General features: G+C 38.3%; 15 protein-coding genes across 21 annotated transcripts; 13 read left to right on the top strand and 2 right to left on the bottom strand.

The window, feature by feature from the left end:
• Nucleotides 1-3,592: 3,592 nt before the first annotated feature.
• On the bottom strand, nucleotides 3,593-27,752 carry kcnh2a (potassium voltage-gated channel, subfamily H (eag-related), member 2a). The gene is made up of 15 exons (XM_066678628.1): nucleotides 27,677-27,752; nucleotides 25,736-25,966; nucleotides 19,383-19,550; nucleotides 17,812-18,252; nucleotides 17,336-17,544; nucleotides 11,188-11,610; nucleotides 9,155-9,551; nucleotides 8,495-8,694; nucleotides 7,785-8,037; nucleotides 6,774-6,967; nucleotides 6,570-6,675; nucleotides 5,738-5,962; nucleotides 5,382-5,577; nucleotides 4,567-4,759; nucleotides 3,593-4,211 (listed from the first exon to the last, which is right to left on the bottom strand). Exons 1-15 carry the CDS (start codon nucleotides 27,750-27,752, stop codon nucleotides 3,801-3,803), a joined length of 3,723 nt encoding a protein of 1,240 aa, XP_066534725.1. The 3' UTR covers nucleotides 3,593-3,800.
• Nucleotides 27,753-32,067: 4,315 nt separating this feature from the next.
• On the top strand, nucleotides 32,068-61,237 carry LOC136692114 (solute carrier family 12 member 7-like). 2 transcript variants are annotated; one of them, XM_066665231.1, is made up of 26 exons: nucleotides 32,068-32,290; nucleotides 39,091-39,182; nucleotides 39,465-39,596; nucleotides 39,769-39,915; nucleotides 40,074-40,128; nucleotides 40,585-40,715; nucleotides 41,227-41,462; nucleotides 42,030-42,232; nucleotides 42,315-42,494; nucleotides 43,257-43,355; nucleotides 43,485-43,542; nucleotides 44,275-44,449; nucleotides 44,553-44,671; nucleotides 46,222-46,320; nucleotides 46,752-46,871; nucleotides 47,007-47,111; nucleotides 48,598-48,766; nucleotides 49,008-49,203; nucleotides 52,778-52,947; nucleotides 53,033-53,164; nucleotides 53,552-53,659; nucleotides 53,901-54,011; nucleotides 55,022-55,179; nucleotides 55,310-55,324; nucleotides 55,812-55,945; nucleotides 58,631-61,237. In XM_066665231.1, the coding sequence occupies exons 1-26, from the start codon at nucleotides 32,185-32,187 to the stop codon at nucleotides 58,720-58,722; spliced, it is 3,342 nt and encodes a 1,113-aa protein (XP_066521328.1). In that variant the 5' UTR covers nucleotides 32,068-32,184; the 3' UTR covers nucleotides 58,723-61,237. The 2 variants fall into 2 exon arrangements, with proteins under 2 accessions (XP_066521328.1, XP_066521337.1); XM_066665240.1 differs by having other exon boundaries at nucleotides 39,094-39,182.
• A 306-nt stretch (nucleotides 61,238-61,543) lies between these two features.
• LOC136692127 (melanocortin-2 receptor accessory protein-like) lies at nucleotides 61,544-63,961 on the bottom strand. Its single transcript, XM_066665252.1, has 4 exons — nucleotides 63,845-63,961; nucleotides 63,627-63,723; nucleotides 63,009-63,083; nucleotides 61,544-62,668 (listed from the first exon to the last, which is right to left on the bottom strand). Exons 1-4 carry the CDS (start codon nucleotides 63,948-63,950, stop codon nucleotides 62,662-62,664), a joined length of 285 nt encoding a protein of 94 aa, XP_066521349.1. The 5' UTR covers nucleotides 63,951-63,961; the 3' UTR covers nucleotides 61,544-62,661.
• A 2,164-nt stretch (nucleotides 63,962-66,125) lies between these two features.
• Nucleotides 66,126-90,966, top strand: wdr62 (WD repeat domain 62). 2 transcript variants are annotated; one of them, XM_066665267.1, is made up of 32 exons: nucleotides 66,126-66,646; nucleotides 68,703-68,794; nucleotides 68,892-68,954; nucleotides 69,080-69,137; nucleotides 70,250-70,420; nucleotides 70,829-70,966; nucleotides 71,336-71,518; nucleotides 73,678-73,838; nucleotides 74,910-75,099; nucleotides 75,885-76,040; nucleotides 76,207-76,364; nucleotides 76,692-76,783; nucleotides 77,383-77,508; nucleotides 77,614-77,684; nucleotides 78,163-78,284; nucleotides 79,024-79,099; nucleotides 79,601-79,712; nucleotides 79,807-79,870; nucleotides 80,350-80,475; nucleotides 81,151-81,266; nucleotides 82,010-82,071; nucleotides 82,191-82,481; nucleotides 82,656-82,750; nucleotides 82,860-82,981; nucleotides 83,164-83,286; nucleotides 84,212-84,323; nucleotides 84,592-84,694; nucleotides 84,985-85,027; nucleotides 86,918-86,989; nucleotides 87,420-88,139; nucleotides 88,614-88,696; nucleotides 89,937-90,966. In XM_066665267.1, the coding sequence occupies exons 1-32, from the start codon at nucleotides 66,521-66,523 to the stop codon at nucleotides 90,186-90,188; spliced, it is 4,479 nt and encodes a 1,492-aa protein (XP_066521364.1). In that variant the 5' UTR covers nucleotides 66,126-66,520; the 3' UTR covers nucleotides 90,189-90,966. The 2 variants fall into 2 exon arrangements, with proteins under 2 accessions (XP_066521364.1, XP_066521372.1); XM_066665275.1 differs by lacking the exon at nucleotides 86,918-86,989.
• An 899-nt stretch (nucleotides 90,967-91,865) lies between these two features.
• Nucleotides 91,866-121,084, top strand: LOC136692145 (protein Atg16l2). 3 transcript variants are annotated; one of them, XM_066665297.1, is made up of 19 exons: nucleotides 91,866-91,944; nucleotides 92,048-92,198; nucleotides 92,839-92,905; nucleotides 94,097-94,157; nucleotides 94,697-94,770; nucleotides 96,124-96,375; nucleotides 96,815-96,880; nucleotides 98,900-98,992; nucleotides 99,304-99,357; nucleotides 100,393-100,498; nucleotides 105,092-105,197; nucleotides 105,753-105,823; nucleotides 106,087-106,158; nucleotides 107,688-107,808; nucleotides 108,871-108,976; nucleotides 115,404-115,553; nucleotides 116,014-116,061; nucleotides 119,874-119,975; nucleotides 120,401-121,084. In XM_066665297.1, exons 2-19 carry the CDS (start codon nucleotides 92,063-92,065, stop codon nucleotides 120,492-120,494), a joined length of 1,779 nt encoding a protein of 592 aa, XP_066521394.1. In that variant the 5' UTR covers nucleotides 91,866-91,944; nucleotides 92,048-92,062; the 3' UTR covers nucleotides 120,495-121,084. The 3 variants fall into 3 exon arrangements, with proteins under 3 accessions (XP_066521394.1, XP_066521385.1, XP_066521404.1); XM_066665288.1 differs by lacking the exon at nucleotides 91,866-91,944 and having other exon boundaries at nucleotides 91,955-92,198; XM_066665307.1 differs by lacking the exons at nucleotides 91,866-91,944; nucleotides 115,404-115,553; nucleotides 116,014-116,061; nucleotides 119,874-119,975; nucleotides 120,401-121,084 and adding an exon at nucleotides 109,443-111,526 and having other exon boundaries at nucleotides 91,955-92,198.
• A 1,987-nt stretch (nucleotides 121,085-123,071) lies between these two features.
• On the top strand, nucleotides 123,072-154,955 carry arrb1 (arrestin, beta 1). 3 transcript variants are annotated; one of them, XM_066665330.1, is made up of 17 exons: nucleotides 123,072-123,368; nucleotides 123,501-123,559; nucleotides 143,756-143,786; nucleotides 144,570-144,630; nucleotides 144,821-144,865; nucleotides 145,021-145,217; nucleotides 145,392-145,451; nucleotides 145,886-145,953; nucleotides 146,576-146,711; nucleotides 147,192-147,276; nucleotides 147,380-147,452; nucleotides 147,539-147,676; nucleotides 148,226-148,309; nucleotides 148,962-148,985; nucleotides 150,042-150,112; nucleotides 152,510-152,561; nucleotides 153,021-153,209. In XM_066665330.1, exons 2-17 carry the CDS (start codon nucleotides 123,540-123,542, stop codon nucleotides 153,178-153,180), a joined length of 1,305 nt encoding a protein of 434 aa, XP_066521427.1. In that variant the 5' UTR covers nucleotides 123,072-123,368; nucleotides 123,501-123,539; the 3' UTR covers nucleotides 153,181-153,209. The 3 variants fall into 3 exon arrangements, with proteins under 3 accessions (XP_066521427.1, XP_066521436.1, XP_066521417.1); XM_066665339.1 differs by lacking the exon at nucleotides 153,021-153,209 and adding an exon at nucleotides 153,380-154,955 and having other exon boundaries at nucleotides 123,072-123,559; XM_066665320.1 differs by having other exon boundaries at nucleotides 123,072-123,559; nucleotides 153,021-153,208.
• Nucleotides 154,956-180,079: 25,124 nt separating this feature from the next.
• Nucleotides 180,080-182,812, top strand: LOC136668090 (olfactory receptor 52K1-like). The gene is made up of 2 exons (XM_066645378.1): nucleotides 180,080-180,280; nucleotides 182,099-182,812. Exons 1-2 carry the CDS (start codon nucleotides 180,080-180,082, stop codon nucleotides 182,810-182,812), a joined length of 915 nt encoding a protein of 304 aa, XP_066501475.1.
• A 1,744-nt stretch (nucleotides 182,813-184,556) lies between these two features.
• LOC136710699 (olfactory receptor 52K1-like) lies at nucleotides 184,557-185,507 on the top strand. Its single transcript, XM_066686467.1, has one exon. It carries the CDS (start codon nucleotides 184,560-184,562, stop codon nucleotides 185,505-185,507), a length of 948 nt encoding a protein of 315 aa, XP_066542564.1. The 5' UTR covers nucleotides 184,557-184,559.
• Nucleotides 185,508-187,325: 1,818 nt separating this feature from the next.
• LOC136664034 (olfactory receptor 52K1-like) lies at nucleotides 187,326-188,276 on the top strand. Its single transcript, XM_066641049.1, has one exon. The coding sequence runs from the start codon at nucleotides 187,329-187,331 to the stop codon at nucleotides 188,274-188,276; it is 948 nt and encodes a 315-aa protein (XP_066497146.1). The 5' UTR covers nucleotides 187,326-187,328.
• Nucleotides 188,277-190,356: 2,080 nt separating this feature from the next.
• On the top strand, nucleotides 190,357-191,307 carry LOC136668145 (olfactory receptor 52K1-like). Its single transcript, XM_066645504.1, has one exon. The coding sequence runs from the start codon at nucleotides 190,357-190,359 to the stop codon at nucleotides 191,305-191,307; it is 951 nt and encodes a 316-aa protein (XP_066501601.1).
• Nucleotides 191,308-198,414: 7,107 nt separating this feature from the next.
• On the top strand, nucleotides 198,415-199,404 carry LOC136668218 (olfactory receptor 52K1-like). Its single transcript, XM_066645631.1, has one exon. It carries the CDS (start codon nucleotides 198,424-198,426, stop codon nucleotides 199,402-199,404), a length of 981 nt encoding a protein of 326 aa, XP_066501728.1. The 5' UTR covers nucleotides 198,415-198,423.
• A 1,296-nt stretch (nucleotides 199,405-200,700) lies between these two features.
• Nucleotides 200,701-201,645, top strand: LOC136668286 (olfactory receptor 52K2-like). Its single transcript, XM_066645759.1, has one exon. The coding sequence runs from the start codon at nucleotides 200,707-200,709 to the stop codon at nucleotides 201,643-201,645; it is 939 nt and encodes a 312-aa protein (XP_066501856.1). The 5' UTR covers nucleotides 200,701-200,706.
• Nucleotides 201,646-204,552: 2,907 nt separating this feature from the next.
• LOC136668363 (olfactory receptor 52E4-like) lies at nucleotides 204,553-205,527 on the top strand. The gene has a single exon (XM_066645885.1). It carries the CDS (start codon nucleotides 204,553-204,555, stop codon nucleotides 205,525-205,527), a length of 975 nt encoding a protein of 324 aa, XP_066501982.1.
• Nucleotides 205,528-217,408: 11,881 nt separating this feature from the next.
• On the top strand, nucleotides 217,409-218,383 carry LOC136668444 (olfactory receptor 52K1-like). The gene has a single exon (XM_066646004.1). It carries the CDS (start codon nucleotides 217,409-217,411, stop codon nucleotides 218,381-218,383), a length of 975 nt encoding a protein of 324 aa, XP_066502101.1.
• A 9,268-nt stretch (nucleotides 218,384-227,651) lies between these two features.
• On the top strand, nucleotides 227,652-228,614 carry LOC136664523 (olfactory receptor 52E4-like). Its single transcript, XM_066641730.1, has one exon. The coding sequence runs from the start codon at nucleotides 227,652-227,654 to the stop codon at nucleotides 228,612-228,614; it is 963 nt and encodes a 320-aa protein (XP_066497827.1).
• Nucleotides 228,615-234,653: the final 6,039 nt, after the last annotated feature.

Consider the following 234,653-nt stretch of genomic DNA (forward strand, 5'->3'; position numbering starts at 1 on the left):
GTGGGCTTGCTTATAGCTGAACTCCAGGAGAGCTTTAATCGTTACTATGTTATGCTAAAGCTTTTTATTCTAATTAACAATTAGCCTTCATAAACATATCCTGGACACGGTTGGTGATTGACGACATAGAACACTATATATTGCTTTATAAAAGAGAATTTAAAAAAGCCTTAGTTACAATCAACAAGTTCTATACACAATAAATTACTGTGCACTGTTTACTGTAACACACTGCTTTCTTTAGGTACAATATATTATTGTATCGCACTGTGAATTCTGGAAGCTCATATTCAGCATTAACACACCAAAAAATGTAATCTCATTTAAAGTGCTAAAAAGTAGACAATTTTGTATGTGATTTCATGTATAGAAGAGGTGGACTCGGTGAATCAGGTAATTGTTTTTATGGGTGGAGTCAAGTACTTACAGAATGAAGGATTAATATGCCTCTGATGGTGTTTATATAAGAGGTGGAGTGATTTTGAAGTTGGTTCAGTGTTGCAGTGGTGAGCTGAGGCTCCGTGTCTGATAGAAGACACTGCTGACACTTCATGATTAAAAAAAAATGAAGGTCAAATGCTGTTCAGTACAGTATCTACTTTATCTACTATAGCTGAGCTGCCAGTAAGTTACTGTAAATTTGTTTTTGGCAGTGAAGGAATAACAGTATTTAAAGCAGGGAAGTGTGTTAAAAGGTGGTATAAAAATCATTGTCTTGAGAGTTTGCATGCCACGCTGCACTATGAGGACAAACTGAAAATATAATTTGGGAAGGAGGACCTATGGCTGTAAATATTGTGTAGATTTTCCATTATCTCATACACAGTTGTTTTGCCATCCATATCATCTTAATCATTTACAGCAATAAACGCTGCTGACTGTGAAAGCCTTGGATTTCGAAGCTAATGGAAGGTCAAACAAGGCACTGGAATAGAGGGTAATTTCCTGTCTAGAAAAGCACTGTAAATTGCAACTGCCTTTCTGACACCATACTGTCAGTTTTCCCCTCTGGCTTGCTCAGTATTTAAAACCTTTTGACATGCAAACATCAAGGATATAGTTTAAATGGGTGTGTGGGTGTAAAGGACACTTCTGCTGAGGTTCAAGCACTTTTGTATTAGACATACAGAGTAATTACGTTTATTATGCACCGTCTGTTGTACATTGATTTTGTACTTATTGTACATTGAATTACCGTATACAATGCAGTTATAAATGACACGTTACTTTTACTGCTGTGGATTCCGTTCAACTGTGGCCTCACTTTAAAAAATCTGATGAAAACTTTATGAAGATCCTTTTTTTAGGGCTCTGCTCTGCTCGTAGTATTCAGTGGTTCTGGAAATACAGCACAGGGCTCTTCTATCACTACTGAGTACAGCACTGTCAAGGGCTTGACTTTTACAAATGTCAGTGTCATAGTCTTAGCTTCATTGTCAGTTAATATTTCAGATTGCACCTTCTGATCCTGGTGACCAATCACCCTGGTGAGTTTAAACCCAACCTTAATCTAACAATCATGCAGACACATGCATTATATTACACACAACACAGTACCTCATCAGGGACACTGAAACCCATATTATGTAAGATTACAAGAAACATTTCGACCACTTAATTAATTTCCTTGGCAAAAATACCCTACACACAATGTGGTTTACTTACTCTATTAGATTTGTCAGAAATTATATTGTCTTCAGTTACAATATTTTGGAACAAAGCATCCTCTAACCACTGTATGAATATTAATGTTGGTACATGTGAGAGAAGAGAACCTCTTACCAGCTAAAAGATAAGCTTGATGTACGGGGTGGACAAAATAACAGAAAATGCCTTACAACAGTCTAATAAGGAGCATGTCTGCTTTCAGAACTGCTTTAATTATTTTCATAATTCTGTCGGCCAGGTCTGAAACTACAACAAGAAGCACAGATATTGGAGGCTGCAAACAAAGTTAGGAGCAGCACAGTGGTTCAACAAGCAGTGTTGCTGTCAAACATCTCCAGGGTTCTGGGGTTGTGGGTTCAATCCCTACTCAATCCCTAAGCATGCTGGTGGGTGTATTGGCCATAGTTATAAGTTCTAAATGTCCATAGTTGTAAGTGTGTGAGTGAATGTGTAAGTCCCTGGGATGAACTTGTGTCACGTCCAAATTGTGTTCCCAAGGTGTGTGCCCAGTAATTCTGGGTAGGCTCCAGACCCACTAGGATCGGGAACAGGATGAAACTTTTAAAGAAAAAGAATGAATAAACAAAGGTAGATAAAATGATATGACCAGATAAATGAAAGCTTTTTTTTTCTCCAGGTAATGTTTTCCATACTCATTCATATAAAAAGAACACTATGTTCTGATAAGTATAGTGGATAATACCACTAATATCAGTAAGAGTTCCTGGGCAAGATTTCCAACTCCATGTACATTGTACACTGTATCTCTGTAACATGATTAAACTGTACATTTCCCAAATTACTAACTGTAAATGTAAAAGATATGGAAATATATAGGGTTTGTAGTAGCTATATAAATTTTGTTTTTGAATTTTATCAAGTTTTGAAGATTCAGCAGAGTGCACTTCAAAGGACTGGCGCCCCTCCAGGGTGTGTCCCTGCTTTGTGTCCACTGATTGCGGGTAGGCTCCGGAGCAACCATGACCCTGAACTGGATAAGCGGTTACAGCTAATGAATGAATGAATTAATGAATGAATGATTCAGCAGAGCCCATTTTGACACTGAACACTATGAAGCAAAAATAAATCGTCAGACAAGTTAACAGTGTGGGCATGGAAAACACCTTTACTACTGGAATACCTTTATTTCTTTGGGTATCATTCTGGGTTTCTTTCTGTATGAATCATATTAATCTGTCATCAGTTTTTGGGGTGTTTTTCAAAACAATGACTCTTTCAGTTTCTTACTTACTCAGTACTGCTGTGGTGTATTATCTTGCTTTAGTGTGCTACTTTCTCTTCTTAAGCTTTCGGAATGAGTCTGAATCTGTTCTGACTTTGTGTATAATATCTCAATTTTCTTATAGTATTTTCTCCATCACTGAACATTTGCCATACATTTAAGAAATATCTAGAGTAGTCATTCTTTAACTAATCAGTAAACATCCCTATTCAAATATCTATAGTATCTTCGACTACATCATTTACATACACTTTTACATGCAGAGCTAAAACCTTGCTAATGAAATGGCTTTGTGTTTTAGTGGTCTGAGTTACTTTCATTAAACTAAAACATTTAGTTATAGAGAAAATGGCCTATAAACCAATTAAAAAAATTGGTCTTGGATATTTTTTATCACATCCATTTGTGCATAGTTGGAGCTCTGTTTTAGCTGTATTTACAAAGATCATTTACCACAATGCAATTTAGGAGCTGTTTTTGAAACAACTAAACAAGTGTGCTTTAGATTTTGTACCTGAGATGGACTCAAAGTATGCTTCATTGCTAAAAAAGGAATGTTTACAGTACTGTAGGTGACCATATTGCTCTTATTAGAACCATTTATATGATAACAAATTGGACATTTATAATTAGCATATGAAATATTGGATAACCTGTAGAATTTGCACATATATTAATGTTTCAGTTAATTATAAAGGGATATGTCCTTAAGATAATGACAACACTAGAAATTGTTAGACCAGCTAACACAAACCTTAATCAGTCATTTTGTTACATAATTTCTGATCTAATCCATGTAAAACACATGGCAGTCTCCAAACTGACACTTCCACTGTAAAAATGAATGTCAGTCCTTTTTTCATTGTGATTATGAAACAAAAGCTTGTTCTTAACAACCAGGATCAGAGGCATGTCTCTGCTGAATCAAAAAGCACTTCTCCTTTGGGCGCTGTCCTTGTAAAGAAAGACGTCTTCCACATTCAGAAGGCATCGCCTCAAGCCTCAGTTGAGCATGCTGATGGACAGATCGATTTAATTCCCTTCCTAGAGAAGGACTCCTTAAAAGACCAGTCATTGGCTGTATGTCATGGTCAGAACTCATAATATGGGCAATCCTCTCAGGGTTATTGATAGTGTTCAGTGGCTCTGTGTCTGTAAAAGCTCTTTGGAAATGTGCGTCAAACACCAAACTTTCAGGAGAGGAGTCTGGGGGACAGTCCAGGAGCTGGAGCTCCTCATTACCCTGGAGTGACTCACAGAGATTTGCAGAGGTGTCACCAGTGTGCTCAGGATCCAGAATCTAGCAAAAAAGATTAGAAATTTTAATCAATAGATAACATCACTGCATGCCATGTAGCAGAGCAGGGTTTCATTCCTAGCCTAGGCAAGTACACCAAGCTATACCAAATAAGCTTCGAACAAGACTACTAACTGTACATTTGTTTACCTGTGAACATGATTTTATTGTAAGGGCACTGGATAAGAGCATATGCCAAAAGCATGCTTGTAAATTTAAGTACACATAGTTGCTTTGTTTTCATTATCATTTATCATTGTTACAGAATACTTTTTTAAGTTTATAACCTAAAGTGTAATATAACATATGATGTTAATATATCATGTTTATGTAATCAGTTTATGACTGTTAACTGTACCGGTGACAGAGTGGAAGGTGTTTCCATTTCTAAAGGATTGACTGATTGTACTAGCTTCTGTCCAGGTTTAGGTGGGTTGGGAGATGATTCAGGAGGAGAGGTCACAGTGCTGTAAGCTGGTGGAACCAAAGCCATTTGTCTTTGAAGAAATTGCATAATAGCTCCAATGTCTGTGGACATACGTGACTCCAGTCTGGAGAAACACAACATAGACGTCTACAGATAGCTGAGATCTATCATAAACCTGAACATTTTCAGAGACAAAAGATGGCACAAAAGTGAGGAGTTGTTGTACTTCAAACAAACTATATGTTTACCCATGAGTAATGGGTCATCTGAAATGTGGTGTTATAACGTGGGCTAGAGTTTGTAAAATGTTATTATCCTAGTTATTATCAGAATTATCATAGTTTCTAGGACAATGATAGGCAATGATATGGGAATTCTAGACAATTCCGCTCTTTTTGCCAGTGGCTAGCACCCTGCTATCAACGCCGCTAGCTGTTGCTGATGTTGACAAAAGGAACTTGTCTTTATTGCTGCTGATATGTTGCTTGTGGTCTGCTAATTCTGTAACTACCTGCTGCTAATATCGACCAAGAGAGCCCATCTCCAGCTAACGGCCTGTTAAAACTGCTAGTATTTACTGTAACTGTCAATTAAGTGAGATCGTTTTATCCTTGTTGCTTGTTTTACTTTGCCTGTTGGTGTTCTTTGTTCTTTACTATCTTTGTTAGCACTTTGGGTTCTTGAAAAATGCAATATAAATACAGTGTATTAATATTAATATTATTATTATCATTAAGCTCAGTTACCTATTGAGCTGTCTCTGCAGCAGTTCCAGTCTGTTTTCCACTTCACTGCACTGGCGGGACGTGATATTATGTAAAAAACTGTTGGATGGGGGTGACGGAGGGGGACAGGACATGCTGTGGGTAGGCACCTCTCTGTACCGGTGCCCATGGCTGTCTCCCCAGAAACTGAAGATGTTGGAAACTCCTGAAAAAGCGCCTAATAAAAGATATGTAGATATTAAAGCCTGGATACAGGTGTTTTCAATGCTGGATTTAACATATGTGCCGTAGACTTCAGTACCCAATCCACTGTTATGAACAATGGGTTTGGCAAAAAAAATTAATAAGATACTGTATGGTTTATTTAAAGATTTTACCTGAGAGAGTGTTACAGCTGTTTTGCTCTCTTTTATTGCTGATGTTGAAGGTTGGAGTGTGACTCTGGAAGAAGCCCACTAGAGTGGAGGTTTCTCTGGATTCATCCTCATCATCACTACTGGGATGAGAGGACGAAGAGTCTGAGTTCTCATAAATTTTGTGTTCTTTTTCCTCTTGCTGTTGACTCTTCTGGTTTGGAGGCTGGGGTTTGGTATCTGACTTCACTGTTAAGTCATAAAACAAAATCATTTTATTGAAGCAAATTACATCAGTTAATAAATAAAACTTGAACATATCTGAATCCTTATTGTTTACAAGTACATTATAACCCAGAAATTGATAATATCCCTTATTATTAATGAATTCAGCATCTACTGTAGATGTTCATTGATGCACAAAATGAAAAAGCATGAAATGAGATGCTCTGGAGAAGCTGCACATGAGCCCAAGGTCACTATGCTTAATGCTAGCCATGAGGTAAATGATTACGAAGCCCTCTAAACTTCTGCCTGTGTAGTAGTAGAATATCGTTTCTCAGGAGTGATATATTTCCATACAGTACCTTTGAGATAAGCTGTAATGGCAGAATACATGGATGAATTCAATAAAATTCTCACTGAGCATTTCCAAAGCCAAGTGTAAAAAAGCAGTTAGGGATTGAATGCCTTGTTTCAGCTATGGATTGATGGAGGAAATTGATAGAGGACCCAATTTTTTTGCTGGTTGTGGGGGTCAAGCTGGCAACCTTCTAGTCTCACACCCACTTTTCTAATCATTTGGCCACAGCTGCCATAGTAATATAGAATGTACACGTTTAATACTATACTGTACCTTTCTGACTGCTGTGACAGAAGGAGAGTCTTGATCTCTGCAGTTGACGGTTTACACACGCCTTCTCTGAATCCTCACTGTTCACAGAACTGGAAATTATGCTGATCTGTAGGAAGAAATATTTATTTTTAAACAAATGGTTAAGTTTTAATAGCTTTCATTATTTTAGCTTGTTTGCATAGTATTTTAGATGAAGTAATGTACATCTCTGAGGTTGAAAGTGATTTCCAGATTGCTCCAGAAGTAATCTGAGAACTCAGGGTACATGTCCAGAACCTCCAGCATATCCTCTCTGTGAATCTTGTGGAGGTCACAGTAGGTCAGTGCTCGCACATCCGCACTGGACTTCCCCGGACGTGCGTACAAATTAATGGGCTCCCCAAATATATCATTTTTTCCTGCAGGGTTATAGCAGACAAGCAACTATTAAGAGGCACACATTCCATGTAAAATTATCTAATAACATCCACAAGAACACCCAGTGAGTCTACAAAGGGCTGAAAAATACTGTATACACACTGCCTCTGCCATGATTTTCATGTCATTTGCCATTAATGAATGATAATGAACAATAAGCCTGTTTAAATGATTCTTTTTTTCAGTTGTCAGTTGCTATAACAGACATTGGCACTGCACAGACAATTAAGACCTCGTTGTGACTGCAGCACTACACAGCACCAGCCAAACCAGTCAAATGTTTAAACCTTGAGGAAAAATTGTAGGTTTTATTCATTCATTCATTCATTCATTATCTGTAACCCTTATCCAGTTCAGGGTCGCAGTGGGTCCAGAGCCTACCCTGAATCATTGGGCGCAAAGCGGGAATACACCCTGGAGGGGGCACCAGTCATTCACAGGGCAGTACACACACATTCACTCACACCTACGGATATATTTCAGTTGCCAATCCACCTACCAACATGTGTTTTTGGACTGTGGGAGGAAACCAGCTCACCCGGAGGAAACGGGGAGAACACACCAAATCCTCACAGACAGTCACCCGGAGCGGGAACCGAACCCACAACCTCCAGGCCTCTGGAGCTGTGTGACTGTGACACTACCTGCTGCACCACCGTGAGTTTTAACAGTAGATAAAGAAAAGTAGTTCAGAATTGAAAACTTTATGAATTAGATCAAAACCTACTCTTCATATTGAGAAAGAAACATTCCTAATAGAAGCATTTAAGAAAACCATCTGCAGAACAGCAGCCTTACCCAGAATGGCTACAACAACATCTCCCCGTAGGATCTCGATGGATCCTCTAGAGATGAAATACAGGGCTGAAATGACATCGCCAGCATGGACTAAAGTGTCTCCAGGTGGGGCATGGGTTGTCTTGAACTTCATGGCTAGGGCACGTAAACAACCTTTGGTGGAGCCTTTAAAGGCCTTGCAGTTCTGCAGCAGAGCTCGGTTCAAGTGCAGACAGATATCTGCTTGTAAACATTCAGGGAAACCCTTAAGAACCTGTATAGTGGAGCACAAGAAGAAGTGAACATTGGAAAGTGATTAGTGCAGTTTCCTCATAGGCACAATACAAATGATAACAATACAAGCTTATTTTTGAAAATGGCCAGACAAAGAATACTCTATACCTTAGGCCTGAAAGTAGAATGACTTAACTTGAATTGGTAGGCTTTGCAACAAATACAATTGGCCAATTTATTACTTGATATTGACTGATATGAATTTGCGTTAAAAACTTGAGTCAGGGAAGGGTATTCATGTTGGATTTGAATATTGTGATACAACAATAGCAAAATGCCAAAAAGCACCTTTTTTAATTTTATGTTATTAAAAGTACAACTGAATTTTTCATTTATATAATGCCATATTTAATACATAATAATAAAAATATGTCTGAACTAAACCAAAGAACAGTATATTCAGTATATCCCCATGTGTGCTTAAAAATGGGACTCACAGCATTCATATCTATGCCATTAGTGTATGACCAGGCATGCTGGAAGTACTCCTCCAGTCTCTGTCTGAGTGGGTTGGGGATCTGATGGAATCGAATAAACTCTCGAACTCTGAGCATCTGGGTGTGGTAGCGAGCGGTTCCAGAGTAAAGTCTCTGGATAATAGCTGATACATTTCCAAAGATACTGGCATACATCAGTGCTGTACAAAGACAATAAACAGGGTTTTCAGACTGGCACCAAAATATGAACTTATAACCAAAATGGTATTCATTTAGCAACACACATCTGAGTATTTCTAAAGCACTGGCTCAGAAATGTATAAGGCCTTTTTAAACTATACACATGAGAGAGACACATCATATTGTCAATCTATTAGATACCAACCAAATTCTGTCATATTTACAAATCATGTTTATCATGTTACTACCTGCCCTTCAATGTCAGTAATTCTAGATAATAACTAATTATTATTTATAATCTCACTAACATTTAAATCTATTTCTGAATTTCTTTCTGTTTTTCTCTGTAGGCAGAATTGTAGCCACAGAGGGCTAAAATACATTGATAAAAGCATATTTTCACACAGCTGATGATGGTACTATATGATAACGATGTAACCTTATGTGGCTGAAAACCAGAGTGAACACATAAATACTAACCGCCAATGAGCATAACAGAGATTGAGAAGATCTTCTCAGAATTGGTGTTTGGTGAAACATTTCCGAAGCCCACACTGGTAAGGCTGCTGAAGGTAAAGTACAGGGCCGTGACATACTTGTCTTTTGTGGATGGTCCTGAGCCTGGAATAGTTTCATTATAGGGTTTGCCCAACTGTTCACCCAGGGAGTCCAGCCAGCCAATACGAGTTGAGCCACTCCTTTCCACATTCCCTATAGCATACCATATGCAAGCCAGCCAGTGAGCAATCAAAGCAAAGGTGCACATGAGCAGAAAGAGTACTGCTGCCCCATATTCTGAGTAACGGTCCAGTTTACGAGCCACACGCACCAACCGCAGCAGCCGAGCAGTTTTCAGCAGACCGATTAGAGTCGTGGTCTAAGAAAAGGTACGAAAAATAATATCCATCATGAAGTTGGCTTTTAACTTAATTCTCAACAAGTTAAGAATATTTTCCCTTTCCCTACTCCTGTAAAATTACAATTTTGGATGCTCATGTGCAAAATCACAGCTCAAAATGTTTCTTAAGGCAACACTGCCTTAGAGCCAAAAGGAATTTAACGGGTTATTAGCCAGTAGGTGGGGACAGGTGACTGGTTAAAGCACATTTTGCGGTGATTTTTTAAAATACTGTGCCATAAACCAGTAAAGCTGTCTGCCAGATATGTCTCTGGAAGAAGAAATGTGCAATAAAATTTTCTTTTTTGTTACTGTAGACTTAGTTCTGTTTCATAAATGTACTTCTTGAGAATCATGAGGATCTCATAGACAGCCATATTTTATTTTATAACATTCTGCAGCTTCCTCTGAGGCAGCAGTTATAACACAAAATGTGCAGGAATTTTTTTTTTCAGAATCTACCTCAGAGGCAGCAGAGCAATCTGCAACTTCCTCAGAGGAACATTATCCTCCATTTAAGCAAAATAAAATACTGAAATTTTTGCAACATTTCTAAACAAGGGTGTAGAATTAGCATGGACGAAAGTGACATGTCCCCACTAATATCCAGCGATTATTGAATTGTCCCCACCAATAATTTGATCCCCTCCAATAAAAAAAAACAAACAAAAAAAAAACTGATCTGTCAACGTCTCCTTCATACATTACCCTACAGGTGCAGAAAGGGTTAAATCTCATTCTCTACTCGAGTCCTACCTCCCCATAACGCATATGGCCAGTGTGATTGACTGTCCCGTTCCCTGTTCTCACGTGAGACTCTGTAGCTACGTTTGGTAGTGAGCAGTGCCAAAACTGGAAGGAAAACCTTCCAGTCCTATGTGAGACTTACTGTGCAAGACTCACGGGTGTCGAAAAAAAGAAGGAGCAAAAAAGAAGAAGGTGGACATAAGGAGCTATTTCTCAAAGAAATGTGTAAGTCACTTAAAATCAAGTTCGCTGTTAATGGCAATGCTAGGCTTTGGCACACAGCATCTCTCGTCTTTAGCTATGAATGACATGGTTTGGAAATTAACTGCACAACAAACTGTCAGTTCTCTTACAGTCTCGTTATATCACAGAGCCAAGAAAAACAAACAAACAGGGTATTTATGGTGGTGGGGGCAGTGGCGGGGTAGATTCATAGGTCCCCACCAATGTCAAGAGCAAATCTATGCCCTTGCTTCTAACAAATAATGAAACAGAACTAAGTGTACAGTATATTGAACATTCATTTTTTCCAAAGTCATCTCTAGCAGTCAGAGCAGGCAAAGCACCAGGGTATATGCAAAACTTTACTGGTTTATTTGAAAATCTCCAGCTGTCACTAACCAGTCACTTTCCTTTTTGGCTGTGAGCTGGTAACCAATTACATTTCTTCTGCCTCAAAGGCAGCACTGTCTCCAGAACCATTTTTGAGTAGTGATTTTGCACAGGAACATTTTTGACAAATAGGGTATGTAGGTGACAAGTAGGATGGCATAGAGTGAATATTAAAATACAGTAGCTAAACTGTAACTATACTGTCTTAAAGCAGTAAATGCACTTATAATCTACTATAACAAACAAATGTACTCACCTCCTCTCCTGAGCGGTAGATAAGCAGGTCAAATGGGATTGCAGCCACCAAGTCAATGAGGAACCAGCCTTTGAAATAGTGGACAGCAATGTGGCCGGGCTGACTGACCACTTCGTCGTTGGTATTGACGTATGTTGTTCGAAAGTTAATGACAATGTCAACAACAAACATGATGTCCACAATAAGATCCACCACATTGAGAGGACTGCAGGAGTAGCCACACTGCTGCATTGCAGCCTCTTCCTCATCGTTGAGCAGGAAGGATGCTGAATAGGGGGTGAAGATGGCTGTGTAGATGACAAGCAGCAGAATGACCCAGTCCCATACAGCTTTGAAGGGACTGTAGTGCAGGATGGTCCATTTGTGGATGCGAGGAGCCTGCAGCTTGTACTCAGGAAGAACATCATCACTCAGAGACAGAACCTGAAAGGGATCAACAGTTTTTTAAATGGGTTGCTCTGATAGTTTAATAAGAAGATTACATTAATTCACAAATCATATTATTTTCAGTGAACTCAATGCTCAGTGATGACTTGGGGCAGTTATCTTGGGTAATAAGACACATTTTCTGCTATCAGTTGTAAGAGGAATAACCCCAAAGAATAGATTCAGTATCCGCCAGACAGTATTTCACTGAAATTTGCTGTACGTCTATTTAGAAAGATTTCCCCAGCTATAAATAAAACCTTCAAAACAGCTGTCACTGAAATTATCAGTAACCTTCCAGAGTGCAGGAACATCATGGGGTTACATAATAATAATAACAACAACAATAAGTTATATAATATCTGTCGGTCTGAAAGAAATACACATACACACTACTCACCGCTCTGTTAATACTATCCCCAAAATACCATATTGTCACTGCCCAAGAACAAATAAATATTAAAAAACTTTTTTAGTATTTGTCAATAACTTATGAATACAGCAATGTTTTCTTACATACATACATACATTTTCTTTTCCGCTTCTCCACTTCAGGGTCGCGGTAATGTTTTCTTAATTATGTTAAAATGTATTACATGTAATACAAATTATTAACATTAACATGAATTAAAAGTTAAAAGTGCTTTCCTTCTCCTGTAAGCATTTTGTTTTGTAGATATGTGTTCTTTCTTGATGCACAATTGGCATATGGCCCATACAGCACAAGGAGTTATAAATAACTTCTTTTTTTACATTTATCTTCTACTTTAATTTAATTAAAATCATGTAACTTTTATTAGTAGTGAAATGCCTCATAATATTGGGGAAAAATGATTGGAAAAAGTCACATATTTAAAAATGTAGTTCTTTAGACTTTTGGTATTAGGGACATAGGAGTGTGACATCCTTTGCGTGTAACCTTTCTTTATATGAGGTAGACAAAGACTGGACAAATCCAACCTCGACCACATAATTCTAATTAATTTATTCTAATCTATATTTCTTTTACTCATTATCCTCCAGTAAGGGAGATGAAATGTATCCGCTCAAACCAGAAAAAGAACAGGGAGGCAAAAACAGATATATATTTATCTTAATCCATTTATGTCTGCACTGCACTTTTTGGATGTTTAAACATATGCATTTAAACATCCAACCTACGTCTCACAATTATATACACAATGCTCATTAAAATGGAAACAGGACAACATGGTCAAACAATCAACAACACTTTTTTGGCTTTTCATATGGGTTCTTTAACAACAGAAATAAGACCAATAAGTCCATTCATTAATTTTCTGTAACAGCTTAATCCTGTTCAAGGTTGCGGTGGGAGCCCAAACAGAACAACTGAATGGGGCACCAATCCATCACAGGGCATCCCACACATAGTCATGCACACACTCACACCTATGGACACATTTGAAAAGTCAGTACACCTACCAGTGTGTGTTTTGGGATTGTTGGAGGAAATAAGAGCACCCGGAGGAAACCCAAGTAGACATGGGAGAACACACCAACTCCTCACAGAGCATGCGTAGCTTGTGACAACACTACCTGCAACATTGTGCCACCCACTACAGAGTAGCTATTATACTGTATGCTTTAGACACCAGAGCTTTATTTTACATATTATTATTATTATTATACATTACAAAATCATTACATTACAAAAGTGATTAGCACCATACAAACTAGCTCTTACATTACATCATAACCTATATTCATCATTTGTGAACATAGTAAACATTTCTAGAAAGTTTATCAATGTAAAACATTCAAATGGTTATAAGTCTACTTTCAGAGTTTGAGGAGAAATTGTGAACTGATATGAAGATGTACTTTTGTAAATCTTTTGTTCATTTGTAATTCTTACCTCTTTTATGTTGTAAAGCCAGTTAAATTGCAGTTACCCTGTTAAAAAACAGCTTTTTAGACAGTTTGGCCTAGAAGATAACACCAATATTGCAGATATTTGAATGTTTTTCTTGTTTCCAACATACCTGATCTTATTAGTCAGCTCATTATCAAGGTATTCCCTGGTTAAAGAGAATGTGTTAAGAGCAGAAAACTGGAGAGTGTCTGTTTCTTCAGGGTTCTAAGTCCAAAGATTTTACATTCCATGGGTTCTGTGTTCTCCTATGCAATATTCTGTTAAAACATAATAACCCTATTTTTTCTTAGATAAAATATTTAATAAATGCTAATAGGTTTTTAGGGGCGGCACGGTGGTGCAGCAGGTAGTGTCGCAGTCACACAGCTCCAGGGACCTGGAGGTTGTGGGTTCGATTCCCGCTCCGGGTGACTGTCTGTGAGGAGTTGGTGTGTTCTCCCCGTGTCCGCGTGAGTTTCCTCTGCGTGCTCCGGTTTCCTCCCACAGTCCAAAAAAAAAAACGTTAGTAGGTGGATTGGTGACTCAAAAGTGTCCGTAGGTGTGAGTGAATGTGTGTGTGTCTGTGTTGCCCTGTGAAGGACTGGCGCCCCCTCCAGGGTGTAATCCCGCCTTGCGCACAATGATTCCAGGTAGGCTCTGGACCCACCGCGACCCTGAATTGGATAAGCGGTTACAGATAATGAATGAATGAATGAATGAATAATAGGAAATTGGAAAAAGTTCATATACATCAACACAACAAAAACCACAGTTATCATAATATAGAGTCTGAAGTTTGTCACTTTGTCTGTGGTGTTCCAGATCAAATCTATCCCAGCAGTGAATATACTTTTATTTGCTCTGTTTTTTTTTATATATTAAAAAAAATACACCATATCTATAAGGTAGTGTGATATAACTATATGGTCTGCATTTTCAGGTTCAGAATAGCCTATATATTCCTTCTTCTGTCTTTTATACTAGTAGATTTCACGCTTTATTTATTCAGAAAATGTTCACAGCATTCTTAAATAAATGTGTCATTTATTTATGCATAATGTTGGCTTTAGGGACCATACTATAAACAGAGTGAGGTTTTGTAGCCTGGCTGCTCTGTCCTGTGAAAGCTGGGAAAAAATGAAAAACACCTCTCCACACCCCAGGCTCCAATGAAGGACAGCACAAAGTCACTATGTTCATCTGTTCTGATGGACAATAAATTGTTTAATGAAATTTTAATTTACTCTCGTGTTGTCTATTTTTGGAGCAGAAGATAAACTGAAAGAACAACTTGAAGTTGTAGTAACAGCAAATATCACACTCTAGACAGACCAAATAGTGAACTAATCTGATGAAGGGTGGTTTTTCTGATCATTTCTGTAAGTTGTCAAGTTTGGAACCTTTGTATACCTTTAAATCAAGCAAATTGAACACATGGATTTTCCCAGTGTAATGGCATTATACCAGCTGACTTAAACACATTCTTTAATAAGGACTTGATGAATTCTCAGTTTTTTGGCCCTTTTGATCTGTTAGTTACTCACCTCTTGAGCAACAACGCTGGAGATTCTGACAGGTCTCCTGACACATGTGTTCCTGCGATGATTGATCATTTGGGAGTCTTCAGCACAGACACTACCCCTCACAGAACCGGACATATCTGAACTCTACTCATCTATATCATCTTGATACTCAGTTGTCATTCACTTTGAATTAAAGCTTCAGCTACATCTCACAGAAACAGCATTCCTCAGGAATTTTCACTCCAAATGAAAACATCTCAACCTTTCACTTCCAGACAATTTCTGTGAAACTGTTACCTTGCAAAGATCCAACTTATAGAATCACATGCTTCACGTCTGTTTCCAGCCATAAATGCTTCAGTATTTCCATAGAAATGTAGAAGGTTGCCGATGTCCACTTCACTTTCAGAAACACATTCAGCATTCAAACATTCTCTCCATGAATGCCACTGACCCGCTTGTTATGAGCTTTGTCTTTACTGCTATATCTGTAGTGATCCTCTCACTCTCTCTACCTTTCACTACCTCTCTGTTTGTGTGTATGAGACAAACACACAACCCTCCCTCCTCTTCCCTTTTTAGGAGTCCTATTCAGAACAGGCTGTAATTGCAGCCTGATGTCGAACTGCCCTCTGCAACTCTGGGTATTTCAACTGTAGGAACTGACTGACCGCTCTCATTTGAAAATTGTCAAATAGATAAACACAGCCACTGAAGAAAATGAGCAGAAGCTTTTTAAACCTAAAAATGTAAAGACTGAATGTAAGATTTGTGCATTACAAGGAGGAACATTGTAATAAAATAGGGGTGCCTAGGCTTCTCACACGTTCACTAATAAACATGAACCCATTTGGCATGATTTCATCCTCATGCCTTGGCCTCCTGTGGCTGTGTCATTGTGATCAATGAGATAATGGCTCTTTAAGTGGGCCAAGCCTCTGGAGAGTAGTGTTACAGGATTAACTGTTCTTTGAGGGATGAGGATGAAGACCCCTTCTATTTCCACTGCAGCATTACGTTCACTATAAAGCTCCATTTATCCACATTATAGAACGTCAGAGATGGGCACAGTCATCAGCCATTCAAAATTCATAAAGAAAGGAAGTTGCCTGGCCAGTGCACCTGTCCCTGCCTGGTCTCATAGCTTTAAGCACATACACTGCCAGAATGCACTATCCCACACTGATGTTGGACAGAAATTAACATGTTGGCAGTAGATGTTTTTGCAGGAAGCCGATTCTTGTTCATAGACAGTGTTCATGGTCATCAACAAAATAATTTTAGAGATTATTGATGCAAAAGTTTTGCCATGCCAGTTGTTTTGATCAGACACTTATGCCTACTCAAAATGCTAACAAGACAGTCACCCAAGGCGGTGTGTGAAAGCAACCCCAGGACTCTGGAGCCTTGTGAAAGTGATACCACCTGTCACACCACAGTGCCAGCCTAGAAAGACATTTTGTCAGTGCAACATTATAAAAAGGTCTATTGCAAATAAATCATTTCTAGTCTGCTTCATTATATTTGTATTACTTTTTTGACCTTAATGTGGTGGAGGGGTTTGCGTGCCTGCGGGAGCCTAGGAGCTATGTTGTCGGGGGCAATAGCCCCTGGTAGGGTCTCCCAAGACAAATTGGTCCTAGGTAATGGGCCAGACACAGAGTGATCCATAAGATCCTGATGAAAAATACAGTCGGGTGGCAGCCGAGGGCGGGGACCCTGGCGTTCTGATCCTCGGTTACATTTCTGATTTACCAATCCCAATACCCTAAATTTGGAACAACATGTGAAGTGTTAGTAAAAATCTGATACATGAAAGTGTCCCATCACAAAGTGTTATTTTTGTTAACAGTAGCTTATATTCAGTTGGGGGTTGATGACACAAATATTCCACTTTTGAAGCTGAATGGTTTTGCCAGAGTTGTGTTAAGTCAGCGCTACAATTGCACTGGGCCTTGTTTGTTGATCTGTGCATATTTTTCACCTTGTCATTCCAATACAGAGATTCTCTGAAATGTATTATGTATTATAGAGTGTGAAACACACACATCCACCCACTGTACATAGGATATATTGGATTATTCCCTTATGCATTCTTAAGTTGCCTTTGTCCAAACCTTTCTGAATTGTGTTTGTAGAGCCAAAAATCTAGTGTGCATTTTAAACTCTATTTTGGACACATTTATCCCATTTATTTTGTTTCACTTTTCAATTTTGTCATTCCACATTGACTGCCCCTGTAACGCACTGATACTACAGTGATCTTCTTTGAGTGCACTACTATCTCAGTTGAAGCTCAGTTGTGTACCTGAGTTATTCTACTCACCTGAGTGACTTTCTCTGTCACATTATGTGTGCGGTCGATCAGCTTGCAGGGGGCAATGATGTCGATTTCCCTTGGAGGAAGAGTCAGTGGGTCCTGCTTGAAGTCTGTTAAGTTGTGTGCTGTTACATTTCCCGCATTTAATGTACGGAAACGTATCAGGTCTGAGTCAGATGTAGAGTTGGGCATGCTGGCTTTGCGGCGCATGGTACCTAAGCCAACACAAAGGATACAGAAATTGTTATTATTAGTCATCAATCTTCTTGTAATGGACAAAGGCTAAAGGTTATTTGTATCTTACAGGGAAAGAAGACATCAAAGAGATGTTTATATTTGGCTAATATTTTAGCGTATATTTGCTGACAAAGTGTGTCCTTGTTATATTTAATATTATCCCTCACAACATGTGGAGTGTGTAAGTGAGAAGAGCCTAGCATATGCTGATGAGATTGTGATGATGACTGGAAATGTGCCCTCACCTGTGCTGTTGGGCCTGACGGGCAACTTCTTGTCCCAAATGAATTCACTGGAGGGGGAGGGCCGCATGCTGCAGAGGCTCTCGCAGGAGCGGCTGTGGGACATGCTGCAGTTAGAGGGCGAAGCCTGTGGCTTGGGGCAGTGTAGACGGGGGGAGGACTGGGAGACATTTTGGGTCAGAGGCTGAGGACTGAGTGCTGAGGGCTGCTGCACCTCACACTGAGGCTCCAGTGGGGGCTCGTCCTCCCACAAGAGCAGTGGAGGACCCTCCAGAGCAGAGCGTTCGGGCAGGGACAGCAGCTTGTCCAAAGCCACTGACTCATGACCCATGTGAGGCATCTCCCGCATGTGACCCATCTCAGCGTCATCACGGAGGGACTGTTTACTGCCACCTAGATGGTGCAGCAGGGGCTGGGGAAGCCTGAACCTTCGCCTGCTGCAAGCTGAGAGACACAGTTTTTTGTTAAATACAGATTTATCTCACTGACCTCTCCACAAATGATTCACAAATATGCTCTTTTTTGAAACTCCTGGTGTTATGATTTATGAAGTTTTAACAACCATTGGCAAAACTAACCTAATGAGAATTTTTCCAGTCTATATACTACAAAAATATATTATATTGTTGATAAACAAAAATATCTTTGCTGTCCAAAGAAAAACATGTATCTCCAAAAAAGTAACTTACAGCAGAAGGAAAGAAACCTTCATGACTTTCATTCGAAGTCATTCATTCATTGTCTGTAACCTTTATCCAGTTCAGGGTCGTGGTGGGTCCGGAGCCTACCTGGAATCACTGAGTGCAAGGCAGGAATACACCCTGGAGGGGGCGCCAGTCCTTAACTGGGCGACACACACACACACACTCACACATTCACACTTACACCTACGGACACTTTTGAGTCGCTAATCCACCGACCAATGTGTGTTTTTGACCGTGGGAGGAAACCAGTGCACCCGGAGGAAACCCACGCGGACACAGGGAGAACACACCAAACCCCTCATAGACAGTCACCCGGAGCGGGACTTGAATCCACAACCTCCAAGTCCCTGGAGCTGTGTGACTGCGACACTACCTGCCGCACCAGTGGAAGTCAATGTAAAAAAATGTGATTAATATTGGATTAAGATTTGATTAGTAAGTTTGGAGGATTTCTATTTGTCCAATCTTCATGACATTTTCACACAATGTGAAGGACAGCTGTGTCCACATGATGTAGTAAACTAAAAATCGACCAAAAAAATGTAGATATGTTTTTCCTTGGAGAGCAATGATGTGATATTTTAACACTGTGACATTTCATAGAAATGCACTCTAACCTTAGGTCTAGTCTAGATATTTGCCACTATCTGCAATGTTTGTTCTAACTCCTAATATTTGCTATGAAGTAAACACATTGGTGGAATTCGCTAAGTACCCCAATTTAATTTACAGAAAACACATAAACAATTCTGTATCAGACTCCTTAAAAACTAAGTGTAGTCACTCAAAGATAGATAGATAGATAGATAGATAGATAGATAGATAAAGAAATAAATAAAATGCTATTACACTTGAGTGGTATCCCAGCACCTTTAGAGATCCAGGGAATGGGTAATTTGAGGTTGCGTGCTTTTAGTGGTGAACTGTTGGCTCCTCTGTCCTGCTGGTCAGCCAGCTCAAAATTTAGGATGAACATGATGACCATTCCCTCCTCGTTTTTTACTGGAACCACGTCCACAAAGCATGGGAAACATACCCCTGTATATAAAATATGTTAAATCATCAAAATTGAGTACATGAACATCAACAATCATTACTAATGTGACTATATGACAGGGGGTCACAATGCCATATCTGCTGACCACACACTTCACATTCTGGGGTTACTCACATCTTCCAAACTTGATTTATGTCAGTAATTAATAAAGAAGCTCCTTGTGTGCTGGGTCAGTTGTGCAGAGAATCGAATGCTGGAAGCCTTTGCTGTATGAGGCAAGAGAAGTTAGTAATCTCCACTAGAGGGAGATACACATCAGTGAGATATAAGCAAGTTGTCACTAGTTTCTCTTTGACTCTATGGCCTTGTTCCTGTCTGCTGTAGTGAAAGTAATGAAAGTAGGGTTTCAATACTTTTCCCCAGATCAGTCTTCTGAGATTTTTAACTCCTAAATGTTTATGAGCTAAAATCAACAGAACACATGATGTGGACATTTTAAAACTGGCTCTACACTTCATATGTACAGGTCAAATGCCCAGGATAATGTCTAAAACAGATTAACAGGCAAACAATGCCAGTTGATCTGCATAATCATACAATACTTACAGACTTACTATTAACAGAATCCATATAATGCTTTCATTTCTTTCAGAAAGGCAATCAAACTTATGGTCCATATGAGTGTCAGTTAATGCATGAATAGCCCTACTTTTCCTGTATAATTTATTTAATACTTTCATGTTTTTCATATGTGTTACAACATTCATACCACTTTTACGCAAGGTTAAATTACCTTATATGTGCAACAAATGACTTAAAATAGTGTGAAGTTAAGTTGCAGTTGTGATCCTCGCAGCAGAAATAAACAATGACAATGTATGGAGCATCACAACCTTGTAGGAAAAGCAAGTTAATGCCCATGGTCATGTCATTTTCCCAGTGTCTTCTGCACCAAAGCACAGAACCCCTGTAGCGGCAATCACTTCTGTTTTTCCCAGTGTTTAGAGTTGGGGTGGTGGGGGGTGGGGTGGCTTGGGGGTGAAGCATGATGGACCCTGAAGGACAGTGAGGACATACATGGGACTGAGGACACGTTTTCAGTCTTTGGGGGATTAAAGAAGGCGACATGCTCATCTACTCCATTCTAAATCTTTTCATTCATACCAGCAGCATCTGCTACTGTATAACATCATCCTGTGCCATCTGCTACCGAACACCACCCAGACCCTCAGGCCTCTACGTCACAATCAGAATCTAATCAGTGGCTACGTGACAGCAGACTGATGCAGGTGAGAAGGGATTCTGTGATGTAAATATATCTCCCTGTGCCCCACACTTGTGTATTTCAACCGTCTGTAAAGGCATGAGGCAAATGAGGGAGAGGATTAAAAGTCCTGGGGCCCTGAGGGAGATGATTTGCAAACAAGAGCTTTATGCAGCAGGGGGTTAGGCTTCTTCAGCACCAAGGACAGAGATGCCAGGACCACAGAGGTTAATGCCACCAGAGGAAAAGGATCATTGTTTTCGTAAGACCATAAGCAGCATAGAAAAATCTAATTACCAGTGGGATTTAAAGCCTCAAAATTTGACCCGGACTACCCAGTCTTGCACCCCACACGTTCCTTTGTCTGCTCCTCTCTCCTGGCCTTGACTTTATTTGAGGACATGTTTTGACTTACTGCACATCAGCCAGCAACACCTAAGTGCAGTTCTGAGTCAGCTGTAGAGATTTCCCCGTTCTAACTTGACAAGCCAAATCTGATGTTTCAGCTGAGATAACAAAACTGTGCTGGACTCTACATTAGACTGAAACTGTTGTATACCTGGAATATATACATGCAATCATGATATGATTTTAAATGAGATTTTAAAGTATTATTTTTTTACAAACAAAATTCCCATACAGCTGGCACATGCAATTGTATGTGTACCAGTTGTATTTTTAATATTTACAGGAATTTAAACTGCTTTTGCCTTTCAAATATCTGCATTTTTAATTAATTACCAAACAATATATATTCTATATATTCGAAAACATGTTGAATTGTTATGCATAACATAATTGCAGAAGGTTTAACAATGTATTTTGTGCATATTGACCATCAAATTTCATTTGTCAAATCTGTAATACAATGAATACTAAAATGAATTCCAATGAAATAATAATAAAAAAATAAGGTCCTTTTAACTAAAGTATGGATGGTGACTATTAACTACTAGAATGTGTAAAAGAATAGTGATTATATAAACCATTTAAAATACCGAAATCAAAGCAGTGAACTGTGAACAAAAAGCTAAATGCCTGGCTGCGGTCTCTTTGACGAGACAGCCCTACTGTCCTACTGTACAAGTGACCAGAGATGAATAATTAACTCCCTGAGACGGTCTCAGTCATTACTCCGTCTAATTATAGCAATGGAAGCCATTAACAGAATATAAAGACTGATGAGCTGGGTCTCTCTTTGTCTCCAGTGAGTGGGCTTAAGGAGTACCATTTATTTCACTGTGGGTTGGGACATCAAGAATTTATAAATGTTAGTTCAAAAATAGTGCATTAGTAGCAGTTTTGTTGGTAAATATAAGAAATGAACACATACTATTTTTAAGTTTACTCAAAATATACTGCCTCAAACTAGTTTGATATTATGTGTTCTAGAGTTAAAGGGATATTCCATATGTTTTTCAACATTTTGACGTTATTTGAAGAGCTTTAATGTAAAATACCACTACAACTTTTCAATGTCTTTTTCAACATAAAAACATTAATGGACCAAAACATTAAATCCACTCATAACTGAACTGAAGTGAGTCACTGTTGTGCTGTAAATACCTGCTGACAGTGACCTGGGAAGGAGAAATCGTAAAGTTCAATGATGCACAAGAGTTACTAAGTCTAGCCCATCTGGACTAAACATACAGAAGGGTTGTTGTACTGACGATACAATGCAGTGTAAATGGTGCCTGGTCTGGTGAGTTTCTTTTTCTAGAGAAGAGAAGGTACCCAGATACACTGTGGGGAAAAAAGACAAGCCAGTGGAGGTGTTATGACATTTCAGGAACTGTTCTTATGAAGCCCTGTATGGTTATAAGATAACATTCATTCATTCATTCATTGTCTGTAACCAGGTCTCCAGTTCAAGGTCGTGGTGGGTCCGGAGCCTACCCTGAATCAGTGGGTGCATGGCAGGAGCACACACTTGAGGGGGCGCCAGTCCTTCGCAAGGTGACACATATGCACACACTCACTCACACCTATGGACATTTTTGAGTCGCCAATCCACCTGCAGACGTGTTTTTGGAGCTTGAGAGGAAATCGGAGCACTGGAGGAAACCCACCAAACTCAGGGAGAACACACCAAACTCCTTATACACAGTCACCTGGAGCAGGGCTCGAACAGTTTATACAACTGAATTTGTTTAAGACTAAACCCAAAACATATTTGTTATATGTACTATGTAGTTGTGTAACTGAATATTAAATATCTGACTGAAATGAAATACTGAGTAAAAAACAATACTTTCCCTGAAATGGTACAAATCACATCACTTTCAATTGTTTTGTTTACTTCTAAATTATCATATTTTTAATTTTATTCTAAAGCAAATTTAGATTTTATTTGGTTCAATTATCAAATCAGCATAATTAAGGACTAAAAACAGAATGAAGATATAAATACAGAAGGCATAGGATTTGAACAAAAAACTCAACATGTTCTTTACAAACACACACAATCCACCATGTTTAGTTTAGAGTGGAGCAGTCAGCATGATGCACTGTTGGCCACTGCAGATTGATTCTGGTAAACTGCCTTCCCTGCATTTGTATACATTCACATGCATGTTGTCTGCATTTTCGGGTCTGAGGCAAGGCCGCAGTCATCCTCAGGCCTCTGGGTCAAACAATGGCCAGAGCAGGATCACAATCGGTAGGGTAAATGTTATATTCTTAAAGTGTTTACCAGTGTAATGTTTGGCTTTCACATACTGGACAAACAGTTTATTAAATATAGATGTGTAATTTTCCTATTGTCATTACTGTATATTTGCTATTGTAGTTATGTTCGTAAAGCATGTTGAGAGAGTGGTGTGTCCTCCCCATATATCCATGGGTTTCCTCCAGGTGTTCAGGTCTCCTCCCACAGTCCAAAAACACACGATGGTAGATAGATTGGCTGTGCAAAGATGTGAGTGTGTAACTGTGATGGTGTGTTCCTGCTTTGTGCCCTGTGACTCTGGATGGACTTCAGAATCACCACAAACCTGAACAGGATGAAGTGGCTACTGAAACTGAATGAAGGAATGAATGAGTCCTCAAAAGGTATAATCAATATAGTTTTAAATGAATAAAACAGCAGTCAACAACACCTCTATCTCTGTGACAAAATGTATTGATAAAATATAGACCTAAAGCCTCAGTAGTGAGCTTAAATGATTCTTATATTAAAATAACTTAAGCCCCAAATATCATCATTAAGAGGTGGAAATCTGCAGTTTCAAACACATCTGTCTTATTTCCTATGAGTTAAACACCAATTGAAATTCAGGCTTTCATAACATCACTCAAATGCCCTTTTGTGCTTACATTGGTTAAATTTGTTACACCGTGAGGAGTGTGCTTTGCTCCAAATGCCTTTCCTACAAACTCTCCTTTGAGGCAAAGGAGTTTTAACATGTTATGAGAGGGTACTGCTTTTATCTTTAAACAGGCAATTGCCAAAAATCATTTGCTAAAACACCTTCTCAAATCTCAGTCTCTGACAACTGTCTAAAAAATATTTTACAAGTTTGAATGCACAAAGAGACTGATAACAGATTAGATTAATATATATATATATATATATATATTCCTTGTTTCTGAAATGAACTGAATGTAGTATGTAAATATTTTAGTTTTTAAATTTAAAGAAATATATCACATGTCCCAAACACAAAACAGAAACCAGACACACTCAGCCTACAGCATCTTAGCCCAGCCACCATCATTTTTAGTCAGCTTCCTGCCCATATGAAGAATTCCAGAACTAGGCTCAATTTGAAATGAAAGAAATGAATTTTTTCTGAATGCTTTTTTTCTGAACATCTCTGAAGCACTAAACTGTTAACTGGATTCTTCTACATGATTTTATTTAATGCACTTTAACCAGAACTGGAGCAGAAGTGTGTGACTTTCTCTTTTGTTTACCTCCAGTTAATTTTCAAAGCTGGACTGGTGCCATTTAATTCTTCACTCAGATTATCTCTGGGTTATCCTCACTGCTTTGAAGCAGAGTGAATGCAATATTTAATGGTTTACTCATCTAATTAGGGATTTCGCTTAAGAGGATTATATTCAATTGGTGGTAACATTCCCTACTCAATGGAAGGAGAAACCCATGAAAATATCCTCAAATTACCAATAATGACTTTAGGATGCTATTAAACTGTCATCAGTACTGTGCTTTATTACTATTATTCCCCTGCCACATAAACATTCACACCACATGCATCTTCTGCCTATCTAGAAAGTTAAAACCAGTTTTAGATCCAATGTGGTGATTTGTTTTCGATGCATCAAGCATCATCATATTCTCTGCTGTGCAAACATTCAAATAAAAAAGCATATCTTCAGAGGCTTTATGGACAGAGTTGTAAACGTGTTTTTACTGTATCACAGTAACACATTTGTTCCTAGAAACACTAGGATCACTATTTAAAACAAAATAAAATTAATTGGCTGAAAAAAATCTTACTCTACAACAACTTATAGCTTTTGATTATTTAGTAACATACTCTATGTGTGGAAGTCTGTGCCTGAACAAATTTGTAGATGTTTCTATATATGTATGATAGACTAAATATCCTGGATATCTTGTATTTAAACAGATGTGGTCAAATCTCCACCCTGATCCTTTCACTCACCTTTAGTACGTCTACTGCCGACTCAAAAAAGCTCAGTGTGTGGAAGATCTTTTGTTCATATAGCTTTCAAAACACCATGAATGCATATTTAACAGGTGTTTTTACATCTAGAAAACAAATTTGTTTATGCAAACATAAATAAAAACAGTAATTGCATGATAAAATATGCAGAGGACTGTTCTCTTTAGAAGATAAACCTGCAGTTTTCACTTAGAGTCAACAAAACCAAAGGCACCCAAACTTTTGCATACGACAGTAACATAAATGTATAATATGTGATGTGAGCTTGTCACTGTTTGGCAGCGTGTACAATGAGTGCCATTCTTACCATCTTTCCTGTACAGGCAGATCTCCACCTTCCTCTCCTCAGAGCCCAGCAGAGCTTTGGCCATTTGAGCCACAGCTGATCTGACGGTGCGAGGCCCGTACAGGAAGCTGCAGGTGCACGGCTTCTGCATGACCTCGGCTCGTGTGTAGCCGCACATGTGACAGAAGCCGTCATTGCAGAAAATGATGGCACAGTTCTCCACTCGTGCATTGGCAATGATGAATTTACGATCTGTTAATGTGTAACAGAGAGATTAAGGTTTACATGACTTTTCTTTGTCGAAATACACTATATGGTCATCTGCTACCCCAACATTTCTGAAAGCAAGGATATTTAAAAGAAAAAAAAGAAATCTGTCAGCAGTTCAAAGTTTTAGAAAGAATACATGGGTATTCCAAGAGAATTCCATTTAATTTCATGCCTGTCCATTTTTATCAGCTAAACTTACTACTTCTGTGCACTTTGTAGTCTATTGGACTTTGTTGACTATTAGTCAGTTACTATGTTAGCCCCCTTTTACCTTGTTCTTCAATGGTCAGGACTCCCACAGGACCACCACAGAGCAAGTATTATGTGTGTGTCTACCATTCACAGCACTGCTGTGACACTGACGTGGTGGTGGTGGTGTGTTTGTGTGTGTTGTGCTGGTATGAGTGGATCAGACACAGCAGCGATGCTGGAATGTTTAAACCTCTTTGTGTCACTGCTGGACTAAAAAAATCACACCAGCCAGCAGTTTCTTGATAGCAAGTTAGGTGTGTAATAGTGTTAACAATGAGAGGGCACAGAACTCTAGCAGTAAAGCTGTGTATGATCCACCCATATGAGTGCAACAGTGTCACTGCAGTGCTCAGAATAAACCACCATTCTAATAATACTGCACTTTGGTGGAGCTCTGGGGCCCTGATCACTGATGAACAGGGTGAAAGGGTGATAACATATTGTGCAGAGCCAAAGATGGATTACAGTTTTAATTGCAGAACACAAAGTGAACACAATTCTGAAGTGTGCACATGAAAGTATTTGGTAGGTGTCTGTATATTTTCTGATTAAATACATGTATTTCCATTTGTTTACTACATCATTCGAACATAGCAGCTGTCCTTCACACGGTGTGAAAACTGCATGATGTATTGATCAATAGAAATGCTTCAAAATCACTTGTAATAAAATATATTTATATTCACTGCCACTGGAATTTAAGATTTTTTCCTTCTACTGTAAATTTGCTATTTTGGGAGATACTTGGTTTTAATTGGACAATGACAATATACAAAAAATATTTGTATGTGTTCTGTTTAAATGAAGATTTTCCAATTTGTATCAGAGAAAATTTAACAAATGCTCCTGCATTATTATTATTATTATTATTATTATTATTATTAGAAATATTTTAACACTTTAAATATCATCCTTTTCCAAAGAAAAACATCTCTCTATTTTTTGTAAATTTTTAGTTTACTACATCATTTGAACAACATTTGTCTTGCATACTGTGTCAAAGAAGCTATTTTTGTGAAATTAATAATGAACTCAGTTCTTATTGAACATAAAAATAATAATAAAAAAACACACAACATTATTCTCAGTTTTAAATGTGGTCACATCATATTTTATTTTAAAATATACTAAATAATTAGAAACTGAGTCTTAAAGAAAGCATATTTTAAAGTGTGTTCTCTGTTAACTTTATTTCACTCAAAATATCAACAATGTAATCTGATCAAATTGTGCCTACAGCTGTCATCATGGGGGAAAACGTTAAAGCACAAATTAAAAAATCATATTAAACCAGACTTATAAATAAGACAGAGAACGTATTTTTGTGGTTATTTAAAATTAGAAAATCAATGTTAATTAGATTTCATTAAAATAGAGGGTGCTGATGTTTGGCTGGTTACACTGTTAAAGTAACAGCATTCAAATGTAGTGAGCTCTTACTTTGTCCCTCGAATTTCCTGATGATTGTGTCCAGGAAAGTGTTCTGTGGAGCGACATGTCCTCTTCTCACAGGCATCTTCTCCTTCACACCTCAGACAGCTCTTAGGTTAGGGCTGTTATCTTTGCTGGAGGTGAGAGGTTCTCTTTAAGTATTCCTGCGGCTCCAAGAGCTTCGGTTCCTCTGTTTCAACAACTTCACTCCATCCTGGATGGCTGACAACTCTGGTTAACTCCAACTGCGAGTGACTGCGTGAGATCGCTGTCTTTAACACCTCCCACCCCTCGTCTCTCTCTCTCTCTCTCTCTCTCTCTCTCTCTCTCTCTCTCTCTCTCTCTGTGTGTGTGTGTCAGGCGCATGTTGTGAGGAACAACACTGTAAATCGTTAAAAAAGTAAGAACATGTTTAGGGTTAGGGAAACTGTTTGGGGTTAAGCAAATAGTAATTAAATGCACGCAAGGAGTAGAGAGATGTTGTGAAAGGGCATTATTTCCCGCGCTTCTCTCCAGCCATGTTTTGCCAACTTGTAACATGCCGTAACGCTACACACGACAGGTTAACAACGGCTTCTTGCAAATGTTGCTAAACAATTATGGTTTACCCTTAATTATGACCCATGTGGCTGAGGTCCTCTTCAACACCCCCCCCCCCCCCCCCCTCCCCCGATAGTCCGGAGTCTACCCAGAATTACAGGGCGCAATAACAGGGATGCAACAGTTTATCACAGGACAGCACAATTAAACATATGGTCATTTTTACATAGCCAGCTCCTTGCCAAATCTGCATATCTGGACTGGAAGAAAACCAGCGCACCTAGGGGAACGAAGGCAGACACGATGAGAACACACCAAACTCCTCACATGGCTTGAACCCACAACCATACACAGTCAGAAAAATTTGTCACTGTGGTGGTACCTTTTGCTGTCTCTGTGGTGGTACTCTCAAGGGTACACATTTGTACATTTAATAAGTGAACAAAATTGTACCTTATTTTATTATAATTGTAGATTTTAAATTTCATATAACCCCATTTAATCTCCAGGACTTTTATTATGTTTTTTATATGACACAGTTCAATACTGAAATATTACAAACATTTATCTCTCCTTCCGGAGAAGATAATATAATTTAAGGAACAAAAACTGGATTTTTAAACACTGTTGTACCTTTAAATGTACATTTACACTCTTTGTAACTTTAGTGACCAACATTGTACCTCTACTGTACTTTTTCTTTCTGAACGTGTAGAACTGGAGCTGTGGGAGCGACACCTGTTGAGTCAGGACAGTGACAGGACTGTGTGTTTAAAAAAGCATTGGAGGCTGAGTCTTTCAGAGTTCAAAATAGGGGGTGGAAACAATTCAGTAATTTAAACAATTCAAGAATAACAAATTCTTGAAGAAAATACCCAGGATAGATTCTGGCTGGATGTGGTCTTAGGGTCTTAAAGGGGACATCTGCAATTGTGGGGAAATACTGCTCTCTGGTTTGTTTACGTTCAGAAGTGCTTCATCTTTTAATGTGGAATGGTATAGTTGAGCCGGGGAGGGGGCAGGGAAGACTGTTGTTTTACATGTCTGAAATTTAACTTAAAGTTTTTTTTCACAGTTTGAATTACCACACAAACTCATTTGTAAACTGAGTTTTTTTTTTGTCTGTTTTTACTTTCCAAATTAAAAAATAATAAAGTTAATTATCCTTGGTCCCTGCCTTTCAACGTTTGGCATTCTCGCTATTGTCTAAAATCCTCCAAAATGCAGTTTTATATTGCCGTGAGCGGAGAGAGAATGCCTAGCAAACCATTTCTTAAAACAATTGTTACACTTCAGGGATATCTTATGCAACTGTAGTAATGTAATGGACAGAAGACATTAAAAACTAGTTAATTATTTGGGGTGTGTTAATATGGTGAGTTAATAGTTAATTCATTTTTTTTTTTTTTTGGCTTTGATGTTACTACACTTCGCCTAAAGGGGGCGGCATCACGTTTGGAATAAGTTAGTGGTTAGTGTCTCATTACAAGGAAACAACTCGAGCTCAAACATGTGGTACCTCACACACATTTAATCTGATGTTTTTGTACAATAACCTGTTTAAATAAGATGTAAAAGCTGTAGATTTGTTATCAGTTTTTTCAAAAAGTCACTTGATTATTCTTAAGAATTTTCTGTCTTATAGATTTGAGTTATAGTTCTGTTAACTAAGTAATAGTTATTTCTACAGTATGTGTAAAAGCGTTAGACTTGTGTTTTGCATTTGTGAAAGTTTACATGAAGTTGTGTGGAAGGGTGCCATGCTACGTATCTTATCACCAGATATCCTGTAGCTGCCTTTATACTACTGTTATCAGTGTGCACACCCTATCAGCCACAGGGCAGAGGGACACTACTGTTATACATGCTCATTTCATTTGATTACTGGTGGTTATCCATGTGAATTTCCCTTCTACATAGTTTAACTGAGCACAAGGAGCAAGCACTATACACAGCAAGTCTGTAATGGCAGGAAAGATTTCTGGGTAAAGGGGAAATGGTTATTTACAACGCTGTCCCCAGTGTTGCTGATTGAAAGGTGTATTGTTTTTCCAAACCTCTCTCTCTCTCTCTCTCTCTCTCTCATGAAATCTCACACACACACACACACAGAGAAAGAGAGAGAGAGAGAGAGAGATATTTTGGTTGAGGTTGTGGTCATTATTGACTTTTGCAACTTCTCAGGCCAGTCAACACTAGCTACAATCTCCCTGTCAATCCTCTTAAGTACAAAAGGGATGCCATTAACAGAAGCAGGAAACACCAACCCCGGACACTGTGTTAAGAGCACCAAGGTTAAAGTATAACAGGAGACAGCTGTTCGTACAGGCTCAGAACTGTATGTTACCAGGATACATGCAAATCAGTAAACCATAATATTACTCCTTGTGCTCTCTTCGTGCCTGTGTGGGTTTCCACTTGGTTTTCAGCATTCCTTCCACAGTCCAAAACCATACGTTGGTAATTCGATTGGTTACTCAAAAGTGTCCATAAGTTGGAATGTGTGGTGCCCTGTGATGGATTGGTGCCCCTGTCCAGGGTGTGATACTGGGTATCCAACTCAATCCTGGACTGGATAAGAGGTTACAGACAATGAATGAGTAATATTTAATAAAGTAATTGAACAGGTTAATTTAGCTGATTTAATAAACATGTTTTTCTAGCATGTTTTACATTTTAATGAACTTTTTAATCAAACACATTTTCTGTGCATCACTTCTGCACTCAGGCAGCGTTAAAAGATAAACTAAAGTCATGTTAACACATTTTCCTTTGCCTTAATCAGCAATGACATGTTTGTTTGCTTATTATTTATGTACTGGAGCTAGGATGGTAATATTTAACCAGGAATGGAAGGTTATTGCGATCAGTTTAAAATTGAATTTTTAAACAGCATTTCATATTCATCACACATTGCCTCAGATTTGGTTCAGTGATTTCAAATAAACTTGTTTATGTGGTTTCTGATATTGAAACACTATGAGCTATAAAAAAGGGACAAAAATAGACTTTAGACAAAACAACAGCAGGTTTGTCTTGAAACCAAGATAATATGCAAAAGATTATACACTAGGCCCCGCGATGGACTGGCGCCCCCTTCAGGGCGTGTTCCCGCCTAGCGCCCAGTGATTCCGGGTAGGCTCCGAACTGTATAAGCGGTTAGAGACAATGAATAAATAAATGAAGATTATACACTGTCGAAAAACACTTACGGTAAGCCTTTATTTTTGGGATTGATTACTTATTTACACTCTTTAAAAAAACATGTATCTCCAAAACAGCAACTTAAAAGGAGAAGGAAAAAACTTTGCTTTCATTGGCAGTCACGGTAAAAAGATTTCATTCAGAGTCATTTTTGGAGCATTTCTATTGGTCCGTTCATCATGAAACGTTCACACAATTCGAAGGACAGCTGCTGTATTCAAATGAGGTCGTAAACTGAACACTGAACAATAACGGATACATGTTTTTAATTGGACAGCGACAACATACAAAATACATTAAATATATATATTTATATTATGATTTCATAAATTAGATTGAATATTATAAATACATGTAGTTTCTAGTATTTGTGTTCTCTGACTGAGTGAGTATTTTTTATAGAAAATAAAATGGGCTTTTAAAAGGGATTTTTCCAAAGAACCCTTTGTCGCTTTATGTTTAAGTGTGCACTGCTCCGCCCCTGAGGGTGAGCGGGGTTGAGCGTAAGTGCCAGTCTCAATGTTTGACCAGTCGCTGGGAGAGGGTCGGACGAGGAGGGAGGGGCGGGCAGTAGTCCTTATTTGGTGGAAAATATCACATGGGTTCGAGTGCCTCAACGGTAGTTGGAAGGGAGAGGGAGAGGGAGAGAACTTAAAAAACTTTTATGAGGAGCTCGAGGCGGGAGGGGCTGTGTTTGTGAACGCGTTTGAGTGTGTGAGGAAGAAACAGAAAGGACTGATCTCTCACATAAGGAGCACATGTAGTGGAGGAAAATGCCCACCAACTTCACAGTGGTGCCGGTGGAGGATGGCCAGATTTCAAGTCCTGACGGTGATGGAGAAAGCCCTGGTGAATATGAGAAGGCTGGGCTTTACGCAGGTAAGGACCCTGTGGTAAATTCTTTGGAAAAGTGTGACTGTAAAAACTGGCCTAGACACGCACTGGCACAGCACACGGAAGACTCCTCTTTGTTAAGGCTGGCTATTTTATCCGCTGGTAGGACCTGGAGATCGCAGTTTCGCTTCTGCTTTGTGTTCTTTTGACTGTTTTATTAAATATCCCTGTTAAAATCTATCGCCATTTGAACGTGAATTCAGTTTTATAAGCTGTGAAAAAGTAGGGGTTTCCTGAGCTACTCTCCCTCACTTCTCTCTCTCTCTCTTTCCTTTCTCTCTCCCTGTTGAAACCACAAAATTCTAAGGAAGTAAGTGAAACCTCGGGCTCTGTGAGCACTGGGCTGTATTCTGTTCTGAAAAGCAAGCTACTCTCAGCTAAAAGGATTCAGTGTTCACTCGTAGCAGTAGTGAAACCTTTTGGGGCAAAGTGAACCTTACATTTCAGCACAGAGAGAAACGAACCTAGATTATCCTTTTTGAGTTTTTTTTTAAGTAACTAACTGTTGCTTCAGAGCCTTCGAAAAACGTTCAGTCCAGATCCTGATCTTAATGATAAGGGCACTGTTTTTCCCAAGTTAAATGTTGCCAAATAGCAGCTGAGGCCTCATTATCCACAGTGTGTTACTCTCTACTTCCCACGATATCAGTAAATGTTTTATGTAACATTAGGGACGCATGCATTAAAATGGTTTGTGCTTTAATACATATCCTGAGAGGTTTATTTACTGAGATTTTCTCAGTAGGAATGCAATTGCATGGAAATGTCAATATTTAATTTATTTGATAATTCCTAATGTTTTTATTTACTTATTTTAATGTGGCTTATTTTTATTCCACGTATGCAAACCTTTCTGCAGATAGGTTCTACACTTTCTAATCTGCTGATGCATTGTTTAATTATGCTTAGGCAGCGTACAAAATTGTGGTTATTCAGCAAAGTATGTAAGTAGTGGTACGTATGGTTAAGACATTTTGGGAACCATATCCTTTTTGATGTATGTGAGTGAATTGAAACCTATTTAATTTGTTAATGTTTGTGGCCATGATTAATTTTCTATACATGAGAGTATAGGAGGATATGACAGCACTTGCCTACAGTGTTTGTCTCATCAGTAGGTAATGAGTGTTTACAGACTCTCTGCAATGGACAATTCTTGTTTGTGTGTCATCTCTGGGAAACACTTTTTTTTAAGGAGGAGCAAATGATCTCAAGTAAATTGCCTTCATAAACAGGCTTCTTGAATTAGTTTGTAATGCTGAGAAAAACAATTATTGTGTGTAAATCTATAATTATTAAAATATATTACTTAAAAAATAAACAGGAGGTTTCATCTATGTTTACATTTATTAGGTGTTTAATGGTAGAGGTTTATTACTCCCATGTCCTTGTCTTTAGTTTTTTTCTTTTTCACTAAACTTATTGACATATGGGAAGTTTTTTTCTAAATGAATGTTTAATTGAGCATTTTACAGCCTCACTTTGCTTTTACAGGCTGTTTTTGGTACTGTGCCTTTAAGACAGATGCTTATTCATTTTGACTGGACAAAAAGGTCCTGTTCACGTTTGGCATCAACACGTGTCTTGAGTTATATCATGTGTCAAATGCATCTTCACTAAATGAATATGAAGACTGCCACTCAACAGTTCAATGGCGGCAGTTTGGGAAAATGACACTTATCCTTTTATGATTTTATTTTACAACAGATTTATTTAACATTCTTTACACACACACACAAGTTTAAACAAGAAATGTCTTGCAAAAAAAAGAGAGAAAACAGATATACCAGGTTTGTGATGGTGGCTTGCGACGGCCCTATGTGACATGCTCTGTACAGAAATACCATTCTCACCCTGTTGAAGCTGCCTTGTTTAGAACAACCAGCTTGAGTCACTTTCCCTTTAAATGATAATAGGCCACTGTGCACCACAGCCCAAGAAAGCAGCCGTGAGTAGTAATCATCAAGATTCTCTTGTTTTTGCTCAGCTCTCCCATTTCTGTAATCGTGTTTTCACAGTTTTTGTTGTATTCTCTTCATTTGTCCGCTTTTACTTTTGTTTGCCTCTTTTAGTTCCCTGCTGTCTTCTTGTCGGTTTTACAGATTTGAACTCTTACTTTTTGCACTTTCACATAAAAGCAGGTCAGGCACTGATTGGAGATGCAGAGGGGCAGTTCAGTTTTAATGTAATGAGCAGTGAATATAAACAGTCTGGTTTGCCTTTTTTTTTTCCAAGTTTGTGAGATCCACAAATTAATACAGTGAAAATGTGACCCACCCCACCTCAAAAAATTGTCCCCTTCTGTTCCAAATCTATTATTCTGATATCAATTGTGTGTTGAGCAGTTCTATACCCAATGGCAGGCGACCAGTAGAGTGCAGTGAGAACCAAATGTGCATAAGGAAATTAAAATTATCTTTTACCCAGCAGATTTGTTTTATACTAGAAAACATATACATTTTGTTATCTTATGTTTTCATTTTTCTCAGTAAAGACAAAAAGGAAATCCGAAAAAAAGTGACTACATGTTCATGGCATTATGCCTCAACAATACAGCAGACAATAACTCCAGGTCTATTACCTCTTCCCAGCAGACCTTTGATCCTTCATTCTTTTTCCAGTTGCATAGCTCAGAAGTTTTCCTGTGGCGTCCAGGATCATTTTTCAGGTCACAGTCTACACAGCATAACTTTTTTCCTGCTATTGTTGCTGACAAATGGGTAAATATATCCATAAAACTGTGGTCATTTGCAAAGTTGTAGGTTAGGGGCGGATACTTGACAAAAGTTGTTCAGTGACTGTAATTGGAAAAAAAATGCTTCCAGGTGCAGTGACTGAGATCAGATTCCAGAGCTGTGAGTGTTGTCTGTTGGTTTTTGCCCTTGTCCTTGTATTTCAGGTCAGTAGGTATAATTCAGTATTTACACAATATGAACGTGTAGGGTTTATCTTTCATTACCGGAATATAAAGCACAAGGGCCCTTAACCTTTGACGGTGGTTAACTAAGAGAATTAAGGGTGCTTAATAACAGTAACCAGAGGCAAGAAACAAAAATATGCAGTCCTGTTTCAGCTGTAGTAATGTAGTATTCAGAGAAGGAACAGTTTTGATGATTCAACAAAAACCTCAGCTATGAAACATGTTCAGTCATGTAAGGTAAGTTCTGTATAACGATGGCACATTGATTAGGACACAGAACATCTGTAGAAGATTTTCTTATGTACATATAAGTGTCTTGTAACTGAATGATATAGTTTGCATTGTTTGTGTTCAGTCTTTGCCATTATTACAGCTTCATTCTTTACAGGAGACCTGCTTTTAGATTTGTAAAGAAACCTGTGGGTATATTTTCATACATAATTTCAGTCTTAAATGTTTGCATTTCATTTACTTCTTACAATCCAAACACTCCAAGCCACAGATAGAATCTTTAGTCTGTTAAACCTTATTCCACATCTAATTTATTCCAGTTTCAGTATGTGGTGGTCTATATATATATTTTTTCTCATTAACTGCTAATGGAAGCTGTAATTTTAGTTCTTTCATATTTTCAGCAGTGTTGAGTTGTCTTTACAGTGGCAGGAGAGAAAAAAATTAATATTAATTCTAATTCTCAAAGACCATGTTTCTTTTTAAACTTTAGGTGCTTATTTGTTCGGGGTCTCGTATTTATGTTAAAATATTTTCTTTACACAATTTATTAACTTTCCTATTTGTTCACTTATTGTCCTTTGACATTTCCCTTTCTTATGCTACTGAATTATCTTATTCATTATTTTTCTCCTTAGATATCTCTCCTTTAACATCTGTAAACAATTTATAAGACTGAATTGGAAAAGCAGGCTGACTTAGATTTAATCTAAATCATTTAAAGGCCTTAGGGTTAATGGCTGGAGCGCACAGGTTGAAGTCATGACGTGTTGAGACGGAGGTGGGAGCTGTAGAGCTGAAAGAGCTGTTGTTATGGTGGTACATTTCGAGGGCTGCTTGAAGGTGCTACCAGTAGTGATGCCTGTAAATTTCTGGTTGTGTAAATTGGCTCTTTATACAGCTAAGGGGTCTACCTCAATGTTGAGGGAAAGTGGTGACCCACTCCTGAAGAAATGCAAAAACAAACCAGTGTCGTTTGTGTAAAACTTTTAAAGATATAATGGGCATTTTCCCTATTCAATGATGTTTTGTACAGTTTAACTAATTATTACCATATGGAAAGAAAACAGAAAGCCTTCATGAAGACTGCTTCTGCTACAGGCTGCTATATATAGTCTGAATGTTTAGGGTGACATGTTTCGGCAGACAAGAAGGGTGGTACTGGTGGTTAGAAGGGTGGGGTTGTGGAGCTGATAGGTGTTACTGGAGGGTGTATGCCAGGCACTACAGTGTTTTCATATACTTAAATGCAGGGTTTTGTATCTTGAAATCCCAAGAGGGCTCATGTTCCTTTTTTAATCATAAATTGACCAGATGTGAAGTGTTCTCTGTTGCTTGGTTTATGTTAGAGTTTGGGACGGAGTAAAAATGTGGATTATTTGAATATATTTCTAGGGATGTTTTTCCTTGACGTTTAATGTTTCTTTGGTTTTAAAAACCAGGAAGACATTCTGCTTTTGTTATAGTGCATTTTAAAATAACTGCTGTAAACTACCTCTGTTTTGATTGGCTTCATTGTATTGAGCTTTATTTTAAAAGAGGTGAAAGCAGAAACAATCTTTATTAGTTTAGCATAAATAAGTTGTCTACTTATCAAATTGTTGCACTGTGTAGTTCTACAGTTACAGACTGTAGTCCATTTGAGAGGGCCACTTTAGTGCAGGTATTTATCTGATTGGTGGATTCACTGGTGGAGCATTACAGTGCCATTGGTGGTGTGTTAGTGTGTTGCACTGGTACACATCAGTGCTGCTGGAGTTTTTAAACACTGTGTCCACTCGCTGTCCATGGCGTGAGACAAACCTACCTCGTTGGTCCAAATTGTGAATGTAAAATCAGAGACAGTAGCTCATATGTTGCTGCACATTTTGTGTTGGTTGTCCTCTAGTTCTTCAAGAGTTGGCACAGGATGCTGCCCACAGGACATTGTTGGCTGGATATTTTTGGTTGGTGGACAATTCTCAGTCCAGCAGTGAGCCTGAGATGTATAAAAACATCAGCAGCACTACTGTCTGATCCACTTGTGTTTTATAGAACATATTAAAGAACATGTCTTTGTTATGAAGGCTAATTAATTAGTAGAAACTACTCCTCCTGTCAGGTTAGATGGTACTCTGTGTGTGGCTTACTGTAGACTGGAAAAGGGGAAAGAAAACTGTTCATGATGATTCAAATAATTCTTCATCTCTGCAACAGGATGTAATGTCATAACCATCATTATTGATGATGTAACTAAAGACGTTTTCAGACCTGTTCGTGCAGAGTACATAAATAGAGGCGAGGCCTGAGAAAGATGGACCAATCCAGGATGTGAAGAGAAATGGAGAATGTGTCTAAGAGGTTTACTATAAGCACTCAAGGTTAAAGGGAACATATTATAAAATAATTTATAAAATAACTTTTCAGTACATTTAGCATTTGGGGATCTAAAAAAACCAAGCCAATCTTATTCAATCTTACATAAAGTGCAGAGAATTTAGAATTGTCCTGCCTCCTCGTCTGAGTCTCTCCAGTCACAGAGCTAAATGGAGCAAAACAAACAGAAAGGAATAAAGAGAGTGAAGTTAAAATGTCTAATAACAAGAGATCCTGCTCTATGCTTTTCACTCCTAGGTGCGTGGGTTGAAGTCAGCTGGGGCTTACTCTCATTTAAAGGAACAGGTGCTGAAACTTGCTGTTCTGAACAGGCCTATTTATACAGGGGGAGGAAGGTGCTGAGGGATTTTTTTTTCTTTTTAAATCCTTGGTATTTTCATCAAACCAAATTACACATGTTTAATTTAGAGAACTGTGTATACTTGTGGAAAAGAGGTATTATATGTTCCCCTTTATGACTTTTGTCTTTTTGGGATTGTCAGATTGCAGTGTACTACTATTATCACACACAAGTTATGTGAGTGTACTTCTCTGAGTATGTCATGCATATCATCTGTACTGACATCTGATTAAGTTAATGCCTCTTTAAAAACATCAATTACATGTACATTGTACCAAGTAGCTAAGCTGATATTAAGCCATTATGCTGTTCTCTATTCTGCTAATTCCTAGTAGAATTTGTATCAAAAATAGCCAGAATTAATTTAATTTTTTTTCCATACAAAACTGCTATAGGCACTGCAAAGTTGGGCGTTTCTGTTAGCAGAGTAACTATGTAAATATTGTTGGAGCACTGAGAGGTTAAGAATGATCTGGTTGGCTCTTCTACTAAATAATATTAGATCATATATAAATCACTTCTCTATTATTTCCTAATTGAATATTTTATTTTGAGTTTGAAACAATGCTTTTTTATGTTAATACACCATGAATAAACATTTCCTATACAGTTTTGGAAACATTCTTTATGCAAATGAGTTTGTGCGCTCTGTTTCTAAGGGCTTTAAGACCTTTGTTTTTGTTTTGTTTTTTATGTCCAATGGTGACATGACAGTTTGTAAAGTTGTAAACCCCTGCAGAAACTTTGTCTGTATACCCTCATGCTTTTTTAACCAATTCAGCAACAGACCCAGGACGTAATATGAGAAACAGTGCTTGTGCTGGTCTTTCCATGATAAGAAAGAAAAGAGCATACTTGTGTGCACATGTGTGTTGTAATATTAGCTAAGGTAAAGGTTAAAATATTTCTGTGTTGCAGCAGGTAATGAAACCCCTGGAGAGGACAGTCCCTTCCTTACCATCAGTGAGCATGAGAGGAGCTGTGATGGAAAGAACATGGCACTGTTTGAGGTAAAGGCCAATGCTGTTTATGGCACTGCAGAATCACAATGACTTTGAAACGATGAATAAAAACCAAGCATCAGAATTATCAACGTCCGTCCTTTTTGTCTACAGCTCAACTCATTGGACATTTGCTTTATGGTTGAAAATTTATTTATATATATTTTTGTACTTGATTTCTTACTGCCTTTATATGTGTACCTTTACTGGTCGAGTGTTCTTTTCATTGAAATGTGTTTTTCAACATTTACAAAATAATACAGTATATTTGTCTGCGTTATCTCCACACAGGAAGAAATGGACAGCACTCCAATGGTGTCATCCCTGCTCAACAAACTGGCCAACTACACCAACCTGACACAGGGGGTTATTGATCATGAGAAAGCGGAGAGTGAGGATGGCGTTAAGAAGGTCACCATCAAGGTCAGTGTCTATCCACCTCTGTGTTACTTAGTAGATTACCAGTGTTGTTTATTACCAGCTGCTAAAGCATGCTTCAGTTCTGTTTCATATTCCTTTGTGTTGTTCCACTGTAAATAATTTGAAGTGGATAAATTTTTTAAAAAGTAAAATTTCTGTCTGTTTGTGTTGTCAGGGACCTCAGATGGGCACATTTATCGGTGTGTTCCTGCCCTGCATGCAGAACATCCTGGGTGTGATTCTGTTCCTGCGTCTAACGTGGATTGTGGGCACAGCTGGAGTCCTGGGCTCTTTTGCCATTGTTTTCCTGTGTTGTACCTGTGTGAGTTAAAAATCTCATATGCTTAAACTTCAACATTGCCTCTTCTATACACATCTCAGATATGTGCCTTTTAGCCTTTTGTTTTGAGGCGCAGGGAGAGTTTATAGTAAATGTTGCGTCCAATCTATGAGTAACTAATTCTTTGTTCTGTTCCACAGACACTGCTTACAGCAATATCAATGAGTGCTATTGCAACTAATGGAGTGGTGCCAGGTATGCTGGGCAATTGCCTGTAATCTTTTTTTCTCTGTGTGTATTACACCATGGTTTTGTGGTCTTTCAAAACAGAAATCCAGATAAATTCTAAATATTATATAATAATATGAATAAATAAAATATATACTCTTTTGCATTCATGGATATGTAGCAATTATGCTGTTTCAGAGAACAGGCAGAAATTTTTAGTTTAATTTGAATTTATAATTCAGAAAAATCATCATTGTTGGAGCATTACCTCCAATTTCATTTTTCTAAAAACTTAAGCTATACTATAGTGTGCCAAATGTCTACACACAGACCATTTAGACCATTTGAAGTTATTACCTATTACTTGTAGGTTTAAAAGATTCCTCTTTAGATTTCTCTCTCTCTCTCTCTCTCTCTCTCTCTCTCTCTCTCTCTCTCTCTCTCTCTCTCTCTCTCTCTCTCTCTCTCTCTCTCTCTTTTCAGCTGGTGGCTCATATTATATGATCTCAAGGTCACTGGGTCCAGAGTTTGGAGGTGCTGTCGGTATATGCTTCTATCTGGGTACAACTTTTGCTGGATCCATGTATATATTGGGTACCATAGAGATATTACTGGTAAGTGCCTCCTAAAAAACTAAATGAAATCTTGTATTACTATAAGTTTATTGACATATTTTATTATTAATTAAGAAGAGTTTGACAGTATTATGATTAGTGTTTTTAACTGAATAGAATTTAATGTGAGGTATATTTTTGACAAATCTGTATTTAGGAACAAGAGGAATATAAGCTGACACAACACACACTTCAAACCAAAGCCTTCAACTTTACCTACATGTTGTTTTAGTAAGCTTCTTGTCAGTTCTCCTCCGTTATATGCAATTGCGATCCTTAGAGGCATAATTGGATGTCATCGCACAATAAGAATCATATTCTCTCCATTATATTTTTTACTATCTACTCGTATTTTTAAACTAAAATTGTTACATCACTTTGACATTGTTGTACAGACATAAAAGTAAAGTACGACCCAGTTTACAATAGTTGAGGAGTGCATATGTATCAGAGTTTATCAGACTACGGTACTTGGTGTGTAATCTTAATGTCTATGCTGTTTCATGTCTAGATGTACATAGTGCCAGAAGGAGCCCTGTTTGAGGACAAAATGGATGAGCCTGTATCTCAGCGGAATAACATGCGAGTGTATGGAAGCTGCTGTTTGGCTCTTATGGCTGTGATGGTGTTTGTCGGTGTGAAGTATGTAAATAAACTGGCCCTGGTTTTCCTCTCCTGTGTGATTTTGTCTATTATGGCCATCTATGCAGGGGTCATCAGAACTGTCATCGCCCCTCCAGATTTCCAGTGAGTAAAACACACCAAGGACTTTACACTGCTTCTGGAATTCTCAAACCTAGACCATACTTAATTGAGCATGCTTTTCACATTGAAGCAACACTACTTTTACTCCTTTGATTGTCATGAGCCATCCTATTAACTGATTCTCAAGAACATGTCAAAAATGTAATCAACAGACTGTAGACTCTGTACTGACTGCATTGTTTGGCTCATCAATTAATTTATATTTAAACAAGTACTCAGTTGGCATGTTGAGGATTCGTTAATATGCTGGTGCACTTTCAATAGAACGGGTGTTTACAGTTTTAAGTGTCTAAATGTGACATGCCCATAATTATAACGTGTAATACTTTCATAATAACGTAACATAATTGACTGTTAGTGTTCTCCTCCAGGCATGTTGCATTGGCATGTTAAATAACATTGCAGGGGTTACATGTATGGCTTGGTAGTATCCTGTGATGATGTAGACCTAGCTAGCAGATGGAATTATCAATGAATAACACCTGAAAAACCCGTTCTACATGTTAACAGCTTAAACATGTCGCATTGATGGATTTGATTATTTTCCAGGGTGTGTTTTTTGGGCAACCGCACGCTAAAAAATGACCACTTTGATGAATGTGCAAAGACCAAATTCAACACAACTACAGAACTGTGGCAGCTGTTCTGTAATGGGTCGTCTTCTCTCAACGCGTCTTGCGATGCCTACTTTGCACAGAACAATGTGACACAGATGAGAGCCATTCCAGGCCTGGGCAGTACAGCTATCACAGGTGACACTTCAACTAACTTTCCTTTATGTGGACTCTGTTGTATAGAACTCGTATATCATTTAAAGTTATACCTGTTTTCTAGATAACCTATGGGGAAATTATGGTCCTCGTGAAATACTCACAGTGCAGAATCGATCTTCAGTAGATGCAGAAGATCCCAACAAGGACACTGAAAATAACAACAATCATAGGCTCTATGTCTTCAGTGACATCACAACTTCCTTCACTATAATGGTGGGAATATACTTCCCCTCAGTTACAGGTAAGAGAAACGGTGTCAGCCCACTTTTTTTTTTTATTGAGCCTTTATTCAAGCAGGGCTTTATTTACTCATTACAAATTGTAATAAGTAACAATATAATCACATTTGTCCCATATTTTCCTTACTTTTATTCACAGAATTTAATGTTGTGTATCCATGCTGATCGTGGTGTTAACCTACTCCACTCCTGCTTCGCTTTATTGAGCTTTCTATCTGGTTTCAATTTTCTGTGTGTACGTTCAAAAGTCGAGAAAAATATTATTACAATGGACATTTTCAGTTGTAGTTATTTCCTTCATGCATGTAAATTTAATATAGAAATAACTGATATATTAATCATGTAAAAGACATTCCATATTTTATTTGTTGCTTGTGTCAGACATATTAAATGCATGGTTGAACATTTTTATTTTAAATGACTCCTTCAGAAAAAATTGGAAATCCAAATGTCATTGGTTGAATCCAGTTGTTATTTTAGGAGTTCAGTCCAGTTCATTTACATAAGGACAATTTCACCAAATGGACACTGATGCTAATAATGTAAGAGAAGCTGCAATATTATTTGATTTCAGCATTGATCAGGACAGACTTCAAGGATGACTTAAAGGTTACAGGATCCCAAGAGAAAAAAAATAGAGGATATTGCTTTAAATAATAAAACTGAAAGAGTTTTCACATTGATGTTTATACAGTAAATATTTACAAGTCATAGTTATAAATCTCTGTGTAACACTGCAGAGTCATGTTTTTATATTCTTTTAGGGATCTTGGCGGGATGTAACCGCTCTGGGGATTTAAGGGATGCTCAGAGATCTATTCCTATTGGCACCATAATGGCCATTGTCACCACTTCCATCATCTGTATCCTTCACCTCGAAAAAAAACATTGCAGTTCCTGAATATTCTGTTTGTTTTTTTGTTTTTTTTATGTAATTTATTTCAGTCATGTTTAATAAAAAAGAAATGGCAGACCTTAATCATTTAATTTAGACATGTCCTCTGTGGTGCTGATAGGTGCCTGTGTAGAGGGAGTAGTGTTGAGAGACAAGTAAGTATTAATTTGATGGGATAATGTAAAGGAAATTTTGTTAAACATTTTACCAATCTTTGGTGTGAGGCTATATTCTAACTTGGCTTCAACAACAGTAAATACATAAATCAAGATTAATAAATCATCTGCAGAAATACCTGCTGTTATAGCTTCATTTTAATCCCATGAACAGTTTATACTGTAAGAATTGTTATAGAATTTCATGTTAACTACTGGGCGGCACGGTGGTGCAGCAGGTAGTGTCGCAGTCACACAGCTCCAAGGACCTGGAGGTTGTGGGTTCGATTCCCGCTCCGGGTGACTGTCTGTGAAGAGCTGGTGTGTTCTCCCCGTGTCTGTGTGGGTTTCCTCTGGGTGCTCCGGTTTCCTCCCACAGTCCAAAAACACACGTTGGTAGGTGGATTGGCGACTCAAAACTGACCACAGGTGTGAATGTGAGAGTCAATGTGTGAGTGTGTGTGTGGCGCCCCCTCCAGGGTGTATTCCCACCTTGCGCCCAATGATTGCAGGTAGGCTCTGGATCCACCGTGAACCTGAATTGGATAAGCGGTTACAGATAATGGATGGATGGATGTTAACTACTAAGTATTTAATTGTTATATAAATGCATATTTATAAAAATATATAAAAGGTTTGGGCCTGGGCCTGGGCCTGGGCCTGGGCCTTTAGGGTGGCTATTGACATGTACAGATTTAAGTTAAACATATTTTTTGTGTTGTATCTTCACAGGTTTGGGTTCTCAGTGAAACGAACTCCAGTGATTGGCATTCTGGCCTGGCCCTCTCCTTGGTTGCTTGTGATTGGCTCTTTCTTCTCTTGCTGTGGAGCAGGTTTACAGAGCCTCACTAGTGCCCCCAGGCTTCTGCAAGCCATTGCACGTGATGGAATTGTGCCATTCCTAGAGGTGATCAACATGATCTTGTTTAGACCAACTGTAAATCTCTAACTTAAGCAACTTTTGTAGTTGTCTCAGTTCATTAATAAAGTGTCTGATTTTTATTTTGTAGGTGTTTGGTCATAGTAAATCCAATGGTGAACCAACATGGGCTTTATTGCTAACTGCAGGAATCTGTGAGATTGGAATTCTTATTGCTTCCCTGGATGATGTCGCTCCGATCCTTTCTATGTAAGTGTGTACTGAGCAGATAAAAATTATACTGAAATTAAACTATAGTTGTTTTGTGTCTCTACACTTACTAATAATCACACATAAGCACCATCTGCAGTTGCATGTTAAAGGGTCGATTTCTTGCATTCATTATCTACTTTTTTATTCTTCTTCTGAAGGATACTCTCTTATGGTTTATTGAACCATAAGATGTAATATTTTTTTACAAGACCATTTTTTAATTTTTATTATAATTTTATTTTTTGTGAATTTAAGTGATTTTTTTAAATGTTACATGTTAAGGATAATAAGAAATATCAAGTAAAATAAATAAATTGTATGAAATTTGGGTGAACTGAATGTAATTAGTTAAAGGTTCTGTTTATGATCCTTTTTGACACTAGATGTCGCACTAGAGATGGTTTGTATTCAGCTATGCCATCCTCCACTCCTGGTTTTCAGCAGGAAAGGGTTAAAAGCAGAAAAAATATTTGCCTGCTGCTGTATGTTTGAATTGTTGTATTCTATTTATTTACTAATATATTTTCATTGAAGAATAAATTATTTTTATTTTTTAAATAGCATAATGTGCCTTTATGTAAAATGGAACACTTCTAACTTTAGTGTAGATGAATGAGGCTGAACATCTGTAGACAAAATAACTGAATAAATGTAAATATGCTGATTATTTTATAATTATTTTTTGTTTGTTGCTTTGAATTTGTATATGTATTTGGAAAACTATAGGTTTTGATTTTTGATTTAAACATTGTTTACATTCTATATAAAAGTATTTTATTTAAAAATGTAACAGTAGTAGTGGTAGTAGTAAATGCCTAGGTTTAAATACATTCTGCCTTTAGTCCATCCATTGCAGTGAAGACACACATTCACACATGGGGCAGTAAGCAGAGACACCCCATAAAGTGGTGGGCAGTCAGCCACAGCAACTGGGTGACAGATGGTTAGAATTTTCAAAAGTTGATTTAAAAGCTTGTGTAGACTGCATTATAGATCCCCTTCTGGCTGCCAAACACTTTAAGGTTGAATTCAGCCTCAGGATAAAAAGATTCACATTACCCAACCATTATTACAACACTCTAGACAGCAATGCCATTAATGTAACCTGATACTCCTGAGGCTTTTTTTTTTTTCTCTGATCAACATGCTCTGAAAAGTCAGAGCCCCACTGAAGGGTGTTTATTTATAGGGGTTATATGATGTCTAAAATATTTCTTGGTATTAATTTACTGTAGGAATATAAAATGGCATTTTATTATATAAAAATTTTACTGGTGTTTTTGGTATTAATGAATGGAAACGTCAGCCAATCCTATTTTATATTTTGCAGTATGTGGGTCAAATTTAAGGCACATCTGTAATGTTTACACAAACACAAAGACTGCACTGGAGTTCTAGTGATCTCTAGTCCTCTAAATATGCCACCTTCATTTTTAAAAGCTTTGTAAACACATTTCTTACAGGACCTTGTGGTGTTTATTTGTTTATTTTTTCCTGTGTTTATTTGTTTTTTTATTTATGATTTTTTTTTTTTCATTTGTGTACAGGTTTTTCCTGATGTGCTACCTTTTTGTAAACCTAGCCTGTGCTGTCCAAACACTGCTACACACTCCTAACTGGAGACCAAGATTTAAATTCTATCACTGGTAGGTAAATCAAACCCTTATATCATCATTTTAGGTATAAATACATAAAATAATATAAGCAAATATGGACAAATATATCATGGACAGGACAGCTAAAAGAAATTTGGTTGAATGGGCTACATTATACATCTTTCTCACTCTTAATTGAGGTCTCAGCATGCTATTGCATTTTTCCAATATGTAAAGAATATGATGAAATTCATATTTCTGTATGTGTCCTCTTTCATTGTTCATTTATTGTGAATAAACTAAAATGTAGAAACTGCACCATCTAGTGGAACATGCAGTACAGGATTTTTCTGCTTTAGAAGCACCTACACTGAGAGTGTATCCATGGGTTTCCAGTGTTCTGTGTATTGGGTCTGTTTTCAAACTATTTCCCATATGATTTTGTAGAACTTGGAATAATACCTTTGCTTTTGTTTCCACAGGAGTCTTTCTTTCTTGGGGATGAGCCTTTGTCTCTCCCTTATGTTTGTTTCATCCTGGTACTATGCCCTGGCCAGCATGTTGATTGCAGGATGCATCTATAAATACATTGAATACAGAGGGTGAGCCTCATACCTTTAGTTATGTCCTTATTTCATGGTGTAGGCTGAGATTATTAGTAAAGTAATATTATCATTTTTCCTGACTGTAGATTATGCTTCCTGCATAGTTTTAAACCATATTTCTGAAACCTGCAGGGCCGAGAAGGAGTGGGGGGATGGAATCAGAGGTTTATCTCTAAATGCTGCACGTTATGCCCTCATTAAGCTGGAGGAAGCACCTCCCCACACCAAAAACTGGAGGTAAGCACTGGTACTTTGCAGCGCTCACTTTATTGGTAACCTGAAATTTTAATATTGTTGTTGTTATTATTATTATTATTGCTGGAATTAAAGCTGGTCATTCGTTTTGGTCATGAGGGAGATATGTTAATTAAGGTTGTTAGAATTGTGGATAAGAGAGCTTTCTATACATTGAAAACTCTCGTTCCCAGGCCAGGCAGCAATTTCAGTGCTATGATAGAATGATCACAATACATTTTATTTGCAATGCACTTTAGGAAATCTCAAAGTGCTATGACAATTAAAGTATCTTAGTCCTGGGAAAGACTTCAACAGAAAAAGGTAATATAACCTTAATATAACTGTAGCAAGTTACTCTGGACAGGAGTGTCTGTTAAATATGTATATGTTAGCTGTACAATAATCCCTTGCTACTTTGCGGTTCGTCTTTTGCGGATTAGCTACTTCGCAGATTTTTTCAAGGGGGCTAATTGCTGCTATATCATGGATATTGAGGGAACTCCGTGAAAGATTAATAGCCAAAATATTTCATTAAATCCATTAAAATTTCACAGTCTAGGCCTGTAGGTGACAAAATATATCATTTACAAGTATTTCTTACGTACAGTAAATGTAATGTTCATGTCCACATCCGAGTGAAGTTTACTTATGCTAAATCACAGCTTAGTAATTACTCTATTAAAGAAACTGGTAGGATATCACATGTAGTTCCAGCAGAAAAACATTATAGAATGACTGTTTAATGCAAAGGGTGGGTTGTTAACAGTACAGGGAGGGTTTTAACAGTCCAAATACTCGTTAAATAGATAAAAAAAAAAACGCGGAAATTCGTTTTTCGCGGGTGATTTTGGAACGCGAAAAACTAGGGATCACTGTATTTGTATTATTTGGGTAAAATTAAAATTAAAATTTTGGGGTTATCAGTTTTCATTTGCATTATCAAATTTACTCTTTTAAAGTATTTTTTTTTCTGAAAGATGAATTGTATTTGTATTGAATCACTAGGTGGAAAAGTCAGAATATTCAATTCATGAGAGCTGCAAGTTTAATTCTAGCCTAAATTTGGTCTGTCTGGTCCACTGGTAACAAACACACAGACATCAGTGTCATGGAGATGCTGAGAATGATTCAACACCTAAATTATACATGCCCTGTCATGGTCCTGTGTGGGTCCTGACCATTTACAGAGCAGGGTGAAAGGGGGTAACTAAAATATATGCAGGCCAAGAGATGGAATCCAGTAATTGTAGAACTACAGAGTGCTTTTGTTGGGTTAGTGGAGCTGGGATATTGGACGTGAATGTAGAAACGAGTTGCTCATGTGCTGTGGTCTTCTTGTTTCCAAAAACGCACCTGGAACTTAAATGTAAAGAAAAAAATCGCATTTAAATTGCAATGACATATTTACTCAGATTGTTCAAACCCTAGTGTACTTTAAGGTTCATCTTCTCGGATTTACTGCCAATTCCAAACATGTGTCCTGCAGGCCACAGCTGCTTGTGCTACTGACTCTAGACTCTGACTTGGTGGTGAAGCACCCACGGTTGCTCTCTTTCACATCTCAGCTGAAGGCGGGGAAAGGCCTGACTATCGTCTCTTCTGTGCTGCAGGGGACGTTTATGGCGAGGAGTGCTGATGCCAAGCGCTCTGAGGAGGTAAACTCAGGAGGAATAAAACGGTTGACAACCGTGATATGCAAGTTTGACTGGTTGTTTATAATCATTTGTTAAAAAATTGTATGTTTGATAGTCAGAAGTTTTCCAAGTGCTATTACACTCAGGTGGTGCTCATTTCGGTATTGATAACATGATTACGGTATTGCTTTTTTGGAATTGCTTTTGTTAAAGATACATTCAGAAAAGCCTTGTATTTTAATACTGTGTCTGTGTTTTACAGAATGTCAAGGCATCCATGGCTGCAGAAAAGACAAAGGGCTTCTGTCACGTTGTGGTGTGCTCCAACCTACGAGATGGTTTCTCGAACTTGATCCAGTCAGCTGGTCTGGGAGGAATGAAGCACAACACTGTTCTGATGGCTTGGCCCCTTCACTGGAGACAGGCTGAAGACTCCTCCTCATGGAAGAACTTCATTGGTGCGTGCATGGAATGGGTGCTTGAGGCATTCATTAATTGATATTTAGTAGCTACAATGTGTAGTGCCAGCTCACAGATTGCTGGAGTAAGTCAGGCAGCTAGTTAAATCCAATATATTAAAAAAAAAAAAAAAAAAAGCTGAATATAAGAAATATTTTTAATTGGTCAATTCATGCAACAAAAATACATAATACACATAGCTTTTCCAATTAGAAATTCAGCAGAATCCAGGGGAACTTCTTATTTCCACGGGAGTTAATAGTCTGAAGTCTTGAAGTTCGTAGAAATCTCACTGCTCTTTGCTCGATTATCATTTTACAGCGAGTTTTCCAAATATCCATCCATCCATCCATCCATCCATTATCCACCGCTTATCCGGGTCCGGGTCGCGGGGGAAGCAGTCGGAGCAAAGAAACCCAGACCTCCCTCTCCCCAGCCACCGACTCTAGCTCCTCCGGGGGTATACCGAGGCGTTCCCAGGCCAGTCGAGATATATAGTCTCTCCAGCGTGTTCTTGGTGTGCCCCGGGGCCTCCTCCCCATTGGACATGCCCGGAACACCTCTCCAGGAAGGCGTCCAGGAGGCATCCGAACCAGATGCCCGAACCACCTCAACTGGCTCCTCTCGACGTGGAGGAGCAGCGGCTCCACTCCGAGTCTCTCCCGGATGTCTGAGCTCGTGACCATAGGTGAGGGTTGGGATGTAGATTGAACAGTAAATCGAGAGCTTTGCTTTTCTGCTCAGCTCTCTTTTCACCACAACGGACCGGTACAGAGCCCGCATTACTGCTGACGCTGCACCGATCCGCCTGTCAATCTCACGCTCCATCTTTCCCTCACTCGTGAACAAGACCCCGAGGTATTTAAACTCCTCCACTTGAGGCAGGATCTCACTTCCAACCTGGAGAGAGCACTCCACCCTTTTCTGGCTGAGTACCATGGACTCGGACTTGGAGGTGCTGATCCTCATCCCTACCGCTTCACACTCGGCTGCAAACTGGTCCAGCAAGAGCTGGAGGTCCCGGCTCGATGAAGCCAACAAGACCACATCATCTGCAAAAAGCAGACATGGAATCCTGAGACCACCAAACCGGACACCCTCCGCCACTTGGCTATGCCGAGAAATTCTGTCCATAAAAATTGTGAACAGAACCGGTGACAACGGGCAGCCCTGACGGAGTCCAACTCCGACTGGAAACCAGTCGGACTTACTACCAGCCATACGAACCAGACTCCTGCTCTGTTTGTACAGGGACTGGATAGCTTGTAACAAAGAGCCCAGTACCCCATACTCCCTGAGCACCCCCCACAGAATACCCCGAGGGACACGGTCGAATGCCTTCTCCAGATCCACAAAACACATGTAGACTGGTTGAGCAAACTCCCATGCACCCTCCAGGATCCTAGCGAGGGTAAAGAGTTGGTCCTGTGTTCCACGACCGGGGCGGAATCCGCATTGTTCCTCCTGGATCCGAGGTTCAACTATCAGTCGGACTCTCTTCTCCAGTACCCCCGCATAGACCTTACCGGGGAGGCTGAGGAGTGTGATCCCCCTATAGTAGGAACACACCCTCCGATCCCCCTTTTTGAAAAGTGGAACCACCACCCCAGTCTGCCAGTCCAGAAGCACTGCCCCCGATGTCCACGCGATGTTGCAAAGACATGTCAACCAGGACAGCCCCACAACATCCAGAGCCTTGAGGAACCCGGGGTGAACCTCATCCACCCCCGGGGCCCTACCGCCAAGGAGTTTCCCTACCACCTTGGCCACTTGAGTCCCAGTGATAGACGAGCCCCCCCCCCCCCCCCCCCCCCCCCCGGGGTCCCCAAGCTCTGCTTCCTCTGCGGAAGACGTGCTGGTGGAATTGAGAAGATCCTCTAAGTATTCCTTCCACCGTCTGGTGACGTCCCCAGTCAAGGTCAACAGTTCCCCACCCCCACCATATACAGTGTTGGTGGAAAACTGCTTTCCCCTCCTGAGTCGCCTGACGGTTTGCCAGAAACTTCTCGGAGCCGACCGAAAGTCATTTTGCATGTTCTCACCGAGCTCCTCCCACACCCGAGTTTTTGCATCAGCGACTGCCGAGGCCGCAAGCCGCTTGGCTCCTCGGTACCTGTTGGCTGCCTCCGGAGTCCCCTGAGCCAACCAGGCTTGATAGGACTCTTTCTTCAGCTTGACAGCCCCCTTCACCCGGGGTGTCCAACACCGAGTGCGGGGGTTGCCACCCCGACAGGCACCGACAACCTTGCAGCCACAGCTTCGTTCAGCCGCCTCAACAATGGAGGTCCGAAACATGGCCCACTCGGACTCAATGTCACCAGCCTCCCCCGGGATGCAGTCGAAGCTCTGCCGGATGTGGGAGTTGAAGATCTTTCTGACAGGTTCCTCTGCCAAACGTTCCCAGCAAACCCTCAGCACACGTTTGGGCCTGCCAGGTCTGTCCGGCATCCTCCCCCGCCATCTGATCCAACTCACCACAAGGTGGTGATCAGTTGACAGCTCAGCGCCTATCTTCACCCGAGTGTCCAGAACATATGGCCGCAGGTCAGATGATACGTCTATAAAGTCGATCATCGAAATGCGGCCTAGGGTGTCCTGATGCCAGGTGTACTTGTGGACACCCTTATGTTCGAACGTGGTGTTCGTAATGGACAAACTGTGACGAGCACAGAAATCCAATAACTGAACACCACTCGGGTTCAGATTAGTGGGGCCGTTCCTCCCAATCACGCCCCTCCAGGTCTCACTGTCATTACCCACGTGAGCGTTGAAGTCCCCCAGCAGAACAATGGAGTCCCCAGAATGAGTGTTCTCCAGCACTCCCTCTAGGGTCCCCAAGAAGGCATGGTACTCTGAACTGCTGTTCGGTGCATAAGCACAAACAACAGTCAGAGCCCTTTCCCCAACCCGAAGGCGCAGGGAAATTACCCTCTCGTCCACTGGGGTAAACCCCATCGTACAGGCGCTAAGCTGGGGGGCTATGAGTAAGCCCACACCTGCCTTACGCCTCTCACCCTGGGCAACTCCAGAGTGAAAGAGCATCCAGCCCCTCTTAAGGAGATTGGTTCCAGAGCCCATACTGTGTGTTGAGGTGAGCCCAACTATATCTAGCCGGTACCTCTCAACCTCGCGCTATTGCCCCCGACAACATAGCTCCTAGGCTCACGCAGGCACGCAAACCCCTCCACCACCTTAAGGTGGTGATCCAAGGAGGAGGTTTTCCAAATATGGCTTTTAATAATGCTACAATTAGCCAAATGAAATTAGGATCACTTTTAGGAAAGGGCTCATTTAAAATCCTGTAAGTTCTATATTAATATCAAATTTTAAACCAATCTCCTTCAATTTGTTCCAGATGTCTTTTGTTTGTGTGCAATGGAAAATTAGATGTTCAGTGACTTCGTTTTTACAATACATCTAACTGGCAACCTCGCTGCTTTACCTGTGCCACAGTTACATAAACTAAGTGCACTTTAAAAAGTATATTTGCATTTTGCAGTCGCTTTCATCCTTTTCAATTAGATGAATATATGCAAAGCATAAATGGATCTAAAACAAATCCTTCCACCACAGAGACCGTGAGAGAGACAACTGCTGCTCATCAGGCTCTGCTTGTGGCTAAAAACATCGACCTCTTTCCCAGCAACACTCAGCGCCTGGCTGAAGGAACCATAGACGTCTGGTGGATTGTTCATGATGGGGGTTTGCTCATGCTGCTGCCCTTCCTGCTTCGCCAGCACAAGGTACAAAACTGAGGAATGATCGAGATCATTAGAATTTATCTTAAGTTATCATAGCCAAAGGATCTGTCTCTGCTCTTTGCTGTAGGTGTGGAAAAAGTGCAAGATGCGCATCTTCACTGTGGCTCACCTGGATGACAACAGCATTCAGATGAAGAAGGATCTATACATGTTCATGTACCAGCTGCGATTAGATGCTGAGGTGGAGGTGGTGGAGATGGTAAGGCTTCTCAAAAATGTTTTAATAAAAATATTTTAGGTAAAAAAAACATGAACACATGGTGAGTTTCCATTAGGAAAAAAAAACCAAAAAAAACCTTGCCATTATTTTTGGTACGTTAATCTTGTAAATAATGTATTGCTGTTTAAACGTTACACAATAATGAATAGGAAAAATCCCAGTTAAGATATTTTAGTATTTAAAAATGTACCCAAGTTCTTCTAGAATTACTGTTGTTATGGATTTTGTAGAATTAATTAGTGTAAGATTGCCTTTGCTGTTAGACGTTCTTATTCAGTTCAAAACGTGTCTGTATGGACAGTTTACAAATGTTTAATGAAATTACATTTTGTGATGTCTGAGTTTTGTATTGTCTGTGTTGTTCAGCATGCGAGTGATATCTCAGCTTTCACCTACGAGAAAACATTGGTGATGGAGCAGCGCTCTCAGATGCTCAGGCAGATGCACCTGTCCAAAACAGAGAGAGAAAGAGAGGTAACATCCTTCACTATGTACCATTTAATGCTGTAATTTAATCAACATTCTGTTAGAGGCTTTGTCTGCTTTTTAGGACTCAATACACAATACTGAGGAAGCAGATATAATAGCAGATATGTTTGAAATTCTCAGTGTTGGTTGTATATCTGAGGCTTCATTTAGTAGAGGTCCAAAATTTTTGGTTTGCTTTAAATGTTTCTTTTATCATCATTGAGTTATGTTTTGTGATGGCTGGCAGATTCAAAGCATTTCAGATGAATCCAGGAGCTCAATTAAAAGAAAAAATCACATGAAGGAACCCACTCCCAACACCTTACAAGTACCAGGCATGTCATCCCTTGAGAATGAGGTACCTGTATTATTTTTTAATTCATTCTTTCATTGTCTGTAACCACATATCCAATTAAAGGTTGTGGTGGGTCTGGAGCATAACCATAATCACTGGGCGCAAGGCAGGAACACGCCCTCGAGGAGGGGTGCCAGTCCTTCACAGGGCGACACACACTCACACCTATGGACACTTCTGAGTCAACAATCCACCTACAAATGTGTGTTTTTGGACTGTGGGAGGAAACACATACAGACTCGGGGAGAACACACCAATCTCCTCACAGACATTCACCCGGAGCAGGGCTCGAACCTGCAACCTCCTGTTCCCTGGAACTGTGTGACAGCGACACTAAATTAAAATAACACTCTGAACCAAAGTTGCCCAAGTAATTTCTGGATCACCAGAAGGTGTAATACCAGAGGTGTAATAAATGCTTCAGAATTTATGGTACCATTCTAGAATAAGATTACACTTATAAAGGTTTATAAATTGTTTAAAATCTCTTTATTAATAGTCATTAATTGTGTTGTTAATACATTAATTGTCATTATTAATAATCAGACAAAACACAGATAGAAAGGGCAGCAGTGTCCTGTTGTTTGCCAAATAGTGAACCCACATCCATCTACATTGTTAAACTTCTGATCTTGCTCAATACCGACCCTACATTGTCTTCTCCATCAGTCTGCATTGTTTATTGGCTTCATATTGTTGACAAATTTAACCATTTAATGAATTAACCAGCAACAGAGTGCCTTTTTATGTATCAATGGTAATGTGGTGTACTTTAACATGTGAAATGACTAAATTCACATTCATAGGTCTGAGCTTATTCATGACATTAACATTTTCAAGTTCTCTGACTCTTTCACTGTTAAACAAAAAAGAGGTCACTGTTTTCCTTTCTGTCTGTGTTACAAACTATAATTAATGACCTTTGAGATGTTTACAACCTATTAAATAACCATGTAATAAACAGGTTTTTAAACCAGTTTTCCAGATAATCAGTGTAGCTATTATTCCTCAAGGGTCAGAGGAATGTCAAGGCTCAGGGCGGTCATCCAGAAAAGCACAGTCCAGTCTCTGATCATGTCCAAATGACCTGGACCAAGGAGAAATTCATCAGTGAGAGAAACCGTCACCATGATGCCACCCTTGGAGTACGGGATATGTTCAGCATGAAACCGTGAGTGCTAACAAGTCTAGAATGTTATCTCAAGCCATTTAAGAATTTCATATCAACATATTAAATATGTAGGTGCTTTTGTAGTTTTACCTGAAAATGTCTAATCGGTGTATTTCTTCTTTCTTTTTAGAGAGTGGGGGAATCTGTAAGTGGAATTCTATTTTATTCCGACTGTTTATGTGGGAAGATATATATTATATGTACAAAAGATTCTAGATACATTTTTATCAAACTTTATTCACAAAACCTTTTATTAAAAGAGAGTTTGTCCCCTTTTGCTGCAGCAACAAATCATGCTCTTCTGTGAAGGCTTTTTACAATATTGGAACTTTCAGAATTTGATTGCAGCAATCACGAATCAAAGAATAATACAGAGCTCCACTCCAGAGGACACAGTTCTGCTCTATAGCACACTGAGCTTGAGATCTCTGCTGCTCATCCAGAGCATGCCATTTTATTAGCAATGTATTTTGATGGAGATTTATATGTAGAATGCAGAACTTAATATACTTTAATTTTTGTTCATATAATAAATAATTAAGTAAAATATGAAAGGCAGTTTTACAAGATGAGATTTATGGACATGCTTTTATTTAAATAATGTTGTCATTAATGTAAATTGTTTCTCATAGAAACCAATCCAATGTGAGAAGAATGCACACTGCAGTGAAACTAAATGAAGTTGTGGTCAACAAATCCCACAAGGCTCATCTTGTATTGCTGAATATGCCTGGACCACCTAAAAATAAAGATGGTGATGAAAGCTGTATCCTTTTACAATGCAGAACTGCATCAGACACTGCATTCTTACTTGATTATAGGAACAGTTCATGCTAAGCTAGTTGGTGGAACAGTAAGATACATCAGACCCATAATGAGGAAGCAAAGTTCACCTTCCATTACACTAATAAATCTGCATATTTGTATAATTTAAGGTGAAACAAAGTAATATAACGTTATTAAAATTATATAGTTACACTGAAATCAGACAGATACATGCAGGTATTTTAAAGAAGATCTGAATTTAATTTTGGGCAAATTAGCCATTGACGAGTATTAGCCATAGATGAGTCATGCACAGAATTGCCCAATATTTAATATTTAGGGTGACCAGACTTCTGATGCCAGAATACGGGACGCCATTGTGGGGGAATAAATGACGAACTTGTTTATCTATGTCATCAAATGTATGCTAAATCATTCATTCATTCATTATCTGTAACCGCTTATCCAATTCAGGGTCGCGGTGGGTCCAGACCCTACCTGGAATCATTGGGCGCAAGGCGGGAATACACCCTGGAGGGGGCGCCAGTCCTTCACAGGGCAAAACACAGGACAACTCACACACTTGGACTTTTGAGTCGCCAATCCACCTACCAACGGGGGTTTTTTTTTCTATTTTTTATTTTTTTTTTTGGACTGTGGGAGGAAACCGGAGCACCCAGAGGAAACCCATGCGGACACAGGGAGAACACACCAACTCCTCGCAGACAGTCACCCGGAGCGGGAATCGAACCCACAACCTCCAGGCACCTGGAGCTGTGTGACTGCGACACTACCTGCTGCGCCACCGTGCTGCCCTATGCTAATATTAATGGAGCATGGGTGTTTGCTGTAGAGCAGAGCTTCTCTGCCTTTTCTTCCTCTGTTTCTAACTAGAAAGCATAACAGCCCATGAGAGAACAACCTGCAGTTTTATATGCATAATGTATTTTGTCTTTTAAATCTCTTGGTGTGACACTTTTGAGTATTAGGCCCAGAACACACACTTAAAAGAAATATTGTGTATTTCATTTAAATCACAGAGCATAAAACCTGTAAAGATGTTAAACAAGTAGAAATATGAGATGGCGTTTAACACTAGAAGTGCCCTGTGCCACTCATTTCATCCCTGTGACATCCTACGTCAACGCTTCTACCCATAAGCACCAAGTTCCTACATTTAAGGGCAGTGATTGTCTTTTCTGCCAGCAGGTGTCACAGATTTTTACATGTCCGGAGGATTGTCCAGTAGACCACCATAGGGAGCTTCATGACCCACTAGGGGTCCATGGACAAACCCCTTATATAGAGCGCCTTTACATGGTGTCATGCAATTAATAAAGCCTGTGTATCATCACTCCCTTTGTCCCAGCTGTTGTCCTAAGCCCTATATCTATAGCAGAATGGGACACTTCACGCCCTTCAAGTGTAAACATACACAGCTTAAAGCCAAACTGGGCTTAATTTTACAGTGTGTTAGGCTTGGTGATTAGCACGTTCGCCTCCCAGCGCTGGGATCTTGGGTTCAAGTCCCATTTGGGTGGAGTTTCCATGTTTTCTCCGTGTCTGCGTGGGTTTCCTCTGGGGTCTCGGGTTTCCTCATTCAGTCCAAAAACATGGAGGTGAATTGGCTTCTGAAATAACTGTCCTGGTGTGAGTGAATGAGTGTGTATGTGAATGAATGTCTGTATTTGTGAGTGAATGTGTGTGAGCCCAGATATGGATTGGCACTCTATCCTGAGTGAAATTCTAGTGCCCGATGCAGTCCTCCAGGTGGACGGTTGACAGTACGCTGTGCACAATTGGCTGCCGCTTCTTGCCAGTGTGGATTGAGTATTGAATGGACTGCCGTTCTGAGCAGTGTTGCTTGTAAAGCGTCCTTGGGCATCTAGAAAGGTGCTACATAAGTGTAACGATAAATAAAATAAGTATGTTTAAAGTAAATTTATTCTAATATCTTATGAAGGTTTAGAGGATGTGCTTCACAAGATTTTACCTTTCTGCTCTTTTACAAAACATAAAATCATCTCGTCTTGCTATATAATCCTCACTGATACACTGAACTCACCTGGTAAGGCCTTTCTGACGATTTCACCACAGCTTTTCTGTATCTCACACAAATCGTCTGATTATTAAAGCCACAACACCAGAGTGCAAGTTGGTCAGTATGATTTTAAACGTGTCTGTGACCTCCATTACATAGAGCACAATGTATTGATCTATTGACTATTACATAGGAATATAAATATTTCTGAAAAAATGGCTAGTTACCAGTTTTAAAAGTATTACATCTGGCTGTTACAATGTAAAAGAAAATGCACTTAGTAACACTAAAATAACACTGTTAATATGTACTAAGTTCCTATCATGATGCGTTTTCTTGTGTGGGGGTGGGAGGCTTTCCTGTCCTGAATTTCTTGAAGTCTGTATTCATTTATATCATTACAGTTAAACAGTGTCAACTGAGGACTTGTGAATTTATTATTTGCGTGAATGAAATCCATTTCCGCAATTTGTTATTGATTTATAGGACAAATGTACAAAAATTAAAAAATAAGCCGGGATGCTGGGATATGGACTAAAAACGGGAGTTTTCCATAAAAATGTGATGTCTGGTCACCCTACTAATGTCATATTAGTATAATATTGTGTATAGCTCTCTATTTGTTCCTTAACAGGTGTCTCTCAGATATGGAATTTTTGGAGGTTTTAATGGAGGGTTTGGATCGAGTTCTACTTGTTCGAGGTGGAGGAAGAGAGGTTGTAACTATCTACTCTTAGCCACAAGACTGGACGTTTACTGTGGAGAGTGTGTGCACAAGGGAAGTATTAAGTACTCAGGGTAGTAGAAAATAGCACATCTCCTGAGGGATGAAATCTTTTAAATAAACTGGAAGCCTGTCTCTGCTGAAATGCTTAATTGGGCAGATTAAGTAACTGCTGAGCATGTAGCAAACATTGTTGTAAATATATTCTCATTAGGCTACCGAAAAGATAGTTATATGCTGATAGAGAGCGAGAGAGATGATTTTTAACACTAACACTGAGGACTGGAATTGCTCTCCCAGACTGATTTTATGCACTCAGAGCAGTCAGAAATGGAGCCTAAAAATGAGTTTTTCGTTTTTACTCATTTTACTGCAGTGCTACTCACTGTATTTGAAAGATGTGCTGCCATGTTTGTTTGATGCACTGGGAAACATTTCACTCCTTCACAACATGGCTATGTTTTTTTTTTCGTATACACGATTCAGAAATAGCCAACATAATTTATTATACATGGAAAGAACATGCCTCATTCATTCTTTTTTTTTTTTTTTTTTTTTTTTTTTTTTAAAGCTTTTCACAAACCTGAAGAATGCTTTTCAAATTTATTTAATCTAGAAACTAATGTGTTTTAAATACTCTTTTTTTAATGTAATATTTTCATTAAGTTTCTATTCCTGTTTTCATGCTTTTATTTTGCACTCCAGTTTAATGGCAAATGGTAACAAAATTCCAAAACTGTTTGTAGACCTTTTAATGTTTCCATCAGAAGCTGCTCTAAGACCTGCATCACAAAACCAAAACTCTTTTCAAGAATAGCAACACCAAGTATTTGCTAAAATTTGCCACGGTAGTCCTGGTATGTAGATGTAGACAGTGTCATCCAAGTTCTTGATTTAATTTTAAACTAATGTGGAACAATATTTCTGTGTATTGTGAAAAATGATGTTGTGTTATTTCATGAGTATTTGTATTCAATTTTCCATATGCTTTGCTGCTATTTCCTAGAAAAGCAAGTTTGTAAAAGAAGGAAAGGGCTTGCACAGTGTTGTTTTCTCGTAACTGAGAATATTTTTATTATAATTGTATACATTTGTTATACAATTAATTTCAGCCCTGAAGTGTGATTCTGTGTGAGCTTCAGCATTATCGAGACTGAAATATGTGTACTCTGTATATCTTGAGTGAGGATTGTTTGCTGGCAAACATACAAGTGAATTCAGAGCTCAAAATCTCAGAGAGGTAATAGCTAATAATTTCCTATTCCTTTCTCAGTAATGACAGAAGACAAACATTTTTTAATGTTTAATATCAAGCAATCAGTAATTTTACCACCAAAAACAAGCAAGCAGCAACTCACATAAGATGAAGAATCAGATGCCTTTATAATCCCAGTTATGTTCATGGAAGTGGCCATGCTTCCACATTGTTTTGTATTGGCTCTGGTATTGGTCCAAAGTGAATCATTAAAACTGCCTTCTTCTACACGTCACATTAAAAATAGCAGACTTATGATTAGTCCTTTTGCGCGTCAGTCAAATTTCTTTTCCTGCAGTAGTAGGCCGTTCTTGGCCACATTAAATGGCGAAAGGCACTAGACTCTCCCTACAGAGTCTTAACAGCATGCCACATCCAGGCCATTAGGGGCCTGTATAATGGCCGATTCAGAGCTTAAAGAAGAAGATTGAAGGAAATGACTGAATTCTGCTTTAAATTGACAGTTCCTTTGAGTGCTTTTCAATGAACCTCTTTCAGTGATCTTGTAGGTTTGAGTCTTGCCAGTAAATTCTATACAACAGGGGTGCCCAACTCCAGTCCTGGAGGGCCGGTATCCAGCAAATTTTGGTTATACCTCTGCTCACACATACCTGAGTCAACTCATCTGTTAATTGCCAGGTTAAAGGTGTGTATTAGCAGAGCAATCACCAAACATTGCTGGATACTGGCCCTCCAGGACTGGAGTTGTGCACCCCTGCTATACACAGACGGTGTTCTGTAGTTTTAAATATGTGCAGGCATGTTCAAAAGTTTGGGTGCACATAGAAAAAAAAAAAATTCTTAAAAAATAAAATATATCTTGTACAAAATGTAATAAGACGAGGATTATTAACAATTTTGGACAGTAACGTAGTTTTGAAGCCTCTCAAAAACCTGCTTGAGACACGTGATAGAGGTTTCTGTTATTTTATTTCAGTAGAAAAATATATCATTATTTTCTTGTTTTCTGAGGATTTTTAGGATATTCTTAAGAGGAAAACAGCCTGATAAACAAATATGGATCACTTCATTTTAACTGTACTAACACATTATAATCTTTGTTCACTGAACTGAGCCAGTTTAAGACTGAGGTTTTAAGCCAGGTGAATTCTTGTGTGCTGACGTGATATTTAATGAGCAGTACAGAACAGAAAGCTCCTGATATGGAATCCAATGACATAAATGAACATGAATCTTGTGCTTATCCTATGGATATTATCTCATTAGAAATGGCTTATTTTTCTGTTTCCTCTTTTTTGGATGTGTGTGTCCAAGTGTTTCAGTGCACGGGTCAAAAAGACAGTAATTTAATAATTGTGGCCAAAAACGTAAATTTTCTTGAAAAAGTTTAAAATGGATTTGTGGACACTTCTGCTGTTCTAAGAGAATTTTGTGTATTTAAATGCATTATTTTTGTCAAAGCAAAACTAATTTTTGTTGAATAAAATTGATTATATTTAAAAAAAATTATTTGTGTGAAATCTTCAGTTAAATTTCACTTCAACACTTTTATAATTTTTTATTTTTTTTTTATACACCAGCGTTTACTCAATCATTAGGCATTTCCAGTTTCACCCCTAGAGGTTAAGGACCAGCACATGCACGAGCTTCCTCTGAGATGAGTGATGTCAACCACCGCCTCTTTTCACACTGCCCTTGATGCAATGTCACAGGTCGGTCCAACCCAGGATAGCACTGACAACCCTGGTCTGTTGCATCAGCTGACTGACACCCATGCTGCCTGGCACTATGCCGTGTGATGAGGGGTGGCAGACAGAGAAAGGCCCTCTTAGGACGCCTGGCCTTGGATGGCTGTGTCAGGAATTTTCACATCCTCCTAAAATCTCAGACTGGCAGATGGCAGCACTCCAAACTGTGCTGGAAGGGGAATAAGTATCCGAGTCTGTATTTTGAAGTGTTTTTTTTTCTGTGTTAAATTAGTAACATTCTAGATTATTTGCTTCCAGTTTTCTCTCTCTTTGCATGGCCATGACGGTGCCTCTGTATGGTGTGTGTGAAACATCTGTAACTGCTTGGCATTTTCAAACACTGGCATCATTTCTCTATATTAGCCTTGCAGTATTTACTTTCCCTTGACAAATACACGCAAATCTATATGATATATCTCAGAGAAAACACTCAAATAGACAAAATAACAGGGTTTGTTTTGCTTATCTTCACAGGTCAAGGCTAATGGCTACAATCTAAACATTCTCTCACTCTCACCCCCATCTATCTCAGGATGTTTTTGTAGAAATTTAGTACAACTTTGTAGGGGGCTGGAAGCCCACTTTAGAAGGAAATATACAGCAACAGGCTGTGATAAATATGCCCATGTCTTTGCTTTTATTCAGTTATTTTGTGAAAATAAAACATTCCTATAAATACCTACTCTGAACATAATATCTTGATTTGTAACATTTTAAGCTTAAAATGAAAAAAAAAAGACTTCAGTGTCAGATGTAACTGATTAAAAAGAAATAATTCAAATTTTCAAAAGAAAAACATTATTAAATGTGAAGCATGTTTTATCCATCACCTGCACAGTTCTACTTTTAAAAATAAATGTTTTGTCTCAAAACTGTAGTAAAACCTGCATGTATCCTCCTTTTATTCTGTGCTCTATAGAACTTTGGTGTGGTTTAAGAATGCAGTAGTCCCTCCCACCTTCAAGATACTTCATTAGAAGAGGGTTTGCTAGTATCTGAATTGAAAAAAAAAAAACAATCTGAAGATCACTAATGCAGCAGTAGAATGTGAGTGAGCAGGTTTACATCAGATACAGTCATGTTTACATTTTCATTTTGACTGGAGTGTCCTTTTTAAAAGAGCCTCCATGAACATGAACATAAAGGTTATAAACCAACTGCATCCAATTCAAAAGCCTATTGGATCTTTTATGTGGTTTCTGTAAGCAGCAGTAAAAAAGAAAGAAACAATGGTAAGGGTTTATCCTTATTGTAAATTAGGAGTAATAAAGCTGAAATATGTCGATTGTAAAAGCACACACTGATGCTCAGTTCTGAGAACGATGGCTGACTCACACCAAGGGTTTAGACGAAGGACATCTTTCTTTCCACCTCAGTAAGAAGCTCCCATTTCTCCTGATACTGGTATGTCTGGACGACAGAAGGCATAGAAGAGGGGCACAATCAGTCGTTGTAAAAAAGCAATTGTACTGACCTAGTTGCCTGAGTCTATTAAAAGTTCTGCTCTATATATTTGGTCTATTAAAGACATGGCCTCGGCCCTATAGGGGACCCGCTCTCAAGATCATAAACTGGTTCATTCATGGACTGCACTTTATAGGAAATTTTTCTTTTCAAAATAATAATCACTTGCATGAACAATTTGCTCATTTTTGGTTCATTAAGCTTTGTCTCTCTGTCAAACTCCACTATTGTTATATGATTTATAATATCTTGAATAAATTAAAAGTACAGAAATCTGTATTAGATTTCAGGATCATTTTCAGGATCATTGTTGAAACAAAAGATAACATTTTGGAACTGGATAGTGTTCTGTTTTGTATCAAAGTTTTCAACATGACAATGTTTTCATTTCAGACGTAAAAAACGCCACAGATTTTCTCAGTATCTCATACTCGTGTTGAATGTCTGTTATAATTATTAATTTCATACATAGATATAATCAGCACTTACCGTAGATGAAACCCAGTTCGGGAAATATTTGCCAAAATCAAGAGGAAGAGTGCAATAAATGCAACCATAATGACCCAGAATGATATAACAATGGTATCTAAAATGAACCAGAGACAGGTCGCCATCTTAGAACATCTCCCACCAAATGAATATAGATTATAATCAGTTTTACAACTGTTCCTCGGATGTGTCTGTTACAAACACAGAGTCAGACTCACATCTGTTGTATCTAAGCGTCCTGGCATCCACAATGACTGGGTCCATGTAGTCATAGTAATATTCATAGGTCAGTTCATATGCTGAAGAGTTTCTGGACCTCTCCATTATCCCTGTCTTCAGAGAGAAACACGAGACTGAGGAGAAAAAAAAATCCAAACACAAACTTGCTGACAGTGTTTTTCCATTAAAGGCTCCACCCATGAAGTACAGAGGAAAAATAATGGCACTGTTATATACCGAAGGCCCAAAAACGGTTAGAGTTTCTCTCAGCTTTGCCTTGTAAGCAAAATTACACTCCTGAGAAGAAAATGTAAGCACAGCATTCCCTCATTTCAGTCTAAAGAACAGAACTGCACAAGCAACAAAAAATAAAAGGTTATAAGTCCACCTAAAAATTGCAAATGGCCTGTTTGCTATGTGTGTGGTTATATTAAGCACAGCTCTTTATATAATTAAAACAAAATCCATTGCAGATGGTGTGGGACAAAGTATATTAACCCATAACAATGTTTTGAAAAATGTGCATATCCATTTTTGTCTGTTTTTAGTTTTCTTCATAGTTTTAACCCTTCAGCTGCTCTTTACACTGTGAAGATAGTTCAAGATGAATAGACGAATAGAAATGCCCCAAAACCACTTTTAATAAACAATTTTTACATTAACTTACATTCAAATATTTTCCCTTCTACTGTAAAGTTACATTGTAGAGATGACTTTTTCTTTGGACAGCTACAAATGAACAAAAAATAAACAAAACTCATAAGAAATCACTCATATACTGTTAGATTTTTAACTCATATACTGTTAGATGGTTAAGAAAGCTGGCTCTGTAATGGGGGCTGAACTGGAGTGCATCACTTCCATATCAGACAAGAGGACCCTGAACAAACTGACCAGCATCTTGGACATTGAGTGCCATCCACTCCACAGTACCATAACTAAGCAGAAGAGCTTGATCAGCTGGAGACTTCGCTCAATGCCAGGCTCAACTGACAGACTGAGGAAGTCATTTGTCCCCAGGGCTATTGAGCTGTTCAACGCTTCTCTCAAGGGGAGAGGAGCGATGGACTTCTCTGCATAGTCTGTCTGCCCATCCACCACCACCTCCTCCATATTTGTATATGTGTACCTAACTGGACAATAGAAAAGTCAACCACGGGACAAGTCAACCAACTCATCTACCTCTTGTGTACTCTAATCTGATAACTACAATAGTAGTTCTATACTTAATACAGGAACATTGTACTGTACTGCCTTGCACTATTTATTTTACTATATTTATTTCTAATTCTGATACTGCACTGATATTGCACATTCCATACCCTTTGCACTATCCACACTTTTTAAACTCTTAAACTTAAACTTTTAAAATATATAATGCACTCAAGAGATCATCTTCAGCTGCTCACAGTATCACAGATCCTTTGATGGTTGATCATTCTTAGCACACTATGTGCTAACTTCTTGGTATTGGATTTCTTGTTATTTGATACATGACTCAGCCTACACAGTGTATTGAAGTACTTTGTCGATTTTGATATTTGCTTTAGGGTTTTTTTTTTTTTAATTAGTCCATTGCTGTTAGTGATTGTTGTATGTGATGTCTGTAAGCTACTGAGACCTTGAATTTCCCCTGGGGATCAATAAAGTATCTATCTATCTATCTAGATTTACCATAAATATTGCACTGTTTTAAATCCCTCCTCGTCACTGGTTAACTCGTTTTTGTTCTTCAAGTAATATATATTTATATATAATATATAATGTTTGATATCTCTATCTGAACTGCCTAAACAACACGGGCCTGTTAAGAAGTGTTAAAACAGATTTGGTTTGAATTTTTGGGTCGCTGTTTCCTCGCACTCTCCACGAGATGGCGGTGACGGGCCTCTCACTCTCCGCCGGAGAAGAAGAACAGGAGCGCACGATTCACAGCGGCGAGGCCCCGCTCCCTTCCCCTCGACACTTCAACTAGGAGAGTCCATCATCCGGGCCTCGGCGGGGGTGGGGTAGAGAGAATGGAGTGATTATGATACCACTTATTGTATTTACGTTTGTTTTTATTAATGACATTTAATTAATTTGTATTACAAATTACTATACCATTTTAATGAGCAGATATATATAAATGGTTAATTTTTGTACATTAAGTTAATATAGGTATACCCCAAGTCTTGGTTGAACCCAAATTAAGGGAGTAAGGGAAAGTAATCGAGTGTGTGTGTTTTATTTTGGATTGGAGCAGGACCTGTGTTTAAAACTGCGTACCGCCATATCACATAACGCTACGGGGATACGCTTTTCTGTTTTTTTATGACTCTTAACGGTGTTTGTGATTGAACGCCCCAAAGACTGAGAGACTTTCACATTTGGCATGAGCTCAAGAGTTTCCTTTAGTAATGTTTTTATATCGCTGTCTGAACCTTTTTTTATTACAAGTTGAGAATCCTATTTTGATGTTTTAATGAGTTGCAAAGTTCTAAATTTACTCTGAACGGAAACATTTGCAGATGCAAAGTGTCTCAGAAAGAAATTGCCCTGGACTAACATCAGAATCAACTTTCGCTCCAGCGTTGGGACTAAACTTCTGGATTAAAACGGGGGTTACATATTTTGTCAGTTTGAAGGACTGAAGTAGGTTTAACGGTTGGTTTGTTGTTGTTTTCATTGTCGTCATGGCGGAAGGATTAAACTCCGCTTCGTTCTCTCGAGTTAAAAAAACAAACTACAGCAACAACTCGAACACCGCCGCCGTGCGAAGGACGAGCCGCCAGAGCTGCAAGAGGGACACTCACAGCCGAGTACGAGCTTTTATTCCCATTTCGGTCTTTAAACAGTGGTCTGTGTCTGTTTATGTGAAGTTTGAAGTTCATCTCAGACTGAAATCCAACTTTCAGTTCCACCTTAAATCCGAAGAAGCGGCTTGTCACTGTCTCTGATCCAACGCCACTGTAGCACCTTTAAAAAGCTGGTTACTCTTCTTTCGAGTTATCTGAACTAGTGATACTCAAATTCACGAAATATCAATGTGTCCCGCGCTCTGTGATCTATTACTAAAAACTGTTTCACCCAAAATATTATGTTCCCCTTCGGTAATCGTTTAAACACGTCAACAGTTTTCTCATTATCAGAATGTCACATTTAGAATAATTTCCAGGGTGAAATATCCCTTCACCCTCAGCCAGTCAGAGCTCGGGATGCTGAACCTTTTGGAAGCACTGCCTTTAACCCATAGACAACTGGGTAAAAAAACGTAGTGCAATTTACCACCTAGATTTTAAAATTGAAACTTTTTTTTTTAAACAACACAACTCCTGAACCTTCATAAACAGACCTCATACCCAGTGTTTAGGAATGTTTAATACAATTAAAGTCCATCCCTTTTATTATCAGAGACATGGCACCATCAGTCTCTCACCTTATTCCATTCTTCTTGGCAAATGTTTATAATAATAAATACAAATTAAAAAACTATACAGAGAATGGCCTGTACACGTGACATAGGCTGTATAACATTTCTGCGATGAATATTTTATTGCTTAACATAAATAGACTACTAAATGAGAAGTGGTGGTTTGTCTGAGTTCTGTAAGGACCCTTTCTTTTTCCTCTTATGTGTGTTGTGCCCTAATGCAAAAGGAATTTCCCTCAGCTTATTTGCAGTTGGGCAGATTTGAGTTTGGGCTGCAGTGCCCCTCCTGCCAAACAGTCACAAAATCATCCCAGATTGAGTCTTTTGTAAGTCTCTTCTGTTTTGCCTGGGGATGATGTGTTGTAAGCTCAATAACATCTTGTTTCTGCATTGGGTTTATGTGGATTAGTTATTTATTTTTATTATAAACAGACAAGCTTGTTCTTCATTATCTTTAAAAGCAAACTACGATGTGCCATTTTAGTTTTATCTTTTTAATGTGTTAGAAACAGTGATTTGAGTGGTCAATAATAACAGATGTCTATATGGTAGAGAATGATGAAGAGCCTCATCCAACTAGTGGTGCTCTATTTCAAGTACCAATGTTCATTTATATTGTAGCCATTTGCTATTTGGTTGTGTCTAGTTGGATAAACTAAAAGAGGTGTGTGGGGAACCCCTGGATTCAAAACCTTTTGGTTGGAAACTTAGGCCCTTATTTATTTCAAATGAATGGAAGCTAATTGCAGAGAAATAGATGTGTCCAAAAGTGTGTGGACACACAGTCACAGAGTATTGTTCATCAAATATTTTTTCTAAAATAAAGGCTATTTATATCTTTATTCCTCCTTTACTGTAGTAACAGCTTTTGTTCTTTTGGCAAGACGTCATATGAGATGATAGAGGGTTTGATAGTAGTCATGTAATCATTTTAGAAATCTGGTACTGATTTTGGATGATTAGCACTTAATCTTATACACCAAAATAGTGTTGCCCTTTCACCCCAGAACACACTGAACCAATACATTGATGCTTCATATATCTCTAATCTTAGGACTGAGCTTTATAGCCCAAATGTATATCATCTTATTTGTCCTGGCAGTTTCACAGTATATCACGGTGTTCTATTTAAGCATTTATTTATTTTCAGGGAATTACTGGGACCTTTTATAGGTTTGATGCTTATTCCTGTGTCAAGAATACATAGAACAGAAAAAACATTTGAATTTCATCTTGTGAATAATGAAGGCTTTGCATACTATAGGGAGTGCCTGGCCACACACATTGTCAGTATATGAAGGAACTTGTGTGAATGAAACAACTGCAGAATTTAAACAGTGGTTATTGTTCAAACTGTTATATCATGTACAACACTTTAAACAAACACACACGTTGACCATGTTTTCCTCAGTCCTGATTATCAAGACATGTTTTTGTCACTGCAGGTTGTTCTGGAGAAAGTCTTAGGTATCACCTCCTCCAGCAGCAGTGGCTTGGCTTGTGACCCCAACACGGGATCGGTTGCATATCCTGCAGGGTGAGCTTATGCTACCGTGGTTTTAAATGTGTGCTATTTACATTTAAATAATAGAATAAACATCTATTTTTGAGTAACCAAAATCATTCTGTTGCAGATGTGTAATTGTTATCCTCAATCCAAAGAAAAATAAACAAAGTCACATCTTCAATACCTCAAGGTACGTGAGCTTGGAAACTTTAGAAGTGAAGTTCTTTTAAAGCCAGACTGTTTATTGCTTTTGCTCTTTTGCAAATGACAAATGAAACAAGATCACCTCAGGTTTGCTCTGTATTTATTACACAGAAAAACTTTCAGTGCCTTGGCATTCTCCCACAATGGAAAATATTTGGTGACTGGTGAGGTAAGTGGCTGGAAATACAAGAAACAAAGTCATCGTAAAACCTTTTGTTCACTGCTTTTGATAAGTCAACTGGAGTTCAAGACTTGTTCAAGACATGTCTTGCTTGTGTAGATGCTTTTTCACATTTGGCACATTTGTTTGATGTTAGAGGTTTAGGACTGCGTCTGAAGTCCCATTAGCTTGACCCATAGAATGTAAGATGTTAACATTAAACAACATTTTCTTTTAGTGCTGGTGATGACCTGGATATGTGTTACAGTAATGTGTGTAATTTTTAGTGTGATGTATTACCTTTGTTGTATAACTTTTATATGTATATTATTCATTTAATTGCATATTAATTCCATATCATTAATTAGAAAACACACATTTTGTTGGTATTGAATGTCGGTGCTTGTGCTGGAATTTCTGTCTGCTGCTTGTGGAAAAGTAGCAACTCAAAGTTATACAGTTTATGTTTTCATAACTGAACGCTGGCTTGTTTATATAAAGGCAAACTGAATCAGCTGTTAATTAAAAGCATCAGCTGTTCAGAAGCATAATGCCCTGTGTCTTGCTCAAAGGCAAGGATTTAAGTTCTTATTCCTATGGGCTTTAGATCATCATAGAGAATTAATGTAATGATTTGTTAGGTTTCCTGCAGCTGAAAAATTAAATTAACAAATAGAACTGCAGTTAACATGTGTTACGACGTTTAACGACATTGTACGTGACCCAGATTTAAATACTCAAGCTGAAATGAATTCTTGTCTGTTTGCGAGTAAAGACTAGAAATTTAAGATAAAGAGCCGGTTGTGTGAAATTGTAAGGTGTAGATGAACAGAGTATTAATCAAAGAACATATAAATAACTAGAAAAGTTCGGTGTTGACCAGAGGTGTGACATTTTGTCTTATTTGATCAGAATCTCTCCCTGGATTTGTCCAAGAGTGGGTAATACTGCTTCTTGAAGTTAACTTGTCTGAGCAGATTAGGTTTGCTGTATTGCCATGATGTGAAATTTTAAAGGGCCATTATTACTCATTTTACTTAAAAACAGTCTGTGTTTCCATTTGCGTGTTGTCATCAATGAGTGTTTGCTTTACGTCTTTGTCCTTTTGTGTTTCTTTGTAGAGTGGGCACATGCCATGTGTGAGAGTGTGGGATGTGATAGAGCGTACACAAGTGGCGGAAGTTCAATGTCACAAGTATGGAGTGGCCTGTGTTGCTTTTTCTATCAACAGCAGCTATATTGTGTCTGTAGGATTCCAGCATGACAGAACTGTCAGTGTGTGGGAATGGAAGGTGAGTTCACAGATACAATGATGCATTAGTAGTAGTAGGAAAGTATATTTCCTTCCTTTTTTTTGATAAAATATATATCTTTTTAAAAATGTGTCTACATTTGGGTGTGGCATGGTGGCGCAACAGGTTGTGGTTTAAGCCCCTCCTTGGGGTTTGAGGAGATTGGTGTGTTCCCCCTGTGTCTTCATGGGCTTCCTCCGACAGTCCAAAAATCCATGTTGATAGGTGGATTGGATTATGTGTGAGTGACTATGTGATGACCAGGGATGGACTGGTGCCCAAAACAACCCAGAAAAAAATTAAGCCGTTTTGAATGAATAAATGCATATATTTGTTTATGTTTTGTTTATACTATGTATCCATATGAATTCTGGAAGAAGTTTTCTTTTCTATTATTTCCATTTGCAGAGAGGTACTGTTATTGCATCAAACAAAGTGTCTAGCCGAGTGCTGGCTGTCTCTTTCTCAGAGGACAACAGCTACTTTGTTACTGCAGGAAACAGACATGTAAAATTCTGGTACTTGGACGCATCTAAGGAAAAACGGGTAAGACTGAAAAGTCCCGAAAGGCTTGAAACTAAGGTTAAATTTGCCGCTTAAGTTAGATTATTTAATCATTAGGTCTTTGTGTTATTTTAACTGATTTAAATTAATGTTGACTGCTCAGTAATTGACTGTAGGCCCTTGAACTGAGTCTGTCCTCCACTTGTGAGAAAGGACAACATAGAGAGTGAAAAATGCAGCAGATGGCAGATAATGAAATGATGCAATGTTGTTTTGACTGCTATAGCACAGAGTTGGCTTCTAAATCCCATTCCAATGATGAACTATATATATATTTGAGAATATACATGTACAAACCATTTGTTGTTTTGCTATTTGAATTGTGACATTTGTATTGCTTTGCTTTTTCAGGTTAACAGCACAGTGCCCTTGATTGGGCGATCAGGGTTGCTAGGAGAACATCAAAATAGTGAATTCTGTGACTTGGCATGTGGCCGTGGCTCCATGGCGAGCAGCACCTATTGTATCACCCACACAGGTCTGCTGTGCCAGTTCAACAGCAACAGACAGTTGGATTTATGGGTTGACCTCAAAGTAAGTAAAATTGTTCACAAAGTGATCAGCCATTTCCTTTAATAGCTTGCTTTAGAACCAACCACAAATAACACAAGGTTTTTTAAACCTTTCACTTTAAAACATTCACTTTAGCCTTTCTTTTTGTTCCCCCGAGTTCATAGCCATCCAGCATTGGCCTGAGGAGTGCTTTGCATTAGAATGTTACAGATCACTGAAGAGGAACATCTGAGATTGATGATTGCAATTATATAAAAACAGTGACAGTCGTGTGCTCATTTGCATATTGAAACAAATTTTGATTTTCATCACATTTGCTGCTTTTGTGTCTATAGTTCTTTTTGTCAGATGTTTCTATGGTGTACTGAGGTGCAATTATAAACATTTAATATGTTGTTAAATTTGCATTAATTGATCACAATAACTTTTTTTTCCACTCACTTTTTAAAGATTGCAAACAAGTTATTAATGGGATTAAGATTTGTGGAGTTTCCTGGTCATGGAATCTTTTGTTCACCAAGCCACTTATCACATTTGACTTTTGACATGCTGCTCCATCGTGCAGGAAAAAGCACTGTTCATCATCATATTGCTTCTGGATCATTGGGAGAATTTACCCTTGGAGGATATTTTGACAACATTCTTTATTCATGGCAGTGTTCTTAGGCCAGATTGTGAGTGGGTCACTCCCCTGGATGAGAAGCAACCCCACACATGATTGGTCTCAGGATGCATAGCCCAGGACTCATGATTCACTCACTTTTTCTTCTTTGGACAGTCATTTTTCCAATTGTCCCAAACAGTCTGAAGGTGTCCCACTCATCTGCAGTATTTTCTGCAGAATATCTGTCCTTGATTGTTTTTCTTGGTGAGACTACTTTGCTGCCCCTTTTGACGCCAGGCCATCGTCCAAAAACCTTCGCCTCACTTCATGCAGAGGCATTCACACCTGCCTGAGGACATTTCTGAGCTAGCTTTTCACCAGTGATGACCCAGTACAAAAGCTGAATCCTCTTTAGGGAATGGCTCTGGCACTTGCTGGACTTTCTTGGGCATCCTGAAGTCTTCTTTACAGCAAGTGAACCGCTTCTCTTGATATACTTGATGATCCAGTAGATTGTTGATTTAGGTGCAGTCTTACAATAAGCAATGTCCTGAACGTGATTCCTTGGATGTAACCATGTTTAACAGAAGAAGATGTTTATTTCAAGCATTATAAGGGTGTTTTTTCCTCACCATTTGCCACCACTCTGGTTGCATGTTTGTGTCAATAAGTGTATATTAAAAAAAAAAAACTCAGTTACATGGTCCGTTAAGCTAGGCTTTCTCTCTTTCTGCTCAGAGATGAGAATATTCCTCTATTCCTGCTCCAAATGTGGGTAATATTGACTTATTTGTGTTGTTTCAGATCACTTAATGTTAATTGTCTTCAATTTTGGAAAATTATGCATTACAGAAAGTGCTACAAAGGTAAACATCTCGAGTTACAAATGAGTTTCTGCAGTAATTCCAACAGTGAATAACAACTTACAAACAAGTTTTTCAGCCACATACAAACAACAGTTGTGTCCCCCTCAAACACATAATTTCACCTAAGAAGATGCAGAGCTTCTGAATGTAAACAAACCAGAGAACAGCATTTCACTGCAATCATAAACATCCCCTGTAACACTTTTTCCTGAATTAACAACAAGATAACTACAATTGTTAGCAGGTCATATTGTGGCATAGGTGAAATTCTGTGGAAATGGGTTTTTTGTGATTACTTTCATTTTAATGGAAAGCAGTGACTTTGCAATTCATTGCAATTGATTTTATCTCTCTTCATAACAGTCTAGAGTTAATGCAGATTGCCACCATAATAACTGAAGCAGCAATTTTGTGAAAATCAAAATTTGTAAGTCTAATATTTAGCCATTACTGTACATTTTAATGCTGAGAATGTTATTTTTAGATAAGCATGTTGTTTATTACAGTGAAGCAAATTAGTAATGATTAAAATTTAATATTGTTTGTTGTATTGCCATTTATTGCAATCTTAGATTCTAGTTGTTCAAGGGTTTGTTTATATTTCCACATTTGAAACTGCAGTGTAGCGTGTACCCCTGAAAATTCTCTAAAACATCTCTGCAGTTTTGATTTTTTATTATGTATTAAGTTTTATTGTGTATTTTTTGCAGACGTCTTCAGCACATTGTCTATCAGTGAGTGAAGCTTTTGTTTTCTGTGGCTGTGCTGATGGCATAGTACGAGTATTTAGCCCACAAAATCTGCAGTATGTCACCAGTCTGCACCGGCCCCACTGTCTAGGAGTGGATGTCTCTCAGGGCATGCGAGCTGGGTAAGAGTTTTAAATCAAATGGATGGATCTAAAACAATGACTGTTCAGTCTGATCTGCAGTGAGACAGTCTGGCTAAATGTTTTCATTCCTGTCAAGCTGGAGCATGCCAGATTCTTCTCGTTTAATCAGCTAAGCCCTCACATTTTTTTGACTCGTTATGTTGTTGTCCTAGAAATGTTCACGTTTTGTGATATTTACCCATGCAGCCCAATAAACAGTGCACTATCTGAATACATGTCCTAAATTATGCTGTCTAATTCTAGAAAAACTAACTGGTGTTTGCCTGTGAGGCTGTGCTTTATCGTATTGTCCTCAAGAACAACAGTATAATTTTTAAAATGATTAAAACAAATAATCCATGTCCTGATAATTGCAATATTCTCACTTGTTTACGTAATGACATCATGTAGTTACGCATACACTGGCATGCATTCATTATGTGAGTCATTTAGACACAGCAGCAAGTTTGGTGGAATGTGGTTCTCTAGTGGAAGAGTTTGTTCCGAAAAGGGGAGTGAGTGGTGTGGTGGGGGTTTGGTTACAAAAAGTCAGATGTACATCAAACGACTGTAATGTGTAAGATATGCAAGAAGCCTGTAACAACAAAAGTACAAAACACAACTATCTGTTTCACCATCTGAAGCACAGAGTTGAGGAAAGACAAAAATGCTGCAAGAAGAGCGCAACAGCTCTAACCCAGTCAGACAGACTACATTGTCTAAGCAAATAATCTATTTTGTGTTTGTTGTTTACTGTGAAGATTTAAGGGTATTTTTTTATAGTTTTGTATTATTTTGCTGTTTGTAAGCGTGCCCTAAATTTTCTGCACCTTAGTTTTGTGGTAAATGTATTAATTATATTAATATGCATATAGTACATAATATAAAATGAATATAGTGTTTTTATTTTATACCAAATCAGATTCTTGATAAATTGTTTTAAAATGTTGATATTATTGATGTCATGCTGTTGTATATCTAGAAAGGTTTGAACTGTTGCTGCTTTTTTCCCCTCTCTTCCCTATGTTAATTTCATTCTGATTTACATTTATTTATTTATTTATTTTATAGGCATCTGTTCACAACACTGCCTGATGCTGAATATCCAGATACCCTGGCCCTCACCCATGACTTTGTTACAGGCCATTTGACCTGTGTATATAACGACCACAGTGTGTATGTGTGGGACGTGCATGACATCTACAATGTGGGGAAGGTCTACTCAGCCCTCTATCACAGCAGCTGTGTCTGGAGTGTTGAGGTACGTTTAAGAATACCTGTATATTTTTGTCTAATATTGTTATTATGAGGGTGGCGCAGTGTCGCAGTCACACAGCTCCAGGGACCTGGAGGTTGTGGGTTCTAGTCTCACTCCGGGTGACTGTCTGTGAGGATTTTGGTGTGTTCTCCCCTTGTCCTCGTGGGTTTCCTCCGGGTGCTCTGGTTTCCTCCCACAGTCCAAAAACACGTTAGTAGGTGGATTGGCGAATCATGTGAGAGTAAATGTGTGTCTGTGTGTGTGTGTTGCCCTGTGAAGGACTGGCGCCCCCTCCAGGGTGTGTTCTTGCATAGCACCCAGTGTTTCCGGGTAGGCTCCGGACCCACCGTGACCCTGAACTGGATAAGCGCTTACAGATAATGAATGAATGGTTATTATTATTCTTGCACTTTTTGAATGCATTATGGGGTTCCTGTCTTAAAGGGCAGATTTTTAAAACATTTGTTTATAACAGCAAGCTTAAATACTTTGTAACTTTAGGTTACATAAATAGTTTTCTGTGTTGTATTCAAAAGTTTAGTGATTTTCTTTTTAATTAACACAGTTATTATTAAATGGTGAAAATTGTAAAGAAAATAAATTCATAGTTGAATGTATACTAATTGTCAATGTAACCTTAGCACATGGCCACTGGAGCTAAAAACAGTTGTTTTAGAAAGATGGGTTTTTGAGCAGTTGTTTAATACTTCCAGCATTTGTATTGTATTGTGCATTTTATAGTTGCAGGGGTGTTTCAAGCAACTTTTTGATGTACATACTCTCTTAAGACTTATCCAGAGTTGCAGGATTCAGAAGCAGCAGCAGCAGTTCTCCCTGGTTCCTTCTTGACCTGTTCGTCTGATAACACCATCCGCCTTTGGAACAGTGATTTTCAACCGAGCCACAACCAAAACAGTGACCTACATCGCAACCTCTACAGTCAGGTAACTGAATTTTTGTAAGGTGTAGCATTTTACATAAAAAGGCCCTTTGAGCAAACAAACATTCTACTACGCTATAGGGAGAAATGCGATGTTACTGTGTTTATATATATATATATATATATATATATATATATATATAAAACATATTTTTTTAATTACATAAAAGGACTTGGTGAAAATTTTGTATGTGGATGAGGACACTCACCACCTCAAGGCTTTGGCTGAAAGAGAAGGAAGTCTGGATGGCAAATTTGGGATTCGAGTGCTGGAAACCAGTCCAGATGGCAAGCACCTGGCTGCTGGAGATCGTAGTGGGAACCTGCGGTGAGAGACACATGGACCAACACACACACACATGCACACATGCACAAATATGCATTTGTTTTTATGTCAGTCCTAGTTACATTGTGTGCCAAATACTTGGATGATCTCATTCAGTCATGCTGCCCTATGTGCTTTATTTAGGTAATATTGGGACCTAGTTAAACTTTGTAAATACTTTTCCCAAATATGGGCATGATGTGTAGTAGTAGACGGAGCAGAAGGCTTAACAGACTACAAAACTTGCTCCCATTATTTCTGCATTTGTCACTCATTTGCTATTAAGTTTTCTTTATTTTTACATTTCTTTCTGTCATTCTTTCTCTTTAGGATTTTTGGACTTCAGTTTATGGATGAGCTCCTGAAGATCGAGGCTCATGACTCTGAAGTCCTTTGTCTAGCCTTTTCACCCATTGAGACTGGTATGGGGTTATTTCATTTAGATCACAGAAGTGAAATTGCTGGATAAATTACATTATTTAGAATATTGAAGATAATGTAATTTGCTGGCCAAGTTTAATCTGTACCTCAGGCTCTCACTTTCTGAAACATTTTTGAGACACATTTAGGTGTGGCAAATACCACAGGCAACACTATATAATGTTAACTTGATATTTGAAACACGCCACTGTCTGGATTCTGTCTGAAAGAAGGATTAAGCCCTGTTTCTCACTGACCTTTTAACAACTTTAACGTATAACTGCAATTATAAGAATCATTTAACAGGTTAAAATAATGCAGTATTTACATTACAATATTTCATTACATATTTCAATACTTTAACAGGTTCAGATTATGCTGTCATTTGTTTTCCTCTACACCTTGTAAACTTCCTCTACACATTAATACACAGATGTTTAATTGGCCGTGCAGCAGAGTAGCTGCAAACGGTCAACATTTAAATTTTATTCTAATTTAAAACTTAACAGAATGTTGCAAATGGTAGTTGCTTTATTAAAATATTGTATCTGCTGCTCTCTGTTTTTGTGGAGTCATTTTTTTTCTCTCCTCTCTCTCCCAGGTTTGCATCTGTTGGCCTCAGCAGGTCGTGATCGGCTCATACATATTTTCAACATGGATAATAACTACAGTCTTGTACAGACTGTTTATGACCATTCAGCGTCTGTCACTGCCATGAAGTTTACAGGTCAGCGAGGAAATGTTATTAAAAGCTGATTATTCATTCTTAATTTCTTTTCAATATCCAGCCAATTGTATGTTGCTTGCTCACAGTATTCTTATATTGTTTTAGGTGTGGGTTCAAAGGTATGCATGGTAAGCTGTGGTGCAGACAAGAGCATCTATTTTCGCTCAGCTGAAAAGGTCAGTGAACAAACCCTACTCTAGTGAAACACTGAATTATGATAAATAGATAAAACTTTATTGTCCATTAAATTTACGGGCAATCTCGCACACAGGCATACATTTTTCTTGGCTAGTGGTACATTAAGTCTCCTGCTCGATGGCAGAAGCTGGAATGATTGAAGTGGGTGGGTCGGGTTATTGTAGACCTGAATTGCATTTTTAGTTTTGTATCAGATGTATACATTTTGTAATGATAATTGTCTGCCTGTACTTAACTGAGATGTTTCTGTAGCCAAGATAAAACTGAGAATACTCTCAAAAAGTCAACCTGTAAACTATGATCAGAGTATGTCTGCTGGTACTAAAACCTGCCTCTGATTTGCCTTTGCTCTCCTCTGTAAGGATGATCCGCAATTATCTGTTATGGTTTTATTTCTACCTGTTAATTAGTTTATTTTTGCTGTTGCTGGTTGTCATATTGGTGTTTGTGTTGCAGTCTTCTGAGGGCCTTACATTCTCAAGGTCACATCACGTGGTGGAGAAGAGTACATTGTATGACATGGACCTCGATGCCATAAGCACACATGCGGCTATTGCTTGCCAAGACCGCAACATCAGGTAATCTCTTTAAAATCCAGATGTTTACATGTAATTTATGCAAATGAAACAAAAAAACACACCACATATGGTTTTCTCTCCAGTAGAGTCTAAAATTGATATGCTTATTTAAAAAAAAAAAAAAAAAGTCTGAGTTTGGTCATATTGCCAGCTGAGAAGTTTGACAAACCCTCACTTGACCAGACCCAGCTCATCATATGGAGCAGGGTGATGTTTCTTGGGGTGTGCTTGTACACTTAATATCTAGTAAATCTGTGTATTTTTAAATTCTTATAATTCTCAAACTGGCCTGTTAGAATTTCAGAATCATTCATTTATTCATTCATACATTCATTCACTGTCTGTGAGGGCTTATCTACTTCAGAAGCCTTCCTGAGCCTATCCAAAATCACTGGGGGCAAGGCAGGAACACACTCTGGAGGAGGTGCCAATCAGTTGCATCACACATTCACACTCACACCTATGAACACTTTTAGAATAGTTCATTCACCTAACAGTTTTTGGACCGTGGGAGGAAAGAGGAGCACCCAGAACAAATGAGAACAAAATAAATGCCTCACAGACAGAGACAGACACAGAGCGGGGCAGTCGTGCCACAATGCTGCCCACATTTCAGAATCATCATAGTTTAATATACATTCAAACTGATTAAATATTGCATGTTAATATATTTTTAAATACCTAGATTTTAGATGTGATAATATTCAGTATTTTTATGTCCTATTGGTCTTTTTTTCAGGGTGTACAATGTGAAAAGTGGCAAGATCAAAAAGTGCTTTAAGGGTTCAGCAACTGATGATGGCACCCTGCTGAAGGTGAGTATATTCATGCGTCTGTGTGGGTATTTATTTATGTGGGGAATTTGGTGCAGGTGACTTTAAAGTAGTAGTATTCCAGCGGAGTTCATTAAACAAACCTTTTGCATATCTTGTTTTGGGTACCCGGACTATCATACTTGCTGATGTGTAACCTAAAGTTTTGTTTTATTTTGCTACCGTATGCTGAGTCCTCAACAATAAGTTTGTTAGGCCAAAAGATCTCACGGCAAACAATAATCAGTCTTCACAAATTGTAATTTATATTGTAGAACAAGAACACACAAATGAAATACAGTAACACACCACCACCACATTCAGTGTCACTGTCAGTGTGTTGTGCTGGTATGAGTGGATCAATACTAGTAGCCTACCAATAGCAAGGTAGCTTATGAATGTATATAGTTAAACCCTTAGACTTTTGGTTATTCTTATTGTTCATTATTTATAAATATAATATACTTCTATTCATTCTCTCTTTTCTTTTTTTCCTGGCCTCAGGTTCAGCTGGATCCTTCTGGGATGTTCTTAGCAACCAGCTGCTCAGATAAAAGCATCTGTATTTTTGATTACGAGTCTGGGGAGTGTGTGGCAACTTTATTTGGACACTCTGGTAATTTTTTGTTGTACCTTAATCACCCTTCAAAATGATTGTTTATCAAAAGTTTTTCTCATTTTTGCTTACCTGCTTGTTCTGTGTTCCATAGAAATTGTTACTGGTATGAAGTTCAGTCCAGACTGCAGACACCTCATCACTGTGTGTGGTGACAGGTATATCCCTCTTTTTCTCCCTTGTTCTTTTTCCTTTCTCTCACTTCCTTTCTAGCTGCCAGTGTCAAGTGAGGAAGTTGTGCTTGTTATTTTTCCATTCTGTACAGTAACATTCCGAACTTGGTGTATCCCAGTTTGGAACTTTGTTGCAACAAAATGCACGACTTGCATAATGTGTCAGTGCGGTAGGAGACTGAAAATACATTAGAAGAGCAAAGTTTAAAGCCCCATTTAAAATTAGTCTCAGGGCTTTTATTTTGTTTTCCTGCTGTTATTTGTTACTTCTTTTTGAGTAAAAGTCATAATTAACACATTTTGGTTATCATTTTGAGCTTTTTAATAAAATAATGAAATTTTTTAAATTCTAAGAATGGTACTCATATTTCATGTGGTTGTATTATTATTATTTTCTCTCTTTTTCTCTCTCTCTCTCTCTCTCTCTCTCCCCCCCCTTTTTTTTCCCTTTGTGTGTGTGCTAGCTGTGTATTTGTTTGGAGGCTGTGCTCTCAGATGACAAATTCCATGAGGAAGAGACTGGCAGAGAAGAGATGGAAAGCAGGGCAGAGGAACTTGAGCAGAATCACCTGTAAAGAGCAACCCATCAGGTACAAATCTCCCACAGTGATTGAAGAATGCATGCTTCTTGTAGAAGTTCAACCTAAGACTAACCTTAGATTTAAGACCAGTATTCAGTTCTTGGTTAAACCTAAGCTTTTATTCATAATTTGATGTTCTATAGCTCTACAGGGGAAATGTAAGCAAAATGTGAAACTTTACAGACATTTTTTTTTTCATGTAAATTGGAAAACTTATTACGTTTATACGAATTACGTTTATATTTTCTTCTTCATCCTCTTCACATTCTTCTCATTTTGCCTGTTTGTCTTGTTTTGTCTGTTAATATTCACACTGTTTATATGATGCTGACACTGTTGCAGCTTTAATGAATGAAGGACAAATATTTTTATCCCCTTATGCCACAATCATAAAAATCCACTAGTTACACCCAATCATATTGGGTAACATACAGTCCTCTTGGCAGCACCATAGCAATCAAATTGGTCCATAGCAACACCCTAAAAACCACCTGAAAAACCCTAGAAACCACCTAAAATATATTTGCAATATTTTTACAGGGGCAGTCTTTATTGATTTGGACTGTGGGTTTACAAAACTAATTCACAAGTCATCTTAGGCAAAGATTTGAAGCGTTCACTGTCTATGCACCATGAGCTGAAAGTTCAGTAGAGGTCCATGTGTTTTGTCTTGTACTCATTTAGAAGGGAGACTTACATCACTGTACCATGTGGTGGGCTTGCCCTGACAAAGGAGGGAGAAGCAGAAAATACAGTGGAGGAAATCCCTCAGACCCCAGCCAGAACAGATACTTCTATAGGTGAGTGAAGGAAATAAAATTGCTCTGAGATTGTCGTAGTAAATTCTTTTAGTGTAGGTTTAATGTTTTAACTGAAGAAGTTAACAGGAAAATTAATGATTAACTGAAGAACACTTTCACAATTGAGGACATAACATTTTTTTCCAGTCTGTAGTGCATGTGCATAAAAAATACTTCACTTGGAAGACTCCTCTGGCTTTATAAACATGTCAAATAAGATCTTTTCAAATCAGATTTGAGTCACTTTCATATGTGATCCTTAATTGGAGACACATCCAATATGTGGGCCTTGTGACAATTAACATGATTGGTCAGATCACATTTAATTTGTCTCTTTACATACATGCTTAGTGCTGTTGTCATCAGCCAACAACGGCAGTCACATGCAGGCTTTATCTCAAAAGCCTCCATGCTTAATTAGTGCACTGTGTGAGTGAAGGAATTATAGCTTCTGCAGCAAAATAATGCGCTGAATGTTAGAAGAAGAGCCATGCAGATGATGGCTGAATGTAAATGGATTTTTGTTAAACATATTGCATAGTACTTTTTGATATATTATGTTTTGCATAGGGCTTCTTGACCCATTTGGGACAAAACCACCATCAGTGTGTGCATGCATGTTGTTTTTCATGGACTGAATAATTCACATTACAAAGAGATACAGACCATGTACATATATGAATGTCAAGCGCTAAGACGGAGGATTGTAAGGTGAAATTGTGTGTGTTTGTGGGCTTGTTTAGAGAGTCTGGATCTCATGATGCCACAGACCAATGGCCGGCTTCCCATGTGGGCCCGCAGATTGGTATGTAACTTTAACCTATTTTTAAAAAAGTGAGGGAATTTTGCCTAGCCAAAGCCTGATATGGTAATAGGCTTAAAGTGTAATAACCACTGTTGGCTGTTTCTCTGTGCTGTCTGTAGGGGGCAGGAGTCAGCAGCAGTGTGAATCCCTCTGGTGTAAATTCCACTCAGTACCAGCCACAGGGGCGCTGGGCTGTACACGCTGACCCTCTGGCTATCCGCTCAGTCCTGGAAAACAGGAGCCTCCAACTGCCCCTCTCTCACACTCCTAGCAGAGCAGAGGAGGAGGAGGAAGACTGTGATGAAGAAAAAGATGAACAAGAAGATGAGGACTTTCATCCTCAGAGTCTAGACAGTCTACTTGATGAAGAGGAAGAGGGTGATATAGAAGAGGAGGAGGATATTGAGACGGTTTGTAGAACTGAATTGTGAAAAGTAGACATTTTAAACATTGTAACTCTTTCATTTGATTTTAATCTTTTGCATCTTCCAGAAAGTATTTAATGTGTGAGATTGGAACACACAAGGTTTAAAGTTTTTTGAAAATAGGACATAAATATGACCTGATGGTTCTGTTTGCTCTAGGTGTCTGAACAGTTTAGCAGACTCAGCTCTTCAGAGAACAATGACTATATCCTCTACCCAGCCAACAGCACTGCTCTGTCCACTGCTGGAGAGGGGTGAGTCTCTTAAAACTTGTTATTTATTACCCTGTTAAGTAGTCTATGTACATAAATGGAGTTTAGATCTTTCTTAATATTACAAAATATTATGCCTTTATTGCTGTAGGGAGTTTGATGTGAAGGTTCTTTGTGAGGGTGTTGAGATTGATCCTGAAGAAGAAGAGCTGAGTCCAGACAGTGCTTGCTCTGCTGAGAGTGGACATGTTCACAGTGATCAGGCCCATGACCGTGAGTTACATGCACTGTTTTGATTAATATAATATTGCAGCAAGATGAATCATCAGAGATCATGCTTGTGTATTGGTGATGCTTGTGATACACGTTCAGCAGTTTATATAAATAGTGTGTTAGTGATACTGATGATTATTAAAGTTCCAAACCTACTTGAGGTGTTGTATTGTCTATTGTAGACGACACTGATTCACTCAGTCAGGCGAGCTCCATGGGTAGTTCTGGAGTAGAAGAAGAGGAGGATGATGAGCCTGCGACACTTCTACGTCAACACTTTGACACTCTAGCTGTGGCCACTAATGGTACGTTATGCTGTCTGTCTTCTCCTTACTGTTACTGTTTAAAATGTAAAGAGAAATTACTGTGAAGATATGGATGACTTTTTTATTTTTTTATTTTTTTAATAAAAACAGACATTACCAACAGTCATGTGGTTTTGTATTTACTAAGCTCATGTCAAACTTCCCTGTTTTTCCCATGTGGTAGTATAAGAATCAAAATTTAAAAGTGTGATTAGAGTTTTTAACCTGTTTAATTCAGCCACTGTGCTGATGAAAAGGAACAGAAAGCACAGCAAAGTACATATCTGCTGTGATGTCACCATTCTGTTAGTATTATTTATTCCCCCTCGTCTGTTTTCATGTAAAGCGCCCTTGATGTGAGAAAGGCACTATATTTAAATTAAACTACTACTATTACGTGTTCAGGTGGCTCAGTGGAGCAGGAGGTAGTGTCACAGTCACACAGCTCCAGGGACCTGGAGGTTGTGGGTTCTAGTCCCGCTCCGGGTGACTGTCTGTGAGGAGTTTGGTGTGTTCTCCCCATGTTTCTCCGGGTGCTCCGGTTTCCTCCCATGGTCCAAAAACACACGTTGGTAGGTGGATTGGCGACTCAAAAGAGTCCACAGGTGTGAGTGTGTGTGTCGCCCTGTGAAGGACTAGTGTCCTCTCCAGGGTGTGTTCCTGCCTTGTGCCCAGTGATTCCTGGTAGGCTCCAGAATTATTTTTGGAATTATTTATTTCTATTTATGTAATTTTTTTTATTTTATCTTACATGAAATATTACTACAGGTGTGTTTGCTCACTGCCTTGGATGGGTGAAATACTTAAGTCAAACTTGATTGTGCTTTTGTGCAATGACCATAAAACATGATTTCAAATTTCACATTTTTACTTTCTTGGCATATTGTCTGTGACTAAAACAAGATTTTTTGTAATTTTCTCATAGAAAAGTTCAACACAGATCTGCGCAATTTACAGCCCACCAATGAGAGCAACTTCCTCAACCCTCGGCTAAGCCTCTCTGCACGTTTCCTCTCGCGCTTTCAGAGCCGAATGCGGTCAGTCCACAACACATAAACACGCATGTAAATATATCAGCTGTTTATCACTGAATGCGGTCATTTTTTTTTAGTCATGTCACAAATGCAAATAATATAGGAAGTTATAGAAAGTTAAAAAAAAAAAAAAAAAAAAAAAAAAAAAAAGCCCAAGCAGCATTCAAATATTGTGTCAAATATATGTAAGTTCAAAGGATGTGTTAATTGGATTTGGATTATTGCAGTGTAGGATTGTATAATAAGTTACATTTTGGTCTTCTTACTCCAGCGGTACAGGTGCAGGAAGTGCTTCTGCCTACCGGCCTGGAGCTTGCCTGCCCAGTATCCCAGACGAGTCCATCATTAACTCTGCACACCTGGAGAAAATAGAGGTATTGCAGATATACAGTATCAAAGCTGATAAATGTCACTTACATTTGAATTGCCCTTTTTAAAAGTAACTTATTCTTAAGGAATGAGGGTTTAGCAGATGTTTATAAAACATGTTTTCGTTTTCAAATTCTGTCGTGTGTTCAATAAGAAAAATAGCTTACTATAAGACAGCTTGAATAATTCAACAGGCACTATGCCACATAACTCTTTACAGAATAAGAAATAGGCCTTCTCATGAAGCCATTTTGTCTTTATCCTGTTTGACCACCATTCTATGCTTCATTCTTAGGTTTGTGACACAAGAACTGATCAGAAGAAAAGCCAGAAGTCCTGTAAGTTTAATTCATAAAACTGTTTATAAGGTGAGGGCGGCACGGTGGCGCAGCAGGTAGTGTCGCAGTCACACAGCTCCAGGGACCTGGAGGTTGTGGGTTCCATTCCCGCTCCGGGTGACTGTCTGTGAGGAGTCCCCGTGTCCGCGTGGGTTTCCTCCGGGTGCTTCGGTTTCCTCCCACAGTCCAAAAACACACGTTCGTATGTGGATTGGTGACTCAAAAGTGTCCGTAGGTATGTGTGTGTCTGTGTTGCCCTGTGAATGACTAGCGCCCCCTCCAGGGTGTATTCCTGCCTTGTGCCCAATGATTCTAGGTAGGCTCTGGACCCACCGCGGCCCTGAACTGGATAAGCGGTTACAGATAATGAATGAATGTTTATAAGGTTCCAGAATGCACTTTAAATGCAAAATGTGGACTATTTGGTATTATTTTTCTGGATGTGTAGAATGTTTATGGTTAGGGTTGAAACTGAGCTACTATGCTTAAAATGAGTTTGTTTGTTTTTTTAATTCTGCTGCATATTCATAGCGTTGCATTATACTGCATTTGCACGGCTTCTGCATTTGTAATTGCTTTTTGCAGTCATCAACAGTATCAGCAGATATAAACATGGAAAAATATTGGATAACTTCATGAAATTTAAAATTTCGATGTTTCATTCTCCTTATAAAGTACTAAATATTTTAGAATTTTAAGTGGAAGTCTGTACAATGTGGGATTTTTTTCACCCTAAGTCAATTAATACAGTAGTATTCCTGAGAAAGGAGGGGATAAAGTATAAACTGCGTGTGCGTGTTTTGTGACCATCCCTTCAAAGTCATATATTCATTCTAAAAACAGTCTTGGAGGCCATGTCTCACCTCTTTGCGCATTTGTCACATGCTTGTTCTCTAAAAGAGGATCTAGCACCTTTTGTTGGTAACCAGAGCAACATCACATTCCTAATTGTGGTTCAGGACAAAATTGAGATGGCAAACTCAGGCTTTATCTGCTGGTTTACATTGTCAAAAGAAAGAAGCTCAGACTATAAAAGAAGTGAGCTTGTAAACCAACACAGGGCTCAGCAGATCCTTGTTAAAACCAGGATTAACATTAGCATGAATTTTGTAACTTTGCAAGAACTCCATGAATTGAAAGGATTCAGAAGTGAAGCTAAGTTGGCTTTCTTGCTGAAAAGGTGAGATTTTTTTTTTTTTGTGACTATCTACTAAAGTAGGCAGACAGGCTGTCATCGCTCTGGATTTTGTTAGCTATAACAATGTTGCCTGTGTTAGTATAGTACAGTTGTGATGCAAATTATTTGGTTAGCTTGCTAATGCTTGTGGGGTGTTAACAAAATCATAGCTAGTCACTATTCTCAGACATTTTAAGCACATTTGTTTTGTAAACACAACTTATAAGACTAGCTAAATTGCTACTTGAGTTAGTGGATGCATTTTATAGCCACTGGACACAGGCTAGCCAGTTGTAAATAATTATTTTTAGTTTGCTTTTGGTGAAAGATGTAACTGATTAATTATTTCTACTACTTTATGAAAAAGTAGATTACTTCCTCACCAATAAAGCCACATATACTCTCTGCTCCACTCGTGTAAACAAATGGAGCAGAATCGGTAGGCGTTGTTTTTAAACACACACACTGTTTTTGCTGATGATAGCAAACAGTCTAAATAGCTAGTTTACCTGATCGATTATCTACTCATCAGATTCATCCACTCTGAAAGCATACTGCACCACAACAAAAGTTTAAAAAAAAATTGCATATGCTTTGTGCTACCAGAGAGGTCTCTAAATCCCTAAAATGTACTGTTATTTTATGTTTTTTAATGCTTGACTTTTGATTTAACTCACATTAGGGCTATGATCTCCTAAATTCTCATTCTTTAGCTACCAAGCCATGCTTCTCAGTTTCTGGCCCAAAATCTCACCTGAGTCTCCACTGCAAAAATGTTCTTAAAGGTGTGTTTATGTGTGTTTGGGTGTGTGGTGTGAACAAAATACTTAAATGTACTCCAAATAATTCACTGTGTGGAGACTTGATTTCACATGGGAGATTCTAAATTTTGGGTTTCAGGTGTTTTTTTCCTACCTGGTTTGAGGTCCGTTACCTGTCTTCTAAAATAAATGATATGATATATAATGTCGTCACTATCCAAAGAAAAATTCCAAATTAGTAATGGAAAAATGGAAAAATTTGCACAATGTGAAGGACAACTGCTGTGTTCAAATGATGTAGTAAACTAAAAATGGACAAAAATGGAAATGTTTTTCCTTGGACAGTGGCAATATATTGGTTTCTAAATTTGTTTTTGCATAAATATCTGAATAGCAGAAATATCTACTCTTTCTCACTTTTTCACTGGACGCTTCAACTTTTTGTCTTTTTCAGACATTACAGAGAAAGTAGTGATTTCAGAAGCAAGTACTCAAAATTCTGTTAACAAAACAAGCTCATTTGACAACAAACCTGTCAACCTCTCCTTTAATAAAGCTATTGGTTCTTCTGTGCTGGATGCAAAATTCTCTAGCCAAAGCAACTTTGGGCCTATTAACAAAAGTAGCTTGATGGATGAGAACCTCAATGTGGAGGGGCCTCATTTTGGAAATGAAGTGGCCCAGACAGCTATGTTTTCTAACCAGGACCTCATTGTGAATCTGGAGACTAAGGAAAATCTTCAACTTCCACACACTCATTCCTCAGGTGTGCTTTCTCAGACGGAGAAGCCAGCTCATCCTGCTCTGGGTAATCACAGTGCTCGAGCTACACTCCATCTAGACCTGTCTACTACTCATTGTGCCAGCATGGTACCTGCTTCCCTTAAAAGTCTCAGGAGCAAAATGCATCATATCGACCCTCCCAGCAGACAGGCATTAGTGAGTCCAACAGAGATGCGGTCTCTAGGAAAGGACAGTCGGAGGCGGATCAGTAATATTGAGAAGAGTCTGTCACCGAAGTCCTCCAGCAGGCTCTCTTCTGGGCGTGTAACATCTGCAGTGAAAGACAGCCCACTAGTGGCCTCCAGGAAGCAGGTTGGAAATACACAGGCCCCATCCCAATGCAGCCCAGCGAAATCAGTCACATCGGAGGGAGTAAATGCTGGAGATTCAGGTAAATTAGAGGTTTGAGTCTATTGTCTGAAATTGAATTTTACAAATTAAAACGTTTTAGTTTATTTATTTTATTTTTTGCAGTCAGAGAGTTTCAGGTTCTGGGCTATATTTTTCTTTCAATGCAGAACCTTCTTTCAGAATGTTGTAAAGCCTGTGACTTGTGTAATATATTTCAACTGACATGGTCTTAGATATTACACTTCACATGAAACATGGGGCACATTCATATTGACAGGCTCACTTTAAATAACATTGGAAGTGAACTAAGCAATGTTTTTAAAATCTTAATTACCTTTAGTATTCCACATAGGCCTTGTTCTGTGTGTTATTGTCTCATGCCCAATAATTCCAGAGAGGCATTAACCCTATCTCGACATAGATCAGGATTAAGCTGTTACAGAAAATGGATGAATAAATATGAATGCCTTCAGTGTTTTACTCTTGTGTTCATCCACTTTTTTTTTAAATATAGAGGACATGACTCTGCAAACATGTAAAGAGATTGTAAATGAACTTCAACATACAATGAAGAAAGCAGCCGGCTTTTACAACAAAGTAAGTTTTAAACTTTTTTTTTTTTTTTAATCTGTTAATTGCTTTCATGATCAGTTTTGTTCTTAACATAGGCAGTGCCTAAAAGCAAATTACAGATTATCTTCTTTTCATTTTCAGTTTATGCATCTGAAAATATAGAGATGTACTTATTTTGTAATTGATTTTTTCTTTTTTCTTTTTTTTTTTTTTGTATTTGGGTCTGTTAACAGCTGTGGTAAATTTTTGGCATGAGTGACCAGAATGTGGTAGATCATTGGTTCCATATCAGCACAGATAATGGCCAGTCGTTCTCTATTCTGAAAGGGATGGGAATACTAAAGCGGTTTTAGTTGATGGGGTATGTTTTTTGTATAAATCAGTATTCTTTAAGAGCGTAGCATCAGCGTCCATTCTACTTAAGATTTTACATGTAGATTTTTGTTCGGTTTCTTCTGAACTACCAGGGCTTATATAAATCCATGTGAAACAGAACATATCATTGTTTGGGTCATGATGCAAAGCACAGGATATGTTTGTTTTTCTACTTCTGCTTGTGAATTTTTTTACACAAATGTTTGTAGTGTCTTATGACAGACCACAATGAATTTTAAGGAACCATTGACAACAAAAGGTTCTATGCCCTCCTACTTTCTTCCTCACATCACTGTTTTATTCCATGTTGGCACAGACATACAGCATTACAGACAAAGAGAAGTTCTTCTGCGCAAAGTTCAGTTTCTCCTAACTTTATTTTTCTAGGGAAAAAATCCTCAACAAAAAACCTAGATAATGAACAGTTTCAACAGTTTGTGCATTTAGCCTTAGACATTACTTAAAACGATGGGTATAACATCATCATTACTAAGCAGCTCTTGCTTCCTCATGACCTTTAAATAACATCATGATAACTCAGCGTAAATTGAGTTTAAATGTAGATCTTTGTTAAGAGTATGGCTGATTTTTTTCCATGTGCTCCTCCTGCTGAGGAATTGTCTGATTTAGCCAAATTTGGAAACTTGCATCACCACTGTGACAGAAGTAACCACAAGATAAGTGGAATGAACAAAATTTCCATCTTATTTTTTTTTCTGCCCACTTGTTGATTTCTTAACAATTTTTCTGTGCCTGGGTAAAAAAAGTTAATGATCATTTATGAAGTTATTAAGTTAATGAACATTTACACTGGAATGGATTTTATTTCTTCAATTCATGAACTATTGTATACATTATTTCGCTTCTCATTTTCTTCCTTGCCTTGAAGCTTCAGGCTCTTAGTGAGTTGTCTGAGCAGCAGGTGCAGATGAAAGGCATCCTGCAAGTGGCTTTTGCTGGGATTCTGCAGGAGTTGGACTCAATCTGCCCTCAGAACCCCTGCTCTTCTGCCCAACAAGGAAAACTGCAACCTCCTGAAGATTCTCCCAGCCGACAGCTGAGAGATGATCGTGCCATGGCTCTGCTCGAAAAATACTCAGAGATGCTCCTGTTACGCATGGCAGAAAAAGACTTCAGTTGAATTGATCACCAATGGCTTGAAACTCTTAAGACAATTATGTGTTCGTGAGTGTATGGCTGTTTTTAAAAAGACCTTTATGCCTTTTAAATGTTTCTTACCAACAGCAGGTGGGTTTGATGCCTTTTCTTTGGATTACAGCATTTCGTTACCAGTATTTAATTTCAAACATCCTTAAAGTTTCAACTGTAAATATTAATGAAGCCAAGTAACACTGCCACACATCAAATAATTTATTTCTGCACAGTGATTTATAAGTGCAAATATGTGTACCATTGGTTACTATTTAGAATACTGTAAATTGTTTTGCTTTTTTAATAAGTCCCCTTCTTTCATTGAGCTTAGCTGTTCAGAACAGAATTTTAGTTATATTAGAAAATGTTGCTTTTTCTTTTAAAGGAGGTTTTCTGTTTTAATAATTAATTTCATAAAGTGTTGTATTTCAAGTATTTGTGCTGAATGCTCATGGAGCGAATTTCTGATTACCTGTCACAAGTTTAGTTTTGCGTTTTGTTTTTTTTTTTTTTTTTTTTTTTATCTTGTTTTTCTCACTGTATTACTCAGTCACCACCACCTGGTTCAGCTTTCTTTCATCCTGAGGGCCAACTGTTTTCACACAAACTTTAATTTTCACATTGTCTCCCTAAAGCAGAGGATTTGCAGAAGTGTGTAAGTGACTCATGCTCATGCGTTGGCATTGTTCATTATCAGCTTAGAATTTGTATAAGAGCTTGTAAATACATTTTTACATTATTGTTTTTGTAATATTAAATAATTTTTAAAGCATATGTATTTTTGTAGTTGTGAAGTTATTTTACATGAGATTTAAAGTGCTGACACATCATTAGCCAGGTTCCCAAATTCAAATTAAGCTAAAACACAGGCTAAATTTTACTTTTATTGGTGAAACACAGCTATGATATAAAAATAGGTGGTATATTTTTGTGTAAACATTTATAGTGTGTCCTGTTTTGTAACATCCTTGAGTTACTTTTAACACATGCCATTTTTAATGAAAATATCGAAAGTAGTTCTATTATCTCTTTGAATTGCAATAAAAATATCACATGTAAATGGGATAAAATCAGGGGGAATGATTTTTGTGTTTAAGGGCTATTATATAATGGATGTCTACAGTGAATTCACACATTTTTGATCTGAAGTGAATGACATTTGTTCATAAGCATGTGCTTTTAAATGAACTGTTTTTTTTCCCAATCCATGCTTTTTAAAAAAACAAAACAAAAAAAAAACAGTCCCCTAATTTATTCTATATTATGCACATTTTTCTTGTAGGTTTCTGTATATTTAATTTCATGTTTTTTCTTCCTTTTTGTTTGGATGTTTTTGTGTGGGTGGAAGCCATGCTAAAGTGAACACTTCTAGAGGTTCAGTAGAAGAGCTGACTTTGCCAAACGGCTGCCGGTTTCGTACAGAAGTTGAGCTTGTAATCAGTTAATCTGTAATTTTAACATGGGTCAATGTGCAGCTGTAAAACAGAGAAGTTGTAGCAGAATGGAAGACGGCATAAGGGCAGTTCTACTGACTCAAAGTACATCAGGATGGGAAGTATTATTTTGTGCCTCCCCCTGGAATCAGTTAAAAGTCCCACTACTTCCCCGTGTTTCTGTTTCTCTCATTTTCCGTCTGTGTCAAGGCAGCGCTGTCAACAAGGGGCGTGTCCAGTGTGGTGACGCGAAGGTGTTCCCGGCGCTGATAGGCTGTGCGCTCCCGCTGACGCGAGGTGTAACTTGTTGCTGTGAGTTTGTACGGTGGTTGTATGTTGACCGTGGTGGTGTCCAGTGTTTAAAAGCTTCTTTTACCATGAGGACTTTTCTCATAATAGTCAGTTTTGTTTACAGACGGAGACGGTAGTCATGGAGCCTGAGAGACGAGGCCTGAGAAAAGGCGGCGACTCTAAAGAGTCGGAGAGCTGGAAGCGCCATATCATCCTCCAGCTGAAGAGTCGGGACTCGAAGCAGAAGAGCCGTTTTCAGGACCTCATCCGCTCATGTAGGCTGTGCTCAATCTAACCCTTCACACCTAGCTATACCTTTCTCTGCCTGTGTTTTACAGTGGACTAATCACCTGTACTGTCCTGGGCAATGTCGGTTATGTAGAGCAGGTTTAAAAACCTCTGTGCAAATGTCAAATTTCTTAGTGGACGCAAGTTTCCCAGACAGTTTCCTGCCAGTTTGAGTGAACTGTTTGAGTTTAAAACATTGAGCAAAATAATTAATTAGTTTTGCAAAGACCATATTTTAATGTTTTATTGTTATAATAATCATTTAAATACAAATATAGTATGCTACATTTATTGTACAGGGTGTGTATATTTTCACATTTCAATAATAAAAAAACAAAGGCACACCATGTTTTCTATCTCTTAATCTCTGCTTCTTATTTCTCTCTCTCTCTCTCTCTCTCTCTCTCTCTCTCTCTCTCTGTAAATTTGAAATAAATTTGAGAGAAATGTGTATGTGCAACTATGGTTTGTTTACAGTAAGAGTAACAGTAGATATGGTGATTCTGTCAGTCAAAGCCCAGATTTAGTCCAGGCTTTAACACTTAGCTGTGAACAGTGAAGCTCATCAACACGTGGTTAAGCTGTTAACTCAGCTCAGACCTAACACAATGTGTGTGTCCTTTGCAGATGTAAACTTGCTGGAGCGCTGTTCACAGAAAGCGTTCATCACCAAAGGTATTCTCTCAGCCACAAGGTAATAAACAACTTCAGTCTATTTACTGCTGTTACTGATTGCCAACACAATAATGACCTATTAAACCGCTGTCCCATTTAGCATGGAAATTATTCACTGAAGCCTCGTGTTAATATTGACGTTAATCTTTAAAACTGCTCTGAATGAGAATTCCAATTCAGTAACTCTTTATTATTACTTAGATAATTAGATGCTTTTAGAAATACACTAATGGGTCATTGATTACAAACACATACCTTAAAGGTGTGCTTTACAGATTAACGGTTACCCCTAAGCTCATGTGTTACTAGCCGTTCTCAACACTGAGTGTGGTGCTGATACATGTGAATTTGCAAAGAAACATTGCTGGGTTTCTAGAGGAATTTCTAGAGAAATGTGAGACTCGAAAAAATGTGTCTAGGAAGGCAGCTCTAAAATATGAGTGCGCTCTGTTATCTGTTAACTTCATTTATCTCATCTTAACTTTCTCACCAAAACTTCTGCTCCTTGCTTTCATAGTTTGACAGTTTATTTTGTACACCTCTCTTGACCACTCATTGGTCATTTAGTCAGTAGCGTATATCACAGAAGTGCAATTCTCTCATTGTAGTTTTGACTGTATTACACTGAAATACATTCATGTTAATGTTACATTTTTTGACAGTATTATTTTTGGGGTGTATCATTTAAAAAGGTGTAAAATCATTGCATTTTAAATTTTAGTCATTGACTTTATTTAGTAAAATTAACTATAACATTTCAACTGTTGCTCTAGCTTTTCTAGACTGTCTTAATGTACACTTCATAAGACACAATTGAAGTCTACAGTGTGGTGCTCTAAAACTTAATGTGAGAAGATCTGCCTAGGTGTGCTACAATGTTTTATATTGCATGGATCTGTAAAATTTCATCACCACCTTATGTAATTTAACAAAGCATTTCTTGAGCCAAATGTGGGCTTTCCTGGATAGCCAGATAAATTAAGCCCACTGTCAGAACTGTCCAAAAAGTGGAGCTGAAGAACATACCTGGCCAAATAAAGGATAAATATATAATAATAATAAGCTTATTAATTATAATTTTGTCATTTCCCATTGTCAATTTGTATTGGTGGAATTCAATAATATACAGCTACTTTTCTTTGCGAACTCAGTTTGCATTTGCTCAGTATTTTTTCCTCATGATAAGAATGTATTATTTATTTGAGTACAGGCCCCTGCTGCTTCCCTCATCTGAGGATGCATTGTCCTCTTTGAAGACATCCACTGGTGAGGTAAGAACATATGCTTAAGCAAAGCCTTTAGTGCCATTGCTTCTATCCAAGTCACTCCTGGAATTTACTAACTGCAGTTTCCAGATATTATTTTGGAAATACATTTCTTTTCTGAAATGAATATAATCCAGTAGTTATATTATTATTTTTTTTTTTGCCTGTGTGAATAATTATTACTCACGTCAAGCTTCCAGTATGGAGTTTTTTTCACAAAATAAGACAGGAAAACCCAGATCCTGTATTGATCACTGTTTTCAAAAAGAAAATTATTTTCTTTGCATTGATTATTACATGGCTAAAATAATGGACACAGTAGGATCATATTGTTGTCTGTCAGTTGCCTTGAACCTAAAGATCATGCTCACACTAATGTGTGAGGAACCTTATGAAAGAGTCGACAGCTTGATTGCACACAGATCCTCTCTGACACTGTAAAAAAAAAAAAAAAAAAGCGCCAGCAAGTCTGAACAAGCCGATGTTGCTGCATTGCACTGATTGCTTTGCGGCCTAGTGAGTTTTTTCTTTTGCCTGTTTTGTAGCTTGCTTACAAAGTAGTGGAGCTGCAGCAGCAGATAAAAATCAAGGAAGCTTTACTTGACAAGCAGCATGCCAGGTAAGTCTTTCTGTCAACATGCAACATTCTTGTTCCACCATATTTGTGAACCAGGTATATTTCATACCATCACTTTCCAAAGGAAACTTTGTCTCAATGTAGCCATTATTATTTTTCACTTTAAATGGTTCTACACTATTTCAAAACATCAGCTGTTTTTACACTGTTTGAAAATGTCAGGCTTGACATTTTTGCATTCTCAAGTTAATCATTATGTCAATGGATTTAATTTGTTTTCTTACATTGAATATATGTAATTTCTTTCACTCTCCTAGTGCCTAGGTATGATATTGTATGAAGATTATCATTGATAGCGATATCATTGATTTTGTGTTTTTCTTGTCTTTAATTCATATAAATTAATATATTTAATGATGTGAGAAATTAGTTTCTTAATCCTTCTGTTATAAAAAAGGGAAAAAATTGGTTAATGCATGTAACACAACACCAGTCAATATCATGGATCCCAGTTATTGTTTTAATTGTCTGGAACAGTCCAAACAAAACACTTCGAAAGATATGTGTCACACAAAAACATTTGTTTAAATGTTGGTGTTAATGACCATGGTGCAATTATATTTTAGTAAAGAATACAGGCCCCAAAATTTGTGATATTGAAATAGTGCACATCTATGATCTGCTTCAGAACCAACATTCAGCCTAATAGTCCAACAATCATTCACATAAATTCAGACAAATTCAAAATAATGTTCATAATCTACCAAATAGAAAGTACTTCAAGAATACAAAGACACATTCATAACAATACATTAATAAGGCCTTATGAACAGGGCAATAAATATTATAAAACATGCATTCAACCTTAGAAACTTATTTATTATGAATTGTTAATTTAATGCACTTAATGTTCATGATATAATTGTGTTACCTGAAAATAATAATAAAATAAAGTCTGTGAAACTCAGTCAGGCATATTCTGGATAAAAATAAAGGTGTTCTATAGAATGTGTGGTGATATCAATCAGTGAGGGACTAAAGAAGGTTAAACATTCATTCATTCATTATCTGTAACCGCTTATCCAATTTTGGGTTGAGGTGGGTCCGGAGCCTACCCGGAATCATTGGAAGCAAGGCAGGGGCACACTCTAGAGGGGGTGCCAGTCCTTCATAGGGACACACACACACACACACACACACACACATTGTGTGCATATACATCATCATAAGCTTAAAAACGGAACTGTATAAATTCACATGGAGTTCAGTACAGTAAGAGTTTGTTCTCATTCATTCATTGATGTATTTTCTCAATCAGCTCTTGTTTTTTTTATTTTTGAGGATGTAATACTAAAGTTTTGACTGAAGCACTGAAGTTGTGTGGTGTTTTTTTAGGTTGAGTGAGATGGAGAATGAGTTGGGGGTAGTTCAGTTGGAGCAGGGACGGCTGCAGGGTAGTGTGGCTGAGGTTCAGGAGAGGAATCAGCTGCTGAAGAGTGAGTACGATGCTCTGCTGGAATACTACCAGAACACAGACACAGTTTACCGCAAAGAGAAGCTTTATGGCTCTGAACTATTGGAGGACATGATCCGCTGGAAACAGCAGGCTGCTGCCCGCATGAACTCCCGCAACGAGAGGAGAGTCAGGTGAGAGAGAAGAAGGCACAACAATCCTTCTCCAGAGGATTTTTCTTTACAAGAACTTTGGAATAAACCTGTATGGATCATTTTTGAAGAGATCTCAGTATCTCTGGGTCTGGTAAGATCATACTAGGTCTGTCCCAAAACCTAGTTAGCTGTCTAAGTAGGCTCTGACCTCCTGAGGACATGCAAATATATTATTATCCATTAACCACCAGGACACCTGTGTTATTGTGATATAATAAACAAGGACACATGGGTTTATTGATGTAGCGCATGATTAGCACCACTCCCGGAGCATTGTGTTAAACAATGGAGAACAAGTGAGGTATTTTGCATCTAAAATAAAACACTGAGGATTAATCAGCATTGAATCACAACTGACAGCTTGAACGTATGGTCAGATCTATTCTGTGCCTTCTGCAAATTGTTTTTAATATTTCAGAGCCAGAGAGGCTGGTCTTCATAAAAAGCTGGAAGTTGCAGCTAATAAGAAGTTGGACATTGATGAGTAAGTGTTTATTTTGAATGATGTCTTTACATTTTTAGTAAGGAACAAGTTAGAGAACACTACTGGGACTCCAGAATCTTTAATAATAGTTTTCCAGATAACCTTTAAAATCGATCAGATTAACTCTACATTTTGAATGTCATGAACCATTGACTGTATGGATTCAAATTTTCCTATGAAATATTTATTATGTTAATCTAGGAGGCAAATTTAACAATGTCTTCACTTTTAAATTAGTGTAATGTTTTAATAAATTAGCAAAATGTGCACAGAAATCCCATTGATTTGAATATAATTCAATATATTAATTTTGATTAATTAAATATAATAAATATAATTTAATTAAGATGTAGACATCAACGTGATCTGATATAATATGGTTACATGATATACATTTAGCAACTCTTAATTATTATTCAATGAACTGTGAAGCTGTAAGCTTGTTTAAATTGTTAATTTTATTTTTAAATCTGTTTTTGTTGTTTTTTGTACAAATGATATCTTTGGTCATTATAAAATGGTGATATGTTTAAAATAGTGGGCTTTTAACATTGACGCTCTAGACAAAAACATTACTTCAGATAACTTTGTGATGTTATGTTATTAGAGGCTTCAGACACTTTGTGAAAAGTCACTCTTGAAAAAACTAACGAATGGTGCATTTCACATGAAACCTCTCTCAATGATTGTCATTATGTCTTAAAGGTTTAACTATGCAGAACAATGGAAAAATAGGTGGAATTTCCATTTAACAGCATAAATGTTGTTGTTTTTTTGGCCACTTGTACCCTAAACCTATGTAAACACAGAAGTTTAATATTTCATCCACTTCAGTGTATTTAAGGAACATCCGTGTCTAATCTGAGTCTGCCATGAATAGATGAAGGGAAGGGTCCGTACATCTTTGTTGAAGCAATTGTGTGCTTCTTATCAGTGGTCTTTCTATGTGGGACTTCAGCTTTCCTTTTATCAGTTGATTGGCACTTTTCATTTTTTTGTGTAGTGTGAGAGTGAGGTTGACAGGGTGACACAGACATTGATACAAGGTCACAAAATTTCACCTATTTTAATACCATTTCAACATGTCCACATTTACTTACCCTTGTTGCCACATTAGGGCTGTTCCTTTAATTAGCTTAAATGAAATGTGTTAGAGGAGCCCTCATAACTGAGGGTTGAAGTGAACTTAACTTTTGATTTCAGCAGAAGAACTTGCCAAGAAATCACTGCAAACAAATTAAATTCCATTAATTTATTTACAAAGATTTCTTGTTATTTTCTAGCTTCTTGAAATACTTAGACACACTTATCAGTATCTGATTTATTCTTATAGACTTTATCAAATTACTAAATCAGAATCCTGTCAAATATTGCAGCTGTCACCTCGTGTTTTTTATTTATTTATTTTTTTTAAATCTTCAAGCTGCCATTTTGTGGCTGATATTGAAATTATACAGATAGTGATACTGAGCAGGATGTGTATGATGCACACAGATGCATACTGAGCATGTTTGTGAACACATCTTGTTGTGTTGCGTCCACAAATGCAAAAAAAAAAAATTCTCAAAAAATAAATATAAATATATAATAATAATAAAGAAAATTGAAATTTTGGGTCCTCAGACCACAGGGCAGTTTTTCACTTTCAAAACTACAGCCTTTGGGCTCCTCAGTTCCCAAACACTTAGAGTTTTGATAATAGAAATGACACAGCACAGTGGTAAACATTCCCCTGAATCAATTTTTTAAGTATGTTGTTGGCATCACATTAAAATGGGCAAACTGTTTTTGGAAAAATATCAAATTTCTTAGTTTAAATACTTCAGTTGTTGTCTTTAAGTGTCTAAATATCTTAAGTAAAATATAGGATTTAAATGATTTGCACATCATTACATTCTCTTTTTATTAAAATTTTGTGTCCCAGCTTCTGTAGATCATGCAACAGAACATTTTTAGGAATTGAGATTGTCAATATCCAACATGAAAAAATGTTTTTATCATTTTTGTTCATAATTTTAGAGCACCACAAAGTGCATCACTACCTTCATCACCTTTATCAAAGAGGAGTGAGAGTGGGGAGAGGTTGGAGAGAAGCCATGGGCGACTTTTCAGGTAACAGTATTGATTGCAATTCATTAATGCCGATAAGTAAGAATGTCGATACCTTGTGATGCCTGAGCCATCCATAGCTGGGATTCCAAGAGAGCACCACAACACTCAGCTTGATGCTAGGCTAATGGAAGTGTCTGACAGCTTGCGTTATACATATATAATATATCTTTAACATATAAGAAGACAAAGAATGATATATTTAAAATCATTGTTCTAAATAATAGATCTGTACCACTGTGAACAAACTGGTTATGAACCATAATGCTTCCAGTCAAGTCTATTTTCACATAATTCATTCCTCTTGTTGGCAGGTCAGCTTCTGCTACCTCACCTCGCATTCTCAACTCCCTCAGAGATCTATTTGAGTAAGTAACCTTTCTTTTTTGTCCATTATACAGCCAAATTCACTCTTAGTGTGTGCCACAACAATTGCATTTAAACCATTTTTAAAATATATATTTGCGTACCCAGTGTTCCTCCCAAAGATCAAACATGAAGCTTCATATAACACAGCTCCAGCACCATGACCCCAACCAAAACTACTGTCCAAACAATTATGCCAACCTGTTGAAAATGTGTCTAATATATCTAAAATAATGTCCCACAGCTCATACTAACTGCATATTAGAGTAAAGTTAACTAAAAATGTTATGGTAGTACTACTGTTTATTTAATGTTTAGACACCTTAAAAAATCTGTTTTATCCCAGCTGTGAGAGTGGTGAGAAAATATAAGTAGCGGTGTATGTCCTGCTTTTTGTCTTTATTGTAAACGTGTCTGTTGGCTTTACTGTAAACATGTGAATAAAGGTTTTACAATGATTCATTGGTACAATCAACAGATTTTACCAATTAATTATAAAAATATGGGCCTTTGCTGCAAACACAGCCTGAAAGCAATGTGTTCAATTCTTATTATTCTCAATACTGTCAGAATACCTTCAGAAGTATACTAACCAACTATAACACTATACTTACTTATTAATGACAGATATGCTGACTTAATAATATAATCATTTACCTGTTTGTGGCTCCACATCTATCCATTTCCCAGTAAAGACTGAATTAGTCATAGTAGTTACTATGTATTGAACGTGAGACTCAACAACACGTATCATGTTGAATATTTAGAATTTTGGCAGTTAATTAATATTTGTGTAGGGTTTACTGGTGTATGTTCAGATATGTAAATTTAAATATATAAATTAATTTAAATATATTTAAATGCACAACAGAATGATGTTGTCCATAATGTATCTGAAATTAGTTAATAATTTCATTATTAAGAGTGTTTACAAACTTAGGAATACAAGATAACCAGCTATTCCAGTGCTTATAAATACAACTGCAAATACACTCAGTCAAGTACAAGTGTTTTTGTGTGTGTGTGTCTTTTTTTAGAAGGAAGAGACGAGGGAATTCAGTGTGTAGTTTGGAGGAGGATCTCTACACTCCTTTAGGAATCTGTCTTGCTGCTAGAGTTCCAGCTAAAGCCATTTATTCAGTGGTAAGTGTTTGAATCATGAGTCAGCTGTTAAATAATATTATATTAAAAAACCTCAGATTTAATCATGACTCAGTTCGGTTTGGCTCTTCTGGTAAAATTCAATCTGATTTAAAATACAAACAGGACTACATTTTGAAAAGAGTATTTTATTTTGCATATGTTTGTGTCCATACATTTCATACTTTTATCCTACAATAGCACCTAAAATATTTTGGATATTGAAGTCCTGGATTTAGTTCATTGTTTTGAAACAAAATGTCATATGAAATGGCACTTATTTTTACTAACGATTTCAGGTAGGCTGTTGATTTACTTATTACAAAGAAAAAAAAAATTAATTATATGTTGAGCATGGTCTTTGCTGACTTTTGCAGTTTCCTGATTCCATCGTGCATTTGTATACTTTTGAGATCATGATTCCATCAGTGGACACATGTTTACTGACATGTTGATGTTTGTGCTAGTACAGTTTAGCTGGAATACGTTTCTGGTTTATCTCACATAAACAGTCATGAATCGGATGTGGATCTGAAAGTGTTTTGCTGTAAAACATTTTTTGAATATTTTATTATGTAACCTAGAAAGTTCATACAACATTATCAATGGGTAAATGGTTAGTAATATACTAGTACTTTTAAGGCATAGGCTTTTAATAATCCTTTTTGGGTTAGTTAATCAATGCACTTAGATCAGTTGTGATGCATTAATGCAGTGGTTCTCAAATTTTTAGACCAAGTACTACCTATTATCAAACCCAGTCCTCCAAATACCACCTCCTCTTATCACAGAAACATGTGTGTCCTTGGGTCTTCCTACATTCCAGAGTAATAATTATAAAATAACAAGTTATAGAAATTATACTATTCTAAAATTATTACAAACAATTACAGACTGAAAAATAAATAGGCCTAAACTGTATGGTTTTTAACAGAACTATACACTTATGAAAACAAAGTATCTTTAGGAAATGGTATTAAGTTTTATGAATGAAATAATAATGAAACGATAGGTCAATCATGTATTTATCAATTATGAGCTTTAAGATGGAATAAAACACTTGGAGCAGCACTTGAAGCAGGTGCTTGGCAGCTCTCCAGGAGGTGAAGAACTCTGTTTTAGGACTCTAATGATGCGAAGAATGGCCAGGTTTTTTTTTTTTTTTTTTTCTTTTTCTTTTTCTTCTTTCAGCTGAGGGTATTCTTCTTTTTCTGTTGGCGTGTACAGAATTCTTGCTTTGCTTCTCTCTATTTTTGTCTCTGGATTTTGCCCTTCTTGGTTCAGGAGTATTTCTCGCTGTGTTGTCGTGTTGGTCTCTGCTTGTTTCTCTGGTTCCAGCTTTGCCCTTTCGTAATAATGTCTGTAGGCTTTCTGTACATGGATTTTGCAAAATACTGGGGGATTGCATTCCCTCCCTGGAAAACAACAGACAAACACTGCCTCCCTCTCCCCCCCGTTAAAGATGTAATGAACTATGGTGTATGTTGTTGTTGTTGTGTTCTATCATGCACGGATTTGATCAAACCATATATATGAAAACTGTGAAACATTATGTAGTTTACACATTAATATTTTAGATATTCAGTTATTAATTAAGTCCTTTTCCAGTTATTAATTTAAGTATTGAATAAGTAAACTTTTCTAGGTCATCTGGCATACCACCACTTGCTTGACCGTACCACCAGTGGTACTTGGACCACTGTATTAATGTATTTCTGACTCAATAGTACTGATTTTATGTTAGTAGTCATTGAAAAGCTATACTGAGTGAATGGATTGACTGGTAGAAAAAAACATAGAGAGAGTGATAGACAGATGAGACATTTTTGCTTTATGTGCAAACTGTTGAAAGGAAGCTGGTGGTCCATGGTCGGTGTGACCATGCTGGGACAAAGACTCAAGTGTGTTTTATGCAGAACAGTGTTCTTCTGTGACACACTGCAGCTCTGTGCCACACTGCACACACACACAGCCATTTTCACTTCTACTCCACACTTGAGCAGTAGAAGCTGCAGAGGTCATGACTTCCTTAATTAAACAAATGTCACAATTTGCATATTGTATGCTATTTTAATCAACTGCAGCAATGTGGTTTATATATAAATTCTTTCTGTTTCCCTCATAAGTCAATGAATGCTGCCGGGTTTGAGTATAATTTGAATAAATTCAGTAAACACTTTATAACCTGCTGCTCAAAAAGAAGCTCAAAATGAAAACCAAGCACTACATAAGTAAATAAGATATGAATAACCTTACAGTAATGTACAAAAAGACATCACCCTTCCATTTTCTTTATTTTCAGTTACTATGGCCATTAAGTAGAAATTATCAATATGTCAGAATATGTTAAAGAGATTAGTTTTTAAAAATATGTTATAAAGAATTCATTTGATTTTGAATTAAGGGGATATTTAATAATGAAATTAACAGAAAATTATTAACACTAGTAATGAAAATTATTAAGAAATTTATATATATATATATATAAAATCTTTGAAAAACGTAATGCCATGTTCATGAAAAGCATTGAAGCTGTAATGAAGTCAAATGAATGACTAAATACAGAAACATTGGTTATTTATTTGTTGTGATTCCTATATCATTTTAATTTGTTTCTGTTTTTTTTTGCTTGACACTGGAATATGAATAATTTTATTCTTAGTACTTCTACATTTTTGTAGGAAAAGATCTTATTGATATTTATCAGGATGTTGTCATCCTTTCCTATCTGTAGGAAAGCAGTTAAATCCATGTAGAAGTGTACAAAAGCGATGGAAAAACAGTGATGTGAAAGCGAAGAAAAACATGACTGCCTCAGCAATTGGGTCAAAATATCTGAAAGAAAACCTGACAAGGTCCGTCGTATTGCTGGCTTGTGGGGCACTAAGCTGACAGAAGCAAAACAGCTTACTCTCAAGGAATGCTACCTATCCTCAAAATGATGTGATTTTCTTGTATGGAAAACAACATCTCAGCAATCTGTATTAGTGCTTATGCCTCTCCTCATGTTTATACTAAAATAATATGACTATAATAATATAGTCAGACACTAAAAATGTAACAGTGCCCTTTTTAACAATTTATAGTATTCTGGACTATGAGTGGGTTACGAAAACATTCATTCATTCATTATCTGTAACAGCTTATGCAGTTCAGGGTCGCGGTGGGTCCAGAGCCTACCTGGAATCATTGGGCGCAAGGCAGGAATACACCCTGGAGGGGGCGCCAGTCCTTCACAGGGCAACACAGACACACACACATTCACTCACACCTATGGACACGTTTGAGTTGCCAATCCACCTACCAACGTGTGTTTTTGGACTGTGGGAGGAAACCGGAGCACCTGGAGGAAACCCACGCGGACACGGGGGAGCTGGCCCCTGGAGCTGTATGACTGTGACACTACCTGCTGCGCCACCGTGCCGCCACAATGTGTATTTCATATAAATTAATTATGATACCATATGAAACCTTTGAAAGGCTGTTTATCTCTTTACTAATTTACTTTAATTTTTGAAAGCTACAACACAATTTACACAAGTTTTAAATTGAAATCACAATCCGATAGAGTAGAATGTCTTTGTCAATATGCAAATAAATCTTAAACTGTAATTTGTTAATTCACTTGAACCTTTATTTAATAGACAAAGAGGAAAAATATATGGCGAATTGAATTCTGTTTTTTAAATATGAGCTAATTTTTAAATTAATCTCTGTAACACACTCAAGAAAAGGTGGGACAGAGTCAATCAAGATTTTTTTTTATATAGTGATATGTACTCTCACACAGCAGCTTTACAAACATTGAATTAAAACAAAAATTACAACAACACTGGTCGTTTTGCCACAGAGGCCACAGTTTACCACTGGGTCACATCACCATGTCTTTTAACTGTATTGTATTATTTGGGTAAAAATACTCATTCATGACTTGAGCTGCTCTAAAGGCAGTGTTGTCTGATTATCCTCTTCATAATGCGCCATACATCCTGGACTGTTAAGCATGCACACACTCTGTCTATGAAGCCACACTGTTGTAACTCATGTAGAATGAGGCTTTTGTATTGTCCTGGAGTTCCTGGGAAAAGTTGCTGTCTTGACAGCAGTGTATAGCTATCCAATATACCAACATAAGGCTCTGTATCAATGATAGCTTCACAAATATGCGGTAAATATGGCTTCTTCTTTGCATTTCTACAGTTGCATTTCTTGATGTAGAAGTGGACTGCGTTAAGTGACATTGATTTTCCAAAGCACTTCCCAGCACATTTGGAAGGCTCCTGACTCATTGAAGCTTTTCATAATATTAGGAAGTGTAGATGGTGTAATAACCTACATTGTTTGCAATCTTGCATTAAAAATATCCAGTTTGAACTGGTTGACAATCCTCAAGCATTATTTTTTTTACATTTATACATAAAATACAAATTCAAAAGAATTCCAATCACAGATGATTTTTGTGGCATTTTAAAAAATGTCAGAGGTTTTCTGGAAAGTTTCCTTTGTAAATCACAATCAGAATATTGGTTTGAAAAAATGCAATTAAGTATTTCCCATGCTATTGTGTGTGAATTGAGTGTTTCTCTATCGGTGCAGGATGCTCATGAACAGGGAATCAATGCAGTGAGATTCAGCCCCAGATCAGCACTGCTGGCCACTGGAGGCACAGACAGAGTCATCAAAATTTGGGACATAAAAGCAGGTAAACCTCAGCAGAGCAGTGAATTAGAAGCAGCTTTAACATCTCACATAAACAAAATAAACAGCTATGCTTTTGAATCTACTGCTGCAATGATTTCCACACAGAAATATAACACTAATTTAATTTTTTTATATAAAAGTGTATATAAAACGAGTAATTTTGTAAGTCAAATAGAAATTTTATAAATGTTTTAAAATGTTTATGAAGATACAGTCTCTTAGTAGTTTACTTCACTATGTAAACCGTCATTCAGTGTGGCTAGACATTAAATGGTGCATCTTGTGGACACAAGTTTCTGCATTTGTCTGGATGGGGACCAGGGTATACAATCTTTAAAATATAATATTGCAATTTTATGTACTGTCCAAAATGACCTTTGAAACTACACATTCCTGCTCAATTTTAATATATATAATTATTCTGATGAGTATTATGTTGCTTACAGGAAAGGATATGTGCCACTGCAGCATAGCTCACTGTGTGTATATCAGTCCCAGAGGATTCTAAAACTACAGAAAATTTGCTTAATGTTGCTGCAATTTGTGTTTCTTCAAGGTGTGCTGCAAAATAGAGGGACACTAGATGGGAGTAATGAGGGCATCACCAGCATAGAGTTCGACTCCACAGTATGAACACTCACTATTTGGAAAATTTTGTGTGGAGCTCACGTTAAGTTTTCTTTTTAAGTTTAAATGTAGTGGATCTGAATTATGTGATCCATGATGCACTGCTGAGATTTACCACTTCTGTATTATGATTATGTTGATGTTAATGTTCTTCGATGTTGCAGTGTGTGTGTGTGAGAGACAGTGAGTGTGAGCGCGCGTGTGTGTATGACAGTGAGCGTGAGCGCGCGTGTTTTCATGACTTCATGTCCTACCTTCATCAGGGCACCCGAATTCTAGCTGCGTCATACGACAAATCAGCTCTGTTTTGGCGGCTGGATGACTGCGTTCCCAAGGTAACAAAGCTCCCTCCCCACCCCCAATCTTTCCTGCCTGAGTGGTCTTCATATCTACTGCACTGTACTGTCTCCTTGAATCACTGTCTGCAGCATTTCATCCTCACGCATCCTGCACACGCTTAGACATTTTTGTCGGAGTTGATGTGGTACTGACAGTGTAGAAAATGATCACTTTTATACACACAGTCCAGGATCAGAGCACCTGCAAACTCTGTGCTTTGATGTTAAATGGGCTGAATGCTGCTTTATAGAGGAGCCTAGAGTCTACATAATTTTTTGCAATCCAGTTAAGTCTATTACATCCGACTGAAATGTGCCAGCTGTTAATCAATGTTGGCAGATTCATAATAATAATTATTATTTATTAATTTTTAACATATGTATATAGTATTTTTTTACTGTATTCTCCTATTTAATATTAATAGCATATCTAAGTTTCAAAGGTTGAATGAAGCACTAATTTAAATCCAGTGCACAGAATGTTTTCTCAAATTTGTTTTAATGCTTATACGTACCATTACATTCTGGTGTAAACAACATCAGAAGCAATTTGTTTACCTACTAAATTTCAGGATTACAACCTGAAAATTGCTCTCACAGTATCTCACAATAACAGCCAGTGCAAAGCACATTCTTGCAGAAGAGCATTAAACCATACACTTAAGAACAATGGGAGGAAGTAACTGGATCTGCTGAGGCATCATTGTGCTCTTTTCTGTGTATGTATGTTTTTCTTTTGAAGAATACAGTTAACCATTAGAATACTTCCTGCTTGTGATTGGCAGTAGGATTTATTTTATAAGAATACTTGCATAAAAAGAATTCAAGTGTGTTATTTTCAATCATGCTGGGCATCATCAGTAAACTGTGTAACCTGTCAAGGTTATATTTGTACCATGGAATTGTTGCATACCTGCATGGCAGAGAACAGGTTTTGGTAGAATGTAGATATTGGCCATTTAATTTTGTGATCACAAATTTGATTCCATGAGATGCCTCCACTATTTGAGCTGCAGATAACATAATTAAACTAATTCTCTTTGGGTGTGTTTGATGCTTCTCTCTCACCCTCCATGATTCTTTTTGATGCTAGCCAGTGTAGGTATTTATTCAATAATAATAATAAAAAAGAGTTGGCTAGTTTATGTTCTCATTTACATGTGTTCAGCTGACCATTGGTGTTGTTAGCTCTAGGAAAACCGAAGAAAAGTACTAGGCTGCACCTAGCCTTATTATGAGCATTGTGTGATTTTGGGAGTCTTGGCAATTTGGTGAAAATGGCAAGGCTAAAACATTTGAGAATTGTCTGAGGGGCATTTTACAATCTGAAGGCCATTTCAATATTTTGCTGCAAGTAATATTGTCTTTTTATGAGGGTGTGTGGAGCAGAGAGCTACAGAAAAAAAACATTATACAGACAGAATGTACTGTGTGTTAGAAAGACAGAGCAGGAGTGGGAGACACTCAGGAGATAGTTTGTAAATATGAGCACTTGTTAATTTCACCTCTGTGCTCTGTTCTTTTAGTTCACGCTGACAGGTCATTCTCGCAAAGTGACAGCAGCCAGGTTTAAGTGCAACCTCAAGCAGGTGGTGACAGGGAGTGCTGATAGAACAGTGAAGATCTGGGACCTGCATCGTGCTGCCTGTGAGTTCCATAACTAAACCATATAATAGCAATCTGACACTGTCTGATCTGCCTGTTAATACACAGAGAACAAAATGATGCATCAATAATGGGCCAATAATCTTATATCTTAATGGGCCAATGCTTATAATGAATGTTTTTGCAAATGCCTATACCAATCCTGATACCAGTTGATAAATGGTTAATATATGAACTGGGTCTATGTCTACTACAAACACTTTAAAAAATATATAACAGTCTGAACTGTTAAATCTATGCGTCTGTTTAATGCAGATATATTTCTCTAAACAGTTATGAACCCATACATTTTTTTGTGCCCATATCAATGTGCAGCCTTAACCTAATGGGTAACACCACTGCTCTCTACATAGCAAACTAGGTGTAATTAACACTCTGGGCAATCACACCATGCTAAACCAAGAGAAGACATTGAGATTGACTCTTAATGCTATATTTGCCTCCATTTGTAGCATGGTTAATGTTTTAATTCTCTCTGAATAAATGTCAATAATTATTTTATCGTTAATTTATAGGTTACACGTTAAGAAAACTAACATCTACAACAAGAAACAACAACTGTTTTGTTAAATGTGCAAACAGGGTTGTTTATATGGTACAGGTATGAAAAAGGGAGGGCCTACAGTAGATCTTTGTGATTAAGAAACCTGTAACTCAGACAAAACATTTGAAGAATGGAATAATGAAGCTTAATTATTTTTGTATGGATTGAATCATCAGCTTTCATTTTTGTCTTCTGAACAGTTTCTTGTGTTTTCTTCAATTTTTACAGGAGCTTATATAGTCCAACCACACTTTGTCATATGTCTGAATCATACCAACATTTTTGTCTTTTGAAACCTTATTTTGTGCATTCAAGTAATAGGCCTTTCCTTCACAGATGTCCCTTTTATATTTCTTGGTTTATGTCCATGAGTCATTGTGGCAGTCAGGCATTTTTAATAAAGGTCCCAGCAATTTATGTGCAGTTGTTAAAAGTCTATGAAATTTCTATTCAGTGCATTTGAAGGTTCTCACTTGTGTTTGTTGTGGTCTGTCTCTCAGGTATACAAACCATTGAGGTGTTATCCTACTGCAGTGATGTGGTATGCTCTGAGTATTACATCATCAGTGGCCATTATGATCGTAAAATACGGTTTTGGGACAGCAGGTAGGGAGACAACACTCAAATAATGAAAATAAAATGATCACTTTTGCAAAAATTTCTTGGTATAGAGAAATTGCATGTTCTCTGCAATTAAAAAAAACACATCTTAGTAAAGTCTCAGCTGCAGAGTTTGAGGTACTGAATGATTCTCAGAATCCAGTGCCATCTGAACAGATTCTGTTAAAAACAAGGCATGAATTCTGTGTTCAGTTTCCATATTTGTATTACATACCACAACTATATTAAACCATAAATTTACACAGATTTAAGTTGGCTCCGAATACCTGAAAGAGAAAAATGCATAAATATGCCAAAGATTAGATTACCGTAGTAAAATTTTCAAAAATAATTACAGTTTATTTGAATAATTGAAATTGTTGCGGAAATGAAAAAGCATACAATGCTTCTTTTGGAAATGTTATTGCACATTGTCATTCATTCATTATCTGTAACTGCTTATCCAATTCAGGGTCGCGGGAGTCCAGAGCCTACCTGGAGTCATTGGGCGCAAGGCGGGAATACACCCTGCAGGGGGCGCCAGTCCTTTACAGGGCAACACAGACACACACACACACACACACACATTCACACCTACGGGCATTTTTTGAGTCGCCAATCCACCTACCAACGTGTGTTTTTGGACTGTGGGAGGAAACCCACGCGGACACGGGGAGAACACACCAACTCCTCACAGACAGTCACCCGGAGCGGGAATCGAACCCACAACCTCCAGGTCCCTGGAGCTGTGTGACTGCGACACTACCTGCTGCGCCACCGTGCCGCCTATTGCACATTGTATTTAATTTATTTCGTTTTCCTCACATAGAATGCTTATACATATATTCACTTCAAAAATACATGTAGTCTGGTGTTCAGTCAGGCAAACGCATCATGACCTTATGCTGGTGCAGAGAAGAGAGGTTCTGCTGGCCTGTACAGTATTTCCATAATCTCATTTAATGTGACTAAAGCTCAGCCTCAGGTGAACTTCGCACTGTCTATTTGAAAGTGTGTTCAAAGAGATGGGAAATGAAATGTTTGTGTTCAGACTAGGGATTGGATTCAGTTTGCTTTGATACAGAAATCTGCAGCAGGTTTGAGGGTAAGCAGAGGATACCTTAAAAATCTAAAAATAAAAATTGGAAATGTGTTGGTGCACTGTGCTTGAGTCAGACAGAGTGAAACACTGAAGATTTTGAGTGAAAAAAGAAATTGGATACTGGCTTATTGCCAAAGATTGGACACAGATCAACCATTACATTATGACCACCTCTATCTTTCTACACTCACTGTCCAAATTGCTGACCATAGAGGAGCACTTTGTAGTTTTATAATTACAGACTTTACTCCATTTGTTTCTCTGTATATTTTCTGCCTGTGTTATTTAATGTGTGATAGCCTCATGCCAGTACAACACTCATTAACACCACCACATCAGTGTCACTGCGCTCAGAATGATCCGCCACCCTACCTGCTCTGTGGTGGACCATTTGGAAAACAGAGCAAAAGTGGGCAAACAGTGAACACAGAGCCGCACATGGACTCCAGTCTGTAATTATAGAACTATTAAGTGCTCCTGTGGACAGGAGCTGAGAGAATGGAAAGTGAGGATAGAAACAATTAAGTGGTCATAATGTTATGGTTGATCTGTGTACTGAGTGTTTTAGTAAATGAACAAGCTTTTATTTTGCAGATTGATCAGTTAAGAGTTTAAAAGTGAGCAAACAACAAAAATAGACTTAACTTAACAGCATCATGCATAGCCTCTAAAAACCCAAATATATTTTTTCAAATATCTGATTTTTACTGAACGATTTATTTAAATTAACCATTTTATATTTTTAAAACAAATAGGGTTATTCCTGCAATGATTTACTGACATATTTTGAAGGTTAGGTGTTAAGATATGCTTTATCATCAGTGCAAACTTTGAATTTTTTGCTAGTGTACGTTTAATCAAACTTTGACAAAATGTTCACAGTCCGTCTCCTTTTCTGTTCTTAGTTTTTTTCTATTTATCTTGCGTAGCCTCAGGTCTGTGTGTAATGAGCTGTAGTGAGAGACTGCTTGTTAACACTTTGCTCTTAATGCAGTAGACTGATAGCCCTGCAGGTGCGTTCGTAGCTGGAATCTACATATATAGAGCTGAACATCTGCTCATCATTTTCTCTGCTTTAACACTTCTGAAGTGCACAGGAATGTTTGAATATTAAACAGACAGGAGACATAGTCTTCATTTTCTCTTTATTTTGTGGATGTGTAAAACAAATTTTTGTAATTCGTTGTTATAAATCTTCTAGGAAATTCTGCTCATAAGGCCCTACACATAACAAGGAACATAAACAATAATAAAAGTATGAAATGAAAATAGAGAATTTCAGGTTTTATATTAAAAGGATTTACATCTAACCAGAGAACATTAGAGCATAGATATCCTTTTCTAAATGAGTCATTTTCAGTACAGAATTTAAACAATTCACTTTTTTTCCCTGAAGCTTTTAGTGTGGACTTTGTCAAAAATCCATACTTAAGGATATTAAAGCTGTATTTACAACCATGCATTGTCTTGTTGAAACAAAACTTAAAAACTACAAACTTGTTTTATATTATTAAATATTTACATTTTATAATACTCAAATTGTTTATGAAAAAGTAATATTAAATAACTATATAAATTATTGCAGCAAATGCTGGTCAGATGACCATCTTCATCATAAATATGTGCATGGCAGAAATTAAATATATTTTACATCTATTCGCCCTAGATTCAACCACCTTTTTTTTTTCCAAGATATTTTTGATTACTTCGTCAAGGACCCTGGTAGCTCTCTTATGGAACCATTAAATCAATGCAGACATTTTCAGCCAACACTGTAATCAGCATTATTGATGTTGTTGATTCCATTATTGATTGTTATTGATTCTGGTTGCAGCCCTACACAATGAAGAATAATTTTATGTTACAACCAAACTACTGTTTATGAAAAGAGCGCTGACCCATATGCGTTTAGTTTTGGCAGCTCAAGGCACCAGACATATATATATATATAAGTGTCTGTAAAGAGTCAAATGTTAAAACAGGTAGAAGATAACTGAAAAAGAGAAAATACTGAATTTTTGGTGCACACCAGCACTGATCTGCACCAGAGCTTAATTGGAGGCCTACAGTGAGCAGTGATTGCTGGGCAGACCATCATTCATTGCACAGTGTTCACACAAGTATGGCTGAAGTGTACAAACCTGTCAAAACAGACAGAAAACAAAATAGGGTTACATATTTTTTAAACTGTTGTATATACAAAAATGCAGTTTTGCGAGTTCACGTTAGTTCTTATAGATTGTTAATAAAGGCCAACAAACAATCAGCACTAACTCACACAAAGCTATGGGGTGGAATTGCTCTTTGTCACCTTCAAATGAGTCTCATGCTAAGTGTAGGTAAATCAGTCTGAATGCAGTGAGACAGTGTCGTGAAATCAGTTTATTTAAACACCTGAGGGACCACAGGTGTTTGGAGGCTTATTGCCACCAGAAAAGGTCAACTTCTTTGTTATCATCATGGATCTTTTGATTGTATGTGTTTTAGCTCCTTCATTTCAGTTCTTAATACGTCTGATGCTACACATTTTAAGAGCATAAATTTAACACAGTGTTTATGGTTTAAAAAACTGGTATAAAGAAGTGTATTAATATAGTTCTACATTAAGTAGCATGTTGACTTTGGCTCAGATGTCCATGGACGTGATGTTGTTGTGTTTTAACCTGAAGATTGGCCAGAACCACCATGTGATCTCTGTGTGTTGCCAAGTACTACAATCAGCATGCTTCTGCTTCTGCACATTTCGAGGTTTAAAAATGAGCCTATTATTCACACCATGGCTGAGCCCTTGACATCTCTCATTCACTCCCGGCAACAGTAACCTCCAGCTGCTGCTGTGCCGCCAACTAGTCTGTCGCCTAGCAACTATCGGCCTACATACTAATTGTCTCCTTAAGTCTCTGTAATAGGTGATTTGTGCTGTGTTATGACATTTGAAGGAAAAAAAATTGCAGAGCTTTGCTGATTTATCAGATTTGTTCCAGAGTAAGGTTTTCTTTCATGAGGTGACTTTACATTTTTATGTTCAATTTGCATTTCTTCTCCCATTGTAAATGAAGCCTTTCATAAATGCGATGATGTACATTTGTAAGTATGTTTGTATTACATACAATTCCTGATTGTAATAAATGTATATTTATGACTAATGTTAGTACTTATACTACTAGCCAACAATCAAACAGCACTATCATGCACTGTCATTGCCATTCCAATGTATTACTCACTGACACAAAGCTTTGTGGCAGATTTTGCACTTAGTCACTTTCACATGTGTGTCATGTTCAATGTGAGTATATCAGTCAAGGGTGCGATGAGACAGAATTTCATGAAATCAGTTTGTTTAAAGTCTTGAGGAAGCACAGTTGTGTGCAGAAACTTAAAAACACCAGGAAAGGTCAACTTCTCTATTACTGTCATAGGACGGATAAATGTTCTGTGAATGAATGGCATAGGCTTTCAGCAAATGATCTTAATATACCAATGGTAGCAAAGCTTTATGACAATAGAAAAATTGGAGAGATGGTTCCCTCTTTGCAGCTGAAGCAGCAGATTTGGAACTCTGCAGGTATTAAGTCAGTAGGCCACGTTGTGGCTGAGTTGCTGTAGTTCCTGAATGTTTCTGCTTTGATCACGGAGTATATAGGAGGGAAGATATAGTGGTGAGCACAATCCAAAACCTTGGAGATGAGATGTAATGGGGTTTTGATCCAGAACTTACAATTCAACACACGTGCCTGACCTCACTTTTTGTCTTATGGCTGAATGTATTAATGCACTCACAGCTATTGGCTGTTCATTTTAACTGTACAGAAAAAAAATGAACAAAATTTTGAAAAAAAGACAAGGAGATTCATTTTTGAGAAAGAAATCTGTTTTGATGTGCCCAGAACTCTGTTCATACAGCGAAATCAGCAGTTTTTCAGTGTTCTTTACTATGAAATATCAGATTAAGTATCATAAATAATTTATAAAGCATAATGAAATTGATATTAGCAGTGTAATCTTTACTCTCTTTGGGGATCTGTATATCCAAGTCCATGTGGAATCAACACTTTCAGCAAGCTATCCGTCTGCATTATTTGTGATAATGTTGCAGACAGTGCATTATTTCAGTGTGAGTGAGAAATGAAAACAAATGTCTGAGTCAGCTAATTAGTATCCTCTAGTGAGTCTCAGTGACGTTATAGATAGGTGTTAAACATGAGCATGATTTGACTTTTAAATCACATACAAGTGAATTCTGCTGCAGTATAATCTAGCCCAAGATGTTGTGGTACAGAGACACAAATGAGAATTCATGACTTTTCCTGGTTTAGTTTGAATAAATAACTGTTCATGAGCTTTTTAATATTATTTTGCTGAAATGCTGTAGGTTTACTTTCAAAAATAATCTGTGTGTGTGTTATTTATTTATTTTTGTTTTCTGGGATATGATATCCTTTTGACGGCAGTATCAGCATCTGAGTAAATGATACTTTACACTTATACAAGTCATCCATGTTATGGTCAATCATGCATGCCCTCCTTAACATGACAAATGATTGCTGGTAAGAAACTAGATGGTCCCTAAGATGAGCTTGGGTCTTGATGTATAATTTCTCTTTGCATAATAGAGATTCAATTTGGAATTCTTGATGCAGCAGCAGACTGTTAAGTAAGAACAGTTAACTGAAGTTTTCCCTAACCCTTGTAGCTTAATTTATCACATTAGTATGTTGCTTTCTCATGAATAGCCATCTGAGGTCTCGAAGGTCAAGCTCTTTGAAATGGTGTAGATGTAGATGGTGAAAGACCTAAACTCTTTGCAAGCAGTCATGGATTGTCGTTCATTAATTTGTGCCAACATTTGTTGGAGAAATGTCCTAAAGTCCTAAAAGAACTTTTCTCAACTCAAGATTGCAAAGAAGGAGCTTCAGTGGATGCTCCTTGTAAACCCAAATTTGATACCCTCATGTTACACTGTTCACTTGTCTATTGTGGTATGTTTGAAAATGGTATAAAATGAATATTCTACTGAATATTGCATTTTAAAAAATATCCCGACTTCTTAGAGGAAATTTGCTCTTGCAGAAAAATGTGTTCATGTAGTCTCACATAGAAAATCAATAAAATAATGAGACCATGATTTTATTACTGCTGTACATCTTTACATGATATGAAATGTGAATTAACTCAAAACCTGAGTTTGGAAAGGCACCTGCTGTAAAGTATAGTTTAAAGGAGTATATAAAGCAAATAGCTAACAAAATTATATGTTTGTGTATAAAAATTGACATTCTTTTATTTTTATTTTTCTATCATTATTTATTATTTTTATCACCTTTTCCCTAGGGCAGCAAGCTGCACACAGGAAGTTCCTCTCCAGGGCAGAGTGACATCTTTGGACATCTCCCCCAACCACAGGGAACTGCTGAGCTGCTCCAGAGATGAGTGTCTGCAGCTGGTGGACCTGAGAATGAGCAACACCAGGATGGTTTTTAGGTAAACACTCATAGGGCAGTGCTGCCCTAGCGTTGCAACTTTTGGCAAGTTTAAGGGTAGTATAAAGGCTTAGCATAATTCCTTTTAATCACAATATCCAACATTTATATATTTCCCCTCTGGATAGTCTTAAATGTTTAATGCATCAGTATATATGGTATCTGTTTATCCACAGCTTGTAATACTGTGTTTTATGACCTGTTTAATCACGTAACTGCCTACTCACATAAATTGTTGCATTAATGATCTTAAAGGGCATTACACTAGATATTAAAAGGGATATTAGTCTCATTAATTGTAATTTCAAGTCCACATGGAGAAATCCCTACATATAATTGATTTTTTTTCATGTTTTTCTTAATTTATTTTTATTTAGGTTTAATTTTACTTTTTAAGAGAGGGCTTAAATAGATTATTTTAATTAAAGTAACACAAGTTTTCATGTATATTTTCTTTTTAGGGCAGAGGGTTTTAAATGTGGAAGTGACAGCACCAAAGCCATCTTCAGGTGAGATTAAAATAGAACAAATGAAGCAAACAACAAATATGGAACTAAATTATCCATGAAAGTTTCGATTAGAGGTTATCAATTTGTTAAAGGTGAATTCAGCTGTTTTCATAAATATTTTGTGTTGTAAAATTGGACATTGAGTATGTTTACCGGCACTTAATAATCCAGTCATAATCAGCTTTTTGCAGTTGTCTTGAGTGTGCTGTGTATAGTGGTCATGTAAACGGCATACTCCAATTTTTTTTTTTTTTTAATCTATGCATTTCATATATGCAAATGTAACTGGATAGAGTAAAGTTGCAGTTAGACACATTCTGAATTTCTCTCACCGTTCTGGATCTGAATATGTATTACTAAATTAACACTCACTCCCACCAGTCTTTTCTATGAACACACATCCAGAAGTCTGTAATGGAGGGACACACATAATGGGCCCAAGAACAAATTGGGGAAAAAAAACTCATCACGGTCATTGCAGCAATATAGAGAAAGTTGGGAGAAGGGCAACTTTATGTATTATTGGCAACTATTAAAAAAAGCCATGATTTTTAGGAGCTCCTGCCAACCCAAAACTGTAAAATAAAATCATATAACAATCATTTTTTTTTTAACTGGTACAATGTCTGAAAGTCTTCAACAACAAACTAGACTCACATTTATATGAGAGTTCAAAGTTTAAAAAAAAACAAACAAAAAAACAGCATAAATAAACAGTGGATAAAACAGATTGCTGTGAAAAAGGATACCTTGTGGTATTTTAACTAAAGCATGTCACAGATGTTTTTTTTGAAGACCCCATGGGATTATGTTAATTTATGAAAAAGGTGTATAATGAATCACCTTTAAGAGCAACTCTAGCTTTAGAACATCAGAGTAAAATGTGGCACAGCACAGGTTGGAACATCATATCAGGAGGACATTAAAGTGTGTATGGGTGCCATATTTAAGGCTTAGTAAGAAATGCTTATATAATCAATGAATTATTTAGACCTCCTTCTTTCTTTAAAATTGTGAAAGTTTTAAATTAAGTACAGTTTATCCATGTGTATTTTAGACAGCTTCATTCGTTCACGGTGGAAATTTCTACCTCATTTTGAGGGATACATCTGATTTTTAGACTATTTTTTAAATTTTTTATTATGGGTTCCTGCATTATACACTATGAGACGTTTTTACACTCAAATCAGTACTTTTTGATGGCTGGATCAATGAGAAGACTTTTATAGTCAGAGTAATGTCCATCTGTCCTCAAACCCCCAATACAAACATATAGAGCCAAATTGAGTTGAAATGACTATGAATGTTTGAAAAAGCTTGCAGACTTAGTGGCAGGTTAAGCAGTGCACTAATAGATTCTGGGAAAAGGCCTTATGCAGTATTCCAGATTCATTTGTAAAGGTCAGCATAAGAACACAGAATAGTTATGAGCCTTTAATTTATCCCCCTTCCTTCTCCCCAAACAAACCCTCTCCACAGTGTGACCTGATCATTTGCTATGCATGATCACTGAGTGGAGTTTAAATGCTCTGTGTGATGTAAGATGAGAGAAGAAAAGAGAGACACACAGCCATACACCACTAAGAAAAGGCTGAGGCCCCATTTGTGTTTCTGGTGAGAGGCTGACTCCCAGTTGAGTCATACACTTAGCAGTTTCTATGGCAACAGTGGAACCAGAATGCATTGCGTCATTTTCTGAAGGGTGGGTCTGGCTGGGTAATGTGTGTATTCGTAGAGGGAGGGGCCTGATGATAGATTTATTATCCTCCCCCTCCACATTTTCTTCAGCTCCAGAGCCTGGTGCTGCACCAAATATGTTCAGCACAGCACTGGCAATAAGAAGTGCACATTTCTGAATTATAGAGTTTACACCAATATTAAACTCAGTCTATGGAGAAACAAGCCTATAACGAAAAATCTGATTAATTAATGAGATCATAGAAAACTAGCCAAAACCAAGGGATGAATGAAATAATTATGTATATTCATAAAACTAAATATCATACATAAATATATTCTAAACAATGACTGACATTCAAAACATGTTTGTGGTCTCAATACATTTCGAAATAAACATCATATGTTCTGATTAGTTTCCCTGTTTTGTGAATTCAAAAAGCATTATTGAATACAGTATATAACAACATTGAGTACATTGCTCTTTAATATCATTAAAATGTGACAAAAATATAAATTCCATACAATAAAACTATTTACAACAAAGACCATACCATTCCATACACTAGTAGTAGTTCTCCTCACTGCAGCTGATATTTAGCATGTTCTTTGGTTTAATGTGTTGTGACTCTGCATGCTAAAATAGCGCAGTGGTGCTATAATGGATTTAGTTTTGGTGACATACTGAACCAAATGATGGTTTTTAATTTCTTTTTCAAAAATGTTGGTGTGCTTTGTAGTTCTGTGCAGCTTTCTGTTTAAAATGAGCGTCTTATTTTTAAAACACCTTTCTTGTCAAGCATCTTGAGACTGGGAACCATATTTCATGTAGTATTTTTGGTTTCATTAATAGCATTCATGAAGCCATTATAGAAGTCACGAAGCTCCATGACTTCACCAACAAATGACTTCTTCCACATTTCCCAGTCTGCACTATGCAGTCACTGTGATAGTCCTGGCCAGGTTCTCTCTGAACATGCTGAACACAGCATAAGACACAAACAAGTTTATTTATTTCATATGACCAGAGAATGAGCTGCCAATATTCATATGGCCTTTTTTCATGTTTGTTTTTTAGTATTCAGCTATATTTTAGTAATATTTTTCTTCTTCTTGGCCGCTGTCCATGGAGTTTGACTTCAGGCATGGTTCTGTGCACTGTCTGGGCATTTACTAGAATGCCATTTTCTTGAGGATAAGTCTTCTGGTAAGCTAGAAGCACTGGACCATCTGTTTTGTTTTTTAGCACATGATAGCATATATAGAAATATGTGTGCTTTGTCATCTTTTAAAGCTGGCCACTGTGATATTGCTTATGGCAGTCCTCTTCTTCCGAAAATTAGTGATGACCACAGCAAGTGTTCCAACTTATACTTATCAACTTTCTAATTCTTTTAGTTGCTATATTTATCAAAATCATCCTTAATGTAGTGAACCGTCATAGATCGAACAGAGCCTGTAACAGGCCAAAATTGAGAAACACTGCTCCTAACAGCTTGGTTTGCATTACTTTGGAACATGTACATGAACATGCCATGGGGGCTGCATGGCAAACAAACAGGAAGCCTACTAGCCCTAATATATTTTAAATATGTATAACACAAAGGTATGTTATACATAACAGCCTGTACCCCTTTTTTCAGATAAATATAATTATTTTAATATGATGGGATTTTGAATGATATATATTACTGATGTTAACTGGGTATATTTACATTTGATATATATGGTATAGAGAGGTAGAAATGAATGAACAGAGTAATCCAGTGGCAGTGCCTGAGGTCTTTATTATGATGCATTCCACTGTCAATTTCTTGTCAGTTTTTGGCTATTTCTGGCAGTCTGTTATACCCCCTAGCACTGTGTGCTATTGGCACACCCATACTCAATCATGTTTACTAGATAGATGTATTCTAAGCTCTGTAGTCAATTATTGTGAAAAGTGTCTAATATTAATATGATTAATTTACTATAAAGAGTCATATACTCCTTATGCATTGAGTATCTGCATCAGCTTTTGAGATTAAGGCACGTTTATCCAAGGAGTCACTGAATATTTATCTGTTTGCCTTATCAAGGCAGGAAAAAAATTAAATCACATAGAGCATGAGTATTTGTTTATCTTCTGTTTGTAGTCCAGATGGCTGTTACCTGGCGGCAGGCTCTGCAGACGGTGCTGTGTACGTCTGGAACGTTAGCTCAGGAGAACTGGAGACGCGACTATCAGACATGCACAGGTACTCACAATCCCACTGCTGTAAAAGAACAGCTTCTGCAAATTAGCAAATTATATTTGTTTTTAAACAGTATATTAGGACAGAAGAGGAATTTTCTTTTTGTTGAAACACTAAAATCACTCACACACATCAGATGGCATAGCTCATCTTTGATGCTATGTAATATCCACTCAGGACAAATGGAAATGTAGTTCAGTGATTCCACCCTAGTCCTGGGGATTTCCAGCAAGCTGTTTTTTATGCTATCCAGGGTGAAAATGTAGTCAGTTAAAATGTTCCACCTATCCTGCTTACATGCATTTATATTTTCTTAGACCAAAAATTTGGCTACATTTTTAGCTCTGCCAAAGTAATCCACATTTTTTATGGTTCTGTTGTTCATGGAGATTACCAATTCATCTGAAAGACTGCACTGTTTATTTCAGATGCTCAATTACTGCAGTGGCTTGGTCAATGTCAGGTGAGTACGTGGTGAGTGTAGATAAGAGCCGGAGAGCTATTCTCTGGAGCGACGTCTGAATCTGAAGACAGGCATGTGCTCTCTGCTGCTGGATTACACTCCACACTCAATAACATCTAGACATCTTTCTTCAGCATGAGGAACGGGAAACATGGTCTACCCTCCAGCTCTACTCTCCTGCTTTAATTACTTCATTGCCAATACGACCTACATTCGTTGTATGACTTTATATGTTGGTTTTGAACTTTTACATAGCATCCTGTTTATTTTTTCCACAGGTGTCTGACTAAGAATTTGTCAAAGTATTTGTTAGCCACATTTATTTGGAAAATTCGGACAAGTGATAACTCTCCTACATTCAATCCCCACCGCCCACCAAATCATGTTTCAATTGTTAATATTAACTATTTGTGCAAAATATGTAAAGTCTTGTTTTGTTTAAAATATATCTGTATTTATAATATATTTGACCTTTGGGAGGTGCTTCTGCTTCTAGTGGGCTTTTCCTGATCAGACACCTCAATGCTCATTTGTTAAAAATATCCACTTGAGATTTGTAAAGGGAAAGCTCTGATTTGTTTACATTATAATTTTCAAGCCAGTGGATTGTGTGCCTTTGGTGTCTGAAATTAAAAAGCAAATAAATGTCTTACCAAAACGCAGAGTTATGTCTTTAATAATGTCTTGTTCGGACATTATGGATCTGTGAGGAATTTCTGGAGACGTGGATTGCTCACTTATTTGAGACATTTGAGCAAGGGAGCCCGTTGTTATACTGTACTGTTTTTCTATTCCTTAAACAAAATTGTTATTTGCAGTAGCAAATTTAGACGGTGTCTAAATTAACTGTTACTGAGAATTCCAATTTTAAAACCAGAGAAAGTAACAATTGAAATTGTTTGGGTTATAGCCTAATTAAATGCCAACGTTGTATTTGCTTTTTTATTCGGTTCCACATTGAAAGCCTCAGTAACGTATGAGTTTGTGTAATTTTAGTCTGAAATCTAACGTTTGAGTTTGCAGTACAGTGCAGCCCAAATCACGATACGTTTAGCTATTATTTTTCCACTTTAACAACATAAAGTTACTTGCTTGACCATTTAACGTGGAACGGAAAACAATGAGATTGTGTGTAAAATTTAAGATGAGCGTCGTCAAGTTTCTGTGGAACAGATATTCAGCTCAGACGCGAATAAATAAGCAGAACTCTTAGCTAAAATCTATTTTAAGGTGGAACAGAAATGAAGATGGTCAAGTTAGCATAAGAACTTAAATAGGGTTGAAATATTATTTATATATAAAATATATTAACTGACATTAACTAGCGAGGCCATGATTATCTGTAAGCGCTTATCCAGTTCAGGGTCGCGGTGGGTCCAGAGTCTACCTGGAAACATTGCGCGCAAGGCGGGAACACGCCCTGGAGGGGGCGCCAGTCCTTCACAGGGCAACACGAACACTTGAGTCGCCAATCCACCTACCAACGTGTGTTTTTGGGCTATGGGCGGAAACCCACCTAGACACGGGGAGAACACACCAAACTCCTCACAGACAGTCAACCGGAGCGGGACTCGAACCCACAATCTCCAGGCCCCTGGAGCTGTGTGACTGCGACACTACCTGCTGTGGTTGTTTTGTGTACCATGATGTTTTATGTCTATTCTCGTTGTAATTTATAATGATGGCAGTATGCCGTATTTAATAATAGCCGAGAAACTATTTCAAATATAGTGTGGGAAAATGAATGGTCAAATTAGTACATTTAAACACTGAGACATTATAAAAATATACAGCTGTCAGAAGGACAAGGAACTCTTAATATCTCCCTGTTGTGAAGAAAGAAGCCGGACTTGTATGGAGCATGGCCAGCAGGAATGCTGAACAGAAGCTGCAGGGAACAATGGTTGAAAGTCATTTAAGATTTAAAAGGTTACATTTAAATAAGGCAGGGATTTGCGCACAATGAGGAGCTGTTTAAAAAAAAAGCTTCTGTCGATGTTTAAGATGCCAAGCATCTGACTTTTAGGTTGACTTTATAAGACATTACTAGACATTTTATATGTGGTCATAAAACTCTCGCAGCAACGTTCCAGCCTCAGTCAGAGGCGAGCCCACTATCTACTAATAACATGCCCTTCAGAGGAAAATGGTTAAACTGTTGTCAACAAACATTTGAAAGTACTGACTACATCCGAGTATAAGGCTTTATTTCTGTCAATTGTCCTACATACATACATACATATATTTACGAGAGGAAATGTAGGAAAAGTATGGCACCTAATGTTGCTACTTATCCCAATTGCTGGCAGTACTCCTCCCAATACGTTTCCAACTTTTATTTATTTATTTATTTATTTATTAAGAAATATCAGGGGCAGGGAAGATGTGAGCATTGGGACAATCCATTCCCTGAAATTTTTGCTTCTCAGTGTTGGCAGTACAACGGTGATTTAAAAAATGCCTCCCCCTCAGTGTTGGATATCAGCCTCTGCACATCCCCTCACTTCAAAAGAGGAGAGCGAGAGAGGGAGGGAAAATGTGTGCATGTGTGAGAGAGAGATAGGCGAGAGAAAAGAGACAAAGAGAGAGAGAGAGAGAGAGAGAGTACATGTGACAGGGAGAGAGCGGAAGGGCGAAAGAGAGAGAGAGAGAGTGGGTGGGAGATGGAGATGTAGTGAAAGGCGGCAACAGCAGCACTTCCTCACAGTGTTCCTCGCTCGCAGGATCCTCGCAGCCTCAGGATTTGTGATGCAGCCTTGTTTTTCCCTGTAGAGAATCAATGTGAGGAATGCTGTAGTTCGAATAGCGGTGGAGTGGGACACAGACGGAGAGAGAGAAAGGGGGAATCATCTGCTTGGGCTTCATTTTTGAGGAGGGGGCTATTTTGACAGAGAGAAAAGATGCTTCTGTAATCACTGGACAGCGTTCAAACGGCAAGAAGACCGTTACATGACAGAGCTGCACGAAACCTGTGTTCATCAGTCAGTTTATCTCTCTTCATTCTCACCCTCTCTAATTGATCTGTTTCTCTCTCTCTCTCTCTCTCTCTCATTCTTTCACTCCAGCTTTTTTTTTCTACAAGTTGACAGCAGAGGATCTACATCATGGGTGATAAAGGAACAAGGTGAGCAGTTTTATTCATTTTCTTTTGAAAAATGGCGTGGAAGTGTCTGAATGGGTGAAAGTGTTACATCACTCCTGTCTTCATTATCTCTCATCGTATATTGATGATGGTTATTTATTTATTTATTTATTTATTATGGTGTTCAGCAAGAAATTAGTTAAATGTTTGCACTGCAGTAAAAATAATCATTGTCCGTTCATTACCAGTGTGGTGCTTTTGCCCCATTCTATCTACTGTACTCTACTTGCAAAATGTTGAGCAATAAATGGGTAAAACTGAGCTCCACATGCATTAAATTCTCATATCAATATTGGGATGCTCTAGTTTTCAAATACACTCTTAAAACCAAAGGTGCCAGAAATGTTCTCTGAATTCTCTGAAAGGTTTTTCTAACCAACCATTTCTGTAAATGAGATGTGTGATCTTTTTAAAGTTTAAAGAACCTTCACACGGAGGTACTACACCAATAAAATATTTCACCTTAAATCATACCTACATCAATTTCTGATGTGGAACCTTTGGTTTTCCATGTTTTTACATACACTAGGGCAAAAAAAAAGTTGGTGGAAATCTGCATATCCAATATTTCCTCAAATGAAATATTCTTTCATGCACTAACAGCTGCTACTGTTCTGGGAAGGCTTTACATTGGGCACTGGAACAATATTGCTAGAATTTTATATCATTCAGCCACAAAGCTCTAGTGACGTCAAGTACTGATTATGGATGATTAGTTCTGGATCACTCCACCTCAGTCCACTCCAACTCAGTTCTGAGAAACTGGATGAGGGTGCTGTATGTGTCTAGGTAACAGATCCAGTACTGGTAGCTTTATATCCCTCTAGCCCACACTTGACATTGGGCATTGTTAGATTTGGCTTATGTGCAACTGCTCTATTGTGTCTTAATACATTTCTTGTTTTTCTGTGAGGATTTTAAAAGTGCCAAATGGGTGCATGCTGAAATAGCTAAATGTATTTATTATTTACATTGTCTAAAATCTTTTAGATTTATAGTGTGTTTTTAGATATTATTCTTGGGAACTTTACATGTCGAAGGGTTTGTAGAGTGGAGCATTATTCATTTGGACATAGAAATAATTTACACATTGTATTTTGGACCAATTCTCTTGGTCCGTTCATCATGAATTTTCCTTGCAATGTAAAATGCAGATGGCATTTTTGGCATATGTACAAATTACATAAAGGATAACAAAGAGAGAGCCTGATGTAGGAAAGTCTAAATATCTGATTAGGCAGACTTCAACTCAGTTTAATTCAGTTTCAGTGGCGGGTTGGGGTTAACTGCTGTAACTGCTAAGGTGACTTGTTCCCTGGACACATTAAGAGCTAGCCATGTAGACAATTGGTTATTCAATTAATCAGAAATCTAACTTGACAGCATCATCTAACATTTAAGAGTTTTATTTCTGTGGTCACCTCATATAGAAATACAACCAGTAACCACTAGATTCATAAAGCCTTTTCTTTATCTACATACTGTAAAGAATTTGTGCAGAGCTTTGTCCAGGAATTCATTAAAAGTCTCCTTTTAATAAAGTTACTTTGCCTCTACAGTGAATCAACTTTCAACTGTGGTCATACATAAATAAATTGCCACTGAGTCGCCCTCACATATATTTTGAAGTGAGACCAGAGATCTTTCACTGGTGCAGTTCCCAAATAAAACATTATTGTGAAGTTTACGGAAGTCACTCTAACCAGATCACTAGCGGGTTGGGGTTAACTGCTGTAACTGCTAAGGTGACTTGTTCCCTGGACACATTAAGAGCTAGCCATGTAGACAATTGGTTATTCAATTAATCAGAAATCTAACTTGACAGCATCATCTAACATTTAAGAGTTTTATTTCTGTGGTCACCTCATATAGAAATACAACCAGTAACCACTAGATTCATAAAGCCTTTTCTTTATCTACATACTGTAAAGAATTTGTGCAGAGCTTTGTCCAGGAATTCATTAAAAGTCTCCTTTTAATAAAGTTACTTTGCCTCTACAGTGAATCAACTTTCAACTGTCGTCATACATAAATAAATTGCCACTGAGTCGCCCTCACATATATTTTGAAGTGAGACCAGAGATCTTTCACTGGTGCAGTTCCCAAATAAAACATTATTGTGAAGTTTACGGAAGTCACTCTAACCAGATCACTAGCTGCTCTCTCTACATGGCTCTGGCTGCTCTGGGTATCCATACAGGGTTGTGTCCAAAATTAATCAGTGCCCTATTCATGGTATAATTCACTACAAAGTGAGCAGTGTAAGGAATAGAGTAGGGGCAATTTGAAACATGCCTCACTTTGTATATGACAAAAAGTATGTTGGTGTGAGCACTTCTGGACCCCACTGGGAATGTACTGAAGGTTCTGCAGCTCAAAAAAAAGAGCCTTAACATGAGAGATTATTAGAGGAGGCAATACTGTCCAGAACAAAACATGGATTGGACTGTGGACTGGGTCAAACCGCCTGGCAGAGCCTGGTTAATATAGAACCATGGGTTTTTACTGTAGTAGAGTGAAAGGAAAAAAAAAGTCCTGTCTTTCCCTTTTGGTGGTGAGTCGCCCCATCGCCATAATGAACAAACCGCCCCTGTTCAGTTTCATTGATAGGGCACATTTTACAAATTATTTCACAAAGCAGCTTTACAGAATTACACGGTCTAGCCTCAAGTGATAAAGGAAAAACTCCCTCCAAGCACCAGGAAGAAACCATGAGAGGAACCAAGATATCTGCTGTTATTCCCTTTTCCCCATCCAGATTTCTCTCTTTCTTTTCACTCTGTATCTGCCAGGACTCCTTGTGTTTAGAATGCAGATGTCAAGCTTTTTCATTCATCTGGTCATGCTTTGGTTGTTGATATTTCACACATTACCTGGTAGGATAACAACAGCTCTAAAGTACTTGGAGCTCTCTAACGAGGAAGTAGGCTATCCACCATATCTTTGCTCTCAGCAGGATAATGAGGCAATTATCCTCTTACAGTAATACCACAGCTCTCTGCTCTGGCTGCATTGTGCACTGTAAAATATCAGCAACAGCTGGAGAGGAATCCCCCAGTGACCTGTGATGGATCCCTCCATCTGAAAGGCATTTGGCTGTTAACTGTCTGTTTGAAAAAAGTTCACTGGGCCTAACGCTAGGAAGAAGAATCATACATTTTCTCCATTATGTTTCATTTGCATCTTTTCTTTGATTATCTCTCAAGTGATCTATGACATACTGAGCAAAAGTCTGAGAAAAACCTTTTAATTTATTAGTTTTCAGTCAAAACACACACACGCACGCACACACACACACACACACACACACACAAAATATGCTTTTTAACACCAAGTTAAAAACAAAATAAATCTGCTGAGGGATTTTTTCTAAGTCTTAAAAGATTATAAAGCAATAACACAAACAAATGAAAAGATATTGAGGTCTAGGCTCTGGGGGAACCAAGTGGTGACAATTCTCTTCTTTTTTTCTTGACACACATGTTGAGGGTTCATTTGTAAAGGACTTGCATTTTTCCTTTTTCTCAGTAAAAATATCTTGACAGCTACACGTCCTTTCAGACCCATAACAGTGAAAGATGGACAAAAACATCTATGGTTTTTCAGACAAAAACAAAAGCTTTAGGTGCTGTTTATCTGATTAGTTTGCTTGACTTTCAGGTCTTGTTTGAGTGTTAGGAATTGTTTTTTTCATTTTCACATTCTTCATTTAAGTGGCTTGACTTCTAAAGCAAAACACAATACATTTAAGAAAAGGTAGTGCTGAATACTGTGAGAATTTGGGCATATTTCAGCTTTCTGTGAAAACAGTACAATATAACAGTAATAAAAACATCCTTATAAGTATAGCTTATACTTTGACTAAGCCTAATTCCGAGCAGTGGTTCAGTGCTATAGGGCATTTAAACCCTGTAAGCTGCAGAGGTAATAGTAACAGATCAAGATTGATTTTTTTTAATCACCCATTTCAATATTAACGCAAACATATTCAGATGATCCCACTCATTCACCAATTTCCTGTAATCGCTTTATCCTATTCAGGTTTGCGGTGGGTCCAGAGCCACCCTAGAATCAGTATGTGCAAGGCAGGAACACATTCAGGACACTCAGGTTATAGAAATGTTTTTCTTCTGTAGACAAAGGTAGAATTAAATTGATTGTTTCGGTCTAAGGACTTTTTTTTTGAAAAATGTTTAAAGCACTAATTGTATTTTAGAAAGGACACCTTTTAATCTTTGATTTTTTTAATATTTGATTGACTGATTGATTGTTTTTTTTTTTTTACCCACAATCCTGGTATGATATCATATAAAATCATTTTCACCTTGTCACTAAGCCTAATGAGAACTGAAATATTTTTAATGAATTTAAATGGCATATATTGGATAAGTGGCTTTTAACACCATGTGTTACAGCAGCTTGTCTGTTATTATTTCTCAACAGGAACAAAGTACATTCATACAGGCCAGATGGGAAAAAAGTGCATCTTGAAAAAAAAAAGCATTTTATTATCAAAAGCAAAGCTCTTACATCAGAATTCCTCTTTACATGTTGTATCTCTAGGTTTCAGTTTTCGTGCTCCACCAATTTTTGGTCAGAGGACACACAGAAGTGACAGATGCACATGGCTGCACAAGCTGTTACAGCACTGTCAGTCATTGTGAAGACTTTGGTCTGCTTCCAGTTATCCCTCCCTCAAACTGCCCCTGAAATACATCCACTTGCAAAAACATCCACTTTGTGTTGTCTGCTTCTTTTCCATATCTATTTTTTTCATATATATTTAATTAAAATTTAAATGCTTTCACAATAAATAATATATAACTGAATGGAAAAATGGCCCAGCACCCCAACCATATCACATAGATCTATAAATAACATTCACTAGCTAGTCACATACATTTTTTTGTTTAGTAATGTGCAAAAGTGAGAGACCTCCCTTCTATTAATTAACGTCCAGTCAATATGACTGTTCGATTAGTCTTTTTCAGGAGATTTTTCAGAAGAGATTAGATATGATAGAGCCCACTTACATAAAGAAAGGAAAACTTAAAGGAAGAAAAGTGAATAAACATTCCAAAAACTGACGGAGAAAATGTGATGTTTAACAACATCGTAGGACCTGGTTGAGCACCAGCATTGTCATTCTGAAAACACAGACTCTGACATTGCTACTGGGTTTATTGTTAAAAAGGATGTAGTGTGACAGTATTGAGAGAAACCTGTTTGCTGACAATAAGTTTGTGCAGAAGTTGTTTCTTTTAAATTCTTTCATTTTAGACTGAAGTTGAGTCACTTTAGTAGCACATTGGTATTACAGAAGAGTGGATTATTCTAATGAAACCATGAGAGTTCTTTAGGAAAACTGTCTCCTCTACAACAGAGCAGGACCATTAATTTCCAGTAATCTGTGTCTGCAACCGTGCTCAGACAAATTTATATTTGCAAAACTCTGACAAGACACATCTCCGTAAGTTACTGGATTAACGTCATCAAATAATTGAATACTAAACATAAATTTAGCATACATAATTAAAGTCTGCCATTTTTCATTCATTCATTCATTGTCTGTAACTGCTAATCCAGTTCAGAGTTGCGGTGGGTCCAGAGCCTACCCGGAATCACTGGGTGCAAGGCAGGAACACATCCTGGAGGGGGGCGCCAGTCCTTCACAGGGTGACACACACTCACACCTAGGGGCACATTTTTTTTAGTTGCCAATCCACCTACCAACGGGTGTTTTTGTACCATGGGAGGAAACCGGCGCACCCGGAGGAAACCCACGCGGACACAGGGAGAACACACCAAACTTCTCACAGACAGTCACCCAGAGTGGGATTGAACCCACAGCCTCCAGGTCACTGACCCACGTCTGCCATATTTCATCATTAACCTGTTCTTACTGCTGTTTTTTTCTGTTTAAACATTTTAGGCTTTGGAAGATTTTCAGATTTACAGTAATGTGGAAATGTTTTAGGCTCCTGAGACAATAGAATTTAAAAAGCTCTTTATCTGAGAAGTAACCTTAAGTTCAGAATAAAAAAGAATCATATTATTACAGTAAGTAGTGAAATTCTCTGCATGTATGTGTTGGTTTAACCCTTTCCATATCTCTTCAGTATTATTGGAGGTTATAGTCCAATACCTACTATTACAGAGGTTAATAAATACTCCATTATGTTAAATCAAGCGTGCTGTGGATTTAACAAATCCACACGATCAAGGAGAACATGTGGAAACAAACTTTGTTCTTTACAAATTCCCTTTATCTTTATTGTATTTATGTTTTTTCATTAATTTTTAACTTCATCTGATTTTATAGAGCACCATGCTTATTGAAAATATAAATGATTTTAAATAATTATCATAATCTTAGGTGCCTAAGAGTTCAGTACTGTACATTCTTAAACATAAAGCTGCTACAAAAAAAATGGTTCTTCACAGAAAACATAAGTGGTTCTTCTAGGGTATCCCTTAAAGAAGTCCAGAAGATCAAGCGACTGCAATTCTCTGAGTGGGTAGCATGGCCCCACTTCTTGTCCTATCACTTAGCACGATTGTAGCCAATGTGAGCATCTGTTAGTAGACATAAAAGGTTTGGATGGTTATGGTTCTCCTCCAGGTTTGTTGAGCTGTCCAATAAAATTGTGGTAGTTTTAAAAGAAACAATGACAGACGTCTCACGTCTTGAAAGAGGCATGTGCTAGCCTTCACTCTCCCAGTCTGGTAGCATTGTGTGGTTGGGGGAAATGTAGTGAGTTGGTGGAACTTTCACATGAAGCGAAAATGTGATACTCAGAACTGTCTGATTTAATTTGGCTTTGTTCCTGTAGTGGTTGTAAACTGGCTGAAATTTAGGCACAACATCAAAGTCAAGATGTCCAAATTAGGTTTATTAGCAAAATTTACAATCTTTCAGCTGCTTGCAATAAACCAGTCAAAAAAAGAACCACTTCTAATGACTTCTGCAGTCTTAGAATTGTTCAGCCCTTTTATAACAAGTGTCTTTAGCAAAGGCGTAGATTTGCCCTTGACATTGCTGGGGACCTATAAATCTTTGTTGTGCAGTTAATTTCCAGACAGTGTTACTCATAGCTACAGTCGATTTTAGCCTGCTGTATGGTGTGCGCCAAAGCCTAGCATTGCCATTAATGTTATTATGATGGACTCATTTCATTAGCAAACTTGACTTTAAGTGACTTATACATTTCTTTGGAAAATAGCTCCTTATGTCCACCTTCTTTTTTAGCTGCCATCCTCACTTGCTTTTGACCCCAATGTGCCTCATTCTTGCACCTCAGTCTTGCACAGGAAGTTTCACATAAGACTGGAAAGTTTTCCTTCCAGTGTTGGCCCTACGAACAAGCAAACGTAGCTACGGAGTCTCACATGACAGCATTGAAAGGCACAGCCAATCACACAGGCCATATGTGTTACGAGACGGTATGACTCAAATAGAGAACACGATTTATCCTTTTCTGCACCTCTAGGTTAATGAGATGTTAACAGGTTTAGTTTTCTTCTTTCTTTCTTTTTTGGAGGGGATCAAATTATTGGTGGGGACACGTCACCTCCGTCAATGGTAATTCTACGCCCTTGGTCTTTGGTATTTAGTAGAGCATCTATTTGCTGTTTGACTTGCGTAGTCAGAAATCAACTTCTGGCAGAGTACTTGCGGTACCTCTGGCAGCATATTCCTCATGCACAATGGCTTTCGGTTTGCTAATATTCTTGGGTTTGCCTGCTTCAATTCCTTTCTTCAAATTCCACCAAAGATTTTCTCTGCAGTTGAAGTCAGGTGCCTTTGAAAGCCACTGCAGAATCTTCCAGGATTTCTTCTGAAACCAAATCTTTGTGGACTTTGAAGTATGCTTGGGATCACTGTCTTGTTGAAAGAGCCAGTGACATCCAAGCTTCAGCTTACTCACAAAAGACATAATGTTTACTCCTAGAATTTCCCTATATTTGACAGAATCCATCTTGCCCTCCACATGCCGCAGGTTTCCAGTGCATGAGGAAGCAAAGCAGCCCCAGAGCTTTGCTGAGCCACTGCCATGTTTCACTGTAGACAGGGTGTACTTTTCAGCATATTATCCATTCTCCCTCCTCCAGACATAATCGATGATTTATATGCCTTAAAAGTTCTAGTTTCATCCCTCCACAGAACAGAATCCCAAAACTCGTGTCTTATTTATATGGTTTTCAGTATGTTGGAAATGTTTTTTCTTGTGCATTTGAGTCAGTAGGTTTTTATGTCTTATAATTCAGGCATGAAGTTTACTGTGCAAACTGAAACCTCACTGTCTGCTGCCATCAAATCGTGATTCAAAAGTTTGCAGTCACTCAAGGGTTTTTGACCATATGTCTCCTTAGGAATCTGGTGGCAGCCGGTAGTTCAGCAATGTCTAGGTTGTGTAACAAATATTCAACACTGCACTTGCAAACTGCTTCCCTCTGTATCTGTAGGAACATTCAGTACCTTTGCAGTACCTTTTTTGTGCAAAGCAATGATCCCTTAACTCTCTTAACTTTTTTCATATTTTTTAATATGCAAACAAATGTCACCCAAATGACAAATGGCAAGTCCAAGTTTTTGGTATGCTAGATATTAAGCACATCAAGGTGTGATTTGCAAATGTGTGCTCTTATAATGGATTTGAAATTGAATAATTCTGAGTATGCATTAATTGTGTTGAATTAGGAGAAACTACTTGTTTTATTAGTTGGGTTAAGCTATTTACATTGTTTGTTTGCTTGGTTTATTGCAACCAGCTGAAAGTTGGTTGCAAAGTACATATTGCTAATAAACCTAATTTGCAAAGGGGGTTGAATTTTGCAGCTGAACACAGTATTTACACAATGAAATATCATTTGGAGTCATCTTGCCAAATGCACTTCAGACAGGACTTACAAACTGGTTGCGTGAAGTAACAAACTGGATATAAATAACTGAACCCTGACCTCTGTGACAAGATGAGGGCATTAGATTTGTCACGTGCCAGGGCAGATCTCACAAAGCTCTCTGACAGCAGAGCACTCAGCTGATCATTAGAGGAACTGTGTATAATATGTACACGCACATACACCTCCCCAGTATCATTTTCACACGGAAAAGCTCTCCAATTCTCAGTCTTTATTTCTGCTCTATAAAGCATGTTTGAAAATGCCTGCAGGCTTTAGCTTTCTGAACAGAGGGATAAGGTTATTACATCTTCATTTACACTGAATTTAGTCCAGTCTGTCCAAGGAATGCTGATAGTTTGTGTTTGTCAATGCATAGGTGGAGTATATTTAGCTTTAAGGCATGCGTATAGTGGAAGGGAGTATTGTCTGGGCTCTGAATTCATTTATCGATTGGGCCTGAAAGCATCTGACAGGAGGAAAATACATGTCTGCTGTTGAATTGTCTCAAGGCACTACTCAAATTGGTTGTCTTTTACTAGTGTCTCATCCCAGGTTTTTGCATGTACACAGTCCTGGAAAGCAAATGGTTATTGAACCGTGTAAATAATGTTCTTTCTATTTAGCAAGTGGTTACATATATGAACATGTGTATGTCACTCTGCAGTTAAAGGCTATACAAATGTCCATTTTCTACGTTCACTACGTTCTGTAACCATTTCATCCTGTTCAGGTGTGTCTACATGGAAACACTGGGTGCAAGACAGGAACATACACTGGACAGGGTGCCTGTTCATCACAAGGCATCACACAATACAATATTAACTCATACCTTCATGACTAGGAACAAATTTGAACAGCCAATCCACCTTCCATGATGTATTTTTGGACTGTGGGAGGAAACTGAAGCATCCAGAGAAAACCCATGCAGACACAGGGAGAACACACCAAACACCTCACACAGTCACATGAGGAAGGCACTGAATCCACAACCCTATGACCCTGGAGCTGTGTGACAGCAAAATTACCTGTTGCACCACCCATAGTCCAACAATACATGTTGGTAAGTGGCTAGATTATGCAGAATTTTAGATTGTGTTTGTGTGTGTGGTTCCCTGTGGTGGGCTGGCACCCTGTCCAGTGTATGTTCCTGTGATGTTCCGGGTGATTCCGGGTATGCTCCCGATACACCACAACCCTGAACAAGATGAATAATTGATGCCACAAGGTATCAAGAGCATTTTAATAAAACAAAGATCAGGGGATATGATATAAGGCAGTGTCCAGACTACAAACCATGAGAGTAATTTAGGTGTATTAGGCCAAACTGCAGCCTAAACCTAGGCCCAATTCAATCCCACTTTAAGATCAATAAGTGGAAACCTTAGAGGCACAGCTGAGTAATGAAGTCGGTTGACACAAATTGCAGTGAGATTTGAGAAATTGGAGAACTTTTCCTTCTGGCAGTGTTGAGTATTTTCCCTATTACATGCTATTATACTATTTCCTCTTTCTGTTCAGTTTGAACCACCAAAAAGAGTGATAGAATTATAAAATGAAAGGTTTGCCTGTGATGGAGTGCACAAAAATACAGTTCAGCTGAAATCTGAAAGATCAAGAGCTCTTTTATAAATGTACTGCAACTAAACTAAGTTTTGGTCTGTTTAAAGGATACTTTTAATCACCTGTCACTTTTTTTGGTCACTTTTCTGTGAAGTTACACACAAGTATTAGGTTCCACTGGAAAGATCCTTTTGTAGCCAATATATCAGGGCTACAATTTATGCAGACAAAGATTGAACATCCTTCATCGTGGAGAGTGGATTATTTTACCTGTCCATCCCTGCCCCTCAGAACCACACACAAACATATCTACATTTTTTGATTACTCTTTTTTTTTGGGCACAGGAGGTTTTAAAAATAAATGTACAATTTTATGGGGAGTGGCAATAGGCTACTGTGATACCTCTCAATAATTTATTTCAGTGTCTCTATACATGTAGACATCAAACTCAGAGATGTTTGCAGGAATTTTGTGCCAAACATCAGTTTCTTCATGAGACAGGTGGTGGATTGAGCTGAATCAGCCTTCCAGCTCCATACAGATTGCCTGTGCATTATTACTACTGCATGCACTCATTTAAAAATTCATACACACTTTAAAGTCACTTACTGTATGTTGCTGGGCTATTAAAACCCAGAGAGAAAGAGTGCACGGAAGGGCTTAAAAGCTTTCTCCAGCATATGGTGCCTCTTAGGTTGAATTTTATTAAACCCTTTTTTTTTTTGAGTTCCACCTCCATGTTAGCGCATCATATGATAGGCTTTTGGAAATCAGCAATTAACAAGTGTGATTTAGAGCTATTTGCAAATGCTTTCAAACTAACAGATAATATTCTTACATATGATAATATGACAATTGACAGAGGAAAAGCAACGAAGATAACAACCCCAGCCAAACCGTACACATCTACAAGTGCACTATATATATACCCTGAAGCTGGTTTGCTAAGTGATTTTAAAAGGTGCACTTGGCTCTAAAAGTAGTGAACTTGCTTTTGCATTCAAGTTCAGTGTCACATGTCCTGCTGGAACAAAAGATGATAGAGTAAATGAACAGTTATAACAGTTAGCATATACTCACATAATCCTTGTGCATAATAAGCACTCTGAGACTGTGACAAAATGACATTACCGTTTCTGTAATTTTCCTTCATGCTTTAGAAAGCCTTGGCTTCTGCATAGATTATCTGACTGTCTTTTCATGCTTAATTGAATTTAAATTGGGAGTTTGAACTGGGCAGTCCAGAACCATCTAGCATTTGCTCTGACGAACTCTGAATGCCTGGACACAGAGCAGATATTGTCCCGCTGAGTATTGATGTACAAGAACTCTATAGCTGGTTCCTTTTGATCTGAAAATCTATTTCTGTACACCTCAAAAATGTATGACGATACGTGCGGCATATGTCCAAAAGTGTTTAGTCACCACTTTTAATTTGTAAATAATTTAAGGTCTGTCTATTGCTGACACCAGTTGCTGTATAATCTTCATAAAATAGCATTGACCAATAGAATGGCCACACAGCGTCTTTAGGTTACTGAAAAGCGCTTTAAAAATTCCATTTATTATTATTAAGTCCACCATGCCCAGAGCCAAGTTACAGCTAAAGAGATATAAAGACCAGTCTAACAGAACAGTTTATATATATATATATATATATATATATATATATATATATATATATATATATATATAGTATAATGAAGGCACTGAACCTGAGGCCTGAATAAAAAAGATACTGATGCTAATCTGAACTGACAGTCAATTATACACCTTATCAGGTTTTACCTTTGTATGCTCTGAGATATTACATTAATCAATGTCACTCAAGTTGTATTAAAAATAATTCAGCACTCATTACTGTCTATGAGGGCTTTTTGTCCCCTTAGTTCTTTGGTTAAATATCCTAGAACAGATGTATTTTTCTAGTTGCCACTTATGCAAGTAGGGGAGGATGAAAGAGAGAAAGCCGTGGGGTTTGCTGTGTGTATCTGCTCAGTCTTTTTATGTTTTGAAATATCCAGAGAAGGACAGCAATGCCTGCCTCTTTTATAATGGAGGGAACTCTAAAGGCTTTATTCAAATGAGACAGAATGTAGGTCAGAGAAAAAGCCTACTGTCTGAGGAGTGTGCTTATACAGCATAATTAAACTTTAAAACATAGCCCATATCTGTGCACTCTGTATCAAAGGAGAGTTACAATTATTGAGAACATGGCATGTTTTACCCCCAGTTTTCAGATCAATTTGTTGGCTGTCATTAATTTTGCAGGATATTTAAATCTTTTAGTAATATCTGGTCAGGAATTCAGTAAACATTTTGGGTACCAGAAAAACACACACCTAAGTATTAAAGTTAAAACACTTTGGAAAAAAAACAGTAATGCTTCTAAACATTTTTAAAATATTATTAATATTTCAAGAATGGAGTGCTATTAAATCTAAGTAATAGATAATGAAGAGGTTATTCATTCCTCACCAATTTAATGCCCATTATTTATTTTTCTGCATAAGGAAAAAACTAAAAATGCTATGGCATTCATGTAGAACAAGGCAAAGGAAATTTGGCCCTCGGGTAGAAATGCTCTTTTATTAATAAGCATTCCCTAAAAAAATATTTAAAGAGATCACAACACCCAACCCCAAAACATGGTTGTAACCATTTGGATGATGAAATACACAACAACAACACAAAGCACTGTCCTCATATACAAGACAGAACACACTATAAAACAACAGCAACAACAAAGGCAGTAAATAGCTCAATACTTTAAGCCCAACAACTAAATATACAATTTAAAATTTTAATTTATTCGTCCCTGTTTATGATGAATCACAAATACATTCAATGTTATCGCGGCCTGGGCTCTGGAGCTTCCAATATTCTGAGTACATCAGGAGAATGAATATCTCAAGAATAGTTCTGTTGGTCAGCCTGACCTTGCATGGTTGTTAAGAATAAAAATGCCCTCTATATATATTTAAACTAACATTTTCACTGGAAATGAAGTAAATGAATTATGAAATGTTTCTCAGTTAAAGCTGGAGTCTGCGCTGCTGTTTTTGTATAAAAAATTGTTTTCAACAATTAATTGTCATCCTATTATTATATGTGATCGTTATTTTCATTTTTAATATATCTAGGCTTTTCCATCAATATTTTTATATTCATTATTAAGGATTTGCAGTTAGATTATTTTAAAATGTAATCATTGACCAGAAAAGTTTGACACATTTGTACAATATTTTTTTTAATTACTGTAAGTGGCTACTGTAATTCACATCAATCATTTTCCTTCTGTCATTAGTCTCATTGAGAAAGATGAATTATATATATATTGATATATTTTATATATATTTTGTTTCCACATGAGAGTGAGATTCTTTGTATTGGCCAGTTCTGGTCTTCAGGCACATTACAGAAGCTGGAGACTGCAATTGCTGTTTTAGAGAGAGGTTCATAATTATCTGCCACTTAGCTCTGTAGTAGCAGATGTAATGCATGAGTGCATATAGTATCTAATCATTGAATCAGGCTCTGGATGTCTGGGATGAATATGTAAATTGTGAAAGAATCAGCGGATATTAAATCAGCCAACACAGCTGGTGTTATAGTTATCATGTCAAAACCATTTTGCAACACCAACGTGTGAATATTTAATGTGTGGACTATTGGGAATGATTCAAAATGATTTGTAGTAATATGTTGTATTATTAATGTTCAGTAAATTTAAATGTTTCTTCTAATACAAAGTTACTAATTTGGACATATTATATTGTAATGTCACTGTTATGATACTGATTCAAAGCCCTTTGAAATGTAAGCTAACTGTAATTTGCTGGTTAAGATGTCATGACACTAGATTTACTTTCATACCATGACAGCATGAAACGAGAGTTATATACATTAGCTGTAATGCTGTCATGGTATTGCTAAAGCTGAGCTACATTTTTATCCTTTGATATCAGCTCACATTTACATACCTGAGTATAATATTGTAGACATGCGGAACAGTAAACAAATCAGTAATTCCTTTTTTATATATATAATAATCATGTCAGTCACAATTTGTTTTTCAAAAAACTCACAGCAAGAGTTGTTGAGCAAGGGAGACTCTAAGCCAAAGAGCCAAAGAACATTTTAAGTCTCTCTCTCTCTCTCTCTCTATATATATATATATAGATATATATAGATATAGATCTCTCTCTCTCTATATATATATATATATATATAGAGAGAGAGAGAGAGAATATTGCAAAACCTTAACATTCTCATTAAGCCTGTTCCATTGAAGCCAACTGTACAACAACAATAAAGCAGGAAGCCAATTCATGCTTTATTGCTGTTGTAGAGTTTTACCATTTTAAAGATATATTATATTGTGCTTTGTTTTATAATACTGAAAAAAATTGGTTATGCCATATATTATAAGAGCCCTCATAATAAAGTCTGAGAATTTACATTTACATTAGTTAAGTTCGCTTAGCATGTAAGCACCAGTCTTTTTATTTAGTCAATCTTAATACAGTAGGAACTGTTAGGTGTTTAGTCTATACACAGGGATATATTTTCCCTATATAATTTAAACAATCTCTTTCTTTATTTCAACAACTTGAAAGTAAAAACTCATCATTATTGTTTTTTGTAAGCTTTGTATATTTTTTTTGTGTTTATCATTTTAATAATTAAAGAGTTATTTTTATATCTTTATTTTAGTAAGTATAACTGTCTGATAATTTCAATGTGGCAATTTATTTAAATGCATTGCAGCAGTGGGAAATGCTAGACAGCTATTTCATCCTCATCACCTAGCAACCAGAGATTTCCTGCAGCCAGATAATCATGAAAAACTTGAAGGGGCACCAGTTTTTACATTTGAGGAGACAACTTGGAACATGCAGACAGGAAATCCAAACAAATATCTAAAAAAAGAAGAAAGATAATTTTAATTACACAATGATTTCTGATTATTCTACAAAGAGACATTTTTAGTGCTGTCAGTATTACGATTGTAGAACAAACTCAACCATGCCTAAAAGAATAAACAAGTGTCTCTGAAACCCTGTGACAGGAAATTAAGATGATGATTGGATGATTAAGGTTTCTTTGAGTGAAAGCTCCAGAAGCCCTGACAATATATCCTAATATATTGTCCTAGTTTCCCATTAAATACTCCTACATATTTTGTTCTAACTGATACAGGATGACGTACATTAGGACACTGCCACTTTGCTAGATAAATTGGGCCATATTTTACAAAAAATGGGGTCTCGTAATATAAAGACATATGATTCTGAAGAGCATAGAGTATGTGCAGGAGTCCAGTGAGGCTTGTGGAGACATCTGGGCTAATATATGGCACCATTAGGGCCTAACAGATAAAGGGATTGTGTAATTGAATCAAACTGGTTTGTTGAGTAAGACTGAGTAGTTTGTGTGAGAATGGCAGGAGGGGTTTAGCCATTTCTTCTGAATAAATGAATATGAGGTATACTTAAACAAACTATTTTGTTTTCAGTTTTTCCCTGCTCATATTTCTAAGGTAAAATATTAAAATTAAAAGATCACTTTAAATATGAAACTTTAAACTTTATGACTGGGCTCACCCCAAATATATTTACCATATTTGTTCCCATACCTTCATTTTATGGCCTTAGAGGGCACTACAGACCAAGACGACATCACAGTTACATCACTGGCAGATGCACCTATGTTGTGGTGGGAGAAAACCTGCAAAAACACATGGAATGAAATGAGCAAAATCCATAAAAGAATGACAAAAAATGTCTTCGAATTGGAAAAACAAATGACCGAAGATGCCCTTGGGTGCAAACACAGATATTGATGTTTATTTTACCTATAAAAAAATAAAAACAAAACAAACATCTTGGGAGCTACAATATTTTATGTCAATTTTATTAGTGTAATATAAACCTCTTGACTGGACATATGTCTCTTTCCAATGATATGGTATAGGGAAAAAAACAACTGAATAGTGAAATATGAATTATAACATTATACAGTTCTTAAAGCTACATTAGAAAAGGCTTATGTAGATCATTTCTCATAAACACACCAATTAAACAAAACCTGAGAGGTTTAAGTTGTTTTATTGTTTCTTACAAAACAGTTTCCTCATTTAGACATTAAAATTAAAGAGGTATTACTCAGGAACAGTGACCTATTTATCCACCTCCCCTCATTTAAAAACCAAGCCCAAATGCGTTAGTCAGTAGATGGAGGAGCTCAGGCTCTATCCCAAATAGATCCCTACATTGTGCACTTTATGGATTATAAAACTGAGATTTACAACACCCAATGCACAATATTGGTAAGACATTACGTGTGTAGCCACCTGTGATCTATTATTGTCCATCATACAGTACAGTACAGTACAGTTTTGGGTGCAGAAAATGTTGTTGAATGGAGATGTTTGAGATGCACCCTGTATCATAGCTCATGTTTTTGGTTTAGGTTGTTAGTGTAGGACCACCAGTCTTTTGCTTGTTTGTTGTTAAAATACCTGGAGAAGGCAACTGTAATATCCAAATTCCCATTTCCTACACTGAACACCACTATGCTAACTGTGACTTTTTGCCACCACTTAAGCTCTGCCCGTGAAACACATCATCTCTGTTTACAAACACATTGTGTATATGTACTGAACTTATTCCTGAATTTTGTCTTGAGAAAAAATAAATGTGTACTCCATCAATATGAAATGTCTTGCTAGGTTAATTGAATATAATGTATCTGTCAAATTAACCTGAAACAATGTCCAAGAATGCCTGAAAATGGTGCCTGAAATTATGACATTTATTGTCATACACATGACATATTTATTATTATTATTTTTTTTGGTAAACGGGCTTGTAACTTTGCTGCTGACCCAAATTACGTCATTTTATTTAATAATGAAAGAGGCAGAAAACATGTTTCATCTACCTCTTCAGCAGTTTTCAGACAGTCGATTTAAAATGGAACTGAATGATCTTTAGTAATGTTTTAAAACATTTTAAACTACTTTTAAAATGTAAGTTTTATTTTATAGTTTACAGTTTAATTTTCAGAATATTATACATTATGATGACAGATTAATTCTTGGAAAATTACATTTGATACAGTATATATGATGCTTACCCAGAACACCCCTAGAACTGCCTAGAACTGCCAGAACTGCCCTGGCAGTTCGAGACTCACACGATCCTAATGTCACCATATTCGTTGCGTGTCCATGTGGTGGTGGTGTCCATGATCCAGAATGACTCATTTAACATCAGTACATGACCTCACTAATGCTTTTGTGGCTTAATGCAATCAAATCCTATCAGATATGTCCTAACATTTACTGTAAAGTCTTCTTCCCACAAGAGTAGATGTACGAAACTGCACTAAAGGAGGAGCACCCTCCCTATTAATACCTTTGATTGAAAGATTTAAAGATAATATTTTTATTCTAAAATTACATATTCTAAATCAGTGTAATGCTTCACTGCATATTATGTACCTGTAATATGGAGAATAAAGCCTCTGACATTTCTATTCTGGGTTCAGCGCAGCAGACACAACACTATGAAACTTGTGTAGGAGGGGTTTCTTTGTCTTTTATCTTTATTTTTTTTTCCAAACAGTATCAGTATTGAAGAATATCTCATGTAACAGACAGGATGGATGAGTTTTATTTTCATATTCTGTGCATGTTCAATCTTCTGGAAGGCTGCTTGGTTTATTTTTCTCCTGTTGTGAAAAAGTAGCCTTTTTCTAAAGGGCCCTGACACTGTTTATAATGATGTTAACACATCTGAGCAGAGATGATGTACAATTCAATGAAGCTGCTAGTGCTGAAATGCTGAAAGCCATTATGCAGGCAAAAGACTGGGAAGAGTAGGAGCTGGTTGTATGTATGCAGTTAAACCCTTATGCCTGAGGATGGTGTAAAATGGCATGACTGGGCTAGCATTACTCCAGTGTTTGTCTTTCTGTAGCATCTAAACTGAACTGCATGTAGCCTATATGAACATGTAATTTAATACAGCTTTCCAATTTATGTTTTCTGTCTATAATGACCCTTATTTTTGTCTTAAATGTATGTTTGGGCCAAAATATCTTGATATCTGGAGCTGTTGTCCCATCTATCTTGGCTAGAGTTTGATTCCCAGTAACTGCCAGAAATTCCTCCAGTGGTTTAAATGTTGCAATAGGTCTCCAGATAGCTTCCTTAACAAGTTTCTCCTTGTCCTGTCTTTAACATTTGAGAATTTCCTGACCAATGTAAGGTCTGTATTGAAGAAAATCTTCACAGTGTTCTATGGTGCCTTCCATCAGTGCCTTTGATATTTTTATGCCACTTTCCTGTTTCATACCATTTAACACTTAGGATGTTTATATGTTTTCTCAGCTCCTATTTGACGATAGGAGCAGTCTTGAAAACATAACACTACCTATTAAAAAAGGCTTAGAACAGATTACAACTCTTAAGATCCCACTCCTGTTTTACTCCTAATTACATGTACCAGTTAATCACAAACCCACATACAAGATAATCTATATATTGTTACCAAAAGCATGTCTGAATATTTACTCTGCTCCAAATTATTACACTATTATTCATTCTCTAGTACTATCATGATTATATAGAATAGCTACATGATCTTAAATTATATAATTTTACTTTAACTTTAATTTAATGTGATGTGCTCTTACCATTTTTATGTATACATCTGAGACAGCAGTACTCTATGCAGCCACAGTACCTTGCTGCAGGTATTTGTCAGTGAAAGTAATAAATGGAGCTGAAAATGCATGCACAATAATGTCTGCTAAAAAGAAACAAGACATCTACAGTGTCTTAACTTAAGGTTAAAATCATTTCTTTCAGTTTGAGTTTGAATTACAGGTTGATACTTTCAGTAAGTGAGAGTTTGGTGTTCCAACTACAAGGTCATTAATTTTGTACATTAAGCAACTTTTAGCATTTGAGAATGTCCCCAGTGCCCTGCTCTGCACAGTCTCTTTTGCTATGGCTGTGGCCCGTGATTTTCTCACATTAGAAGGAACAGCACAAAGCTAAGTTTGCAGTTTACTCTCAGACCCCCGTAGCTGCCGGCTCTGACCCAGGGCTCTGCTATCGGTCACAGCTGCTTCTCAGCGGCTCTGCAACTGACTTTGCCTTTAGTGCTATGACACAATACATGACGTCACTAGAAGTAGGGATGGTTGTCCCAACTGTTGCAAATCAATATTTATGTATTGTTCAGTCTGAAAAACTTCATTACCCAATTAGTTTTTCATATTAGATTTGACCGTAGTTTACCAGCATGATGCTGAAAACAAAATGACAAACAAGCTTATTTTTAGTTGAATTAATTTTTTGTCTTTTATGACCCATGCTTGAGTGAAAAATTAAATTGCAGATGTAATTTCATTTTTAATATTTTCATGTTATACACGTACACTTGTGAGGGGAAAACGACAAAGAAGTATTTATATATTTATTTTATTGTTTTTATTTGCTTGATTTGAAATGTCTGTTACCACCACTGTAAGGAAATGTGTATGTTTCTCTGGAGTAGTGTTATATTTCTGTGGCTGAAATCTGAGTATTTTTGTTTTATTTCAGCCATCATTCTTACGGGAACATTTAATATTGCACTGTTTGTTTTCTTCATATGTGTGCTGTGTTTTCTGATGCATAACTTTGTCTTTTGACACAGGGTTTTTAAGAAGGCCAGTCCAAATGGAAAGGTAAGTTGAAGCATGTATGGAAATTATAAAATGATGCTTATGGAGAAATATATTGGTCCTAAACAGTAAAAGATATGAGACCATACATCTTAGGTATTTTGCTATTGTCTCTGTTGATCTGAGAGAAGAGGTTTAGAGGGGCTCTGCTGCATTGTAATGCAGTCTGAATATCAAAAAATGGCCGAATTTACAAAAACGGGGGGTATTTTTCTAGATCGTTTTTAGCTGCATTTAATTCAATTATTCAATAAAGTCCATTAATATAGATTTGTCACTTTTGTCTATATTTTGCATCACTGTATTTGTAAAAAATTGTGGACACTTGCTCATTTGCCGCCTCATTGTTTGTCCCCCTCCTTTGCTGGAGTAATGGTCTCTATTCTTCTGGGAAGGCTTTACACTATATGTTGGAATACTGCTGTGAGGGTTTGATTGTAATCATAAGAGCAGTAATGATTAATTCCGACTCACAAATTGCACTTTTAACTAATCCCAAGTGGTGCTCCAGTACTCTGTTAACGCAGTTCCCTTGCTGTACAGCGCAGTGCTGGGGTTTATATTCCTCTAGGACCTGACTAGCATTGTGCATATTGTCCTCATATGTGGCTGCTCCAAGTTTGTCCCATTCTGTTGGTAATCATTTTTTTAAAAGTGATTATACAAAGTGCGTGCACACATATATTTCTGTGCCTTAATACATGTAGCTGAATTCACTGATTATACAGAACGTATGTATATTTAATTTTTGTGTAATTACACTATTTCTTGCTATTGTTTTTAAAGCTAACCGTATATCTTGGCAAGAGGGACTTTGTTGACCATGTGGACCTTGTGGAGCCTGTTGGTATGTTTTAACAGTTCTAATCATTTGATATTGAGAGTTAAATATTGAAGAAAATCAAAAACAACAAGAGAGACACTTTCCCATTTTGCTGCCATTTGTTAAATTGTTTGATGTATTCTGGCTGCTTCCTGACTAAGCGTTTTAGACTACCCTCTGGACCTATAACTCATCTCCCTCATCCATTTTGCAGATGGTGTGGTTTTAATTGATCCAGAGTACTTGAAGGAGAGAAAAGGTGAGGAGAAATCTTTAGTCTGTGTAATATATTTTTCAGTGTGTTTCTATCTTCATGAATAGCAGTGCTCCACTGTGGTTTGGACTGGTAATCAAACATGCCACTGAGCAGGTTGAATACTAAGTGGCTCTGGCCTCCTTGTCATTCATCCACAGTTTTTGTAACGCTGACATGTGCCTTCCGCTATGGGCGGGAGGACTTAGATGTTCTTGGCTTGACATTTCGAAAGGACCTCTTTGTGGCCAATATACAGGCGTTCCCTCCCGTGCCCGAGGAGAAGAAAATCCTGACCCGATTACAAGAGCGGCTGATTAAAAAGCTTGGAGAACATGCTTATCCTTTCACCTTTGAGGTAATGTCCTAGTCATCATGTTGTTCATCACACATACTGTTCATGACACTTATACAATGTCATCAATTAATGTGATAGACACACGCAACCTCTTTCATATTTCAACATTTTAAAATCCTCTATTACTTTCATTTCATTGAGAAATGTGTGACTTAATTTCTTGTTTTCTAACAGATACCTCCAAATTTACCATGTTCTGTAACGTTACAACCTGGACCTGAAGACACTGGAAAGGTGTGTTCTTTGTATTATTATTCATTCATTATTTGTAACCCTTATCCAGTTCAGGGTTGCAGTGGGTCCAAAACCTACCTGGAATCATTGGGCGCAAGGCGAGAATACACCCTGGAAGGAGCGCCAGTCCTTCACAGGGCAACACACAAATCTACGGACACTTCTGAGTTGCCAATCCACCTACTAACGTGTGTTTTTGGACTATGGGAGCAAACCCACCCAGACACGGGGAGAACACACCAAACTCCTCACAGACGGTCACCCAGAGCGGGACTCGCGGAACTCCAGGTCCCTGGAGTTGTGTGACTGTGACACTAACCTGCTGCACCACCGTGCCGCCCTCTTTGTATTATTAACAACATGTATACAATACTCTTGCAGTGTGGAGCACTGATAATGAATGTAACCATGCTCTTTTTCTCACTTCTGCAAAGGCCTGTGGGGTTGATTTTGAAGTGAAAGCGTTCTGTGCTGAAAATGTTGAAGAGAAAATTCACAAAAGGTACAGTACTGTGGAGGAATTCGTATTAAGGAAAAAAATGGTATGAATATATTTCACCAAACAAATGCCTGGCAAACAAAATGAAAATTGTGCATTCAGCCTATTTACTAAGGCATCGAATTAGTTTTGGTCACAATGATTTAAAATGCCATTATGCTTCACAATCAGTAAATTTACTGAACTGGCTTTGTGGCTTTCAGTTCTTTGTGCCCAACCACTGAGTCATAATGTCAAATATAACCATAATGACAGATGGCTTCATAGTTTATTTTGCACATATAGACGATATCACTGCATTATTCATACTTCATAAAAATTCTGCTTCTTTATAATTGTATTACACCAAACTACATATGCTGTTCATTTTTGATCACAAAATTAGGTTGCAGTAATTCCTAGTATCTCATTCTCAAATCTCATTTGAGTAACGTGTTCTTCAATATTAAAGAATGTCTTATCACATCTAAATGTACTCTATTATGATAGTTTCTCTTCCAATATGTAACAAGATGCATTGTATCATTACATTATCTCATTCTCAGCTTTAAATTCTAGTACTTCACTGAATTATAGTATTGTACTTTATAAATATATTAAGATGGAGAATTTACGTTTGGTTTAGGAATTCAGTGCGTCTCATCATCAGGAAAGTACAGTATGCTCCAGAGAAACCAGGTCCACAGCCAATGGCAGAAACAACAAGGCAATTCCTCATGTCAGACAAGCCTTTACACTTGGAGGCTTCACTGGACAAAGAGGTGACAGCATTCATAAACAATACAGGAGCAGAGCCAGGAAATCACAAATACGACAATAGCCCAAACCTACTCCTGTATTGTGGGTTTTTTATTTTATTTTAATAAAATATTTTCTTAATACACTTAAATAAATATTACAAGAAATAATACACTTAAGATTATAGGTGTGAACTTAAGGGAAAACACAAATGTGTGCAGAGCAGCAAGATTTCCAGATGAACTTGTACTGAGAAACACAGACTGTGATTTTCCTCTGAGTGGATTTTGATCTGACTATATGTCTCCATCTAGTGTTTGAAATGGGTTGGTACATATGAAGTACTATGGATGCACATTTGTAGATTTAGGTTTAGCTTTTCAAATTCCACTAGCCAAATGGGCATCTCAGGATCAGAATATGATTTTGTTTATAAAATGACTTATAAGCATATTTTACATTAAAATTAATATATTTTTTAATTGTCCTTTTGCATCTTTCAGATCTACTATCATGGCGAGCCCATTAGTGTCAATGTTCACGTCACAAACAACACAAACAAGACAGTGAAGAAAATAAAGATTTCAGGTTGCTAAGCAATACCTCCAAGCAGTTTAAATGCTTTCAATTTAAATAGTTTTTTTTTTTTTGAGAAAGAACTTAAGGACACATTTTCACTGTTTTTTTGCAGTGCGTCAGTATGCTGACATTTGTCTCTTCAACACTGCTCAGTACAAGTGCCCAGTAGCAACAGAGGAATCAGAGTATGTAAGACAGTCATAATTAAATAATACAATTCCAAGAAACTATATATGATTAATAACTTTACACTGTGTCTCGGACTATCTAGTGATATTGTGGCTCCAAGTGCAACATTCTGTAAGGTGTACACCCTCACTCCCTTCCTTGCCAACAACAGAGAGAAACGTGGCCTAGCCTTGGATGGAAAACTCAAACATGAAGACACCAATTTAGCCTCAAGTACATTGTGAGTACACTTTTCTATAACTAGTTTTTTAAAACATTATTATGATATAAATATTATTTTTTATATATTATATAAGATATTCCACTATATAGCAACCTTTTAAAATATGAGCTGAGAACAGGTTCTTGAATTGGAGCTAATAACATTAGCATATAACAAATAACAGCAACATTTGCTGAAAATAGTATGGGTTCTCCTGTCCAACACATCCTCAACAGAGAATAAAAAAAGAATCATAACCTTTGAAGGGGTTTTGCCATATTGTTTATTTGTCTCCAATAAATTAAACAAAGCAAATACATAGATTTGTTTGCTATAACATTTTCAAATATATATATATGTTCTCTGTAGAGGGCATGTACTTAATTTCACAACAAGACAAATGGAGATGTCAAAACTTTTGCATACACCTATGTGTGGGTGAAGATCAGTTAGGAAGCTTTTGGGAACTAAAAGGATTTTTTTTACACCATGTTTTTCAGAATCTCATTTGTAGTTGTTTTGTCAGCTCTCTTTTAACAACGGGCTTGTTCTCACTGTGCCCTAAAGGTTACGAGAGGGAGCCAATAAGGAAATTCTGGGTATAATAGTATCCTATAAAGTCAAAGTGAAGCTCGTGGTTTCTCGTGGTGGGTAAGTTAACAAATGAAGTGGGTTTCATTTTCAAATTGTCTACTAAGGTTAGTTTGACCTGTTTATATTCAATGAAATTAAGTTATTTATAAATGTGTGTAATAAACACAATTTATAAAATATGATATTCGTACTTAAAATAAAGTTAGCGTAAAGTAGAGGGTTACATTGCTGCCCTCTAAATAGCAGATTGGGATTAGACGCCCTGCCCAGATAAGCAAATTAGGCTGTATATTGATAAAGATTTATGTCTAAAAACATCTGCAAATTATTTAAAGTAATTTCCAAATTATCCTAAAAGGTAAATAAAGATGATTCTACAGTCTGTTGTGTTCCACTGTTTAAGATGATGTAATTATTAGGTAAAACACTGCCATGATGAAATTTTATAGTACCACTTTATTACATACAAACTACTAATAACAAACTAATTCAAAGTAAAATATTAGGCAGTGTGCATATTACAATGGCTTCAGCATCAAAGGCAATTTTCAGTTCAATTTAAACCTCACTCATTTACCAATTCTCACAATTTCTCAAACGGAACATTAATTATTTTAAAGAAAAATGAAAAGATGGCTTATTATGTAAAGCATCTGAACATGTCCTGAAATGTCTGAGGTAATAAATGTGTGTGCTTTACTCTTCTCAGGCTCTTGGGAGATCTTGCCTCCAGGTACAGTAATGTCAGTATATTTTTATTTTCAGTATTGAAATATCAGAGTATCAGAGTGTTTTGTGGAGGGTATGATATAGCTATGTTAACACTGTTGTGTGTTTGAGGGAAGGAAGCTACAGAGGCATAAAAATCAATCCTTTTTTTATGCCCTGCAGCACATATACCCACAAATGTTGCAGCTGGGACTGCAGACCTTGCAAACCTGTAGGTTGCCTCAAATGGCATCCCAGCTAGTCTCATAAATTCTCAATTGGCAATAAATGTGTTGACTGGGCAGGCCAAGGAATTGTTGGAATCTGGTGGAGACATTCTTCGGAGACCTTTGTTGTGTGGGGAGAGCATTATCCTGCTGAAAAATGCAGGTTGGAAGCCCTGCAACACATGTAGCCACCGGAGGTCTGACACATATCTCCGAGGTGTGAGTGTCCCTTGGATCTCTACTAGGGGTGACCGACTGTCATATGCAGTGGCTGGTCAAACCAGCAGCTCGGGCAGTGAGTCGCTCCACAGCAAAAGCAGGTTTAAACGTCCCTACTCTAATGCAACTGTCATCGGATCTCAAACACAATATACAGAATATTGCTAAAGGCGATGTGGTTCCAGTCCATAGCGGTCCAGATTCCACTGCTCCATAACCACTGCTCTAAACACCTCCTAACAGCTTGGTCATAATGGCCTAGATGGGAGCAATTTGTCTAAATGATCATTCTGCTTGTCTCAGTCCAATGATGTGCTCCCTCTCAAAGGCTGTCATCAGGGCAAAATGTCTTTGAGTGCATTGTAGAGGCATGTCTATTCATCAATGATCTCTCACAGAGGTACACTTCCTAAAGTTGCACCTGACAGCCTTTTTATGGGGCAGAGTGGGAATCCAATTTTACATATCAGCTTGAGACGTAACTATATGCCAAATTTTTCAGCTTTGCAGCAATCTAACATTTCTATCTGTGTGCATTTATTTTTGTTAATGAGTATAAATGCTCAATGTGCAAGTTCTCTCTTCTGTCATTTTAAATTATTTATAATTACATTATGACTGTTTCTTTTCTGTAGTGATGTTGCAGTAGAGCTGCCCTTCACATTAATGCATCCAAAACCAGTCGAGGAATCCATCTACAAAGATGGTGTGTATATGATTTTATTTTATTTTTTGGTGAGTGAAGTGAATGTGCTGTTAAAGAAGTATTGAAAAAGCTGTTCATGTTTGCTTAACCACAAAAACATAAATTATATAAACCCCACAAATTTTAAAACCTACCATCAGGCTTCAGAGTAAAGTCTTTACTAATTTTTATGTGAAACCAATACTGAGTGTGGTGTGTGTTCAGCTCTCACCAATGATGTTTCTGGAATCCTTGGCAATTTTAGGTTTTTAAACATCATACACCTTCCTCTGGCTGATCAGGCTAAGGATCACCAGACCCTGTTTGTCTCCAGGTGGCTAGCTAACCATATGGCCAAGATTAACAAGAGCTGCAACAATTTCTCCCTCATATTCTTGGACGTGAAATCAGTAGGGAATCAGCTACTTATGAGGTTTATAGGCTAGCACCTGCATGGTTAATAAACAGACTCTTGTCCGGGGGCTTTACTAGAATACTTATACTGCGGCACACAAAATTTAGAGGGACACAGTTGTACCCCTCTGCTTTCAGATCAGTCATAGGGGCACAAATATGCATTTAGTAATAAGCCTGTTAATAGCTAAATAGATTACTCTGTCATGGATGAGAGATAAAGAAGAAATAAACACAGAAACGCTTCAGTATATGATTACATTTTAAGGGTTTATAAATGGTTTATAACCAGTTTATTAATGGTAATTAATTAGTAATCCATTATAACACATAGACAGAAAGAGCAACAGTGACCTGTTGTTTGCCAAGCAGTGAACACAAATCCAACTCTGTTGTTAATCCTCAGATCTAATCGGACACTTACTTTGTCTTCTCCATCAGTCAATATTAAGCTTGTCAGATTCAAGTTTAATGGTTTAACCATGGATAGAATGTCTTTTTATTAATTAATGATAATGTGTTTCTCATTATCATATGAAATGAATACATTTCATATTCTAAAGTCTAGCATAATTTTACTTTGACAGTAAGTCACTTTTGCTATTAGGCAAACATCAAGTCGTGGTTGCCCTTTCTATTCATTATCTATGCATAATTCATTTTTATTCATTTCTTATAATGTGTTTACTACCTAATTCATAACCTTGTATTGAATAGATTTATTAACTATTGATAACCATTTATAAGGATAGCCTTATTACAAAAAGGTACCATTAACCCTAAATAAATATTTGTATTACTTTCATTTTGTTTATGTGCATGGTCTTGAACAAATATAAACACAAATGGTATAAATCTCCTCAGTATAAAGCACCACTATTTGCCAAAACTTCATCCACGTTTCTCCTTCTGATTAGTTGTTAGGGGTAGCTGGTTGTTGATCAGATCATAAATGGCCACAACAACCTTAGTGATTAGGTGTAGGATATTTAAATGTTTGACAATAGCTGATAGAAGGAATGAAATGGTTGCTGGTAGGAAGAGAGTGAGCTGGGCCCTATGTGAATCTCTAATGGACTGGGAATATTTTACATCTTATTCTGTGTATAATTACAATTATAAATACTGTGTAATTACTTACCATCTGCACTTACTCATTTAATATGACATTGTCTAGTATTGAAAGATTCAGCAATGGCAGTTTTTAAAATTAACATAAGAAGTTAAGTTAGATGGTGGGACATGTATTTAACATTATTTCTCACATGCAGGGAATATCAGAGTGCTTTAATGATGTAGTAAGTAGTTGTGGTACGTTTTACAGTTATACGTGGCTATGACCAAAACATATATCTGTGAACTCTCATTACCCTGTCTGTTGGGAGCCTGAATTGATTTAAAACATTTATGTATGCCCACTGCTCCATTCAAAACTCTGCTTTTGGAAAGACACTGGGGCATTATGGGAAATGTAGTGCCTGTAGTGAATTTGCATGGCACATCCTGCTGTTCTTCTCAGCTATTGATTTTTTACCACTGTGATTTTAGTACCCCAGTTAATTGGGTCTAATGACACCCCTCTAGCCTGAAAGTAGTTCAGTAAATCAGTGTCAAGGCTCGTTAAACAACCTAATGGAGTGTAGTTATAATACAGAACATTTCAGACTGTTTCCTCCTACAGTCCAAAAACACACGTTGGTAGGTGGATTGGTGACTCAAAAGTGTCCGTAGGTGTTGAGTGAATGTGTGTGTGTGTGTGTGTGTGTGTTGCCCTGTGAAGGACCCTCCAGGGTGTATTCCTGCCTTTTGCCCAGTGATTCCAGGTAGGCTCTGGACCCACCGCTGCCCTGAACTGGATAAGGGTTACAGATAATGAATGAATGAATGAATGAACATTCCAGACTGTGCTATTATGTGTTTTATTTTTGATGTTTTATAAAGCTTTATTTCAGTTTTGACTGTCACCAATTATTCTTATTTCTGTTTGCTTTTTCCTCATGCTAGCTCCAGAAAATGATGCACCCATTGACACAAACCTAATTGAGTTTGACACAAAGTAAGTAATTACTAGTCATATTTCTTTGTTTTCAGGTGGTTAAGGAACGTATGTATCATGGATTAAATTTCTTGTGGCAGGGCAATATGACTGCATTTATTTTAGTTGTATGTTTAATTCCATTATATTATATCTCAGTATTCTGCAGTTTTATGAACATTTATGTACTATGTAGATTGCATTAGTATCTTGAGAACACTAAAAAAAAAGTTCACTTTTAATTTAATAAAAGGTAATGTGTAAAATTAAACTCATAATATATTGTGTAGCATGTTAGCTGTTTAGCAAAATCAGTATACCCAGTTTTCATTAAGTGGCAAAATAGGCAACTTATCAAACTTTAAAATAAATAAAATACTTTCATATATATTTTATATTGGAAAAATAAAAAGTATAGGGATATATTTTTAAATGCACCTTGTGTAACGGGCATGTAACTCAATAACTCAATTTTTGCAGGCTGACAACTGTCCACAAGGAGGGTGCTAACAGTCTTAAAATAGCTTTTGGCTACTTTGCATCTGTGACACTATATCCTTTTTGCCATATCTCCTTGAGGCACACAAGTACCAGACAAACCAGTCATGTTTATTTATACAGAATTCACATATTTCCATGATTTACTGAAATAGTGGAGCAGCGTGCATAGCACAAGAAATATATCCTGATCCTTTCATTTTCAGTAGTCTGTTTTCCAAGAGTATCCCAGCCTAGATTTCCAATCATGTGGAAAATGCAGTTGAGGTATGCTGATCATGCAGAAAAAGCAGAAATGTCTTTAGTTTTACTTCTCCTTTTTTGTCACTATTTGTTCTTAGTGATGATGACATCATCTTCGAAGACTTTGCACGACAGCGACTTATCGGAGCAAAAGATGACAAAGATGAGGATGAGGAAGCTACAGATTCACCTAAGTTGAATGACAGATAGACAAAGGAATCCAATGTTCTACTGTATCACAGCATTAGTGTTTGAGAGAAAACCCCTTGGAGAAAAAAAACTGAAATCCTGGGACACCCTTTAACACGCTCACCGTGGTGCAGTTGTTGTGGTCCTGTTTACATGTCTTCTCCATCCTAAAAGGGTGTAAAAATATCAGAAAAAGAATATCAGAAAAAGGTGTCAAAAACATGACCTTGTTGTCAAAATAGTTAGCGCTGAGATTTTGGTTCACTGGCCACTTATAGAGTGCCTATGATGTTCGGAGGGTTTTACATGGTAAGAGGAATAGTTTTTCATCATGTTTAAAATGAACTTCAGTGGTAGCATGCCTTTGTTGTTAGTTTGTTTGACATGTTCTTCTTTCCATTAGAATGAAATAAAAAAAGAGTTTTAGGAAACATTACTTTGTATTTAAAACTATTAAAGTTCATCTGTTCTAAACACTGTGTAAAGAAACATAAGTGATATTCTTAGTACGATCACTGGTGAACTGGCATCTTTTAATGGACACAGTCTGATGAACAAAGACAGTTAAGAATGAAAAAGTTAAAACTGTTGCAGACTGAAATTCATTCCTGCATCGATCTCATATAATTTTCTCAAGCCTCTATAGTCTTCTCAAACCTCTTAAACTAAAAAAATAAATCAATAATTTTACTGTCCATATCAGTAATCAAACTTTCAAGTAACTTTAATTATGATGTGGCAGGATTTTTTTTAACCAGCTGATCATTTCTAGACATAAATATCCTTTTAAAAAGCTGCACTGTACAAAAAGTTTCTGCAGTCTTATATATATCTATTTTTTGTTTTTAAATGTAAATTATAATTATATAGTTATATAATGTCTTTCTCCATATTTCCTACTTGCTCACTAATGGTTATGGGATTTGTCACATCAGAAGAAAATATCTATATTTGACCCAAACACTGTTGAAAGGAAATGTTTTTGTCTCAGGCAAGTGTCCACCGTGAGGCCTCACTTTACACAACCATCTGCCATTTACTACCATAGTCTGGAGGCCAGTGTGTGTGTGTGTGTGTGTGTGTGTGTGTGTGTGTGTGTATGTGTGTGTGTGTGTGTGTGTGTGTGTGTGTGTGTAATCACCAAGCCACACCACGTTTCTTTTCTTTAAAAAATTATATTACAAAACTTAGCCTCTAAATGGTAGAAACATATATGACCATATTTGATTAGGTTAGATTCTTTATGAATGAGGCCATGATTTACTGCATGAAACATGTCAGTACTTTCCCTGTTTACAGATTTTGGCTTTTATTTTTTAAGGAAGATAGATAATCCATTGTTTGATATGTTGTCCGATGACCTGTAACCTGGAAGGTTGTAGGAATACATGTGAAATGCAGATCTAATTTAATACGAAATGTGATGGAAAACATGTACATGGATAAAGTGTTCATAATATGAACATAAAGTACAATAAATATTAAATATGCTTTATGTTGGATATACTAAATTGTGTCGGAAATCCTGTCTTTCTGTATGTGACCTACCATGCTTCAAGTTTGCATAAGGCATGTATACACTATGGCCAAATATTGGTGGACATCTTTTTGTAAAATAGTTCTTCTACTATTAATAGTAGTTTACCTCCTATTGCTGCAGCAACACTCTACTCTTCTAGAAGGACTTTCCACTATGCTGCAATATTCTGAGTAATGACATTCAGCTACAAGTGCATTAGGATATTGGATGTTGGATATTTAGTTCTGGATCACAAACAACACTAAAACTCCTCCCAAAATATTGCATGGAGTGCCATTACAGCAGGAAGCATATGCCCACTGCTTTAGGGCCCTGCGCTGTGGGCTTTACATACCACACGAGCCCCCACGGGACATGACTATCTCATATGTGCCTGCTGCAGGTCACCATTAAGTTTCATTAAATTCTAATCCATAGGGCTTACACAATGCTGTGTGCACAGATAAGTGTCAATTAGGTGCACCTCAAATAGCTGAATTCGCTATTTATAGAAGGTATTTACACAACATTTCAGTCGTCAAGAACTTGCACCGAAATTTTTGGAGGCAGGTCCTCATGCCAAAAAAAGGGCACCCATTGCCAGAATTATTCATAAAATTAATTAATTAATGAATTCATTCATTATCTCTTATCTTATACAGTTCAGTTTCGCATATATACAGTTCAGTTTGGGCAATCACTGGGCGCAAGGCTAAAACACACCCTGGAGGGGGCACCAGTCCTTCACAGGGTGACACACACACTCACACATTCACTCACACACTCACACCTATGGACACTTTTGTGTTGCCAATCCACCTACCAACATTTGTTTTTGGACTGTGGGAAAACACACCAAACTCCTCACACACAGTCACCCAGAGCGGGACTTGAACACACAACTTAATGGAGTCAAAAAAGGGTCAAAAAGATTTTGAGCACAGTACTTACAAATGTAACATAATTTGTAACTGCGTTTGAGTAACTACATACACGTAAAATTCAAATCCACAAATGTATTGGAATGCACAAATTTAAAACAACAACAATAAAAATAATTTAAATTCACAAATGTGTCGAAAAGATCTGCATTTGTAAATCAAGCGTCATGAATGTGTGAATCAGTATGTCTCTCAAATTGCTTAAAATGTCCAAGAGCAAACAATTTTGAACTTTCAGATGTGTTTTTGAATGTGGTGGAAAAAATCCATACATTCACCTTCTCTGCTGCTTGTGTGAATCTCTCTTTGCCTTATGTCCCTGTTTTGTAAGCCAACTAATGGACCAACAGGAAGGCTTTAGCTGGATCGCGAGGTTTGTTGCTGTCAACTATAGCAACCTTTTTTTCTTTTTTAAAGGAAACGTCGGGCCATTAACCACATAATGTTTTCTATAATATAGTGTTGTGGTTATTTTTGCACCTAACAACGACAGTGCTGTCATTAACATTGTCATTACCTGTTTTTTCTGATGCTGTGGGTCAGAGAAGAAACGTGTAGTAGTGGTTTGGCCTGGCGCTCATCACCGAGTGCTAACCGGAGGAGGAGGAGAAGGGAGGGGCAAGGTGAGAGATTGTGCGATTGTGCGGATCAGATCCGGGCAGAATTCTCAGAAGAATAAATTCCTGTCAGATATCAAAACACTTTTGGGGGAATTGATGAGAGAGATAGTAATTATTATTTTTAAGCATTTATGAATGAAGAAAACAAATTAAGCTCCAGCAAGAAGTGCACTTTTCTCATCCAGGGCGAAAGGGCAGGTGCTTGAGTACCACTAGGGGTCCATCTGTGCACGTGCCTTTCAGTCGTAGAGTGTTAACCTGTTCACTGAATGGAGTTTCTATTTCCATGTCTTTGCCAGCAGGTGGAATAGTAATATTGTCTGGTGACATGAAATCATGTAAGCCTCAAATTTCATAAACAGACTAAATGCTCTCCCTGCTGGTACTGTTTAGGTATTTGTATATTGATTTAGACATGCAGTCATTGTATAGTAACTAATTCAGGGACGAAAATACATAATTCACGTACATTTAAAAAAAGATTTAATTATTACAATTGTAGTGGATGTTGGTCATACACCCCGATACATATATATATAATTTTATAATTTGTTTTATAGCCTTGACCTTATTCAACTCCTCCAACCTCTGATATTTGACTTAATGATATTAATTAAGATTTATAATTGGTTTAAGCAATTAAAACATTAATAATTAGTTTGAGAATGAATAATAATCATGCTAAATGAGTTCTTCAGGATTTTCAGAAATTCTAATGAATAAATTGCAAACACTGTGACTTCAAATAATGAGAGTTTTATTATTAAAAAGAAGATATTTAGTTAACATAGCACAACCTTGTAATCTCACGGTGTCCGGCAGGGGGAACTGATTTTGACCTTAAGGTGAGCTAGGCACTTCTAACTTGTGACTAAGGTTACTAACTAAGGTTTAATTAATACAGAATTTATCAAGAACTTAATTCGGTGTTCAGCTCTGGAAGTGCATAAGTTTAGCTTACTTTTCGTCGGGTTTTTTACCACTCGTTTGGATGCAGAGGCTCTTTGGAATCCTGGGAATGGAGGCGTCTCACTTAGTCTCGCGGTTCTTACCGCAGAAGCGTCCAGGCTGGTTTAGCGTGGAGGTCTTTCTTGTTGATTGAGTTGTCTCGGGCGTACCCGGAGGGTGATGACGCAGGCGGCAGGATCCTCTCTTCGGCCTTCGGTCCGGAGTGGGAGAGTCCAAAATATGGACGTTTAGACGAAAGTTCGCTGGTTGCTGCAGCTCCAGAACTGAAAAACCGCTTCAATAAACTCACTTATTCTAAGACTCTATGGTACCTCGGCAGTGTTTCCTTATTCTGGCCACGAATAAGTTCCCCTGCTTCGATTAGTCGTGAGATTAAACTTAGGTAGGTAATAAACATAAACAAGATTAAAAGAAAAGAAAGATATTCAAATTATTCGACTTATTAGTTAGACTTCATACTCTTAGCTAATTTCGAGACGTCTCTCGTAAGCTTTTCTGAAGTCTCTGAGAGGGTTCCTTTGTTTCGTTGTCGGCGTGGAAGAGACAGCGTTTTTTTGTTGTTTAAGGTTTCTCGGATCTCCTCGTGGTCCTCTCCTTTTTTAGTGGTCCGTTACTTTGTAGAGTCCTCGCGACTCTTCAAACTTCGAACTCCTTGTCTGTCTTGCTGTTTGGCCTTTTCAAGGCTGGCGCGGTCACGCCCTAATGGGAGGCGTCCTCTTTCTGATTGGACGCGAGTCCAGACTCACGTGACTCTCGTGAGGGAGAGAGAGAGAGAGAGAGTAGGAGGAGGGGGTTTGACTCTGTGATTCATACATAAGGAATATGAGTTTCTCGTATCAAAATTCTTATACCTGTTATCAACCTATAACAATGAGTACATTGGACTATTAATATCAGACATTTACATAAGGTCCCATCTTGAGTACATTGTTCACGTCCAATTCGTGATGATACGCTGAAAAATAAAACATTAATCCATTTTCTCTCATTCAGAGACAAAACTGATCTTTGTAATAGAAACAATCGGCATTATACATCATTTCATTAGAAGGTAGTCATTCATCTGAGGGTACAGAAAGTGACATTCATACGTTCGTTTATACACAAATAACTCAGAGATCGACTATTTTCGCTATTGTCTTGCGGCGACTCCGAGCGAGGTGTAGTTCCGCCAGTGTCCATTTGGTGTCGTTGTTAATCCGTGTTTCGGTTGGTGATTCACGGGAGTTCACTCGAGGTCACTTTGGTTTGAACATCTGTTGATCCCCGTGAAAGATAAGGGATATTGAGGCGCCACTTTGTCATAGGCGGCCGTAAAAGCTCTCTTCTTTGTTTGAAGTTCCTGTCTCTCTAAAAGCATCATAAAAGTTATCTCGAGTTCCTGAAGAGGTTAGGGGATCCAGATGCCATATGTTACGTTAAAGGGTTCTTTGATGCTCTTAGCTTATGAGTGTGCGTGTGTGGGGGCTTTGTACCCCGTTGTTCAAACGGTCCTGTGGAATGTTGATTTCGGGACCAGACGAAAGTCCTGGTCAGAGTGAGAAAGGTTTAATTCAAAACCTTTCATTTCATTATTCCTTCATTGTCCAATATTCATATTTGGTCCGTACTCCACTACATTCCCCCCTTTCTTTTCAGCTTTATGGTTCTGCAGGGAGCATGGGGCTGAGAAGAAACTTTGCTGTGGAGGAAGGTGAGATCAGCAAGCATATTCAAACACATTTCCAGAGCTGATGTATTCCTATTAGTGTATGGGTGCATATGGAATGTGTATGTTTGCAGGCTGAAGGGATCCTAATTATTTAGGGGCAGGTCTTGTTCAAACGCAACCTCGAGAGCTGATTCTTCGACATGGCCTTCGGCTTCATATCTAAAACTTGGGGGTTCACCTCTCTGGGCTCTCTTATGTCTAACGAATTTGACCATTTTATTAGACCAAGTTTCTAACCTGCTCTGGAGGGCTCGAGTGCGTTTGAAATAGAACCAAGCTATACCAAAGGTCAAAAGATATCCTAATCCTACCAGGGTAACTAGTAAGGTGTCCGGGGTGGACCATGCATAGGTGACAGGCTGAACTGGCCATAGGGGTTGAGACGATAGTTCTCTAAGAGTGTTATCTATGGGGGTTAGGTCAATGACTTGGGTTCCCTCATATTCTAGGCGAGTTAGTGTTTTAGTATCTAGCTCGATGGTGTGTTTGGAGAAGAACTCTGAGATTTCTACGTCGCTCTCATATTGGTCAGGGTTTAGGTGATACAGGGCCAGGTCTCCTACATGTAAGATTGCGTTTACGGGGACGTCTACCCAGAAGGTTTGGCTAGGAAGGAGTACCCTTTCTGAGGTGTCATGTTGATCATAGGTTAGTAGGGCCTCTCTAAAGGGGGTGTTAACCAACCAACGATTTCCAACAATTTCAGCTTGAGTACTGGTTACCAAACGTCGGGGCGTGACGACTACCGGGCATTGAGTATTACTCATCATAGGCTTAAGGCCACAGATCCCATTTGCGCTGTCACGAATGAAAGGTTTGCTAGGGCACAAGTAGTGAATGTCTTTAGTGAGTGTGCACATAAGCAAATTGGGTACCAGATATAGGTCAGGGTTATCGTCTTGGTATGCTACAAGAGATGTTGTTTTCACACGAACGTAGGCAGAATCTTGCCAGAAACCAACGTTGACAACATCTTTCAAACGGTATATGTTTTCAGGCGCCATTATGGGAAGGTTAATAATGAATGCTAATTCTCGGTCTTGAGGATTAACATAAATTGGGATGGCGCTACCTAAGGTATAGGCTAGGTGGGCCTGGAGATCAGTAACTACTTCTCGAGTTGCTGTGGATAAAATCTCCTGTACTAAGGATAGGGGCACCAGGTAGGGAGGGATTCTCCCCATGGCTAGGCTATCTACAGAGGAGCTGATTTCTTGTAGCATATCAGACAATAACATATTCACAAGCTGGATGTGGGCAAGGTCAAGTTGTACTACTGAAAGCATGGAGTTAACCGTCTGGAGCGTTTTGTTCAAAGCGACACTGTGAGCGTTGAGCACTACGACGGTGCCACGTAGGGTTTGCCCAATGGTTTGCAGGTGCTGCTGCTATTTGTCTAATTGGGTTTTAATGTTCGGAATTTCCGCTTGCAATTCCCCTACTTGACGTTTAACAGTGGCTACATTGACGGCATTGACGGCGGACGTTCCGAGACTCAGTAGTGATCCCACAGTTGCAGCTGCCATTAACAATCCGCCTATGAAGCGTTTAGGTCGTTTATTAAAACCATTTAGTTCTGATTGCGTTACGGTAAACTTTTGTAACTGGCGGAGCATGTGAGTTACGTCGGCTTCAGCATGGCTGATAGCTTCCTCAGTCCATCTAACTCCATTCCGGCCCGTCTGCAGCGTGGTTATCGGTAGGTTTTTGCTACACGCTTCGGCGGGATTCAACCGTACAAATACTCTCTGGGTATGGAGGCGGCAATTAGTGATTAGCAGTCCCGGCTGGTCTTTCAGTATTATTCCTGAGTCAGGACCTGGTTCAATCACTTCAGGGAGCACAGCGGTTCCTAGGGAGCCGACGATCAGGAGAATGAGCAGCGGGGCCATCCTACCGGAAGAGATGCTCATGGTTAGATTTAGGGTATTTACGGCGAGTCGTTTAGATAAATTATAAGAAATTTTCACGATACCCCCCTTTTTGATAAAAATTTCCTAGGGTAAGCACTCTACAATAATTGACGATGAGGGACTAGGGTCTTGCACCCTGAGTGTCCTCAGTCTGGTTAGAAGCTCGTTGCCTGCTAAAGAGTGAGAGAAAAAGGGAAAAGGGATAGGAGAACTAAGGTGTGAGTAGAAGGTTATAGTTGTTTGTTAACTAACACCCTCCCTGCCTTTGGTTCTGTCGTTTATGATCTAACACAAGCGTTAGTATCCCCTACAAGTCCCATGGGGGTTGTGTGTGGTCGGATTTGGTTGCGGTGGACCCATTTGAATTCGGTACTGCCCCGAGCTTTGTTTATTTTGATCCTGTAAACAACGGGGGACAGTTTGTCTGTTATCTTATAGGGACCGGACCATCGGGGTAGGAATTTGCGGGCCAAATTCCCCCCTGTTTTTCGCGACCTTCCAACAGGTTGGACAAAGATGTAGTACCATACCTTGTCCCCTATTTGGAGTTCGTCGTGGGATGCTTTGTGATCATAGTACGCTTTGCGACCTTCTGCACTTCTTTCCAGTTTCTGCTGGGCAAAGGCGAAAGTAGCTTTGAGGTGTTTCTGCAGGTCCTCCATATACTGATGAGTGGTGTAGGCTACGGCTATGCTAGCTTCACCTGGCTGATATAACAGATGTAGAGGCAGAGTCATTTGTCTCCCGGTCATCAACTCAAAGGGTGAGACCCCGACCGCGTCGTGTGGGGTCGCCCGTATGGTCATCAGTACGAGGGGGAGTTTGACATCCCAGTCTCGTTGGTTTGCTGCTACGTACTTTTTCAGTATGCTAACAACAGTTCGGTTGGCTCGCTCTACCTGACCTGAGCTTTGAGGATGGTAGCTAATGTGAAGGCTGGCTTTTACTCCTAAGAGTTGCCAGAGCTGCTGCATGACCTCAGCTGTGAAATGTGTCCCTCTGTCAGAGTCGACACGGCTGGGTAGGCTAAACCGTGAGAAGACATGGTTCATCAGTAAGTATGCAGTGGTTAGTGCTATGTCATTCGGTGCGGGGAGGCATTCTACCCATTTAGTGAATGCACACGTGACTGTGAGGAAGTACTTGTTACCTCTTACTGTTCGAGTGAGTGGTCCAACCCAGTCTATCTGGAGGTTTGACCAAGGGAAGGATACTCCTTTCTTTTGCAAGGGGGCTCTATGAAGAGGATTCGAGGGTTGAAATTGGCAACATACCAGACAGCCTTTAATGTAGTCAGCCACATCTTTTACCATGTGGGGCCAATATGCCACCTGCCTGAGCGCATGGTGTGTTGCTTTGACCCCTTTGTGTCCCGCAGATGGGGAGTCATGGGCGTGCATCAGCATCACCCCCCTGTGGCACTGAGGAACCACGAACGTAGGTGAAGTGTGCGAGTCAGTGGCATGAACTAGCAAGCCTTTGACGACTTGGAGGGAAGCTTTGGCGCCGTATAGGTCTTTAAGGCCTGGTATGGTGTCAAGGTCTTGTGCTGCGATGGGATTAGTAGATGGGTCAGAGACATGGCTAAGCATTTTAGAAATGGATGGGTCTCGAGCTTGGAGAGTAACTAAGTCAGCGTCCGAAAAAGCAGGGTTAATAGAGACAATGGTAGTTTTGGCATTGTCGGGCGACGCCTTTGTTACAGTTCGAGACCGTGTGACAGCTAGGACTTCGATGTCGGGTGGGTTTGGAAAAAGGGAGGGATCGAATGTCCACGATGTGCCTTCGCGGGCCCCTTGCTTGGCTAAGCTATCTGCTTGATCATTGAATTCTTTGTCATCTCCCGGGACTTGGGAGTGACCCTTCACTTTCTTCCAGTAGATCTGCAGGTCATGTGTGTCTACCAAGTGTTCGCATGCCGCGAAAAGCTCTTTGTGTTTAACTGGCTTTTTGTTTGACGTGGTGTAGTTGTTGGTTTTCCACAGTCTCAAGTGGCATGTGAAGCTTAGGCGCGCGTAGTTGGAGTCTGTGCAGATCACCAACGTTTTTATGCTTTTCTGGACTGCAGACTGGATTGTGATAAGAATTCCTGCTATTTCAGCATATTGGGAGGACTGAGCACCCAATTTGAAACTTAGGGGTTCGTGAGGCCATCCGTTTATTCCGATAATACCCACCCCTGCCATCAGGGTGTGTTCTCGGCGGAACGAACAACCATCTACATACGCAGTGACAAGGTCTTTGCATGTGTTAGGATCGAAATAGTGGTGGTTAGCCACGGTGGGTAAGAGGGTTTCTGGAGTTTGTGGCACTTGGGAAGGAATGTTTCCTTCGCATCGCCTGCAGGAAGCAAGGCCTGTGCCTAGGGGGCTCTTGTAGTTTTGCGCGTAACGCACCTCTAAGTCAAAGCTTTGGAGAGCCATTAGCCATGATGCTACTCGAGCGTTAGTTACTACACCCTCTCGAATTCGTTGGCTGTTTAGGAAAGTGACTGGTTGATGATGAGTTTCAACAATCACCTTCTGACCACCTAGGTAGTTGGAGAAATGTTTGACTGCCCACACTGTTGCTAGTAGTGCTTTTTCGCAGTCACTGTATTTGTTTTCGGCAGCCAGCATAGTTTTACTAGCATAGGCTATGACACGTTTGTCTCTATCGTGTAATTGATACAGACCGGAGCTGAGACAGTGGTTCGAGAACCCTACTTCTAGGTAGAATTCTTTGCTACTGTCAGGATAGGCAAGGCATGGAGCCGTGCACAGTTTCGATTTTAGTGCCTGCATGGCGTGTTCCTGGGCTTCGCCCCAGGTGAACGGAGTGTCCTTTTTCAGGAGGTCATAAAGTGGACGAGCTAGGTCCGCATAGTTCTCTATGAATTGTCGTGAGTAGTTGCATACTCCTAAGAAACTGCGGAGTTCCTTAAGATTGGTGGGTGCTGCGAGGTTTGTTACCCCTTGCACTCGACTCACTTGTGGTTCAACACCATCAGTGCTTACGAGCAGACCGACGTAATTCACCTTTGTTCTGCACCACTGACATTTGGAGAGTGATATTTTCGCACCTGCTGTTGTAAGCTGGTCAAGAACATGATCAATCTCGTCAATGTGTGCCTGTAGGGAGTGGTTACGCATGAGTATGTCGTCCACATATATGAGGGTGCCTCGCTCGCGGGCATCAGGGCATGCTTTGTTTAAGAAAATATTAAACTCCGCGGGTGAGTTGGCATATCCAAAAGGGCACCTAGTGAATGTGTACTGTCGGTTTGCGAAAGTGAAAGCGAGCTTGTGTTGGTCTTCTGCTTGCACCGGGATGGTCCAGAAGCCAGAGGCTACATCGATGGTGGAAAAGTATTTAGCGTTTCGGACCGAGGGAAGCTCTTGCTCCAATTGTGTCATCGGCCATCGAGACAAGGGAACCTGTTGATTTAGTTTCCGATAGTCGATGGTTAAGCGCCATTTACCATTTGGTTTTATGACGGGCCATAATGGTGCCGAGTACGTGCTGTTACAGGGTCGAATTATGCCCTTTTCCAGCAAGTCATCAATGATTTCTTGTACCGGTTCATAGGATGCCAACGGAATTTTGTATTGGCGGACAAACGTGGGTGGTGCTCCCGGACGAGTGGGAATACGTACTGAATGAATGTCAGTGAGACCACAGTCCGTTGAATCTTTGGAAAAAGATTTTTGATATTTAAGGAGCACTTCACAGAGTTTCTCACGTTCTTCTTTGCTTTGGAGGGCGTCGGCCTCCTTTAGAACTTGTTCGACTTGGATACGAAATTCGGAGTCAGATAGTTCTTTCGAAGTACGCGGATTTGAAGTGTTTTCTCCCGCTTCGGGAAGAAGAGATGGTTCCCGGGAGGATTCCGGGGATGAATCTATGGAAAGGACCGTGATCGTCATTTGACTGTCGTCAGCGAGATCTATCCTGCAAATGGCGTCGTTACTCATGTCCAGAGCTGAGAAGAGGGCAACAGCTCGTGTCGGATGAGTGTAGAACACCTTTGATTCTGCCTGGTCAAGAAGCAGGGATTCAGGCATTGGCCCTATGATCGGAATTCGCAACTCGAAGTCATGGAATTTCGTACTGACTAACCAACCCAGAGGGGATGAGTGAGGGATCGTCAAGGGTTGAGTGGTTTCGTTCCGTACGAATAGATAGGTGGATCTTGCTCGCGTCTCCACCAAAGGTGTGGCTTCGAGGGTGAGGCCTAGTTCGAAGAACTGAGGTGACGGTTGGAAAAGTGCATGCGCGTGGCTTAAGTGTTGGCCAGGTCGCATGACTAAGCGGATGGGTACATTTGCTGCGTTCGCAGGTACCACAAGTGAACCTTGGTTAGTGACCTGACATACCTCGGGAATAGTTTGTCCTGAGCCTAGGTTGCTGAGATCGGAGGACCAGGTTTCCGTTGAAACATCAGTCAAAGACCACAGTACACTATTGAGGGTGTCTACGTGGACGTCAAGGCGCACCAAGAAGTCACTTCCAATGTAAACGTCGTGCGGCAAGTTAGGGACGACTAAGAAATAATGGGTGATTACCCTTTTGTTCCACTGGACGGTTAAAGCGCAAATTCCATCAGTGGGTGACATTGCTTTTGATGTCAGGTTAAGAGGAAAGCGACAAGGACTGCTCACCAAAGGAATATTTGGTTGAGTGAGGCGCAGAGTATTAAAGAGGGTTTGGCTTATGGCGGACTGGTCGGTCCATAGAGCCAGAACTGCATTGTCTACATGATAGTCCTGCATTGTGAGACCATTCACGATGGGAAGGCCTGGAGCGTCTGTTGTGGACGGCTGTGTGAAAGTGCATAGGAATGTGTTCCGTTGTTCTAATATGGCACTAGGGGGCCAGGGAGAGACTGCTGTCTCTGGTGTGGCCGCCATGGGCTCAGTTTCCTCTTCCTCGAAGTGAGGGATCTGACTTGGTGGATCTCCTATTGATTCAGGCCGGATTTCGAGGCGGCAACACTGAGCTTCCCGGTGGTGTGGGGTGCAGATGGGTAAAGGCTCACGCACTTGTGCCCAGATCTTTGACCTTTTGAAGTCAATCAGTGGTTCGAAGCGATTAAGGAGATCTTTGCCGATGAGGAAGGGAATTGTTTCGAGAGGAGACACATGGACTGGATGCACTAAAGTCATTGGTCCAATGGCTAAGTGTATTAGTGCCATAGATTGGATAGTGAGGCCTGCATGTGAATACGGCTGAATTTTAAGAGAACAGTTTTGGAGCTGTATCTCGCGATTTTCACGCCGCGCAATGGCTCGAACCTGGTGGAACAAGGCGGAAGACATGAGCGTGACATCTGATGCAGTGTCCAATAGGGCCTCATGTACTAGCCTTCTTTCCACAATGGTGGACAAGTAGAATTTGCGTGCAACCCCTTTCTCAGTTAAGTGTCCCATGAATTGTCGGACGGGTGTGTCGCCTTCAATGACTGAAGGGTCATTTGGCGTTAAACCTTCTTTACCGTCTAACTGAACAACTAAAACAGCACTGGAGGGTGGTTGCGAGTCACCCCCCTGTATCATCGGGTTTTCAGTGTTTGTTTGGGTCACGAGGAGATTGCACGGTGCGCTGCAAGACGGAGCTTCGCTTGTCACTTCTCCTACATAACTTTCTAACATTTCTGGGGTGTTAGAGGATGGCTTTGGGTTAGACCGCGAAGAGGTGATAGAAAGAACGTCAGGTTTTTTCTTTTTCTCTTTGCCAATCATTGCAAGCATTCGGCGGATGTCCTCTAACTCCTTAGAGCTGAGTTCCGTGCCTTTAAGCTTGTCTCTAGCGTGATTTCCTTTATTTTGATACCAGTATTTCTCTTTCTTTTCTCTATAGGAATCAGAAAGCTGGTTCGGAGCTGTTCGCTCATATCCCTTATGGGGATGTGATGGTTTTCCACGGCCCGCACCGCGGTTTTCTACAGGGTAATAGTCACGACCATACCCAGCCCTGTCCCGAGGGTTCCAGAAATCTTTGTCGTGATTTCTGTCTGGCCTGCGAGGAGGGTAGCTCTTGTATTGGTGTGAGGGCGGATGAGGTTTCGGGCCCTCACTGGTCCACGGAGTGGAGGAAGGGTCCAGGGCGGATCTTTGTGGATCGGCCTGGGTGGCACCTTCTAACTCTAAATGTGGGGAACTGGAGTCGACATTGAAGACTTGGGGTGTTTCGGACCGCCTGTTGGGAATTTGTTGGGTTTTGAGGAAACCTCTGAGTGCTAAATCACGCAGCTGCCTGCTAGACAGGGTGCGAGGGCAAGCTGAGACTCCCAACTGGTGACTGGTGTGGGGATGGAGGTTTTGGATAAATAGTGATTTGAAATTTAACTCTTCCTCCATTCCGGAGTCATTTCTAGGTCCGAAGTACGCCTGTCTGAGTCGATTATAATATTGCTGAGGGGATTCCTGGCGTTGCTGTTTTATGTTCAAAGCAGCGGCCAGTCCGGTCTGTGACAGGTGATTGGAGAATTCTTCCTCCAATGCTTGGCACAGCACATCATATCGCGCTTTTACATAGTCTGGCTGACGTTCAATGAAGTTACTGACGTCTCGGTTGGAGGTCAGTTTAATCACATATAGTCTGTCATCTACGGTGATCCCGGGGAACCTTTGGAGGTAGAAGTCAATATCTTTTAGGTAGGAAAAGATATCATTAGAACCGTCAGGTTTGGGATCAAAGCGGGTTATATTACGCGCGATTTTATCTAGGTCCTTGTATGAGGGACCATGAGAGGGTAAAGGTTGAGGGGACCAGACACTGGGTTGCAGTGCTCTGGGTCTAGCAGGGCGTTGTAAGGGACGACTGACAGGAGACACAAGGGAAGGGGAAATACCCGTTGATACCAGAGGAGGTGCTGCAGCAGGTCTAAAGGTTACGGTCCCTGAGTCTGGTTCCTGATCCTCACTATCTTCCTGCTGGCCTTGTCTTTCTGTAGCGGCACTAGGTGGCACATCGGGTGTGACCTGGGGCAGCGTGTTCCCTTCAGCTATTTCGCTTTGAAGTCGACTTAGCTCTGCCTCTACCTTTGCCTGCTGTCGCCTTGATACCTCAAGCTCACGTTCGCTGGCTCTGAGCTGTACTACAGCGAGGAGGGCTATCTGACCTAATGCCTCAGTTAGGGGCTTGCCCTTGAGGATGTCGGTTAAGTGGTTCTCTACCCACTTAGCCACCATGTGGTCACGATGCGCCTGTGAGGTTTTCTGCACAGTTTCTGCGAGTCCCGGCATCACATCACTGGTGATGCTGGTCAGAACAGAGAATGCCTCATCCCACAAACCTTCTATATATACTTCCGAGGAAAAAGTCCCTTCTGCCATGTTAGCTGTGTTTTAACCGCGAGGTGTAACTTACTTCTATTTAGTTAGGATTAATTCCGCTAATCCCTTTTCTTAACTAAATCTGAACTAAATTCACCTGTATCGAGTGCTCTAAGAGTAACTGCTAGTATGTATGGTGTTAGAGTTCACTTGTGAATCTCTAAGGGAAGTCTGTTAGTAGGAGAGGGTGGAGTGAAAGTTGCTATGCGCGAGTGAATAAAAGAAGAGAGAAAGAGAAAAAAAAATTTTTTTTTCAATAATTAAAATTATTAAAAATTTTGAATTAAAGAATTGTCGAAAAATTTGGATGAAGGAATTTTAATATTAAGTGAGTTTTATTATTAGATATAATTTCCAATTAAGGAATTATGAAAGTAAAAGAATTTTCCGAATTAAAGAATTATTAAGGATAGCAAGATTAAAAGACTCTCTCTTTTAACTGCGTTTGTGATCTGGTATCGAGTTAAAGTGTCAATCTCTAATTACTGCACACTGTCTGCTGTAGTTGTATCAACTTATTATGCTTCCAAGCCTTTACTTGTAATTATTCAGATGTGCAGAGTTTAGAGACAGCCACTAGAGCTGTGATACCAGGTCTTATCAGTGTGAACTGGTCGACAATTTCAATTGTGATAGCAAGTTTTCTCCACCAGAGGGTACTGAAGGTAAGTCTGAATGGCAACAGCGAGCTTCAGTATTTAAGTTGAACTTAAATTGTAATACCAGACTAGGACACCGGAGGGCGACAAGCAAGTTACAATGCAATAGCAGCAATGGACACCAGTCGGCGCTGGTGAGAGTCCCAATAGACACGGTACCAGCAGATACACTAACACAAATGGGAATTTCCACTGTAGCGGGAAGTTTCAACACTAGAGGGTGTTATCAGATTAAAATCTAAAATGGAATAAGGATTTGAAAACGCTCAGATACTCTATCAAAAAAAATAAAAATAAAAATTTTAAAAGGGGAACAGAGATTTTACACTAAGGTATTTTAAAAGATTTTCATCTGTAATGACAACTTTTAAACACCAGAGGGCTGCTAAACACTTATGTTGTCTCGGCGGACAACCTCCCAACCACTAGAGGGTGTACGGGAATCAAACGTCAAGGGTAGCACCACTTGACCACAAGGAGGAGCAAGGGAGGACACGCTTCAATAGACGCTAGTTTTGAAGTATTTTTCCCTGCAATTACGCACTTATACCACAAGAGGGAATTTGTCTTCCTCTGTTTTGGGGGCGTTTTGAATTTCCCTCCTTAGTTTCAGCTCCGCCCCTTAAAAGGGGTTCGTTCCTTTCTGAATACGCGTTCAGTTTAACTGGAACAGCTGACAAGAGCAGATAGCTCTTCACACAAGCCGTATTTTCGGCTGTCTAATAACCTCCCAATCGCCTAGCGCGCGATCTCGTTATTAACGCTGGTAGCGACCCAGTTTAAAACGAACGGGGGTATTCGGTTCGGTGGTCTCTCGCCGGGATTCGCGGCCAAGGGGTCGAACCGAAGGCAAAGTCTTAAAAGCGGAGTTTCGCGCTATTTAGACGTGCCTAAGGCCTCAATTTAATGCATGCAAAATGGCGCAGAGCCGCGCTCTTTCAAAAACAACCAAGCTTATTTTCTAACCGGTATATATCACAGAACAGTTTTTCAGCAGTAACAAACACAACACGAAATTACCCACATCAAGCTTTGAATCTCAATCGTTATTCATCAACACACACAGTGGAAAGTATTTCATAAATCCAAGCTGATATTCAGTGTTTTGCAGTTTGCTCATTAAAAAGCCTTTTTCCTGCCTCGCGTGGGCGCCAATAAAATATATATATTTTATATGTAGTGGATGTTGGTCATACACCCCGATACATATATATATAATTTTATAATTTGTTTTATAGCCTTGACCTTATTCAACTCCTCCAACCTCTGATATTTGACTTAATGATATTAATTAAGATTTATAATTGGTTTAAGCAATTAAAACATTAATAATTAGTTTGAGAATGAATAATAATCATGCTAAATGAGTTCTTCAGGATTTTCAGAAATTCTAATGAATAAATTGCAAACACTGTGACTTCAAATAATGAGAGTTTTATTATTAAAAAGAAGATATTTAGTTAACATAGCACAACCTTGTAATCTCACGGTGTCCGGCAGGGGGAACTGATTTTGACCTTAAGGTGAGCTAGGCACTTCTAACTTGTGACTAAGGTTACTAACTAAGGTTTAATTAATACAGAATTTATCAAGAACTTAATTCGGTGTTCAGCTCTGGAAGTGCATAAGTTTAGCTTACTTTTCGTCGGGTTTTTTACCACTCGTTTGGATGCAGAGGCTCTTTGGAATCCTGGGAATGGAGGCGTCTCACTTAGTCTCGCGGTTCTTACCGCAGAAGCGTCCAGGCTGGTTTAGCGTGGAGGTCTTTCTTGTTGATTGAGTTGTCTCGGGCGTACCCGGAGGGTGATGACGCAGGCGGCAGGATCCTCTCTTCGGCCTTCGGTCCGGAGTGGGAGAGTCCAAAATATGGACGTTTAGACGAAAGTTCGCTGGTTGCTGCAGCTCCAGAACTGAAAAACCGCTTCAATAAACTCACTTATTCTAAGACTCTATGGTACCTCGGCAGTGTTTCCTTATTCTGGCCACGAATAAGTTCCCCTGCTTCGATTAGTCGTGAGATTAAACTTAGGTAGGTAATAAACATAAACAAGATTAAAAGAAAAGAAAGATATTCAAATTATTCGACTTATTAGTTAGACTTCATACTCTTAGCTAATTTCGAGACGTCTCTCGTAAGCTTTTCTGAAGTCTCTGAGAGGGTTCCTTTGTTTCGTTGTCGGCGTGGAAGAGACAGCGTTTTTTTGTTGTTTAAGGTTTCTCGGATCTCCTCGTGGTCCTCTCCTTTTTTAGTGGTCCGTTACTTTGTAGAGTCCTCGCGACTCTTCAAACTTCGAACTCCTTGTCTGTCTTGCTGTTTGGCCTTTTCAAGGCTGGCGCGGTCACGCCCTAATGGGAGGCGTCCTCTTTCTGATTGGACGCGAGTCCAGACTCACGTGACTCTCGTGAGGGAGAGAGAGAGAGAGAGAGTAGGAGGAGGGGGTTTGACTCTGTGATTCATACATAAGGAATATGAGTTTCTCGTATCAAAATTCTTATACCTGTTATCAACCTATAACAATGAGTACATTGGACTATTAATATCAGACATTTACATAAGGTCCCATCTTGAGTACATTGTTCACGTCCAATTCGTGATGATACGCTGAAAAATAAAACATTAATCCATTTTCTCTCATTCAGAGACAAAACTGATCTTTGTAATAGAAACAATCGGCATTATACATCATTTCATTAGAAGGTAGTCATTCATCTGAGGGTACAGAAAGTGACATTCATACGTTCGTTTATACACAAATAACTCAGAGATCGACTATTTTCGCTATTGTCTTGCGGCGACTCCGAGCGAGGTGTAGTTCCGCCAGTGTCCATTTGGTGTCGTTGTTAATCCGTGTTTCGGTTGGTGATTCACGGGAGTTCACTCGAGGTCACTTTGGTTTGAACATCTGTTGATCCCCGTGAAAGATAAGGGATATTGAGGCGCCACTTTGTCATAGGCGGCCGTAAAAGCTCTCTTCTTTGTTTGAAGTTCCTGTCTCTCTAAAAGCATCATAAAAGTTATCTCGAGTTCCTGAAGAGGTTAGGGGATCCAGATGCCATATGTTACGTTAAAGGGTTCTTTGATGCTCTTAGCTTATGAGTGTGCGTGTGTGGGGGCTTTGTACCCCGTTGTTCAAACGGTCCTGTGGAATGTTGATTTCGGGACCAGACGAAAGTCCTGGTCAGAGTGAGAAAGGTTTAATTCAAAACCTTTCATTTCATTATTCCTTCATTGTCCAATATTCATATTTGGTCCGTACTCCACTACACAATCTTTGATCAAATTCATCACAAAGCACAAGATAATCTTATTCTGGGAAACAAACAGATTACCTTCTGTTAAAAAAGCTCTGTGAGGAAATTTGTGTGGTCAATTAGAGCAAATATTCTGTGCTTTGGCCACTGCTCAGCATGACCACTGCCTGACCCATGTCTCTTCCTCCCATCCAAACAATGAATCCATACACCACAAAATATTTTCACCATGTCATAGCTGTAATTAAAAAACAAAAATCATCCCAGTGAACAAGCCCCGACCAAGAGCCAGTATCCCTCTTTAGGCCACTTGTAGATATATAGTACTTTTAATTGTGTTGATGTTCTGGATAGTTGGTGACATGAAGTCACAAAGATAACTGTTTTGTTTATGTGAGTGTTGTCTGAATTCTGTCTGTAGTCTCACTCAATGCTTCCCTATTTTGTGTTATACACTGATCAACCATAACAATAACACCACCTCCTTTTATCTACACTCATTTACTCAGATACACTGACCATACGGATTAAATTAGCATTAGATTGGCATATTGCACTCAATGTAAGGTAATTTTTATAAATTGTATTGTAGTTTGAATGTTAGATACTCTTTTGTAAGTCGCTTTGGATAAAAGCGTCTGCCAAATGCATAAATGTAAATGTAAATGTTAAATGTGTAGTTCTACTAGTCCATTTGTTGCTCTGCATTTTTTTAAAAAGAGCGCACCAAAAAGTCTTCAAGTAGGCCTAATTTGTAGTAGTTTAGCAAGGTGTGTGTGTGTGTGTGTGTGTGTGTGAGGATAGAATTTTATCTAGACAGTGTTCTAAATTTGACTACTGTATTTGTATCTACCAAAGATCCCGTATCACCTAATGGTGATGAACATTTACTGTGACCTGCAACCTGCAATTGGAGAAATAATGGATAACATGAAGAGACTTATAAGTTTAACATGTTCACTCTCAGTGTCAGGGTCAAACTGCTCAAGAGTCCTTGTGGGTTGTGGGTTCAAACCCTGCTCCGGGTGACTGTCTGTGAGGAGTTGGTGTGTTCACCCCGTGTCTGCATGGGTTTCCCCTTGGTCCTCTGGTTTCCTCTCACAGTCCAAAAACACATGCTGGTAGGTGGATTAGTGACTCAAATGTATCCATCAGTGAAAGTGAATGTGTGTCGCCCTGCGAAGGACCCCCCCTCATCCCAGGTGTGTTCCAAACTTGAGCCCAGTAATTCCGGATAGGCTCCGAACCCACCGCGAACCTGAACTGGTTAAGTGGTAACAAACAACAAATGAAAGAATGAATGTTCACTTTTAAAATAAATTAATGATCACATTCCTAGAACCCACAAAATTTTCATTACAGTGCCTTGGAACTGGCATACGACATTGGCCAGGCGCAGGAAATTCAAACAGTATTTCATGTTTAAGCAAGAGAAAGGGGAGTACTGTGCTGTGCATTTTGGAAGCCCTGAAGGGCATGATGAAAGTAAAAGTTAAAAGTATATTCCTAGAGACTAAGTTCTACATTATTTCTTTTTTATGCCTGTTATACACACCAAGAACTGCTGAAAAATATCCCTAGCATCACAGATTTCGCCATCAAAAGCATATACATTTGTTCTCTTTCTCCATTATTTTCCTAGTGGTATGAAAAATTTAAAGGGGCAACCCTGATAATTACCATGATTTTCCTTTATAAATCATTGGTTGTTTGGGTCAGCAATTTCATTTAAATATATCATATAGCAGATGAGCACAGTGATATTTGACAAGTGAAAGTAAGTTTTTAAATTATTTAAACAAAATTAGGCAGGTGCATAAATTTGGGCACATTGTTTTAAAATGTAAGAAAATGTTGAAGCATTTCAAAGTATTCAGAATGCATTACCTTGTGTAATTGAAGTGAATATTTTACATATATCATTTTAGGGCATGTATTTTGTGTATTGTGTATTGATATGAATCAAGTTCCCTTATGAGGCACTGAAAAAGGAGCATGTTTTTGATTTAATTCATTCTAATGTATGTGGTGTTTCCATCACTATGAAGTTCTCCATCAATATGATCATGCTTACAACTATGGGAAACATGATCGAATTTGGGAATTGGAACACAACACAACACACATTCATACATACAGCATCTTAAATAACAAAAAAAATGTCCCAAATCCACAGACTTAGTTATACATGCTAACAATATGATGAAACACCTGGACCCAATTTAAGCTTAAGGCTAGGTTTTGGTACTGAATAACCATTTGGCTACACAGTACAGTTTAGCCTAAAACTAATCTTAATGCATGCCCTGGAAACTTCTCTTTGCATGCTTTTCTGAAATATAATGTTCTGCTCAAGTGTTGTGTACACACAGTTTGACATAATTTAAGCACTTAAGAATTTCATGACAGTGCATGTGTATGCCATTAATGAAAATAATAGCATCAACATTGATGTTTCTTGTTTTTTAAGTATAACTTATTACTTGATTGTGGTTATTTGGTGAGGTCCATCTCAAGGGGCTTTTCAGTATCTGTTGCTGTGTTAACAGGGCCACATGTATTCTCAGTGCTTCACAGGCAAACATTCTAAATAGCCCTCAAGGGGCAAAGGACAGGAATGGAGTGGACGTAAGACCACAGCAGACTCTACCATGGGACCAATTATGAATGTTTCTGTTTGACCTCTAATTACTATGAGCAATACCCAAGCTTTAATAACATACATCAATCTTCTAGGCCACTGTTGCAGATATGTTTGTCTTTAATATGCTTTCATTTTTTTTTAATGGTAACTACAAAAAGTTACATATAACATGGTTGCATTCATTGTAGATGATATAATTTAGCATGAGAACTCAGTTTTAATTTTCAGAATGCAAAAAAACCTAGATATTTACCATATTATGTCTGTATGGTGTTTTTATTTGCTAGAACGTGTATCATAATTGAAACAAGCAGTGGCCACTGAAAAGTTCTGACATAAATCCAGTAGAAAATTTGTGGGCTGAACTGAAAAACAGTTTCAAGCAAAGAAGCTAACAGACTGTCAGCAGTCATAGCACCTGGACATCAGAACAAGCAAATCAACTGAAGACTTAAGGTTTGTAGTATTTGGATGGGACGACTTGTATGAAACTTTGGGTGACTTCTGGAGGTGGTGCTGGTGGGGTCAACAGGGGGCACTTTCCCCATGGTCTGTGTGGGTCCTGGATTTCAACTACAGTAATAAGAATACTGTTCTAAATAAACAGCATTGAATGAGACATAAAAAGAGGTCCTGAATTTCAGAGGTCATAAAAGGGTTCTCTCCTGGCTATATTTGCTTCTATGTCCACTTCTGGTCTTTTTACAAAAACAACATAGCTGAGCCATTCTATCTCATCTCCCTGCTGCCTAATAGCTGCTGCGCTTAGAGTGCACTGGCATGAATTAACTGCCGTTTGATTTTCCAGGTGCTGAACATGTCCCAGAAAACTGTAGATGCCCTACCTGACTGGCCAAAATGCACCAATCAGCGTAACAATAACACCACATCCTTGTTTCTTTTTCATAGCTTATTCTCTCAGCTTCAGTGACCGTACACATTCACTCTATTGATGTGCTATTAGAGACAGTAGACTATCTGTTGCTCGGCATACTTTCTTAGCCCCCTTTCGCCCTGTTCTTCAACCTCCAGATGTGTTGTTTTGATAAGGTGACCATACATCTTTTCTAGGAACCTAACAAAATACATCCAGCTGGGACTGTCTGAGATACAGCTTTTGCTGTCTGCCATCTTGCTCTGTCCCAATTCTTGCCCTATGTTCTAAGGTTTTCCTAGATGTGTGTACTTTATGATGTTGGTTGATATGGTTGGAGGGTGACCAAAGAGGTGCGTGAGAGCCCAAATGTGAATGTCAAATATCAGTATTTTCTCCTTTAATAATCTGAGATCAAAATTGTAATATCTCACGTTCATGCAATTTCAGTGCATTATGACCCTTTACTTCATAACAAGCATAAAATATCCAGAGTAGTTTGCCGATGTCTTGGAATCTCCAGTACCATCTTAAAAGCTGTCAGTTTAGAGCAGAATTGGGACATGCTTCGCTTTTTGTCTCCTCAGCTCTGGAGATCACTGCAGCTCAACATTAGTGTTTTACTTGTTTAACAGAAATGTGCTGAAAATTAAGGTAATTTATCATCCATTTTTCATGTGTGGAGATATTTCTGTGACCCATGTGCCTTCATTTCTGCTCAGTATTTTACAAAACAGTCTTTGTATCTCCATATAACTCACACAACACACTGGACACATCTGACATTTACCCTGATCACTTCATCTGCACAGCTTTTCTTTAATTTTAACATTATAACATTACAGAAAACAGGCGAATTCTCCAGATAGATTAATACCAGAACACGAGAGTATGGTGTACTCAGTATATCAAACATACTGCACTGATTTATACTATGCCTCTTCTTCACACATTACCACGCAGTGTTCTGCGTCACAGCTTTATCATGTCATCTTTAGTATTGCTGTAGAGAATGTTCATTTTAATTAATATTTATATTAAAAATAATAATACAAACCGGATTCCAAAAAAGTTGGGACATCTAATATTTTATTCAGAATAGAACACAAATCACAGATCAAAACAGTTTAAACACTGAGAGAATGTATCATTTTAAGGGAAAAATATGTTGTTTCAAAATTTCATGGCGTCAACAAATCCCAAAAAAGGTGGGACAAGGCCATTTTTTTACCACTGTGTGGCATCCCCCCTTCTTCTTACAACACTCAAAAGACGTCTGGGGACAGAGGAGACCAGTTTCTCAAGTTCAGAAATAGGAATGCTCTCCCATTCATGTCTAATACAGGCCTCTAACTGTTCAATCGTCTTGGGCCTTCTTTGTCGCACCTTCCTCTTTATGATGCACCGAATGTTCTCTATAGGTGAAAGATCTGGACTGCAGGCTGCCATTTCAGTACCCGGGCCTTCTCCTACGTAGCCATGATGTTGTGATTGCTGCAGAATGTGGTCTGGCATTATCTTGTTGAAAAATGCAGGGTCTTCCCTGAAAGAGATGACGTCTAGATGGGGAGCATGTGACCGAGCGATCTTCGCGCTTAAGTGTTTCACAATTCCCGCCTCTCTAGTGCTTCTCATTGGCCTGTTTCAACTTGGCCTGTTTCAATTGTTTCAATTCCTGCTGCAATGATTGGCCCGGAGACGCAAACAAAGTGCGTCATTGAAACAGTGGGATGTGCTAACGCCGATGGCTGTCTGACAATGGCCACACATTGAAACTGTGGGAGGTGCTAACGACTGATTGGCCGATGGCTGTCTGACACTGGTTCCTCATTGAAACTGTGGGGATGTGCTAACGCCTGATTGGCCGACGGCTGTGAGTGTTTCTGGGGGCGGGCCTTACAATGGCTCCTGTGAAACGAGTCGCTTCGCTCTCTCTTAGTTCTACAGCGAACAGACAACGATTAAAAGGTAAGTGCTGCTTCTCGTTCATTGCTTAGACTTTAGTAAAACTTTTAGGATCGGGGTTTGGCGTTTAAAGATTAAGGTAGCAGCGTTGTTGGTGCGTGTGTCGTTGTATACAGCGCAGCGTTCACTTAAGGGCTTGTGTAAACACTGTTTTATGTTTATAATCTGCTTTTTCTCAATTAAATTACACCGATTTTTTAAAATGTAGTAAAACTGTAAGTGTTAGTTGTAGGGAATGTGTTCTGGTAACGTTAGTTTTCGTTGTAGGTTTGTTAAACGTGTTTAACAAGTGTTTGCAATTGTGTTTACATGAATAAATTATATTTCTTGGAATCTCAGACGTTAAACTGTTCATCTGAGTTGTTTTTGTTGTTTTTTAGTGATAAAACATGGAATTATAAGTGTTAGGTGTACAAAAACCATTAGATGTTGTTGTTTACTGATTAAAATATTATATTACATGCATCAGGATAAAAACATTAGTTGTTTAGTATTAAAATAGTCAGTCATATGTATTAGATGTATAGTTTTAAAATATTGTATGAAAGAGACCATTTCCACTAATGTCAGCTTCTTTAAACCTCTTCTCTGTGTGTAATCATGTGTTTTGTCGATCTGTTTACCAAATTAATATTAGTTTAATACAATGAAATGCTCCCTTTTTTTCTTTCTGCAGTGTGTCTCTTAAATGCATGAATTTATGTTGTCTTGTTTTTGTATTGTTATGCTTAACAAGCCATTATGGACCCATTCAGAGGGAGTCATTCATTATTATCACTGCCTTTAACACATCACAGCTATACCTCAGGCATACCTCCTGGATGAGGTCTGGTGAGGTGGAACGAGGACCGCGCTGCATCAGCTGTGAACCGGTCGGAGCAGGTGCTGCGGTATTATACTGGTTATAGGTTTTCCTAGATGTGTGTACTTTATGATGTTGGTTGATATGGTTGGAGGGTGACCAAAGAGGTGCGTGAGAGCCCAAATGTGAATGTCAAATATCAGTATTTTCTCCTTTAATAATCTGAGATCAAAATTGTAATATCTCACGTTCATGCAATTTCAGTGCATTATGACCCTTTACTTCATAACAAGCATAAAATATCCAGAGTAGTTTGCCGATGTCTTGGAATCTCCAGTACCATCTTAAAAGCTGTCAGTTTAGAGCAGAATTGGGACATGCTTCGCTTTTTGTCTCCTCAGCTCTGGAGATCACTGCAGCTCAACATTAGTGTTTTACTTGTTTAACAGAAATGTGCTGAAAATTAAGGTAATTTATCATCCATTTTTCATGTGTGGAGATATTTCTGTGACCCATGTGCCTTCATTTCTGCTCAGTATTTTACAAAACAGTCTTTGTATCTCCATATAACTCACACAACACACTGGACACATCTGACATTTACCCTGATCACTTCATCTGCACAGCTTTTCTTTAATTTTAACATTATAACATTACAGAAAACAGGCGAATTCTCCAGATAGATTAATACCAGAACACGAGAGTATGGTGTACTCAGTATATCAAACATACTGCACTGATTTATACTAAATAGTCTGGTGAGGTGGAACGAGGACCGCGCTGCATCAGCTGTGAACCGGTCGGAGCAGCTGCTGCGGTATTATACTGGCAACATGCAGCACGCCCTCAACCAGCTCAGTGAGGAGATGCTGGGCTATAAACTGGTGGAGGACTATACCAAGCCCAGAGACTACACAGGTAACGTTTTTGAACGCGTAACCATCGTGCTGTAACCATAAAGCCAATCTATTTTCACTCAGCACAAATAGCCACTGTTATTAAACTGCTGTGTGATTGTTTGTGTTTCAGGTGAGCTGATCGGTGTCGAGTACCTCTTCTCCCAGCAGTGCAAAGAGCTGAGGGACGACATCGGCCGGGACCCGGATGCCTCCGATGGCACCCCTGATGACCTGTCAGAATGGGAGGACGAAGGATTCGGTGAAGCCCCGCCGTTGACCCTCTGTCATTGGATGATCCCATCCCGAAGGTGGCAGAGGTAAAGGCTGCGGCATCTCCTCCCGCAAAGTCCGAAGACGCTTCCGCAGACCCCCCTCTCAAGCACCGGGGAGCAGAAGAAGTAAGTGCTTTGTTTTTTACACGATGTGAGCGTTTAACCATACATGGAAACGGGAGCACGATTAACTTGAACGTTTTTGTCTTGTCAGGTTTTCAGAGGGCCGGAGGGAGCGGCAGGCTACGAATGCATGGTGAGGCTGGCCAGGTACCTGGTGAACTTGCGTGACGAAGCCAGTCTGTCCGAGAAGCAGGTCGCAGACATCGTCGCTCTCTGGAACTGTCTGCCGGATGACGACAAGCAACGTGTCTCTTACCAGCCGAGGCACAGGGAGCGGCTGCTTCAGGGACGCTTTAAGGCCAGAAGCAAACCCACTACAGATGCTTCAGCTGTGGGCAATCAAAGACTAGGGAGTTCGGACATAGCAGGATAGGCAACAGGTCATTCTGTGCCACTGCGGAAGGAAAGACATTAGAGGAGGAGTGGCTGGCTGAGCGAGAGTAGCAGGGGGACCGCTGACTTTTTTTCACATGGACGCTGGTATTTACAACAGCAGTACATCCATGTACATCTGTATACACACAATCTATCATGGTAGTCGGCGGTATTTGCTCTCTGTGACTTTTAGAGTTAATGTAGAATGCTACTGTACTGCTATGGTCAAGATTTATTACGTTCATTACAATTTGATCCACAATCCACTATATAATTCAGACTTGCTACTTAACCTACATATGTACTTATCAATACTGTACTTAAATATATATATGATGTGACCTTTTGTAAAAAATGAGACGTTTTTATTTATATGCAATTGTTGTGAACGTTTTCACAAACTTGGAAAACATAAAGTACTTTTATAAGCTTGTAAATAAACCAGTTAAAATGTATTAACGTTTCTCGTGTCGCTCAATAAATGTATAGTATGTTACCATTGACAAAGCTCACACTAATACTACTGAAAACATACAATGTTTATACATGCACTAAAAAGCACGTTGGAGTGTTTACGAATTCAAAATGCCCCCGTTCTATTGGAGTCTGCCTTAGCCATTGAGAGCCCACCGCATGGCTACTTAGTCCAGAGTTGCTCCTCCTCTTAAGAGGGCAACGGCAGAGCGGAGGGGACGTGGGGCCCGCCGGTGCCCCACGGACCCATTGCTTTGGTTTTTTTCTCACGTCCGACGCCCTGGAGCCTTCGCGGGGGGGCCGCAGAGAACATTGGGTGGCGTCTTGGAGCTAGAACCTGAACATAGTTCTCTGCATTAATGGTGCCTTTCCAGACATGCAAGCTGCCCATGCCACAAGCACTCATGCAACCCCATACCATCAGTGATGAAGGCTTCTGAACGGAGCGTTGATAACAACTTGGGTTATCCTTGTCCTCTCTGGTCCGGATGACATGGCGTCCCAGTGTTCCATAAAGAACTTCAAATCGTGACTCATCTGACCACAGAACAGTCTTCCATTTTGCCACACTCAATTTTAAAAGACCCCTGGCCCAGTGCAAACGTCTGAGCTTGTGGAGCTTGCTTAGAAATGGCTTCCTCTCTGCACTGTAGAGTTTCAGCTGGCAACAGCAGATGGCACGGTGGATTGTGTTCACTGATAATGCTTTCTGGAAGTATTCCTGAGCCCATTCTGTTATTTCCTTGACAGTGGCATTTCTGTTTGAGGTGCAGTGACGTTTAAGGGCCCGGAGATCACGAGCATCCAGTAGAGTTTTATGGCCTTGACCCTTACACACAGCAATTGTTCCAGATTCTCTGAAACTTTTGATGATGTTATGCACGGTTGATGATGATAACTTAAAAGTCTTTGCTATTTTACGCTGAGTAACACCATTCTGGTATAGCTGCACTATCTTTCTGTGCAACAATGGTGGAATTGGTGATCCTCTTACCATCTTGGCTTCAGAGAGACACTGACACTATGAGAAGCTCTTTTTATACCCAATCATGTTGTCAATTGACCTAATTAGTGTTAATTGGTCTTCCAGCTGTTCGTTATATGCTCAATTTCCTTTTTCCAGCCACTTATTGCTACTTGTGCCAACTTTTTTGGGATTTGTTGACACTGTGAAATTTTGAATCAACATATTTTTTCCTTTAAAATGTTACATTTACTCAGATTAAACTTTTGATCTGTTATCTATGTTCTATTATGAATAAATTATTGACATTTGCCATCTCCACATCATTGCATTCAGCATCCAAACATGCTGCTCAGCTTTTTATTTGCCTGGAATAGTATCTCACGCGTGGCCTGTTTGATACAGATGTTTTGCCTTCTTTATTTTGGTACATTTCAATCTACTGTACTGGTGTGGATGGCTTTGGATAGGTTCTTTGCTATATGCAGGCCACTTTACTATCACAAATATATGCAAATTCCCAACATTTTGAAGTTTATTATTCGGCCAATTATGAGGAATATAATCTTAATTGTTACAATTGTCACTTTGGCTGGAAAACTGTCTTTCTGTACAACAGATGAAATAGATCACTGTTTTTGTGAACACATGGCTTTGGTTCAGCTGGCGTGTGGAGATATTTCTAGTAACAACATAGTAGGACTATTAGCTGCTTTTCTAATTCCAACTACAGATTTTGTTTTCATTTCTGTGTCTTATTTAATAATACTTGGATCTGTCTTTAAGTCTGGAAAGTCTCACTTAAAGGCTATAAACACTTGCATCACTCATATAATTGTCATGATATTTACTTTGACTTTTTCCTTAACTGCTTTTATGTCCTACAGAATAAGAAATAATTTCTCATCCAGTTTTCATGTTTTCCTAAGTACAATGTATTTACTCTTTCCAAGCTGTTTCAACCCCATTATTTATGGAGTTAGAACAAATGAAATAAGAGAGCAGTTCCTGAAATTTATGAACAAACAAAATATTTTACCAGAGTGCTAATAATGCACAATGAAGCATTCTATGGAAACAATATCAAGTAATATATGTAACCTGGCTTTTAGCTATATTAACTTCTGGCTAGTCTCCACAGTTGTTTAAAGTCTACACCATTTTCCAGAAAATAAATAAATAGTTTTTCCCTAAAAATGTGTTTAACAATTATTGGTACCCCTCAAAATCTTCATTATGTCAACTCTTTATAAAATGTACATATATTAACCAACACATGATATTTTGATGTTTTTGTGATATAACCTGGTGGAACATTTGCTATACACTAATAGGTTATCACATTTCTGGAAGCTATTTGATAAATGACAGGTCAGAATATGAATGTTCTTATTGAAGTTCACAATTTGTTTAGTATCCCAACTTTTTTGGAATCCGGTTTGTAATAATAATGAGCTATATATGGCAATTTTCAAAACAGTTCCAAAGCACTTTGCAAATAAATATATTAGTAAGATAAAATTATTTAAATAAATAAAATAGAGTGAAATAATACAAGCTAGAGTAAAACTACTACAAATGAATTAGAACGAGCTACAGCAAGCAAAGAAACTTTAGAATATATATATATATATATATATATATATATATATATATATATATATATATATATATATAATTATTTTTTTAAACAAAAGAGAGTTAAACTTCCTTAACTCTTCTATATTCTTTGATTGTTAATCTGAATTCTTGCGTTATGGACTGATGTGTGCACCTCTATTTTACCACATGATGTCACTCTCTCTGCAATGTTTTCAGTGTACTCAAGGGTCAAAGGTCTGTTTTAAGCAAATTATCTTTTTCCCAGTTCATCTTCTACATGAGATTTTGCGCACACAAATTTCAGTATGTACACACCCTATATAAATAAGGCCCTGGGCCTGCTGCCCATTAATAAAAAAGGTGCATTAGATAAAATAAATATATAAATAAAATAAATATATAAATTGACAAAATGTTTTGCCCTAAATGCACATAATCACAGTAAAGGGCTGAAATATCTAAAAGCTTATAACACCCTTCCATATACATGCATTAATTCAATGATCCATTCTAACTACTCTATCAGGGTCATGGCACATGGAATTCAGAGGTGGGGACACACCAAACTCCTCACAGACACTGACCTGAAGTGGGGTTTGAACCCACAACTCCAAGACCTGGGCTGTGGCTGTGACTACCTGATGCTACACTGTGCTGCCATCTAACCAATATACAGACTACCATATATATGTCACTGACAAAGTTGAATAGAGATTTTCATAGTTTTTTTGCTATTTGTTTTTAAAAACATTTTTGCAAACAATATGTAATACAGAAAAAACCTTTATAGTTTTTTTTCTTCTTGCTGTATATTCTTTTTATGGCCGTAAAAGTATTGAACATGGCAAGTATTGTCTGTTTGGTGGATGAGCAATATTTGTGGAAACAGTCCCTCTTGGGAACACTTCATCTTATATTTTGGACCAGAGAGGCCTGATAATCAGTCAATTTCAGTCAGCACTATAAAGGTTAAGACTAAACTTCTGTGTTTCACACTGCCTTCAGCTGCTACAATTCTTTAAAGAAATATGCTGCATATGAAGACATGGTTATTGATTATTATTTTCTTTTATCCATATTTTTATCTGTCCTGGATTAAATCACATATAAATGTATACTAAAATAAATGATATGTTGTAGTGTTACATTATTAGAATTTGGGGAAGGTAATGTTTGCACTAAAAAGTTGAGAGACATGCCAGACATTTTTGTCCAAAACCTTTCTTTTACAGAGTTTAAACTGATTGGTTTTCATGAATTGGGAGAATGGAGACCGGTGCTATTTATTCCTTATTTCCTGATGTTTTTGTTGTCTATCCTAGCAAACTCTGTTCTGTTGTATATAATAATATCAAACAAGGCTCTGCACTCTCCTATGTTTGTACTGATTGGTCTTATGGCAGTTGTAGATTTGTGTGGACCAATGCTTTTTGTACCACATATGTTGCTAAGCCTTTTATTTGAATGGAATGGTATTTCTCTGTTAGGCTGTTTATTACAAATGCTTTGCATTCATTATTCTGGATCATGTCAATGTACTTTGTTATTGTGTATGGCACTGGATCGTTACTTTGCTATTTGCAGACCACTGTTTTATCACAAACATATGGAAATCTCCAACTTTGTAAAGCTGATCATTGTACCTTTAATCAGAAATGTGGTCCTAATTACCACAGTAGTTTGTCTGGCTGGACTACAGTCCTACTGTGTAACAAATGTGATTGATCATTGTTTTTGTGAACATATGGCATTGGTTCAGTTGGCATGTGGAGACATTTCCATTAACAACTTGGTCGGACTTTTGACTACTATCTTAGTACCGACTGTGGATTTCTTTTTCATTACTGTGTCTTACATAATAATATTTATCTCTGTTCTGAAATCTGGAAAGGCTCATTTGAAAGCTATGAATACCTGTATCACTCATATAATTGTCATTACATTTACTATATCTTTTGCTTTAATAGCGTTTATGTCTTACAGAATAAGAAATGATTTCTCTCCAAGCAGCCGTGTTTTTCTGAGTACAATGTACTTACTTTTTCCAAGCTGCTGCAACCCAATCATTTATGGACTGAGGACAAAGGAAATAAGACACCATTTTCTGAAATTAATAAAACATGTAAAGATGATATCTATGTAATATCTTGTGGAATATAAAATTTTTTAAAGTGATGATCATATGTTTCAATTTAAAAATATGTGCAATATAATTGCTGAGCTAAAGTTATATGAAAGCTGTCGAATAATCAGCAATTTAGCAAGTTATTCTTATTAAGCTGCAACTGACATCATATAGGAATAATGGGTCATTTTGCTAAAAGTATGATTTTAAAAATATTATTTGCAAAATAACACAATAAACTGCCAACTGAGTTACTTAAGTGTGGAGATTCTTGAGTGATGAGGCTAAAAATAAAGACTTTAACCAAAATCATATAATACCCTTTCTATGGATTCTTAATTAAAAAAAATCTGTGACATTCTTTGGTCGTAAAACACCACTAGAATAAAAAAAACACAGCATCATTATCACCCTGCCTTGTTACAGAGTCATTTACTGCACTATTCAAAAACTATTAACAATAATTTTGTGCTGCTATGTGACATTTCAGGCTACACAAAAACAGTAATTATGCACTTATTTTGTTTATGTAGCATAGTGAGCTAATGCTGAACGATATCCTAAAAGCTAATGTAAAGGGAGCTCCTCTAGCTTACTGCTTATTTTATTTATTTATTTATTTGTATCTTGCTGTTTGTGTCAAAAATAGCCTCTTAGCTATAATGGGTTCTGACTTATAATCCTAAATTTTTAAGGCTGTTTATTTTATTAAACTACCTGGTTGATGGCTCTCCCTTTTACAGTTATGTTGGTGCTACAATCGCTGCTAACAGATGAGGGTACCACAGGTAGTGTCGCAGTCACACAGCCCCATAAACCTGAGGTTGTGGATTCAAGTCTCACTCAGGGGTGACTGTCATTGAAGAGTTGGGATTGGCGACTCAAACATGTCTGAATATGTGAGTGTATGTGTCACCCTGTAAAGGACTGGCAACCCCTCCAGAGTGTGTTACGGCCTTCCTAAGTTAATATCTCTCCTCATGGCCCACAGTGTAAATGCAAAAATAATTTCTTATGAACATCTTCCTGAAGTTAAAGAAATGTCTGCTGTATTTCACCAGTATCACATTCTCTAAATACAGAATGGCCGTCATAAAATAGGTAAAGTTCCTATAACTATTACCTTGACCAATCACAAGGCAATCACAATCATAACACTGAGTAAACCCTGTGTCAAGGGCAGTAAGGCCCATTTATACATCTGCAAAGATTAATGTCTGTGTATCTCAATAGTGCAGGCATCATATGCAGTCATTTGTATAGGCTTCAAAAAGCTACCGACTTTTTTTCTCAGAATTATTCTGACTTTTTTTCTCAGAATTATTCTGACTTTTTTTCTCAGAATTATTCTGACTTTTTTTCTCAGAATTATTCCGACTTTTTTTCTCAGAATTATTCCGACTTTTTTTCTCAGAATTATTCCGACTTTTTATCTCAGAATTCTGACTTTAATCTCGGAATCTTTTTTTTTTTTTTTTTACCGCTGTGGCCCTAAAACTCCGTCGTATGTAACCACTGCTTTGTGAATTGTAAATGTTTGGGGAAATAGGACCACGTGGGAAGTCTAGAGATTATAATTCTAGCAAGAGACACTTGGAAAGACTTCACTGAGCATACAAGTTTAAGAAAAAGCTCTCTCTGTCCCATTGCTGCCAGAATCTATTGCTTATTAAATTAATATATGGCTTATGAATATATCTTTTAATAGCCAATTTACGACCATGTTTTTATCCATCTTTAGCTCTAATGCTCAAATTGGCTGAGTTATCCATGGCTATGTAATATATGCTAATATATTTTAAATCAATATATAATATCTGTACTACGAAGGTAAGAAATATGGTAGAAGTTTTTGTGCAAAACATTTCTTTCACAGAATTTAAACTGAATGGCTTTAATGGATTGGGAGAATGGAGACCGGTGCTATTTATTCCTTATTTCCTGATGTTTTTGTTGTCTATCATAGCAAACTCTATTTTGTTGTATATAATAATATCAAACAAGGCTCTGCACTCTCCTATGTTTGTACTGATTGGTCTGATGGCAGTTGTAGATTTGTGTGGACCAGTGCTATTTGTGCCACATATGTTGCTAAGCTTTTTATTTGGATGGAATCGTATTTCACTGCTGAGTTGTTTAATCCAAATGTTTTGCATTCATTATAATGAATCATGTCAGTCTACTTTGTTATTGTGCATGGCACTGGATCGTTACTTTGCTATTTGCAGACCACTGTTTTATCGTAAATATATGGAAACCGCCAACTTTCTAAAGTTAATTATGGTGCCATTAATCAGAAACAATATCCTGATTACCACAATAGTTTGTCTGGCTGGGAGACTGACTTACTGTGTAAAATATGTGATTGATCATTGTTTTTGTGAACACATGGCATTGGTTCATCTGGCATGTGGAGACATTTCCATTAATAACTTGGTCGGACTTTTGACTGCTTTTTTAATATTGACTGTAGATTTTTTTTTTATTGCTGTGTCTTATATAATAATATTTATCTCTGTTCTGAAATCTGGAAAGGCTCATTTGAAAGCTATGAATACCTGTATCACTCATATAATTGTCATTACATTTACTATATCTTTTGCTTTAATAGCGTTTATGTCTTACAGAATAAGAAATGATTTCTCTCCAAGCAGCCGTGTTTTTCTGAGTACAATGTACTTACTTTTTCCAAGCTGCTGCAACCCAATCATTTATGGACTGAGGACAAAGGAAATAAGACACCATTTTCTGAAATTAATAAACCATGTAAAGATCATACCTTTGTAAAATATTATGGAATATAGCACTGTTTAAATATGATTTTTTTTTAAATGTTGATCCTATTTGGTATTCATTAAAATGTTTAAAAGTTATATTCAGAGTTATTCATTCATTCATTGTCTGTAACCTCTTATCCAGTTCAGGGTCGCAAGTGGGTCCGGAGCTTACTTGGAATCACTGGGCCCAAAGCAGGACCATACACTGGACGGTGCGCCAGTTCTTAACAGGGTGAAACACACACACACACACACACGCACACGCACACCTATGGATTCTTTTGGAGTCACAAATCCACCTACCAACATGCATTTTGGACACAAGGAGAACACACCAAACTCCTCACAGACAGTCACCTGGAGCGGGACTTGAACCCACAACCTTCAGCACCCTGGAGCTGTGTGACTGTGTGCTGGTGACACTACCTGCTGCTGTGCCGCCCCATTCAGAGGGCACCTGGCAATAATAGAAAGATTACTATATATATATATATTAATGTGTGTGTATTTCAATAGCGCAAGCATCATATGCAATCATTTGTATAGGCTTCAAAAAGCTTCCCTTAACATAAAGTTGAACGTGTACACTACGGGGCAGCATCCCAAAAACAATTTATAAATGAGCAACCAAGAAGAATGTCTTGGAGTGTTATACAGGAGAAAAAAAGGTTTGTAAAACGGACTTTCTTAGAGACGTATTTTTGAATATTTGATGACCTTCCTGTGATTTACTTGAATGTCTGTTTTCAGAAACTTTAATTGCCTTTTTTTGTGTGGCGCAGCAGGTAGTGTCACAGTCACACAGCTGTAGGGACCTGGAGGTTGTGGGTTCCAATCCCGCTCCGGGTGACTGTCTGTGAGGAGTTTGGTGTGTTCTCCCTGTGTCCGCATGGGTTTCCTTTGGGTGCTCTGGTTTCCTCCCACGGTCCAAAAACACACACTGGATGGTGGATTGGCGACTCAAAAAACAGTGTGAATGTGTCACCTTGTGAAGGACTGGCACCCTCTCTAAGGTGTGTTAATGCTGTGTGTTCCGGTTGGCTCCAGACCCACAGCGACCTTGAACTGGATAAGCAGTTACAGACAATGTATGAATTAGTGTAGAAAAAAAACACATATTGTTGTCTTAGTACTGATTAAACTGTCTTTCAATACAGTAAAAGTGTTTAATTTTGTCTTAAATAACAGGATGTTATTTGATCTTTATTTCTTTAATATTATATTTATATACTTAATATAATTACACAAAACTTCAGCTAATATAAGTTGACTACATATGTAAAACCCTTTTCAAATGTAATAGTATTAATATTCTTCAGAAAAATGTCTAAATAATCAGAATCTTATCAGTGCGGTCTGCTTTTTGCTTGAGAAATCTCATAATAGAGAACACTTTTGTGGTAATGTGTCAAGGAGATGAAAGCAGAGAAAATGGATGCAAACAGGGCTTAACCATGTCAACATCTATAAACCTATAGCAGGTCATCAGAATCTCAGGAGAAATCAACAAGTTGTATATAGAGACTTATAATTAAAAATAGGTAATTTAAGGAGTGTTTGGAAAGCACAGATGTTAGGCCATGTTGTAGGCAGCTCCATGACGAGGGATTCTGGGATATTTTTTTGAAGTATCTCTATCGTGAACAGAACAATTTTTTATGGAGGATGTGTGCTTGTTTAATTGTTCAATAATCAGCCCAAGGCATTTAAATAGCTACAGCAGTTTTCTTCTCATCTAGTTTTACAGTTGTACTGAACAAGCCATTTACATTTTTCTAATTAAAATGATTATATAAACTAAAAAAACCTGCCAAGCAAGTGACATTTTCTTAAATGCCTTGGCAACACTGATTATATATCACTGCCTAGGAAATTGATATGTTTACATGTGGAATGATAAACAGCATAAACTGTAAAAGACTGTAACTAAGTAATGTTGTCTTTTACATAGCATCACATTTGCATTCGTTTTCATTTTTTAATGTTCCTTTTGTGACTATATCTATATATATAACATTAAAGGTTTTGCTTTGAATTATTAGTTAAATTCATGGTTTGTAAATGATTAATATACAAAGGCTTTTAACAATATGCAAGAGCTACCTGTACACAATGTTTCATTTACAACTTTCAAATTAAATGGTTTCCATGATTTGGGAGAATGGAGGCGGTTACTGTTCCTTCCCTATTGTCTTATGTTTTTATTATCTACATTGTCAAACTCCATTCTTATATATTTAATTATATCCCGTACAGCTCTACACTCTCCTATGATTGTACTTATTGGCCTAATGTCTGTTGTAGATCTGTGCTTGCCAATATTTTTTGTCCCAAACATGCTGCTCAGCTTTTTATTTGCCTGGAATAGTATCTCACGCGTGGCCTGTTTGATACAGATGTTTTGCCTTCTTTATTTTGGTACATTTCAATCTACTGTACTGGTGTGGATGGCTTTGGATAGGTTCTTTGCTATATGCAGGCCACTTTACTATCACAAATATATGCAAATTCCCAACATTTTGAAGTTTATTATTGTGCCAATTATGAGGAATATAATCTTAATTGTTACAATTGTCACTTTGGCTGGAAAACTGTCTTTCTGTACAACAGATGAAATAGATCACTGTTTTTGTGAACACATGGCTTTGGTTCAGCTTGCGTGTGGAGATATTTCTAGTAACAACATAGTAGGACTATTAGCTGCTTTTCTAATTCCAACTACAGATTTTGTTTTCATTTCTGTGTCTTATTTAATAATACTTGGATCTGTCTTTAAGTCTGGAAAGTCTCACTTAAAGGCTATAAACACTTGCATCACTCATATAATTGTCATGATATTTACTTTGACTTTTTCCTTAACTGCTTTTATGTCCTACAGAATAAGAAATAATTTCTCATCCAGTTTTCGTGTTTTCCTAAGTACAATGTATTTACTCTTTCCAAGCTGTTTCAACCCCATTATTTATGGAGTTAGAACAAATGAAATAAGAGAGCAGTTCCTGAAATTTATGAACAAACAAAATATTTTACCAGAGTGCTAATAATGCACAATGAAGCATTCTATGGAAACAATATCAAGTAATATATGTAACTAGGCTTTTAGCTATATTAACTTCTGGCTAGTCTCCACAGTTGTTTAAAATCTACACCATTTTCCAGAAAATAAATAAATAGTTTTTCCCTAAAAATGTGTTTAACAATTATTGGTACCCCTCAAAATCTTCATTATGTCAACTCTTTGTAAAATGTACATATATTAACCAACACATGATATTTTGATGTTTTTGTGATATAACCTGGTGGAACATTTGTTATACACTAATAGGTTATCACATTTCTGGAAGCTATTTGATAAATGACAGGTCAGAATATGAATGCTCTTATTGAAGTTCTTGATCTCATGTGACAAAGTGAAGGTTTTATTTTAAATTCTCAGATGTTTGTAAATCTGTGAGAACTCTGTTATAACTGTGAGTTGGTCTGGGATATTGGGAATAGAGGCTGAAGAGAAGGGATGAGAGCACACAAAGTTTAGGTACTGATTCCAGTACTGAAGATTTCAGTTTGTGACCTTCTTACTTTTGGATATTTCTTAGTCTTACTTAGAGTCTTGCATTTCTCAGGAAACCCATAATTACCATCATATGAGACCTGGCACAGACAGCTGGGTTGTTCTGATTTGCAGGAATCCTGCTACTATGGTGTTAAAATCCAACTGAAATCTAAAGGTACTTTAGCATGGAATGTCAAGATGCCTGAGGCATAAAGTGCCGGGGCAACATGATTGTTTCATCAATATATTTGTGGGTCCAGATGTACAGTCCAGATGACAGTAACAGGATTTTCATAGTTTAGGCTCAGTATACAACAATGGTCTTAGAATGGAGGAAATCAAGATCATTCTGAAGTGTAAATTTTCAGATTTAGTTCAATGTAATGAATCACAACCAATTTTTCATAGTCCCTTCACATTTAAAAAATAATGGAACAAACTAACATATCTATAAATGAAAGAATTATTAATGATTGTATGCAAAAGCTTTGCAGTCAGTGCCTGCCTGAAATATGGAACCCAAGAACATCACCAAATTCTGAGTTTCATCCATTGAATGCAGTTGCCTTTAGGTGCTGAGAAGCACTGTCCTGTCAGTTTGGCAGCTTTTGACGGAATCATTTAAATTAGTACAAGTTAATCTTGGTTTGATCTGTTCAAAGACTCTTCTAGACCAGAAATTCTGAGACATTTTCAAATCCAAAGTTTTTTTTAGAATTTTCAATATGCACAACACAAAACATCAATTGAAAAAATAAAGGAAAAAAAGACAGCTATCTCTTAATCAGAAAGACACATACACTCCTTATATTACATTGTACAACATATCTAACTATAGAATATCCCCCTTATTTTAACCAGAATCTGAGACCACACCTGAGAAAATATATTTTGTTGTTCATTATGTCTAGCAATGAGGGCTTCAAATGAAGCTATAACAGTCATTAACTTTAATCATTCTACGAGGGTAGGTTAGTTCTAGATTTTCCAGTAATGAAAGATAATTCTTTTGTGCCATAATAAATTCTACTAATGGCAGTTAAATTCAGAAATGAATACCCCAGGGGGTAAAACAGATTTGTCTCCAAGCATGCAAAGCTGGGGGTAAACTCGTAGTATTTTTCCCAACCATTGTTCAAGATTTTTAATCACTACCTCCCAAAAAAAAAAAAAGACTAAAGGGCAATTCCATAATGCATGTAAGAATGTACCAGCCTCTGCTTTACACTTCCAGCATTGGTCATTATCCATAAGCCTCAGTTTTTTTAGCTTTACCAGTGTATAATTAAATCTATATATTATTTTATAATGCATACAATTGCCTAGTGCATCTCTCATAGACCATCTTGCATTGGTCCTCTGCAATATCCAAATCAAAAATATTTTTCTCTGAGATATTTTTAGCAAAGTCTAATCTGATTTTTACTGTTCTTTTTCTTACCAGAGTTCCAACCTTCTGCATTTAACGTTCATGAAGGCCTCTCTTGATTGTAGGCTTTGAAAATTATATGCCTAACCTCCTCAAAAGTGTTCTTGATTAGAAGCTTTGAAAGGATGTTTTCTTATTACAGCCTTCATCACTTGCATTGAGATATGGATATGCATATAGAGAAATTGTATAAGGAGAGTTCCCTTGAACATTTACCCAATGCAAATTCAACACTTAAAACCATCACTAGGTGTTTTATCTCCTTATTTGTTAATCAATTAATGAGGGAACAGGCCACATTAGACCATAACTGTTTATTTTTCAGTTTTCCAAATTCCTTTGATCTTGTAAAATTGAAGAGACAATGTAATTTTTTTTTTCTAGACAGATAAAGCTATTTATTTAGAAGTAAAGCTAAGTCTCTGCACTTTAACTCAATGGACCCTATATATATAGCTATTTTGCTATTCCGTTTTTTGTCAGTGCCTCTTTCAGTTGCATTTAAACAGTAATTATGTGACATAGCCATATTCAAAATGTTGTTTTATTTTCTAAAAAACCTTTGCTACTCAAATATGTAATCACTTGAGGTTTTCATGCTGACCGATAAATCAATTTTTCTATAAATTTGTCTTGTTTTGACCAAAATTTTACCTAGCGCCTGCTTTTTTTTTTTTTTTTCATATTTCTGAATGTATAGCCTTGAAATCATACTCCCACATCGGATATCTTGACACAGATTGTTAGTGTGAGGTGTCTGTTAGTTGAAAAAATAAGCATTTTTGATGCTAATTTATTACATGTCATATTACTGTGACAAAATAAATTTGTAGCATCAGACGGACATATTTTTCTTGATATTCTAAGTTCTGGGATATATGACTGATAAAGTTCTGACAGTCACAGCAGGCCCAGACTTTCAAGAATTTAGTTCAGGGCAAATATGGACAATATCCCAACAAATAAAAAACATTTTGGTACTTTGGCAGTTTTCTCAGATGCGGATAATATTTACAATTATTATTATTATTATAATCTTTTTAAAAAATGATGAAATAATACTTGTTTATTTAGAAAACACACAATAAAGAATTATTTAAGCTTTTTAGTTTATATTTGTTGATCTAATGCAATATTATTTGATGTGAAACCTACACAAACCTTGAAAAACTATAAATCAATAATAGGAATATGTTTTTGCTGATGACTCATATTTTTCTGCCCAGAGACAGCGTGGGTTGACGTTATGTGAGTCAAAACGAAACTGAAAGTAAACAGCGTCTTTCTTGTCCCTTTGCAGCGTCTTTATTTCTGTTTATAGCGAATCTTTAGAATCTTTCATGACAAGGACATAAGACAAAAATTTTGAAGGAGCGCCTTGATTTTTATGTGGTTTTTCACACTGGATTACTCCCAGAGGCTTCACAGCACCGCGATGAGAGTGCTATTTTTTAGAAACGGAGGATCTGCGCTTTCTAACGGTATACGGAGCTCACAGACGCATTCAGACATTCAAAACTTACAAAGCTGATTATATAAGGTATATTTTTCACCCCGCAAAATGCGGGATTCGGGTCCAAATGGGGATTTTTTGTTTCAGATCCATTTTGTGTAATGTGGTGTAGTGGATATGATGAATGTGTATTAATTTCTAATATGAAATTTTGACTTTCTGAAGATGTGATTTTAAATACCCAAGCTTTTGCTAGTTTTCAGAGACATCTCTAACCAAGATCGTAAGGTGAGATAAACCTCCAGAGCAGGCCCGTAAAACCCCCTCCAAAGACCCTTTTTATGACTTAAGGACCCCCAGGGTCAAGGAAAGAATGCAGAGAGACACAGAGACTCAATCTTGATTGAAACCCACAATGCCCTCTTTAAAGGACAGCTTTTTAAATACTGTTAACTCTAAAAGACTCAAACATCCCAAAATTCTTACATGGAAAACAAGTTGTATATGGGCACAACTGTTTGAAATTAATCCCGTTTTGACAATCAAAATAGGTGGAATCAATTTACATGTGTTTAAAGTCATTTTTGTTTATATGAATTTATGTAGAACCAAGGTAGTCACATACTATGTGTTTAGTTGGTTAATAATTATAAAGAAACATGGTTATCTTTTTCTTAATTATATTACTTTGTGTTAACATATAATCTTTTATATTGCAAAGTATTCACTCAGGGATGGTCAAGTCTTTGTCTTGTCAAGTGTCATAAATTCTGTGTGATGCCACTCCCAAGGTGCAGGAAACAGCCAATCAGGAGCAAGAAAAGCTCCAATTCTCCCTCATTGAGGATGAATCAGGTATTCGGGGCGGGTTTTCTAAACTCTAGTTAAAAACCTGTGGCGCCAAATGACACAAGCTTTTTCCAGCTTTTGAGCTTTGTAAGGTTTTTCAAACTTTTTGGGCTTCTGCCCCTTTTTCTCCGATGTTCGACTCTTCACTTGAAGGCTCCAGACACTTGGGGCGTTGTCTCTTTTAGCTTTTTCAAGGCTAAAAGAGTAAAATGACCTGAGTTTTGGAAATGACTCTGCAGGCGTCAGACTCATGGCTTTCTTAAACAGTCTTGGACATTTAAAGCGTGGTCCAGATAGAAACTACAGATTAAGAAGAGCTATAGTTTAACGCTAGCAAAATTTCAACGCCACACCCAGAGCATGAAGGCAACCTTAGACCTCTGACCCTCCAAACGACGACAACGCCACGAAGAGGACTGCTGCACGCACCCTCAGAATGACCTTCTGAGATGTGGAAACCTGCACCGGCGAGACCTGCATGGACGTGCCTCTCTCTCTCTCACACAAGGCAGCAGATCAGCGACGACGAAGAATCCCCACAGAGACCTTCAGAACACCACCAGCTCCGACGGCTGCGTCTGAAAGCCTCGGGAGAAAATGAACGCCCGCGGTTGCAACCTACAAGGCCCGCGTCTGCAATTCTCCAGGAAGTCGTGCCGGAAGGCACCGTCAGCGTCATGCTCCCCGTTCATCTCCGGATACGTAAGGTCACATGGTTTCATGTCTCTCATGGCTCATGGGTTGGTACTGAAAGTTTGCTGGGATAAACAATAGCCTTTCTTAGAACTTAGGACAATAATTATCATAGAGAAATTCCCTCACATATTAATCTCCCTGTTCCCTCATATATCGCTGTAATCCATTTTATTATATGAATGTCTAATCAATATTCATTATTTGATATTATTATTAATAAACCAGTTGTGTGATAAAACCAATCCTTGGTTATTTGTTTGTGTGTGCACCTTTCTCGTATGGAATTTTAACTTCTAGTTCAGATTCCATTTCAGAGTCAAGAACCCACGGCGGGTCAATGAGCATAATTCATTAATAATAGTTAATTCTAGCTACTTTTGCTGTATAATATGTGAAGATGACCTATTTGTCTAAGTTAAAATTAAGACAGGTACGGACACTACATATTAGTTAATGGCTTCCAAACATGGAGCTTAGCAAAATGAATTAAATAATTAATTATTAATTAAATAATAATGAATTATCATTGACTCCGCTATGTAGTGCAAATGCCACAGCAATGTGTGCATACTACTTCCACTACAGTGGTATGTTGACATTAGCTGGGTTTGAACCCAGGTCTGCCTGTTAGGGTCCACAAACAGTGCAACTCAAGGACAATAAATAAATAAATAAATAAAAGCACGAAATTATACAATCCCAACACTGTAATGTGGTCTCTCACCCTGAGGTAGGAACAGAGTACTGTATCTTAACCACTAGACCACCAGGTAACCACAAAAACTTGTGTTCGGTGTGGCTCCAAAATTTTCTTTAATTCTGTTTTCAATTCAACCAGTTTTTATGTTGTGATCATTTAATTAACTTGACAATGCAGGCCATGTTTACTTAAAAAATACTCAGTTTGAGCAGTTCTCCAGTTTGTGTTTCAAAAAGATTCAATGGCTGTTTAACAAATCAGAAATAATACAGTGCATAATAATTTTAATGCATTATGGTGGGCATGGTGGCACAGCAGGTAGTGTTGCAGTCACACAGCTCCAGGGACCTGGAGGTTGTGGGTTCGATTCCCGCTCTGGGTGACTGTCTGTGAGGAGTTGGTGTGTTCTCCCCGTGTCCGTGTGGGTTTCCTCCCACAGTCCAAAAACACACGGTTGGTGGATTGGCAGGTGGATTGGTGACTCCAAAGTGTCCGTAGGTGTGAGTGTGTGAGTGAATGTGTGTGTGTCTGTGTTGCCCTGTGAAGGACTGGCGCCCCCTCCAGGGTGTATTCCAGCCTTGCGCCCAATGATTCCAGGTGGGCTCTGGACCCCCGCGACCCTGAATTGGATAAGCGGTTACAGATAATAATGAATGAATGAATGAATGAATGCATTATGGTGCATTTAATCATGAAACACTAAGTTTGGAAATAAGTTGTTTTCTGAAAAATGTATCTTAAGAATTCCAAGAGTCTTTGTAACAAACACAGAACTAGTTTTGGACAACAAGTTTTAATTTAAGGTCAGTGCAAAAAAATTGTTATATTTGTTTGCCCATGCCCAATTTATTCATAATCATAGGAAGACATAAATTGTCAAGGGAAACAGAGATTAACTGTTAAAGCTACAAGTATGACATAGCCTCCTGAGAACAGCAAGAGATAAATATAAATAAAGACAGGTACAGGTAAACCTCTATACATGTGCTTGGAAAGCAAATGCTCTACAAAACAAACACACATACCTTGTTTTTTATTATAATTATAGGGAGCAATACTACACTTTTATTGTCTGTGCATAATGTAAAATGTGTACTTTTTTGTGGTTTGTTTTTGACGCGAATGAGATATAAATATTAGAGCTGTTTCTGCTTTCTGACTAGCTATAAAAATGTAATAGGTATTCACATAAAATTAAAGAACGTGGTACTTCTCTAAATTCAGTTGAATCTTTCCCCCTTCATTATGGGCAACATTAACTATGCATTATTTTACCTAACAAATTTAAAATAAAACAGTCAAGAACATTAATTTCTCAAATTTACTTTACATATTTACATGTAAACAGAGTCCATGGCTCTTCACCTTATTTTGCAATAGAAGCTAAACTGACACATACTTTGGAGTTCTAATGTACTATTGACAGTACATACGCATCTTGCTTTGTCATTTGGTCTTGTGTTTATATTTCAGCAGAATGCAAAATATTCCAGTACAAAACTTTTCATTCATATCTTTCAAATTCAGTGGTTTCTATGATTTAGGAGAATGGAAACATTTTCTATTCATTCCCTACTTTTTGATGTTTTTATTATCTACTACCTCAAATTCAGTTCTGATATATTTAATTGCTTCCCAAAGAGCTCTACACTCTCCTATGTGTGTACTGATTGGTTTAATGTCTGTGGTGGACCTGTGCTTACCAATATTTTTTGTACCAAACATGCTACTTAGCTTTTTATTTAACTGGAATGGGATTTCACTTGCAGGTTGTTTAATACAGATGTTTTGTATTCATTACATTGGTGCATTTCAGTCTACAGTGCTGGTGTGGATGGCTCTGGATAGATTCTTTGCTATATGCAGACCATTTTATTATCATGAATACATGAAAATGCCCAACTTTCTCAAATTTGTTATTTTGCCAGCAATAAGAAATATAATTTTAATTACCACAATGGTCTCTCTGGCTGGAAAGTTGCAGTTTTGTATTAAAAATGAGATTGATCATTATTTTTGTGAACATATGGCATTAGTTCAGCTGGCATGTGGAGATATTTCTCTAAACAACATTGTAGGACTTACAGCTGCTTTTCTAATTCCAACTGCAGATGTTGTTTTTTTTACTGTATCATATTTAATAATACTCGGATCTGTGCTAAAATCTGGAAAGCCTCTCTTAAAAGCTATTAACACTTGTATTACGCATATAATTGTCATGGCAGTTGCAATAACTTTTGCACTGATTGCCTTTATGTCTTACAGAATAAGAAATGATTTCTCTTCTAGCATACGTGTTTTTCTGAGTACAATGTACTTACTCTTCCCCAGTTGTTTTAACCCGATTATTTATGGAATAAGAACAAAAGAAATTAGAGAACAATTTTTTAAATTCATGAGTCGAATAAAGTTTTTACCACCATGCCGTAATAATCCAGATAGAAGTATTGTCATGTAAGCACTATATCTATATTGTGTATTATAAGTGTCCTAGGGATATTTTAGGCTATGTCATTCATCACAGACCTTTGTAAAATGAAGGTATGCATCCGATTATATTTTATATAATTAATAATGAATAGTGATGCTTTTTTTTACAGCAAAGAAAATATCCGGACTGTTATTCAAAGACATTTCCTATGGTAATTACATTTTTAATAAAAGTTATATAATTTAAGTTCTTTTTGTAACCAGAAATGACATTACCCATGAATCTAAATTAAGTTTTATTAATAAGAACGTATATGAGCAGCAAATGTATGTATATATGCAGCTATGTATATATGCAGCAAATGGCAGTCCAGCATACCAAGCTTGCCTGGTCTTGCTGTTTTTCTTCTTGGTAGATACTGTGCAAACATGTTGCTGATAACAGAACAGAATTACATTGTTTATGTATAATTAGTGTCAAATTTTCAACAGCTCAGCAGAGTTTAATGTTTTATTCTGTTGATTTATTGGTAATTCTCAAAAGAGGGAGAAAACAACAATGCTTCAAATAAGTAATCCTGGGATGTCCTTTCATGTTCTCAATATATTCTAGTAAAACATGTGGAAAATGTTCTTTTACGTTTTCTTTTTTTTAATGACGGATAGTTTGCTATTATAGTTTAATAAAAATAAACCACAGTTAGATGAAAAATGTCAAATGTTTCTTTAAAAAACTGTTTTACTCATAAAAGATGATAGCTGTTATAGTGAGTTTTGACAGGGAGAGTAGGGATTTAGGAAGTAAAGCATACCTCATGAGAATAATAAGAGTTGCATATAAAGACACTTTTGCCTTCAGATGTTAAGAGCGCAATGAATCATCTCTATAGCAGGAGTATCATATCTCAATTTCTAGTGTCTGAAGAGAGCAGTATCTGTTTCAACAATTAAGCTTAATGTAGAGTATGTGTACTTTGGCTTTGACCTTTGAATGAAAAATATTCAACAAGGTTGTGTAATATTTTAAACTAATATAATAGTAATTCATTCATATTATTTAAAGTACATGACAGATCTGTAGTTAGCAAATCTTTTACCATATGTTTGTGGGTAATGCCAGTTGTAGACAAGTATTTGTATTTAGGGAATAGAATTAAATTACAACTTACTGTAAAATTTGCAAATAGAAATTTAAAACTTAATATTAACTATTATAAATATTTATCAAATTAATATTTTAGTAGTTTATATTGCAGTTTAATTAGTATTATTAATGTAACTAATATTTCTTTCAGTATCACTTCTAAAAGTTTCTTGGCTCTTGAGTATCATGCAAAATCTTTCTGCACAAAATGTTTCATTCACATCTTTCAAATTCAATGGTTTCTCTGATTTGGGAGAGTGGAAACCTTTTCTGTTCATCCCATATTTTCTCATGTTTTTGTTGTCTACACTGTCAAACTCAGTTCTCATATATTTAATTGTATCTCAGAAGGCTCTACACTCTCCTATGTGTGTACTGATTGGTCTGATGTCTGTTGTGGACTTATGCCTTCCAATATTTTTTGTACCAAACATGCTGCTTAGCTTTTTATTTGACTGGAATGGAATTACACTTACTGGCTGTTTAATACAGATGTTTTGTATTCACTATGCTGGTACATTTCAGTCAACTTTACTCGTGTGGATGGCTGTAGATAGATTTTTCGCTATATGCAGACCACTTTATTATCACAGATACATGCAAATGCCAAACTTTCTCAAATTTGTTATTGTGCCAATAATCAGAAATGTAGTCTTGATTACCACAATGGTCTCTCTGGCTGGAAAGTTGCGGTTTTGTATGAAAAATGAGATTGATCACTGCTTTTGTGAACATATGGCATTAGTTCAGCTGGCATGTGGAGATATTTCTGTTAATAACATTGTAGGACTTTCAGCTGTTTTTTTAATTCCAACTGCAGATGATATTTTCTTTGCTTTGTCTTATTTCATAATACTCACATCTGTGCTAAAATCTGGAAAGTCTCACTTAAAAGCTATTAACACATGTGTTACACATATAATTGTCATGGCAGTCGCAATAACTTTTGCACTGATTGCCTTTATGTCTTACAGAATAAGAAATAATTTCTCTTCTAGCATACGTGTTTTTCTGAGTACAATGTACTTACTCTTCCCCAGTTGTTTTAACCCGATTATTTATGGAATAAGAACAAAAGAAATCAGAGAGCAGTTTCTTAAATTTGTGAAACAAATACATTTTTAAGCACATGATTTATAAAAACTGAACAACTGAAACCTTTTTAGAAACCACACTTGATAATTAACCCAAGTATTAGTTGAGACATATTGTTATTCTGCATTCTCTTACTACAAGTGGGAATTTGTTTACTATTATTAAGATTTTCAGTAGTGAGTAAATTAATAATTGTCATCAATATTAAAGGAATCAAATATCCAAACAAAATTATCCCATAGCTCATATTGTGTATATTATGTTTTGAATGTTTTTATGCTGATTTTAACATTCTAATAACAAAAGGAAATTACTATTAAAAATATAGTTCACATTATTGTATTTAGAATTATATTTTGTTTTTTATCTGGATGTGTATATACCTTAATTACCAAGGTCACAATTTTCCTTGTATTCATTCCTTTGGTGTGTAAAATTACTCGCTAGTGCTTCTGTGGCAGTAAATACTCTCCATGCCTCTTTCCATATATGCTGCTTTTTTTAAATTAATCCTGCTGAATAAACAAAAGAATATGGCTTTTTTAAATGTCATTTAGTGTAATGAACCCTGTTAACTGGGTGATACTGTTTTTGCATTTATTCTAATATATAGTGGACATATAACACTGCCAAAACTTTGAGAAGGCCAGTGCTGCAGAACTAGATATCCATAGGCAGGATTCCTCATTGTGTTTTTATTGGATTAGACTAAAATGGGCTCCTCTTAGTACAACTTAACCCTTACCTTGTCCCTAACACTAACCCTAACCTCCCTTGAAAATGGAGCTGGATGTGACCTGACTCTACCCAGGGGGTTTCTGCAGTGAGGAGTACTTGAAAACTTTTGCCAACTTTCATTGTTTGTGCTAAACTCTACTTATCTAATTAATTAGTGATGAGTGGAAATATAAATGACACAGCTGACATGATGTTTATATACTCTGTTAATAATATCAGTCCATAGTAATTGCTTAAACAATGCTCCAAATGAGCTCAAACCTTCATCATCTGATCTTTCTTGTAGTGAAATAAAAAAATCAGACAGGGTCCGCCAAGCAAATTAATACAATGAAGATTATATTGAGAATGTAGAAAAATATTATTGTTCTGTAATAGGGCTGTGCCATATCGTATCAAGGGCAGTAATATCGTCATAATTTTTAAAACGATATAAAAAATCAGTATCGTGATATTAGTGATATTCAGACTTGTTTACGTAATGATGTCATTCCGTTACCCATAATATGGCATAGGTTCTTTACGTGAGTCCTTTAGCCACAATTAAATACAGCAGGTAGTGTCGCAGTCACACAGCTCCAGGGGCCTGGAGGTTGTGGGTTCGATTCCAGCTCCGGGTGACTGTCTGTGAGGAGTTGGTGTGTTCTCCCCGTGTCTGCGTGGGTTTCCTCCGGTTGCTCCGGTTTCCTCCCACAGTCCAAAAACACACGTTGCAGGTGGATTGGCGACTCGAAAGTGTCCGTAGGAGTGAATGTGTGTGTGTCTGTGTTGCCCTGTGAAGGACTGGCGTCCCCTCCAGGGTGTATTCCCGCCTTGCGCCCGATGATTCCAGGTAGGCTCTGGACCCCCCGCGACCCTAAATTGGATAAGCGGTTACAGATGATGGATGGATGGATGTCTTTGTTGTGTAATGTTAAAGAACTCATATTTCATAGTAGCAAAGTAAACGTACATACACTGATGTATGTGTGTGTAATGCCACAAAACCAATTGAAAAAATATTTGTATCATCAGTTCTTCCTCAAATTGTTTTTTTCACTAATGAGGTGAGCCAGAATGGTGACTAAATAAATGAATAAAGTTGATTTATTTTTTAATTAGGAAAAATGGGCAAGTATAAGTATCTGAGTTATTTGGGGGTACAAATTATGATGGCTATGACTGAATTATTATGAAATTATGATGGCTATGAGTGAAAGCATTTACAAATTATGTCTTGTGAGATTTTCTCTTTGTATTGTGATTAGCTCCTACCAAACATAACCCATGTAAGGACAACTGATGAACTGAGACAGGTCATGTGTCACGCCCTCGTCCCGTCTGGTCTGTTTTCTCAGCTCTGTTTTCTCAGGCTTTGTTTTGTTGTTGTTTTAGTCCCGCCTTTGTTCCGCCTCCTTGTTCGTCACACTCGTTATTTGTCTCAGGTGCGTCTTGTCTGTGTTTTGTATTTATGTCCCCTTCACTCACTTCCTGTGGTCGTTTATTTGTTCTTGGTAATGTTTCAGCTGTTGTTCTTGTGTTTGATTCCAGTTGCTCGGTTTGTTAGAATCCCTAGTTATGTTGTTTCTGGTTCTCGTTTGTAGTCTTGTTCTTTCTGCGATTCCTGTTTGCCCTCAAGTTCGTTTGTGTTTGTTTTGTATGTTTCGTGTAAAACCCCACAAGCCTAACATCATGAGTGCCCAGGGCTCACTGAAATGCGTATAACCAAAGTCTAAACTGGTTCAGTTCCACAGAAAAGCTGTAGCACAAATTGGTGAACACATCACATATTGCAGTGTATGGCAGGGTCAAAGTTCATTAATTTTTTTTTTTTTTCCCGCAATGCCTGCTTTTCTCAATTTGTTACATCAGCAATTGTTGTCTTGGTGGCACTGTGTTGCTCTCAGAAGCTGTGGCCAGACCATAGTCTCTTGAGAAAACAAATGTGTATAAAGAGTCTGAGACATGTCTCATGGTCTAATCATGTTAGGAAGAATAACATTGAGTTGCAAGTCACTATACAGCCAGCAATATTTCAACATCTTTTGCTCAGTGAGGAGAGGAATCAATATTAATGCCTGAATCAATGCTGAATAACTAGGTTTGGAGACTTCTAGCAGCATTGCAGGTATTATCCTGTTGTACAGGTTTTTAGGGAAATGTTTTTCATTGGATACTTACTGCTTTTTAACACCTGTGTTTACAAATGTTCACTGTAAGATGACAATGAGCATCATGTATGACCTTCCTATACAAAATATTTCATTCACAACTTTTAAACTTAATGGCTTCCGTGATTTGGAAGAATGGCTTCCCATTCTATCAATTCCATATTTTCTCATGTTTTTGTTCTCTACCGCCTCAAACACCATTCTCATATATTTAATCATATCTCAGAGAACTCTGCACTCCCCAATGTTTGTGTTAATTGCTTCAATGGCTGTTGTGGATCTGTGTTGGCCAATATGTTTTGTACCAAATATGTTGCTTGGCTTTTTATTTGACTGGAATAGGATTTCACTTGTGGGCTGTTTAATACAGATGTTTTTCATTCATTATGTTGGTACATTTCAGTCTACTTTACTGGTGTGGATGTCTCTGGGTCGGTTCTTTGCTATATGCAGGCCTCTTCATTATCACAGATACATGCAAATGCCCAACTTTCTAAAGTTCATTGTTGTACCAGTAATCAGAAATATAATCTTGATTACTACTATGGTCTATTTAGCTGGAAAATTGAAATTTTGCATGAACAATGAGATTGATCACTGTTTCTGTGAACATATGGCATTAGTTCAGTTGGCATGTGGAGCTATATCTGTTAACAACATTGTAGGACTTACAGCTGCTTTTCTAATTGCTACAGCAGACTTTGTTTTCATTGCTTTGTCCTATGTACTAATATTTGCTTCTGTCATCAAATCAGGGAAGTCCAACTTGAAAGCTATTAACACTTGTGTTACACACATAATTGTAATCACGTGTAGTTTATTATTAGCCTTGATGTCTTTTTTGTCATATAGAATAAGAAATAACTTTTCTTCCAACAGCCGTACTTTTATAAGCACAATGTATATACTTTTATCTAGCTGCTTCAACCCAATTATATATGGATTAAGAACAAAAGAAATAAGAGAGCAGTTTCTGAAATTTATTAACAAAGCCAAGATCTTCCACAGTAATGTAGTAATGTAAGATTAAAGTATTGTATCTAATAATTTAATCTAAAATAGTATACACAATTCTAGACAAGTTTGTAATTTGGTAACTATAAAGCTAATATTCAACGTTGGGTGTTCTGAAGTAATGACAAGCCCTTTTGTAAGTCTCTCTGAATAAGAGCGTAGCCTCATGGTCACAGTAAGTTACAGCCGACCATTTTAATTCGCTGACTAACACAGCTTGTCTCAGGTCCTTAGTCTTTGTCAGAGCATGTCTATGTCATAGAACTAAAATCTTTATTACAACCAATAGGAATGCAAGTATGACAGACAGTTTGAGCGCCAAAATAAGCCATGTAACTTTTTTATTTATTTATTCCATTTTTATTACATGTAAAAAACCAAAAAGAGTAGATACAAAATTAAATATTTTAAAATGATTGTAGAATACATTAATAAAAATATTGGCAATAAAAACATTGTTTTGTGACAAATGTCAAGAAAATTTGTTTCCTGTATAAGTAAATGTTTTCTGAATTCCCCCTTTTGTGTCACTCACTAATACCCTACATAGAGTTCTACATAGTACATTCTATATAATGATTAGTGAATGAGTAAACAAGTTTCTAAAACAAATTTCTGAAAGCTTTTGCTTATAGTCTGTTAATCAGATTTTTTTTTCTTTTTAAAACATCTCATGAATTACATATGACCATTCCCACCTGAGCTAGCAAACTACAATCATAACGGAGTCAGCCAGACTGGGCCAATTTGACCTGTCCAACATGAACATATATTGATTGGTGCAGATAATGATTTTAATTGGCAAAATAATCATAGGCTTATAAAATTCACTTCAGCATTTTGATATTATACTTCAGTAGATCTGGTTAAACAATCCTTTACTGATTGATGTGAGTAATATGATCTGTAATAAATTGTCATAATAATTTAAAGTTTCATATAATTCAATGTTCTAAATGTGTTACGTTGTGAAGATGCATTTTCGTTACTGTTCTTGATAATAAAAACTTTAATTTAAATTTAAAAAATTGCCCTCGTGGTAGATGTGCTATTAAATTAGATCCTTCAAGGAAATTGAGTTTGACAGCATGATTTTACAAACAGATATTCAAACAACATTTACCCACCTTAACCTAAAAATGCTGTTTTTATATCATCATTCCCCAACTGGAATCTATTCTCAGAATCCTGAATATATACTCTGCAAAAGACTTTCAGGCTAAAGGACTTCTCGACAGCTCTCAGAATGTGGGCAGAACTACATACCAATTATATGTAACATACTGAAATGTTTGGAACACTTTAATATAAACAAATCAAATCAAACTTTATTTGTATTGTGTTTTTTTTCTGTTAAGCAGCTTTACGAAATTCATACAGCTTAGTATGTCCCTCAATGCCAACAGAACAAAAAAAATGACTGATTTCAGACATAAAAAAGAAATATATACAGTAATAATAATATAACTAAGGAATATGTGCAAATATTTAGGTGTCAAACCATTTGTGTGCAATGCAAAGGTGACTGGTACAGTGGCAGACTGCAAAAAGTGCAAAAGTGGACGTGCAACTCCACATAGACAAGGACATATTTTATAGTTATCAATGATAAATGACAAGGAAAATTTGCCCCCCCCCCCCCGCCCCCCTCTCTCTCTGTCTTTCTTTCTGTGTATGTGTATGCGTGTGTGTGTGTTGGGAGGAGGTTCAGAGCACAGATGGCTTGTGGGAAGAAGATACTCCTCAATCTCTCTGTGTACCTTCAGAGAGTGAAAGCGCTTCCCTGACCACAACAATCAGTGTCTTCTGCCCCCCACTTTCTATTTAGACTCCAGGGGCTCTACATGAAGGGGCTCATTTACTCCAGATCTGTGGCACAGGGTCCTTGCTCACATTAAGTGATCCCACAATATTTGCATTTGTCAGCTGCCCCTGCTCTGCTGGAGCATGGCCTTTGTCTATGAGAGGCGCTTCCAGAACTTAGACTAAAGCAAGCACCCAACTACAGATGAAGAGCAAGATTTAGCACTACGTAGGTCTGGACACATCTCCCTGGACTAACCAGGATAAGAGCTTCCTGCTGAGGATGGAGAAGCTGGCTCTGATGATGGTCCTGGAATATAGGGATGTCTTCTCCTCCCTGGAGCTACAGGTGTAGGACATGACAGAGCACATTGGAATCTCCACTGAAGTGAAGAAGAAAGGCAGCTACCTCCTAGAGGGATGGGCTTTCAGCTTTGTGTACTACTGCATGTAGTTCATGTCGGTGGAATATTGATGGGGAAGACTTCTCTTTAGCAGCCGAGCAAGGTGCTGAAGAAACATCCAGTCCTGGACCTGTACCGACCACTTATGGAACAAACACCTGGACCTGTTCCTGTTGGTCTGGCCTTGTCTGGAACCAACGCACTACCTGCTACCACCCCACTCCCAAAGGCATGGATGATGTCATCAAATACAAATACAAGAAGATAAAAGAACATGTCTCCAAATAGAGTGAGTGATCTTGGGCTCCTTTTCACTTCTGACATTTTTTTACTAGATTTTTACAAATATTATAAAATCTGCTCCAAAATCAAAACTCAAACAAGCATCACTGGCTTAAAAATTCACAGTGTTAGCATAAATCAGGTATTAATAGCAATAGCATGCATGATATCCTGAATTAAAATAGTGACAACCATTTTTCTGTATCAGGGGCCATATCAGGAAAAAAATTATACTGTTCCCAAATACAAAGCATGTTCAATTACTTCTCAGTAATTATAATCATATACAAGATAAGATGTAAAATATCTATTATCTATATCTATTAGATCTTCACGTAGGGACCACCCCATTGTCTTCCCACTGGCAGCCACATCATTTCTATTGTTCCAATCCTACAGCTACACCCTTAGGTTGCTGTGGCTGTTTTTGATCTGATCAGAAACCAGCTACCCTTAACATCTAACGATATTCATTGAACCCATCACATGAGTACCCAAACCAGCCACTGCATCATTAGCTCTTCACAAGGGTCATCAGGTAGGCACCTCCCCTTGTCAGTGCACCTCCAGAAGGCTCAACAGTAAAGTCTGTCGTCCCAGACCCACACCTCTCCAAGCTTTAAAGTCAGTACATTATCCTTAAACATCAACAACTATAAATTCACACTGGCTTCCCTGGTGACTAAGGCTGTACCTAGTACTGTTAATGCATGCTCAGTGCCACCACTTCCATGTGATCTTTACGTGCTACATCACTAACCAACACAACAGCGACTCTGCAGTGCATTTCCCCAATTAGTCTGTGTTCTCCTTCACAGCTGCCCTTAGTTTCTGGCCCCTGAACATCGTCTACAAATTTGACTACAAATCTCCTAACACCTATCTATAACATGTGCCTGCCAGCCACGTTCTCTCACCTTAGCCTACAAGTCCACAGATGTTTTGTATTCATTTTCAGCTGCTTTTTTAATTCCAACTGCAGATGATATTTTCTGTGCTTTATCTTATTTCAGAATGCTCAAATCTGTGATAAAATCTGGATAGTCACACTTAAAAGCAATTAACATTTGTATTACACATATAATTGTAATGGGAGTCACAATAACTTTTGCATTGATTGCGTTTATATCTTACAGAATAAGAAATAATTTCCCTTCTGAGTACAATTTACTTACATTTTCCCAGTTGTTTCAACCCGATTATTTATGAAGTAACACAAAAGAAATCAGAGAGCAGTTTCTTAAATTTGTGAAACGAATAAACGTTTAAGCACATAAATTATAAAAACTGAACACTTGAAATTGAGACCTTTTTAGAAACCACACTTGATAATTAACCCAAGTGTTAGTTGAGACATATTGTTATTCTGCATTCTTTTACTAGAAGAGGGAAATTGTTTACTATTATTAAGATTTTCAGTAGTGTGTAAATTAATAATTGTCATCAATATTTATTGGTCATCACTGAAATTTTCCTTGGCATTTTCATGGAGTGAACGTTTTAAAGAAAATAAATATTCAAATAAAATTCTTCAGTGGCTCATATTGTACTCTATTTCAAAATATAGCTCACATTATTGCATTTAGAATTATATTTTGTTTTTATCTGGATGTACATTGTAAGGGGCGAGGGGTGTGGACTGACGAAGAGCGGATGCAAACGCTTAGAACACAGACTTTATTAACAAGAACAAACACAAACGAACTAGAGGGTAAACAGGAATTAACACAACAAGAAAACAGGGCAAGCTAAACAACACTACACAAATGGGGCATGAAAGGAGCAAGAGGAACAAGCAAGAGAAACGAGCGAGAGAAACAAAGAACACTACCATACAAAGAACAACCCGAACGAAACAAGGATCATTACAAACCATACGAATAATAAGGAACACGGAACAATGAACGCAGCGACGACGTCCACGGAGGCAGGGGCTTGTGCTGCTCGCCGGGCTTGTGCTGGGGCTTTAGAGGGTTTAGGGGGCTTGACGTATCTCCGTAGCTCTGAGGTTGGAGGCTAACAGCCCCTACCCTTAACGCCCCCCCAAAAATTTCCCCGGATCTGAGGGGGTAATCCACCGGCGAGGGGGAGACTCCAGCACGCTTCCTTCGCCGACTCCTTCGACTCACACTGGCGCGGTTACTCGATTCACGAGTCGACTCCTCCGGTAGGGGGTAAGGAACCGCGCCAGGTATGAGCTGGAGCCGGCTACTCCACTCCACAGCCCTCTCAAACAAAGTCTTAGCTCTAGCTGCGTCCCTTTGTGGGTTCGTTCATTCTGTAAGGGGCGAGGGGTGCGGACTGACGGGGGGCGGACGCAAACGCTTAGAACACAGACTTTATTAACAAGAACAAACACAAACGAACTAGAGGGTAAACAGGAATTAACACGACAAGAAAACAGGGCAAGCTAAACAACACTACACAAATGGGGCATGAAAGGAGCAAGAGGAACAAGCAAGAGAAACGAGCGAGAGAAACAAAGAACACTACCATACGAAGAACAACGCGAACGAAACAAGGACTATTACAAACCATACGAAGAATAAGGAACACGGAACAATGAACGCGAAACAAGGAACAATGAACGACCCCAGGAAGTGAGGGAAGGGGACTTAAATACAATAACAAACGAGAAACACCTGAAGACAATAACGAGACAGAGGCAGGACTAAGGTGGGGCTAGGGTGGAACCAGGGAGGAGCTATGAACAACAAAACAAAGCCATGTGCTGAGAACAGGAAAACACGAGACGAGACGAGGGCGTGACAGATGCCCCCTCCTGAACGCGCAACTCCCGGGGCGCGTAACCTAGACCCCCCAGAAGCTGGCACAGGAGGGAGCACGGAAAACAAGGCAGGCTAAGACAAGGAACCGTGGGGCTGGAGACAAGAAACTAGAATTTTGACAGAACAGAAGACTGACAAAGGGGGGGAAACCAGTGAAGAACCTAGAAACAGAGACACGAAAGAACTAAAGACGGGTGGCAAAGCACTGAAACGGAGAGAATGGACTGGAGACAGAACTTGAGCGGGGAAAGAAGATTGAATTCACAGGGGATGGGACCTGGGAGCGGAAAGGACTACACTGAACGGGAGTGTTTACATGAGACAGGACGGGAGTGGACAAATGTGACTGGACAGGGTGCTTAACATTGGACAAAACACTGGAAGGGAACAAGGACTGGACAGGAGACAGGACAGACGATGGGACTGAGTGCTGGGAATTGACAGGAGATGGGACAGAGGGTTGAAACGGGGACTGAGGCAACACAGGAGCAGAGACAGGGGACTGAAACATAGACTGGACAGGTGCTAAGACTGAGGATGTATATTGGGCGCGAACAGGGGACTGGACATGAGACCAGACAGAGGGTTTAAGTGGTGACTGGACAGGAGATGGGGCTTGAGACACAACAGGTAACTGGACTGGGGTTGGGTGCTGGGAACGAACAGGAGCAACGATTGGTGACGAAACAGGGGACATAACTGGGGACTGGACAGGACTAGAGACAGAAGATTGGACAGGACTTGGCAGGGAAACAGGTACCAGAACGTTTACAAGGACAGAGATGAACACCGTGACAGGGACAGGAATCAAAACCGACGCAGACAAGGGTACAGGGACAAGCACAGAGACAGGAACTAGGACAGGGACAGACAGGGGAATCAAAATAACATGGGGGTGCCCAGGACTGGCGAATGTCTGTGGGGCAGTCCGAGGAACCAGCCTGGGCACAGTTCTGGGGATCGGCCCCGAAGTCCTTGGGGCCGTCCTACGGGTATGACCGGGAGCGGCCGTACCCACAGTCTCGGGGGCAGAAACGGCCGTAGCCACAGTCTCGGGGGCAGAAACGGCTGTAGAAGGCGCCCTCTCTGGGGCTGGAGCGACCGACGAAGCCGCCTTCTCTGGGGCTGGAGCGGCTGTCTGCGCAGCCTACACGAGGAGAGGAGTGGCTGGCTGCGCCGCTTTCACGAGCAGAGGAATGGCTGGCTGCGCCGCGCTCACGAGGAGAGGAGCGGCTGGCTGCGCCGCTTTCACAAGCAGAGGAGCGGCTGGCTGCGCCGCGCTCACGAGGAGAGGAGCGGCTGGCTGCGCCGCGCTCACGGAGACCTCCAGACTCGCTATGAGGCCTGTAAGCTTCTCTTGGAGGTCAGGAGGGAGTGCAGAGAGGTGCTTGGGAGCTGGGGCTCTTGCGACGAAGTCTCTGGAAACAGGAGGCCCTGCAGCGACGCCATCCACGGAGGCAGGAGGCCCTGCAGCGACGACGTCCACAGAGGCAGGGGGGCCTGCAGCGACGACGTCCACGGAGGCAGGGGCTTGTGCTGCTCGCCGGGCTTGTGCTGGGGCTTTAGAGGGTTTAGGGGGCTTGACGTATCTCCGTAGCTCTGAGGTTGGAGGCTAACAGCCCCTACCCTTAACGCCCCCCCAAAAATTTCCCCGGATCTGAGGGGGTAATCCACCGGCGAGGGGGAGACTCCAGCACGCTTCCTTCGCCGACTCCTTCGACTCACACTGGCGCGGTTACTCGATTCACGAGTCGACTCCTCCGGTAGGGGGTAAGGAACCGCGCCAGGTATGAGCTGGAGCCGGCTACTCCACTCCACAGCCCTCTCAAACAAAGTCTTAGCTCTAGCTGCGTCCCTTTGTGGGTTCGTTCATTCTGTAAGGGGCGAGGGGTGCGGACTGACGGGGGGCGGACGCAAACGCTTAGAACACAGACTTTATTAACAAGAACAAACACAAACGAACTAGAGGGTAAACACGAATTAACACGACAAGAAAACAGGGCAAGCTAAACAACACTACACAAATGGGGCATGAAAGGAGCAAGAGGAACAAGCAAGAGAAACGAGCGAGAGAAACAAAGAACACTACCATACGAAGAACAACGCGAACGAAACAAGGACTATTACAAACCATACGAAGAATAAGGAACACGGAACAATGAACGCGAAACAAGGAACAATGAACGACCCCAGGAAGTGAGGGAAGGGGACTTAAATACAATAACAAACGAGAAACACCTGAAGACAATAACGAGACAGAGGCAGGACTAAGGCGGGGCTAGGGTGGAACCAGGGAGGAGCTATGAACAACAACAAAACAAAGCCATGTGCTGAGAACAGGAAAACACGAGACGAGACGAGGGCGTGACATACATGCACCTTAATTACCAAGGGCACACTTTTCGTTCCCTTCCTAGATCAGGGCTTTGTCATGGCGGAAGGGCTTGTGTGGTCTCATGACCTACAGGCTATGTCATCAGAAGCTGTTAGCTCCCATTTTTGGTCTCTGGCTGGCAGTCGTACAGCTGGAGTTTGTCCCGTTAAACGAGAAGTTCGCCTCAAATCGGCTCCGGCTTGCAGAGAGAAAAACTTTGACTGTTGTGTGTGCATAAGCACTGAACAGTAGCTCAGAGTATTCAGTCTGCTTGAAGGAAGTGAGTGAAGTGCTAGAGAGGATTCCATGCACTGACTGTATTTTTTGCTCAATGCTCATGTTGGCAATGACAGGGAAAACTGGAGAGGAGTGATTGGGAGGAACAGTCTGCCTGAGCTGGACCCGAGTGGGGTGATGTTGTTGGACTTCTGTGCAAGTCATGGTTTGTTCATAACGAAAACCATGATCGAACATATGGTTGCTCATAAGTGTACTTGGTACCAGAGCACCTTGGGCCAAAGGTCAATGATCAACTTTGTGGTCGTGTCTTCTGACCTGAAACCATGTGTTTTGAACACTCGGGTAAAGAGAGGGGCTGAGCTGTCAACCGATCACCATCTGGTGGTGAGTTGGATCCGATGACAGGGAAAACTGCCGGACAGACCTGGTAAGCCCAAACGTATAGTGAGGGTGTGCTGGGAGAGGCGAGCAGATGACTCTGTCTGGATGGAGTTCAACTCTCACCTCCATGAGAACTTCTAACATGTTCCAGAGGTGGTGGGGGGAATGGAGTCTGAATGTACCCTGTTCCGGACTTCCATTGTGGAAGCAGCTGCATATAGCTGTGGTTAGAAGGTTGTCAGTGTTTCTTATGGCAGCAACCTAAGAACTCGTTGGTGGACACCGGGGGTGAGGGAAGCTGTCAAGCAGAAGAAGGAGTCTCTTCGGGCTTGGCTGGCTCTGGGAACTTCCGATTCTGCTGATGGGTGTTGGCGGGTGAAAACGGCTGCAGCAGTGGCAGTTGCTGAAGCAAAATCCAGAGCATGGAAGGAGTTTGAAATGGTCATGGAGAATGACTTCCGGGCAAACTCAAAGAGGTTCTGGAAAACACTCTGACATCTCAGGAGGGGGAGTGGGGACACTGTCCAAGCTGTGCTCAGCAAGAATGGTGAAATTCTGAACTTGACTAAGCGTATTGTTCGGTCTTGGAAGGAGAAATTTGAGGAACTCCTAATCCCAAGAGACATGCCTCCTTTGCAGGAGGTAGGGCCAGAAGTATCTGGGGTGTCGGATTCCATTTCTTTGGCTGAAGTCACTGAGCTGGTGGCAAAGCTCCAGGAGTGGATGAGATTCACCCAGGGGTACTGAAGGCACTCGATACTGTGGGGCTGTCTTGGATGACATGCCTATACAATATTGCATGGACCTTAGGAACAGTGCTTTGGATTGGCAAATTGATGGTGATTCCTATTTTTAAAAAATGGGGCAGGAGAAAGTGTGCCAATTATCATGGTATCACACTTCTCAGCCTTTCCTGGGAAAGTCTATGCCAAGGTGCTAGAAATGAGAATTGAGAAACTGGATTTTGGAATAGCAATGCGTATTTCGTCCTGGCCATAGAACTATGGACCAACTCTGTACTTTTTCACAGATAATTGGGGGGGGGGGGGGGGGATTTGCTACTCCATTCTACTCATGCTTTGTGGATTTGGAAAAGGCGTATCACTGTGTTCCCCAAGAGATTCTGTGGGAGGTGCCCTGGGAGTATGGGATACCAGGGTTGCTCTGGTGAGCCGTACAGTCCTTGTACTCTTTTGATTTGAGTTTGATTTGTGTTCGCATCCTCAGAAGTAAGTCAAGCTTGTTTAGTGTGAGCATTGTACTCCACTCCTGTTCCTGATATTCATGGACAGGGTGGCGAGGTGTAGCCTGGGACAGGAAGGCTTCCATCGAGGGGCTCGGGAGGTGGCATCTCTGCTTTTTGTGGATTATGTTGTTCTTCTGGCTTCTTTGCAAGGAGGCCTCCAGCCTTCACTTGAGCAGTTTGCAGCCGAGTGTGAAGCAGTCAATATGCGGATCAGCACCTCCAAGTCTGAGGCCAGGGTTATCTCCTGGAAACAGATGGCATGCTCCCTTCAGGTAGGGTGTAAGAACTTACCCCAAGTGAAGGAGTTCAGGTATCTCGGGTTCTTGTTCACTAGTGATGGGAAGAGGGATCGTGAGGTTGATTGTAGGTTAGGTGCAGCGTCTACAGTGATGCAGTCACTGTACTGGACCATCGTGGTAAAGAGAGAGCTGAGCCATAAAGCAAAGCTCTCAATGTACCGGTCATTACCCGGTAATTACCCGCAAGAACGAGATCACAGATACAAGCGGCCGAAATGAGCTTTGTTCGATAGGTTGTTGGGTGTACTCTCTGTGATCGGGTGAGGAGCTCAGTGACTAGGCAGGAGCTCGGAGTAGAGTCGCTATTCCTTCGTGTTGAGGTGGTTCGGGCATCTGATGAGGATACCTCCTAGACGCCTCCCACTGGAGGTATACCAGGCACGTCCAAATGGAAGGAGGCCCTGGGGTAGACCCAAGACACACTGGAGGGATTATATATCCTGGCTGGACTGGGAATGCCTGTGGATCCCCCAAGAGCTGGTGGATGTTGAGGGACGTCTGGGCTTCTTTGCTTGCCCTGTTGCCACCTCGACCCTGAAATGGACAAGCAGAAAAGATAATAATGATGATGATGATGACACTTTTCCTTGTATTCATTCCTTTGGTGTGCAGCTCATTAACTGATTAGAGCTGCTGTGGCAGTAAATAGAATCTGCATGCACAGCTATCATGATGAATATATACCCTGTTAATAATACTAGTCCATAGTAATTGCTTAAACCATGTTTCAAATGAGTTCAAAACCTTCATCATATTATCTTTTATGTAGTGAAATTTAAAAAAAAATCACAAAAGCTGTGCAGCAAATTAATTCACTGACTTGCAAGCCAACAACTATTCAGCACTTTTGAAGTTAGAAAAAAAACAGTTTTGTTTGGTGGTACAACAGCAGCTCCTCCCAAAACAACCAGTAATTAAAACCATTAAATTTGTCCAGCAAGAAATGTCTGATTTGTCATATACATTACTCTGAATACAGATGAGAAGTTCTCCTGAAAACATCATCTTTGTACTTGGTTGTGACTTCCTGTCAGGGTTCGCCCAAGCAAATTAATGAACTAATTAATTAATAAAAAAGTTAATTTTGAGAATGTAGAAAAATATTATTGTTCTGCAATGATGAAAACCCTAGCTTCACAACTTCAGACCTCTATGTCTTTGTTGTGTCATGTTAAAGAACTCATATTTCATAGGAGCAAGGTAAACGTATTACACTATATTTGTAATTTGTAGCATCAGTTTTTGTAGCATCAGTTCTTCCTCAAATTGTTTTTTTCAATAGTGAGGTGAGTGTCATGAATTGTCATTGTTTAGCATATATCTGTTAGTATTTGCTTCCACTCTCTCTAGTCTATTAGTACCCCCCCCTTCTCTAGTCTTAGTATCCATGTCTGTGTCTCCCTGTCTAAATATTATCTGTCTATCTCTGGTTTTCTTTTGTTTCAATAAAGTCTGATGTGTTATTGAATTCACCCCCTGACAGTGAGCCAGAATGGTGACTAATTTAAATTGATATATTTTTTAATTAGGAAAAACGGGCAAACATAAAGATCTGAGTTATATGCATTGAAATGCATATAACCAAAGTCTAAACTGGTGCAGTTCCACAGAAAAGCTGTAGCACAAATTGGTGAACACATCACATATTGCAGTGTATGGCAGGGTCAAAATTCATTAAATTAGATTTTTTTCCCAATGCCTGCTTTGCTCAATTTGTTACATCAGCAATTGTTGTCTTGGTGGCACTGTGTTGCTCTCAGAAGCTGTGGCCAGACCATAGTCTCTTGAGAAAACAAATGTGTATAAAGAGTCTGAGACATGTCTCATGGTCTAATCATGTTAGGAAGAATAACATTGAGTTGCAAGTCACTATACAGCCAGCAATGTTTCAACATCTTTTGCTCAGTGAGGAGAGGAATCAATATTAATGCCTGAATCAATGCTGAATAACTAGGTTTGGAGACTTCTAGCAGCATTGCAGGTATTTTCCTGTTGTACAGGTTTTTAGAGAAATGTTTTTCATTGGATACTTACTGCTTTTTAACACCTGTGTTTATAAATACTCACTGTAAGATGACAATGAGCATCATGTATGACCTTCCTATACAAAATATTTCATTCACAACTTTTAAACTTAATGGCTTCCATGATTTGGAAGAATGGCGTCCCATTTTATCAATTCCATATTTTCTCATGTTTTTGTTGTCTACCGCCTCAAACACCATTCTCATATATTTAATTATATCTCAGAGAACTCTGCACTCCCCAATGTTTGTATTAATTGCTTTAATGGCTGTTGTGGACCTGTGTTGGCCAATATGTTTTGTACCAAATATGTTGCTTGGCTTTTTATTTGACTGGAATAGGATTTCACTTGTGGGCTGTTTAATACAGATGTTTTTCATTCATTATGTTGGTACATTTCAATCTACTTTACTGGTGTGGATGTCTCTGGATCGGTTCTTTGCTATATGCAGGCCTCTTCATTATCACAGATACATGCAAATGCCCAACTTTCTAAAGTTCATTGTTGTACCAGTAATCAGAAATATAATCTTGATTACTACTATGGTCTATTTAGCTGGAAAATTGAAATTTTGCATGAACAATGAGATTGATCACTGTTTCTGTGAACATATGGCATTAGTTCAGTTGGCATGTGGAGATATATCTGTTAACAACATTGTAGGACTTACAGCTGCTTTTCTAATTGCTACAGCAGATTTTATTTTCATATCTTTTTCCTATGTATTAATATTTGCTTCTGTCATCAAATCAGGGAAGTCCAACTTGAAAGCAATTAACACTTGTGTTACACACATAATTGTAATCACGTGTAGTTTATTATTAGCCTTGATGTCTTTTTTGTCATATAGAATAAGAAATAACTTTTCTTCCAACAGCCGTACTTTTATAAGCACAATGTATATACTTTTATCTAGCTGCTTCAACCCAATTATATATGGATTAAGAACAAAAGAAATAAGAGAGCAGTTTCTGAAATTTATTAACAAAGCCAAGATCTTCCACAGTAATGTAGTAATGTAAGATTAAAGTATTGTTAACTGACAGAATTAAAAAAGGATATATCTATGTTGTCACATTGCTTGCAATTATATTGGTGCAGTAATACTACATTGTTTATATAAATTCTTAAAATAAAAAAAACAAACATAATTCTTATATATACTAGGACTTGTTTAAACATTTGAATATGTAACATGACCTGGATGTTGTCGGTTCAATTCCCGCTCCGGGTGACTGTCTGTGAGTTGGTGCATTCTCCCTGTGTCTGTGTGGGTTTCCTCCGGGTGCTCCGGTTTCCTCGCGTTGGTAGTGGGATTGGCGACTCAAAAGTGTCTTTGTGTGTGAGTGAATGTATGAGTGTGTGTGTGTGTTGCCCTGCGGGGGACTGGTGCCCACTCCAGGGTGTGTTCCCACTTTGCGCTTGATGGTTCCGGGTGGGCTCTGGACCCGCCGCGACCCTGGACTTGATGGGCAGTTGCAGAAAATGATTGAATGAAAAAGTAACATCAGACATTTACCTCTGCTCCCTTCAAAAAACAATACATCAAAAATATTTCACTAGTTATTAACATATAGTAATTTTAAATATAATAATTTTAACAGGATTGTTAATTTGTGATTTATTGCATTAAACCTTTTTTAAATGCACTTACAGTTCCAGTTTTTTAATCATATGTTTATTAAATCTTATTTTTCTGGAATGCTGGTAGATTGAAGATTAAATATTAACTTGTGAACTAATATAGATTGGCGACTCAAAAGTGTCCGTAGGTGTGAGTGAATGTGTGTGTGTCTGTGTTGCCCCGTGAAGGACTGGCGCCCCCTCCAGTGTGTATTCCCGCCTTGCGCCCAATGATTCCAGGTAGGCTCTGGACTCACCGCGACCCTGAACTGCATAAGCGGTTACAGATAATGAATGAATGAATGAATATAAAACATTAGTAAATAATTGAAGCTTACAGTAAAATAAGTAATAAAAATGCTAATAATTCTAATAATTTAATCTAAATTAGTATACACAGTTCTAGATAAGTTTGTAATTTGGTAACTATAAAGCTAATATTCAACGTTGGGTGTTCGGAAGTAATGACAAGCCCTTTTGTAAGTCTCTCTGAATAAGAGAGTAGCCTCATGGTCACAGTAAGTTACAACCGATCATTTTAATTCGCTGACTAACACAGCTTGTCTCAGGTCCTTAGTCTTTGTCAGAGCATGTCTATGTCATAGAACTAAAATCTTTATTACAACCAATAGGAATGCAAGTATGACAGACATTTTGCTTAATACTGAATACAAAAGTGCCCATGAAGATTATTGAATAAATGGGGCTTGAGCGCTGAAATAAGACATGTAATTTTTTAAATTTATTCCATATTTATTACATGTAAAAAAAAAAACAGTAGATACAAAATTTTATATTTTAAAATGATTGTAGAATACATTAATAAAAATATTGGCAGACTACATTTCTTGTGTTTCGTGAAAAAAGGTCAAGAAAATTTGTTTCCCATATAAGTAAATGTTCTCTGAGTTTTTTTATGTGTGTCAGTCTATATAATGATCAGTGAATGAGTAAACAAGTTTCTTAAACACATTTCTGAAAGCTTTTGCTTATAGTCTGTTAATCAGATTTTTCTTCTTCTTAAGACATCTCATAAATTACATATGACCATTCCCACCTGAGCTAGCAAACTACAATCAGCCAGACTGGGCCAATTTGACCTGTCCAACATGAACATATATTGATGGGTGCAAATAATGATTTTAATTGGCAAAATAATCATAGGCTTATAAAATTCACTTCAGCATTTTGATATTATACGTCAGTAGATCTGGTTAAACAATCCTTTACTGATTGGTGTGAGTAATATGATCTGTAGTAAATTATCATAATAATTTAAAGTTTCATATAATTCAATGTTCTAAATGTGTTACGTTGTGAAGATGCATTTTCGTTACTGTTCTTGATAATAAAAACTTGGAATTTAAATTTAAAAAATTGCCCTTGTGTTAGATGTGGTCTTAAATCAGATCCTTCAAGGAAATTGAGTTTGACAGCATAATTTTACAAACAGCTATTCAAACAACATTTACCCACCTTAACCTAAAAATGCTGTTTTTATACCATCATTCCCCAACTGGAATCTATTCTCAGAATCCTGAATATATACTCTGCAAAAGACTTTCAGGCTAAAGGACCTCCTGACAGCTCTCAGAATGTGGGCAGAACTACATACCATTTTTACGTAACATACTGGAATGTTTGGAACACTTTAATATAAACAAATCAAATCAAACTTTATTTGTATTGTGTTTTTTCTGTTAAGCAGCTTTAGATAATTCATACAGCTTGGTATGTCCCTCAGTGCCAACAGAACAAAAACAATTACTGATTTCAGACATAAAAAAGAGAATTTATACATAAATAATTATATAACTAATGAAACTGTGCAAATATTTAGGTGTCAAACCATTTGTGTGCAATGCAAAGGTGACTGGTACAGTGGCAGACTGCAAAAAGTGCAAATGTGGACTCTGACAAGGACATATTTTATAGTTATCAATGCTAAATGATAAGAAAAATATGTCCTCTCTCTCTCTCTCTCTCTCTCTCTCTTTCTTTCAGTCTTTCCTTCAGTGTGTGTGTGTGTGTGTGTGTGTGTGTGTTGGGAGGAGGTTCAGAACACAGATGGCTTGTGGAAAGAAGATACTCCTCAATCTCTCTGTGTGCCTTCAGAGAGTGAAAGTGCTTCCTTGACCACAACAATCAGTGTCTTCTGACCCCCCACTCTCTATTTAGATCCCATGCCACAGGGTTGCTGCTGGAAAGATCCTGCTCCAGTTTGTCAGTAGATTCACCGACATGAAGGGGCTCATTTACTCCAGATGTGGGGCACAGGGTGAGAGGCGCTTTCAGATCCCAGACTAAAGCAAGCACCCAACTACAGATGAAGAGCAAGACTGAGCACTACGTAGGCCCAGGTCTGGAGACATCTCCCTGGACTAACCAGGATAAAGACTTCCTGCTGAGGATGGAGAGGCTGGCTCTGATGATGGTCCTGGAATAGAGGGATGTCTTCTCCTCCCTGGAGCTACAGGTGTAGGACATGACAGAGCACACTGGAATCTCCACTGAGGTGAAGAAGGAGGGTAGGTACCAGCGAGAGGGATGGGCTTTCAGCTTTGTGTACTACGGCATGTAGGAGTTCATGACGGTGGAATATTGATAGGGAAGACTTCTCTTTAGCAGCCGAGCAAGATGCTGAAGAAACATCCAGTCCTGGACCTGTACCGACCACTTATGGAACAAACACCTGGACCTGTTCCTGTTGGCCTGGCCTTGTCTGGAACCAACGCACTACCTGCTGCCTTAATACCACCCCACTCCCAAAGGCATGGATGATGTCATCAAATACATACATAAACAAGAAGATAAAAGAACATGTCTCCAAATAGAGTGAGTGATCTTGGGCTCCTTTTCACTTCTGACATTTTCTTACTATTCATTCATTCATTCATTCATTCATTCATTATCTGTAATCGCTTATGGGTTACATGTAATGTATGTAATGACGCGGTGGGTCCAGAGTCTACCTGGAATCATTGGGTGCAAGGCGGGAATACACCCTGGAGGGGGCGCCAGTCCTTCACAGGGCAACACAGACACACACACACACATTCACTCACACACTCACACTTTTGAGTCACCAATCCACCTACCAACCAGTGGCGATTGCTCTAAGACTGCAAGGGAAGCTCTGGGGGTCTATGGGGCAGTGGGTTGGCCTCGGCTGGCCCGGACGCTCAGCTTCTGCATGATGATTGGATGATCTGTCTGAGGCAGAATCCCTTTTTGATTGACAGCGAAATGAGCGAATCAGCGATCCTTTGGTTTAAAGATCCGTGGGAGCATTACATTTTCATTCTGTTCTGAGTTGAACCAGACTTTCTTAAACCTCTTAGCGACATTTTCTTTGTTAAAAACGACTAGTGACAAATCGAGCTTCTATTTCTGGTGGGGTTTTTTGTAGCTGCTTGTGTTTGGAGACTGAATTCTATCACTCTTTCTGACTTCTACTGCAGTTTCTAGCAGGTGCTGCTGAGCCCCTCCACCGTCACAAAGCACTCACAGGCGGACACACTTCACATGGGCCAAGGCCGTTTAAGCAGCCTAGCTCTGCTGGCCATTGAGAGGACACTAGTCAAGTCCCTGGAAAAGACGCCTTGTTGGTACGACAGGGTCACAGATCATTTTCTTGAAAAGGAACGGAGGGTAGAATTTACATATAAATAAACCGACACATTTTATGATGTAGGCCCAAATTGAGCTTCCCCTCCTTGAAAGACCAGCATCCGCCACTGCTACCAACGTGTGTTTTTGGACTGTGGGAGGAAACCGGAGCACCCGAAGGAAACCCACGCGGGCACGGGGAGAACAGACCAACTTCTCACAGACAGTCACCAGGAGCAGGAATTGAACGCACAACCTCCAGTTCCCTGGAGCTGTGTGACTGCGACACTACCTGCTGAAAATTTTTACAAATATTATAAAATCTGCTCAAAAATCAAAACTCAAACAAGCATCACTGGCTTAAAAATGCACAGTGTTAGCAGAAATCAGGTGTTAATAGCAATAGCATCCATGATATCCTGAATTCAAATAGTGACAAACATTTTTCTGTATCAGGGGCCATATCAGGAAAAAAATGATACAGTTTCTAAATACAAAGCATGTTCAATTAGTTCTCAGTAATTATAATCATATACAAGATAAGATGTAAAATATCCTATGCCAATCTATTAGATCTTCACGTAGGGCCCACCCCACTGTCTTCCTACTGGCAGCCACATCATTTCTATTGTTCCAATCCTACAGCTACACCCTAAGTTTGCTGTGGCCGTTTTTGATCAGATCAGAAACCGGTTAACATCTACCGTTACTCATTGAACCCATCACATGAGTACCCAAACCAGCCACTGCATCATTAACTCTTCACAAGGGTCATCAGGTAGGCACATTCCCTTGTCAGTGTTTCGCTGAATTAAGCCCACAACACCTCCAGAATGCTCCACAGTAAAGTCTGTCGTCCCAAACCCACCCCCTCCAAGCTTTACAGTCAGTACATTATCCTTAAATATCAACAACTATAAATCCACACTGGCTTCCCTGGTGACTAAGGCTGTACCTAGTAATGTTATGTTTTGCGGGGTAAGTAATGTTTTGCGGGGTGAAAAACACAACTTATATATTCAGCTTTGTAAGTCTTGAATGTCTGAATGCGTCTGTGAGCTCCGTATGCCTTTAGAAAGCGCAGATCCTACCGTTTCTAAAAATAGCGCTCTCATCGCGGTGCTGTGAAGCCTCTGGGAGTAATCCAGTGTCAAAAAACACCTAAAAATCAAGGCGCTCCTTCAAAATTTTTGTCTTATGTCCTTGTCATGAAAGATTCTAATTATATTCACTATAATCAGAAATGAAGACGCTGCAAAGGGACAAGAAAGACGGTGTTTACTTTCAGTTTCGTTTTGACTCACATGCCAACCCACGCTGTCTCTGGGCAGAAAAATATGAGTCATCAGCAAAAACATATTCCTATTATTGATTTATAGTTTTTCAAGGTTTTTGTAGGTTTCACATCAAATAATATTGCATTAGATCAACAAATATAAACTAAAAAGCTTAAATAATTCTTTATTGTATGTATTCTAAATAAACAAGTATTATTTCATCATTTTTTAAAAAGATTATAATAATAATAATAATTGTAAATATTATCAGCATCTGAGAAAAGTACCAAAATGTTTTTTATTTGTTGGAAAATTTTCCATATTTGCCCTGAACTAAATTCCTGAAAGTCTGGGCCTGCTGTGACTGGCAGAACTTTATCAGTAATATATCCCAGAGCTTAGAATATCAAGAAAAATATGTCCGTCTGATGCTACAAATTTATTTTGTCACAGTAATATGACATGTAATAAATTAGCATCAAAAATGCTTATGTTTTCAACTAACAGACACCTCACACTAACAAAATATCCGATGTGGGAATATAATTTCAAGGCTATACATTGAGAAATATGAAAAAAAAGCAAGTGCTAGGTACAAATTTGGTCAAAACATTACAAATTTATGGAAAAATTGATTTATCGGTCAGCATGAAAACCTCAAGTGATTACATATTTGAGTAGCAAAGGTTCTTTAGAAAATAAAACAACATATTGAATATGGCTATGTCACATAATTACTGTTTAAATGCAACTGAAAGAGGCACTGACAAAAAAACGTAATAGCAAAATAGCTATATAGATAGGGTCCATCGGGTTAATGAATATTCAGTGCCACCACATCCATGTGATCTTTACATGTTACATCACTAACCATCACAACAGCGACTCTGCAGTGCATTTCCCCAATTAGACTGTGTTCTCCTTCACAGAAAAAGCCTTCACATCTGCCCCTGAACGCTGGATTCAAATTTGGCTACAAATCTCCTAACACCTATCTATAACATGTGCCTGCCACCCACATACCTTCACCTTAGCCTACAAGTCCACAGATGTTTTGTATTCATTTTCGGCTGCTTTTTTAATTCCAACTGCAGATGATATTTTCTGTGCTTTATCTTATTTCAGAATGCTCAAATTTGTGATAAAATATGGATAGGCACACTTAAAAGCAATTAACACTTGTAATACACATGTAATTGTAATGGGAGTCGCGATAACTTTTGCGTTGATTGCTTTTATGTCTTACAGAATAAGAAATAATTTCTTTTCTGAGTACAATGTACTTACTTTTTCCCAGTTGTTTCAACCCGATTATTTATGAAGTAACACAAAAGAATGTATGAGAATGTATGCATAAGCACTGAACAGTAGCTCAGAGTATTCAGTCTGCATGTCTTCTGACCTGAAGCCATGTGTTTTGAAGCCATGGGCTGAGCTGTCAACCGATCACCATCTGGTGGTGAGTTGGATCCGATGACGGGGAAGACTGCCAGACAGACCTGGTAAGCCCAAACATATAGTGAGGGTGTGCTGGGAAAAGTGAGCAGAAGACTCTGTCTGGATGGATTTCAACTCTCATCTCCGTGAGAACTTCTTGCATGTTCCAGAGGTGGTGGGGGGAATGGAGTCTGAATGGACCCTGTTCCGGACTTCCATTGTGGAAGCAGCTGCATATAGCTGTGGTTAAAAGCTTGTCAGTGTCTCTTATGGCAGCAACCTAAGAACTCGTTGGTGGACACCGGGGGTGAGGGAAGCTGTCAAGCAGAAGAAGGAGTCTATTTGGGCTTGGCTGGCTCTGGGAACTTCCGATTCTGCTGATGGGTGTTGGCGGGTGAAAAAGGTTGCAGCAGTGGCAGTTGCTGAAGCAAAATCCAGAGCATGGAAGGAGTTTGGAGTGGTCATGGAGAATGACTTCCGGGCGGCCTCAAAGAGGTTCTCAGGAGGGGGAGTGGGGACACTGTCCGAGCTGTGCTCAGCAAGAATGGTGAAACTCTGAACTTGACTGAGCGTATTGTTGGGCCTTGGAAGGAGAAATTTGAGGAACTCCTTAACCCAAGAGACATGCCTCCTGTGCAGGAGGTAGGGCCAGAAGTATCTGGGGTGTCGGATTCCATTTCCTTGGCTGAAGTCACTGAGGTGGTGGCAAAGCTCCAGGAGTGGGTGAGATTCACCCAGAGTTACTGAAGGCACTCGATACTGTGGGGCTGTCTTGGATGACATGCCTATACAATATTGCATGGACCTTGGGAACAGTGCTTTGGATTGGCAAATGGGTGGTGATTCCTATTTTAAAAAAATGGGGCAGGAGAAAGTGTGCCAATTATCATGGTATCACACTTCTCAGCTTCCCTGGGAAAGTCTCAGAGTTTGATGTGTTCGCATCCTCAGAAGTAAGTCAAGCTTGTTCAGTGTGGGCATTGGACTTCACCAGGGCTGTGCCTTGTCTCCACTTCTGTTCCTGATATTCATGGACAGGGTGGTGAGGTGTAGCCTGGGACAGGAAGGCTTCCGTCGAGGGGCTCGGGAGGTGGCATCTCTGCTTTTTGCAGATTATGTTGTTCTGTTTTCTTTGCATGGAGGACTCCAGCTTTCACTTGAGCAGTTTGCAGCCGAGTGTGAAGCGGTCAATATGCGGATCAGCACCTCCAAGTCTGAGGCCATGGTTATCTCCCGGAAACAGATGGCATGCTCCCTTCAGGTAGAGGGTAAGAACTCACCCCAAGTGAAGGAGTTCAAGTATCTTGGGTTCTTGTTCACTAGTGATGGGAAGAGGGATCGTGAGGTTGACTGTAGGTCAGGTAGGTTTTTTTCAATAGTGAGGTGAATGTCATGAATTGTCATTGTTTAGCATATATCTGTTAGTATTTTCTTCCACTCTCTCTAGTCTATTAGTACCCTCCCCGCTTCTCTAGTCTTAGTATCCATGTCTGTGTCTCCATGTCTAAATATTATCTGTCTATCTCTGGTTTTCTTTTGTTTCAATAAAGTCTGATGTGTTATTGAATTCACCCCCTCGTGACAGTGAGCCAGAATGGTGACTAAATAAAATTGATATATTTTTGAATTAGGAAAAATGGGCAAACATAAGGATCTGAGTTATTTGGGGGTACAACTTATGATGGCTATGACTGAATTATTATGAAATTATGATGGCTATGAGTGAAAGCATTTACAAATTATGTCTTGTGAGATTTTCTCTTTGTATTGTGATTAACTCCTACCAAACATAACCCATGTAAGGACAACTGATGAACTGAGACAGGTCATGAGTGCCCAGGGCTCACTGAAATGCGTATAACCAAAGTCTAAACTGGTTCAGTTCCACAGAAAAGCTGTAGCACAAATTGGTGAACACATCACATATTGCAGTGTATGGCAGGGTCAAAGTTAATTAAATTTGATTTTTTTCCCCAATGCCTGCTTTTCTCAATTTGTTACATCAGCAATTGTTGTCTGGGTGGCACTGTGTTGCTCTCAGAAGCTGTGGGCAGACCATAGTCTCTTGAGGAAACAAATGTGTATAAAGAGTCTGAGACATGTCTCATGGTCTAATCATGTTAGGAAGAATAACATTGAGTTGCAAGTCACTATACAGCCAGCAATGTTTCAACATCTTTTGCTCAGTGAGGAGAGGAATCAATATTAATGCCTGAATCAATGCTGAATAACTAAGTTTTGGAGACTTCTAGCAGCATTGCAGATATTTTCCTGTTGTACAGGTTTTTAGAGAAATGTTTTTCATTGCTTTTTAACACCTGTGTTTACAAATGCTCACTGTAAGATGACAAAAAGCATCATGTATGACCTTCCTATACAAAATATTTCATTCACAACTTTTAAACTTAATGGCTTCCGTGATTTGGAAGAATGGCGTCCCATTCTATCAATTCCATATTTTCTCATGTTTTTGTTGTCTACCACCTCAAACACCATTATCATATATTTAATTATATCTCAGAGAACTCTGCACTCCCCAATGTTTGTGTTAATTGCTTCAATGGCTGTTGTGGATCTGTGTTGGCCAATATGTTTTGTACCAAATATGTTGCTTGGCTTTTTATTTGACTGGAATAGGATTTCACTTGTGGGCTGTTTAATACAGATGTTTTTCATTCATTATGTTGGTACATTTCAGTCTACTTTACTGGTGTGGATGTCTCTGGATCGGTTCTTTGCTATATGCAGGCCTCTTCATTATCACAGATACATGCAAATGCCTAACTTTCTAAAGTTCATTGTTGTACCAGTAATCAGAAATATAATCTTGATTACTACTATGGTCTATTTAGCTGGAAAATTGAAATTTTGCATGAACAATGAGATTGATCACTGTTTCTGTGAACATATGGCATTAGTTCAGTTGGCATGTGGAGATATATCTGTTAACAACATTGTAGGACTTACAACAACTTTTCTAATTGCTACAGCAGATTTTGTTTTCATATCTTTTTCCTATGTTCTAATATTTGTTTCTGTCTTAAAATCAGGGAAGTCCCATTTGAAAGCTATTAACACTTGTGTTGCACACACAATTGTATTCACATGTAGTTTATTATTAGCCTTGATGGCTTATTTGTCATATAGAATAAGAAATAACTTTTCTTCCAACAGCCGTACTTTTATAAGCACAATGTATATACTTTTATCTAGCTGCTTCAACCCAATTATATATGGATTAAGAACAAAGGAAATAAGAGAGCAGTTTCTGAAAATCTTAACCAAAGCCAAGATCTCACCACAGTAATGTAGTAATGTAAGATTAAAGTATTTTTAACTGACACTATTAAAAAAGGATATAACTATGCTGCACATTGCATTTATATTGATGCATCAGTACTATATTGTTTATATAAATGCTAAAAGTTTAGATACCAAGACTTATTTAACCATTTCAATATGTAACATCGTGCATTTACCCCTGCTCTCTTCAAAGAGCATTACATCAATAAAAATTTAAGTAGTTAAAAACTACACTAATAATTTTAAATAAAATAATTTTAACTTGATTGTTAATTTGTGATTATTTTCACTAAAACTTTTTTAAATGCACTTATTATTAGTTTGAAAACACTTTTATTAAATCTTATTTTTCTGGAATGCTGGAATGCTTGAAGATTAAATATTAACTTTTGAACAAATTTCATTTGAAATATTCACAGAATTTAAAGAAAACAAATCTACATACATACATACATACATCACTGTCATCACTTTAAGATGGTTGGCTGCATCGAAGAGTCAGAAAACATATAAGCAGGTCAAATATATCTGAGAAATATCTGAGCCACAGTACTTCAGACTTGTGGCATGCTTGTTCTTCAAATCTCAGTCCCAATCTTAAATACATTTCTGAGAGCTTTTGCTTGTAGCCTGTTAATCTCATTTTTTTTTCTTTTAAGACATCTCATAAATGACATATGGCGATTCCCACCTGAGCTCGCAATCATTACTGAGTCAGCCTGACTGGGCCAGTTTGACCTGTCCAACATGAATATATATTGGTGGGTGCAGACAATGATTTTAATTGGGTAAACAAATATAGTCCTTATGGTCATTTCCTGATTGATGTGAGTAATATGATCAACCGACTGCTAATAATGCACACGAACAAAGTCGAACTCATCCTCTAAATACTCGTTGATGTTTAGAGAGTGTGCTGGAGCATTATCCAGCAGGAGAAGGCATTTGAGGGGCAGGTTCTTGTTCTCTAGGTATTCCTTCACAGTCGGGGCAAAAACTTTGGTTACCCACTCAACAAAAACTTGGCCTTGGAAACTTGGTCACACAGGCCTTGGAATTTGACCACCACATAACAGGCAATTTCTGTTTAATTACATTGTTTTTCTTGAAGACTCTCGGATTATCAGAATGGTAGACTAACAGCGGCTTCAGCTTCAAATCCCCACTGGCGTTACTGCACATTAGAAGAGTGAGCCTATCTGTCATAGGCTTGTGCCCTGGCATTGCTTTCTCCTCCTTCGTTATGTGCGTTCTATTAGGCATTTTCTTCCAAAATAGGCCAGTTTCATCCGCATTAAAAACCTGTTGCGGGACATAACCTCCTTCTGCTGATTTTTTTGAATTCTTTGATGAACTTCTCAGCCCGTGCCTTGTCGGAACTAGCTGCTTCCCCATACCTTATGACGCTATGGATACCCGTTCTTTGCTTAAATTTTTCAATTTTTTGAAAACAAAATCACTCTCAGCACTTGTCCCTGGGGTTTTCTTCAGCAAATCATCATAGATTTGCAGTGCCTTTTCACAAATTAACGCCTCACTGATGCTAGCACCTTCCTTCTAACTGTTTCTCGTTTATATACACAAGCAACAACTTCTCTATTTCTTCTATTATTTGAGGCATTTGCTTTGTAAAAGTACTCACTCCTTTCGACACATTAGCTTCTTTAATGTCCTCTTTTTTTTCTTCAAAATCGACGAGATTGTCAACTTCGCCATGCCATATTCAGCCGCAATATCCGATACACGCATCCCCCCGTTCAAACTTGGAAATAATTTCCTTTTTCAATTCAATTGTTGGTCGCTGCCCTTTTACTACAGGTACTCTGCTACTAGTATCACTCTTAACCTTCTTTTAACCTTCATGATTGAGGGCTAAATACAGCACTTGAAATCACAAATAAAGTAGCACAGAAGGAAGTAGAAAGATAACGAACCCAATGTAACTCTGTCTCGAGTGCGAATGATGCTTGGTTTGAGATGAACGGATGCGCAGGGCTGATGCCATCTGTAAGCAACCCGAAATTTTGTTTGCTAACCGGTACCTGGTTCTCAAACTTTTTCTAGCATTCTTCACCTCAGACAAATGGGAATTACCATTCCATATCGCCCCCAAAAATTGTAATTAAATACACATGCAAGTTTACAATTTTCTAATTTATTTAAGTAACATCAACTATCTCTAAATCAGTAGCTTAACATTTATAACACTTAACTTATAACACCAGATACAACTTTAACCTCACTGTTCAAAAATAAAGAAAATTGGCCTACTAATTAAACTGTGATTCAGTTTTTGGAGGGGGACATATTTGCTGAGTCAAAGCCCACCCCATACCTAAAATAATAGATAGCTAAAAGCTGATTTCTATGTAAATAAGGCATTACAATACTGCATTTATAAAGATATTGAACAGCATTTGATTAACATTAACCTTAGACAGTGAGGCTGTGTCCCAAACAACATAACATGTAACTTTACATACTACACTACACTGCTAAGGGTGGTGTGTGTGTGTGTATCATAGGTGCTGGTCATAAAATAAGAATATCATGAAAAAGTTGATTTATTTCAATAATTTCATTCAAAAAGTGAAACTTGTATATTATTCTCATTCATTACACACAGACTGATATCCTTCAAGTGTTTTTTTTAGTGTGATGATTATAACTGACAACTAATGAAAACCCCAAATTCAGTATCTCAGAAAATTAGAATATTACTTAAGACCAATACAAAAAAGGATTTTTAGAAATGCTGGCCAACTGAAAAGTATGAGCATGTACAGCACTCAATACTTAGTTGGGGCTCCTTTTGCCTGAATTACTGCAGCAATGCAGCGTGGCATGGAGTCGATCAGTCTGTGGCACTGCTCAGGTGTTATGAGAGCCCAGGTTGCTCTGATAGTGGCTTTCAGCTCTTCTGCATTGTTGAGTCTGGTATATTGCATCTTCCTCTTATATATGGGGTTAAGGTAAGGTGAGTTTGCTGGCCAATTAAGAACAGGGATACCGTGGTTCTTAAACCAGGTACTGGTAGCTTGGGCACTGTGTGCAGGTGCCAAGTCCTGTTGAAAAATGAAATCTGCAGGAAGCATGAAGTGCTCTAAAACGTCCTGGAAGACGGCTGCATTGACCTTGGACCTCAGAAAACGCAGTGGACTAGATGACATGGCACCACAAACCATCACTGATTGTGGAAACTTTACACTGAACCTCAAGCAACGTTGAATTCTGTGCCTCTCCTCTCTTCCTCCAGACTTCTGTGCCTCTCTCTCTCTTCATCTCCTCAAGTTCAGTCCTGTAAGAAGTAGAGTACAGGCAGAAAAAACCCAGAACAGATAAAGAAAATAGAAAAGAGAAGGAAAGAGGATGGATGTCATGAAGGGTTAAGAGATCTCAAAACCTCCAAGCCCTGAAGTGTGGACGAGGCTGCATCAGGCTTGCACAAGGAAGCAGATCCCCACCGGCAACTTCAGAACGCCAGCTGCTCCAAGGGAATGGCCACTGTATCTAAGGCTTTGTCTCTGACCAAGACCCCAGTGGAAGGAGAGGAATGGCCGCTGTTGCACTGCTACAAGGCTCATGTCTGTGAGAAGCTCCAGAAAGCCCTGTGCATTGTTGAAGCCTTCTGCTGGCATTATCCCCATGACACTCAAAGGTCACTGGTTAAATTCTTTCATAGTTCAGGAGATGGGTCCTGAATGTTTTGCTGGGATAAACTTGAGCCTTTTTAGAATTTAGGGTAACCATCATAGACAAATTCCCTCATATATTAATCTCCCTCTTACCTCATGTATTTCTGTAGTCCATTTCATTATATGAATGTATAATTAATATTCATTATTTGATATTACATTTAATAAACCAGTGCTTGTTTATTTGTTTTTGTGTGCACTCTTGTTGTACGGAAGTATCACTTTCTGGTCAGATTCTATTTTGGAGCAATTCATTAATAATTATATTATTAATACTAATTATTATTAATTCATAAATAATAATTAATTCTAGCTTTTTCTGCTATATTATATGTAATGTTGCTCAACATGATGGCCTACTTGTCCAAGCTGAAACTAAACAGATAAAGACACTACGTATTACTTAACCGTTGGGCTTAGCAAAATTAATTAAATAATTAATTATTAATTCAATTTCGGCCTACATCATAATATGTTTATTTATACGTAAATTCTACCCTCCGTTCCTTTTCAAGAAAATGATCTATTACCCTGTCGTACCAACAAGGCGTCTTTTCCAGGGTCTTGACTAGTGTCCTCTCAATGGCCAGCAGAGCTAGGCTGCTTAAACGGCCTTGGCCCATGTGAAGTGTGTCCGCCTGTGAGTGCTTTGTGACGGTGGAGGGGCTCAGCAGCACCCGCTGGACAGAAATAGAAGCTTGATTTGTCACTAGTCGTTTTTAACAAAGAAAATGAGCGCCCAATGGGCGGGACAAAGCCTAGCATTTATCCAATGACTCGTCTTGTTTTGCTGCACTTCGCTGCTTCGCTATTGAACTCTGTGTATGCTGTTTAAAGCACTGTGAAACTACAGGAATGATTGAGAGGAAAGCTGCATCTTTACCAGTGATAAGAAGCTGAATCTGAACAAAAGTTGAGCGCCTTTGTAGTGCATATTTATTCAATGACATGTACACACAACAGTATATATTTGAACACTTGTTTTTTGACATTTTAGGGGAAGCTGAGCTTCCCTTGCAGTCTTAGAGCAATCGCCTCTGCTGCAAAAGTATTATTAAATGGCAGCTTCAATTTTTGAGGCTTTTCTGAATAGGGAGAAGAGTGATTCTTTCACAGCTTACGGGCATTCTCCTCTAAAAAACTTGGCCATGCAATTTCAGAACAACAGGATGGGGATCTCTTGTGAGAAAAAAATTCTTTATGACACAGCACACAGATGTTTGCCTTGTTACAAAAACCTTGGTTTTATTGGTATGGGCATTATGGCAGAGAGAGCAAGCAGGGTAGAGTGTGAGAGTGGCTGTTCAAGAGTTAATATTTGACTGACTTTTCTCAATAGAGTGAGCTGAAACAGACATGAAGACATGAACACAAATAATTGTTGCCCTTTTTTCATGTGTTGCTGTGTTAGTGGTATATTTTGTTGACAAAGGTGTTATAATTAGGTTTTGGGTATTACTGAACAGTGAGCCAGGGTTTACTTTATTTCTAGTGTTAGGTGTAGATCCTTTCACTACTAGCACCTACTAACTTAAGCCAGGTTTTTGTACTTTTTAGCATTGGACATTGATTATTGTAACAAGTGCTCATCTGTCTATTGCTGTGTAATAAAAGCAAGGTTCAGTTTATATTTTGAATAGTTTTCTTTGGGGTTTTATCATGCTGTCAGCATAATTTGATACAACTACACACATTCCTCAGGCTCAGTATTAAGGTAGTGTGTGTTCTCAAGCCTATATTGTGTTTATCCGTTGAAGCCTTGAGAGCCATTTGTGACCGATGTGAATATTCCTCAGCTCAGAAGGTTGGGGTGCGTGTGTTTGTATGTTTTCTTTACAAGGCCTTTTGTTCTAAATTGCTATCAAGGTTATTTCAAATATAAAGAACTTCTAAAAATCAAAAGACATGCTATAATCTTGCCACCGGGGTGCTGATTTTGGAACATCACTGGATGACCAGTGGAGCCAGTCATCACTTGGATTTTTGTGTGTGTCCACTTGAGATTTTTTCAGAGGAAACATGTTTTGTGTCCTTTTATAGGGTCTATATATGATGGATCTATGCTTTGTACATAGAAAGATTTTTGATAGGATAAGCTGTGCTCTAGTGGCATTCATAGAATTTTAGTAACTAGAGATTTTTTCAGATTTTTTTGGGTTTAAACCCTGGGAAATGCAGGTAAACAAAGTATGTGGAGAGACAGATGAACTACAGTATGTAATTGTAGAACTACAAAGTGCAGCAATATGATCATTTGAGATAATAAAATGGACAACGAGTGGAGGAATAAGATGGTGGTTGTAGGTCATTTTAATGAGAAATATTATAAAATGAATAGTAAGACTTCT

The sequence above is a fragment of the Hoplias malabaricus genome, chromosome 1 (genome assembly GCF_029633855.1).
Source record: "Hoplias malabaricus isolate fHopMal1 chromosome 1, fHopMal1.hap1, whole genome shotgun sequence".
NCBI lineage: Eukaryota > Metazoa > Chordata > Actinopteri > Characiformes > Erythrinidae > Hoplias > Hoplias malabaricus.

Bases quoted from the DNA above. Each gene is read 5' to 3' on its own strand.
- kcnh2a (XM_066678628.1), bottom strand. From the start codon at position 27,752: ATGCCTGTGAGAAGAGGACATGTCGCTCCACAGAACACTTTCCTGGAC. The intron at 8,038-8,494 runs GTGAGTCCCATT...TCCACTATACAG, and splicing joins ATGGCATAGATATGAATGCT to GTTCTTAAGGGTTTCCCTGA. The intron at 6,968-7,784 runs GTAAGGCTGCTG...ATAACCCTGCAG, and splicing joins TGTTGTTGTAGCCATTCTGG to GAAAAAATGATATATTTGGG.
- LOC136692114 (XM_066665231.1), top strand. From the start codon at position 32,185: ATGCCCACCAACTTCACAGTGGTGCCGGTGGAGGATGGCCAGATTTCA. The intron at 42,495-43,256 runs GTAAGAGAAACG...ATATTCTTTTAG, and splicing joins ATACTTCCCCTCAGTTACAG to GGATCTTGGCGGGATGTAAC. The intron at 44,450-44,552 runs GTGATCAACATG...TTTATTTTGTAG, and splicing joins GAATTGTGCCATTCCTAGAG to GTGTTTGGTCATAGTAAATC.
- LOC136692127 (XM_066665252.1), bottom strand. From the start codon at position 63,950: ATGGAGAGGTCCAGAAACTCTTCAGCATATGAACTGACCTATGAATAT. The intron at 63,724-63,844 runs GTGAGTCTGACT...GGTTCATTTTAG, and splicing joins GACGCTTAGATACAACAGAT to ATACCATTGTTATATCATTC. The intron at 63,084-63,626 runs GTAAGTGCTGAT...TCTGTCGTCCAG, and splicing joins CGAACTGGGTTTCATCTACG to ACATACCAGTATCAGGAGAA.
- wdr62 (XM_066665267.1), top strand. From the start codon at position 66,521: ATGGCGGAAGGATTAAACTCCGCTTCGTTCTCTCGAGTTAAAAAAACA. The intron at 82,751-82,859 runs GTGAGTCTCTTA...TTATTGCTGTAG, and splicing joins CTGTCCACTGCTGGAGAGGG to GGAGTTTGATGTGAAGGTTC. The intron at 86,990-87,419 runs GTGTGTTTATGT...TGTCTTTTTCAG, and splicing joins CTGCAAAAATGTTCTTAAAG to ACATTACAGAGAAAGTAGTG.
- LOC136692145 (XM_066665297.1), top strand. From the start codon at position 92,063: ATGGAGCCTGAGAGACGAGGCCTGAGAAAAGGCGGCGACTCTAAAGAG. The intron at 94,158-94,696 runs GTAAGAACATAT...CCTGTTTTGTAG, and splicing joins TGAAGACATCCACTGGTGAG to CTTGCTTACAAAGTAGTGGA. The intron at 94,771-96,123 runs GTAAGTCTTTCT...GTGTTTTTTTAG, and splicing joins CTTGACAAGCAGCATGCCAG to GTTGAGTGAGATGGAGAATG.
- arrb1 (XM_066665330.1), top strand. From the start codon at position 123,540: ATGGGTGATAAAGGAACAAG. The intron at 123,560-143,755 runs GTGAGCAGTTTT...CTTTTGACACAG, and splicing joins ATGGGTGATAAAGGAACAAG to GGTTTTTAAGAAGGCCAGTC. The intron at 147,677-148,225 runs GTGAGTACACTT...TGTGCCCTAAAG, and splicing joins AATTTAGCCTCAAGTACATT to GTTACGAGAGGGAGCCAATA.
- LOC136668090 (XM_066645378.1), top strand. From the start codon at position 180,080: ATGGTGAGGCTGGCCAGGTACCTGGTGAACTTGCGTGACGAAGCCAGT. The intron at 180,281-182,098 runs GTGGGCAATCAA...CATTGCATTCAG, and splicing joins CCACTACAGATGCTTCAGCT to CATCCAAACATGCTGCTCAG.
- LOC136710699 (XM_066686467.1), top strand. From the start codon at position 184,560: ATGCCAGACATTTTTGTCCAAAACCTTTCTTTTACAGAGTTTAAACTG.
- LOC136664034 (XM_066641049.1), top strand. From the start codon at position 187,329: ATGGTAGAAGTTTTTGTGCAAAACATTTCTTTCACAGAATTTAAACTG.
- LOC136668145 (XM_066645504.1), top strand. From the start codon at position 190,357: ATGCAAGAGCTACCTGTACACAATGTTTCATTTACAACTTTCAAATTA.
- LOC136668218 (XM_066645631.1), top strand. From the start codon at position 198,424: ATGCAAAATATTCCAGTACAAAACTTTTCATTCATATCTTTCAAATTC.
- LOC136668286 (XM_066645759.1), top strand. From the start codon at position 200,707: ATGCAAAATCTTTCTGCACAAAATGTTTCATTCACATCTTTCAAATTC.
- LOC136668363 (XM_066645885.1), top strand. From the start codon at position 204,553: ATGACAATGAGCATCATGTATGACCTTCCTATACAAAATATTTCATTC.
- LOC136668444 (XM_066646004.1), top strand. From the start codon at position 217,409: ATGACAATGAGCATCATGTATGACCTTCCTATACAAAATATTTCATTC.
- LOC136664523 (XM_066641730.1), top strand. From the start codon at position 227,652: ATGACAAAAAGCATCATGTATGACCTTCCTATACAAAATATTTCATTC.